The sequence below is a fragment of the Anser anser genome (assembly GCF_964211835.1).
Source record: "Anser anser genome assembly, chromosome: 4".
NCBI lineage: Eukaryota > Metazoa > Chordata > Aves > Anseriformes > Anatidae > Anser > Anser anser.
Genome location: NC_139724.1, coordinates 35,772,331 through 35,997,998, shown reverse-complemented (window position 1 = coordinate 35,997,998; position 225,668 = coordinate 35,772,331). Strand labels below are relative to the sequence as shown.

Sequence of the window (225,668 nt, the reverse complement as noted above, 5' to 3'; positions counted from 1 at the left end):
CATGAAAAGTGAATATCTATGTGGATATGACATCTTTACGAGATCTTAACTAATCTGTTGGAGGATTTTCTTTCCTCTTTTCTATTTTTTGTATCAGAAATGAAGTGAATTAAAGTGAGAAACCTCCAGAGGTTAGTTACATAATTCTGAGGATCCACATACATGCATATCCTACACTTTGCAAGTTCTGCTATAAATACATTGTAAAGTTCATTTTAAAATATGTAATGTTTCAGTGAATTATATGTTTTTTAAATATGTATAAGTTTAAGGCAATACACATTAAAATGGGATGCCTCCTTGGTGAAGACTTGAAGGAAATAAAATAGCAGCAATGGTCCCTTGACCTTTTTTCTTATTTAAAGATTAAATAGGAACTATATTGCTCTTCTGGAAGCCTCTCAACTTCTTTCCCAGTGGCACAAGAGGTCAGTACAATCACCAAGACCCTGACATCCTTTCCTCTGTAATGAAAAAAAAATCCTTAATAATATGTATAGTTAATAAAATCTAATTGCATAATTCAACTGTAATTTCAGTCATGGTTCTTGCCAGTATGTCAAAGATGTCTTTCATAATATATGCTTCGTTCACATAAGCACCCCCAACTCTATTCAGCTTCCTCATGAATAAGAGTATACATTTTTAAATATTCAGTAATTGTAGGTTCTTGTCTAAATCCAGCCAAATTTGGCACACTGTAATAAAGTGAAAGGTCATCTCTCAGTTGCTGCTTCTCTGAAGGTGACATTTCTTTGGTCAAGTTTCCTGACACTGTGTAATTCCTCCTGTTTATTTTACTGCTCCAGTACCTCATTAGCCATTGCAGAAATGGGTTTTCTTTGATTGTGGTTTGCACAGAGGACAGAACATATTGATATGCACTTACAGAGTGTTAAAATGCAGACTACGTAAAAGCAAATGTTTAGGGACAATCTGTAAATGTAACTTAATGAACCAACAGACCATAACAGCTTCAAAGCATTGAAAATATAAGAACAGAATCAATACTGTGACACAGAACCGTTTGTAAGTTACTTTCATTCTTCTGCAAGGAACACAGTTGGTTTTATTCCTTTGTACAAGAGGTACCAACCTCACCTCAAGCATACCTAAGAGCCACTTGCACACTGCCTTGACAACCTCTTCTTGTTCTACGCAAATAAAATGAGGCCAAAATCAAACTGTACCTACCAGCTCTTGTGAATATGGCCTGAATCTCCTGTGGATTCAGAAGGAGGAAAATCAGTTAATTAGATTATGCTGGCTAGGGACAAGTTTGGGCTATCATCTGAAAAACCCCATGGCATGACTGCTGCTCTCCTCCTGCCTCACAAGCAGCCTCTTTGTATCTTCCTTGGTCAAGGTTGTCAACTTGAGTTGAAAGACAGAAGGTCACTTTTTGCTACCACAGAGTCTTCTCCCTGACATCCGACCTTCTACCTGTTTTTTTCTACCTTTTTTTTTTTTCCTTTTTTTTTTTTCTGGCACAACACTCAGACAGAGCTACTCTTAATATAATGTATGCATTTCACCTAAATCTACAGTTTAGACTGGACATATCCTGTTTTTCTTCACTAATGAGACTGAGCCCTCTTTTCCTTATAGTTTCCCTTTTTAGTTATTTTTAAAATTTTTATACCTGCCTTCAGCTTTTTTTCCTTTTTTTTTTTTCTTTTCCTAGCCTGACCATGCAAGCCTCTCTTCAAAGGCCTCATTTTTCAACCTTTAGGTATTTTTGTTGCTGTCAGCTGAACTCTTTCCAACACACTGAGGTAATTTTAAAACCTAGTGCCCACAACTGAACTAAGCCTTGCAAATGAGGCTTGCACAGGACTGTGTCAAATAGAATAATTACCTCTCTTACTTTAGTATATAACCCATTATCAAATTTTGTACAATATTGGGCTTTTTATTTAAGACAATCTTTTGTTTTTAATTCATGGTTAGCCTATGGCATGTGTGTGCAGCCTATAAGACCTATAGTTTGCCTTTGCTTAAGAAAAAAAAATTGAAGAGGTAGCAGTAATACTTCCCTGTGAAAAGTAATGAATCTTAAGGCGTTGGAAATGCGGGCCAGGATCAGACATCACAATCTGCTTCAGCAAGGCCAAGAAATGAAGCTTGTCAGGGAACAGGCCGTTCGGGCAGTAAGCAGGCCAGAGCTGAAAGCCCAGGGCCGGAGGAGAGGAGTGAGCAGGCCTGAAGCGAGGCCTGGCAGGAGGAGAAGCAGAGCTGAGGTGGTCTGAAAGCCCCTTTGGCTTTGGGAGCAGCTGACAGGATCCCTGGATGAGAATCCATGAGATGGACTAATTCAAAGTCCCCAGTTCCAACCCAGCCTAATGCTTGACTTCTGCCAGGCGAAGTGGGCATGGGGCCGGCCAGTGCCTGGCGGCCACCACATAGGCAGCCACCTGCAGGAAAAGCCCTCGTTTTTACACTGCTGGCTGTCCAGTTATAAAAAATACTCCTTTCTTGTAAGGATTTACCATACGTTTTCATTTAGTTTTATCCTATGATTTTTGTCTCAATTTCTTTCTCAGACATGTCAAACAGTAACAAAACAATTGTATCTTTGGTTGTGTTCCTAAATTATTTTATTTCCTTCTCTTTCTACTTCCCTCAACTATTGCCCCCTCTTAAGCTTCCCACATGTCTAACACTTCACCTCTACATTAATTCCACCTCTTAATAGTGTGCAATGTCACAGACACAGTCTTCAGTGAAAACTACTGAAAAGGAAAGGAAAGCGAAGCGGATGCAGCGGAAAAAAAAAATATTAACACACTTTCCTGTAAACTTTCTGTAAAATTAAAACTTTCCTTTACATTTCAAAATTGGGCAGGAGGTAGAATTGAAGAAAAACTGTCACCTTTACATACTCATCCAGTGGGGCAAAAAGCCAAAAAAAAAAACCAAACAAACGAAAAACAAACGCCAAACCAACCCACACCACAATAAATGAAACACAGACCAATGAATTTAAAAAAAATTCTACTGCTTTCCTCAGAGGGAAATTCAAACCCAAAGTCTTAAACCAGAAACTAATAACCTGATGCTTTTTCTACTTTCAAGTCATGTTAAAAAGAAAATAAAGTTTCCCTCATACTCATCTTTTCTTTTCCAACAATGGGAAGACAAAAAAAAAAATCTGAACAAACAAAAAAGAGACAGAAGGTCAACAGCAGCTGGCAAATTAAAATAATAAAATAAGAGGGTACAAAATCATAGTATTTCTTAAGAGATTCATATTGACTTTTTGGGAAAGGATGGAAGTAGAAAATAATAATTAAAAAAATGGCAGGAAAAGTGAACTATCAGGAGTATTTTGTTATTTCACAAAATAGCTTCCATTGAAATGGAACTACTAAAGAAGGACTGGAGATTTGTCTTATCCCAGTCTGATTCTTACTTCCCAGGTCAAAGCTGAAGACTACTGTGTACCATTGCCTTTAAAAGCAAAGTGGGTCCTCTAAAATACATTGTAATTAGGGGGTTCAGCTCTACCTATCTTAACTACCACAAAATGTCTGTCCTTGCAGACATACATCCCTGGAAAGTTCAAATGAGGCATGCCACCACAGAGGCTCTTCTGTTGCTTTTTGTGGTTTCTAATAAGCAAAGGTTAATTGTTATCCTTTGTATTTCCCAAGAGACACTAAGGGAATGCAGAGAAGTTCAGATGTCTGTAAACACAGAAGTGTTTGGAAACCTGTGGCAAAGGTGGTCATTTTGCTCGCCTTACTCTTTGTGTCCTGTAGGTCTCAGCACTGTCCTTTTGACAACATTCCCTGAAGTGTTCATAAAATTATTTCACAGGATGATGGAGTGTCACAAAGGCTAATTGACTTGTGTTGCTGCAATGATCCATGATTGTATACATACAGACAGCATTGTTACCAGTCAAGTGTACACATGCATCTGCAAGTAGAGGCTGGGATTTGAATTCATAACCTTTAGCTACCCAAATTCAGGTCTTTAACCAGAGAGTTAAAAGAGCAGCTGTAGTCACAGAAAAAATACTGCTATTCATGGGCATGTTTACCCTATTGAAGAAAAAAGTAGCAGGGCATTTTCACTTTGGCCAGAGTGACATATTCCCAGGCAAACCTGCTTCTGGAAAAAATGCCACATTTCCTTTATGGATTTCTGGATATCCATGCAGTTACTGGAGCTGTTCTACTGAACAGAAGACATGGGAGTTAGACTTAAATGTCTCAGTACTTTTGTCTCGGTACCTTAGTTCCTGGTCTTCTTGGACGCGCTAGTATTTTTTCCCATTCCTTGTCTGACTTGCCTACTACCCAGAAATACTGTTTACAAGTATATTAAAACCATTTAAATTTAAGCATGAGGTGCGCTAATCCAAGTGCCTTTAACAACATTTAATTAAAAAAGACAACATGTTCACAACTGTTGTAATGTATCAGGCCCTACTAACAATTAATTTCTAAGCTTTCTAGCTATGCTCCACTCTAAGGAGATCCTGTAGGATTTAAACCTGAATTTAGAAGGATTTTCAATGCTTATACTTTTTAATTTCGTAATGAGGGACATGAACAATATGTTTGCAAAAGCTTTCTGAAGGATTGTATTAACCACATTTCCTGTTGAGGCAAGACAGCCTTACCTGCCACACCACCTGAATAAGAAAACCTGTAGCTACAGAAGCAATGCTGGTTACCTTCAGTAATTTTTCCAGAAACCAGAAGAGCTATTTCCACAGGGCAAAACATATACAAGAAGTATTTTGAGCATCCTTTAAAAGACTATTCAAAGCATTTACTCTGCTTTTGGCACACCTATTCTATGGCTTTAGGGAAATTGGAACTACCACAAAAACACCTTACAGGACTAAACGACTGATGTGCAAGGAGCCAGATCCCTATCCGAGGAACAAACAAGAGGCAAACTGTTTATCCATTCACTCACTTCAACTCATTTTCACCTCTGTGCACAGCCTAAGATCCACACTTGAAAACAAGATGTCCTCATTTGTCTGCATGGAGGCACAGAGATGCCTGCTTGAAGTGATCTGAATGACCTCCATTTTGGTGACACCACACAAGGTAAAAGAAAATCCTATAGCCAGTTCAAGAGAGGTGGTGCCATTTCTTTCATCCTTTCCTCAATATGGTAGTTAGAGATTTAATGGGAAAGAAAAGGATTTAATGTCTCTCTCTGGTGTGGAATACTGCATAGCCAAACCAGAGCACAGGTTATGACACTGTAACATGACACAGATGTCAGAAGTGAAACATTGATCCACGTCTTACTAACACTGCTGATATAGTTCCAATAGTGCAAGACCGTAGTGCTGAATGAGAGAAAGATAAAGGCAGCAATCAGCAAAATACATACCCATCCTAAATAATCAAATATTTTCAATTTAAAAAATGGATTGTATACTGATTTTTATATTTTGCAAACATAGAACAGCCACCTCTTTTAAAAGCAGTCAAGGAATTTCTTCAGAATGCTACTATTACTTTTCAATAAAAATGCCACAGTATGAAGACACGTATCTTAGTTTTGCTTTCTCATCATATAAGTGAAGAATAACAATGATGAAATTAAGTTGCACTTACAGCTTTTATTGTCTTCCATTTCCAAATAGCCCAAGGTATTTTACACACCAAAAGGGTCAGTAAGACCAGGAACTCAGCAACTGTCAATGTGAAGCTGCATGTAGCGATGCTAAGCTGATCAGGACAGGAAGCAAGAATGCCATAGCCAAATGGTACTGAAGTTTATGAAGATAGAAATTAATTAGCTAAAAAGGCTTAGGAAGGGGTAGGACTGCTACTCTTACAAAGAACCTGATCTGCCACCTCTATCAGCACAATCCACTTGACAGCTAAGACACCAGATATTTGTTAAATCCTTCTATTCTCTGTCATGTGTCTATATATTGTGATGATTTACCATTCAAATACAACCCTTTTTCAGCTTAAAGAAGTCCAGGTTAGTCACAGGACCTAGGTGGTACCAGCTCATAAACCTATTGGTTTAGTTCTTTTTTCTTCCAAAAAAAGGCAGAAGGTTCTGCTTGCACCTAGCACTGATTACTGTATTCAGTACTGGATCGGTTATTTTACTGAGGTACTTTCTGAATGCAATACCTACCCACCTTGCACAGTGTTCTTCATGTTCACAAGTAATGCATTGCACTAATGCAAAGCACTAATGCATTGGATAGCTCTACACTGAGAAGTGTAGCTAAATACCAGGAAAAAATGTGACAAAAGAAGTTAGAAATGGGGAGAACTAATGGTGGAGAAGAAACTGGAAAAAAGAAAAAAAAATCAATTTTAATAATAGTTTGACAATTACAATTAAATAATCCAAAGCTCAAGCTGGGCATTTTTGTTACACACTGCATGAATGATGTTTGTACTTTGGAACCTTTAAAATATTTAAGCAGAGAAGAAATGAAATGAACTGCAACCAGTTAAGGTCATCCATTTAGGATAAAATTGATGAAATATTAAAATGAAAGAAATAAATTTTCAAACAGAGATACTGAGGCTTCACAGAGATGTATTATTCAAAGCAGAGGAACATGCGTGACCTCTAGGCCATTACATAATGGGGAAAGGATACAAAAGTTCAAACGAGCAGCAACTGTAGGCAGCAAAGGCAAAGAGGGAAGATGGATTAACAATTCCTTCTGCCAGAACTTCGCTTTCAGGGTACTGCGGCTGGACCCCAGCATTTAAGCATTACATTCTCAGAGCCAGCTATTGGACTCAACTATTACGTTGGGCTTAAAAACGCTGGAGCAATCATGTATTTTTAACCACAAGACTGATTTTGTGTCTAACTGAATTTGTTTGTTCTCAGAGGCTGGCATTAACAGCAGAGGTGGTCCCAGGCTGCTGAGTTTCAGTGCATGGGCTTCTTCTGAACTGTGACTTTGCCCTCACGTATCTTTTCTAGAACGGCCTGAAGTCAGGACGGCACAGGCTGGCCAAGGTACAACACATCATACTTCTTTCTGTGGTCAGCTTTGCTGGCTGACAGCCAACCTTCTCATTCATCTCTGCCCTATCAGGGCTTGAAGATGCCCGGTTTACACTTCGGGCATCTTCAAAGGAAATGGTCTTAAACTCTGGCCATAAATTCTCCTTTTTTAAAAAATTGCTAAGGCCAGGGCCAGTGTTTGTTATACAGGGTTTATTATAAAATGGGGTTCTGCAAAGTTCTTGACTGTTTTGTATCTGAGGTACTTGGATAAATCTCCCCTAAATGAAGACGTAGCTTCCTGAAACAAGAAGTGTCTTTAAATCCCAGTGAAGTCTGCGGAAGAGCACAGATTTTGTTCGTTTGAAAAATTAATTTCCAACTTGCAGAGGGCTGTTGCCTCCAAGCTCAGTGTTCCAATGCAACTCCATTGCTCTCCCATTGGCAAAAGATATTCAAAATTCATACAGCCAGTAAGGCTGTGCCTAAAATAAGGTTCTGAACTGTGCGTCAGGGGCCAGACATCAAAAAGTTAGGTGACACGATGCCAAAGCTTTTTCTTGGATGTAGATTAGCCTCCCTAGAGGATCTATACAGAAGCATCTAAAATATTAGGAAAAGAAGTGTCACTGACAGCCATTCATGATCTGAAGTTCTCTAATGTATTTGATCGTCTTCCCATTTTTACTCAGCCGCAATTACTCCATGTGGAAAATAAATCTTTGCATTTGCAGAGCAAGCATTTATTTCTAAATCTCTAAGCTCCTTCCAAAATAACGTATAAACATTATTAGCTTGATTTTATAGCTGTTCTAAGTGGAAAGATAGGGACAGTTTTAAAATGAGGTAGTATCAAGGATGTAGGCATAAACTGTGATACTACTTCTCTGCAGCACTGCAGCAGGCTTCTCTAGTGACTCTTGGCAAGATGTCTACTTACCTCACTGGAAAACGGGGATAATGGAGTGGGTCTGCCCTTCTGGAAATGGTATGAACACAGACCTCGTAAGGCCTACTGCAGATGGAGATTTTCAGTGGAAGAACTAAGACATGGGTTCTGGGCTTGGCCCTGTACCTCAGAAGCATTTTGGAAGAGAATGGCCATCAATTAGATCCCAGAGGTCTTTCAATTTTCAAAGGTATTTCTAAGACAATTCTTCGGGGAAAAGGGATCAACAGAGCTCAAAACCTCAATAACAAAACCTACCTTTTTGCCACTGATTAGCTTGCAGAAATGAAGAGACACCTAGTTGCAAAAATAACCACAATTCCTTAATAAATTATTACCCTTGCACTTCATGGATTTCTTACTTTTTGAGTTATATTGCGTAATTTTCAGGAATACAAAGAAATAGGAAGTGCTTAGGAAAAAAAAAAGTATAATAGCAATCTTAGGCTCATAATCTTAAAAAGTATTACCTTTAATAATGTGAATATTTCCAATCACATTTTAACGGTCAATATATTTTTCCCCAGAAGCTGAAAATATGGCAATTTTCCGTATAATTATCAAAGATGATCATATGAAAAGCATAAAAGAACTGTTCTCTGTAACGAACTAAAAAGAGTGATTTTCTACTCTGATGGATGAGAAAACTGTTGTTCTAGCTCTAAAAGAATATTTTTTCCCTTTGAGTCAAAATGAACTTTTTGTTGACGTCACTAGACGCCAAAGGTCCATGCCACCAACTACCTTTCCTCCAGCAGAAGCCAATAGCAAATGCCTAAGGAAGTGAATAAAAAGGGGCAAATGTGCAGTGACATATCCTCAGTTTAGTCCTGCAGTTTCTAGTGATCTGTGATGCAGGGATTTTCTTGAAGCAGAGTTAGTACCTGCATATTTGAAAGTCCCCAGTAGGTTTCCCTTCATTAAGTTGTTTAATTACATTTTCAATATATGTATATATAAATTGTGAGATTCACAAAATCTGTAGCCATGAGTACCACACTGGCCAATCTATCTTCCTCAAAAATCTGGCAAAAGTGATTTATGTGGCATGGCTAAAGAAAAAGTAAGCTACCTTTTTCAAATAATGGAGGAAAAAAAAAACGGAATCAGACTACTTGAAAAACTTGCATTGAAATTTTGCTGAAACAATCTGCTATGCCTTCAATGCAGACAAAGAAATTTTGTAGCCATCATTTTAAAAACTGAGATAAGTATGTGTGTTGGGGGAAGGGATAATAGAGCTTTCTATTAATGGAAAGCAGTCTGGCTGCAGTCTGAACTGTGGTGTCTTCCCTCCCCATAATCATGGCATTAATTACTTCATAGGTCAAATTATGTTTCTGTTTGAAAGAGTTTGGCCGTCTACGTGAATCAGGGCATGCATATTTAGATCTACTGTATCCTCTAGCACGAGCTTTTATTCTTGTTTGATGCATGTGGGCTAGTAATTTAGTTTTTCAGTGAAGACCGCTCTCTTTTCTCTCTCCTGCACAATGGCAGTCTGGTTCCATAATATATAGAAGAAGCACACATTAATTGAATCTGAGGGCAAGTACACTTCCTTCTTCAACCATATGGACAGGATTTTTCTTTAAAATAAAATGGCCAAAAAGGGACTGGAACAATGCCCAAAGGGGAGAATAAAGACAGACATTTAAAGGTGAGCTCACTAGATTTATAATAGCAGGGGACACTATCATCCTTTCCAGCCAGCTACCCAGTTAGCAGTAATGCTTATATCACAGGAAAGGCCCAGGAGATTCTTCTTTAGAAAATAATGGATATAGCTATTAATATACTGGGGAAGCTGCAGACATCCACTTCAGATATTGATAATAAATTACATTGTTCAGATACAAGATTACATAATCCAGACAGAAAAACATTTTTTGCGTATCAGTGTTATTTAGAGGAGTTGCTCTGAAAATTTTTAAGAAATTAAGAGTGCTTCTCTCCAAAAAGAATAGCCAAGAGCTTTGAACAAAAATAATGCTAATTAATTAAGTATAAGAGCCTGAAGGAGACTGAAAATAAGGGCTCACAGGGAAGGTGTTGCTTCTTGGTTTTTCACACAATCCACAAGAACAGATTGTGAAATTATTTTGACTGTATCAGAAGATATAAGCAAATCAGGAAGAGGTAGTGAAAACATCATCACCTTGTAACACATGGCAAAGCTTCTTCAGTAGCGAAAGGCCTTTCACTGTAGGCATTAGTGTCAACTTCAAGAGGGCCATTAGTGGCCCAGCAGCTTACCCGCTAGAAGCAAAGTATTTCAAGACAAGCAGTCTTGGTCTCAGAAACTTTTAGAGCATTAGCTTACTGTCACGTGCAAACAGATGCAAGCATTTTGTTGTCCAAAACTTAAAATAGGAAGCAAAATGGAGAAACAGGAAATAAGCTTGAAAATCCCAAGACTGCTAACCCTAAATGCATTAAAAAAATACCATGAGCTTGTCTCAAGAATAACTGTACTTCAGAGCCCTGTGATACTGCAGTCATCTGGTTTGTCTGCTGGTGTTGAGACAAATGTCTTTAATATTATCAGATTTTCTCAATCACAAAGGTTAGACATTTATTTGTTTGTATAATGACAACAGATATCCTCATATTACACAGCTGATCTGAGAGTTATAGAAGCTCTTAAAAATCATGGCTTTGTGATAAGGTTGTAGGTTGATATGAGTGAACTCCAGAGACTTTTCTGAACCCTCTATAAGCTCCTGTCTTCTTCTAATTTCTGGCTGAGCACATAGCACAAGAATTCCCACTGACGCCCACAGAAGTTAAGTTACCCCTTTACCTGTGGTGGCTTACAAATTAATAAAATCAAAGTGATTTTTTTTTAGCTGTACCTTTTAAACCATATAAGAGTCTTTAACACCACCTTCTAAAAAAAAGTCTGACTCTAAGAGGATAAGCATAATACAGCAACTTTGAAAAATTCCCTTACTCTCTGGCACACAGATTCAAGTCTCAGAGTCACTGAACCCTTCACCTTTCTCAGATAGATAAGATGACTACTGCAATATTTAATACAAGATAAGCGACACAAGCATTTGACTGGATTTGACCTCTTGGACAGCTTACAAATCCAAGAGCTTGTGTAACCTGAACCTCTGCAAGGAAATGGGTATTTTTGCATTCTCCCATAGCTCCAAGAACTGGGGACTTCAGAACCATCAAATATCATAAAACTGCTAGTCAACAATACTGCTGAAGACACTTCCTTATCTCTATCCTCTAGTGCCAATGGCCAAGACTTCCATTCACCCAGGTACAGACACCAGGCTGAGCTCTGGGTGTCTGTGAGTCTGCAAAGCTCCTGTCCAGAAGGAGCCACACATCAGAGATAAAGCGGTATGTAGGTAAGAACACCAGTGCCTCTACTAGGACAGACCAAGGTGCACCTAGCCCAGCCTCCCGTCTCCCACAGCGGCCTAAGCAGATGTTTATAAAAGAGCAGTAACAGAGCTGAGCAGTGCTCGCTGCGGATGCGTACTTCCACAGGCTACTCCGGCCTGTGAGGATGATTCAGACTTTCCCTGAGCCCCGGGTGGTTTCTGTGTGGTTAGTAACATTGTACTCACTCCTCCGAGTTCATGTAAACTTCGGTCATCCCTCACATATGCACACCAAGTAGCACCACAAAGCTTGCCTGGGTATTACGTGACGATTTGCTGCTACTTTGGGGACCTGCCACGTTACCTTCCTTATACACTAGCTTGCGCCTGGAAACAACAAACCATCAGCCCTTACTTGCTGTCTTCAGGCCAGTCCTGATCTTATAACACAACCCTTCTCTGTCATCCCGTTCCCAGACCCAAATGTCTTACTGTACCCGGCTGGTGTTCGCTCCTCAGGCTCTTGGGTGCCTCCTCTGGAAGGAGACGCCAGATAGCACTCGGGCGACTGACCAGCCTTGCTAAGCTCGTCCCCTCACACAGTTGGTACCAACCGGCCCAACTGGTACTGACCGGCCCCAACCGGTACTGGTCAGAACGAACCTGCCCCAGCCGCCCGGCTGCTGCAGGGCATCAAGGGGCGCTGCAAGATGTCTGCCCTGATCGGCCACCCTCAGCGGGAGGTCGCGAAGCAGGCGTGTGTGTGAGGTACTGCTAAGGGCAATGAGGAACGTAGCAGGGTATCGGGCTTGTGTTAAGAAATCGTTTTGAATTCCTCACTTGCATGACATCAGTTTCACCCATGACACTTCCTTTTCTAATAATCCCTAATGTGTAATTTACCCTCTCATTTTTCATCTGCGGCTCAGCATTGAGCTGATATTTTCATCAACGATGCACTGCTACTCTAAGATCCTGTTCTTAAGTGTCAACAGATGGCTCAGAAAGGATTATTTTGCTGGTGAAGTCTAGACAGGTACTCTGGTGTTCCACGTACAGTGCTCCATTTGCTTGTAACGTGGTGGTGCAGCAAATACCTTCCCTTAATGTCCAGATACAAAAGCACAAGGTTTTTTTTCTTAATTTAGAAAACACAACCAGAGAGGAAACCCAGCCTGCCAAGAACATCACATGACTTTGCTCTCCAAACATTGTCCCAGTGGTATTTCAGGTAAACACCAGGTCTGAGTCACCAGAGAATTACGGCATGAGGAGACATGAAGCCACAGACAGTCAGTAGGACAGCCACAGGGCTGGCCACACTCAACCGAATTTCCACTTCTCCCTTCACTGGGTCCTTAGATTTTCATGCAGCTTCTGTACAAGAGTTTCTGTTCAGTTTTAGAGTACAGTAACCTCGTCTTCACATGTGACAAGGTTTCTCACAGTGGCTATAAAACAAAGCAACGTCTCAGGAAAGACACTTATGACTTGTCTGCCAGGCTATGGTACTTCTGATATACCAGCAGATACTGGCATTCGTATTACTGTATCACCCAAACCTGCTCAGGAAAAAAGTCATCTATTGGTAAAGACTCAAATGTCTCATCTACACGTAGGGCTCTGGTAGTGCTAAACATAGACTGACATGAGTGGAAAAGTCCCAAATGCAGACAATCTAAATGCCATAGAAAATAACCCACCAAGTTTCAATAAACTTGTGCAAAGCATTCCAATTTCTGAGGCAATAATTCCTTACAAACATTCCTATCTCAGAATACAAGAATACATACAGTAATTCCTTACAAGAGTATTTCCATTTATTCATTTATACTTCAGGGTGCACTTCAAATGCCTCTGGAAGTCCAGGACAAGGATTCTTGGTTTAATCTGTATTTCCTCAAAGTAGCAATGGAATTTACAAATGGCCTGTAAATTGAGAGAGTCTTGGGAATTTTTTCCCTTCTTCTGTTGTGGCATCAACATAAACAACAGAAACAAAAGTTCAAATTGCACAGCTGTAACTAACATTCTCATCTTAACCAAGCTTTAAACAACAAAGGTCTGTGTCTTGTTTACATGATTTATGAAAGCTTCTGGAGAAGTCAAGACCACTTCAAACCACTTTGGCTAAGAAGTAAGGAAAAAAAGTCATTACTAAAAAAAATTCAGGAAAAAGTATTAGATGTAAACTAATACAGAATTTTGATGTATTCTTAACACTATATTTATTTGATAAAGAGAAAAAAATAATTAGAAAATCTTTTATTCCCACTATTGTTGCATTTGTCCATACAATGCAATTAATTCCTGCTCTAGTAAGGTCCTAACACATACTACCGTCTGTGCTAGGAAGTAGCAGGAAGACATACACAGCTGTTTGTGACTGAAGCTATCTAATCAAGGACATATTTTTGGTACTGAAAACAAATACAGCAATATTTTAAGAATAGAAACTGGTACACTATAAATCATGTTTGGTTATGAACTGGAATAAACTTCTGTTCAGGCATTTTTTTTTCCTATATGGTTGTCAATGGAGGTTATTGTTCCCAGTTCTGACTGCAGCTGCATGAACTCTTCCACGTCTTATGGCAAGCTGACTCAAACGTTTTGTCCAAACCACTTCACACTACACAACTGAACATTTACAAGATCTGTGATCAAACTAATTTATTGCTTTTGTTATATTAGTTTTGCTGCTGATTGGTGCAGACCCAGATCTGAAAACACTTAAATTAAACCATGCAAATAGTCACAATTACTTCAGTCGGTCTACTGGCATATGTAAACACGAGTGCTTTAAGGTTCAGGAACCTGGCAAGCCTTCACCAGCTCTTTGCCTATGCATCCTGCAGGTATATATTGGCTACAAAATGGTCTTGCAGGGTAAGAGATGAAATTCACAGGCTGGACAACTGCTTGCAAGATGGATAAATATAATCAACTTGCCAGAGGTACTCTTCATGTCATATTGCTCTACACAGAACAGTTTGACAACCCGTGCCTTCAAAAACAACAATTAAAGGTGGCTAAGATCAGTTTCCTCAATCTGACAGTATCAGGTGTATTATTTTCATGACAGAGGGAATGAGTTGACCTAGATTCTGATGCAAAGGTTATTTATATGTAAATGCTACATATTGCTAAAGTTACAGGAAGCTTTTAAAATTAAAATTAATGTTGCATAGTAATGGTTCCAAATATGCATGTAATGAACAAGTTGCCCATAAGAGCTGCTGACGCTGATAGCAGTGACATTAAACTGCTGCTATAGTTCAGGCTGACAAGGGGACAAGTACGCTGTAGCTAGCAGCAAGTTATCTTCTCTCTTCTTGTAGCTTATGCACCAACTGGGTGTTACTGCTGAATATGTAAGTGCTGTGCTCTTTATATAAATACATGCAAGAATACATACATACTGCACACACACAGATGTATGCATGTACATTTGTACCTTAAACAAAATATTCTGGATGAGAATTCCTTGGCCTTCTAGAATTTGCAGCTCCCTCATTGGCCTCTCCCAAAATGCACAGCTGAGTTCAGCTCTTGCCTTTATCAATTTTACCCAAGCAGAGCTTTCCGTTCACTTTTGCTTGGGCTATTTTTTGAGCTGAGCTTCTGTGTGGGCTTTGTTCCAGCCATGGATAAACCAGTTGCCATTTAGTGTCATACATTTTCATGAGCTGCTATAGTTTAGATTACATACAGCATTGATCCAGTGGATGAAACCCAGTATGGTGACTGAGTTCCTATGACAGCGGGAGATAAGGTAGTACTGAGTTCATTCCTATTGCACTCCTCGCTGGACAGTGGCAAGCTAGCATCTGAGCCGATGGTTGGACAAGCTCCAGCTCCTCTCCTCTAAATGTATGTCAAATGGCAAGACAATGTTGCCAACCATTTGTTGTGATGGGCTTCTTACACCAAGGTTTCATTTTGAAATCTTCTATATTAAATCAGGGACTGATATACTAGACTTCTTACTGTGTGGTGTTGGGGTTTTATATTCTGTGGTGTGCTATGCTATCTTAAACCTTTTTCCCTGTTGAGTAAGCAGGTTATGGCATTGTTAACAAGGTTATACACCAAAGAGCCATACCTCCTTTTCTCTGTATTACTTATTTTGCATGCAACAAACAGTATATACTAAAAATAAAGAAAAAAAATCTACTTTTAAACGTTTTCTTAGTATGTTCAGCTAAAACAATATTTCTTTGGAGAAAGGGAATGATGGCTATTTTAATAGGATTGCAAGATATGAGGAAGTTAGTGCTCATTTCATTTTACAGTGCCTAATAGTAGCTAAATATCTTGATGTAGACATGCTGCATTTTAATGTAGACATTAAGTAGACATGGTCTCTGCACCAAGGTTGTAAAATGGAGATGGGAAAGATGACTTTAAGGAGACTTCAAAAGTTCAGAGTGACATTTAGGTAAGCAGCTTCTGTGAATGTTGAATGTGTGTTTTTTTGTACCTTTGGAAATTACTGTTTTCATAAAATATGTGATTTTTTTTCCGATGTATTTACAACTCTTGATGATCATGTAAATATTTCTACCTGTGGCTTACTTATAGACAAATGAACATATTTAGTCCCAATACATTTAGTAATATGCTCTGAAGACAAAGGCAATGAGGGCAAGGCAAAAATGTATGGGCAAACAGCCTTGGGCAGGATGAATGCTATCCTGGACAACAGAGTTCAAGTGGAACCAGCTCAAGTAGTCAGGGGCATAGGAGAGACACCCTTGTGTAACTTGGCCCATGTTTTCACCCTGAATGAAAATGAACAGGGTTCAAGCCTGATGGGAATCAGCGAACAGAAGCTTCAAAATATTGATGCTCATCAAAAAAAAAACCAAAAACGCACCAGCCCCAAAACAACAACAAATACAAAGCAAAAGCTAAAGTCATTTCTCTAGCACAAACTGAATTTAAACCAGATTAATATATTCATAATATATTAGTACAGTAGCACATGTATATCATTTGATAAATAAATATAGATATTGGGGTTGCATACTCAAAATGATTTTACTGATAGTGGCGTGTGATCAAAAAAGTTTGGAGACCTCTGCTGTAAGGATCCAGGATCCATCCCTAAATGACCAAAGTGGGACCCCATAATTTGACAATTCTTCTACGAAAAAAAAGATAAAATAAAATGGCAAACATCTCTTGGAACTTCATGCAAAGATCATTGAAATAAATGGTGACCTGATCCAAAAACTTCAAGTGGGCTTGGATCAGGACCCTACAAATTAAGGCAGCAGAGCTAAGAGAAGGCATGAGGCATTCCTGAATCCTGTTCATACAGCTCTGCTGACTCTGCACTCCATAAAGAAATATCATGTAGCTGAAGAAGGAAAAAGTGGTTGTATGTAATTCTACATAAGAGAGCAGTTTCATGGTGATCCCACAGGTAGATAATCTAATCAAGTATTAATATTGGGCAAGATAAACACTTTCTGGTTTACAGTAAAGGATACAGTTAGCAAAACTGAAGTTTAGCTGTCAGCTAAACTAGTGTTACTAGTTTACTTGTTTCTAGTGTTTCACATCACAATCCTAAAAAACAAAACAGTCGACATTGCTACTGTAAAACAAATGAATACAGAGCACACAAGTTTGAACCAACAGCTGCATTCCTTCATCCTAAAAATGGATTCCACCTTATTCCTTAGCCGGTGAGTTGTCCCCTCAGGAGCACAGCATTGCTGCTAACAAGAGGCATTTTGTGCTATGAGACAACAACCCTTTTCTGTCATAGATTTCTTTTATTATTGATGGGTATGCTTGGGTGGCATTGATCAGCACTAGCTTCTCACTGACCACAGTGCCTCAGCTGTAGCAGGAGGCATGTTTATACCCGATGCCAGTCACACTGTCCCTCAAGCAGTTCAAAGGCACGATCTTTCCTTGGATCTGAATGATTAAGAAGGGCACCTGAAATATAGCTATCGCTGCCGCTGCTCTCCGGAAGTGTTCCAATGTGATGCAACACTTTTATGCACCAGAAACAATTCTACCACTATAAAAAAAGGTAAGCTCATTTATTCCAACATCCAAAATCAATCATCGGCTAGCTGGAATAGATCATGTCTGAAAAGCCATTGCTTATCCTGCTCAGTTCCAATAGCAACTCTACTGTAGGTCTGTCTCTAACTGCACCAGTGAATGGGAGGGTCAAAGAAGAAAGCGTAGAGCATCAGCATATATTTTTCTGCTGTTGGACCTCCCTCCACTAATCGAAACTTCTTTCAAGATGTCTCAGCTGGCTTTTTGAGATCCTTGCGGAGTTATTGCAGCCCTTCCCAAACGAAATTTTGCATTGTGCCAGATGCGAAAAGATGCCTGATGCTTCCAGAACATCTTTAATTGAATAAAACGCATGATTATTAATAATATTTAATTATAGAGGATATCACTAAATTATATTAGCTCTAGAAGAATGCACAGATATAAAACCAGGGCTACATTTTAGCACTGACACACGACTACTTCACTTTTGTTAATATGATCAATAGGACATTGACGGATGGGTCTGCACTGGGCTGTTCTCTAGGTACTGGCACACTTATGCTATGGTGGCTGCTGCTGTAATTCCCATCCATACACAAGGGAGGGACTCAGATTACTTCAGGGGGTGCAGAGGGGCTTATTCGTTAGTCTGGCCTTGCAAAATCTTGTTCTACTGCGGACACATGACTGGCTACACCTATTCTAATGTAATTAAAAGACTTCATAAATCAATGTTACAACAAGTATCATCCTTTAGATACTCACTAATGATCTTAGCCCTTTGGAAAAGGCTTTTTGGTTAGCCCTCCGGTACAGCAGGCAGCACAAGCCTGTAGCTAGGACAGCTGGGTGGCTGCAAGGGCTCCCCAGCACTGCCAAGCTCTTGTAACCTTGGCTGCTGCTCAACAGACGTGCTCGCCTCCACGCTGCTGGCAGAAGAGGCAATGCTCGTATACCTGCACCTCTGTGCTACCCTTTGCTGCTATCCTTAGCACAAAGAGGCCCTGCCACTGCCTCCAAGCACTGCACCGTGACAATAAGCTCCCCATGCCCTTTTTAGAAAAGGGGATAGCTGAGTCACAACATGTTTAGGTGGCTTATCCAAGATCATGGAGCAGCATCAAAGTGGTAATTCTTATGCAACTCCTGAGGAAAGCAGCATATTTCACTGAATCACGCTGCTTCCCAACCATTAATAATGATTCCTGGATTCAGCACATTCAGATCTATGAGCTATTCTGTCCCTGACTGATGGCTAATGAAATCAACTGCTTTTATCCTCAAAAACTTGAAGAGAAATAGGGTATACTTCAAGCTTATTTTACGAGCGAGCCCACTGTGGAACAGAAAGCAAGGTGGTGGGTCCCAGGAAACTTTTCATTGTCAGCTTAAATAGGTAATTTTCTGGAGGTACGCATGTAATATTTAAAAACAGAAATTCTAAAGGAGCACAGACTGGCAAAAGCACACCACGAAGAAAAGCAGGAGGTCAACCTCGTATAGCTCCATTTACAACCACCAGCCCCCACAGTCCCCAGAAGCCCTTGGGCTTGCACATTATGTGGGGTAAGGCTGCAAGAGCTTCTGAAAGCAGTCTGTCAGCAGGCAGGAGCACCCCAAAGCGCAGCACGCTCGACATCCAGGTTGAGCTATTGCTTCTCCATCACCAGCACCCCATGCTGCAGTTCACTAAGGTGAACAAGGGGAAGGGAACAAAGCCTACTGTACACCTTCATAAGGTTTTTATCTTAACATGTTTTTTTTATTATTATGTTATAGTCTGGAGCATGTCAACAGGAGATAAAGAGGAGAGATGGCTGAGGAATTAAATTATCCAGAGTGCTGAGCAAGCCTATTTCAGTCCACTGTGGTTTAAATTTGCCACCTGACATGATAAGGTAGAAAAGGTTATGTTACTCTTCAGCTCAAAATGCACCTGTCTAGGAAGCCCTAACATCCCTCATTAAAAGGGGTAGTGCGTGACCTAGCACTGAGGTTAATACTAATATGTTCCCCTGGAGCCATGACTGTAGTCCCTCATTACCATTATCCTCTGGTTGTTGTTCTAAATGCTGGCACCCTAATTGATAAACAGAATCAGCCAGTTTCAGACCTCAGAGACAAGTGGCTAGAATTTGAGATAGCTATTCTTTGAAACAGGAAAGGAGAAGGGTTCCCCCCCTCCCCCATTTTTTTTTAAAAAGTGTCTACAGAACTTTAATCAATCTTCACATGATGCCAATAGTTCACAGACAGAGCTACAGCTCTTGAAGGAAATAGGTTATCTTTTCCCATTGTGAGCTGCTATTTCCAAGGAGCATCTGATGCGAGTCTGAAGTAACCATGCAATCTGAATTTGAAAGGGCCATTAACCAGGAAAAATTAACAAAATACACAGAAATGACTGAGCTCAGATGATCAGTTTTCCAGCTATGACCTTTAATTCTCCATAAAGAGAACGTGTTCTAAAAAGTCAAATATTCTCCCCAATCTAGTTATTTAAACAGAATGGTGAGCGATGCTGCATGTGTGGAAGGAATCCAAAACAATTTGGGTGGAAGAGAAAAATATGCATATAATCAGCCTTATTTAAAGAAGAAAAATCAGTATTTAAGCACATTACACTATTCTGTGATTTTTATACTGTGAGACTAGTGTAAATATGCAATAGCACTAAACATACATATAAATAAACTGTGAATGAACTCTATTGTTCTCAAAAATCTATCAGAATACTCAAACAAATACGTATACCCAACAAATATATATATGTACATATATATATGTATTTTTAGGGAGAGAGTGTAAGCATGCAAGCATGGTCATGAAGAACTTGTAAGCCATATTAAATGACTTACAGGAGACTCAAACATCAAAAATCCAACTCAAATACAAGCTGTATGTTAGAGATGCAAAGAGTTCAAACTCGTTAGCTCATTTCAGACTGCCTTGACTAGGTACAGGGATGCTCACTGACCACTTTCAATACAAGGTTTGCTCCCTGACGCTAAATGTTTGCCTGAATCATGGCCAGAGTGAACAGATGAGTTGAACTTCATGCCCCAAATAGCAATGAACCAGTACTTAAATTCATAGGCAAATAAAATTCATCCTTACAGGAGGTGTTCTTCCCCTACACTACCTAAATTTTATTAAATGCTCAGAGATTTGTTACCCATATGAGGGTACAGTACTCATTCTCTGAAAGCCATCACATGCCTGCTGAGGAGGTAAAGAACATAACCCTCTGAGCTTTCTGAAAAAGGACACTAATGTCAAACAAGTTGACAGACATAGGCGTAAGTCCAAAGCTTTTGAAATCAGGAGTTTATGAGTCCCTAGTCCGACATGCATTTATTTAAACATTGCATTAGCATAGCACCTAATGATCCAAGCCATGGGCCATCACCCTCTTGCACTTGGCAATGTACAAGCACACACAGAACAAAAGCACATTCCCCAGATAGTTTACAATTCAATTACAAACAAAGATCCAATAGAGGGATGCAGCGTGGAAAGCACAAGCGATGAGATTGGTTGATGTAATGCAGTAGCTTGAAAAATGCTGATGTGATGTAGTTCTCCTTCTGTATTTCTGCCTTCCAAGTGTCATTAAAAATAGCTAGAATCTCTTAATTTTTTTGCCTTACAGCACTTTCCCAGGTGACTCTATGCCACAGGGATGCTACACCATTACAAATGGGAAAACTACCAAGGATGAGAGGGGAAATGAGTCAGGAAGCTGTGAGACATAGTCTAGAAATATTTACAAAACCTTAGCTAGAAAAAAAAGGGGCTGTTGGAAATGACCCTTCTTGGTCAATAGGATTTTTTGTGGGGACAAACAGCACATGTGACATAACAACTGGCAAGCTTTCCATGTGAAACCATTTTCAAAGAGCTTATGAATGTCTCTCTCCCGAATTTCTTCCTCAATTTTTGTTTAAACTATCCCAAGTCCTACATATGGAGACAGAACAAGCTTAATCAGGGCAAATATAAGCCTTTTATCAATTCAATTATCCGTTTAAGGACTCACTCATTGAACTTAGCTGTAAAATGCTAGAGTTGCAGTGCTGCTCCTGTCTATCAGCTTGTGTCCCTGTATTCTTTGTACCCTTAGGGACGTTTTATCTTTTGAGAAATGTGACAGCCTGCCTTCTGAGACTGGCCTCGGCAGAGTCCATAGCCAATATATTGACAGTTAGAAGATAGCATGGAAAGTGAAGCAGTGCACAGCTTACCTGGGTGTGTCAAGCTGCTTTTGTCACCAGCCAAAGGATCTTTGATCTTTTAAAGCTATAATGGGATCTTTCAAATCATTAACTTCCGTTAATTGCAACTGATCCCCCCTTCAGCCCCCGGCGATCTATGGATCTGCAGCAGGATCACATCATACCCCACTTCCCAATATTTTTACTTTTTGGAAAATATAATTAACATATCTCCAAGCACACACAGGGATGATCTTTGGAATGTTTCTTCATGGTCAGGAGAGCAGGCTCAAAATGGGGAAAATAATTTACTGATACTCCCACTATTTCTGATGTTTTCTACTGAAATGTAAGATGATTATTTCTACATGCAAACTCGATTCTGCAGTTTCTCTTCCCTACGTTTTGAGGAGGGGTGAAGACAGACAGCTGTTTCAAAGTAAACTAAAAAAAAAAAAAGTCATGTCACCTTGGAGAATATACATGCTTGTAAAAATTACAGTCAAAATGATACAGGATTAGTTGTGGAATATTACAGGGATCCTCATGATCCCTATCAGCCATCACTTCAGATTTTGCAGGCCACAGATAGGCAGCTATGTTGATTTTAGTGCTTCCTTTTGGGAATACTACTATAGAGATTGGCCAACACTGTTTTCCTCCCTGTTTCGCCTCACCTGAATATTACTGTTCCAGTGCCCCATCATCCCAGCTACATGAGGGTTCGGATTCCTGCTGAGAAGCATTTTCTTTTAAAATTACAATTCCTGCAAAGGTAATGGAAAACAAATGAGTTACTTTTTGTGTTGCTAACATTTTTATACTGTGGTATGCTTTTCAAGATCAAACTGTCAAAATATCAAATGACACAACACTCAAAGTTGATTTTCTTGAATTTTAGTTTAAAGGAACAGCCTCTCTTGAGGATATGTACGCCCATATACTTTAATTTCCTGTCTTTAACTGAAGTCACCAGTCAAATGCTAGCACAAGATACTCATTGGGGCTTGAGATTTCTTGCCATTTTATGGCCTTTTCAGCAGATACTCTTGTATACAAGGTTTAAGAACAGTGCAGCTTCAGCATTGCAGGGTAAAATCTTCCAGGTAAGGGCTGGAAGTGCATTTAAGAGGGGATTTATGAAAAGAACATTTTAAATCAGCCTTTAAAATCACAGGCAAATATTTCCTAGACAAAGTATTAAATTTGCTGGTCTAATGTAGAACTGAAAACCTAGGCTTTGGTACTGGGGTGCTGTCCTTTCCCAGCGAAATAATCATGTGCCCAGCTAATGGCACGCTATATGGCTGTCAATATCACTTTCAAGTTATTAGGTCCAATCAATGTTGAATAAAAGGAAAAAAGGTGGTCAACAGGCAATCTAGCTTTCAGTTTAACACTCCCTTGAGGATTTTCATTATCCTTTCCTTTTCTGCTCTCAAGGTTAGCTCTAGCTAGCCTATTTCTAGCTTCAACTTCCTGGAGATAATGCACATCCACAATAGCCTTGCTCCTCCAACGTCAGTGTGCCCTTCCACCTGAGTAAGCAGAGTCCCTTCTCTTTTCTATTATTTGTGACCTTTTCCTGGGTTAAAAGGTCGCTCCTGAAGCAGGCGGGTTTCACTCCTTATGGTGATTGCAGTGCAAAAAGCAGGCTTCTACCTTGTTAGAAGTGACATCACTGTACATTAAAGACATCATATCTCCTTTCATATTAAAATGCCTGTCAGTTCTGCTGCTCACAGGCTGTAAATCTGCCACAGTATCCTGTGCTTGGGAGTTTTCATTATGAAAATATGAAGATAAGCACTCTGCTTTACTGTCAGAGGGAAAAAGTAGTCTGGTAGTAATGAGGTTACTTGAAAAATAAATATACAATTTCTGAAACATGGATTATTTAATGTGGAACAATTTTTAAAAGGAATTCTTTCTATTTCAATTCCTTAAAAAATTCAAGCTTAAAACCCACTATGAGAACAGGGTGAATATACAGTCCTGTAGAATTTATTAATATATAGACTGTGCACTTACTCATGCAGTAAATCATTAGATTTTCCCTTTGACTTTGGCCCTCTAGCCTTGAGTGAAATGACATACCAGAATCTAACCTGTTTTTCATCTTTATATCATACAAATACCGAAAGACTTGTATGTTCTGCAGGAAAGTGACAACGTTCAGTTGTTATATATGTGACTTTAGAAAACACACAGCAGAGAAATACCTCACAAACAGCAAATAAAAATATAAATAATTACTGAGCAGTGCCAATTACTAATTACTAAATTACTCTCAAGGCATGATTAGGATATTAATACCTCGCTATTAGGTAATGATTTTCATCCATCAATCTGGAAACACTAGATATTAAATTCGTGTTTTACAGAAGGGAAACTGAGTCATGGAGAGGTGAAATGACCCACCTAAACATTTGAGAGCAGCTCAGCATCTAAAGTGAGAACAGATCCTACATCTCCAGACTAGCCTGCCCAATACTTAGCGTGCTTATTTCAAGCTAGAATTTTGTTGGTGTATCCCCAAATTGCTCACACAGCTTGTGGTCATTTATGTATTATTAGTTAATGGATAAAATTATCACAGATGTTTCTTTATTATAAAAAAAACTTCCTCCATTTTCTTAGAGAATACCAATCCACTGCTATTGCCTATTTCCTTCTTCCTTAAATATTTGGAATTCCGTTCAATTGAGAAAACTTCAGCATGGGAGCATAGCATATGTATTTTCAATCTCATCTTCCAGATCACATACTCCATTGTTGATACTCTGTTTGGGGAGCTGAAATGAATGGCTCAAGAGTTATTTATGGATGATGAAACTTTTCACCTCCGAGGCATTGATTTTAATGTCTGAACCCTACATCCAGAGACGGAAATAAATATATTTAGACTGTGCTGTGTGCATTACGTGAAATCAATTCGTAATGTCAGTTCCAAGTAGGCAAGAGTTCAGGTGAAAACCATGAAAAAATAGATAAATGATGATTTTCACGAGGAAGGTGAACGTGTGGCATAGGAAGAATTCAGTAGCTGAGAAGATGACTTGCTCGGGCCATGGTCTGAAGAGACAAGACCAGAGCATCCCACATACGTTGTGGAGGAAACCAGAGCATATGTCAGCTCAGCAGAGCTGGAAGTGAAATGAAGCAAGAAACCTAAGAAAAGCAGTGCATGGTAAAAACATAGCTTGCTTCTTCATCTTCCAGTTTCTCCTGAATGCAGAGGAGATTTTCTTCCTCATCTTTCTAGAACGAAGTCCTCTGTTCATGTAGACCAGAGGAAAGTAACAAGAGCTGGAGCTCTTTAATGAACCAAGTCATAAGGATTTATAACCCGTTTTAGAGCAATATTGCCAACACCTTCCTGGCCACAAAAGCCCTCAAGGACTACTGATCAGGCTTTTGTATCATCTCTCTTCTCCTCAGAGGAACCCTTCAAACCTTTCCAGCTGCACGGTCACAGGTCACGTCTATGCTGAGTGGCTTCTCAGCGTTTACCATCATTTCCAACATCCACACAGGTCCATGGCAGTGGTAAGGGTGTGATTTTAATGATGGGTCTGGGTAGCTGCAGGCACTTCACGTTACTGCCGTCCACATTTTCTAAGTAGGATAGGGTGAGTGGGAAAACACGGGTGTTGTCTTTGCCCTAAAGCCCCCACAGTTCCTAGGACTAATGGAGCTGCACTGATAGCACAGCTTTCAGTGAAAACTGAAAGCCAAAAAATGGACCATGAGCCAGCATGTCGATTTCCCTGTATCATCCTCCTCTCCTAGAGGTAATAATCAAAACTGTTATCACAGATCCTAAAGACTTAGGTCATAGTGTTCAATACCATTTTTATATAATTTTCCCAGCAATATCTTTTCCTCATCGAAATAGTCAAGAGTAAAATATATAGGAATATTTTCTTGCATGTGCACGAACACCAGGGAATCAGATCTGAACACAGTGTTCGAGGTTAACGGCAGACCCTGGGGACTGGGTCACAGCCAGTCGCACCACATTGACAGATCTATATTTAAAGCTGGCATCCTTATTTTCACTAGTATATGCACAAAAGGATAATAAAGTTAAAAAGACAGGAGTTGCATAATGTACTCAGTTCAAAATTAGCTTTTGACTTAATATGAAAATTTATGCCTTTGTTTTATTCCGAACAAAACTGTTTATCTTGCATACAGAGTTTCTAGTCCGCCCACCTGATTTTACCTTTTTTTTTTTTTTTTTTTTTTTAACACATTACAAAATCATCCTATTCAATTTTGCTTCCTTATCCTCTGGAATAGCGATTTGGTAGTCAATGGCCAGGAATTAAGGGTACTGGAAAATACCAGCTCACAAATGCCCTAGCAGTGACCTAACATTGACATTAAATCACATTTTATTTCTAAAGAAATTGTGCTCTCCAGCTCTGCAGCTAATAAAGGTACAGAAAGAACAGAGTGATTACACCGTAGTCTCCATTATTTTAAATACTTAATTGTTTAGTTTTCTGGATTAACAGCAGACTAAGTAATTATTTTTAAAGTTACTGAAACTAGGAATATTTGATTTTTTTCTATAAATATCTTTCCTATTTTTCCTCCACTTCAAAAATAACGTATACTAATAAAAATAGCTTCTTCCATCTAATCAAGTTTCTGTTAATTAAATGAATGTGGGAACTGAGCCACCGAGGACGCAAGTGATTCACCCAAGGTCACCCTGGAAGCCTCTGGCAGAGGGATATGGGAACCCAGGCAGTCTGAACAACATAACACCGTTGTGTTTTTTGCCTCACAAGAGTAACACGTACCAGCCCTGAACACTGACTTCACAGCCTCCACTTGTGGCTTCTAGTCTGGCTAATATCCAGAAAGGCTCTCCTCACACAGACAAACTGAATCATTGCATGTTTATTTTTTTAACATTTGAGTAATATTTTTATTTGCAGTTCAGTAATGTCTAAGGAGCTTCTTCATACTGTACAAACATCAGAAACAAAGGGCTTACAACTCCAGAGCTTAAAGCCTTGATCCTTTGTTTGCATCATCATCATTTTCCAGTATTTTTTCTTGGTATGTTCCAGGGCAAATGCTTCAAATTCCTCAGTTATCTACACTTTTATATAATATACATATCCACACTTTTTATATAATATATATATATTATATAAAAGTGTAGGTAACTGTATATGTATGATATACATATAGTATATGTATATATAAGTGTAGATAACTGTGTGTATATATATATATATATAGTACTGTGGTCTGCATCAATAAAACTCAGTTTGCTACTATTACAACTGTTCCTTAAACTGTGCTAGCTGCTCCATCCAGTGAAGTAGCACTGCTGGGCTCAGGCTTAATGTTTTACATTTTCTGGAAGACTGCAATGTGTTGATGGAAAAAAACAAACAAACAAAACAAAAACCAAAAACACAAGTTATTTTAGGCTTGATCCACAATCTGCTGCTTGCTGAAATCCATGAAAAGGCTCTAAGGCTCTTTCTGAGGAGAGGTCAACACAATTTTTTCCCATATATGAAATACCTGTGAATGCTCAGATAAATGGAAAAAATGCATTGAGAGGGCAGAAGAAGTCAGGGGGTGGCAGATCCAGTCAGGTCCCCAAAAGAGAATTATTCTTCCCCCAGGTCTACTTCTGTCCTAGAGCATCAGCTGAATCCTTAGGTGGAAAGGGTCAGAGGGACAGAAAGGTGGCTGAACGCTTCCCAATCCTCCTCATTCGTGGAATTTTGAAACAAGGTATGGATTATTTTCACCCCACTATGAATTAGAACAGCCCCATGTTTACTTCATATCCTCAGGTGGCTATCGGAAGCACTTCTGGGGAGCTGGGAACTAACCTTGCAGATGCTTTACACCAGCAGGTCAGTTAAAAGTAACCATTTCAGCTCATCTCTGGGCTTAATCTTGACACCAGGATTTCAACCTGAAGTACTGAATTAGCATCAAACTGGCTATGGAAAAATTTACATTGAAATGTCATCTGGAATTGATATTCCGTACTGGAGAAAATAGAGAACTTGTGTTTCTTTGATGTAAATATTTTAGAAAGTTTAAACATAAAAGGCTGGGTCCAATTTGATTGTAATTTGGATATAATCTAGCTGTTTCAAAATAATAATATTAAAAAAAATATATCCAGCCTTTACTTAGTGTAACTGAAAGCACAGTTTTCATGTGATCTGTTAAACTATACTTGAACCAAACAGAAAGCAGCAGACAAAAACATGTGACAAAAGGTAATCATGTCACTTAATCCGTATCGGATGACATGAACATCCCGGGCTGGGGAACACAAAGCAAGGACCTGAAGACAACAGAATTTTTTTACGCTCTTTGTCTGAAATCTATAGCACAGAACCAATATATATATATATTTGATTAAGGTCCAATTTAAAAATGCATTAACTTTTTAATTGAGAACATGGCTGGGAATCAGCAGTTCTGATGATCCTAGCATAGCATTGGATATAATGTTGGATACCTAAGCCTTCATTTAAGGGAAAAACCTTTGCTCTTTCACTGCATAGGAGCAGATAGAGTGTCATTTAAATGCTGAAAGGCTTGAATCCTCCCATCAAAATGCATGCACAGAGAATTTCAAACCTCTTAAGGCTCACAAGAAAGCTTATCCCTTGGGTGAACCAAGGAGAGCACTGCCAGGAACTCTGAGGGAGTTACATGAACTCTGAAAGCTTCTAGAGACCTTCCTTTTCTTTTCTACAGACCTGAAGGTCCAGGAGGAAGAGAGAAAGCCTTGGGCTGGGTTCTCTCGTTGTTATCCTCAGCTCCCTCAAGACCTGCCACTTGGATTGAAAAAGCTTTTTTGTCGTGACGCTGAGCAGCACAAGGCATCAATGTGCTCAGTTCTTCCTTAGGGATAGCTTTGGAGAAAACATGTTTGGTGCTTCCTTGATGCGAAGAGTGTGGAACAAATGTGAGACTGTTGGATCAGGCCAGTGGGCAAAGTGATTTTTCAGCAGCCAGGAACCTCTGCTGAGACTTTGGTTTCCAAAAACAAGCTGTGACAACTATCACCCTACTGGTTACCATTTTGGTACCAGCTCATTGAGACGGGTTTGTTTTGAAATTTTCAGTGTACTTTCAAGATTTTTTTTTAGAGGTGTCCAGAGTACAGAGAGGTAATTACCAAAACCTCCACTGACTTCAGGAGGAGCAGAATCTCACCCTCCATCTCTCAAACTCTGGAAATGTGGTACAGCGTTTACTTAAGGGCCCTCAGGAAACCCTGCAACTTCAGTGTTAATTCTGAATTGCATGGTTCTCCACCTTGATGTTATTTCACGGAGGTTGATGCCTTCTGCCCCACACTCTCGGCGGCTCTGAAAAAGAAGTTTCCCTGGATTTGGAACTGGTTCTCAGCCCCATACTTCATTTCATTTTTCTTTTTCTAAGTAGGTTCCAAAGTTGATTCTTAAAGTCTTGGGGTATGCCATGACTTTGGCCCAGACAGGTTTGTCCTCCGTGACAGAATTGTCAGGTGAGGATTGTTTAATACATCTTTTTTCATCCACTGATTGTAGCCAGGGATTATTTAGGCTGAATTCAAATTCACAGACATTCTTTTGTCATCTGGATTGTTGTTCTCCTGCATTTAACTTATGTAAATGGTGTTCTTTTCAGAAGAGCTAGAAGAATTGGACAGTCCTTTTTAACACATTCTGTGTTACACGGCCATCTCGCTCTACGGAAATGCTTTTATTTCAACTGGCTGGAAAGAAAAACCTCCCTAACTTTGAAGTGTTTTTTATTGCATTGAAAAGAGAGAAAGAGAGACTGTCAAATCCCATTTCATTTTTTAAAGCTAACTGTAAAGTTTTAATTAGGTCCTCTGAACAAAGATTCCGAGATGCTTCATGTTTAAGAGTTAGCGATAGTATACGAGCTGCCGACTTCCATCATTAAGTTCAGTTGACAAAGGCCAATGCAACTTTTTCTTTGTAACTTTGTAACCATTTATGTTTGAGGTGAAGATGTTAATATGGAAATTCTGCGAGCTGGGAATGAGTACGAAATATCATTGTAATTTATGACCTTTCATCTAAGGCCAAATGTAAAGGCAATCACAACTGTTCTATATCTCAAGGCCAGCACATAGCAGATGTATGAAATTTGGAAGTGTTAGACATAAACTTTTATTACCAAATTATAAATAATTTCTACCACTTACAATGTTCACCTTTCAAGTTCATCTTGATTAAAACACAAGGGCAGCATCTCACTGACTTCAGTGAGTTGCACAGCTGGAAAAACTCTCTCTGCACTATGAAAGGATAAAGCAATACAGTATTTAAAAGAATCTACTCATAGCAATGCACACAACGTTTTAGATTTAAATCCTTTTTCATCTAGATGACCGAAACAACAACAAAAAAAAGAGAATCATTAAACAATGAGGTCTGAATTTTATTTTCATTCTTGAAGCTTTGAATTCTGTAAGCAATCCGCTGGATGTGGATTACTTAAATCCTTTGAAGACCACCTTCCTGAGGTCATTTGGATTTCATCACTCAGGAAATAAAGCATTCTTTAGGTTGTGTGTTAACAGATGTGATTACATAATCTTTCTGAATCTACAAGATAGGAATTTTCTTTCCAGGTCAAATCCCACTACACCAAAGTGCTCGTAAATGTGTGTCTTATTGCATGAAGGTTAATTTACCCCTAAGAACAGCATGTGAGATTGTTTAGAGACCTATGGCAATCCTGGAAAAATTAACAGATTTGGATTCATGACTTGGCCACAGAGCATGGAAGCGGCGAGCTAACGGTATGAAACTTGGCCATTTTGATTACTGTATTACAGAATAGATACATTTGTAAGCTTAGTAATGGTATTAAGAAGGAAATTAGGAGGATTTGGGTGGCTGGCATCAAACACCCAAAAAACAAACCTGGCACCCACCTGACACGGTGCGGCCTGCTCCCCGTGGTGCCCGCTGCGTCAGGCTGTGGTGAGGCATGGCTGCCCGACTGTGGCCAGTCTTCAGCCTCAGGATGAAGGCCTCCTGGCCTGAGATTTGGGCTATTTTTCTTTATTTTGGGCTGTGCGTGGGGAAGATGTGACTGCAATTGTATTTAAAAAGAGAAGACAACCCAGGGAGAACGCTTGGCCGTGCTCTGAAGAAAATTTTTTTCCCTGTTCTGAAGAGCACGTTTTCTGGAGCACATTTTCCCTCTATTACAAAAATTAATATTTTTTTAATCAATAATGGAAGAATAAAGTAAAAAAAGAGTCCAGATGCTTTCACAGATGGTTAACTCCTGTCACGCTACCAAACTCCTAAAAACCACGGTGTTTTGTTTGCTTGTGGGTTTTTAATTAATTATTACTATTATTTTATTATTAATTATTATTATCATTATTAATCTTGTTGAAGAACTTGGGACAGTTCCTAAATTTGGGGATCAGCCAAACCCCCCGCGGGGTCCTTCGGGGCGGGCCGGCTGCCACCTCGGCCCGGGCGGCGCTGCGCGCCCGGCGCGGTTTGTCCCTGCCGGCGCGCCGTAGCGGGGCCGCCTGCATTGGCCGCGAGCGGGCCGGGGCGCGCGCAGGCGGCGGCGGCGGGTGAGCGGCGGCGCCCAACGGCCGCGGGGCCCAACGGTCGCCGGGCAACGGCCGCGGGCTAACGGCCGGGCCGTGACAGGGCCGGGCGGGAGGGAGGGCTGGCCGCCCTGGGGAGGCTCCTTGCCGAGCGGGAGCTGAGCGCTGCGGCTCCGGGAGCGGCTCTAGCGGCTCTTCGGCCGCCCGGGTGTTGCGTTGAGCGCCGGGGAGTGCCCGCCCGCCCCGAGCGGCGCTCACCCGCTGCTCGCTCTTTCCCCAGCTTCCCGGGGAGCCCAAGATGAGCCTGCGGAAGCAAACCCCCAGTGACTTCCTGAAGCAGATCATCGGGAGGCCCGTGGTTGTGAAGCTGAATTCCGGAGTGGATTACCGAGGTAAGCTCGCGCCCTGTCCCTCACAGCAAGCCTGCGATCCCCTTGTTCGGGGAGTCTGGAGCCTCTTGAAAAGCAACACAAGTGAGCTAGCGTCTTGGTGTACGTGTACATGGACCTCAGAGTGGTGACAGTAAGGAAATCAGCTCTGGAGAAACTGATGGAGAGGAGGTTAACGGTGGATTTACAGATTAAAAATACCTATCTAAATCATTACAACCCGTAGCCACAGTGACTGACTGCAGTCGCAGGATGAGTCTGAGTTTCTAAATTGAGTTTTGTGGAGATTGGTTTGAATTACAGCTCCTGAAATGGTCAGGCCACTCTTCAGTGCGCTGACAGCATGCCTTTTTGAAGCTACCCCTTTTCTTTACCTTCACGTTCTACAACTCCTAGCACAGACCTTGGTCCAGAAAAGCTTCAAACAATAAACTGTGCTATCAGGAAGTACATGAGGGACAAAATAGAATTAGTTGTGTGCTTGGTTAAACAACTCCTAGACTTGTGTTGGATCAAGACACACAGGGATACAGAAGAGAGCTTAGTGTGTTCTTTGCACCTGTGTGCCCAGTGTTTTTTAACACAGTCCAGCAGTTTTATTCCAGAACTCTTTGGCTGATCTGCATCCTGCACACATGCACTGTGTGCAGGATTATAGGGCGTTTGTTTTTTAAGCAGTAAGTTAAACTTCTGTTAAGTGAAGTGGCCTGGTCATACTCCCCTTAGGCTAAGACTATCAGCCTGCCAATTTTTTTTTCCCAGTAGTATCCAAACATAACTAAAACTATCATGATCTCCTGTTGAACACAAGCTAGGCATTTTATTCTAGAATGATTTAAGCGTTACTGTTGTGCCAGAGATACCTATTTCTGGTAGGTTTAATTCAGTTGGTGTTGTGGTTTAACCCGGCTGGCAGCTAAACACCACACAGCCGTTTGCTCACCCTCCCCCCTCCCTCTCTGGGATGGGGGAGAGAAACGGGAAAGTGAAGCCGGTGAGTTGAGATAAAGACAGTTTATTAAGACAGGAATATAATAATAACAATAATAATAATAATAGTGATAATGATAATAGTATTAATAATAATAATGTGTAAGAAAACAAGTGATGCACAATGCAATTGCTCACCACCCGCTGACCGATGCCCAGCCTATTCCCGAGCAGCCGGCCCCCCACCCCGGCCAGCCACCCCTATATATTGTTTAGCATGACGTCAGGTGGTATGGAATACCCCTTTGGCCAGTTTGGGTCAGCTGTCCTGGATCTGTCCCCTCCCAGCTCCTGCTGCACCCCCAGCCTGCTCGCTGGCAGGACAGAGCGAGAAGCCGAAAAGTCCTTGGCCTGGTGTAAACACTGCTCTGCAACAATTAAAACATCAGCATGTTATCAGCGCTCTTCTCATCCTAATCCAAAACATAGCACCCTACCAGCTATGAGGGAAAATTAACTCTGTCCTAACTGGAACCAGGACAGTTGGCTAAGCTTAGCGCTTGTGAGACAAGACTTGTTTGTCCTGTGACAAGGAGTCTTTGCATTCTGACAGTTTCAAATTCTTGTTCACTGACAGGGCAAGCAGTGCCTTATTATCCCTTCCTGTCCCTCTTTAGTGTCTCTCAGCTGATGAAATTTGCAATCTGTCATTTCTTTGGAGATCCACATGGTTTGAGCATGTCAGTGGGGTTGGCAGCTGAAAAACATCACTGCTTCTCATCTGTCTTTGGCCTCTGTAAATTCATTCTTGCAGGATTATGTAGTGACAGCTCATTAAAGTTAATTAAAGCAAGTCATCACTTGCCTAAATGTACATGCAAGGTGTTTTTTGATACACTTCCTGTTTTCCATAAGAACACTGGTACCTTTTACTCATTAAGATACATTTGTAACCTGCCCCCTTAGCTAGGCCCCGAACTCTGCTAGTTTAATATGCCTACAGTCAGACCTACAAGGAGCTTAAAAACACTTTGTGAGCGGTCAGTTTTTCCCCTTTTGCGTGGAAACAGAAAAGAAAAACACACAGGAAAATAACAATCCTCAAACCATTACAAGTTGGCAGAAAAAACTAAATTCCTAATTATTTAATGGAAGATATTACAGTAACAGTTCTGGAAAATGAGAACATGCCCTAGAGGAAGATTCTCAGACTGGAGTTTTCTCCCCCTCCTCAATACAGCCAAGGTACTATAATTCCTGAGTTTTAATGCCAGGTAAATAAATGAGGTTCTTAATTTTAGTAGTGGCAGTAATTCTAGTAGTAGTGTCTGTGCAGCAGTGAAGTTGGGAAAACGCACAGGCAAGACTGAGGTAAGAACAGCTTGTTAGAAGTTGTTTCATGTACACACACACACACACACAAAAAATCAGATTGCATTCTCTGAGCAATTCTTTACATCTGTTAATCCCCACATTTGGTTTGTTACACAAACGGTCTGTTCATTAGCTAAGTTAAATTTAGCTCTGGCCATAGTGGTGGGTGTAGATCCCGAGGAGTGATTATGAATAAAAATGCCATCATACTGCCGGCACAGTGCAAGTACTGTGTGAACAAGGTGCAGCCTGAACAGCGGCTATGAGAAGTCAGAACATAAGAACTTCTAAAGGCAGTGCTACTCTAATGCATATTTTCCTGATAAAGAAACCATCTAATATAGCAGATTTTTTCATGCTGTGCATTAATTAAACAGTGTAATTTTATTTTTGTGGGAAGATGTCAGTGTCATTTGGAAACCCCTTGCCTGTTGAAAATGACTTAGATTTGCTCACACAAAAACAGACTGGCAGCCCACATTATTCTGGGTCTGTAAGCATAAAAACCAATCTGAAAAATGCGTATGGTGTCCCATTCTTGAGAGGTTTTAATTAAACTTGGTAGTCTTGTTCTTAGGTTACCCTGTTACACTTAATGTCACAGGTTCTTCTCAGGAATAAAACACAAGCAAGAAGGGACAACTAAACTTTCAGAGTGGAGGTTGTTGATCTTTTGAAAGTCATGCCTCAATGACTCCCCCCCACATCCTTATATCAACTGATAAAGTTGCTGCTAGACGACCTGAGGTTCCTTACTCACAGCTTAGTTCTTTTAAGAATACTGTGATCCACTGACTCATCTGCAAGCTTGGGCTTTTAGTTTGTTGTGAAGAGTTTTTTTTTCCTCCCTCTACTGTTCAAATGCAATGCATTTTTATTTCTTTAAAAATAAGTTTAAGCTGATTCACTGTTAAACTGTCACTGTCTTCAGGTGTCCTGGCTTGCCTGGATGGGTATATGAATATAGCTCTGGAACAGACAGAAGAATACGTAAATGGACAATTAAAGAACAAGTATGGTGACGCCTTTATCCGAGGAAATAATGGTAACTGCTCTTCCCTGTGTTATTGCTCAGTAAAAGAATGGTATTTTACTTCTGCATTTGAGGTGTGACTGAGGTGTTAGCAGGTTCCCTTAAGAATGTTACTTTCATACTTCCTTGGAAACCTTAATATGTTTACTTTTTATAGTGCCCCTTTTCAGGGTCTGTGCTTTTCCTCATTCTTGTTGCCCTTTTTGCCTCTGAACTCAGAGTTCTTTTGGAGAAGCGTGCTCTTTTCTATCCACTCATAGACCTCAAGTTCCTATCACTTGACAGGTTTACTTTTGCACTTGCTGCCTGCCAAGGTGGGCTCTCCTCCACAGGAGGTTCTGTGTTTTGCTAGGTAAACTGCTGGGTGCATGGATGATACAATACACACGGACAGCACTGCGTTCCTAAGGTGTGAATGCCCCAGCCTGAACAACAGACCTGGATGAGTGGTGTTCATTAGTACTGGAGGCTATTTTTGTAGTACAGATTCTGTGATCAGTCAAGAAAAATCACTTGCCCTTTGCTATTGAACCTTCAACTGTCCCAGTGCAGTACGTGAATTTTAGTGCGCTGCAAGGACAGTTAGCATCCTTCCCCCTGCAAGAGACTTGCTCTTAATCATGGGCTGATGGTGTCCCAGGCTCCTGGGATGATGCTGTGGTATCAGTGAGGCTGAAGCAGCAGGACATGCCAGGGAGAATATCTAAAAATATAAAAGGTTCAAAAGCCAGATGTGAAGAGACTAGTAGAAAAGGTAAATTAAGCAGAGTTTGACTAAGCAGAAAAGAAAGTGCAAGCCAGGAAAGGGAATGGAAAGAAACAAGAACTGAATCTCCCGTTACATGAAGAGTCAAGGAGACCGTGGAACCAGCATGAAAGATTCTGTTCTGTTTTGGGAGGAGACACAATCCTTGAGCAAGGCCAAGTGTTTTTTTTGCAAGGAATTTAGCTTATTATGCTAAGAAGTACTGTGACACTGCAGCTGGACAATCAATTATGGAAATAAGAATTTATTATAAAAGTTAATAACAATTGGATAAGAGGGAGGAAAATGAAGTACAGGCTGGGCAGAGAGCTTAAGATATCCCAGCTTTAGGAGCACAATACAATTTCATGTTGTGGGCATTCAAAATACAGTTTGCATAGTCCCACTCTCAGATAAAAAAATATTCCTAAGTGCCTGGGAAACATTGCCTCACATGGTGCTCTGGTATCACCAGCCAAGTAGGTAAGAGATGTCTGCTGTCGCATGGGTAATTAGCTTTGCCAGAAGTGCTTGGGATTTCAGCTCTTGTTGAAAGACCGTAACATTCACGTCTAACACCCTTGATTCTGCTGCTTAAAGATTTTCTCCTCAGTAATGCTGCAGGGTAGCTGGGTTTATTCTCATCTGCTGGAGTGTACAGTTTGGCTGTGAATATAATACTGAGCCAAGTTAGTACATAATGTGTAAATGTAATAACGTTTCTTGAAACTTGAAAGTTTCTGACTTTGTTCATGCTGAAGGGGATTCATTACAGTTATTTGACAAGCCATGGAACTAAGATGTTTTAAATAAACAGTCTCCTGCACGTTATTTACCAGAGCCCTCTTATGTGTGCCGCTTTCTCGTTTTCACAGTATTGTACATAAGCACGCAGAAGAGAAGGATGTGAAGATGCCAGAAGGAGGCTGATTTGTACTTGTGAACCTTTCCAAAGGGACGAGACGGATTTGATTTGTAGTTAATAACTCACAAGTGAAATACACAAGTGTTTAAATATTTTTTTAAATAAATGTAAACCACTCTAAGCTTCCTGAATGTTTTTGTTTCAAAACACTGCTTTTGTTCCACTGTACAGAAAAAAATAAAGATGAAGCATGTAACAGTACCACAAGACTAATTCAAAGCAACAGCTCATTTGGTTACACTAACAGTCACAGAAATACTGATGGGAGGTAAGCAGGTGTAGAATCACAGCCATGCAATCATGGCAAAACAATCGTTTAACTGATGTTAGGAAGGAAAAAGAATCTGGTGACAGTGACCTGTCTTTTTTGGAAGAGATTCAGCTTTAAATGCCAAACTGTAGCAAGAGTCATTGGGTAAAAAGTTCAGCTACTGACTGTTAAATTACCCGAAACATCTTGAATTGTGGATTGGAATCAAGGGATGCAACAGTGACACTTCAACAATTAGGGGTGGGGAAAGAATTGAGTCAAATGGAAGAAAAACCCTAAGGGGTAGCACTGCACCCGCTGTGGAAGTCAGTCACCAGTGAAAAGCTCTCAGCTGGTAACCCAGCACAGCCAGCAGCCACTTCACCTCCCACCTCCGTACTCCCCTCCCTCCCCCGACTGCAGGTACCTTTGTGTTTGTAAAGAGATGCAAAACCAAAACAAAGGAGTTCTTCAATAAAAAGCAATTTAAGCTATTATTTAAAGCTACTCCTCAAAACAGACTAGAAATCTAAAAGCTTTTGCTAATGTATCACGCGGATTCTGTTCAGATAGCTTGCGCTTTTTCTCTCAACACCATCCATACATTCTCTTTTCTTTATGTGCTAGCCAGAAATGTGAAAAAAATATACTGCGCTCATAGCATGGGCTATGTGTAAGGGAAAGAGAAATATCTCCGCAGGCAGTGAAGTCAGAACTTGTTTGTTTACATTCTGCAGCAACCCTCCCAGTTAATCAAAGACAAGCAAGTAAATCCAGCTCAGTTTTAGATAGGTACTTGCATCAATTTATAAAATCCTTTTACGTGCAGTCAGACAAGAAATAAATATGAAGGTTCAGGTGTTTCTTAGTCTGACCATTACCACACTTAACATCTAGATTTTTCAGAACACTTTCTTGTTTCTCAGAACAAGGTTATAATTTAGGGTACTGTGCCTCATGGTGAGGTTACTTAGCTTTTTTTCTTTTTTAAATGAGTTTTCTGAAGCCCTCCTTTATTCTCTGAGCTGCTTACAGTGCCTCCAAGAATAAGAAAATACTTTGAACTGTGGATGGATGAACACAAGACAATTGTGTTAGTGTAACATTGCCCCATTCTTTTCAAGTACCAGTAACTCTGATGCAAGTAGGGAGCAGTAACATTTCAATTATACAAGGCAGAAAATGTAAGTTGCTTTTCTAAAAAAAAAAAAAAAAAAAGTGTCAGGGAATAATTCCAAATTATTTTGCAATTAATAGTTAACCTTTCTACAATAAAGACTTCAGAAGCCACTACAGAACACACAAATAGAGATGCTACTTTATAAAATGCTTCAATAATTTATCATTCTTTGACAAGGGCTTGAAAATGGTCCAGACTGTGAGTACAAATCACCGGCTTGCTCTTCTGTAAGTGACTTCTAAAAAAAGAAAGATGTGCTCCAAGTGAAGCACGCAGTTGCTCATTTGTTTTGTCGTCTTTATACAGCTGGCAGGTTACTGTACTCTTTCAGTCCCTGAGACTTGTTTTATTTTTTTATTATTATTCCTCCTCTACCTAGCCAGCTGTAGCAATACATTTTGTATAGACTTTATTATCAAGTGTTTGCATCTCTAACTTGATCGCTGCAGTTCTGTTTCTAAATGGCTAATTATGGAACAACTTTCAATTGTGATTGGCTACTTCAAAAGGCAGTGCATGATCTAATCACAAATTAAACGCCAACTTTGGAAAAGACTGTTTAAATACTGAGATTTTAATGTGTTTTAGATTATGAAGTCACAATTTGCTACGTGAGATTGATAAAATTTGCATTAAAGAAGAGCTGTTGCAATCCATATTCAAGTTTTAAAATAAGTTAATTAAATGTTTAAGTCCCACAATCACTGGCCTTCATGTACATTTTTCAAGATTTTCCTCTTAATTCAAGCTTCAGACCCTGTGTTGAAGTCAAGCGAACATTTAAGCCTTATTTCAATTAAGCGTTCCAATGTTTGTTTTGAGCTGGATACAACATTCATCGTGGTTTTATCTTACTTATCTTTATTTTACTTATCTTTTAGATTTTGTTTTGACTTACTGTGTTATATGTGACAACATACCAGCTACAAGTAAATCAGATGCTGGACAGTCAGCTTTCAGAGTAGCACATGGAATGCTATCCAAAGTTTAAGGCGATCTTTCTCATGATGTACGCATATAAACACAGTAGAACTAAGTATTTCACAAACTCTTGGTGCTTAGAAATCACTCAGCCAAGTTTATAAAATCCTTACCCCACTGGGAGAAGAGCCACCAACAACTTGATGCATCTTCTGTACTCTTACAACTATAAGCGTATCTTCATGCAGACATTATCGGGTAGTAATACTTACGACCTTCATTTTACCTAATTTACTACGTCCTGCTGCTATTTCCCTAGCAGCTGGATGTCAAACTTTCCTTGAGTGACTTACACGTGCTTGGCCATAACAGCAGCCACTTCACTTAAAAGAATGCCTCCAAAATCAAATAATCAAAAACTAACCAACAAATTAATTGAGTTGCAAAGGACAGAGCGGTGTTTCCGTACCATAGTAACATCACACAGATTCACTTCACGAAACCAAGACAAGACCATCCAAGCACTGCCCCAGTCCTGCCCCCTCCCATGCTTTCAGGTCACAGGCAGACCCTGGGAAGAGCAGTAACTCCAGAACTTCTCAAGAATCCAAGTGGAAAAGCCAAAGCACACCACATCGCCTTAAACAAAACCCTGACCAGAAGCAGCAAGGCACCCATTCTGTGGGAGCAAGAGGTCAAGGAGCTGGGTACTTACCCCCAGCAGTGATGGAGCAGGCAAAGGTGCAGCTACTGTCAAGGCCCAGGTGCCCTGCAGTGCCCCTCCATGAAGGGAGCAGAGGGTGCTGGGAGAGGTTTGCTTTAAAGGTGTGCACGCTGCTGACTGCTCACTTTCCCAATTCGCCACCTGGGTCCTCGCTGAAAGGAAATCTAATGTAAAAGCACTCTGAACAGTATTTCTTTGAGCTCTGCCCAGCTTTTTCACAATATTATGGTGACAGCCGCCCAGAATCCTTTTGGGCACCACTTGCCCATGAAGCCCTGAGGTTCATGCCCAGCTCCAAAACGGGTTACGCCACACCGCTGTAGGTTTCGGCTGCATTGTTCATGGTAGCCAAAAGAATGTGTGAAAGTGTTTGCAAAGTGACGCCTTAGAGCATTTCACTGATGGTACCGAAGAGATGCCTGAGCTTTAATATGCCAACCCATGCCTGCGGCCAGCTCCAGCTCATTGTCATTTTTGAAAGCAAACAAACTGCAGGGCCAGTGGTTTAAAGTCTGAGGTTCCTGTGCCAAACGTCTCCAAAGCAGAGAAAACGCACGGGCGCGAGCTTTCCCTGACCGGTACTGACCCTGCCCGTGAGGCCGTTTCACGCGCAGGGGTCAGCGCTGCACATCAGGACACCCCGAGCAGGCGTAGCAAGCCGCCTGACTGCGGGATCGCCAGCATCAAGCAGCGTAACAGGAGCCCGCGGGCAGCTCCCACTGCCTGTGCCACCTGCCTGGCCTTGCCCTTATCGAGCAGGGCAGCCAGGCGTTCTCATGAGAACAGCCTTCAAGAAGAGAGTTGTTTTCACAGGAAATCACATAATAGTTCAAATGGCCAAAAGGGAGAGCGTCTCTCAGACAGGGTCAGATCTGCTCTGCACAGCACGACATAGGAAAAAAATCCATCCAGGCTGTCTGATGCTACCTGAATGTGGGGTGCCCAGCATCTGAAGGGATGTGCAGCTTACTCACTATCTATCTGTATTCCTGTCGTTCTGCCTTACTAAACCCGTTTTCTTATTAAGCTCTTTGTTGCCAGGCCTCTTACTGAACTCCAGAAAGAGCCCTGCACCATCCCTCTCCGCTAATCCCCACCCGCACCCCCACGCAGGCTCCAGTAGTTACCAAATAAAATAAAGTGGCAGGGGGTGGTTAAGCAGAATTTGTAAGAGAATGAGGCTCAAGAGGCCACGCTGTATTTTGCATATGTGTGTATGTGTCAGTACATTCCCACCAGTAACATCTGAATGCACTGCCAAACCAGTAAGTCTGACAGAGGAATAGCAAAAGCAGCCGATGGAATAGAAGCAGAAGGCCCTGCTGGCACTTCTGACCTTCCTCCTAACTAGACGTCAGAGAAGCATCCTGCTTTCCCTGATCTCCCCAAACACAGAGCCATAGACATGCATGGGTCAACCCTGAGATGCCAGTTTGTAGGCATTATTCTTCATTCTACTTGTGGGACTTCTCAAGGTTTTTACCAACCCCCTTCCCCATTTAAATGTTGGCCACTGCTTCCAGTTTAAAGGTGACACGAAGTACTCAAATAAGACAGTACTTCCAGCTTTGTGGGTTTAGTGATCAGTTCCTCGTGAGCCCGACTTAACTAACTTGCCACCTTCTGTCTCGCTAATTGATCAATCTGCTCCTTCTTCTCTAAGCCCCCAAAACTTCGTTCAGAGGACTGAAGTGGCTGCTGGCTGAGTGGGATGGACTGCTAAAACTTGTTTTAACCCTGATTATCTTGCAGTATCAGAGCATTTCTCAACCTGTCAATGAAGCAACCAGCATGCTCCAGTGTCAGCTTGGGGTTGCTTGCATCCATGCCCGCATTACAGAGTGATCTTCACGGTACTTCTCCACATCCGCTGCTCCATGCCTGCTGTCCCTGTTGCACTCTGCTGATGTGGAGATGTACAAGGAACCTGCAAGAAGGAGAATGTTTCTGCATCAAAGAGCCTGGACTGTTGCTGGGTTTACAATCTTTCTGTGCACTACGTTGCTGAAATTTCAAATTACACGGTCTATAGACTGTTTTAATTATCAAGCTATTATGGAGCATGTACAATTTTCTCTAATTCTATTTTGAAGCCTCAACTGAGTATTTTTCTCTTCTAAAAATCTGTAACACAAATGTTGCTGAGAAATCAATGAAGAGGATGTAAGTTGTCTTACATCCCCTCCTCTGTGCCAGCTTCCTACTAACAAAGAAATTTATGACAGGAAAAAGCCAAAACTCTTGCTAGTGACAGCAGTGCCACATGATCTTTCCTAGTCTGTGTCTGGGCCCCATCACAAGAAGGACATACAGAGCCTGGCTGAGCAAAAATGACTCCAGTAGGTCACAGCTCTGGCCAGAAAAGGCTGAGGCAATGCTGTCCTGTTGGGTGATGCAACCAAAGGCTACGGGGAGGACTATATTTCTTAGGGAAACATATGCCTGTCACTTGGCATTAGAGCCTGCAGCTGGGGGCTGCTGGTAGGTGCTCATGTCATGGTAATGACTGTGACGGGATTTTTCCATCTCTATCAGGAGGTGGTGGTGACGTCTGGTTTGACTGCAGCTTTGAAGCCACTGAGTTCTCCGCTCGAGAGCAGACAGCAGGGATGAACTCTGCGCCAGGCTGTATTTCAAACCAGCCCAGCAGTTAAAGACGTGCTCAGGCTGTGCAGATCTCTCTGACCCGGCACTGAGCAGAGCTGGTGTACCTACACGCAACACACTGCGTGCAGCCCAGTGCCAGCTCCGAAGTGTGCAGGGACAGCTCCGCGCTGCATTACATCCCGTGCTGGTGCAGGTGGGTTGGTTCTGGTCTCATCGGTTTGAGGCTCTGCTGCTTTCTCCCATACATTTCCACAGAGAAATGAACCCCATGAACCCTTGGGGGCCACTTGCTTCAGGACCCCCACCACTCCCTGTGCTGCTGAAAGCCACTTGAGGCCTGGAGCTCACTGGAGATGGCACAATGAAAACACGTGCTCAAGGCAACCAGAAGCTGAAAAAGGCTGTGTGGTACTGTAACACCACACTATGACTCAAAGACACACTTACCTGCAATGCTGGTGTTTGGTGGATTCAAATGTTTTCCCTACACATGGGCAGAGGTCTGGAACTGCTTCCTTATTACACGGGAATTACAAGAAAGGGATTGTTTAACTTGGGAATAAGTTAGTAAGGAATAGCCAGAAGAGCCTTCCTCGTTTCAAGAAAGGATTAGGCACTATTATAGCATTACTTAAATGCATTTTTTTTTTAATATATAAAGTATGGGCAACTGCAAACTGAAATAGAAGCAATAAAACAAACTGTCCCTCTCCTTCAACTACTACAGCTAAGACTTTCTGCTTCTGCTGACAAAAAGAAGGAAAACTATAAGCCTTACATTATATCCTGAAAATCAGTGGATATAAAGCCTTTTTCACGTACAGATCTCAGATGAGAGGCTAGTACCATCAATTCCACACTTTCAAACCAGTCAAGCAGATGAAAGCTGGGCTGTCACCAGTCACGTCTCCCCAGCACCACACAGCAGCTTCATGCTAAGGCATGTATTGACCACCTCCACTCACTGCCCAGGGCAGGGTGTCGTGGTGTCTGCCACGGCCGAAGCACCTGCAAGAACACATTTGTCAGCCGAGGAGGACTCGAGGATACCAAACCCTCTTCATTCACCCCTACAACCGTAAGTGCCACAGCTGTCTGCGTTGCCCTGCCATAAGGCCAGGCCCGGGCCCTGTGGCACTGTGGGCACCTGATGCTGCCTCCTGAAGAGAAAATGGCCGCTGAGGTGGTCAGTGCCTTCATCCCTGCCTGAGGCTGCAACACGCCGGCATTATGCTCAGCCCCTTCTAATGGGGGCTCTGGGGTGATGAGGATTGGGATTGGGATTTCCAAACAGGGCTGCCGGTGCCATCAGGGGCCTCCAGCAGCACCTGCACCAACCTGGCGATGGTGGCCACGAGTCCAGGCCACCACAGCACCCTGAAGAGACTAGGAAGACCCAAAACTGAGCTGGGAAGTCAAGGGCCAGGACCAGCACCATGGTTGGGCACTGGCACAGCTCAGGCAGGGCCCAGGGGTGACCAAGGACCAGGTCAGTCAATGAGAGGACATTGGTATGGCCAGAGCCACTTTGCTGTCACCCACCGTGCAGCCTCCTCAAGTATGGCAAAGCCGATCACAGGCAGAGTGACGACAGGCAACAGCGATGCTTTTATGGCCGTGTTGATTTCGTACTGGCACACAGACAGGCTGTTTATGCAAATCTGCGCACAGCACAGCCACAACAAAGCCCACTTTCAAGCTTTTTGGTTTGAGTGGGGTAATCCCTGGTCTCACCAGGGACCTGAGGACGAGGGGAGCGTACTTGGAGAAGCTGGCACCCTGCCCCACCCAGAGGGGTCCCAGGGTGTCCCACTCACACCCCATGGCTTGCTGCTGCCCCCCCCGCTCCCTTGCTATTTGCCTTTGTTTTCACTGCAGAAGCTTGGAGATTTTTTTTTTTTAAAAAAGGGGGGAGGGGGGGTAGGATACAAAGGGGAAAACTAATGTGATTAAGGCTGGATTTGGGCACTGCCGGCGCGTTCCCGTAGGCAGCGGGTGTCAGCAGTAACAGCTGCTGCACTTCCCATTAGAGGAGAAAGCGAAGAACTTCGCTGACGGGATGCGTCGCCGGCAGGCTGAGGGACGCGGCGGCAGCGAGCGGGGAGGTGCGTGTGTCCTGAGGTAAGTGCGTGGAGACAGCGCGGACCCAAACCTGGACCCAAAACCAGGTGTCCAGGGCCCTGGAGGTGACGTCCCCGCTGCCCGTGAGTGTGTGGTGAAGGGCGTGGGAGGCAATGGGGGTGGGATGGGAAGGGGGAAAATGCAGCCTGGGGACCTCCCAAGGAGCAGAGCTGCTGCTCAGAGGTACTTGCATGAGCTCCTGAGAGAAATCTCACCCAGCAAGGGAGATTCAGGTGTATCTGGAGGGGAGGCTGGCACTAAGAGCATAACAGCATCCTGCCTCTAGCACAGGGGCTGGGGTGTTTGGCAAAGGCTCCTGTGAATCCCAGACCATCTTCTGGAACATAACTGATGGGAACGTGATGATGCTCGGCTGTAGAAAGTTAAACTGCATCCATCTGCGCCCAGCTTCATCATGTGATTTTTTTTAAGCGTCAGCTGGTGAGTTTCAGAAGTGATGTAAATGGAGGTGCAGGCTAGACCGCCTCGGTCTCTGATTCCTTTTGATGCATTTGCATCTAATTTGTTGACTGAGTGTAACGAAATCTAAGCCAAGAAAAGCTGCGTGTTCAAAAGATGCTAGAGTTACATTAAAAGCAGGGCTACCTGCTTTATGACACGTTACCACTCACAGTAAGCGTGGTGCTCTCACTCTTCATCTTCACTTTCTAAAGTGCAGTCTGAAAAATCGGAATAAAATACTCTTTCTAATCTGGAAATATGTTCTGTGCCAGCCACCAAATCTGAGTGACATGAAAAGCAAGGCATGCGAAATATTGAACTTCTGGAGTTCAGAAGAGGTAGAGGGTCCTGAGCTGACTCGTGAGCATATCCGCACAGAGCCTTCTCCTCCTGCTAAATATGACCCACAGTTCTGGAGCAAATCTCTCCCAGCTATTCACTCCACAGATGCTTCACAAGAAATGCATCCTCTGGTGGGGTCTCTTCCCTCCCAGCCCCAACAATTTACTTCAAAATGTGAAATTCTGTGGATTCCCAGAGAGGCTCCCTGTGCTACAGAGATCGTTTATTCCTCTTCGTTTAAAGGCTGTGGGAAAGGCTGCTCAGCTAATTCAAAGGCGACGGACACGCGTACAGACTGCAGCTGCCAGAAGGCACTGCTCTGAAGTGAACCTGCCTGCTGTCTTCCCGACGCAGCATGGAGGACGGGAGGAAAGTCCACCTGGTGATCGCTGGCTGGGTGTGCACAACCCTCTGCCTGGTTTCCTACACGGCTGCCTTCTCGCATGGTGCCAGTCTTTCCGCCTGTGCTGACATGATGCCCAAGCACCTGAGAGCTCAGCTGCACAGCCCCAGGAACAACTACATTACCATCCACACCAACATGTCCTTCTACTTCCCAGGAGACAAGGTTCCAGGTGAGGAACAACTGCTGATTTTATATCTTAGCCAGATCTTTCCAGTCATGGAAAAAAAAAAAAAGTGGTTATTAATTCTAGCTGGTGGCAGTTTCACAGACTTTCAAATTACATCCACTTGTGACTCAAAACCCTGTGTACTGAGCTTTCTGGTCTGTGGTCCTGACTCAGAAGAGCAATTATTTAAGAAACTTTCATGCATCTAAAAAACACATGCTAACTAATCGTAAGCGATGACATTAATCTTTGTGAGGGATGGGAAGAGAACTTCCACGTGGCACTGCTCCAGGTGCGCTATGCTGTGTGTCTCATCACTGGGAACTGAATGTATTTACAGCTAGATTCTGTTTGCAGCACTTTGCCTAAAGCTTCCTCAGGTGGTGTACCTAAAGCTTCCTCAGGTGGTGCCTGGCTCCAGATTTTCACCATGTCGCAGACCAAGTGGTTGCCAGAGCGAGCTGGTAGGTTCGGATGCTTTGGGTGTGATTTTTCTCAGCTGCGTCTCAACCACACAGGAACCCATCACACGCACTGGAACGTGAGAGGCACCTCCAGAGGGCAAGCCACCTTCTCTGCCTCTCATGCCTGCACGGAGACAGGATGAACCATCCCTGGCAAGGGATGGGCTCTCTTCAGGCCATGAAGGGGGTAAGGTGACTGCCTTGACTCTCAGGGACAGTTGGGCAGTATGACCCACCCCGAGCAGTGCTGCACCCAAGCAGGAAGCAGACAGAGCTGCGAGGTTCTGTCCTCCAGCCTGGACATCTGCCCGTTCATTCCCATCCAAAATAATACTCCTCTGAGGGCAGCGAACAATCTTCTGCATAGGCACAGACCCAAACCTCGCGCCTTAAAAATGGCTGCACACTGCCTAACGCAGCATGGTTAGCAATATAATCAAGGGGGAAAAAGACTCGAGCAAATTGTGCAAGGTCATATGGCAAAGTTAAGGGTAAAGTCTGGCCCCCTGAATCTAGCACATCCAACATAGATTGTAAGGACAAATATTGTAGGATGTTGGTTTCTTTTCGATGGCTTTATTTTGATTTCACAGTGCCAATGGAAATTCCATTTAAAAAAAATAATCTGAGAACTGCAAGACAGATCCCTTCATGTCCCATGTCTTGTCTTGCAGTGACGGTGAGGAGCAGCCGGGATTTCATGGGCTTTTTGCTTCAAGCTCGCAAAGTGTCTAACGATGAAATTGCTGGCACATTTGTCTTCATTCCTCCTGGTTCCAAGCTGCTGACGTGTTTTGAAGATGGTGATACTGTCACCCACTCGGACAAGTCCCTGAAGAGAAACCTGTCCTTTGTATGGAAGGCACCAGACCAACCCATTGGAGACATCAAATTTTTGTAAGAACATGTTGGCTCCTAACCAGAACTAGTGTCTGCGCAGTTTCAGGTTTTCTCATTTTTCAGTTTTCAAGGACTTGGCTGTACTTTTCCATTGTACTTGTCCAGCGTGGTGGTTTGATGTCTTTTGAACCCCATATAGCTAAATACTTATCAAATGATGCAACAGTGCCCCAGCTGGTGTATAAATCTCCATTTGTATCTGCTGGGTAGTGCTCCTTTTTATTTACATGGCCACTATTTTCTCAGAATAAATGCACTGGGAGATGACAGCCTAAGCACTAAGGACATAGAAATATTAAGGCACAAGGAGAGAACTGTGATCACTCTGCCTGCCTTTCTAAATAACACAGCCCATAGGACTTCCCTGCCTACAGGACAATGTCATATATCATTGCTGTGTTGATTTTTTTTTAATTTAGTGGTTTTTTGTTTGTTTGTTTGCTTTGTGTGTGTGTGTTTCCTTGTTTTTATGTTAAATGCAAACAGAATTATTCCCAGTAGGATTAGTTAGGGAGCAAAACTTGGGGTCAAAAAACAGGGTCAAAACTTGACATTGCTGTTCTGCACCGAAGTCAAAGTATTTTGGTTCTGATCTGGAATGAAGTTAAAATTTTTCTAACTGGCTGTCTTAGAGGGAGAACAGTGATTTTTCATTTTAGAATAAATTGTTATGTTTTGACTTCACAAAATTGCTCAGAAGCTGCTGGGCCAGATCCCTGGCTGCTCCCCAAAACATAAGCTTCCCGGTGAGTGCCACGGCTTGTGCATCTCATCGTGATTCAACACAAATCCATTGAAACAAAAATATTTTTGCTCAGCATTTCCATTTTGCCCACTGCTTCAGATTGGGAAATATTATTAAAAACATGAAAAAAAAAGAAAAAGAAAGCAGATAAAAATAACCCAAATGCAGCAATGCCTAAACCTAGCCACCCACTGCAATTCTTCCTGCACCCTCTGGCTGTTGCCCCTCCAAGCTGACCGCTCAGAGCCTCTCCCTGCCGAGGCCAGGCTGTGCCCCCACACGCATGCCATGTCTCCAGCAGAAACCTCCAGCCGTTCCCTTCTCCCCTGCTCTCGCCCCATCTCCTGTGTCTGCTGTTGCTTCTGCTCTCAGATCCCCCACAAAATTATTTATAAATCAGTAAAATTTGGGCAGATTTAAGGCAGACAGCAAAAGGCACATCCTGCAAGGGTGACCCCAGCCACACCGTAAATCTGTGTTTCAAAACTTGTGTCATGGCATCTGAGAAGACTCCTTGCTGCACTTAAAAACCTCTCCCAGGAATCAGTCAGCCTAGGAAAAGCAGGGCTGTTTCCCCCTATCTAATTTTCAGAAGCAGCTGAGCAATCCGGGTTGAAATTCTCCAAAAAGATCCAGCTTGAATAAGGCTCTGGGGACGAATGGCTAAAGGCTGTCCAAGCGCAGCTTTGGCACCTGACAAAAAGCAGAGCGTGAGGCAGGCGCAAATATTGAAGGGCTGAGAAGACAGAGCGCCTGTGTTTTTTTCTACCTATTCTGCTGTTTGTACAAGTTACACTGACTTGTTTTAATTAGTAAATACCTCTGTTGTTTCCCTGCCTACGGAAGATTATATGTAGAGCTATGCAAACTTCTCCAAATGTACTCCTACCAACACAGCTAATATAATGGCTTTTTTTTTCTCTTCCATTTCTGTTCCCACACATTTTTTGATTGACCTTAATTATGAGTGATCCTTCAACCAGTATCTTTCACTTGGGACCTGCTATCTTTTATTTGTAATATAAAATGTGTGATGGGCTAATCCTTTAAAATATTTTTGTGCTGCCTTTAGATTAAAGCACTCCTTGTGATTAGCTAAGCATTCGGATCTTTTATTAATGGTACGGAGTGACTAAATTCCTTCATCATTATCTTTTAACAGCATCTCTGTAGTCCAGTCATACTTTGTTTACTGGGCAAGGATTGAATCTGCTGTTGTGGCTCAACAAGCGCTGAACACCACGTCTGCTGGCACCAAGAAGGCCGGCCCCCTGACATCTGCATCCTTGCAGGAACCCGATGACCCACGTGTAGCTGGCACAGCAAGCAAAGGTACATGTTTTGTTGCTGACAGCTTCAAGCAGAGCATTTTTACAGCTTATTTCTTGCAACCACTGAAGACAAGTGTGATAAACAAGCTACAGAGGGCCATTTAACTTTTTTAGCTGCCAGCGAGATCAGCAATGGCCGTGAAGAACTTCCTGAAGTGAGGGTACAAGTCGGCATCCAAGGTAACAGAGACGGTCCCAAGAAAGGTAGCAACAAGATAGAGCTGCCAGATCCTATGACTTAAAACCTAAAATGCTACTGAAAAAACTAAACATACTTTGCCTAAAATCCCGTCTCCTAAAGACAAGCAAATGTAGTTAGCAATACTGCCTAAATAACATCTCTAAATGTGACTACTACCCTTCAGGCATGTAGTTATTTGTATTTACGCAGCCTCTGATCGGTAAAATACTCAAAGAATTTACTTAAACTACAATCAGATGTGTTCCTCAGCCTTTTTGGCATGGCATCAAGACTGAGTTTTAATTATTTTACTTGAATGCCTTTTAGGCAGTGGGCTTTGCTCTTTACTGCTGCTTTACTCTCCATCTGGGTTCCTATCTAAATTAAGTGACTTAAAAAAAAAATCATTGCTATGATCCTTACTAGTAAATGCTAGCACGAAGTGGGATTTGAAATAAACAAAGCAAAGAAAGTCGACTTCTGCTCCTCTTCTGCTTTTTGCTCTGTCTCCATGTCTTTCTTGCAAGGCTCCAGCTCTCCTGCTGCTGCCCCCAGCTCCCCCCAGCACACCAGCCCAGCTCCTGCCAGCCCGGCCGGCCTCACCCCAACACCAGCACCGGGGCCAGGTTTTGGTGCACACCCAGGTACATCACCCACTGCCGAGCCAACGCTGTCCCAGACTTTGCTGGGCGCATCCAGCAGGAGCGGAGGGAGCAGCAACTCCAGCGGTCCGGGGCTGGAGCCATCACTCACCTTCCAAGAGCCGGGCACGGCCAGCGCTCTGCAAAGCCTCCTCTTCCAGGACTACGCCTCCAGCCAGAGCCCCTCTGACGGGTACTGCATGGACACCCGATGCGATAACTAGGCAGTGGGACCAGCCGCTTCCCCAGCAGTCTTGGGGAAGGAAATCAATGCTGGTTGCACTGCGGGTGGATGAGGGTCCATGGAGCAAGGCATCTGTGACTGCAGAGGGGATGTGAGAAGGTGTTTGCTTGCTGAACTTTCCAAAAATAACCTTTTGGAGATGGCACACGCCAGACAGTAGCAGTGAGATAACTGAGAGCAGTCAGAGAACAGGCCTTCTGCTGATTAGCCCAGCAGAGCTGCCTAGCCAGGTGACTGAAAAACGTGATAAAAGCTATTGACCACAATCGATTGCTGAAATATTTTTCTAAAAGTGTGTGCAAATGTTCAAAGAAATGGTGAACTTAGCAGAGCTATTTCTCCACCTGCAGGGAAAAGGAAGAAAGGATTTCAGGCAATTATGAAATTTTGCCTTGAGGGTGTCTACTCAGACGTCTTAAAAGGTTCGGGCCATATGACCTTTCATGCAAAGTTTTATACAGTGGGTGTAAATGAGTAAATGAGGAGGGTAGGACTAAATGATCAGATGTTACTAAAAATATGACCCTGTATGGTGTGCGTTGACTGTATCATGAGGTTGCTCCAACAAGTGGCACTCTTTACAAAATGTGCATACTGTAGGCCCCAGGGGTTCTTCTAATGTGATCTGAAGCAAGAGATACTGTATATTAACCGTGTCTTTCCTGTTTCAATATTTTAGAGCACAAAGCACTGCCAGCACTACCAAACCATACCCGTGTTTGATGTGTAAAGAAGATGGGCAGGTAAGCACTGGGCATGGGGAGGATGTCCTCTGCAATGGCAGGAATTGTTGGAAGCTGGTGAAAGTTCTAAGAGAAGATGAGGATAAAACCTCTCTGCTACTTCACAGGACCAAGCAGCCTGCGTAGGTCTCCAGAGTGACTAAAACTACTTTGAGACTGTTAGGTTTTATTTCTTTAACCTTAACTTGGAATTGTTTTTTATCTCTGTCTTCTTTTTGTTTTGTTGTTGTTTTTTTTCCTTTCGAGCCTGATGCCTGGACTTCTGAGTCCTACTGCAAAAACAATGTGAGATAACTTTTCCATACGTAACCATGATCATGACTACAGGCTGCTGGATATGTGCATTTTATTCCAGTGGAAGGCTGAGCTATTCCTTTCCAGAGGTGCCCGTTACATTCACTGGAGGTCAAAGATTTCATCCATTCTGGTAAAAGCTGAGGATGCTTTCAGAGGGCAGTTCCACACCACTCTGTGCACACAACAAACCAGTATTCTCCTCAGTCTCCTAAGGGTGGTAGAAACTTTAAAGCCTGTTTCCTTGTTTTCCATCAAGTCAAAATGTTATTTCCTAATAGCACACTAAGTCTCAGAGTGCCCTCCAAAATGACTCTATTTCCCTAGTAGCATTTAGCCTCTCTTTCTGCCCTTTTTCTTTTGCCTTTTGAAGTAGTCACCTCCCTGTGGTGTCACTGCGGGCCTGCTCTGTGTATAAAACTTAAACATACAGAGTCTGCATGGCACTCCTGGGACCTGCACTGCTCCTCTTGCAGGGACAATGTCCCACCTGTCCCTGCAGGGTGACTGCTGGGGCCCAGCACAGTCCTTCTGTTCTCTGCTGTGCACCCGAGACAGCTGGGAGAGCTGGAGATGTCAGAGGGGACAAGCGGGTGAGGGCGCCTTTTGGGAAGGAGTGACCCTAGGAGATGGACGGACAGGTGCAAAGTGACAGCAGACGTGGGGGAGTGGTGGGGCTGCACTGAGAGAGAGAGCCATGAGCTGGGAAGAGCATGTGGGTAAGTGAGTAGAGACACACGTCTGGCAGTGCTATGGAGAGAAGTGAAGAAATGGCAGAAGACGGTAACCAATGGAAAGGAAGTTACTGTGCAATGCAAGACCAGAAGAGCATAATGAAATAAAAATACTGAAAGGAGAGAAGCAGTACAAAGAGAAAGAAGAAAAATGGTGAGACAGGGCAAGGACATGCAAGGAAATTCCATTTCCTACAGCAAAGTCCCAAGTCCTGCGCTATATCCCTACGTGAGCTGACATTATGAGGTCTAGCAAACCATACACACGCAATATTAACTTTGCCCATCAGCTACCCTACAGCTTGCAGTTCAACCACTGAAATTTTTTTATTTACTACCTGTGTTTTACTAGCACCTTCCTTTCTTCAGAAATTGTCTCTTCCACAAAGGATGCTCTGACACCACCCCCGCCCCCCTTTGGTTCACAGCTTGCCAGGGTTCCTACCTCAGCTTTGTGCTCCTGTCACACGGCCTTTCCTGCAAGCTTTAGAAATCACCAGTGATGGGAGAGGGTGAGATTTTTCTCCGGTGTAATTAATGGATGTGTGAAAAAGCCTGCCAGGCTGGACAGGCTGGAGAGTAGCCAGCTACTAAGGGCCAGATCCAAATCTCAGTGGAGCCAAAGAAAAGACTCCAGTACATTTCACAGGTTTTAGATTGGGCCTCAGGTGCGCAGTGGGAATGGAAAAATTCTGTGGGGGCCTCCTAAATTGCAAGATCGTTTCACAGTTAGTCTTGGATGATATTTGCAGCAAAGCCTGGACTGCAGACCTGGCATGGGGTGGCTGTCATTTTGTGACTGATGAAATAAGGTGCCTGGCACCAAGCAGAGCCCCTAGAAATGCACCGGAGCAAGGAGCTCTATAATGTGTGGTTAAACCGTGCTGAAGGGCAGCAGATTTCAAACTGGCTGTGCAGACTGAGAAACCAGGACAGGCCTTGGGGAGAGTTCGCAGCTTTTACGGGACTGCCCCCGAATTGCTGATGCCAAGAGCCATCTCAAGCCTTCTCAAGGCCGCTCAGCTCCATGGCCTGATCCACAATCTCAGAAGGGCAACGCTGAATTACAGGGGGCCCACTGTGACCCCAAGCACAAAGCTTGGCTGGGAAGATCACACCTGTCCTTTGAGCATGACCGTGACATCACTAAAGGCAGGAATGGTTTATTAAGTGATTTTTCTGATAACAATGCCTGTGAAAAATACCACTACATCAACAATGGGAGCTGCAGACCTTTACTTATGCAAAGCAGTGACCTTCCTCTCTGCCTGTGCCCTTCATCTCTGCCCATTCAACACGCTTACCTTTCCCCTGCAGGATCAACCGCCAGTGCCTCACCTCCTGTGACTATTTGATACAGAAAGAGCAGTTCTGAATCTAGCTTGTTTCCTAAACACTACCGAGTAACACAGGGGATGAAACAAGAGTTTTTCCAAGGCCAGGGGATGCTTGAATCAGAAACAGAGCTGAACAATACAGTGGAGTTGGTAGTGGATGAGAATCTAATCCACCTCCTTTCCGTTCCCTCACTGGATATTTTGTCATGTTTTTGCTTTCAAAGGCAAGCACTGAGAACGGGGCCACCTTGAAAACCTCCCTGCAGGCAACAGCTTCGTGGTCTGCCCTACAGATGCGCCATCACCTGGGTGAAGCCGCTGTGACAACGGCCTGGTTTGGCGACGCAGACACTACCAGCAATTTGTCGTTGGCTTCGAGGCAGATGGCAGAAAGCAAGCCGTCACTGCCGCTGGAGGAGGTAGGCTCCGTGGGCAAGGAGGAGGAGAAGGAGGTCAGAGAGGAAGCAGGTGGGAATACACTGCCGTGGGTGACCAGACCAGCTCCTGAATCTGCTGTTCCTGGCAAGGGAGAAGGCTCTCGCAGAGGGACCCGTCTCATAGCAGCCCAGCTTGGCATCCTCCTCGTCTGCACAGCCGTCCTGGGCCTGGCTCTGGCAGCTGGCTTGCGCTGCCTCTACACCCAGTACTGCCACAAGCGGACAGAGGTGTCCTTCAGCGAGCCAGGCAGCGACGTCGTCACCATCAGAGAGAACGGGGAGATGATGCACTTCCGCAAGATCCGGGAGAACAGCTTCGTGCTGGTCCAGGCTGAGTACAACTGGGTCAGCCCCCCCAGCAGCGGGAAAAGGAGAATAATCTAAATGTTTGCAGCGCTTAAGGCAGAGCCACGTAGGTAAGCCAGCTGCCCGTAGAGGTGAAAATGGCCCAGATGTGCAGAACACGGACTCTAGAAAGCAGTAGTGTCGTTTGTGTATATGCACATGTAGAGGTAAACAAAAGTGACGCAGCCAGTTCAGACAGAGGTGTTAGTCAAAAGTATCTAAGCTCCTGCTGCTAAGAAAATAAACGTTGATAGACTGTTCTGTGTTACACTTACCACAATTAATATTGTATATCTGCTCATTAACTGTCATTGCAGCCATTACACTTCCCCTGTTGCCTTAAGGGTGTAGCCAAGAATAGAAATTCTTCCTCTGCACTGTACTGTTGTCTCCTATTTAATCTCAGCAAAAGTTTCAAGTGTTATATTTTCTCCTCCTTTCTAGGAACTAGAAACCCCTGATTTAAACAGCCATTCTCATTTAGAAGCTTACAGGTTTAGGTCTGTGCACTTGATATGTCTCAGATGACAAAATATTTGCCACTAGATTTAAAGTTTCAATTTAAAAATAAAAAGCAATAACTCACTAGTGGAGAACATTGATCCAAAGGATGCTGAATTGATCTAAGGGAAAGAAACACAGGGTAGCCAACACCAGCTTTTGGGGGAGAAACATGCCACCTCATCAGGTGCAAATGGAAGAAAACCTTTTCTATCCATTTGCACCTGATGAGGAAGCTTGTTTAAACCTGAGAGCCATCATTTACTTTGTCTTTTATTTTGAGTCAGTTCAGTAACGCTCTGTGCAGAAACACACACTGAGAAGTACCCTTTCCAGGTCACTTTGGAGGTCCCCAGCAGAGGCTGCATGGTAAGTTAACTGCATCCTTCTCTGAGTTTGCAAACTTCCCTCCGACCATGTGATTTTCTGCAGGAGGGCACTAAAACAGCCCTCGGAAAACATGAAGACCCTTGACACGTTCCAAGAAGGAAAGGTGATGAAGACAAGGGCAAAGGTTTGTTTTACTGAAGCCTTAAAAGAGCAAGAAGTAATCCTGACAATAATCCTCCTGAGATGTAAACTTAAGAGCCTTTCAGAGAGCAGTGATCCCCTCTTCTGGTGTCCTTTGCTATGGCGCAGGGGCTGTGGTCCACTGAGCTGTGTAATGCAGAACAGACTTAAACCGTGGTGCTGCAACTTATGTCCCAGCCCGCAATACTGCCCCACCAAGCTAGGCAGATACTGACGGGATCTTGACGGCTTACACTTCCTTCCCGATGATGGGGAGACCAGACAACCCTGTCAGCAGGGCAGTGTGGCCGTCTCCAGCTAGCTGGCCATCTTCATGCTTGATAATCAGTCAGTGCTCTGCTCTCACTTACTCCTTTGCACTGCCACTGACTTCAGTGGAAAAAAAAGATCTCCTGTTCAGACCCCTGCAGGGTAACACAGCACATCTTTTGCTAATAGAGACTTCCATCTTGAGGAAGAGCTCGTTTCTGACCATACTGCTGCATTGTGATTAGCAACATGAAGCCTCACAGTCCCTATGTGGCCAAATTCCTGTCAAGTAACAATAAAATAAATGAGTAAGAAAATAAATGTACTCACAAATGCGGCTTGCAGAGATGACCTGGGCAGTCTTAACCACCGCACTTTGATGAGAAGGGTGGCTGCACCGAGGCACTTCTACTGCAGAGTAGCCAAGGTTAGGGGCAGTGCTGTAATTGAAAATACATTTGTTTCAGGACTCCAAAGGGTGTTAGGTGAATGCTTTTATGTTCAGTAAGTCCAGTTTAAGCACTAGCTGCTAGGAACTTTATAGTTTTTTAAGCACAAGTCTAGACACACCCAATGAAGTTCGCCTCCTATGTCATGCTTTAGAAAGAAATCATGTTTCTCTATCTCAGTGTTGCTGAACTGTCTAGTGACTGAAGCAGACTGCATTTAATTCATTGTTAATGCAGCCAAAAAATTCCTAATTAACTGAGAAAATAGGCCAACAAACTCTTAAATATTTAAAGAACTATCACATATTATTTTAAGAAGTTTCTCATGAAGGCATAGTTATTTATAAATAAATTACAAATACCTATGTCCTCTTCCACTTTCTCTCTAGGTTTAATGTTATCAGACTGGTACAGCTTGAAAACTGTACCCTTCTTCTCCCCAGCACTTTCCCTATAATCCAGCACTGCTTCTTACCAGACTGATTGCAGAAAATGAAGGCCTCAGTCTGAAAGAGGGAGATGTTTGATTAGGATAGTAGCATTTCAGTGCTACTCTTGCCTTCTGCCAAACTCTACCTTCTGTTAAATTTATGCAGCTCTAGTATTATTAGTAGTAAAAACAGTAATGTTGTGTTCTGAGGGACACATCTCCTTTGAATTAGTAATGAGTTCTGCTACTTTGTGGACTTGGCTGAGACTGAAAGTGCTTGCGTTTTTTTCTTGACTTCTGAATGATGTTTCGCTTATTGTAGTTGCCGTGGTAAGCGGGAACGAGGTTTTATCCCTTCTTAATGCTGCTAAAAACACGAGCAATAATTTATTAAAAGGTCAATCATTCAAATGCCCCGCATTCTTAAGTGACTCACCTTTTAGTGAAATTAACCTGTGCTCATATTTGTAGCAAATTTAAGTGAAAAAATAAAAGTCAGACCTAGGGAGAGAAAGACACAAACCATTCTAATACTTAATAGAGTGAGAAGTGAAAGAATTTCCCTCTCTGGGTGTATGACTGTGTTGGTCACAAATGGAGTCAGTCTGTTGGCTTTATTTCAACAGTGGGGGATCTCAGCTCCTCCGCTGCAGGTCAGCCTGAAGTAGTCTGTGGCCCACGTGAGGCCGCCATCCCTCAGCCAAGTGACAGCGCTTTGTCTGAATTGCTGACAGAAGGTGTCAGAGGAGCTTCCATTCAGCTCTAATTCACACCCATCCTAAGTCTGTCTCCCCACCAACCGAACAGGCATGAAACACAGTTTTAGCAGTGAAAACTCCTATGGCTGAAATACTTTGTTGTTGTTATGATGTATAAGCTATCCTAATTTAAAAAAAAGAAAGAAAAAGTTTTAGAAATAACTACTCTATGGACATGCCCATTTATTGCTCCCTTACTTGCATACTCATTTTCCCATCTTGTGTCACTGTGATTCCCACTTTCTCCCTGCTTCATTAAAAAAAAAAAAGAAAAAAGAAAAAAGCAAGCACTGCCCAAATCATCAATCCTGTGTATTGAACATGTAACACCATCACTTACTGATTCTTATTGCTTTTTCATGGTATCAACACCAGTTTGGATCAAGCCCTTCTGTGACTCTGTTCCCCTCTGTCTGGGAGATGATGTTGTCTCACACTACGCTGCATCTGCTCTATTAAAAGATTCCTGACCCAACTCCAGTTAGCAGAGGATGGCAGCCCTCCAATACATTAGTGGCATTAAACTCAGTGCAGAGAGGTTACATTAAGCAGAGCGTTTGGCCCAAAGCTTGGTTAAGTCATGGACATTTCCTGCACTGGTTGAATTGTCACTCGCGAGCAAAAAAGCCAAACATGCACTACTTTTGTCAGCTCCAGAATGGGTGACAAGACTCACGGGAAAAGCCCAAGTGTGGAAGCTCTCCTTTGTTGAGGTGAACGGGAGCTCTTCCATCAACCCTTTTTGAAGCCCGTGTTCACATCCCTGCCCCAAGCGTGAAACCTAATGCCCACCCCTGTGGGCCCAGCTGCAGCGGTCACCAGGGATGTGCGAGCTCAGGCGAACCTCTGCAAGCTCTGTTCTCAACGGAGGCAGCGCTCTCCACAGAGTAGAGCTGGGAGAGGCCCTAGGTGTTACGGAGATCTGGCAGGATGGCTTGGCCAGCTCTTTTGGCATAGTTTCTGCAACTACTGGAGACCACATAAACTAAGGGAGGCAAAGCAGCTAGGCCAGGAACCCAGAGGCTAAAACATTCAGCACGTCCCCACAACAAACTGAACACAGGGAGAGGTGACAGTAGCTGCCTTGCTGAAGGGTGAGGTTTTGACTTCTCTCTCACCTCTGTGGGTTCACCTGTGCTTCAGCCATCTCCTTGGTCTGCAGATGTATGCATTGTTTATTCGCTCAGATTTAACTAACAATGCCTGTAAAAAGGGGAGATGCTTTAATGATTTCTTGCAGCATTCAACTGCAAAAAGACATCTGCTTACCAGCCAAAAAAACCCTGACAAAGTAGTGATTTGACCTATCCAGCTGGTGAACAGCAGAACAACCCCGCCATTCCTCCTGATAAGCCAGACCCTCTCCACTGCCTCTGCCACAGTCTCGAGCTTAGTCTGAAAGTCAACAAGCCTGAGCAGCTCTGTAGTGCTCCCTTCCTATCATTTCCCTCCCCTTTCCCTGCAATTTCCTCCCAGGTACCGCATCAGCAGGGCAGAGAAGCGCCTTCCCACCCAGCTCTCCTGCAGGATCTGGGGAGTCACAACCACCTTGGACCATGAGCTTATCTGGAACCTCTCCCCAGCCTCCCTCCCACCACTGAATCATTTCCCCCTTTCACGTCTCATTGCAGAAGTGCTCTTTTCTCATTAGTGTATGCGTGACTCTCTCAGTAAACCATTTTGTTATATGATGTATGAAGGATCATGTCTCAAACCACATTTTACTGTATATTTAAGTGCATGTTTTGCTGATTTACTGCTGTTCTAGAGAACATCTCCTTTTCTTAGCAGGGCAGGTCCGTAAAGGATGTATCAGCTCTGACTAATGATTATTAGTACATCCCAAGGTTATGTACTACAATCAAATAATGCGCAGAAGGGAAGAGAGACTCCAGCTTACTAGGCTAAGGACAAAGATCACAGATAGTCTCTTTGAATCTTCAGATTGCAATATCCATTACAGATTGCCACCTTCTAATGTCAGAGCATAATTTGTTGTTCAGAAAATGTGTCCCTATTTCAAAGGCAAGTCAAAGATCAGACTTGCTGTATATCAGTGTACGCTGATGTACATTAGGAAGTGGTGTCCAGGTACCAAGGACATTATGCTGTTGGTATAGAGGGAAACACAGAAGATATGACTTGCTGATCTTTATTATGCAAACACATGGCCCAAAGTGGAAAAATATTTAACCCAGTCAAGTAAAATGTCACCAGTAATTCCCAAAGCTTAATGTAGTACAAACACTACATGTCAGACAAGTTAACTGCGATCTTCTATGCTGTTAACAGACATGGCAGGCAGACCAACCCTTTGTGCTGAAATTTGCTGGGAAGGGTTAAAGATACAACAACAAATAAGAGAAACTCTCCTGTGGGGAAAGCATAGCATGTTCCTTTCATACACCCGGCCAATTAAGTGGGCAGTGTGTCACGCAGAAACTCTGGCATAACTCTCTAGCTCTTGGCCAAACAAGCAGCAAGCATTTTGTTTCCAGCCTTACTGTGGATGCGACTGGCACTTGCATCTACTGCAAGACATATGTGTACAGTGCACAAGAGAAGGAAAATGCACTCACAAGCTAGTTTCTAGCCTTTTAAAAAGTGTTTTATGAAAGCTTCTCATGCATATCTTTCCAAACTAGAAAGAAATTAAAATAAGACTGTGATTGCCACCTTATGTATATTTCCTATTTATTTCTAACAGAGGTAAAAGTGACCTAGAAAAATGCTTGTGCAGGCTTTCATGCTCACTTCTGTGACAGTCTGTGCACCCTGGTAATGAGAACATTTTCCACTTCTAGCATCTAGCGCAGCAGGGCTCAGATCTGGGCTGCAACTCCTAACGCTATTGCAATAAAAATAACAGAGTACCTGTTTGACTCTTGCTTCACTCGGGACGTTTGATCTGTGTAGCTCTTCTGTTGTTTGAAGCAAGCCAGTTATCGGGTGCACACAGCAGAATTAGGGATGAACCTCAAAAACCACTGCTCACCCAGCCGCATGCCCTCTCAGCTACCTGTTACGAGAGAACAAGAAAGTTAGCGAAGGGGTGAACGTGAGGAGGGGCACAAGCCCGCCCTGGAGCAAGGGCCCACCTGCGGCCGGCGATGGCGGAGGGGCACACGGAGAGGTGGGCGCTGTGCAAGGTTTTTTTTCTCCGACCCCCGGGCCCGGCCTGCGCGGCCCCGCGGCGCCGCCAGGGGGCAGCCTTGTCCCGCCGATGGCGGCGGCGGCTCCCCCGGCCCGCGGCCCGCAGCCCGGTGCCCCTGTGGCGGTGCGGGGCCAGCCCGCGGGGCCTGCCGCCATCTTCCGCCCGCCGGCACCGAGCCCGTGGGGAGCCCCCGGCGAGGGGCGCGGAGCCCTGGCTCACCTGGCGCCTCCCCGGGGTCAACCCTGTTAAACCAGGCACAGGTTGAAGGCACAAATTCATTCCTAGAGACCAAGAGTCCGGGCTGACCCGCCAACACAAAAATAAGGCCCCAGACAACCCTCAGTCCAAGCCCGTCTCTTCACTTCAGGTCAAAGTACTGACTTGACTTTTGATTTTTACAGCACCACTGTCATGAGTTTTAAGCTATAATATGCACAAGAGATGAATAGCACACTTAGTGGATTTATTTGGCACGGCCTGTTAATTCTTTCTGGAGCAAATTAATAATAATTCTCATCTGTCAGCGTGAATTTAATGCAGGCTAAAAAGTCATGGGAAGTTTTCTTCAGATGGAAGTCCATTCAAAACAGAACAAAAAAGATGACTGAGAAAAAAGCTTAATAAAGACTTTTTAAAACGAAAACCACTCAAGGCTTGACTGTTAATCAAAAGAACATTACTTACCTTACTCAGCATCGCTGGAACCAGAAGCTGCCAAAAGGTTTTAAAAAGGCACCCTTTTGTCTTTCTTTACAGTCATAATTTATAAAAGAGTTCAGCTGAATTATTGGCTATAAATACTCTTTTCTCTCTGCTAATGTATTGTGCTTCTGGGATTTTGTTCAGAGCAAACATTTTGTTACTAAGACAATAAAACCCTAAATTTGGGCTTCTGAAAAAAAATCAAACACGTTCCAAACAGCAGTTATTCAAACAACACTGCTATACCATCTTAACAAAATAAATTGTGAATATTTTCACTGATATTGAAAAATGCATTGAAATTTCTCACAAAATTTAATTTTTAAACACAGAAAGCTGCTGCTTGCAGTACACTGGAGCATATTTATTTATAAGCCAAAGCTAAAAATTCAAATGGGATGAATTACCAGAGAGAGTTTGCTGCCAAAAATAATAGTTAGACAAGCACAACTTCTTATATACATGCAAAATTTTAAATTACAGAACATGTAAGGTAGTGTAACACATACTGTTACACTGGGAGGGTAGTTTTTCTACATGCAATATGCACCTTACTTTAAAAAAAAAAAAAAACACTAAAAAACTGCCCAGGAATGGTACCAGTAAGATTTGAATTTTGCTGTTTTTAGAACAATGCCCTGTTAGATACTTTAAATGAGATTATTTGGGCACGTTTATATATGACTGTATAACAACACACAGCTCTTTATGCCCTTCATAAGTGGAGAGATTATGTGTTAGCGCCGTGCATCACAAATACACGCTACCCGATCTGAAACATGATCAGGTCGAAGACTCCACAGACTGCAGCACTTCTGTTCCGCTGACTCACAAACACCTCATGTATCACAGCTCGGCGATGTTTTTACATTGGGAAGGGCCAGAAGGAGAGGAGTTTGTAAACACAGGGTGGCACAAATACGAGCGCGCTGGGGAAGTACTGCTCCCGCGTTGCTGTTAATGTGGCTGTGGGATTTGACTCCGGCTTGGAGAAAGAGCCGTGCTCGATGCTCGTAGGCAGCTGAGCTGAAAAGACACAGACTTCCCACGTTAACACTCCATGAGCTGCATCAAACAGAGTTACTGTATTAGCTGGCTGAAATTGTCATACTCTTATTTTTAGTACACTATATTATGCCTCTGGGATATATTTTATTTATCGAGGAATTGGACCTAAACAGAGATGTTATACCATTTTCCTAAAGGGCACTTCAGACAACTCTGCGAGTACTTGAAAGGCTGTACATGCGCTCTGGGGAAGGGGCAGAGTGAATGCATGAGTCAATACTGTACATGCATCTTTCTGACTCCTGAGCTACTATTTGGAAATTACAGTTTATTTCTCAGACAATCTGAAACAGAAATATATAAAATATTTCACTGATAAAAAAGATTCTTTGTAATTGTTATAAATATTGAGTTCCTCCTGAAATGACTCTAATTTAAAACAACATCATGAAACAGAGCAGGCAACGATTTGCTGAAGATCTTGGCAAAATATATCACACCGTAATTGATACATACATTTTACATACTGCCGTCAGCACCAACACTGGGTGGAGGCTTTGGCTCTGGGGCATCAATCCAGACTTGAATCCCGCTCATTTTACAGCAACGCTACGTTGCATCGGACAGCTAAGAACGCAGAGGAGGGTTAGACTCTGCTCTTGGAAAAGTGTTATCTTGACTCTGGATTTATTTCCTAGAGAATCCTTTGATCCCTGACTGAGATGCAATTTTTCCAGAATCCTTTAGCTTTAGCAGCTATTTATATATACAGCCTAGACTGCCACCAAGGCTAAAGGAAACAATCAACAAAGGTGGGACTGCCCGACGGAGCAGCAGCCACCGCAGTAGATCCGACAGCCAGCTGCAGGCCCACACGCGTGCCGGCACTGTGGCACAGGGGGGCTGCGAGTCCCGATGAAGAACATAGGAATCGGAATTTGCATGTCTAAAGTTCTTCAGTGTTACGTTGAAGAGACAGGGGAAAAAAATACATGTTATTGCAGATGTCATCAAGCACTACTGGTGAGATGCAGAACTATGTGGGGAAGGCCCCAGGAAATGGGGACATCACAATTTAGGAACATCGGGTATGGGCTGTGCAGCAGACAAAGGATGCTGATTGGGAAGGACTGCAGTCACAATGCTAAGGAATGGAGAGAGCACAGAATTGTAAAAGCTTTTGTCAATAGAATTTCATACCCAATTATTGTCACGGGACTCTCAAATTTTATTTTCCACAATTCCTCTGGCAAAAGGCCAGTTCTCACATGACCTCCATATTTTTTTAAATCATATCAATGAAATCATCTTTCCTTCAAGGCAGCCCATTTTCTTCCCGTTAAGAGTTGATTTCCTTGAGAATTTGGAACCATCTCATAAGAAAACTGACCATAAATAGTAATTTTTCTCTTACAGAGATGAACATCTGCATGCTGACATCTGCAAGCCTTTGATTTCATTACAATTATACTCACTGGAGACCACCCATGGCTGATGCTGTCCAGAGAGGGTTTTTTCTTCTTCACTGGGTGAAAAATGGTTTTGCCAGGCGGCACCTCTGAACACAGGTAAAGAGCAGACAATATGCACCCACACAGGATGCCTTGGAGACAGACGGCCTCTTCTGTGTGCTGCGGCTACTAAGTATTGGCTGTCTCTCTGAGCAAGGATAACAACGAGTTCCTAATCTCTTGCTTGCTTCCAGTCTGGGCTAGCAACACAGAGCCAGAGCTGATTTGGACCTATCAGATATGTTAAGAGTTAAATAGGTTATTTTAATAGCCATGTAGTTCTCCTTTATTGTATTGCTTTTCAGTAAGAGCTTGCACTGACTTTTGTATTTTTTTTTTCCTTAGGTGAGCTGAGCCCAACTTCAGGAGGAATACTGAAATCTAGGAACGGTATTTCACTTAGGGAATGCTGATGTTGGGATCAACTCAGTGGGGCTCTTTTCTGCACAATGATGACAAAGGCCTTCAGTCTACCTGCCCTCCATGCCCAAAACTGCTAGCAGTCAGCAGTGTAGGTAGCAGGGAGCAGAGTGTGATTCAAGAGCAGTTATTGCTCATTTCCTTGTCACTCTTATAGGTCACTGGCTGGCAGAAATCTCTACAGAAATGCATCTAAAAATATTTTGAAAACTTGGCCTCCACTGATGAGAAAATTAAGTGGTGACTCATGCTCCCATCAGCTCCAGACTTGATTACTGCAATTTGATGGACTGAGAAGCCGATATTCCACTGAGACTGCAATTTGCTTAGGGGGAGCAGCTGAGAGGCCTCACTGGCACCAATTGCTTCCAACACATCTCTCTTGTCCTTTTAATCACTAGCAAATTTAATTTCACTTCTCACTGAAGATCTCACTCTCCACCTTTCTGGCAAAAGAACAATTTAGAGGCTGATTTTGTGACCTCTGCTACAGCTCTGCATTCCAGAATGAAGCAGACCTGCCTGTAGCAATGCCTTGCACCTCCGTTTCCTGGCATTTCCTTTTCTACTCCTGCAATCTACACCCACTGGATAGTACTTGTTCCTACTACTCACGATTACTTACCATCGAGTAGGGTGTTCTCTGCTGAATGAGAATTGTAGAGTAACTGTACATACAAATTTCAAAAAAAAATGAATTCAGAATGCCTCCTCAAAAGAGCTCACAGTCTAACGATCGCAAGTGATACGTGGTTCACAAAAGAAAACTGCAAAGAGAAGACAATCTCCCTCTTCAGACATTGTGCCAGTAAGACGCCGTACCTTTGGTCTGGGAGACTGGGGCTACCCGTGGAAATAGGGACAAAAGAGATTAGGTTTGTTACATGCTGGAAAGAGCAGGCCATCAAATATAAAACATAAAATACTCTTTATTTAACTCTCTTCATAGGCTACATTATCACAGAGCATTGTTAGAACAATGGCAAGGCTTTTCATACAGCTTCCCTTGGGAGACTACTCCACAGCTTAACAGCCTTTTCACTGGAGATGTCCAAGTGTAACCAAGGACAGAATTTAGTCTCTTGTCTACTTAACGTGTTTGCAAAGGTCTCTGTGTGTTTCTGGCACTTTATAATAATAGTAATATAAACACATTTGGATTATAACCGAATGGTGAAACCGTGATTTAGCCTCTTACTGTGTTGTAATTCCCAAATGCATCAACATCTATTTAAGTGCAAAATAGTCCACAGTTTACAAATACAATGCTGTGATCATCTGCTGTAAAGGTTCTGTATAAGATTACGATTCAATACAAAAGACGATTCGGTGTCTGAAATTTCATTTTTAATGTCAGAATAACAGCAAAAAAAAAAGTCTCTCTTTCTCCATATGCAAACTTGCAAAAAATGTATACCAGGGACTTGGTCCTTTCTAGTATTTCTACATATATAACTGCTCATATTTTATGCACGTATGCACTTACACATAAATAAAAGTGCTTGCAGACAGACAATATTTCATCTTTCCTTCTAACCTCCTGCTGTCAAGATATTTTCACAGAAAACCATACACAAATAAAAGTTCCTCTTTCTCTGACTGCTAGAATAACTGAGGGGACTACTTCTGTAAAACTAAACTGCTAGATTACTCTCCTTTTGGTCCGTGAACAAGCACAACTGCCCAGCTTCTGCTGAGACTGTGGCTTTTCTGTCATATAACCTATTCACACGAGCTAAAGGATATATAAGAAGAATTACAACCAGAGAATAAAGATCTTAATTTCAAATATGTAAAAAATGATTTATCTTGGACCTATTACTGGGGTCATCATAAGCTTCTCAATTTACTGCACAAAAGGGAAAATTAAATGTTTGAATAACTCAACACGAGGTGGCAAGATTCCCTGTGAACTCTGAAGTGCTGTTTTATTGTCTTTTTTTTTTTTTTTAGCTCTGATAACGTTAGACAGGATTACAGATATGTAAAAGCTAAGTATTAACAATCAAGAAAATCCTTATGTTTTATACACAAAGTCCTCATTTGCCACCAGTTTTGCCTGATTATGTTCTATACCGAATATCTCTGTTAAATTTAAGGGTAAAAAAAAAAAAAAAAAAAACGTTTCTAACTCTCTACTGAAAAATTGTTGGAACTCAATGAATTAACTTCCATTTGATTATAATTTACAGTATTTTGAGAACTTTCTTTCCCCAAGTTTAGTTCATAAAATATTTCAGTACAGTTCACAGATCTTTTTTTTTTTTTAAAGGACAAGTAAACAATTTAAAAGCTTACTCTCAAAAAACAAACAAAAAACCATAGGTAACAGAGGTAAAACGTTGACCTCAATAAGTAATTTTATCTTGTTTTCCTCTTTGCAAAATTAAATTCAAAATCATTCTGTTTATTAAGAACATATCAGCATAGCAAGTCAGAAACATCTTAATAGTCTTTAAACATAACAGAATTGATATGCATAACTAAGTTTAAGTATGGATTTAAAACATGTATTTCAGTTTTGCTTCATATGCCCTTCAGATCAACACCTCCAACACTCATACACATTTACATTGCCCCAAGCAAAAATGACTTTGTAAAGGCTTTAACAGAACTCCACCTTAAAACAGTCTGAAATATTCTTAAATGCAGAAAATATTTAACAAAGAAAGGATGTTTTCAGTGGAATCTAAGCAAGTTGTTGGATGTACTGAAAGTAGGAGATTCAGTACACAGAGGTAGCTCAGTAAGGGTAGCTGCAGTGTTCTGACTATTTAGAGCCAACACAACCACACTAAATTACTGTATGCTTGAACTTGTCCTGTATATATATATATTAAAAAAAGCCATCACTCTTCCTGGGACTGTTGCTTTGCCATTCAAAACCCATGGAAAGAGACATTAATTTCAGTGGGATTAAATCCTTACAACATTCTGGATGTTCAGGTTTATAGCAAACAAAAAGGAGCTGTCCTGAGTCTGGACTCTGCTGCAAGGAGGGTTTTTAAGCACAGACAAAGGAATTTTTAAGAAAGGGCCCAGGAACATGCATATTACTCTCTCCAGTTACCTCCCAGGTTAGCCTGTTCGTGGATCTGACTGCCATCTAGGGACACACTAACCCAAACGGTGAGCTCACTGCCGGCTGTCCTTTGCTTTACTGGCTAGTGAGAAGAGAGCACAGCCCTGGAGGACAGTGTGGGCGTCTCTCAGCCCTCCCACAAACTCAGTGTGCAGAGTTTGATTCCTCTCCAGGGAATGGAAAGAATTCAGCTTATTACCACATCACGTACCTTTGTTATGTGGTTGTTTTTATCAGTGACAACAATTTTGAATAAGGTGACACTGTCGGCTCCTGATAGTTTCTCATACAGATGGCTACAGAGCAGTCTTGCACAGACCATCAGCTAAAGCACTGATGATTGGTACCAGACTGCTTTCCTGTTTTTCACAGGAATGCCAGACTAGAAAAAACACACTAGGTAAACCAAAGACGATTTGTTTTTCAGTAAGGCAAAACGATATGAATTTCACATGCCTATTCTCATAAAAAAGACCTTTAGCTTGCATAAATGCCTATAGCCTTTTCAGAGCTATAATAATTTACATCTGCTAAAGATCGGCTCAGTCGCACCATTTGCTGCAATGTTAACTGTGACACACATGACATTTCTGCACTTACATTGATCTGTGTTTGACCAATTTCTTCCATTCCTTTTAATGTTTTAATCCACAGTTGCCAGCACAGCTCTTGCAGATAGGAACCCTCAGAGTCTGGTGCAGAGTCCTCTTCTGAAATCTTAATCTCACAGACAAGACGCAGTGCTGGCTAGGTACTTAAAATATATGCCTGTGTTCCCATCTCTTCAACTCTCCCGTTAGAAATAATATTTTGTATATGTTTTATATAGTTTCACTAAAAAAAGTAACATTTGATTTTCTAAAAAGTTGTCACTGATTGTCAAATTAGCTAAGACAGTGTTCTTGTTACTGTAAGGATCTTTTTAATTGGCAACAAAAAATAATTGTCAACTCTTATCCTCACAAGCTATTATTCATTACCAATGCAGCAATATAGAAAACATAGCTTGGCTTACTACAATAAAGACTCTGCTTCGATATTAACATCCTAAATTCTGTCACTGCAGATCTCTGTGCATTGCACCAGGGGAAGGAAAACAAAAACAGGAACAACAACAACAAAAAGAAAAAAGAAAGAAAAACAAAAATTTGTGTTCTTCAGGGGTAAATTATAAAAGATCTCCTAGCTGCAAACACAAATATTTCACTCATAACCCAAGCACCAGACCATTTCTTTGAAGAAGCTTATGAGGCATTTAAGATATACAATGGCACAATATCATACAATGGAATTGAAAGAATTTTCTTGAGAAACCATTAACTTTGAAGGAATGTCTAGACAACTGTGTCAACAAATGCAAATAATTCATGCTTCTCAGCTTCTATCCAATAGATGGCCCCATGCTGAGTATACACAAACTCAGAAGAAAAAGGCATGTCACAGTCATATGACTAGGGAGTGTAACAGAATCACACAGGAATTCAAGTCAATTTTGAAAAAAACCTTCAAGAAAGCTCTTCTCCAGGGTAAGCCAGCAGTGGGATAGGCTTCTGGTCATTTTGGCTAGTTTAAAACAGAAACTTACAGCTGGTGCACCCTGGCATCAAAGCAGGGATAATGGAAGAAACAGCTGTTAGTCATGACCTCTTCATTTCACTCTGTTAGAAAAATAAAAACTGAAAGACTCCAAAATACTGTACAACTTCTTGCAGTAACCAACAAAGTGGCTTCTGGAAACAATGTTTTTCCCAAAAATGCATCTGTAAGGCACTTAACAGGTATCGTTTTAATATATATATATATATATATAATATATGTATATATAAAAATAAAATATGCACTGAAGCAACATTCACAAATACCCAGTTGTCTCAATCGTCTGTGTGTACAGTATAGTACATATATACATTCACTGTGACACAGGCCATCTCCATCATTATACCTTCACAGGTACTTTGGGCTGCCTGGTTAACTTCAGTGCCTGTGAACAGGGAAAGAAAAAAAAAACAGTCACTTTTTTACATTAAAAAAAGATCAACAGTACAAGACAAGCTTTTCATTGAGGGGGAGACAAAATGCTCCATGTACTTCTGGGATGGTGAGTAAGTTATCAGCATGCAGCTAATAGGCCACTCTTTTGTGACGATCTTTTTATCTCTGATAGCCCATCACAACCTCCTCATATCCAGACAGACAGACAGAACAGAGGAACCTTCAGGAACACGGCTAGATTGCCAGTGAAGGAAGCTGGGATGGGTCTCAGATGTCTTTTAGAAAGCAACTGTTGGGACCCCAGTCAAGAAACCAACTGTGGCACAGATACAAGAGCTTCTGAGCTCCTCAGGGGAAAGACTGTGATGAGAACTTCTGCAAACACTTTTTTGGTCCCTGGCCTCCTTCCACGTGGCTCAAAGCCTGCTCAGAGCACAGTCGCTGTTACAGTGGTGGATGTCATGCACCTTGGATGTTTACGCCTTCCTTTCTGAGGACAGGTAAGAGTAAGCCAAGTCCAGAGCTGATCTTAAGCCAGGTGACTGACACCTGAGGATCCTGTTTAAAACGTCTGTAGCTTTAGTCTGCTGTTACCAAACGTTTTTATAAGGAAGAGAGAAACCCCATGGAGAAACCTTGAAGCGATGGCAGGGTCAGCCAATTATGGTAGCTAAACTACTCAGTATGTGACAGAGGTTCAACTCAAATGATTGGTGGTCATGTTTCCAGTTTGGCAGGAAGCACCCTCTCTAACCTAGGAGGCAAGTGTGACAGGCTTAAATGGGGTTAGGTTTTCAGCTGCTCCTTTATACAGATGTGAGCACTGTGCAGGATGCCTTCTTTTAGTGTGCTGTTCAACAAAAAATACTCAGTGTTTCTTGTGGCCTGAGAGGGAAATTCATCAGATTTGGAACCTTTGCTTTCCGTGTCCTTTTGGGGGAAGTGCCCTGACAGACTGACATTTGCTTGATGGGCAAGACACTTATTTTTGGAGGATTGTTGGCTAAACAAGCAATTTTCAGTCTGAGAGATAAGTCTGATGGGTCTTCTTATTGTAGATATTAACCTTTAATATTGTACATTTCAAGCTTGTACGCACTGCTGAAAAAACACTCTAGCACAAATGTAAACCCTTTAAAAAATCTAAACCTTTAAAAATAAATAGGCTATATTCCCCTCAGAAACACCAGCATTTAACTATTGTTAAATCTAGCCATTTGAGATTAGTCTTTTGGGTATTATTCAGCGAGAGACTTTGGAGAGAGACATCATTCCACATTTTGTTTGGGGAAACAATATTTTAACTTTGTAGTTTGGCAGATTCTGCTGCCATATTTACAAACTAGAAATACCGTACTGCAGATGAACCTCTAAATATTTAAATTCAATTTCATACAACCAGATCACATGTACTATCATAATTAAGTAAGAATGTCACTGCACTTGAGTACTGTGACTGGATAACCGTCTCCCCCTGCAAGAGAGATGCCAAAATGAAGCCAAGGTGTTTATAGAAAATAAACATCAAGGGTGATGATGACATGTTTATTTTCAAAGCGGGAGACCATTATCCAGTCACAATATTCACTTCTGTTATACTTATTGCAACTGTACCAGACCCAACCTCATTGATTCTTCTTATGAGAGTAATTAAAATAACATTTGTGAATAATACAGAAGACCAACTGATAAATCTGCTGCAACAGAACAACAATCCCCTGAAGTGGCTCTATGGTAGCATTACAGTCTGATTAGCACAGAAGGTTTATTTGAAGCTTAATGAATAAGAAACTAGTGCTGGTGAACTGTAAATCTCTCCAGTACTGGGCTGACTTTTCTGATGCCCTGTTTAAAGGCTGTGTTAACTTGCAGCAACTGACAGCAGCCCTTGAAGGCCATTACCACCCCTGAGGACCAGGGAGGTCTGGATGAACTCCAGCCACACTCCTGGTCTTGGCAGCAGGGAGCAGCTAGACAATGAAGAGAAGCCAGCATTGCAGGGATCGTTCTGCCGCTGGTAGCGTCAACTTTGGGCTATCATTCTTCAGGAACAACATGCAATTTTCTTTAAACAACCTGTCTCCTGATTATTTCTGATAATTAATTAATTCTGATAATTAAGTAGTTATCATTACGTGAAACTGATGGAATCTCAAAATTAAACATGATACACAATTTTCCATTTTTGGATGCTAAGATAAGTATAGCTTAACAAGATCTGATTTCTGGAAAACTGGGAGCTTTCCCACTTTTCATAATTCAGGTAACCAAAATGGAGCCACACAAAGGGAGTAATTTGAGGATTAGAATTCAAGTTAGCAGGGTGATTTTACTGAAGTGAAGCTAGTAAAATGGCAGCCCACTGAATTTTGCTGAAAATTGGAAATACAGAAGACATCAAAAAAGCTTCACCACTGACAAATGAAGAATTCAGAGCACTGGTGGAGCTAGGCTTTTCACAATATGTCTCAACCTTCACCTAAAATGACTGTCAAAGATTACTTCCATTGTCACAGCCACTCATCACCTTATCCTCTCAAAACATTAAAGAAAGCTCTATAATCAGTTGCAAATACTGGCCTGTGAGGTGGTTACTAGTGTTCTGTGCACCTGACAGAAGCCACTGCAATTTCATACAAATCACAGAATGGCCGTCAGACGTGAATAGCTTCAATCAGTACTGAAATAATTGCAACTTGAATCAGTGATGCCAATGCAAAAATCTCTAGGTTACAGTCTATAATCCTACAAGCTACCCCAGGCTGTATTTTTGTCATGAAATGTGATGCAGCAAACGTCTGTAGCCTTCTTGCTATTGTAAAGGGTGACCTAAGTAAGAAAAAACACCTACCGCCATTAAAAAGTTCTCGTCCTGCTTCAATTAAATTCACAATGGGTCCTCATTTTATTATTAGTGATTATTACTTGAACACTGAGCCATTTTTACTGCATATAATCTGAATTCATAATCTGAATGCTTGCTGATGTGAAAGGAACAAGCTGTAGAGGTCTAACTTCTGGATTTGAACCTTTACAAAGACAAGGGGGATAAAGTTCATCCTTTTTAATGTAACTCTATTGTGACTACCACTGTCATAAAGGAAGTTAAAAAAAAAAAATCCCTACCATGGGATCTACAAGAAAGAAACTGAGGAGTTTAAGACTTGTGTTTAGGTATTTTTTTCCTCATAGCAGACTTTCTATTATAAATCAAAAAGAGCAACTCTTACCTTTTGCCTAGAAACCATCCAAGATTTTATTGTTGGTACCAAAAGACTGCCAAGAAGAATCTGAGCAGGATGATAGATGAGTAAGGGGACAGAAATTAAGGACAGGTGCTCATAACCCGCAAATACTATCTTCAGCATTGGAATCCCTGCAGGCAGAAAAACAGGAGACAGATTCTCAATTCAGATTTCAAGTCAAGGACAAAAGCAAAGCATTTTGCAAAACAACCCAACCAACCAATCCCCCCCCAAGAAAACACAACATGAAGGCACAGAAGTTGTATATATAAAAAAAAAAAACCTACAAAAAAAACCTGGAAGAAAATGAACAGCAACAAAAAAAAATACATTGCAGAGAAAGCTTTGTCAGAAAGGAAGCAGTAGGGGAATGCCATAAAGATCTTTTCTAATTTTGCTGATAGCTGCAAACTCCTGCTGAAGACTTGATATAAAATACATCTGTGCTACAGCATGAATGCTCAGTTGCCAAGCATAGGTCTGTACTGTTTATTTATGACTTTATCTTGCTGTGCTGTTTCATATTTTCATGATTGTCCTCCATCCAAGCAGCCCAACTCCTGCTTGTAACTTTTTCTTCAGTCCATTCACCACTGGAGGAGGGTTGCATTTTCCTGGCATACTCCCTGCCAGTAAGTACCCAAATGACATCCTTAGACTGATTCACACAGTTCAGTTGGAGAGTCAAGGACTGTACAGGTGAGTGCTCACATGTTAAGAGAATAAAACTCTCTGCTCTACCTGTATATTTCAGAAGAGAAACAGCTTGAGAGAAAAAAGGTTTAGTGAACTGAGTGAGCAATATGAAGAGGCCATACCTATGCAGAATCAGAGAGCAGCTGGAGTAGAGAAGTTGCTATGTGTTGGGAGAGCTTAATTTTAAGAGAGAGACATAGGCCATTTTTCTGAAGAGCTTGAATTTGTGCTCAACAGTGCTACTTCTATTAGACATCTCCATGCATAATCTTCCCACTTGATGAAGTGATATGTAAGATTACATTTGATTTAGTTTTTGCAGTAATGAAACTGATTAAGCTGACACTGAACATTTTATTGTTCAAAATGGTCTGTTTAAATCTTGCAACTTTGTTACCTGCTCCACAAAGCATGGGCAGGGGCAATCCTCACAACCATCAGCTGTCTTGTTTGACCAGTTGCAGACAAGGGTTGCTGCTAGTCCTCAGGAGCCCCCTGAGAACATACCTTACTTTCTCCCTGGTTTACATGTCAGTCTAGGAATCTTCCACCAGCATCAACCTTGCAGCGAACCAAACTAGACAAGAGTTTTCACAGAGTTTATCTGTGTCTTCTTTCTTAGCAGTGACAATAAACGGAGCACTGTGGCACATGACCTTCATTTCCCCATTAGTAGATGATTTAGAACAACCAAAGTTGCCATATAAACAACTTTTATCTATGTCTTGAATAAATTTCTGTTCTCAACAACCTTCCAGATTTCCATTAATAAAAATGTCTCCCTTCCTTTGGGAGGAAGCATAGCTTATTTGCTGGATATTTACGCCGCCAGTACCCCTTTATTGCTGACACACAGCTAAACTTGCCAAAATCTTCACAGTTGCCACAGCACAATTTCTTTTAATTATTTTAATTAGCTTCATCACATTAAACCACTAACAACCTCATCCCCATATCAGTTGCCTGTTCTTATGTGGCTATTTCCAGCAAAAGACTAAATCAAAAAACTAAAGGCTTGCATACTTAATTCAATATTAATAAATAATTACCCTTAAAACAGTATCTGGGACATATCACCAACACAACAGGACTGCTTATTATTAACACTGATTTCTAGGGCTTAGGAATAGGCACTATTTTGATAGGAATTAAATGGGCATTTGCATTCTATTATGGAGTGCAATTTACTTCAAATACCCATCACATTGTTTTTGTAAACAGATAATGATTTTATTGTCTGTTTCCAGTCTCAACTTCACCCTAACATGTCTTTTCCTGTTCTCTAACCACAGAAAAATAAACTAGAGTCCCAACCTATGAGCACGCTATATTTATGTTAATAAGACAGCACCTGGCATTTTGGTGGTGCAATGTCATCCACAGATTTTAAAACACTTCAGTATGCTGAACAGCACTCCTACAAAGAATCTGAGAACACTAAGATGACCAGCCTAAGATCACACAGAAAACTAATGGTGGAGACATGAACAGAATGGATCCAAAGTGACTGAGGCATTCTTTAAATTACTGTACATTTTCTAGCTGAAAGAAAATAGGAGAAATTCTAGACTAAAATGTAAATTCTCTAGAGGAAAGCTATTTCAGTAAACTAGGAAAAGAAAATTAAAGTTGTCAAATATAAATACAAAATACTATAATTAGTGTGACAATGTAATTAGATTGCAGGGTGGAAAGAGGTTCTTAATTCACAGCTTGTTTAAATACATGTCACAACAATAGGTTCTTGTAAGCCACTAATGTGCAATTAAAGTTCCTGCTATTTACTAGGAAAAACTAACTGGTGAAAAGAAGAAGTAATAATTTTTGCAGGTAAGCAGTAGTTTAAAGAAAAGCAAATTCTCTGTTCCCTTTTTATGTACCTTCTGATTTTTGCAATTCCAACTTTGCCAGTATGCAACTCTCTCCAAAAATATTTCATGACAGAGATCCACAAACTACAGTCACAAATGCTTATGTCAGTCATAATACCACAAACCGAAACAAAACAGCATGGGATTTTATTTACTTTTTTAAAAATATATTTTTTATTTACTTTTTAAAAATATTATCTAAACTTTTTTTATTCCAATACATAGCAACTGCAAGCATCAGTATGATTGATATGATTGTATCATTTCATGAGCATAAAGCTCACACCAATTCCTATTTAGGAAAAATATTTTTCAACAGCTATTTTTTCCTCTCTTAAAAATATAAGTAACTGGGTGGTGGTTTTTTTGCTTGTTTGTTTTTAAATAAATTATTTGAAAACAACAATGACCCAACCTAAAAAGAAAGAAAAACAAATCCCATCTGATGACTGGGCTAATGCTGTTTGCTATATCTTAGCTCAGAACGCATTTTCAAGATGAGATTACGAGATTAGCATTGTAAGAAGCTATTGTAAGAAGAGTTTAAATTTAAGAGCTGTTGTAAGAAGAGTCTAAATCTTTTGGATAGATGGCAAGGAATAAAGGTGCTAAGCAAAATGGAGCTTGCTATCTTCATTTTGGGCTGTCCATTCTTTTCCTCATTTTTATAGCATATTGTTCTTGGTATTAATGGAGTATGATAGCTACATGCTTAGTCTAAGGTAACTAAAATTTTGCACGGGATCAAATCACTTGTTGTAGAAAACAAGCCACTAGCATAGCTATAATTCTCGTTTCCTCAGAGTATACAGCAGATGCTCCCTTCCCCCGTGGCCTCCCAGTATCACTAGGGCATTTACTTACAGAATGAAGCATTCACATGTGTAAGGAATGACACCTGCAAGGATCTGTCATTCTGTTTTCACAGAGCCATTAAATCATGCTTATCTGCATTTCAGGGAAGTTGGACTGACTTTCTTGGGTCTTCATCCTGACTGACACTGACGGAGGAATGCTGGAATTAACAAAGGTTGTATACAGACTGGTGAGTTTTAAGACTGGTGTCATGGTCTGAAGTCTCACATCACAAACACCAATCCATGCTGCTCCAGTTTATGAAGTTACAGGCTTCCAGCAGCTTGGTTCAACTCCTCTGCCAATGACCCTCACTCACTATGTATGATGAGAGGACAGAGAGCAGAAATGGGGTACAGGCCCACTGCAACTAAGACAAGGGACTTATCCCTGTGACATGGAGTACTGTTCACTTTTCTCCGTCTCCATCCTCAACCAGCCCGTTGCCACCATGCAAGAACTTCGCACACCTGAGGAACTGAAGCAAGGAGGAGTGAGAAGACTGCTCTTACGGTCTGGTATAGGAAAGCCCTCGTTGCTTTCCATTGCTCTAGAGTATCCCAGTCTGGTCCCAAGGCTGCGGTTTATCAGCCCTGGTCTAAGGCCACTGTTCCTGTAGTAGTCTACAAAACTGAAAGCTATTTATCCTTCCTCCAGCTTTGCACCCAGTATAACCTCCCACATGCTCCCCTTTCCTTTTTGCTACTTTCATATTTTGTAGTCACCCTTCGTAAAAGGCCCATGAAAATATTATGCTGCGCTTCTCTACATTTAGTTAACTGTAAAATAATTATAATAAAAATCCTAAAAGATTTGAAGGTATTTTTAAGAGAATTTAAATATAGGACTCTTTTCATCTAGCTATCATGGCAGTAATATAAATGAAGCAAATTAATTTTAATGCTCCAAGGTACTGATTCTGTGTCACTGTCACTGACAGGATCCAACCAGACTTTATGAGATGGCATTTGACTTTATGGAAGTGAGCACTATGCACGCATTTACAATTTTACAGGGACTTTAAGCTGTCATGCTGAAAAATGTTTATAAAACATTAATCAAAAAATGCCTCTTTAATACAATGCATTGTCTGAAGGATGTTAGAAGGCACATATTGTAAATGGATTCTTTTTCTGACTAAAGTAATTTCTACCAAAAGCCTTTCCCCACTGCTATACAAGTACACAGCACGGAGAGATAAAGAGCACTTTCTCAGCACATTACTACCTGATCCAAACACTTGGGAAATCACTAATGTACAGCATGCCATATTTCCATGTCACACATGACACATTTGTCTAAAATTACCCAACAGAGTTTGACATTGCAGCATATTCCATAGCAGAGCTTTCAACTGACATCTGCCAAGTAAGAACTTCAAGTAAGAGCTTTCTTCTTCTAACAAGCAAGTAAGAGTTTTCTTTTATCCTATACCCATGATGGAAGTGATAAAACAATAAGTACTGGAAATCAGTGTTTTTTTTTTTATTATTTTAATATGTTTATTTTATGCTCACTGGATGTGTAAGCTCCCCTCAAAGCAGTGTTTCATCATTTGCTGTTTTCTATCACATTGCGATGGATTCAGAGAACTTAATAGAACATTTTTATTACCACTGAAACACAGGCCATTATCTCTCACACCCAAAGCAGAATTATTGCTAGATGCTCTACTTAGATACTTCACTGTATAGGTTTTTCCCCTTAAATGTCTTTATAACAAACAATTTATCCTAAAACTTTATTGCTTACATTACCGAAACACATTCCAAATCACAAAATGCTCCAGCATTTCTTCTTTGGAAAAGAGATTTTGGTACAAAACAAAGAGGTCATCACTAAGGCTATGAAATCACAAGGAATCAGAGCATCAAACAACTGTTAGAGAGAGGCAGTGGAAATACTCAGAAGAAAATCCTTAACCTGTGCACTTTCAGTTCCCTTTTCTCCTCATCTATACATTTCAGAATTCTCAATTGCCATAATCTTCAACTGCAATATACAAAATGAAGCAGGTGTATGAATGGTGGCTTCTCTGACACTCTCTATGCTATGCTGTCGTTCTGAAGAATCCTCTCAGGGATTGATGTGAAGGGAACATCAGTAGGCCAAAAAGCTTTTCGTTTTTTAAACTGAGAAGCCCGCAAAGGGAGGCATATATTGCATTAAACCCCTCCTAAACTGCCAAAACAGGGGTTTTCTGAGTTTCTCTCTGCAAAGACAGTGCCAAATGAGCACCTGAAATTTTACTGCTGAATTTCAGAACAGCATCACATGCAGTCCAGTGACTGCATGGTAGGAAAGGGTGGTGAGATCTTGAAAAATCCAGTACACAGTATTAGAAAGAGGTTGCTCATGCAGATAGCTGCCAGAGTGGCAACATACTGCTAATCTCTGGTTTGCAAACTTTCTTAAGGATTTCCCTGCTTTTTTTTTTTTTTCCAGGCAAATCAGATTGCAATGGTTAATTTTGAGGAGGCAGAAGTTCATATACTGTGTCTCTCCTCAGTGAAGGCTACACAGGGATAGAAGTTGTTTATTGCCCTTGTTAAGACTCTGCTATGACATACTGATATCATGATGCTTTTGACAAAATAACCAGTTAAGGATTCTTTACCCTCACCTAAATATGCACTGAACTCAAGTTAAATGCTCTTCCCTCAGGACCAGTTTCTTTCAGTTATGGGAATAGCTGAATGATATCTGACTACCAGTAACAGTACAAATACTCGCTCACTACTGAGTACACCCACTTTCAGCTGAAGAAAGCACCTTCCAATGTAATATGAATTCACATTAAACTGGAAGGAGAATAGATTACTGCAAGCTCATCCTAAAACAGTCAGCCAAGCTCTTCCCCAGACAAAAACTTCCTCAGAGTAGAATTTGGTCATCCTTTTCCAGCCCATCTCCACCTGTAACTCTAGGATTTTTTGTTGTTGTTGTTCTCAGTCCTAATCAAGAGATTGTAGACCTTAAAGTCAATTTGTACCCTGCAGGGGGATCAAGGTTGAGAGAAGTAACAGATGGCATTAACTACTCTCTTGTCCAAAAGGAAATAACCATATCAAGGTTAAACTCCATTCACAGTGGCTAGACAGGCCTGCACAACGGTTTGTGGCATTTTTGGTTCAATCACACTTCGGTGACAAAACCTAGTGTTACCATGGAAATCTAACTTTTACTGGTAGGGATAAGAAGATCATCCATCAACACAACCACAACTGTCTCCAGGTGATATGACACTCAGTGACTGATTGGGAAGGACCTGCAATGTTTGTAGCAATTGAGACTACTACCCCTTGCCTTTCTGCCCACAGAAATATACGTGCTGTACAAAGACATGGCCTTAAAATATTGTCGGGGTGGGGAAAGATAACGTTTTTATATTTCAGCTCAGTAATAAGTGTATGGAAAGCAAAAAAAGACTCATGAAGTGGTAAAAACAAACATCTAATCAGGAGGTTTTACAAGGGACTGGATGAGAGATTAAAGGAGTCTGGAATGGCTGCAGGGGAAAACTGTAAAAAGGTGAGTGAGCTGTCCTGGTTAAGTTGGAGATCTGCATGGACCCTAATCATCAAACATTTTCACCTTCATCCCCATCCTTGGGAAAGAACTGATTTACCATAACATTCAACAGGCCCTTGCACTACACTAGGGGACTTACCTCTTTCAGAGGCCTAGAAATATTGGGAAGGCTCTGTACTGAATCAGACTGATGTGATCACACAGTGTGGTCCATACAATTACCATAAGAGTGCAAGAATTTCACTGAGACCCACACTATGTTGTAAGAGACTTAGCTGGTCTAATTTTCAAATAAAGAAGGAGAAGGAAAGGAAGTAAGTAATAATAAGGATTTTTTCTTTTTTTGCCATAACTAAGAAAAAACAAAAACCTAGTATGCTTTGAATGCTTTTAGTAATTCCTGTTCTTCAGGTAACTGGCTCACCATACTCATCATAAATCAGCAATTTTAAGTGAAATCTAAGTAGTTACTAGAAAACTAGACATTGTGATACTATCAAATTTTTAAGTAAATAAATGTAAAAGATGGAAGAGGAAGAAAGTACAGTTTGTTTCTGGGTTTTCAATGCATGTGTTCAGATTGGAAGTGATGTTTAGTGAACAACACTGGCAATCTTACCAGCTGCCAACAATGAAACATGTAACATCAACAACTGAAGACTAGTGCCTCAGACTCCAGAACACCTCCTCCACCTGCCTGACAACATGGTAGTAATAATTAGTTAACAGGGAATACAAGAATGAATTGAACCATCATGAGTCATATTTTAGATGTGACATCCTTAATTTGGGACCACAACGCAGGCATAGCAATGTTGTAAGCTGACCATAACACTTCAGTGCTTTTTATTGCTTGGAATCAATTCTTTCTTCACACACATAATATATTCAAGGCATAGGGTAAAATCTTCCTTGTAATTCACTATTAATATCTACGCTATGAAGTTTAAATAAATAGAATTTAAACACTTCCTTCCCTTCTCTACAATTCTTGTATTCAATACTTTTTGAAGGTTTAATATGTTAGATCCACTAATGAAAGGAATTCTGGACAACCAGACTGACAAATTTCCTAAAAACATAAGATGAGATTTGATTTGTTTATTTCCTTCAACATTACTGCCCCTTCCACATGCAGCTGAGGCCAACATCTCTCTCAGCATTAAAATCTTGATTATGTGGATTTATTTACATATATATATATATTTAAAAGTATAATTTTATTTTATAGTCACACCTGTTATTTTTGTAAACACAAGAAGGAAAGGATTATATCCCAAACTGTTTCATATCTTCTAATTAGATTTTTTTTAAAGTCTTTTTCTCCTGAAGCTTTGACGCAAAGGAAAACATGATACCACAAATTCATTATAAATGATAAAACAAAAAAACATTCTTTTCACAAAGAAAAAAAAATAATGTTAGGAATACTAGCATATTTTTCCTTCAATCATCTCTTTACCTGATTTCTGAGTCCAAGAAAAAGAGCTATGAGGCCAGAAAAGCTTTAATGTTCCAGTCATTTGGGAAGGCATTTTGAGAAAACAGCACACTACCTAGAAATACTAAGGGATACTATTTCCCGTCCTAAAATTCTAAAATTCCATGAACTGTAGGATTTCTAATTTTTGTTGCTGTTGTTGGTGTTGTTTTTTTTTTACGTCTTTGCACCCACTCTTTCAGAAGTGTCTGGAGTCAGCAGCTCAGACTGGCTGCCAGAAGGTGCACTGAGAGCAGCAAATGTAGATGCAACTCTCTCAGGGAGACTCAACATCATCTTCAATACTCACAGTTTTAGCATGGGTGACACTTGTAGCCTCTGCCAGACTGAAGTAAAAAAAAAATTCTTGAGTCATGTCCAAACGTGGATCTTCCCGAGGGTAACCTGTCAGCTGTCTGCTGAGTATAATGTAGTTTCTTAAAGCACATAAATTAACTTTAACTGTTTTTGGTGGGGAGGGAGGGTTGGGAGGGCTCTTGTGTCATTATCATTTTACAGATGGATATGTGGTTTTTTTTTTATTTTTTTATTATAAAGAGGTACGAGCTTGCTGTCATTAAAAACCTGCAATCTGGTTTTTAGTGTCTGATCCAATTATGTGTACATCTGGGAAGACACACAACCAAATAAATAATTGGAGAGGTGCAACTCTGAAATGACAATTGTTATTCATCGATCTCTTTCTGTAAGTCGAGATTGAGAGATGTAAACTTCAAGTGAATGAGATCTCCTGGGTGAGATTCTTCAGTTCAAACACAGTAAACAACTGTTGTCCTCTGATGCACATTTTAGTACTGCTGGAGGCAAACTTTCTAAATATTAATAAAAAACCTACTACTGGCAGAGTATACAGATGAAAAGGAAGCCCTGGGAGCTGGTGCAGAATTTCTAGCCACATTCAAAGTCTAATCAAAGAAACATACGTTTCAGGCCAGAAAGGAAAAGAGATTCCCTAATTTCCTCCAGTATTTCCCTTCTGGAATCACAAAGAGGTCAACACTGAGTAAATTGCAATATATTAGATATGCTACATTGCAAGTCTTGTGATAAAAAAGCAACGGAGAATCAGGTACTCTGTGTCTGAGAGCCACTAGAACTCATTGGACTAAACCATTTCTCGCTTTCGTGTTGGCCTGCCAGGGCATTTCCTTCCTGAAAGTACAGCCCATTGGGATGCCCTGGTATGAAGGAGACGAGCAATGACACTTGCCCAGCGACATATGTGAGTAGCAAGGAGAAATAAAAGATATGCTCTGATGCAGACTATCCCAGTGACCACAGCCTACTCAAAACTGTCAGTCTGACTTCTCACAGAAAGTCTCCTTAAAGCGAGTGGTGCGCTTAGTATTAGAGAAATGCTTGCACATGCAGCAAAATGACATGTCACCTTGGGTGCATTAGGCAGTCTGTGCAATCAGGAAACATATATACTATTCCAATTACATAAATCTTTGCCTCGAACCTAAATTTGGTTTTGCTAGTATTCTGATCTGGCAGCCATACTGGAAATAACAGCACTCCCCAGCTTCCTTAGGGGTCTGCTGAGAAAAATTACATGCCGATTACATGATAATGACCTGTTTGATAATATCATTTGGTACGAACTAAACATTGCTTCTACAAAACTAATGAGCTAGGAAAGACAATCCAGCTGCCCTCAAGTTAGGCTACGAAGAAAGATGCGGACAGGAGAGAAGTCTAGTGGATTTGGGTGCTTCTGCTCACCCCCCTATCATCTCATGTAATACGAAATCCTCAGTTCTTATTTTCCAGAGACAGAGAAAAAAGAGATGGTGAACTATAGAGAAGAGGAAAAAGCCCAACCAATGACTTGCTGCTTCTTCCAAGCAATTGCTGTGTGAAAACTGAAGAGATGAGAAAAACTTTTCAGTTTGACCCAAAGAATCATGCTAACAAAACTGGTGAAAGGTTTTAGCAGCAACTAAATCGCCTGGGATTTCAGAAGCAGGCATGGGATCAAGAGGGCCCTTCTGTTCCTAACCCTCTGGAAGAAGTGAGGGATACGTAGCCCAGACATGGTATCCACATGACACACTCTTTCTATCACATTTCTCACATTGGCTTCCCTTCTTCTCTGAGGGTCAACACCCTACCTATTCCAGTCAGAGTAGTAGCCAGATCATTTTCATTTACATCACTCTAACAGCTGGGTAGGAAATGAGATTAAAAGTCTGGAACAGGTAAGAATATCTGCAAATTCAATCACTAGTAACACCAGGAAGTATGACAGGATACCAGCAGTAATGCCTCTTGTTCAACATTCACAGGAAAATTTTGAAAGTAGAAAATACTATCACAAATCTTACTCTTGAAAACTTTTAGAGAGCAATTAACCAGGATTATTTTTTACATCTTTATGGAATTATTCACACATTCACTGCTAGTCACAGTTCGTCCCTTGGTGAATAACCACCTTAGAGGACAATTCTCTGCCAGGAGCAGAGAAAAGCAACCACAGAGTTTGGCTTGAATATTCACTTAGGGCAATGCATCTGACTTTGCAATCTTACCTTCTATCACAGAATTATTAATTAAGTGAGGCCTCCTTGTTAAAATCTACCTTTTATTTTAACACAAGTTAGAACAGTTTGCCATTCTTCTGTCTAAAGGAAAAGGTGATTATCACCACAAAATAAGAGCCTGCTTTTGATTAGTGCAGCATTTCACTGACTTTGGGTACAGGAACAACCAAATGAAGCAAGAACACAGCTAATATTAAACAGCAGTGGCTTAGGTTGTGCAAATATAATTACTTACCTCTGAAAAACTTGTAAAGAGATCTGTAGAAAACATGAGCAAACTCTAGATAGCTGTGAGCGGATTGGAGCTATATGTGAGCACGATGCACTGTCACATTGTGCAGCTGGGGAACTTGAGGGAAGGCATGGTCTGATTAATCCATAGCCTAGATGATCTGCTCACAGACAATTGAGCTGTCTGTGAATCCACTTGTGCATTACACAGTGCTTTTAAAAATTGTTCAAGGACAGACTATCAACTCTGTACTCACAGAGTAAGTAGCTGAGTATTTCAAAAAAATAAATTTGAATGAAATTAAAACAATACAAAGGGCTTTGTCTTTTCTTTTGAAAATTATTCTTTCCTGGAAGTACTTTGTACCCTAGAAACTTCGATTGCATTACCTTAAGAATTCCACAATGAAAGAACAGCAACATCGTTAAATACAAATAAGGAAAAATGCACTATGCATCACAAAATACCCTGATTTCATTATAAGTTTTTTTTAAACTAATCTGCTGTTCATCATACCTGCATTACAGACATTTGCACTTGTGAGAGCCAAATAAGTACCACTACTCCATTTTCTATTCATAAAATAAATTTACAAAGTAAATTAAAAGTATCACAAAGTAAATTAAAAATATTTTTTGACTATCCTAATTTTTTATTTTGGAGTTGTAACTTCTGGCTAGTAATTCACTCTGCCAACTCTGCCAAAGATAAAATAATGTTCCGTACTTGGCTGCAACTTTCATGTAAGTCCAAGCAACAACTCTGCAGTATTGTTTAGATGAGCCACACTGATAGCTTTGCACTTCCTTGAGGCCTCTTCTCTTCTCACTGAATGAACTCCAGGGAATGGCATCATGTCGGGCTTTCCAGATGGATTATGTGAAGCCATAGCTCAATGTCATTTTCAATAGCAAGGCTCATAATTAAAGGTCAAATAGTCACTTCATCTGCAATCAATCAATAGAAGAAGTACTAATACTAAGTACTAATCAATCAATGGCAAATGCACTAATAAAAGCCATGCATCAAATGTCCGCATATGTGTGTGCTCACATGCACTATGCATATATGTGAGTAGGCGGAAGGAGAGAAAGAGAACAAAGTGTGGGTGAATATGCCAGAGGGCATTGTGAATACTATATTTATCTTCACTACTTGTAAGTTTATATCCCATTTCACTCATTACGTGAAATACAAATAACATTATTTTTTTCTGCATGTGTGATGTACTGTATTCAAAAACTGCCAAAGCATCCACCTCTATTCAGAAATACCGGCTTGTGCTCCTAACTAAGAAACACAAAGGCACCTACCCTGTGTAATTTGTCCTTACACAAACATGCCCTGCACTCTGATCTGTGAGACAAAAAGTGTGTCAACTGTTCTGTCTACAAAATAAAACCCAGCATATGGGAACAGCACTCATCTCCGTGCAAAGCAAGCACTTATTCATGGATTCAACACTGGAAGTGGCAGTTGGCCTCATGAGCATGCACTGCATGGGAATTAGTTGGTTTCATAATATGGTGTGGGAGAAAGTGACTTATAAAAGTCTTCTCATGCCTCTCCTATTACCACTTCTAAAGCTTTAAAGCTGTCAGCTCTTCTCCCACTTTTGTCGGTGCCATCGTAAATTCCCCAGGGAAGGGACCAGACGTACCTATCTGGAGCTTTACCTGCCAAGCTGAGAGAAATCAATTTCAAAGTGAAAGAACAAGTGTTGGGGGGTCATTTATATACTACCACTGGAATCTTAAAGACAAACAAAGCACAGCTCCACAATGGATATGAAACCAGACCCTGAGCTGTGTTTGTGCTTTCAGGCACTGAAATGACTGAGAGAGAGAAAAACTCTCTCTGCTACAAGAGAACAGAAGGTTTCTTGTTGAGTGGTTTATAGTGAACACCTCTGGACATGGAGAAATGTGACAGAACAACAAAAGAATAGGAGGTAAAATACATGTGTCTGTTCTTGTTTCTGCTAAGATCAGGGTGGACAAGACTGCCAGAGATAGATTTAACTGTCATTCAGAAATGGCTGATCCTTAAGAACTAATTTTACCTACTCTGCTTTCAACTTCAGTGAAGAAATAAATTCTAGTTGCTCTGGTTAACAATTCTTGTTTACATCATCAGCTCAGGGGCATATCTCATCTCACTACGGCTTTACAAAACCCGATCCTCCTTATTTACATAGAAATGTGTACTTACACACCTCTGTCTTATCTAGACCTGGTACTAATACCAAACAGAGCAGAATATGCCTTTAATGAGACACAAGCTCTTCAAAGATGAAGGTAAAGCAATCTGTCCTGAAGCTCACAAATGAAACAGTCTGTAGCCAAGAAACAGTCCTGTAATACTGTGTTCCACCATGACTCTCTTTCGTTTCAATTTGCACACTTATCCATATGAAACATCTGTATGAGATAAAAGTATATATGGCTGAGGAGAAGTTGTAGGAGTCCTTGAAGTCAAGGTGGTTGAAATATTTTTTGTTTTTGTTGTTGCTGTGATTGGGCAAAGACAGCAACAAAATATAAAGTATATCTGACTCCTCAGGCTGTGCTAATCAGAGCAGTAATCTGGAATTGGGAAAACACAAGTCAAAAAGACAAGCAAACTAGAAACCTAGAAATAGTCTCTTTTAGATAAGAAAACAAAATATCAAAAGGAGAGTGTATTAGCAGATGAAATGTGCACCGACTCAGCTGTTCACATAGGGTGCGGGTCAAGATGCTACATGAGGATGCTTGGCAGAGCGAGTGAAAGAGATGAAGAGTCCCTAATGCTTTTCCTGGATGAAGGTAAGCAAGCCCCTTCAGGACTTAAATATTTTTTAAAAAGGCTTTGTGGTTATTTTCTCAGTGCCATCACATGCTGCAGAAGCATTCATAGAGTGTATATAAAACTGTTTTCACAGGGGAGGAAAGAAGCAAATTACACATTTGTGCTGTCAGATACAACCAACTTTTCTTCTGTAATATCATGTTTGTGTCCTAAGTTCCTATACATCTCCATATTGCAGCAAGTACAGTAGTGTGTTATGATTTAGGTGTGGAGTTGCTTTCTATAAATACAAACATAACCATCCTCCTGAATACAAGCACATTTACTAGTTGAAACTTCAGTTTGAACAATCGGCTGGAAAGAACCTCAAATGTCATTTAATCTATCTACTGCTCCAAGGCAGGGTCAACTCCAGTTTATCTAATTCCTGACTGAAGCTTGTCTACAATGATAAGATATTTCACAACACTGATAGGCAACATATTCCACGGCTGAAGTGTTTTTTACAGTAAGGCTTCCCTGACTGCTTCAATCTTATTCATTGTAACAAAGCTCTTCCCTTTTCAAAGTCCACTGTGAAAGAGTCACTTCTCCTACTTTGCATCAACCTTTTATGCGTTTGAAGATCACTACTGTATTTCAGCTGTTGTCTCTCAATAAACTCAGTTGTTTCAACCTTTATCATGGGCCATATTTATGAGACTTGGGGTCATTTATGGCACTCTCCTCTGATCTCCTTCCAGTTGGTCCACATTGTTTTTGAACTGTGGAACCCAAAACACCATGCAATAGTGTCAAAAGCCAGGATGCTCTTAACCCATGCAACTTTTGCTACTTTTCCACAAACCACAGGACCTTGTGTGAAAGGAAACGAATTCGGTTTGATATGATACGCATTTGACAAATCTATGGGACTCTTACTCATTTCCTCGTTTCCTCCTACACTGTTAAAATTATTTACTTGTTTCAGTAGTTTCCTACGAAATTAAGTTAAACTCACTATCTATAATTCCTTGGCCCCTCCTCATTTCCATTTCGAAAAGAGGTATTATGTTTGCCTTTCCCTTGTATTCCAGGAACTCCTTCACCTCCCACAGTCTGCCAAGGATGCTTGCAACCATTCTGCAGCACAGGCCTGGCTGAAGCAAAGAACCCTGAGATGAGTTTTACCTTATCAAACTGACCTGAAAACATCTCACCTCTCTAAGTTTGAACTCGTTCTTCCCCTACTTCAGGCTGAGCTCTTAACTCCCTTATTGACACTAGCTGTGTTTATGTCTTGAAAAGGCATATATTTAGTTGCATATGCTCTATCAAACATGTTTTCATATTTTGAAAAACAGCACGAAAATATTCAAGTACTAGTCATTTCACTGACTGAACATAATGAATGAAGCAGTATGAAGTGACTCTAAGCAGGACTCTCAGACAGTATTTTGTGACTTTACACTAGAACATCTTATCACTAAGAGATTTTAAATGACAAATATCTCAATATTATTTTGATAAATTAATTCTAATAATTAAAACACTGCCCCCCAAAATGTGCAGACTTAAACACATACATTTCGCACATACTAAGTAAAAGACTATTATCTGTTTGTGATTACTGAATACACTACATGCTTTGTTTTCACTTGTACATCCTAGTTTTGAGGTTTAAGAAATTTATTGTGAAACTGGGAAGATATACCTTAGAATATTTTTAGTAACAAAGCTGAAATTTTATCAATATCGGAATAGGCAACAGAACAGCAATATAAGAACAGAAAGAAAAATCCACCTTTCCATAAGGTCTTAACGATACACCTGAAATCTGAGCTGAAAAGACTACGTTGCGTGTCCTGTAATAACCATTTATTTTATGTATGCAAAAATATTATCCCACAATTAATATCATACTGGTAGCATTACTTGCCACACTGAAATGAAAAACATTTAAGCAGAAAAGCCAGCAAACAGTTACTTTTATTTCCTCTTCAACAAAACAGGCTATGAACGTTACTGTTGTTTTGCTCAAAAGCTTATCTTCTGACTTACCCAGGGTGAGGGATTTGTGTGTGGAACAGAAAATGATAGCCACTGTATCTGCTGGTGTGAAACCAGAGTCATTCCTAGAAAAGAAAGAGTTTTAATAACCTCTAATAGCAAAAACCTTCTTAAAACATCATCAATCAAATATATTACTTTGAGGATCCATATGCAAGTTCACATCACTTTGATCAGTTCTAGTGACAGAAATAATTCTACCAACAAATGAACAGTAGTGTTTGATTTTTTTTTTAAGCAGAATTGTTTCTCAGTTGTTGCAGACTCTCTACTGAATATGCTCCCCTGTGAAAGAGAGGAATTCTGAACACACAGTATGTAGGACAAATTTTATTCCAGCCAGGGCTATTTTTGCAAACATGCTATATCACAGCAGTGGCAGGTTTGCCTCTGTGAAAAAAAAATAATAAAAAAGAGCATGACCTATGATTTTCTTTCCTAGTATGTAACAGTTACAAGAAGCTCAATTTAGACAGTATACTGAGTCTACACTATAAACATTGCTTAGAACAGGTAGTTATCTTCCACTTCAGAGAAAATCTTCATCTAAAGGTTTACACATTGGAAGCAATGCCGGGAAAGGTGGAAAAATGACATGCAGAGGTATATGACTGGTTAATGGATCACTCTTTGGTCCAAATTTGGAATAATTTTCTAAGATTCTAAATATTTATCATGCTGTCTGAACTGGTTACTACTTACAGCATTTTACAGTTTTACAGATTTTTTTACATTTTACAGATTTTACAGTTGGGGCAGATCTTTCCTCCAGATCAAGTATAGCCATTCAAAAGTTATATAAAATTGCCTTCCAAGGTCACAGTATGACCTTGTCACAGAGAAATTTCCTTGTGGCACCAAAAAAAGCATAAGTAGCTGTAAGACATGGCACCTTTCTTTATGATTCCCCCTTACAGTTATTGTATAATTTATATAAAGCATATGTCTGGAGTCTGCTATATTGTGACACTTCACATTCAGCAGAGTGCTGCTGAGGAAAATACTCCAGGAAGCACAAATCAGAGGACAGTGCTGGATATTCTAACTAGCTCAAGTGATGCACTAAGCCTTTGGCTAACACCATTCTTGCAGTACTGTTTTTTGAGAAGTGTACATACAACTGTTCTTCTTAGAAAAAGAATACCTATACCAAACGTTAGTTTGGGACAACTGCCTTTTAGGAATCACCATATAAATATAACAGATTTGACATATACAGAGAAGAGTGGATTGCCAGCCCAGCAAATGCATCTTGAGATGTAAAAAGTCAAACTGAGTTCTCTCTCTCATATGTCATCAGCATGTCTGCAGGGCAAATTATACCTTCAGTGACATCTGTGCAAATCCATTTTTTTTCAGTGGATGAGGTATAGCAGTGATTGATTGAGATTTAACAACTCTGTAATTAACACACAAGAAAGGACAGAATTCAGGTCCTGCTCTCTTAGTCTATGAAATGCTAACAGAAAATGCAGTAAGGACAATATGAAATATCAAAATGAGGTCACCCCTATTCGGAAACCTGTGCTTTCACATTTTTGTATCACACAAAACCAAAATATCACACAAAAATATTCAAGCATTCTGTTATAGGACGCTCATTTACCTTGTAGAGAAGAGGAAGGTCAAAAACATGAAGCTCATCTGAACAGAAAATACTGAAAGAGAAACAAGGTAAAACTGGACTTGCATCGCAGAAGTGAACGTCATTTAAATCTCTGCAAGTACCATGTATGCGCCTTTTGCACTCACAGAAAAGATCAGAAGGTAGGCTAGACCAAGTCAATTGAGAGAAATCCAATGACAGCCTTTAAAGGCTGGTGATTAGGACAATCATGTCTGCAAAAACAATATGTATCATCACATCCAAGACAGAGCTAGTATTCTGACTACACAAGTTCTTCCCGAGGTAACTTCTGAATGAAGTATTTCTTGAAACAATGAATTACAGAGAAATTCACTGTTGCATGCTGCACATCTGTTTTCACTAGTTTTGCTTATGGGATCAACAACATAAAACCTCTTGGATGTGCTTTGGTTGCCAAGTATTTAAATGTAGCCCCCTTTCTATTTAACAGAAGAAAGTACAATGTGTAAGCATGATTGCAATAAATATTCTCACACAGTGGGTATATTACTCTCCTGATGAATGATCACTATTAACAGGAGATAATCATACACATTTAATTCCCTCTGAGACAAAGGCTAATTCCTGAACTGGGCAGCATACATCAGACAAAGCAGCTGTTCATTCAAGCTCAGTCAACTTTGTAAGTGTGGATGGGTTTTGTGCATCCTGAGGGGAGGACTCCTCTGCCAGCTCACGTGATGCCCGCAGGGGTTCTGGGACACGCAGAGCCCACACTCGATCTGCAGAGATGCAGGGAATGAGCTCAGGGAGCAGAGGCGGCTTCCCAGCTGTGCTGTGAGTAGCTGCTGAGGCTGCAGAGACCAGCTCTGCACTGGAGGGCAGGAACTCCCCGCAGAGCTGGAGGAGAAGCCCTATGACCTGTACGGCCCTTTTCGGGGGGAGTGGGCTGGGGGGAGGGCTCTTACTTTCAGCAGAATCTGGGGGTGAGTCCTCTCCCTTCTCCTTGCAAAACTTGTGAATGCAATAAGGCTAATGTGTCCCTGAGGGTAGTGCAAGCCAAGACAATGCATTTGATTTTGACCCCAGTTTATAACTGGGCAACATGGCAGGGATATTAGCTATTACCAGTGACATTTTCCATTCTCTTGCATACGTTTCCTAGGATGTATAAATGTCACCTCAGCATGCACTTAATACTTCCTTCGTGAACTACGGAAGCAATCCATTGTTCCTGAATTACAGTATTTCTGCAGCTAAGTACATTAATTGAACATGCACAGAAAAAAAATCCCTTAATACGTATACTTCTGTAAAGCAATATGCATGTGTTACTACCAATTATCCCTCGTGCATATTTTGCTGTGGCTAGCATATTAACATAAAAATTCCATGACAACATTAATCAGCAGAATAATAAATGCAGTTTCATCTCAAAATCTTTGTGCTAATTTCACATCCTGGTAATAACATAACACACGCATCCAGCCAACATATCCAATGTAGGTTCAAAAACTTTTTTCTAGAATATAGCATACATACTTATCTCCACAACTTCCTTATCGTTCAGTTTTATAAATGTTTTAGCAAAAACAAATGCCTAATAAGTTCCTAGCAGTTTCAAGGCTTATGTTAATATTTGTACTACGAAACTCCAATTATGCACACTGGAAACGAAAACGTATATATAATGATTTTAATGCATTGTACTGCAAGTGGTGTACATAATTACACATGGCACAAATGCAGAGCTGTCTCTGTCAAAAGAAAGTAAAAGAAGGGCAATGGAAGCAACCACTCCACAACTGTTCAAGGAAAAATGTGCCTTTTTATCTCAAAGGCAACTTTTTTTCAAAGTAGTGGTCATCACAGTAATGAAATTACTTCGTTCTCTTTCTCTGCATGTTATGTCAGAGTTGGAAATTTCCATGTCCCTCTTTTTCTCTGACAATCCTACACTGATTTAGGCACGTGGTCCTTCTCAGATGCCTGTGCAAACAACTATTGCCTCCATTTTGCAAAAGCTCATTTGAATGGCTTCCCTCTTCTCTGCTTCCAAAATAAAGCAGTTATACAGTACCAGTTATAATTCTATGTAATATTTGACACACATATAGTGTTTCATAACAAAAAAAAGGCCACAACTAGAACATGTAAAATGGAATAAAAAGTGACCCACTAAGTACAGAGGCAAATTTCCCACTGACTTCAGTGACGGTTGGATTTATATAAGATACATGATTCTTCTTAGACAGAAACGTGCACATACACATACTTCAGGAAAGTGATGCACTGATTTCTTAAAGTCTAACAGTTTTAGAAAACATAAAACGTGATTTATACTGTAGCATACTATCGCTACCTCTGCTTCAAGCAAACTGAAACTCCTGTCTCTGCACAGTCTGAAGCAAGACAGGAATTACCTACAGGGAGAGAAGACAGTGCCTGTATACCACTGTCCTTCCCTGGGAGGTAGTGATCTGCAAGTGTATTTTTAACTGATGGCAAAGATACCAGCAGTCTATTCTCATGTGTGCATTATTTAAGGCTGAATGAATAGAGTGCTTCTAAAACAAACTCTGCACCAAATGTGTTCATCCACAGAAATGTATCAACACCTTCGAACTCCCAACTAGTTTCTAGGTTTGTAAAATGGTCAGGAACTATTTAAAAGTTTTAACAATGCTTTTGAGTAACAGCTTAAACCCAGATATTTCCTTTCTGTTTGGAATGTCTCATTTGTGCAAATATGGCTGTTTAAAAAACAAGAAGGCAAATCAGAACAGTCAGAAACACTTGGAAAGTAATACCATGCCCCTTTACAAGGGGAGGTCCACTGAGTAGTCTCAGGAACACCTAAGTAGCAGGGTTCACCCTTGTCAAAATGCTTACTCAATCTCCTAAAAGCATCCAGCCCCTAAGAAGTCTGGTAATCTATTTTGCTAGACACATTAAAAGTACAAGCTCTAGCCCCATTTCAGCATTACCCCAGCCCCATCCTTTGCAATACATATAGCTCATTGCACCCATGAATCACTGATAAATAATATGTTTTAAGACTGAACTTACTTATGAACACTATTACGATCAAGCTAAATTTGTCAAGGTCGATATTTGGATTGGCAAAAGTATCACAGAATGTGGTATAGATGATCATCAGGAGCACACAGCTGCTGATAGCGCCAAATGGAGGCTTCTTCCTTTCAAGCCAGTCCCTGATGTATCTTCGGACAATCTGAAACACAGAAATCAACAGGTTGCCTCTTTTCAAAGATGCAGGGAACCAAGTTGGGCATCACAAAGTGAATCTGACAGCGGAAAGACACAAAGAGAAGAGAGTAATTTGGATGACGGCCACAGTGGATTTCAAAGCTTCCCTGCCACACAACTCTTCTTCTGGGGAATTTAACATTTGTAGTGCAACTTCCACTGGGCGTCCATAATGAGAGTATATTTTCAAGTACATTCAAATCCATCCTTAATCATGCCAAATGTTCTTTGCTAGCTGTCACTGAGACATGCCCATTAAGCCTCCCCAAAGTTTATCTCCTCTGCTGATACTAATGGATGTATGTAATTATCACAGTCCCCATTGCATCAACAGACAATTCCAAGTGCAACTTTGGGAATCTTAAAAATCTGACATCTTCAGGAATTTCATGATGGTAGATAATCGAAAGTGATCCATGGAACATTTTAATATTTAAATAGCTAGCGATGCACCAGAAGTTTTTAATTAAATTATAACTCAAGCTTGAAAAGCAAAAGTGCATGTGTTGTGGGACTTTAAATAATTCAAACTCTGAATATCTGGAGTTTTTGTAAATCCAAAGACAAATGCCATTTGCACGCTTTCAGAATACGAGAATTAACACATGAAAACAAGCAAACCTACTCTACTTAGCCTAACTTTTGCAATTTCAGGAAATTGAATATGAAGTTGTTTTTCAATTTTTTTTTTTTTAGAAACAACTATAAATTTTAAAGTAAATTCAACTTTCAAATTATGCCAAACACTACAGGACTACGCATCAGCAGATATAATACATCTATTTCAGCCCTGCCTGGGGAGCCACTTTCATTTTTTCTCTTCACTTTATATGGTTTGAAAAAACTTTTTAAAGCTTTTCTCATACAGCTGTGACTTGTGTTAATTTTTCAGCGATCCCATTATCTTGCCTAATTTCTCCTGAGACTTCCCAATACTCTCTGTTACCATACTCTTTCAGAAATCATAGCACAAGATCCTGAAACGACTCTACCAAGAAGGCTCTAAAGGTATCTCATTACCTTCCCATAGCAGTACCATTAATAAGCAACGCCACTATGAGTTTAATAATACAGAGCATTTTAGAGGTATTCAAGATTAATATCAAAACATCGTCACCAAAGCTACCACAGGACCTTTTCACACACTAACCGCCAAAGCCGCTGGATTGACCTCAGAGCTGTCAGCTTTCCTCACTGCCTTCCCAGCTTGTTCGCAAATCTCTCAATAGGGAAGTCCTGTAAGCAGCTATCCTGGTAACCACGGAAAATAGGCTCGATAAGCCACATGGCAGGGCACCCACTAAAAACTGCGCTTGAGGTTCACAAAAAGCTAAGCAGGCTGAAGACCAGTGCTCACCTCACAGTACTTGTAAGCTTCCTGCTGATGAAGAATAACAGATTTACAGGAAAACACACAAGAAAACACTCGGCACCCCAGTGAAAACACAACTTTAAAATTTCACATTTGCCAGATGTTAGAGAGAGAACACAACTCAGTGATACAGCCAAACTTCTGAAAGAGCATTGAGAGGAGTCCATCAGGCACCTCCCTACAGGCCAGCAGGTAGGAATAGACCGCCACGCTGATGGAAGGGAGCCAGGACAGCTGTGTGCAGAAATTCAGTGTGTTGTGTGACAGAGATCAACCGGGAAGACCAGATGAGCCTATTCTGGACTTTGCAAGCAATAAGCACAGATTTTCATCTCTAAAGTGAGTGTTTTCTAAGGAAGTTAAAAATAATTCCTATTTTAACTTAAATTAAGGTCACTTTGGGGAAAAAGAAAAGCTACTTGAGACCACACATTCATGGTCCTTCCACCAAGCTCATTAATGAGATGCTGAAAAAAGAAAAGTTATGGTTAATTATGCCACAGGTATAATTAACTGGAGGTATTTATTATGGGACCTATAACCTTGTGTCTGTACATGGTATAAATACAACGTGCATGACAATATGAACTTCATACACATTTAACATAGACAGGTGTATAAGAGAAAGGAAAACATTTTAAAGCTGCCAGCAGTATTTCCTCAAAATCTTCAATCAGATGACACCTTCTTTAGATATCCACCTTTACTGAGTCTGCAACTATTGTGAATGAGCAAGCATAAGTACCATTATGGCTTTTTACTGCACTTTATGTTAAAAAAAAACAAAAAAAAGACGTAATCAGATTCTGAAGGACTAAACTGTGGCTTTAGAAAATCATCAGATCAACCCAGTGTCATGCTACACATAGATTGTAAAAACACAGATAAGTACATCCTCTCTAACACAGTATCCAATACCTTTTGATTTTCTCACAGGTTCAAAAAAAATCTATAATTTCAGAGGTGAATTCAGCCTATGATCATTGATTCCACGTAATCCAAATTCTTATATAATTTAAGAGGAGAAAAAAATAACCCTACAGGTATTTGTAAGAGCTCAACTAGATTTTTTAGCAGGGAAGCTCATGTCTGCTGATTCATTTTGACTGAAAAACAATCTATTTGTTACTTATTCATGCCCTGCAGAGTTGTTTGAGGACAAGGATACTTTGAAAGCCTTTCAATTTTTAACCCAATTTTATAACTTTCCAGTGTTAAAACATAGGAACTTAAACAAAACAAAACAAGCTTATTATTTCACTACACATCTTGGCAAATCCCACAAATACAATACAGACAACACACACTAGGAGTACAGAGTCAGCCAGGGAACCTGGCAGCTCTGTGGCGACAGCACACACTGACAACAAGTCTAATAGAGGTTGAAAAGCCACGAACAACACAGGTTGAAATGATTAAATAAAGAATCTGCTAGGTAAAGTTGGAGCCTGGACAGAAATGTTAAGCTTCATTTGTCTGCAAACACAGAGAGAGCTAACACAATGATTTTTGCATGTTATGAGCTGTACTAAATACGCCAGACTCGAGCACTATACTGGGGTGCTGCTTCTTAGTTGAAATGATAGATCCCACAATTTTGAAGTACACGCCACTACAAGGGGGGACAAGAGAGGGACAAGCACCAGAGACAAGCACTCGAGAAAACGTCTGAAGTGATATTCCTGTGAACAGATGAACCCACAGCCTGGAGCAGAAATGTGAAGGACTGACATCCAAAACAGATGCATCAGACTGGCACACTGATGAAAACGAGCAAAAAGGACAGTACTCTTTAGATGCAATAAATCCACAGATCCTAGTGAAAAGGAATTCCTCACATAAGAAATGAAATTAAAAACAATGCATTGTTAAGGGACGGGAAAAAAGGCAGAGATGTTGGAAAAATAATCACTGTGAAATATAAAAGCAGTTAAAAACATACTTTACATGGGGAAATGCTGCTGGATGTTACCACATCAGAGAAAGCATGCACAATTTTTTAAGGTACAACTCTTAAGGTACAAAGGCCTTGCAACCCCTGTCCCTGCTGAGACTCCTGCAGAATTACTTCTATGAGGAGAGCCTGTGGCCTCTGGGCCTATGGTAGCGATCCCATTAAACACGAAGAACTGCAAGGATTTTCATGCAGATTCACACGCCAGCCTCAAAAGTGCAGGGAATTCCAGATGGCTGACCCAGAGGTTGCACGTGAAAAAACAGGCGTGGTGAATCTTTCCCTCAAACTGCGGCTCAGTGGAGAAACGAGAGGAAGAGAAGTAAAATTTAGTATAAGGCGATATTTTATAAATAAACTGTATTAGGAGAGATGCTGAGAAAAAAAAAAACAAATATAAAAGTTAGATGGTAACTAAACAAAAACGTGTCCATCAGGCAACCACCTCCTGGTGCCTTGGTCCAAGTAACCTCCAAAGGTTCTTGAAAGGCATCAGCTCAAATTCACTTAGAGACACAATTCCAGGCTCAAAATTTCCTCTTGCCCCAAATTTATTTTCCAGCAACAAAGGAATGTAATAACACATGAATTAACAGTTGTACACCCATCTCAAATTAGTTCTTCTACCAGACTGGTTACATCTAGAGTATTTTTCCTCCAGACTGCTTGGTATCCTGCCATAACCTTCTTGTTCAAACACCAGTCTTCCTAAGCAAATGGGCTAACTGCTCTTCTGCTTAATTCACTTAATGTGCTCTGTACAAACACAGTCTGCTCTTCCAGGAAAGCAGGTAAATAAGACTCATCCGTTACAAGATCTTACATGAAAATAGTATGAGATACATTGCAGAAAAACAATTCACTTATCTTATTATACCTTCACAACAGTCACACTACATACCTAGAGAAATCCATCAGTAAAATACAGTTAGACTGTTTCCACCTGCCTACTCACATGCTGGACAGGCAAGATTGAAAAAAAAATGTAATAAGCAATGTAATTCATTAATGTTCATTATTAATTAAACTAAACAGAACAAGGAGCATTTTTCTCCCACCAACAAATATGCAATGGAGCCATCTCTGACATATGTAATAAAGTACATCTTTTAAAACCTACCTAGGTCTTTAACTTACTTTTTTGTAAACCCCTGAAATGACAAACCAGGGGAAATGTTTATGAAGTCATTTTTTCTGTTCCTACAAGAGTATCTCTTGGTATTTGCATCATTATGCAAAGTAGTTTTTTTCTGAATTTATCAATTCTTTGGGACTGATTTAACCTTTAAGAAAATTTACAACATTTTTACTGCACTTTTACTCCTATAGTTTTTTAGCTGTTGGTACAGACTTCAAAATACCTGGACAAAACACCTGGGCTTTAGCAATTCAACAAAGAAATGCATGCCACTTCTTCCTTGTGTTGAAATGCACACGGAAACAAGCTGAAACAATGCTGGATTTATCATTAGCCCTAAATGCTGCAGTTACCTAATATACTTTGTATTTTAAGGTAAGATTGCTAACTCATTCCTAACTATTATTTATAGCAACAGAACTTTGCAAAGCAAAATTTTCTTTTGAAAAGCTATCAGTCAGGCTCAAAGGATACCTGTAACAGATCCGCGACTTCTCAATATCCCTTCTTATATAGTGATGGTGAACTAAGAAAGAAGTCTGCATGGAACTACTTCACTGAAGCTGGAAAACATGAAAGGGGGGAATATACTGAAAAATTAATAAAGAAAGTGAATGAAGAAGACAGAGATCGTGAAAACCACTAGAAAGCATTAGATACTGGGGTAGAAGGGAGATTATATGGATTGTAAGAAATAATAGATAAATTGCAACTTCTCATATTTATGTTATATCATAATCCTCCATACCTCCAAGGTCCATACTGCAGCTCAAACGCACAGACCCTTTTCCAGAGCAGACCTCACATCACAGGGACAGTACCAGTGTCAAGGTGTGCATTCTCATCTACTCCTATATGCTGTCATAAAGGCCCAAACTTTGTACCAGCTCACCCACCGTTCTGTAGCTTCTAGGATATCAACAAATGTCAGATCTGCCCTTATTTTAGAGCATCTAATTTAGTGTGTCATTTCTGAAGATAGGAAAGAAAACCACAAAATTGTTTTTGTAATCTGGAAAGTAAATGTTTACAAGCCTCTTGTTTTCTTTCCTTAGCTTATCAAATTCCTCTAAAAGCTACTTTATTCCATTCTTCCCATCAATTTACTCCCAAGAGGTAACTCCTGACACATATACGCCTTCAAACCAAGCTTTATAAAGCCCACATGAGGCCATTTTGAAAATTAACTTACACATTTTGGAGCAATTTACAACTGTTGCTTTAAAACATTAAGAACAGGTGCAACATGGCAAAAAATGTGAAGTGAGTCTGTAACAGCAGTACGTTACTTTCTTCATATTTCTGTAGGGATTAGGTTCTGTTCCCTCTTTGAGTCAAGTGTCAGTAGGGAATGAACTGTGGTACGAACGCTGTTTATCTGCCATCTCAGTTTTCTGCAACAAGCTTCCAGAAGCACTCGTTTCCCAGGATAGCACTCTTCCTCCTCCTCCCTGCAACTCCCCAGAGTCTGAAGAAAAAGCAGAGCTGCTTCCATATGAGTTTAAGTTACAAGAACAAAAGCATTTGACACTGCTCCCTTTTTATAACAGTTTCTTTGAGTATTGTTTCCCCTCTCCACAATACACAAACATTATGTTTAGGTGAATGGTTCCTTCTGCTCACTAGTAACTGCCACATGACCTTCCCTTTTGATTTATTCTTTAAAAATAAATACATTGCCTTTTAGTTTCAATTTCACTGACAACTTGTATTGCAACATAGCAATAACTCTTTTTAAGTTGCATTTATAAACACACCTCCAAAATGCTGATAGGGTTCCTCTGGAACATTCTGGGCAATGACGCAGAAGGCACTTAAAATCCTTTACTTGTAGAACATCATGATTTTTAGTGTGACTACGTTCAGCTAGGATTTCTGTTCAACTGACTTCATTTTATAGATTTGGGAAGAAGAACTACTAGAATCATAACATTAATTTTAGCTTTAGTTAAGGTCTGTTTAATATGAAGTGCCCACTTTACGCTGGCAGACAAATTACCAATGGGGCAACTAGAGAATGCATGAATGATAATGTACAGACAAGCTTTTTATTATTTATTCATAGAAAACAGTGGGTTTTGGTGTGCTGCTTTGAAAAATGTTCAAACTAGTAGAATATAATGAAAGCACAGTGAAAATTCTATTTCATTAACATTTAATCATAAATCGCTCTTTAATATAAAACATAAAATAAGTCTGTCATAAGCACTTAGGTGTAGAGAATGGAGAAAGTCTGCAGAACGGGGAAAGGAAATATCGCAGTGGCTTTCACTGTTCCTGTTATCTGCCACTTCAGAAGACAAAAGTCAGCACAGAAACAACAGTCTTCAGCCAAATTCTCAGAGCTGGTCAGGAAGAAACCGTTTTGACATTTCATGAAACCACACATTTTGCTGCCTAGAAGTATTACCAACACCTAAAACCAAGGAAACAATTATTTTTTTCAAGATGACGGCTCAGGAGCAGCAATTTTCATCAGACTTTACAGAACTCTGCTGCTCAGAAAAAAAAATAATAATCAGAACTTTAAGATACCAGAACAAATTCAAAAATCTTTTCCATGACAACCTATTAAGCATGTTTAGTGTGTAACGAGTATTCTCAAATTCCCCTTAGAGGTGTTCAAGAGTGGTACACAAATAAGTTCTTACACACCACAGGCCTTCAAGGCTTATAGCACATTAGGTCTTTATAAAGTACTATAGATTGTATCTCTCTTTGAGACCTCTTCTCAGAGAGGTCTTATTTTTAACTCTGTAAATACAAATGCAATATCGTGCCATCCATATCGATTTGCCTAGTAACATATTGCCTACTAGCAAAACACCATCTATAGACGCAGCAGATGCAGGCCACTGCAGACACCACAAACACCTCTGACCAAGAACTGAATAATCCTCCCTATTGAAGATCATGCATCAGCAACGGCTACTTGTGAGCCTCGGTGGCTTCCAGATAACACAGTATCTTCCTTCTTTACCAGTTCTCTCTTTAACTATCAAATGGCGGTCACCACCTGAGCAGAGGCTGTACCTGCAGCCCTTTACACTTTTAATCGTCAGCGGCTAGAAAAGCATGTTTGACTCCTGTCAACAGCAGTCTTGCCACATGCTAAAAAATTGTTTGAGACACAGCAGAAAACAAGCATCAATTACACTATCGTGACTTCTTTCTACCAGCCATCATTTAAAAAAAATCTGACAAGTCAGCCAAGCAACCAAAACTCTCAATATGCTTTGCCAAAAAGCAAATACCACCACAAAACAAACGTAAAAGCACCTCCTCATCTGCTTTGCTCATATCCTTGGGGGCTGCTCAAGCAGCCAGCTTTGCAGCCTGCTCAGGAAACGAGCATTTAGGCAACACAGGTTTTCCCAGAGGCAAGATTTTTTAAAGGAAAATAACACCCTTAGAGAACACTCCCTTTAAGCAACCTCCTCTGTTTTACACTGATGTGGAGAGAGCTTAAAGCCTCTGTTGATCACAGCTGAGTTAGGAAGGGTGAAGAGCAGTAATCCTCCAAGCAGGCAGCTTCCAAGCTCAGTTTTTCCCAATCAAGCTCTTTGCTACTAGGGAACCTTAACAGGCATTCTTGTGCCGACTGTGCTGCTGAACAGCGTGGCTCTGCGTGGTAAGGAATTGAGGGCACGAAATGATAAATTAGAAGTAATTGCTGAAACTGTCATTCATGAATTGTGGGCCATTATCTCTTAATGCATCTGGAATCCCAGAGTGAGCAGCCCGCGATTCACAAAGCTTTGCTACGTTGCTACGCCACGTGTTGTGCAGCAGTCCAGGAGTGAGTGAGCAGTGGTCCACACATGAAACGCACAGCCTCCCACTTAATTCAGAGCAGATCCATGCCAACTCTGGATCAAGGGTAATCTGACGTATCCCTGCACCTCCTGATGTTAGTGCTTTACTTGCTTATTGTTTTTCCCTGAGTTACTGCACGTTACTTTTGGATATCTGCCTTCAAAAATGGCTTCTATTCCCATCTGGGCAGGTTGGTTTACCTTCGTACAGTTCTACATGATGAAGACAATCAATGTAAACCATCCTTGGCACTTCCAACCTGCAGCTACCCTTAGCATTTCCTCTCTTCTATATTCTCTGAATAGATATAATCAAGTACAGTAACTTTAGAAACAAAGTCTTTATGTTTGGAGGAATGTGAGCTATTTCTGTTCATCATTTATTTCCAGATGCTGCTTCAAACAATTGTAAAGGAGAATCATACTTCTGTTTCTTGCTGAAATGTATTCATAAAAAACAAATTCTTATATAAATTTGTGATTGAGTTACACAAGCTTTAAGATTCTCTATTTTGTTTTCTTTTTGTCTTTTTCAGAGCTCCTAAATCACATCTGTTCTTGGTTAAGTCTCATCACGTTTATGATTTTAAATTTAAGATCATTCAGAGCATTTGCTTTGTATGCTTACTGCTCAGTTCACATTACTTATCCTTATTATTTGTTGTAGCCATTAAAAATTGCAACCCACCAGTCATCTCACATAGCAATTTCTCACAACATCTTTCCAAAGTAACATGCCATTATATACATATAGCCCAAAGTCCTCTTGAAATTTTATACTTTATCTAGCGATCTAATATCATCATCATACTCATCACATTGCAGATTGATGATATTCTATCACTGTAGGTTACTTTATTCCTAGATCTGCTGCCATAAAGATTTCCCAGAAACGTCATATTTCCTAGAAATTAAGGCAAGAAATTAAGGCAACTAAGCTAAGAACTTCCTTTTTTTTCTTTTGGACCTTTCAGGACTGAAGGACTCAAGTAATTTTGCTCATTCCACATTTGAAAGGGACTTAATTTATTCTTGACAAGATAAGAATCTGATACACAGGAATGTTCATCAGCAATCTTTTGTGGTCCTAATTAATGAGGAGGTTCTTAGGCATTTAACTGAAAGCATATGACCAATTCCGTAACCTTCAGGGACATGGAGACCAATATGTCCATTTTCCACATGATATGGTAAAATCCAGGTCATGTAGGTATGGATGCTGTGAGTACTGTTATGCTTATCATTCTCATTGTCCTATTAGAGCTTAATTGCCTTTTTTTTTTTTAACCACATAAGAAACAAACTTCACTAGGACTTAGTAAGTTACAGTACATGCCGATTTTGAAATGTGCTATTACAGTTTGATACAAGACTGATTCACTGTTCTACATAGCACAGGCAATGACAGATATTCTTAATGTTATCCAGTACACTCCATTACAGGCTCCAATTTCATTTACCTATATATTTTAACCACACTTTGCATTTCAAAGCCTGGTTTGGGCTTACAAAATTAAGAAAGTTCCTGCTGAACCCAGAGTGAAACTCTGGATTCCAGAGACAGCAACAGTACTCCTTTGGAACTACTGGCAAACTCCTCTGATGTTCTCTCAATGCATTCTGAATGCCTGTGAACAATAAATACTGACAAGTATTTAAGATTTAGGTTCCAGGTGTTTTGGTATGCAAAACCAAAAAATATATAGTGGACACTTCTTATGATTTTTGGTCTTAATATAGCAACTTCCCACCATGAAGTGGAAGAAAAGATAATATTAATATTTGTGAAAAAGCATATACCACAGAGACAAGTGTTAGAGAAAACCTTATATTGTAATTAGTATATTTGCACTCAGTGAAATATTTCAGTCATACACCATGAAAAATAAGGCCTTGTGTTCTAATATGAATAATGAGTAAAAGATGAAATACTGAACAGCTGCTCATTCCATGAATACCCTCCATCCAGTGTTACAAATGATGGAGGAGTCACATAGAATAAATAGTTTGCAATTGTACAATTACCACCCTTATCATAAAGCATATGCAAAATGGCTCAAGCAGCCTTAATTTTACTATTTCTTAACTTCTGGCTGTTTAGCTCTTACATATATTTTTAAGGTAGAGAATTTTTTATTCCTGTAAATAGTAGCAGACACTACACAGGGAGAACTTCCCTCATCATCCAGGCAAAGGGCATGTGACAAAAGGACTATATAGTATTCTCAAAGCTCATTTGTATGGAGCTGGAATTTCTCACAGTCTGGGCTGCCATTTTTCCCGCTTTATGTTCACAAACTCCCTTCTCGATATGCAGTAGTGTGTGTTTGTGGTAGTGAGGGACAGATGCTCAATCTCCACAAAGATCAATGTGGCTCCAGGGAGTACTGTAGCATCTTTTCTCTGATATTAGACTTCACTATCCTGAGGCTGTTTCCTATGTGGAGCACACAGTGTTGCCAGTCTGTCTTTAAGATCGCTTTCTTTATCTTATTTTTTTAAACAAGGATGTATATTTGAAAGACATACCTGTCCAATAATAAGGGGGACTACAACAGTCATAAACAGCTGCGAGAATATAGATGTAAAAGGCACAGAGGAGGATGATCCAAGCTACAAAATAAAAACATACCATTAATATTCAACTTTTTCTTAGTATCTACAAGTATGTAGATATTGCATGTTAACATACTTTTATTTTATGCATAAAAACTTGGAAGTATGTGCACATGTTTAATTGTTAAGTCCCAATAAAGCATTTGGTATTCCACAATAACAAAAGTAAAACAATCCCTGGTTGATTATTTTATAACCTCAAATGGTAGTTCCATCAATACTCATTTACTTGAATCCCTACTACACACATGTGCAAAGTAAAGCATATAAGCATTTGTAGGATGATACTCTAAAAAGACAGAGAGTGAACCTCTTCCTAACGAAGCAGTTAGTTTAACTAACCATACCATCTATGCAAATATCAAGCAACAAAAAAACGGTGTCATTATTTTCAGAATAAAAATAACAGAAAATTTAATAGTGAAGATATTCAGTTTCTATTTCAAAGACGTTGAAAAAAGAGATATCTACTGAAAGCATATAGCTATTCTCTCATTACGACAAACAGACAGTGATGAGCTTTGTCTTCAGACAGGTGATTTTTTGCAACTTACTTCAGAATGCTTAGGAAAATACTCACTATTTTTTTACATTCTGATTGGAATTATTCTATGCTATGTCATTGAAAAGTTTCGTGTAATTTAGTTTAATATTATCTGTAACAGCAATAGAATGTATGTTAAGAAACATATACTAGGACAACTGAAACAGCCTTGTCAGAACTTCCTCAGACAACTTTGCTTCAGGAGGAGGGTAAACGATGTTAAACTGAGGATTTCACAGATCCACATTATTCTACGTTTTGCACTTCACCTTAACAATCCTCAAAATGAAAACAGAATTCAGAATCATTTCTAAATGATGCTGATTTCCTACATTCTCACACACATCACTCTCATAAATTACATTCTGACTGCACATTACACTTCTGACATGTGTCTTCCTTTCAAAGCCACCTGCAGGCATGATAGACAAGGTGATCACACAATCTAGTCACTTCCTATAACTCTGCCTAGAAAAATCAACATATGCCCATAAAAATGGGTTTGGCATAAAAACATTCTTCAGAAATTCAAAGACCGGAAAAAAAACAGAAGTTTCCCATGGTGAAGCATTTTACTTTATTCAGAAATGTAAAACTATAAGCTGTATCTAAAGAAAGTCACCTGAGGAGTAAAGGGCAGGTAGACCACTGTTGCAGACTGTGTATGTACTGCCTGGGAGAACAGTGTACACACCAATAGGGCTGTGTGTGCATGCAAGCTGAGCTCTTGGGGGGCGTGGGTGGCATCCAAACTGGGAAAGAACACAACACTGAATTCCCTTCCAGCACCCTAGGAAATCATGGGACTCTTGAGTGGGACCAGACAAAGTCTATTCTCCTGTAAACACATCCCACCACTTTCTTTGATAAGTCCCATTCTGAATGTACTCTAGGTAGAGAGCCTTGGGCTGAACACCCAGGGTACGTCTGTTTCTTATGTGTTACTTTGACTGGCAACATCAGGTGAGATTCGGCCTGGCCACTTAACAAATAAGGGCTCACCCATTTCATGCACAGCTCCACCATCCCCTCTAAGGGATGCAGGTGCAGCAGATGGCTGGAGGGGAGCTGAAGATAACGTCATTGATGAGGCTTTCAGTCTGCAAGAAGGGTGGCAAGTGAGAGCACCAAGATTACAGAGCCTAAATTCCCATGGAGGCAAGAGGGAGAAGTGCTTCCAGGGGAAGACTCAGATCACCCACACGAGTACCTGAAGTTAGACAGTACTCATATCTCATTCCCAAGGGAAACAGGGCTCATCTGCACGATTCCTGATTCCTTGCAGAAAGCAGAGCATCAAAATGCCATCATAGCACTCATGGTCTCCTTGTTTGAATTCTTGTAAGGAGCTTTTGAAATTTTAAAAGGTTCATAGTTTTTCAAACTGTATTTGGACTCTTTTTTCCTTCTGTATGCTGAGGAGTTAAAAGCATTACTTACTGTGTATTCAAAGAAGCTTTTTCAAGTGAAAGTGAAGATTTTTAAACTTTAAAATCTGCCTGAGTCACAGAGGAGAGAATCTAACCAAGCAGTCCACATTCCTGCACGGCTTTGTGAAACTGTGACACTTTGACAGTGGCTCTTGTGCATTTTTATAAAAACATTGATTGGACTTCTCTGTTTTAAAGTTTTATGCTTAGAGGGTGTTTAATCAGTTTCTCAGTCAGGAATGAAAAGCTGTTTAACAATGTAACACACTGCTGAAAAGGCAACCTTTCAAACATCAATTGTCTTGCCAGATTTTTTAAATATTACTTCTAAAACAGCATCTTCAAGTTATCATGGATTTGTAGCACTTAGTATATACACAGATAGATACATTTTTACACAATTAGAAACTGAATTACATATACTGTGATTGGATACTAAAGGAAACCACTCATATCACAGACCAATTTCCCTAAGATAAATAAAATTATTGTATTCAAAGAAACAAATCTTCTGTAGTAGGGTATAATTCATCACTTTCTCAACTGCACCCCAGCAACTCAGGCTCGGCTTGCTGTCACCTGGACCAGCAAAAGACCACCACAGACATTTCAGGTAACTGTCATGTCCTGACTACATTTTAAATGAGGCAAAAATACAGAGATCAGTCCACAACGTCAAAATAAATGAATGATTCATTAACTCCTTTTGCCCAGAGGAAGCGAGTTCTTCAACTACATTTGGCTTGGAGGGAAAAACAAAAAAACAGAACAAAACAAAAAATAACACTCTTCTCTTGACAAAAAAGTCATTTTGCTGCTTCTAACATGACTCCTCCCTCTTCTGGATGATCCTATGATCACGCTATTTTTGATCCTGTTTCAGTTGTGTAGTTGAGAATGCCATTATTGTGCCAGTCTCCAGCACTTTCGTTAAGTTTCTACAGAACAGAGTGGAGCTGGCTTCTTTCTGGGGTCCCGATACTCTGCTACACAACAGGCACAGAGGTTTGGAGCAGCATGTTTGCTCAGCTCCATGTCCCCTTCCTGCACTACTCTGGTGTTAGACTTCCCTGTCCCATCTACGGCACTGATATTATTTATTCCTCAGGCAGATTTCTGAATTCTGCTTCCCTTCAGTATATTGTGACAATAACTTCAGTGGGCTGTTTGGTTTTTGGTAAGAATCTGAGACAACAAGCCTATAAAAACTCCTGCATCATCTTAATCTTAAATCTATTCCCAGAGAAAGACACAGGAGATAGATAAAAGCTGAAGAAAAAAAAAAGACAGGAACTTTTCAATCACCCAGAAGAAAAAGAATTTTTAACTCAGCCTCTGGACACACAGAGGCTAACCATGAGGAATCGCACATGCATAGGGAGCTGAAGATAACGGATGCAGAACTTGACTAAGAACTGCCTCAGTGTTTGTAGTATGCGAAGTCATCAGGCTAACAAATGTAAGTGTCCCATGGGATCTCAGGTGCTGCCTGTGCTCTAGACTTCCTTTGAACTTGGCTGTGCTGGTCCCATCCATTGTAAGGATGAGTAGTGACAATTTAGGAACAGAGGAAACAAAATTCAATATAATGTTGATCAAACCTTTTTAAACATTTACAAATACAAATATTGTCAGAATGAATAACTATGATTTTACTCAGGTTTTAGTGGGATCAAGCTGAGATCTGTACTGCATTTGCTGTCAAGAAACGAACAAAACACAAAACCAAAAAAACCCCAACACCTAGATCTTCCACATTGCACTGAAATTAGCGCTGTGTTAAAATATCTGTTTATATTTGGCTGCCCTTCTTGTTATAACAACATCCATAACTAAATATAAAACTTTCTTCACAGGGAAGAAACCAGAAGCCCTGTTAAGAACGGCTGTAGGAACATCAACAGATTCAAGCTGATGATTTATTGCTCTACAGAGAAAATCTGGTTGCAATCTCTAATGGAAATAAAACATACCATTTTATCAAAAAGTGATCAAAAATTTTCATGCCAGCATATTGTCACGTCAGTCCTTGTCTGTGCTTATTTTAAAGAGAAGTTTAATACTGTAAAGTGATTGTCATGTTCTAATCTGGATAGCAGCATTTCAGTTAAAAGCTTATTAATGAGTGAGACATGTTTGAATAGAGTAAGTATTAAAAAAAAAAATAAAAAAAATCCTGAGGATTCCTTCCTGTGGAAAGGAACAGGCACTTTTTACTTAAAAATTCTGAGTGATTTCAGAAGGACAGCTCACATGAGCAGGGACTGCACCTTCTGCAAGTATTTGCTGGATCTGGCCGTAATAAGAGAGAATTCCAGGGAAACCTGTCCAAACAATTCAAACAATGCTGTCCCCATGCAGTACTTCAAACCTCACCTGTTGCATTCTTGCTAATTCAGTCTTAGACTTTCCTCCTCAGGAGACTTGTTAGAAAAACAAATTATTTAGTGGGCTTGTTTATGAGTTTGTGGTAAAAACATTGGCTTATCCTTAATTAATATGATGTACTCAACTGGTTGTGGTAAAAACAAAACCAAACAAAAGCCTTGCTTGCATAACACTAAGACAATTCCACTTCCAGGCCTAGACTGCCTCCGCAAGCCAGATGCCCTCTCCACTCACATCTTTCTGGCAGACTGGGTAGGTATCACAGTGGGTGTTCCCATGTCTACAACTGCCACTGATTCAGAAGAAACTGACCTCCTACCAGTCATTCCAAATTACAATCTGGTGTCACATGTGTTGCACACATTGAGTCCACTTCAGAGGCAGCTGTCCTCTGGGGCCTTACTCTTCCAGTGCTCTCCTCTAATTAACATGTTTCCTCAGATTGTGTCTTTGTACTCTAAAACACTGTCAGCCAACTTCAGCCTCACCATTTGTTAAGAACAGACAAGGAAGTAAGGCAGGGGTGAAAACAGGACTGAACTGTCAGGGAGGATCACTGGCTGCTCTCTTATGTGAGGTGTTAAATTTAAGCTTTTCCTTTCCACCTTTGGGACAGGATACCCTGAGACCTATCTTCTTAATTTTTTTCTTCAGTGCTGCTTCATCACTGCTTCTGGTTACTCTCATCCAGTCCAGATTCAGCTGCCTCAGAGGCCTGTTTGGACCACCCTGCCCTTTACGTCCTGCTGTGGATGACAGCCCTGTTACAGAAAGGAAGTGGAAGGTGATGTGCTTTTAGAAAAGATGTGGATGGGGTCCTCTTCAGTAATGAAGGACAGCGAACAAGGGCAACCAGCTAAACTAAACCCTCCCTTGCCTTGACTCCTGCCAGAACCCTTATCTTGACCCAGTCACTGTGGTACGCTGTGTTACAGCAGAAAAGTATACACATCACCCTAAATGACCCAAGTACCTGGCCAGTTACTGCAGTGATCTTCCGACTCTGAGAAGTAGGAAGTGGCTGTGCTACTGCATGGGAATGGTGTTGACAGGCACCTACAACTTCTACATTGCCTGGCTACAGGTTTCAGGTAGGAAATGGAGCTTGGATGTCTGACAACAAGCAAAAGAAGTTTCTTTGATCTATTCAAGCATGCAAAAAATACACTGGTAGGAAAGTATAAATCAGCCTTCTCACAAAAATTGAAAAACTAAATACTCTGACCTTCCTTCCCTGTTCTGCAATGTAGATTTCTATGAAAGATGTCTGAAGATGTTTCAGTAAGAACGTAGCAAGCCAAACTATTTACATTAACCAACTACCAAAGGGGAAGGAAAACAAAAAGCAGTAAGTCTTAATTTTACCTTCTTGGGAATACACGCTTGTCTGGCCTTAGGTCTTTAATTTATTCTGATCATGGGAATTGCAGAAGGAGGTTGAAAAGGATGAAATAGTCATTCCTGCCTAACATTTCACAACAGTCTACACAGAGCTGGCAGGTCACTAGGATGTTCTTCCTGCTCCACTGCTTTACCCTTCCCAAGCAATGTTTAGATAGCTCTGTGAGGCAGAGGTGCTGTGGAAGGGATGCCAGCTCCCAGAGACTGATCAAGAGTCACTGGTACTGAAACTGTCTGCCTCTAATAGGTGCGGACAGCAGGAGAGGGAAGGGAAAGGGAGGTACATCATTGAGAATGGAGCTTCTATACCATGAGAAGAAACAAGGTTTGGTATTCAAAAGCAAATAAGCTTCAATTTCCTAGCACTGGCAGAATTGGAGGTACCAAAAATAATATATATAAATTTTAAAATAAAGCTTTAAAGTCTGCCTATCAAAACCAGCAAGTTGACTCTTCCCTCAGAGAAAGGGACTAAAGGTACAACACAGATCATGTCCAGTGCTTTGGCAACTGTGTATTTTAACATACAGATCTTTTGTTGTTATTCTTAAAAACTTAAATGCAGATATAGGTCTTTAGTTCTGCTAAGAAAAAGGAAAAAGATGTTCTGGTCTCATGGTATATTTTGCAAATTCTTCCATATTTCTATACACTTCTCTGGCCATGGGAATTCATTTGGCACAAACATAAAAAACCCTGTCTGCATATATCCTCCCATTTCCAAAAAAGTCAGTTTCATAATCAGATGTGTAGAAAAAGAAAAGCTGACAAACTGCCAACTTTTAAAATGATTTTCTTTTTCTTTTTTTTTTTTTTCTTGGTAGAGCAAGGAGACTACATTTTAGGTATCTCTTGTTGAAGTGATCACAGATTCCTAATCCCATGCTGGGTTCCTCTATGACACATTAAATACCAAGACAACCCAAAAAAACTTGTCAATTTTAAAGCCTTTTATAGAGCTGTAAACATAACCATAGGAATTCTCAAACTATACCAGAGCTACAACTCTGCTTCAGCACAGAACAATGATCTTCAGGGCTCCTGTAATGAAATGAGACCACACATACAACCCAAAGGCACCTAAGCAGGAGTTAGATTTAGATGGTTAGTACCCTTAGAGAGCTGCGACTTTGGGACTAGCATCCAAACGCTCTGCTATGAACATGGGGTGACTAACTGGAAACAAATAGATCAGTAAATCACAGGATAATTAAGAACCTTGAATATTATGCATCCATGAAAAAGACAGCAGCGATGTACCAGAAGAAATAAATTATTCAAAACTGCTTGTACAAGGCCTGGATAAGCCCTTGTTGAGAATACCCTGCTACTGTGCACAATTCTTTTTACCTGAACTGAAGAAAGAATTACAACTAGAACAGGTGCGGAAAACACCTGAGAATGAGGGTTCTGTTTTATGAGCAAAGATTCAAAACGTATGGTTTGTTCAGCCTAGCTGAATGAAGTCTAGGAAAGGGGATAAGATGTGCACTATGTCTGAGCCAGGAAGATAAATCTCACAGAAATGCTATTCAGGTGCATGTAACTCTGGCAACGACAAATGTGCAAAAGACCTGTCACAAATACTTACCAAGGGAAAATTAGAAGTATCTCCTTATCAGAGACAGCAAGTTTCTAGCACTGCAAGGATGGAGGGGAGAGCAAAAATCTTAACTTTTAAAATGAAACATGTTCCGTTTTGAGATAAATCGCTCAGCATGAAATAGAGGAGGACTGGCTGTTCTGTGACTGGTTCCTCCCAGTGTCCTGCTTCTATGCATCCTGTCAAGACGTACGTTCAGTGTCTGCTGCGTAGAAGCAGGATGCATGCATAAAAGACTCCCCTAGCACTGTATAGATGTAAAATTCCAAGAGCAAAAACAAAGTAACAAAATGTTTTCCACAGAAATGTTACATATATTAGAGCTTTCTGCCTAGACAAATATACAATAATTTGTACATGCAGCAGGAAGAGAAGGACCCCCGATTATTCCCTGGCTGTTATCTGTATGCAATTTTATATAATAAAGCCATAAAACCTGCATTTGAAAATGTAATAAAATGCTTATGCAAATATTTCACAATAGTCATTTCAAACTTCTTGTTAATTGTAATGGGTTTGGATCAGATCTGAGTATTTTGTCTTCTCAATGATTAAAGAGAAAGTAAATGGTGAGGTAAATAACCAGGTAGAAATGATGATGCACTTTAAATCTTTCACATGAATGAGCTGATCTCTTAACAGCTAATGCACTGTGGTGCTTCTTCCCTTGCCCCCCCTCCCCCTGTAATCAGCCTTTTGTCACATACTAGTGAAATCCATTATCAACTTCCTTATCAACTTCCAAGGCTTTCCAGCTACTACAATATTTGCATATTTAACGATTCATTTGACTAGTATCAACTTTCATTTACCAAGTGTGTGAGGGGAAAAACAAGACATGGTGTGTAGAAATACATTTTTTTGTTTATTTTAAGTAATGAGAGCTCCTTTTAATAAAAAGATTTATCTGGAATACAGTAGCACAGGATTGGAGAAGACTTGGCAAAAGATTGAGAATTATTAACTTTTAAAACAAAGTTTTAATTTCGGGATTTTTAATTTAGTGGGAAAATTTTTAAACTTCAATATTTCAATCAACACCTAGTTTCATTCATGTCCTCCTTCACCAGTCATCTGACTTCTGCAAGAAGTCATCTTGTTTTTGTTTCCTCTGCAATACTTGCACAGAATTTCCTTCACTGACCACACCTAAATTTCTGTCACTTATGACATCACCACGACAACGCCACCATAAAAACATCTACTCTAAACACCAAAACTTTAAGAAGTTACCAGAAAAGAAAACATCACTGAATAAATCAAGGAAAGGAGCAAGCTGATAAAGCCTTAGGAAGAGTCCACTGTGACACAAATGTCACAGTAACCCCCTTTGGTAAAACAGCAAACATGGAAGCAGTGTGTGACAGTTACAGGAAGGTTTTGCCAAGTGTTTTCTTAAAAATACACAAGGATTTTGTATCCGCTTTTTAACATTCCATGTTGACTGGTTTGCAGGCACACTTCTGAAGACTGTACATACAAATCTAGAACACTTATCTCTAACATTTTCTTTGATAGCTTTCAATAACGATGCATAGCTTCATGCAATTTGACTTTTTCTTTGATAGCTAACTGACTGTGCTTCCGACAACTGCAGAGACCACTTCTGTCAAGGCACTGAACCTCAAACAGTAATTAAGAACATGGCAGAGCTGGGATGCTGTGCCATAAAAACTGCAGCATCACATTTGGCCCCAACAACTGTGCAGATGACTGATTTCTTGTATTTTGATACCAAATACAATCAACAAAATCATAAGCCTCTGTGGCTTGGTATGACTGTGAGTCCATGTGCTCAACCAAATTTCACAACAGAGCGGGAGCCCTATTCCAGTGCAGCTGGGAAGGGCAGAGCCATGCTCACAGGCGAAAGGTCACTGCTTCCTCTTGCACCGTAGTACAGTATCTACACACACTGATTCCAGGGCAAATCCAAGAGACATGGACCTTGCTGAGGCATCAGGCTGCCCTCCATCCTGGGCGATACAAAAGCACATAAAATCTCTGAATGAAAATTAAACTCCATTCATAGCTATTTCTGCTTTTCAGTCACAGACATGCATGTGTGATATTATAGATATATATATATATATATATATATCTGTGTGTGATATATATCTGCTGCAGAATACAGTACTCCTGAAGTTCTGTTTTTCAAATGAGACATTATAAAAAGGCACTGACAACTTGAGGCTATCAGAGATCACAGCACTATTATCTCCGCAGCATGATGATACCTTTTGTTTAACTGTCTTTTTGCAATGTCAATATGCCCAAATGCAGCATACTTACGAATTTAAATCATAAATACTTGCAGGTGGATAGGAGTTAGCCTCTGTCTCAGCCACACATCAGTATGGACTGGAGCTTCTTTTACCTATATTTATGGAGAGTTTATGCTAAGTCAATAGAACTGGGTTAAGAAATACAAGGTTCACTAGTCAAAGCTGGAGTGTCAGATTTGGGTCAGTTCCTCCTACCTCTGCTCCCTCTGCTAGCTCACTGGATACTTTGTCACCTCCACGAGTAACCACCTTGCTTAGCTCTCATAATTTCCTCAGAAATTATGCCAGGACAGGCAGTTATTTAAACCACTGAAATGTAAAGGCTCTTTATGAAAACTTTTTCTTTTGAAAGATTACAAAAAAATAGGGGAAATGTTATTACAAAAATAAAGGGAAGTAACAGTACTGTTTCATACCCAAGTGACTAAATTGCTCAGGAATTACTTAACTATATCAATAAATAATGACTACAAAAAGGTTATTTCCAAAAGCAAAATTTCTTCTTTGCTAAAATTTCTAGCATTTTTTTTCTCTCTACAATGTACTTTTGAGCAAACAAATCAAAACTTATTTCTCTGCCTTAAAAATCTTCATGATAATTGGTTTCAGCTACGTACCTGACCTGACAAGAGGGAGACAGACAGTATCCTTCTTTGAATGCTCTGGTACACACACTCCTAATCACCATTAATGAAACATTGCAGAACGTTGCAAAGAAATGTGAACAGCATAAACCTATGTTAACTTGAAACTGATGTATCTTACAGTACTTTGTTTCAATGCTTCTCCTCACCATATATATGAACCCTAATCAATTATATATAGTTTATGGGACATTGCCCATTTATAACACCGTTGCTGGGAATATATCATATTAACTGTTAATAATAAGAGTTAACATGAAGATGATGATATTGCAGATTAATGCATGTGGAAGCCAAGATTCAATAGCTTCTTATTAGGTAAAACGTTAATCAGAGGTATCCATGCTGAAGGCTGCTATTCTTTAAAGTCTAGCTAAGCGTTCTCACAAGGATACAGTCTGGTAATTACATGCACAATATTTAAGGTTTCATTAAATCAAATGTAACCTCTTAGAAACCTTTTTTTGAGTAAGCATTATAACCAAAAGTTTCATAGCAGAAATACAGTTTTCAGAAATGTAACTGACAATCTTACATTTAACACCATTCATTTAAGATGACAAATTATTTGCATTAAATGCATTATTTATTACAAGCTTCAACATGTCTTTATCAATGTTGTTTAGACAACTTACATTTACATTACCAGGCAATTAGCAACTGAAAAGGCAATACAGAACACTATATTCTCCGGTGCACATGGGACAAAATTTAAACCATAATCACTACCACAGGTTAAGCTACATAACAACAACAAGCTAATGGACAACAATCTATTTTACTTCTGGCAGCACTAAGGATATTTTATGTGCTATATACAAGGAACCTTACAAATAGGATCACTAATAGAATATAGCATTCAGACTATATAGTAGTATGACTCTGTGGAAGAATTAATGCCAGTGAGCACCAAATTCATGAATCAAAATTCACTGGAGGCATTATTGAGTTCACAGGTCCCTGAATGGTATTCAGAAGCCCAGCTCAGTTACTGTTGAGGTAAACGGTATCTTGAAACTTGAAATCCCACCCTGTATTAATTAAGCTCTAAAACTAAGTTGGCATGACTAAATTAATGAATGGTACAGAAAGACAAACAGGAAATTACTAGTCACTGTTTCTCATTCCACGGTAATGATGCAGTACCATATGAAATGATCAAGCAACAGGTTTAAAACAAGCCAACAGAAGTGTGTGAGCTATGTGCTTGCTGCCACTGCATGTTGAGGAAGACAGATGTATCAAGGAAATTCAAAGAAAAATTAGAGAGGTTGACAAGAAAAGAAGTGTTCAACAGTCCAAACCGTAGACTGCCAGGGTACAGGAAGAGTACAGCAGAGCACATACATTTAGTTTGCTGTCCCAAATACCTGCCACTGGATAAACTGAACCTTCAGAGAGGGCCTCATCTTGACAAGATGTGTGGCTGATCTGATCCGAATGACTGTTCTTTATGTGTCAAGACCTCAGCAAAGGTATCAAGGAGTTTTAAATATTTACTTAACTCCAAGAGAAGTCCTCAAGTTTGGGGCTTTGTGACAAAGACCGCAGCTTTGGGAACTCCCCCCCATCCCCAGACTAGTTTGGTTATTACTCTGATGAAAAAATAATACGTGTTTATCTTCCTCAAAAAGAACAGCTCGAAGTCATGTTACAAACAGCAGAACAATTAATGTGCATTTTACACACTTCTTATACAAACATCTCTAGGGCTTGTAGGAAGAACAGAAGCATATGCTATGCCTTCTGGTTCTTGCACACAAAAAGTTTTACCATCTCTACTGAGAAGTAACAGTAATAAACTGCAATTTAGGGAACAGAATATTTTGTTATCTGTCCATAAAGTCACTGAAAGAAAGATCTTTATCTTGCTTGAAAAGGTATGCTGATCATTCCTTAACGTTTCAAGTTCTACAAAAAACAGTCCTTTCTTAGGTTTGGCTATACAGAGAACCGTAACTCAGCGGGGTATAGCAGGGGGAAAGTTGCCAGAGAGATAAAGTAAAAAGAGATGAAGTTTCAGTCGCTTAGAAATAAAGACACAAGTCTCCAGATAAGTGCTTGCCTGGAAGATACATGTTCCATATGGGAGGTAAGAAGAGAGGAAAACAGCGAAGCAGATCATCTGGAATCAATTTATTTGGTGAAAGAAAAACAAACCATCCATTTTTCTTAGAGCAATTGTCTTTCTCAACCATGGTAAGTCCATGGTCCCAAGAATACAAGGAAAGCTCTGCTGGTGTGTATATGATGTAGTCAAAGCAGGTCTTGTGTAAACAGAGCTGTGTCACATAAATTACAATCTGCTACAGTAAAATAAAAATACTCTAAAATAAAAATCTTCCCACACAGCTTTACTGAAACAGTAGCTGATGTTACAACTACTCTCACAATCCTATTTGTCCCAGTTTAGTAGTATACACCGCTATATATGTATATAGTACATCTGCTGCTTGAACATCCCTACTATAAACAACCTGCTGCTTACAAATTATTTCAGACTAACTCCACACTTGCTTCCCTTTCCAGGGTGCTGGCTTACATATCATATGATTAGTAACATAAATAAGCAAGACAAGTGACACCTCTCCTGAAATCCTTGAAGTGCTTCAGCCTACTTCCTTCCTCTTCATGAAGCCACAATCCCCAGTAACTTGCACCATACTTTGCCTGCAAATTCCCCAGAAGCATCAAGACTTGCTGACACAGGACTTACTGAAGAGCCATCACCTGTCTGTTAAAGTCTCTTCATTGTATATTCAATAATATCTACTATCATTCTGAAGATAAAACTTGGTCTTTGCCCTTCTACCCCAGACTCTGAGGATCCTGACTGAGCATAACAACTGAGAAAGTCTTGAACTAACAGGAATGAAGCAGCATCACCTTAGTGATAAACAAGGGCTCCAGTCATTTGTCTTTCTGCTTCCGACATCACTAACCATTACCACAAAAATACCCATGAGCTTAGTTGCCCAAGAGTGCAGCTTTGTTGATCTCAGCAGCGCTCTCTCCAACTGGCCTGTCACCCATTCCAGATCATTATAATCTTGTTCAACTCCTGCATGTGAGAGCTCTTCAAGAGATCACCTAACTGGTTGATCACCTTACGTGGCAAGCCTTTGCATTTGACCCAGCCCAGCAGCACAGGGTTTTGTGATGCTGCAACAGCAACAAGTTTTGGTCTTCTTTCAGTAAAGTGCACTTACTGTTTGCTTTCATTGTGACACGCTTTTATGTCCCTTCTGGAAGGCAGTTTATTTCAAATACCAACCAGAAACATCTCCCGTTACTTAAGCATGGCTATACCACCCAAATCTCTGTATTAAATATGCTATTTAATAGATGCAAAATTACTCAGTAAAAAGACTTCTTAAGATCACAATACTTACAAAAAGCAGAAGCAGAAGTGGAGTTACAACAATGCCCTGGAAGAAATAAAAAAAAATGTCCATTAGTCAGGGAAGTAGAATACTCTTTTCTTCATTTTACCATGATACATGGAAATACACAAATGCCATTCAACATCGTGGAAATTAAGTGACAAAAAGTTCAACTTCACTCTTCAGTGTACTTTCTTTAGCATCTGTATGTCGATCATGTTATCAACTATACTCAGTACAAAGTTATCTTTTTCTACCTCTAGCTTTCCCCATTTTGGGCCTAAGCCTTTCTAATCTGAAAGACAGAAATACAGATCAATTATTTTAAAAAACATATTAAAGCTCTCCCCTCACTGTGCTGTATCTTAACTCCATGAGGCTGCCCCTCCTTAGGGGAAGACTTGTGATTGAGTCCCGTGCTACCCAATCCCAAGTCTTCTTCTGAGCAAAAGCCACATCAACTGTGATGAATTAGGTGTCGTGACTGTGTAATGTAAACTGATACTCCCCAAGGAAATGAGCTGAGATCTCAAAACTCATTTCACTTGATTAGACTTCGTGTCTCACTGGTAGAAGGCAAGTCTTTCATCTAATTTAATCACACAGGACCACCTCCGTTTTCCACATCCCCCAGGCAGACGCAAGCAAAAGGATTTTTTGTCTTCACTGACAAGGAACAGGTTTAAAGCTGATGATTGGACAAAACAGAGGGTTTTAAGTTTCATGAGAGCAAATCTTTAAATGAGTTGTTTGGGTTGGGAGTTAACATGACATGCATCAGTTTCATGACTGCAAAGAGCAATTCCCCATCATCCTTCCATCTGACTTCAATATTTTATTGTTGCTCAACAAAATTATTTTATCATTTAATGTATGCTAATTCACAGAGCTTGCTCAGAATTTCTCTAAGACAAGACCGTTCTTCATCCAAACATTTCTCAAGAACAGTTCCTTTGGCTATTCATAAACTTCATGGTATAAAGAATGACAGTACAAAATTTGCTTATGTTCATCTTTAAGGATGCTTATTTTCTGTTTGGTTTTGTCTCCACACAAAAAAAATAATTAAATAAAAAGACAGCTTTTCATTTAGCCTTGAGTAACACACCTTTACTTAAATATTTTGGAAGCTAATATAAAGAAAAACCTTATATGACTAGTTTTGTATTTACTTTCTGGGTCCACAACAAGTCACTAATTCAGACACTAGTGCCCACTATGCACACAGAGCTCCTCTTGTACTCTTAAAACAAAATGCAAGAAGTAAATGCCACAAGAAGGGTAGAGGAGACAACAGATAAGCTATGCAACTTGAAGACTCTGCAGAATTTTAAAACATATTTTGAAATTAATAATATATGCTGTATCTGACTGCCCCACAGCCTAGCTATCCATAATCATTTATCTTTTTGCAAATGTCACAGCTGAGATGGATCATAAAAGACTAGAAATAGAAGAAGCAGTAAGAATTGCTTTAGGGAGTCACTCACTGTTTACAGGGAAGCCTAGACCAAAATGCAGATACAGTTATAAAGAAATATAGATGTTCAAGTACATCAGCTGTAAAGGATGAAACAGAAGCTGAGAAAGGGAGGAGGCACTAAGAGCTGAACTTGTGAACAGCAGCATCTACGATGCTTAGAATGGAGAGCTGACAGTAAGATCTGTATAAAGCGGATGCAGCAGTCACTTCATCAGAATGGGCAAACTCTGGAAAAACTACTAAGAATACCTGAGCCTCTTCTTCCCTTTTCCCCATTGACAACTACATTGCACAGCTCAAACAGTAGCAAGTGGCTGAGTACTCCCTAAGCACCTTGAAGTTTTGGGATAGCAGAAAACAATTGGAATAGGCTTCCAACTTCAGATTTTTCTGGGCATGAGCAACGTGGAGCATGAATGGAGCAGGAGGCGATGCACCTACAGCCAGCTCTCCTCTAAACCTGAAGGATCTCAATGATTCAGCACCATTAGCCATTTCTTGTGTGCTTCATACCTCAGAGCATCCCACAGCACTTTTATACATTACAGAAAAATGCAAAGGTAAAAACAAAAGAAAACAACCCTCTGCTTTATCTCGATGATGGATAAAGACAGCATCCTTCCTCTTTAGGACGGGACCTCTGACTTGGTACATATTTGCTATGGAAGCTTTGAGATACTAACGCAATGGGCAACAACAGCTGCTAGTTCAAAGCATGTAATTTCATAAAAGAAAACGTTACCTCTGTGACAGTAACACTTCTTCCTAATTCTGTAAGTGGAGGGGAAGAGAATCCCTTTATACATCATAAATAGAATCCTGACTGTGCTTGTTGAAAATCTAGTGTTCAAAAGGTCAATTCCAGCAATTCTTTAGAAAGTTTTGCAATTAAACCTGGAGATCTTGATAATCAGAAGTAAGTTTCCCGTTGTCTCACCACAGAAAGGATTTATGAGGTTGAATTTGCCCATTTGCAACACATAGGCAATTCCCTGGGAAGCTAAACAATTACCTGACAGTACAGACAAGTTCATACTAAAAAATAGATGCTGTTGCAGAATGAGATTAATTTGATGTTAATGTTTTATTTTGATATGGAATTCTCGCTGGAAAAAACAAGGACTACATTAATACCAAGGATTTTTTTCAGTCTGTGGTGCTGCGCTGACTGTGATTGTTTACAGGGGCAAACAAGGCAAGATTTGTTAGGGGAGAGAGCCTGCTATCAGACTGCCTGATATAGCTGGAAAAGAACAACCAAACCCTGTGTACATAAAGCCCATTTATGTGTTATATGAACACACTGGTGTGCTTTTATGTGCAAAAGCCCTTCTCTTTAGGTTTCTGTTCCAGACTTGAAGGATTCACATGACTAAAGCATATCTAACAAAAGGTATTACCTTTCCCTGCACACACTGCCTGACTTCAACACATTACCTTTTCGTTAGAAACGTGCTCCTCAATACGCTCATAAGCACTACGCGACGCATCTCAATTCAGACCCACTAAAGAATAACATACAGAGCACGTTCAGTCTAAAACCAACTGACAGAAGTTACAGACAATGACTTAGGTTTCTAAGGTAAAAACAAAATGTAATTCACCCAGACGAAAAGGAGGAAGAGAATGGTTACTCTACCCCGTCCAGCTAGAAGGCTGTTAACCAGGCATGTTTTGCCCTGTGTGATGTGACTAAGACAGGCAAAAAAAAAAAAAAAAAAGGAGTGGGAAGGAAAAATAAGACTATTGTTTTTAAGTCCATCGGACACAAACACCATCAAAGAGCAAAAGTATCTAACTTTGACTCCCTGCCTCGCTTTCCAGGCAAGTGCTGTCAAACACCCAGTGTATGGAGATAGACAGATTGTAGATTAGCACTTCCAGCAGAAGCCGAGCAGCTGCCCTTGAGAATGCAAGGTCATTACACAGTTTTAGCATCTCCAAAGTTCGGGTGGAGTGTTAAGTTTTCTGACTGCTGCCCACAATGGAGTCAAAGTTGTAAAGTGACTGCCGTTTGCCATCAGCAGAAAAACTTTCAAGAAATCCATTTACACCTCTGATGTGAGAGACTGACTGAATATATTTCAATGATTTTAGTGGAAAAGGAAGAAAACAAAATCTCAGCCTGACCTGAGACACTGATACAAAATAGGAGTCTGAACAGTCAAATTAGGTACTGGTAAATACACTTCTTTTTACGGTATCATAAAACACGTCTTCACATTAAACTATCTTAACAGAGTTTAAATACATGTGTGTGCATGCATGTGCACATGCCCTTTAGCAGGAAGGAGGATACATGGAGATGCATTTAATTGCTATTTGCCCTGTATAGATAAAATATGTTCAGAAGGTTTTTAGAGGTTTCATTCAGTACAGCACTGCTGTAGAGCAGATATTAGAAGGTGTTTTCTTCTCCAAGAGAATATGTAGTATCAATACATGTAATTGGCTGCCAAATTGGACAGCAAAAGGAAGTAACATAATGGATTTGAATCTATAATGGCAAATCATTAAGAAAGAAATTATGCAAATAGTAAGAGCAAAGTGGGCACAGATCCAAAGGGACACATGGTAGAAGACAAGTAAGGATTATTGTAATGAGGCATGAAATACATGTGAACTTTCCTTCGTTTCCTTTACCCACAAATTTCCCATGCAATTTTTCTTCATTCTCACAGGTCATCAGTATGACACACATATGGCAATTACTAAGTGGGGAAAAAAAAAAGTTTAACCAAAGCAGCCTCTGGTTTGTTAGAAGTAGGACTAGAAGGCAAAAAAAATACATAATACATAATACATGCATATTATATATATATATATTTGTAATCAAGGCACAGAAGAAATGCATAATTTCTGAAATCAATTACCTACTCATGTGCTTAAAGGTAATTTAGTGCAGGGCACAAAAGGAGCAAAAGTATAAGCCTCCTTAAGTTATAAACTGAATAAAGGTTACTAACAAGTTAACCGGATGGCTTTTCCATTACTACTGATAGGGTAATATGTGAGAAAACTGGCTATGAACTCTGGAAAACGCATTCAGAAAACAATCTCCACATATGTGGAGACAACAGTACTGCATATTTGTTGTCCCCCTCGCTCCCTCTTCAAGAGTCAGTGCCACTTTTCGGAAAAGAAAGTGCAAGTCCCTCCCCACCCTACCTCCCAACTAAAACCAATCTAGGCAGTTTTTCTGCTTGCAGTGTGAGATGGACTTTACCTCAAAACATGTATTATTTCTGTTTCTTCTTATGTCATTTGTTTTCTTGCTTTTGTGCTTGGAAATGGTGGTGGTGGTTTGGTTTGTTTTTTTGTGTGCCACCCAATATATTTCTTTTTTTTTTTTTTTTTGACAAATTTGCAGACCACTTCACAATGTTTTTCATTTCAAATAGTAGCCCTGCCCCTAGTAAAGTACTTCCAGGTCTGAATTAGGTATGTTTGTGAGCAATACAGGGTAACTAGTACCAAATTTCTGACAATACACTTAAGTAGATGTTCTCAAAGTCTGGTACCATCACAACAGGAAAACAAGCGGGCTATCCCAAAGGCCCAAAAGCTTATAGAACATGATACAGAGACTGTAAAGACTGCAACAGCTCTTAAAGTCAACTCCATCTATTCAAGAGAAGGACAGCAAGACTTCTCCTACCCTCAACCCTCACAGCTCTACAATTCCACATTGTGACATGGTGCCTGCATAAAATACTGCTTATTGGATAGGACATTACATTACACACCCTCTTCAATAGGCTGAATTAAAATATAGTCCCATGCTGACCTGTTCTGTAGTAATCTTAATTTTAGACATTACAACAAGATCGACTCCTACTTCTGAAACAGGGCTTTCATATACCTGAATAACCAGCCAAAAATCTCAGGAAAGAGGAGCCTACCCGCTTCTTTCACCCACTCCCAATTCTCAAGAATGATGATGCATAGCCTCGAGACACACACCACAGAACAAGTTTAAAACCTCCACGCTAAATATACTTCTTTGGTTTCAAACCAGAAGAGCAAAACAACTAAAAGTCACATTGTGAGGGCCTGTGCAAGGCCTTGTGAAACCATCATTGTGTAATGAATGGAGTCCTAACAGAAAAGGGTTGCACAGGCAACTGTGAATTTTGCACATCTCAAGGTTTTGATTATTAAACCTTTTTAATACAATTTCAAGTCTAATTTCAATACAATTTCAATACTTTGGAAAATATTTCAGTGCATTAGTACATGGACCAAGTGACTGCAGGTGCATTTGAGACATCCTTTTTCTGGATTCTTTGAGCAGCTTTCAGTATTTGCGTAAGCATGGCTTTAAAAACTATGCTGTTCATTTGTTCCTACTTAAAGGCAACACTGGAAATGACAAATTTGTGCTAAATTAGATGCTGAACTAGATCTCTTAGTTTCCACACTGACGCATACACTCTCCTCCCCCCCCCCCCAAAAAAAAAAACAACAAACAGTCCATGTAAATGACGTAAGTGTTGGTTTTCACCTCTTGCAATTTCAGAGGTAGAGTTAGAACTACACTTTCCGTTGTGCTTGTGATTTCAGTCACCGCCTCACAACGCATCTTCAGTGTTCCTTTGTTGTTCTCCCCCAGGGACATCACAGAAGCTCATGATTCCAAAATAACCACTTGTCTTTTGTTTTCCAATTTTATTATTTTCCAAATTATTTAAACTGCAGAACATGGGCTTCTAAAAGTCTCCTATTTCACATCCCTTCCTTGTCAGCTACTCCAAAGATGTTATTGGTCTTGAGAAGGATTATACAATTGTAGGACTTCAGAGTGAAATATTTAATTTAGCTCTTTAGTGTACTGTTTTATATCAAATGACTGATCTGAATACTGAGAAGAACAAAGGCTTTATGAATTGATACTTTTTAGAATGCTAGATACACCCATTCTCCCCACAATATACAATATGAAAATGCAAAAGGATATTGAAAAAAACAAAGTTAAATTCACATGTTTTGTTAAATTCAGTCTACAGCACTAAGTCAACGAACTACAATACAAAATTGAAAATACAGCTTTGCATAACCCAAATTCAACTATAGTTATAAATAAGTACAACAATAGCTGCAACTTATCGAATTAGGCCAATATTGGATTTTAATAACAAAACTGTAAAATTAGAAGTGCTGTGTCAAATGGCTTTTCCTTTATTGAAGGAGACAAAATAAACCAGATTTCATATCAACTATGAGATTATGCATAGTACTTCGTGAATTGTTCCAGACATTGCACCACCTTTGTTCTGTTGTGACAACCTGGTGTTCTCTTCTATGAACCTGGTGTTCTCTTCTATGGAACGGGAAATTTGAAAAAAAAAGATATTAAAAAGTGTACTAGCATCAGATAATCATAGAAACCAAAAGTATTTTCATTATTTATTAGGAATTACTAAATGCAAATGTTCCCCTTACACACACTTTATGCAAGTACGAAATCAACACGGTATCAAAATTAATTAAAGCAGCCAGAAATCAGTACTTCCAATGTAACAGAACCTGGGCAGAAATACAGTGGTCTGAAATACTGGCATAACATTACTACCTGTGTTGTAAATTTAGTGGAAAAAAAAATCAAAAGGAGAAACTATTGTTTCCAGCAGTTTTGAGGGGTCAGGCTCCAGTACAGGGTAGAGAGTTAAGCGAAGAGTATGAGTATTTCAGGAAGGTAAAACTCCATATAAATATAGTTTGCCTGGCTTCCCAGCAGAGGGCATCTTCAACACATCAGAAATTTTCTTTTTACGAAACAGTAAAGTCAGTAAGGACCCTGAGTTTTAAAGTAACTATAAAAACTTCTTTGGGCTTTGAAAGTGAAGAAGAGCACTTGAAATGATGCACAAAATACAAAAAAAAAAAAAGTCTTAATCAGAGTTGGAAATAAGTGCTTCTGTCAAGCATCCTGAAACCTGATAGCTTACATTAGCATGAGTGAAACTCGGTGAGACAGGAGTTGTCTGGCAGCATGTGGAATAGCTCCCGCGATGGACAGGGGGATGCTGCTGGCTGAGAAAACTGCTCCTGGCTGCACTTCCCTTCAGCTGCAGCAACCTCTCGCTACTGTGCGTGACCAAAGGGGTCGTGGAGAGCCTTTGCATGCCTATTTGGGACAGGAGCGAGCCACACTCCCTGCTCAAACTTGCAGCGCCCTCCTGAAACATTTTATTAGCTCTCTTGCACAATGCAAGAAGTTGGGTGTCTTGTTAACATCTTCAGTGCATGCAATGATACCGCCGAGACAGTAGCTCCAGCTCTTTCCCATTTCCTCTTCTGTCATTCTTGCTGACCATCATTCCTGGCCCCAATGCTTTCTCCCTCTCCTTCACATCTCATCCTGATAATCTTTTAAACTTCCTCATATGCACAATACTTTTTCCAAATTCCAGCTCATTAAACCACTGTCTGTTCCTGTTCAGATTTATTTCTTGTGCAGTGTCATCAGAGAACAAGATCACTAATTCTGTACATCAGCACAGGAACTCAATTTACACATTGCCATTAGGTGGGCCTTCCCTAGAGGAGGCATAAAAGGAAGAAAGGGACTTCTCAATCATCCCCACCTGTGCATTTTTCAGACTGATCCCCTTCCCTTTGCAAAAGTCATTTTGACACAATCCTGTAACTTCTCACAGGCAGAAAGGTTCCCACAGCACCTAGCAAGGCCTTAGTGGGACTGAGGAGGAAAGCAGAGCAGCTTGGGGGATCAGGGTGCCTGCAGGTGTAAGCATGGCCCTTTCTTGATAAACAGCTGCATGCATGATATGGATATAAGGCACAGTTACATGCTTTGGAGCTTATGTCAAGTGCAATGTATGGTAGTGCAGTGCTAAGAACGCACTACAATTTCTCCTTGTTTTGAATGTAGGAAACAGAAATGCAGTAACATACACATTTTAGAAAAAAAAGTTATTTTTCCATTTAATTTTCATGTATATTTTCTTGAAAAAGAAAATTACAAGTGAATCTACCTACATTAACCAGCAAATCCTAATTTTAATTAATAGGAAGACATTAATAGGAAAACATGCCAGCCTCAACACCCCTGCTATCACAACACCATTTAATAGCAGGAAACGATGGCACACTAGATGGTGCTGTGGGACCTTCCAGGGAAAAGAAATTCCTTCTAAAAGAGAAGTTGTAGTATTAAATTAGCCATATAGTTGATTCCATGTTTTGAAACACATTAAAGAGTATTCAGTCACAACTAAGAGAAACCAGAACTACAGAAATTAAAGGAATGCACTAAACAAACATCATGTTTTGCCTGATATTTCTTTTTGGGATAGTTAAATGCCCCTCTTCCACTGGAATGGTTTCTCACCTCTACTTCCCAAAACAAGAGAAAGCAGGTTTTCTTATGCTCTACACCAGCCTTTTTTTTTTTTTTTCAAAGGCTTCTTCAATATGTAAAAGAGAACTGGAAAAGTGATGTCCAAGGTCAGAGATCAGATACAGAGAAAGGTCCCTACCAGCTTTTTCTGATCTTCCTTGTGAGCTGGACCTAATCACTCTCTAGAACTCAGTATTTTATTCCAGAAGTGTATATGTATATATATAAAATGTTTTAGAACAATAATCTTTGAATTAACTAAACTTTGAATTAACTTTTCGTGCTCTGATTATCAGTTGTGCAAAAGAAAACAGAAGCATAAGGGAAAATTACAGAAACCTGGAAGAGAAGCTATAACAAATACTACAGAAATAAGCAGTCGTCAAAATGGATTTATTTCTTTTGATACCCTTCCTTCTAACTGAAAACTAAACTGAATAGTTTTTAAAAAAAACATAAACACACCATCGATATTTGAACCAAAACACATTTCATATTTTTAACATATGTACTTTGTTTAGATAAACTCCTATCTCCCTCATTTTTCTTAAAGCCAAGAAACTCAAACAGTACAAGTATAAAAAAAATGTACAACTCCTCTATCAGATATGGAAGAAAAACTTTATATAATGGGCAGGAACGTTGTGCCAATAAAAACCCGTAAGCGTTCATTCATTAAACAGCAGTAATAAAACACTTAATTGGGATTGCAAAGGTCTCTTGGTGACTCACTATTCAGGAATACCACTTCAAAATCTATAAAGTGCTGGAATAACTACTCCCACTCACCCAAACCATGGGTTTGGTCTCTGGTACCTGTGAAATAAGATACTACCCCTCCTCTCAAATCAGACCAACAGCATTGTTACTCTATAAGTATCAATACAGACAAATTAGACAGCTTACATTTGTTTTGTCAGCAAAATTCCTTATCAGCAAAGGTGCTACCTACACTCTGTAGGGTGAGAAATGCTCTCCAAATTCCCTTAGGATAAATGATGCTCAGGACCCTTCAGGATTGCTGCCAAGACTGCTAGAAAGTTAAATTAATAATAATTAGTTTGTGAGCGAGCTCACTCATATATTCTCTTTTTCTTCTTTAGTCTAAGTGCCCAAAATTGTTTTATTAAAATGCATGACAAAGCTCATTCGCTCTATTTTCCCTTATTGTTCCCGGATATGATTTCCTTTCAGAATTGAGCATTTCCAAAGCGTTAAGCCAAACCCAACCAAAATACACGCACACGTGTGTGTGCGTGCGCACGCGTACACACAACCCCCCAGACCCAGCCCCCAATATGGTAATCTATAGTGCTTGTGTTCTGTGCTGCCTGCCTGGCCCCAAGTCATCAATAATGAATAGAAATGTACAGCTACAGCAGTAGCCTGTGTCATGGGCTTGTCAGGGATTTTTGAAAAGGAACAAAAACACAGGTTTGCCATTTCATTCTATCTTCTTTGGCAAACACAAGACAGAGGAAACAAAGGTGTATTTTAAAAAGGGAAATATGATTAACCCTTTTTGTACTAATTGATGGTTTCTTCTACCATACAGAATAGAAAATTATTTGCTTGTAATGCAACCAGTATTCTCTTAGGCCTGGGAATTCAACAATAATGTTGATTTTGAGCACAGGGAGGGGAGGTTGTTTCTATTTTAAGATAATGAATACATACTGAAGAGGAGTCAAATAGCATGGTTTACATAGAGGGAGGGGAAAAAACGGTTTTGTCTTCCAGGAAACCCAGCAAGTTCAGCCTCAAATAAAATTGTTTTTGAAGAAGAAACTTAATGCACACAAACACATATCCACACAGTCAATAAAAACAACAGCATTATTAAACATATGCAGATCCTAATAAATTAGTTAGACAATGTTAGAAAGGATGCGGTTATTTAATCTATTATTTCTTTTTAGTTTTCCCAAATACATTTCTACAGACATTGTGACTGTAGTCTTGCAGGAGTGATTATCTTGCATTTTCCAAACAGACCACACCAGCTGGTACACTACCAATCCACCCCCTGGGGAGGGTGGGTGGCAGATTACAAAATGTCCACAGGACATGCAAAAACTAAACTGATTGAAAACCCAGTTGTAACCCTAAATCTTTCTTGCTTTCTACATCTGCATAAATTCCAGAGTAACTCTTGCACTGTATTTTGATAACATCAACTTCTGTAGGAACTTCAGTAGTAGGTGGGTAAATATTCTCCACTTTGGAAGATGGGACTGAAGATGCAGCCTTCTTTTCAAAAAGCCTGGAAGTAAATAATTTGTGTAAGAAATTAAATTATATAAGCATTTGCTTTCAAATGGGAATCAAAAGCAAGATGTCTCAACTCAAATTATGCTGCCACACCACCTTTTCCAGAAGCAAATAGTAAATGGAATTACATGGTTTAAAAACAACTGAAGAAAATCTTCAGCAATCAGTAATAAGATTTGAACAGCCTACTCTGTGTGCTGACCTAATGTTACCTTGTGATAACTGTTTTTAATGCTTAGAATGGATTATTACAGTATTCAGCCGAATTGTGCATAAATTGCTGAACATTCACAGGTTAAATATGTTATCAATGAGTGAATAAGGAAAAGGGAACATAAAGCACCTTTTTGTGGCAGATAATATAATAACTGCCTCAAAAATCACAAATCACTACAGCACACAAAGGTTAAAAGTACCAAACTGTAGAAAAGTGATTCTGTTTAGATTAACTAGGTGCAGACAAAGATCATTTAGTAACCAAAAAAAAAAATCTTTATTCTGTTTGAAGAGTTACCAGACTATTTTATAGCAGAGAAGTTGTTTTGGAATTCTGACTCCAAACATGCTTCAGCACGACCGCAGTGATTATCATCCATTTCACCAATTCTATACAAGCAGTAAAAACTGCTTCTTTTCTCCCGGTGACAAGTTTTTGTGCTTTTGCAAGAGCTCATCCACCTCTCTAGCCTATTGTCCAAACACAGGGTTGAAAGCATGAAACTTTGGTATTGTTTTGCATTTTTTTTTGCATTGCTTTGGATATCCCCACAGCATAGACATCTGCTTAATACATGTCTTAAAATGCCCAACATGCACATTTGGAACAAGAAAATGTAGCTTTTTGTTCATCTGGAGTAGGGTGGGCCAAAGCCCATATTCTTGTTATCAATAACGCCATACGGGTCTCAGAATATCTTGTAATTTTATTTTAGTTTAACCATCTGCTTCGAAGATGTACATTTTTTAAAATGTTATTCCTCGGGTATGGATGAGGATCTCATTCATGACCAGAAAAAAAAAAGCAGCATTTTTTCAATTACATGCTATCTCTAAAGTCACAGGTGACCCATTTGAACAAGGTCTTGCTTACAGCAGCATGCCACTTAGCTGAGCACCCTAAATCGCTCATCTCACCTTCTTAAAAGAAATAACCACTTTGAAGCATGCACGCAAACGGTTGAATCTACAGCTCTGTTTCATTAAAAGAGAGCTGTCTACACTGATTTTGTGCTAGCAGGTCCAACAAAAAACCACCTCCACAAGTCATTGTGGGCTCACCATTGCCATCTCCCTTGCAAACAGAGAGAGAAGTGCTATCTAGGAAGGCTCTCGGGCTGCCCAGCGCTGCCCACTTCACATTAGCACAGGGAGAGGCAGGAAACTGGCATGAAGCCGAGTAAGGCAGCAAGCAAGAGACCCACGTGCACTGCAGTGAGTGCTTTGTAGGGTGTCCTTTGCCAAAGGTGACATGTCACTGTTCACCTGGAAATGGTGACATCTGCACGCACTGGGCATACTGGAACAGGTAAGTTGTAGAAAGCTGAAAACTCTGACTTTTTAGCCCAAAAGAATCAGAGAGAAAAAAAAAAGAGTGGGGGAAGGAGAGGTGGAAGTGTATGACAAACAAAAACTTGGCTTTGTTCTCCAACTTCCTGTATGGGTTACACTGTTCAAACTTGCTGTTAGAAGGAGCCTGCTTTTCCACCATCTGATACGAACACTCGTTTTGGTTTAAATCATCTGCTCTGAAATGTGGATCCTTGATTCCATAACGTAACAGAGTATTTCTGGAGGGGCAAAATTGTTCCTGAAAACAAACCAGTCCTAGTCTAGCAGAGACTGCCTAGGCAGGGAAGGGTAATGGCGTGTGAGAGTGGAACCAAATTAAGAGAAAATACTTCCTTCACAGCCCCCACGAGAAAGCCTTTTTTGATTTGCACTCCCAAGGGTTCAAATGGCAAGACAGTATTAACTTGGAAGGTGTTTCCTACTTTAGAAGAGGTAAAACAAGGAAATGTTTTACGAAATGGAAAGATGTTGTCCAAGATCTCTACCTTCCTCTTCTCAGGTCTTCAGCCTACCTTTGTTTTTTTTTAGCTCTGGTCTCCCTCCCCAGGCTTTGCCCCAGCTCTTCCCACAGCACCACCGCCAGGCTGGAAGTTCACTGTACAGGATTAGATCATTGTGGAATTCAACTTCTAAAGACCCCAGTCCTCCATATCCAGGATAATTCCCATTCTGCAAAGAGGATACATTCCTTTTGAAAGTGAAAGCCCTTATAACTAATCAGTTAAATGACAGGACAACACACATTCACAGAACCTGGTTAGCTGGACAACACATCCCTAAGGCTCTTAATTTTTACTGAGGACCTGTAGGATTTTCTAACCAACAAGAGACTTGTTTGGGTCTATTGTCATGATTAACTTCTTCCATGAACTGCCTCACCTGGCAAACAGTACTCTCCACAGGAGTCAGGGAAGGAGTAAATCACCCGCCATCTCCACCTTGAACGTGTGAGTTTCTCAGAGAGTTGTAAGATTTAAGCCATCCCAAGATTAATAAGTGAACTGATTTTCAAAGTAGTTCTCAGGTTCCTCAATTGATCTAACACAAATTAAGGTACACAACCTCATGTTAGTGTTATGCACCATTGATATCTACCAGCTGAAACTATTCCAAAAGAAAGAATAACGAAAAATAAAACACCATCATCCAGCTCAGTATCAGTTGTCAATAACTACTGGTTATTCATTATAAAGCAGCTTTAGTCCCCATCAGATGGAGGGGTTAAACAACAGCCTCACCCTGGTGTTAAACACAGATCCTGCTAGTATTCTGCAGACAATGCCTTACAAGTGAGAAATAAAACAGCTCCTGGCTGTCCACGTATGCAAAATATATTTCAGAGAAGGGATCCCGACCCCCGTGTTGTAGTCACCATCAGTTTATTATCAGCCTTTTTTGTTATAAATGTAATTTCAGTGTGAAAAAGATTCCTGAAGTTTTGCTGCATACTCACACAGGTGGCAGTCAAAAAAATAACTGCATTGGCTATTTACAATTGCACATAACTGTTTGTTACAGCTCTAAGGCAGTTCCACCTGTACAGCAATGCAAATGCACGTAAGACAGGTTTGCGTAACACGACAGTGGCTAAATCAAGGCCCTGCTATTAGAAGGGTACAAGGCCACCATCACCTTCATTTTCAAACCTGACACAAAAGGGACCAGCCTCTCTCATATTAAGAGCAGAAACAATCACCCTGTAGGTTAAAGTAACAATAACATGGACTGGTTGTTCCCAGTATTGGTGCTGTAAATGAGCTGCCAGCTCTCAAATGTCTTTGGAAACTTTTTAAGCACCCTGCTTTTCTGAGAAGAGCTTTGGGATCTGTGAACAAGAGAGCACTCCCAGGGAGCAGTCTGCCAGATGCCTGCCAGAGCATTCCACAAAAAAAAAAGTGTATATATATATATATATATATATATATATCAAAAATAACCCAGCAGTTTTATAGCACATCTTATACAAGAGAGTTTTTTAAATGTAAATATTATTTTTAAATTAGCATTTCTGTTTTGCCTACAATCAAAAGCATCTAACATCACAAATCATGACAAGTAGGTGGCCTAGCAACCTAGACAGACAGACAGAGGAAGTTCAGTCAGTCAGTAATAAAAAGCTTTGGCTGTCTGGCTTCAGGGAGAAGAAAATTGCTTGGATGATCACTTCAGTACTCTACTAGGTGATGCACTATTTTATTCTTTCTGATAGCTGCAGTTTAAAAGAGCTCAAAACAGGAAAATGTACATGTAAAGGCTGAGCAAAGATGTGGACTGAAGGTTTATTTTGTTTGGTTTCAAACTCACACTTTTCATAGAGCCACGGGAGCCAGAGACAGGAAAAAAAGAAACTCTCCCTGAGCACCTGACAGTATCAGAAATGAAAACATCTGCTTAAGTTACAAGCTACTTGTAGAGCGGGTTTAAGAGCAAAGGGCTCTGCTGTGTGGGACAGCTTTTGCAACTGTGGCAGGTGTCACTGCAGCGCACTTGCCAACAAAGCAAAACAAAACATGTTTATTAATTGCAACGCATGGCTGCAATTAAACTTATCATAATTCACTATAATACGTGAAAATGCAGCTTCATTCTAGTCACCTGCAACTGGGTGGCAATTTTACTTTGCTGCTTATTATGGACCCAAGCCTAAAGGTGCTGAACATTTACATCTCATCCTGGATAAAGGCGGCATTCTGCACCTTGCAGGAAAAAAAAAAAAGTTTTTTTTTTGTTGTTGTTGTTCTTGTTGTTGTTTTCCATTTTTTAAAAAGAAGTGATATCAGGGCTGACAATTCATTCTCTATCCCTTTTCATTCTAGTTATATTGGGGGACTGGACTAGATGATCTTTCAAGATCCCTTTCAATCCCTAACATTCTGTGATTCTATATTGAGACAGTTACAGTGCTAAACTCTATGCTATCGATACGTTTTAAATTCTCCTGTCAATGTGACCAGCTTTTGCCTTCCCCAGGCTCTCTCCTTTCCGTCCCTCTCTCTGTCCTTTCCCTCCTCAAAACCTTTTCCTAAAAGACTGACAAAGTACAGTCCCCTAGAGGGTTCACTTCCAAGCGTACCTCACACTGGAGCCTATATCCAGCAGGATGCTGAGGCTCTCCCCATTTTTTCCCATAGATACGTTTTGGAAGAACTCTCACTTAGTGATGAGATCAAGAAACGCCTTCTAACTTCATTACCAGTATCAATGTTGAAAAAACTCCAAATGTCAGCTTGTTTTCAGTCTGTGACAACTACCGACTCCTCGCTCAGACTCTGTGCTCTGATGACAATCGGCAAATAAATCTGATTTGGTCATTTATCCAGCAAGCACAGAGCATCAAGACGAACATTTCCAGACTTGACAAGTAATTGCTGTATTAAATACCGCACATGTACATTTCTCAGAAGTTGATGGCCCATCTGTAGAATACTTATTACTAGCAGCAATAACCATTCTGGCTAAGTGACTATTCTCTTCCAAGGGTAATAGCATCTGCTTACATAAAGGGATATTTTTGGCACATTCTCAAGGTCTTCTTTCTTCTGCCCTGCTGTCAGAACTCTAATCAGGTATGCATGGCACCTACAGCACTCCTGCATACGCCAGGTAATTAGCCTTTCCACTAATCAGAGAACATCTCGCATAGCTGCAAACGTACAGTACCTGCTTGGTCCTTAACCCTCAGGTTTCCTTCGCTCATTTCTTAAAGGATTGACTGAACACTGGCTACCTTGAACTACTCATTCAATGCACACCATTTAGAGCTTTCCAAATAAAATCATTTCTGAGCATTTTGCTGGGAGCTGAATTTAGAGACATGAATTATCAATGTTTCAGCTAAAATATAGCCCTGATCTTTCCTTTTTCTTCTAACAGTTATGAAAACAAAACCTCACAAAGTGTTTCTTTGTGACCACCTTCGCATGCCTCTCTGCTTGAAAAATTGATTACCTTAGATAAAAACTAATTTACGCCCATGGTTTATTAAGACAAGAAACTCACGTTTAAAGGGAAAAAGGCTGCAGTAAGTGTCTATGCTCTGACAAATGGCAAAAAACACAGCTGATTTAACAAATGAGTGCTCAATCAATGATGCACTGAGGCACATGACAAAGGGAAGTCAAAATCCATTACATTCAAGAACCTCCTTTAAATTCCACTTCAGTGCACTGACCCTGTTGCTCAATGCTAAAGACTTTACAAGGTTTTCGGAAACATTTAGAAGAGCTTTTGTTTTGGCATTCACTCAGCTGCACCTCACAATTAACACTGCCAGACTCCTTTCTAATCAATTATTCATTGCGATTACTAGCATATCTTTTGAACATCTTAACTTCACATCAGAAGTGTGCGAGGGATGACACATGCATGTGTACTTTACAGAATAAAAGGCAGACTCTAAGCAGGTTTTAACGCTAAATGAGAACAAGGCTAAAAGAAGCGAAATCAACACTTTTAGTCAAAGTTGAGCTTCAGGCGAGCTGCAGGCAGTGCACAGCATGAGAGAATTTGGCTCCAGAAAGTGCCCATGTGTTGACAGCTGAATAAGAGTTTGAAAGCTTAATGGTAAGAAATGTTCCGTCAATGATAATGTTACACATTACTTACTCACTTAACTACTCATCTTCTGCAGCCCTGACAGCTAATGACGCAAAATCCATTTGATAGTTTTACTATTAGCTATACAAACATGTTTATTGTGGTTACCATGCCTAATATTTCTACTAGTCAAACAAAAAGGAGGAAATAATTTGCAAGACACAACTACAATCCACAACAGTGCTGAGAAATTAGGAATGAGGAAAGATCTGAAAAGCTCTTCAAACTAAAGAAAAAACGTGAAATAATTTGAGCATATTTCCACAAATCTATTAGCATGTGTGCAGGATAAATTATTATCAATCTATATTATGGTAGAACCTCCTCTACTAAACACTGTGTGCCGGCAGAGGAAGGCTCTTTGTACCATTTAGCATTAAGGAATGTAACTTAAACTTATAGGTTAGCAGCCTGGGCTTTGCATTTAAGCTCCATCAGAAATCTAACTCAGGCACTGAAGTAGATGGTATAAATGTGTCTCCTCAAGCACGCAGACGTTCCCTGTTATGAAGTTTTCAGTCCTAGCTTGTATCCACCTGTTTTACCTGGGTCATAACCAGCCAGCTAGGACACTCACTAGCAGTCAGGTACACCTAGCTACTGTAGCGTGGCATACAGAAGCACAGCATAGGTACAGTTGGCTAGGGTTTTGTGTGTGTTCAGCTGCACCACTGGTAGCATTATGCGATGTACGTGCATGCATACATCTCCAGACAAATACAGCCTAATTGCCTAGCATTTGTGCATTTTCTAAAGGTCACAGAATGAGCAAAGTATAAAGAAAGAAGAGAAAGAATAAAATTACCAAAAGTAATCAAAAAGGTAGAAAGCCACAGTCATTAAAGTGGCTACAGTGCTACCAGAGTAGAACTGTGATGCCCACTCTGAACTTGTTCTCTATAAAATCCCATTGCCTCCAAGTGCAAACAAGTCTGTAGCGGCCTAGTAACACATCAGCAGAATGACAGAGGTGCCCAAATCCCTCTGTTCTGCATGCCCACAGCTGCTGCCCATCTGGGCTGAGAAGAGCACCTCTATGTTTACTTTCCACACACAGAGATGAGCAATTATCTGATCAGGGCATCAACCAAAGGATGAATATTCTGTTCTGGTACCTGTTTTTACATTACAGAACCAAGAAATAGAATTCATTGGCAGCTGGAGTGAAACCTAGGGAATGCCTGGAAAGAGCAGCCACAGATCCCAGTACTTAAAGTGAAGTGATACTTGTCGCAACCCTACCTCGCTCCTTAGGTTTTTGAAGATCAAGTGGCTTAGATGAATAAGTACTGCTACTTAGTTCATTAAAGGACAGAGGGAGCATACAGAAAGCTACGGATGTATATTTAAAATGATAACTGCTTTCCAGAACTAATATTCATTATCACACATGCTGTAAATATTCACAGAAAGTTTTAGTCTCGGTGTATCAAGAAGTAGTCTTGAAATCTTGAGAGCAAAAGAACTTACTGCCATCAGGCTGGTATAACTGTTCCCAAGCCAACAATGAAGAGATTTAAATCATCCTTAGAAGAATCAGCACTTCACAGAATTATTTAATTGTTCAGTTCATTTCTGACTGTACTTCTGAAATAGGGGTAAACAATTAAAAGACAAATCCAGCCCTGGAATTATCATTCAGGGCTCCCACTGAAGAAACCATTCGTACACAGCTATGGGCAAAGCAAACGAATATGCACACTTCGCTGTCATGATGTTCCAGCTTTCCCTCACCGTAAATCTACCGATTCCAACGGATTTAGAATAGGGAAGAATTAATTTACATTAATTACAGTACTGTAGTTATATACAGTATTACAACTGAACATATGGTATCTTATATTCATATGGTATCTTATATTCTGTTTAGCATCAGAGGCCTGAACACAAACTAGGGCTCTGCAATGTAAAGTGACAAACTGCGAGCCCTTTTGGACTGCTGTGGGTTGTTTATTTCTGCTGTAACACACGGGTCTGTTTCAATTATCAGTTTTACAAATTTTCATTGTCAAGTTGAACATCATCTGTAAAGCAGATCAAATGGTACCAACTAACCACACACCCACTCTGTTTGTAACTTCGTGTAACCCTGTCCTCAGGGTGTATATGAAAAATGTTTAAAAGAAAGCAATATGCCCAGCTGATCAGACCAGCAGCTGATCAGTATTTAATCACCAAATCCAATAAGGAAACAAATGAGGCAGAGCATGGGGGTGGAAAACAAAGGTAGATGGGAAATGTTAAATGAGCCACCGATTTATGGAAGATAAAAACACTCTCGGAAACAATTTACAAAACAATTTTCTTTTTACACATTTAATAAACATTCTGTCAGAGTAAACGAAATCTCAGAAGGTGGAAGTTTAAAAAAAATCAATTAAAATGAAGTCACGGGGAATGGTGGGGAATTGTTTCTGGCAGTTATTTGATATAGTATGGTTAATATTTCTAGTCAGGCAAATTAACAGTTCTGCTACTGTAGACTTGTGCTCACAATGCATACCCTCTAAGGGTTTGTTTTTAAAGTTAAAGAAATATATGCATAAATATTTTTATATAGCTACATTTTAGATGTACAGTAGCAGTCATTTACTCTGCTAACTTTTATACTAAGGAATTCTATACTGTTTAAAAAAAAACAAAGCTGAAGAAAATGTATCTAAAAAAGTAACGAAATACACAAGTCATTCCATGGGTTCCATTTCACTTGAAGAATACCTTGAAAGCTCTTAGATAAAAACTTATTTCTCTATCCATCTGTATCAATAGATAAGCGTTTCTTAAATACTATTCTACTGTATAATTTGTATTGTGTCACACTCATATTGATTGAAGAAAATTCAAGCAAGGCAGTGTCAGTTTCTATTTCTACAGGGAAACCACTGAGCTGAACAGCCAGGCACGTAAGGTCAAATCAGGATTCAACTTGCTGTGTTGCTACCTTAAAATTATAAAGCACAAAGGAGGAAAACAATGGTAGGCTTTGCAGATGCAATATAAATACCGGTAGTTCAACTTTTTCCTTTTCATTATCCAATTCCTGTATCTGAGATAATAACTTTAATTAATGATTTTACTTTCCATACCCATTTCATGTATTAAAGTAATTTAAATTTGTAAGCCGAAGATGTATTTTTTTTTGTATATTTCAAACTTTTATTCCTCTTCTATGCTGTCAAATGTGGCCACAGAAATAAGTTCATGTTTATTTAGTTTACCAGTTTATCTCCGCATCCTGCTTAGAAGCTTCCTTGGCTTCAGCAGCTCATTGTTTCATCAGAGATTTACTTCATTTGGAGGAAGGAAGAGGACACGCAGCATTATCTTTATCACTTTACAAACACATTTCACTTTACATAGATGGCAAAAGTATGGATAGGCAAATTGAACCCACCTCTCTTTGTTCAGAGGAGCGCACAGGGAAACATAGGTGCCTCACTTGCAGAGATCACCTTCATTTACGCCTGACCTATATAAACTGAACAACTCGTTCAGGGCTGTCATGGCCCTCCACCTGCAGCCACCAGAGCATGGGATACAGAGTGCCTCTAGCCTGAGTGTTTGGACACCTGAGACAGAGCCAAAAAAATGGGACTTCAGTCCTGCCCACTGTGCAGAAAATAAGAATCGCCCTGTGGTGAACCCTGGGCCCTCACAGCTGCAGCTCTACTGGGATGTTCCAACATCCCCTCAGCCCAGCTCTTAGCTGCACTGCATACATACTCATTCCCTACTCTTCTAGATCAGAATGCTGCAATAGTATCATAGGGTGCAGATTCTGCACATATTTCCTGAGCCTGTCACTGCCTATTAGTGACACTTTTCCCTTAACCGGCAAAACTTTTCAGAATTGCATACAAATTCATTAGTACATAACTCAGAGTCAACCAAAACTGCGAAGAATGGAGAAGCTTCCTGTCCCACCGTGGTGCTGTATCATAAGTAGCAGTAGAATAGTTCACTTGCACACATTCAGGCTTTCAAGCTCTAACAACATCATGAAAATTGAGCTGACAATACAGTCATATAACAAAGGAAACATATCGATAAGAAGACTTGCACCTGAACTAAAGATTGTGCAAACTACAGAACGTTTATGTTAGCATGAGGTATTTTTCATAAAAGTCATCCTCCTTTTGCCCTCAACAGATCACTCAAGATATTTATGCAAGTCCTGTGTAATGCATACATGCACAAAATGGTGAGCATACACTGAAAAGATAAGCAATAATTTTTAATGAGCACTATAGTTATATCTTATTTTTTCAGTGACTGCTTGATGAAAGAAAACTATTGTCTCAGCTTATCTATAGTGTCCATGAAAGACTAAATGAGCATGAAACAGAGGCATCTCTCGTACCAACAACAGAAGCAGCATGTCAGAAACAATGCAATTGAAAGAGGATCTGTCTATTGACATAACACTAAGTCTGAGCTGGTTAACTTTGTTTCAAATAGAACAAAATAAATTAGTAGAGCACAATGCTCACCTTTCATACCATGTTAACAGGTGGCAGTGTGTTTATCTTTGATCCTTGTTGTGAAGTGAAATTCGAAGAGCATGTTTAGTTATTCTTTGTTACATTTGTATTTCCCTCTTCTATCAATAACTACATTTAAAAAAAAAGGAAAACCCCACTCATATTTAACCCTATGAGATAAACCTGTCATACGGTGCACACAGACATTTCTATAAGTGCACACAGACATCTTGTGACTTTTATTTGAAGGTGTAATTGAAATTACCTGCTTTTGACCACTGAAAGATACTGTTTTGCATAGAAGTCTTGTTTCCAAAATCAAGATACACAGTTGAAATTATCAAAAGGGATGTATTCAAAGCAGCATAGGGTAGTTAAGTGCTCATCTTACTCAGTTGGACATCTCTGTTTTTTAAATAAAAAATACCCTAACTTTTTAATAAAAACTATCCCACTTTGACGTCATGGAGATGAGGCCAGTCATCATTACCTTTTAGTAAGATGAGCCACTCCGAATATTTCTCTTACAAAGCTGCCAAGTTGATAAAACACTTAAAGGAAGAGAACAGTGATCAATGAAATGGTGAAAACAACAAAGAAACTGTAAAACTAGGTAAAACATGTATGCTATATAGTCACTAACTTACACTTCACTGGAATAGCAAACAGAGAAAGGCTGTGAGTGAAGATCCTCTGCCTGTCGAAAGGACTGCTGTATGGAATGCACCCAACCAGTTAGGTGATTTGACAACACCAGCATGGCAACAGAATAAATGGATGGGGAACCAGAGTTCAGTTACCTTGAGTCCCATAGATGGCTACAACAGGGAGATCAAAATGACTGTCCACCACAGTCATTAAAGACAGTAGCTTTAAACCAGCACCTTACCTTTCTACAAATGCATTCCTGACTTCATTTTCTTTCTTTTCCACCTCCGAGGAACTCCTGCCTCATTGCCTGCCTTGTTCTTCCAAAGACATCATTCAAAGTTTGTTGCCCCCGTGGCCAAGTTCAACTTTGTTCCATCAGTAGTTTTGGGAAGTACCACTTGTGAGTATACATTCACAAACACTGACTGAAAGGTGCCTCCTCGCACCACCGCAAACCTAAATTAATCCAAGTTGCCTGTGCTGTAAGAAATATGACAGATTCATTCCAGATGCTCATAGGCATCTGTCTATGAAAGAAACCATCACCACAGGGCCAGTACTCAACCTGATTAACTTGGGCCAATATCACATCATAAAATCCTCAACACTTGTCACCAACCATCCAGAAGACTCATTTTTAAAAGGCCTCAGGAGCCAATTCTAGTTCCCCGAAACAGCGCCATGCACCAAAATGCTGCTGCAGTTGTTCATGCTGTAGCCATCAGGCCCTGCACCTTTCACTGTCATTACTGTCACCCACATCACACACATCTGCCAAGAGCACCTTCTGTAGCTGCTGTGAGGTAATAAGGATTTAGACACATTTATGTCTACACTTTTTTTTCAGCAAAACAAGAGAGCAATGATTAAAAATGCGATATATCACCTGGAGATTAACCCAATTCTTTGTGATTCGTTATTAACAAGGAAGAAATTCCCAGTGAGTTTGCACAAAAATGGCAAAGAGTATCACACTGATCCTCTTTTCCTCAAATACTGCAAAGTGTAATAGCTATTTTGTGTTTTGTTTTTAAATTAAAAAAAGAACCAAACTTGCTTTTATTATTTTTTAAAGTTAGCTAATCTAAACCAAAATGGAAAAAAAAGGAGAGGGGGGACCTATGATGGCTGTTTTTATTTACTGCAATACAGTTCCAACAATTAATAAATAAACTTATTTCCATCAAAAAACCATATTGTTTCCACCCAGACTCACAATACAACCTAGCAGCCACGGAATCTCTCTCCATTGTTCTATTACCTACACATTAGGTGAACTTTAGAAATTAAGAAGATAATTAAATTATAAAGTGTAATTAATCTAAGTAAGTCACTGAAGAATAATGGATCCAACAGAAAGCTCCCTAATAATCTGCAGATAGAACTATGAAAGAATATAGTGAGTTCAAAAAATAGGCTATAAGGTCAAAGAGACACAAAAACACCTTTTTCACTGAAGTTAGCTTCTGAGTAGCTCAGCAAAGACTCTAGAAATAAGTATTTTATCAGTACAAGCCTTGGTGAACTTATCTGTAGCTATGGCCTTCAAGACCGCTTGGTCAGTCTGAATATTACTTGAGAAATGTCATCTCTGTTGGCAATTAGATGCTTTCTGCTGATCCACTGCCTCGGTATCGTGCATCTGCTTCTTATACAGACAGCTACAACACCATAACGGAGGACACTGTTCTCTTTCTGACTGAACACTTCCAGGCTGCAGAGGAAACAAAGCCTACCCATTCAGCATTTTCTAATGAATCAAGATGTACCGCTGGTGGCTGAGGGATGTAAAATGTCCAACAGCTAGGAGAATAGCCCCAAGCTCTTGCCAAATTATGCACTTCAGTATTATAGATCTGCTAGCAAAATGTATCAGATTTTCCTCCAACATGATACTTATTCCTTTGGACAAAGAGAACAGATAAAAATAAGTTCTTCAACAAAATCTGTCACCCAGCGGAATAAGGTATTCAACAGAGACAGGTTTTCAGGCACAACAGAACACTGGAGAATCTCAGATGACCAGCACAAGCTCACAGTAAATGCAAATGTATTCGCTGACATAAGAAACGTTGGAAAACTTAAGAGAAATAAATTACATTAATATAAATGTAAAATCTTGTTCTATTAGAGAACCTTCCTGAAAAGTTAACCATCCAAGTAATGTGTTTATACAAGGCAAAAAATACAAACTTCCATCATTTTCAAAAAATGCACTGTGGATCAGGCATGATGAAAAACTTCATTATTTTACTGAAACTGTATGATCACCCATGGTCAACAACATACATACAACACAGCTCTCTGTATACTTTGTTTATCCCCATCTCGGGATAACCTCAATCTCAAAATGAAGAACAGTAGTAACTTGCTAAAAAACAACAGGAAAAAAAAAACAACCACCACCCAGAACATGAACTACAGTACCAGTTAGTTCTCCTCCAGTCTACTTGGATTAAGGGAAAGTTTTGCAGATGCATGTTTGTGCATTTGAGTTACCAACAACAGTGTAATGCCATCCAAAGGCAGGATTTCACTTATCACATACTTGCAATTTGAAGGGAAAACCTGTAAAGAGTCCTCTAGTAGCCATCTGTCCTTCTTAGGCCAATACAGTGTAGACAATTATAGCAGGACTGCTTTCAACCTCTTGAACAAAGTACATTAAAAAGGTTTGATCAAATCCTCTTTATGCAATATATGTCACATTCAGTGAATACAAATTGATGACCCTGCCCTTTGCCCTGGCAAACTGTCTTTGTCTTCCACTATGAAATGGCTTATTTGAGCACAGTATTTTTTTTTAAATGTTACCTTAATTGCACATGGAGAGAACACAGACAGGTAAATGTTAATTAAAAAATGAATAGGGTTCTTTAAATGTTCCTGTCCACAATTTTAACTCACTCTCTCTCACATCACGAATATTATCTGTATAATCAAGAGCCAGAAAGGAACGTTATACAAGTAAAAAGAAATGACATAGCCTCAAATTATTTAATAATCCAGTGAAAACATAAATGCTCCTTTTTTTACTCAAAGCACAGATTATCTTTAAAGGGAATACAATAAACTCTTAAAAAAGTAAAAACTATTTTTAATAATTTACAATTCACAAGGCTGCTGTGACTGAAACAGACTGAGAAGCATCACTCCTTTTTGTTCAGCTCACTATGCAAATGGTTGCCAAACAGCTAGAGTAGCTTCTTTCACAGATTCTTCTACACTGTCAGTTAATCATCTTCCTATTTCATCTGTATCCAACCTTCATATACTAACAGAGGAGAAATAAAAGCATAAAAAGGAAGATATAAGTGCTCACCTACAAATTAACAAGGGACTTTGAGCACTGAGTTATTTGCATTATTTGTTTTACAGTAGCGTTAAATGGTTAGATGACCCAATGTGCAAAGAACTATATGTATTCTATTTATCAAGCAGTCTCTTCCCTCAGAAGTATATAACCTGTCTTATGAACACACGTTAAAAAATCCCAGAGGACAAAAAAGAAAGCCAAGAGACAGATAGATATATGAGGGGTTTTGTTTCTTTGTTTTGGTCTTCTTTTTCTTTTTTACTGGATTTCTAACAGAAATCCCTGAAGAGTCAAAGAAGTTACTAGCAATAGCAAGAAGTGAACAAGTGTGCCTATCTGTTCACCTGCTCCAGAATGGAATGGATTCAGCAGACATTTATATAGGAAGTTCAAGAACAAGGTATTGAGATCTAGCACAAGACAAGATTTTTCAAAGTGCGCACCCAGTGCATCCAAAGCATTTAAAATTTGCAGCAAAGACCACTGATTAGGAGGAAGCGTTAAACACCTATTATTTTTGTGCTGACTGCCATTGCTTGAGCACTAAAAAGCTAAGAGCTGGCATTTAATAAAGGACTGGTTACAAGCAGGAGAAACAAAGAACACCGTGTTGACATGCATCTCACAGTTCATACTGACAATGACTAATACAGAAGACTGTTTATTCATCTTTCTGGGGGGAATTAGAGGATCTGACCATAAATAAATGAGGACTGAAGATTCCCCCACTTTGCTTTACCAAGCAGCAGATAGGATCAGTAAGAGGTCCCCTCTGGAGCAATGTAGTTCAAGCTCCACTGTTACAACGTTGGTACTCACACAGAGCATTTCTCCTGCTTTTTGCACAAAAGCCAGAAGAGTTCAGGCTCCACCTGATTTGTGTACTCTAACATTTTTTTCTGGACCCTTTTCTGTAATATCCCTGTCCCTCAGAATCATTACCAAGTCTGAATTTTACTGACAAATTGTGTCAGACGGGCATGACACCCATATCACAGATACTAAAAAATGCAACTGGAAGATTTTAAATAACTAAAAAGAGTAGTTTTAATAATATTAGGAGTGTTGTTTGCATTTATATACCCATTTTGTAATATTTCGTATCTCAACTCTTAACACTACTGAAAAATAAGTGGTTTAAAGTAGCATTATCTTAAAAATATTTGCAGATGTTCCATTCAAGCAAAAAGGGGTTGAAAGCAATATCATTTCTCCAGCTGAGAACACATTCATCCTAGTTGGGGAAAGAAAGAATGCTCTGTACATGATTTGTCATGCGGTCAGGAAGGGAATCCTGCAGAGCCATGAGAAGGACATTATCAGAAAGGCTGTGTAAGGGTATGTGAATGAGCATATAGCACTTCCACTTTTCTAACCACGCTCAGACCTCAAGACTGGAATGAAATATGAAGCTGGCCTGGTTCTTTCCTAGCTATGGCTCGGAGCACTTCAACACTTGACAAGAGAAACTTCAAAATTCACTAAAAAACAAACAAACAAAATCAACTACTACTTCAAACCTTTCTGTTTTCTAGCAAAACATTATTTAAAGAAACCCTGCACTTCTGCACCAGAGCAGCTTTTTCCATTGATTTTCACCAGGGCAGAAATTCTACCTTTTAAGTTTACACAAGGCACAGCTTCACTTTAGTCTCCTGTAGCAAAGCTGACTTAAATAGTAATCCTTAGCCTCTCTTCTTTTGGCCACAGTTAACCAGCTTCTCTTCTTCAGGCATACTCTGGAGACCATTTCTAAAAAGGATCACAGACATGATCCAAGTGGGGAAGATAAAAACCAAGGTTTTGTTTTTAAAGACAGTTCATTTCACAGTGCTGGTTTAAAACGTGGCCCAAGAAAGCAATGTATTGTCACCTCTTTTGCAGTGTGAGAGGAGGGGAAAGCAGGGTTATCACCTCTTAAACCGGTTCTGTCACCACAGAAGTCAGTGAGGAATTGCACCTCAGATTAAAAAAAATTTATATATCATATATGTTTATATATACCTACGTCCCATTTTACTAGATCACACTTCTTTTTTGAAAGGGCTCAACAGAGTTGGTGCCAAAATATCCTGACACGTGCTGGATAGGAACATTTGACACTGTGACACCTGCAGCCCCTGCCTCCATTTACTAAAAGAAACCTTAGAAACAGGGTAACTTGAAATGAACCTATAAATACATTTAGGAAAAGCTAAGGAAAAGTTATCCCTTATTTGAAGCATGTAGTATAATCCCACGTGACTGCAGCATCTGAAGCACCTTTGCTTGCTCTGCTGCTTTGATAAAGCAAGCAAGTAAGAAGCTTAGCGTGCTTCAAAGTTGCCAGGCATCAGCAATGAACTGTGAACAGCTGGGATGTCATCACTGAAATATATAAAACTCCCTAATGCCCATCTTGAATCACTTTGGAACCCATTTTCCTGCCCCCATTTTTTTTCCCAAACAAGATTAGTTCCCAAGTCACAGCATTTCTTTTAAAAGGTCACTTTTAGATGTTCTGATACCTTTTGTAGTTCTATCCACCTAGACAACCTATCAAAATTAATGCATTTCTAATGATCCCAAAATCACGTTGAAGTGACTCTGGTTTGATTTACTGCAGAAACTCTATCCAATGCATCCCACAACATACCCTTCAGCCAGCCATTTCAATTGCATCACTGTTCAGGGCTTTACAAAATGAAATCTGTACCACTGAAGTCTTCTGACCCCACAGAAAGATCTCACTGTGGCAGCTACCATACAGACCACAAGTCTCTGACCTCGCAGTTTACAATTACACTGAGAAGCTTGAGAAAAAGGATATAACCTCAAGCTTGTTTCCTGAAAAGGCTGCCATATCTTATGTTATCTCATATGTTATACTGAAGTTAACTTTTAATCACTCCAAGGTTACAGTGAAAGGCTTGACAGCTCGCTAGAGAGAACACGAGACTTGAAGAAGTTATTTCTAGTAGGCGCGTTTACTAACTTTATTTGTGACTTATCTGGAGACACTTCTCTCTGTAACCCCCTGCCTGCTTTTCACAGCTAACTTTGCCCATTTGGACACATTTTCAGTCCCCCCTGAAAGGAAAACACACCTATTAATCCAGACCAAATAACTCAAGAGTATAAACCTCTAAAATAAATTTTCTTCCAGATATGTTCTCATACACAGCAACTCTCCCAGTGGTTCTGCAGTCCTCATTGATACACTTTTTTTTTTTTTTTTTTTTGCCTGTGCATTAGGCATGAGCATTAAGAAACCTTCAGCTCATACCCCACAGTGCCACCAGAACTATGCTGGCCAGCACAACCACAGTCCTCGCTGTGCTACAGAGAGGCCTGACACCAAGTGGATGGTGTGGCAACTGTGCGAACTGGGCACACCACTATAGAAGGGCTTCCCTCCAGTACAACAGCATTATTTTCCACTAGTTGTAGCATGGACTTTGAATTACAGAGAGGTGGAGGGACTGGAGAGAAAAGGCTGGAAATTAAGACATGGGCTGGGACCTGAAACCACCACCCAATTTGCAGCACACGGAGAGACTTGGGAACCAGCCAGCTTTGACAGGGCAGCTTCTTTAAGCAAGAGAAGTCAAAAACAATGCCAAAAAATATGCCCACTGAGCCAAGGGGGCACGAAAAGCTGCTTGGCATAGATCCAGGACTCCCACCAGCAGCGACAGAAGAACAAGGGGACTGAAGTCTGTGGTCTTCCACAGGCTGAAAGCCTTTAGTTACCATGCGAACAGAATTATGAAATAAATGTGAAGTACACAAATATATTTGTAAAATGCTAAGATCAAACTTAAGCCCTTAGGTTTTGTAGGACACAGAGATAAAGCAGCACATAAAGTTATTCCCATGGTCTGATTACCCAAGCGTTGTCTTCAGCTGTAAATGAGTTCCAGAAGATGCCATTCCCTTTCCCCTTCCATCCAGCCTTTCACTTCTGCTCCCACAGCCTGGAATACCATTTTCTCGCTTGTCCGATTTATCATACTGTACTCTACTGACACAGTTAGGATGTAAACCAGAACGAAACACAAGAAAGCCACAACAGCCATAGAACAGGTTATTTCAATAGCCAGACCAGGTGCGTCCTCCAGCCCAGCCCCGCAGCTAGTTGCATTAGAACAGAAGACAGCACAGCAAGCTGCAAGGGATGTGCAGAATGAATGGCCCCACGGTGTGCTAAGGAGAAGGGGAAATTCGCATGTTCTCTTCTTTGGCTTCCCTGGATTTACAAGATGCTACAACTCCAATATCACTACAGGACTGTCAGCAGCAGGAACCAAAGCAATGAAAGGTTCCCCCAGCCCCCTCTTGCCCCACCCCCGAAGAGTAAGTGAAAGTGAAGAAAAAAAAATCTTCTAAACTGCCTCTTCCTCACAAGTGTTAAACTGATCTCTCAATTATTGATAGCTCACTTTCTCAAGTGACTGCCAAACTGGAAGCTGTCCAAATCTGTATTTATATTTAAAGATAACAACAGTCAATGAGAAGTATACTTACAGCCTTATTAAAAAAAAAAGTGAGCAGGACTTATGTCAAGCATCTTTGCAATCTAGCACTGGGAGTGGATTTGCTGTTTTCCACTATAATTAATCTAATTGAAAATTAGAAAAAGATTAAACCTACTCCTATTTAAAATTGGCAGCCTCACATTAAATTGTCATTTATACCAGTACATTAAGAGCAAAATGAAGCTTTTGTAAATGTTTTTGCTTAACATGGCAGTGACATATTCAGTGTGAAGTTCAGTTTTATCTTGTTATATGAAACAAATGTAACTTGTATAACATCACTCTAAATATTATATTGCTATGAAAAAGAACACGTGAATGTGCAGATTAGAATTCATAAATAAAAAACAGTGAAAAAATGATGGCTCCAGAAGTTAAATTAACTGAACAATAATTCTCTGTGGCTACACTTTAGCAGTTTCACCAGTCAGCCTATCAGCTGTGAATGCTGGGGGGAGAAAAGAGAGATATTGCATAAAGTGAAAATAAAAGTCTTCTCTTGTGAAAGTCGATACATCATCTTAAGCTAGAAAAAATGGTCCCTAAACATCCGTAACTAAAATCAGTAATTGTCATTAAAAGCTCTCATTATATAGAGTAAGCGTAATTAGAGCATCTTGCCCGCACAGGGTGCAGCACACAGAGGATGCTAGAAGGATTCATAAATTAGTGCCAAATCAGTCTCATTCCCATCTACCATGTAATCTGCTGTAAAAGAGAAAAATTGTATTTACACGCATTAAGGCAAAGCCCACTGGCCTCTACAAAATTAGCCTAAACACGAAATGCAGTTATTTGAGGGACTCCCTATTTCATTATGTGTCTTAGAAATAAAGGGATAAAGTTTGCCATCAATAACACTGAACATATCTGCTGAACCCCGCAGATTCCAGGGCATTAATAATTTAAACTCTTATGGGAATTTTGTCATGGTGGAGATAGGACTTGTCTGCAAACGGAGCTCAGGGGATGTTCAATATGATCTATTCTTGTATACACACACAATTGCTACATTTATCATGATGCAGAGGAAAAGAATGGCTCTTTCTTAAGGACTTCAGAAATGTTTTTTCTGTAATTTACACAATAAAATCTCTGAGTATTTCTAATAAAAAAAAATTCGGCTTCTAAAAAGATACTGTCATAAGAATTACACTGAAAAGGTTTTTTCTCTCCCCATCTCTATCACTCAAGCATGCACACCGGTGTTCAACACATTATAAAGCAGGATGAAAAGTCAGCAATCCAGCCTGCTGACAGCAGTGCTGTCTGTGTAAGACGTTACTGTAAGCACAGATAGTGTATGAGATTATGGCCTAAACAAATAAAACTGCATGTTTGCCTCAAATATTTATACTTTTAAATGCAAATCTAATAGCTCTGTATGTAAACCAGCCAGTTGTGCGCACAACTACTAGACCTCGGTGAAAAATCTCCTTTTGCACTTGCCAATAGGAAGCACAGAAAGCACATATCCTCTTGAGACCCTTGTGCTGTTTGTGTAACACAGACTGAATTCAGGCTTTCGTGCAGTAGCTAATCCAGGGCAGCTCCAGGTATGGACACATTCATGCTGGAACAAGAGTTCCTGTGTTCTAATTTACCAGAACCATTTTTCATACCTGTGTTCTAGGATGGAAGTATGCTCAGAGTTCAAAACAATTAGGTAAGAAAAACCTTCCTTTTTACAAGCCAGTCCTAATTCTTACAATAGTTTTTGCGGGGGGGAAAAAAAAAACACAATTCTGTCCACACGCTTTTAACACACTCACAAGCACCCTCACTGTGCCAGACATACCCAATTCAATCTGTATCACAGCTCCTGCACAGCACAAGGACTGACACTCTATTGCAAAGCTGGGGCACTAGAGAAGCTAAAGAAGTACTTAAAAATGAAGGAAGTACCTCACAATATTTAACTTCCTAAATCTCCATTAAAAGAAAAAGCCATTTCTATCAATGAATTTTTAAGCGATAAGAAAAAGAACCTTAATAGCACAAGGCACGCCTCAGCATCTCAGTCCTTCTGCTAGTTAGGTTTTCACCATGATTTTAAAATAGTCCCTGCAAAACCTGGAGAATAGTGTCCAAAGGCTTTACAAGATTACTGCCTGATTATCTATAAAAACCAAACTCCCTGTGAGTTCAGTTCAAGAACTTGATCATATAATTTCATAGAACAATTATTTTTCTATTGGGATATTCGTAAGAGAATCGGTCTGGAAAATCTAATTCCAAAGTTTATCACTATAGCAGCTTCTGTTTGAAGTTAGCACCCTGAAGAGCTATGTTCCTGTCTCAGATTAAACGTGCTGTGTTAGTGTTGGCTCTCCAATGATCACTTGACCGAGGCCTCTGCATTTCTGACGACGAGGAGGAGCCACAGGAGGGAGAATAACAGACAGGCAGAGGATGCGTGGCAATTGCGCAGAGGGAAGGCTGGGACAGCTGCGGTGTGTGTGCCCCTTCCTGGAACAGGAGCTGCCAGACAGGGGATGCCTCAGGGTAACCCCACGGCCTGACCCAGACCTTGCTGTTCGTCCTTCTGCGCCAAAGCCACCGCAATCCAAGCACTCCCCAGAGATCTGCCAACCCTGCACCTCCCATACATCATCTTAACTTAAACCTACCATGCTCCAGGCCCCTCCTGTCCCCAAACCCTTTTCTGTCACAAACCTCTTTTAAACTGCTTGGACACATCGGTGCTCAACTGAACTCAGATGGCTGATGGATCTGCCTCTTGCTCACTCTCCAAAGAGGAAGAAACTCCTTCCTCTGACAGGGCTTTAAGAAATCCATGCACCAGGTGTATATACCCTAAAATTTACCTGGGCAACCTATGAGCAAAGACAGTGACTACCAGAGGTCAAAATATATGCCTAAAAGAAGTCTTAATCTTTATCACCCTAATTTAAGGTGCTCAAACTGCATTTGTAAAATGTTAAGGCAGTAGTGGGTTTTTCCCCCCATCAGTGATGGCCTTTTCTGCCCATAAAAGAAAGCATAGCAATTGGAAGAGGCTGTAGAGGGGTTTAAGGGCCTTTAAAACAATTGCAACAGCAAACACTGGGCTTGAGATGTTCTCAGTACAAGCTCAGCTGCCACGGGAGCTGTGCTGTCATCTGAATTGCCTTAACAACTTTAATTCTGACAGTTAAAAGAGATCAGATTGGAAAATAAAATAAAAAGAACCAACAAATGCTTTGCAAGCATTTATGATGCAATAATTATGCCGCAGCTTGTGGTAGTAGGACTCTGATGATCTATTTTTCCAAATGGCTTTGGAGTGATGTATCCCATTTTGACAGACCTTTGTGAATGAGGGCAGCATCAGCCCCCCATTAACTATTTGCTTTAGGGTAAGCAAATTGAGAAACTAATGATGAAACTGTGTTTTAGTTTTCTGACTTGAATACACAAACCAATTGGTTATATTTTGGAACTGGAAGACAAAACAGCTAGGACCCAAGGCACACAGGCCAGTTTTGCTGGCAAGCCTGCACTAAAATTAAGAAGGGACCAAAAAAAAAAAAAAGGAAAAAAAAAGAAAAAAAGAGCAGTAAAACCATACTTGCATTTTAATTGACTGAGTAAACTAAGCAATATAGCCATACTCTAAATGTTAAGCTTCATCTACATTTTATTATTTTACATGCTACTTGTGTTTCAGTGATGCTCTTAGCTTATCTTTTAACTATCTACTACAAATATGGAAAGCAATAGTAACAAATGCATTTTACCCATTATTTCACACAAAATTTCTTTGTTAGGGACACCACAGTCTATAAAATGAATTATCGATACACTTTTGCTCTGCTTTAATTGGCTTGCAAACTAAGAATGAAAGATGGACAGAAGCTGGTCCTCAGAGTTTATGACCAGAAAAATCTTACTGAAACACTACATACAAATTAACACTAGAGTAAAGTAAGCATCATTACTTTGCTAACTGCTTCATTATAGTGCATTATCTGGATTATGAAAGCACACAGTAGTCTTTCTGGGAACTTTACAGGACTTGATATAATTTTGCACCCAGTTCTGCAGCACAGCAAAAGATACAATGACTGCCATTGAAGGAACAAAACCGTGCATCTCTACGTACCAGTTCATAGAAACTGTAGAGAAACAGAGTTTAGTCCAGGTGCCTGTGGGCAGACTGAACAGGTAGTGAGAATGACTGAACATCTGGGATTTATTCATTGCTCTTATGGAAAAAGTAGATAAATACAAGACATTTATAAACATTTATAGTCTTTTCGAACTTCAAATGACTGGTTTGCCAGCTGGGTGCTGTCTACCTAGAAGGAAGCATTGGACAGACACTTGGATACGTTCCACCCTTTACAACCAACTTTTCTCAGCCATAGACAGGATATTTACAGACTCACAAACCAGCTCTTCCAGTCTGAGCAGAACTGCTGCCAATGCAACTATCACACCCTGTGGGCTGATGGACAAAACAATATTGTCTTAAAAAAAAAAAAACAACATTAATTTAGAATTAGCAGATCCAGGAACTACCTACTAACAAAAATACTGCAAAAGTTGTCCATTTCTTGTAGTCATTCGAGGTGATGGAGGCCTGCTCTACGCCCCTGTTATTGCCTCCCTCGATGGTCAGACGCTACCCAGGCTGTTGCAGAGATCCTACCTCTCTCTTCTCCTGTGACAGTCACAAGTGAGAAGAAAATGGACTGTCCCTTATGCTAAGCAAGGGCCTCAGCCCTGTTCCTCTTTCAGAGTTAAAATCTCTCAATCCACTTCCAATTCTACTTACTGAGAATTAGATCTCCTACAGATTGATTACTAGCTCCAGGCACCTGATAAGTCATGACAAAATTAAATTCACAGGCTAGTACAGTTTATTAGCAGGTCACTGAGTTACTAGAAGAAAAAACCCTCACCCCTCTCTGAATGCCGTCCTACCAAAACCCTAACAAGCTTTACACCAATAAGGCACCTATATATCATGAGCAATACTGACCACACAAAGCCTGGGAAGTGCAGTAAAGAATGACCTGTAAATTAACACCTTACACCACTTTCACAGAAGTGTTCTTAAGGATCAAGTGAAATTAAATTTCCCAGTGTCCGTGGATTTGTACAGCAACACTACTAACGTTGTCTTCCCCTTCACTCACACAAATTGTCCTAACCCACAATTGTGTGCTTGCATCGTATGTTCCTGTAAAACACCTAACTGGCAAATAAACTAACACTGCAAATATATCTAGCTCCATTATATACTCCCTTTCCACAGGGAAACTTATACAGCAAAGCAAATTCTGTTAGCTGTTCAACATGTACAGTTAAAGGAGTTACAAGGAAAAAAAATCTTAAATGCACAAGGACCTTCTCCCTAACTGCTGCACTGTTTCACACAATAAGATTAATAATTTAACTATCTGCAACTTCATATGTGCAGGGCACTGCAAGCAGACCAGTGGCATTTTCACTTCAAATTTATATAGCCTTTAGTCAGTACACTTCATCTGCATTTCTAACACCTGCTTCAGTTGGCTGTGAAGTGCAATGTTATCTTTAAAATCTTCTTTCATCTTTGTACTGTCCATCTAACAAAAAAATATATGATGGGGGATAATTATTTGACTTTAAAAAGGATATGAAACTTTTCACGTTTTTTGATCATTTCTTGAAAGACATGTTCATATATTTGACGTTCCATTTTATTAAAAGGTAGGATTAAAAAAAAAGAAAACTGGCTTTCACATTATTCATGTTATCTAATCCTACGTAATATATTTCTCTTTTGAATAGTTAGCGTTCACTTTCTAGACAGCACTAAAAATGCGGGATATTAACCACACCACAATTAAGCAGTGAGGCACGACAAGGCGTGCATTTTCAGGGCATTAGCACATGCCTTAAATGCACCAGGAGGAAGAAGTTAGAGTGACTTTTCCACTGAGGTAGGCATCAACACCAGCACCTGTGGCATATCACAGTGCAAAGTGATACATGAAGAGGATACAGAGGGGTGAAATGACATGCAGCATTCATCCAGTGGGTTTATGTTGGGCATAAAAGCTGTTCCCACTCAAACACAGATGCATGGTCTCAGTCAAGATAAATACTAGCAGAAAAAAGGTATTCAGTGGAAGTGTTCATTGCTGAGCTTTCAAGACATTGGTTGAGAAACAGAAGATAGTACACAGCACAGTTCATAAAAACAGAAACAACATCCCATCTTCATGTATTAACATAGAAAAATTTCTATTTGACGTGGGGCGGTCACCACATTTGGATACAAGTAAAAAGAAAGTATTGTTTTTATGGGAAGTAAAAAATGTCAATTTTTCAAATGGTTAACACTGTCAGAGCTCACACATCGCTTTTCAGTGCAACCCTGTTTTGTATGACTTACTCAATTTTCAGACGATCAAGTCGGATGATCATCTAGCCTGTCCTTTCCCTTTGACCAAGATGGTACCTTCAGAAAATTTTATAGAAAAGAAATTTTGTGGTACAATCTTTTTAACAAATTAACAATTTACTTACCATTACAGGAAAGTAAACAGAGGGTGTGTGGGTGGAGAATTAGAATAAAGTCTGAAGATGCTATGAGGTGGAAAGGAGCCAAATTTGCTCACATTTCATCCCAGAAAGGTGATAAACTCTATGAGCAGACCTAAGTCTCAAGGGAGGTGAAGGAGCAATCTCCAGGACAGTACGTACCCTCCCCTTGCCTTTTTTTTAAAAAAAAAAAAAGTTAAAATGAAAAATTAATTCTACTGACAGAACATTGTTAAAAGAAGCCAGGTAATGACAGACCTTTAATACAAATATTTCTCCCCCTCTTTCACAATAACTGTCATTCCCAAATCTGTACCGTTAAGGATGAAAGCTGTAAGTTGTTTTGAAAGTTTGAAAGAGCTTAAGTATAAATAATAATGAAAGAAGCCTCTCCACAACGTGAGCACAGCCATTCAAAAAAATTCATGAACTACTGCTGTCTCATACCGAAGGGTCACAATGGTTTTCCCAAACTGCTTTTTTTAAAAGGTCAGTAATAAATAACAAACACAAATTTCCAAAGGATCCAGCTTTATGATAACCATGCCTTCCTTGCTTAAAATTTTGTGAAAGCTTTTGACTTAGCCTCCAGCACTTCCAATAAGACACTATTTGTCACCGTGAGAGCAAGAAGAATGGTTTCCAGCCAGTCAGTGTAGAGCAACAGTGACGTCCCTCTTGCTCATACCCCATGCAGCTGAGTACTGCCAACCCATGGACTGCAGAGCCTTAAACAGGCACTGCTAGGCCAAACAAAAAAAAACACCACAAAGAAAAAAGAAAATCAACCAAAAAAAAAAAGCCCACCACCCAGATCCAGCCAGAGCTCTAATCTGGGCCAAAAATCAATAGGCTCAATAAATAAATGTGTTTGGGATTTTTTTTTTTCCTCCCCCCAAAGAATCAACTTAAGGTAAAAGAAGGTCCACATACAATGATACAGCACTGCCATTGTTGATCGTAAGTGGATGTCATGAAACATGCATACTGCTTTCTAGGAGTCAACTCTTGCCAGCTGCTGAATCCACATCTGGTGGATACAGAAGGAGAAAGAGCTCCATGCTGCATTACTGATTACTGCATCCATGTAGGTGATTCTGCAAAACACTATGTTAGAACAAAAACAGATGCAAGAAATGAGTCCTCTGTGCAGTGTTATCAGTTCCAAATGCTGGTGAAGTAGCAAAAGACAGGCATTTAAATACTTCTGTTCCAAATTAAGGAGTGATTCCTCTCTACCCATCCCTGCTTCCCCAATACAGACACTCTTCTTGTGCAAGAGATTAACAGCTGCAGGACACAGGAAGGATCACTGCTCCTTTTCAATCAGAAGCCAAAATTTCTGGGGAGCACATTAACAGTAGATCCTAAAAAAAAATTCATTTTCTTTTGATGAATTTTTTAAAATGGATGGGGGAAATTATATATTTTGTGCATTTCCAAATCTTTCTGCAGGGAACATTTACCCTTCAATCAGGCGAAATGACTACATGCTTATATACAACCACAGCCCTAGAGGAATGCAGTTTTGCTTCTTCTAGTACTAAATGATGCTACAGAAAGAGCAAAATAAAAAACAAATTGTCCTTCATACAGCCTCCTTTCTCAACTTCTCCTTCATGCACCAACCTAAGGTAAAGAACCAAAAAATTTAAACATCTGGTTCCCAGAGACACAACCACTTACTTGCAAGAAGTTTAAATCTTATTTTGCAAATAAACTGTTTAAATTTTTGTGTAAATTTTCACCTTTTTAAACAAAGTATGCAAACAGTTCTCCAAATATTTGTTGGAAACTTCACAGGGCAGCTTATCAACGCCATATTTTTTTTTTTTAACTATCTTTGAATAAGTGATATGAATGACGTCATCCCATGATACAAACTTCAGCGACCTGACTAAAAGTTGAACATCTTGATCTTAAATTTGTAACAGAACTACTGATATTTCATCCTGTTAATTTTATTTTCTTTCTCTTGGAGTAGAAAGACAGGAAGTCCTGAAAAAACAAAAGCCAAGAAGCATCACAAACTAGTATCAGGACCTTTTCAACGTGATGACCTGCACACAAACGCCACCTCAGTGCAATCGTTTTGTCATATCCTAGGCACTAAGAAAAAGTAGGCAGAACTAGAAAAAAAAATCTCCAAACATTCTTTTGACAAAAATGGTGCATTTTTACTCTGAAGAGGATAATGATGAATTCTACAAATTATGACAAAAGTAATCTTAGACAACAAACTGATTTTATGCTAGGACTGTGTATAGGCACAGACGTGATTTACATACTAATCCAACAAATCGCCTGATTATATAACAATATTAAACACATACGTCTCCTCCTCCAGATGTTCCCCAAATGATAGTTACCAAAGATGCATATTCTCATGACTGTTATTCATTAGCATTCATTTAAAATGAAATCAAGCTTTTTATGTTTCCAGTATTCAATTTCCATTAACAAGAGAGAAAATTGCACCATAGTCAGTCCGAGGGCACTTTCATCTCCAGTTTCAATGCACTATGTGATCAGAAGAAATATGCCAGATCATAAAATATAAGGTACTTTGAATGCTCAGTTTTAGCTCCTGAAACTTCACACCCTTAACTTTGCAATTCATAAATGACAACTGGACTGGAAGAATAAAGCAGCCTGAACTCTCCTGCTATCTTTCTGATTTACAACTAGCAGCCTGAGGTCTGCCTCTGAAATTTCTCCAGCAACTTCCACTTTTACTGCTTGTTTTACTAACTCAAGAAACGCTACTACACAAATACCCTCCGCTACTTCTTTCCCTGAGAGCCTGTTTATCTATAAAACTGGCAAAGATTTTTTTTTTTTTTGGGGGGGGGGGGGGGGGGGGGGGGCAAAGGGGAAATAATATGACACGGAATCAATGTGCTGTCTCAAAACCAGTCACTAAGTTCCACGTCAAGGTAGAGCACTAGATGGTGATGCTGACCAAAAACGTAGGTGCAAGAAAAAAATCCTGCCCACTGTTGTTTATCGTGAGAAAGAGGAAAAAATGGAATGCACAAATCTGTTTATCTTTCAAAAAGATGGTGGTTAATTACTTTTGGGCTGCAAAGAGAATGCAAAGAGATATTTAATTCTTGCTACCTTTAAATAACCCTTTTTTGGAAGAATTGGGTGCTTGAGTCCCTTAAGACCAACGGAGATGAATTAATTAAATGTTCAGTACCAAAAGCTAATGGGAAAACTAAGAAAGCACTAAGAGTAGCGACAGCCCACGCCATTTATAAACAGTTGACGGCTAATAGATTCATTTTTTCTTACTACATAGATTTCAATGCATTTTCCTTTTAGCCATTGAAAAAAAAAATACAGGGACTAATCACTGGTCTTCTAGAAGATACTCTTTTTTGAAGGCTTAATAGTACATTTTCTTTCCTCCTGGTTACTGTTACCTGCCCCTCCTCTCCATGACTTTTCAAAGATAACCAAACGCAGGGCTGTTGTTTTTGAACTGGTTCTCAGATAGTCTGTGCCAGCCAGCTGTGTAAATCCCTACTGACTTCATTGGTCTTTTCAAATAGACTGTCAAACACACCACACATCACCTAGACATTAATACTCAGATTTCCAGTTATTCCTCTACATGATTTCTCTCAGTCCCTTGACAGTAGGATCTAATTTGCTTCTACTTAACTTTCTGACCATCATATCCTTATACTTACTTTTTTATTTTAAAGGAGCTCAGTGTTGCTCATAGGAAGAGATATTTTTTTTTGTAAACAGTTCTGACTGTTTCTGCTGCCCATTCTGTCATCTCTGCTTTTGGAGAGAGAAAGTATACTGGGATTGGTGCACATGGCTAGCCATCCCCGCAGTAGTCATGTGCATCCAGGGCCCTTAAGCCCACACTAACCAGTTAACAGGTCTCTATCACAGCAAGCTTTGTTACTCTGCCTTGCTTGTACCAGAAAGAGTATATGCTAACTCAAGCCTAAGGATTAAACTAAGCATGCTGTACACTGAAAGAACAAGTACACAATAAGAGTGAAGACCTACGTGTTTTAAAATGCTACTTGGTAGGCCTGGAAAGAGCTGACGATGTCCAAATTTACACTGAGATTTCAGATCAAGCTAGCAGAAATCCAAATGAGGATGCTAAATAACAAGAGAAAGTTACAGTAAGACAACGTAAGTGGGCTCCCAATTCCATGGAATCCAAACTCTCCCTGCCTGGTACAGAATACCTGGCCCAACGACTCACTGCTGCTGAGATCTGCCATCTCCTTCCACTCATGCAAAAACCCATCCTTCAAGGCTGAGGTGGATTCCCAAGTGGCTGATTAACTGGGAGAACTTGCTCAGGATTTTTGAGAATTCAGACCAGCAGCTCCACTGCACTGTTTCACAAAAGGAAGAGGAGACAACTAGGAGACAACTTCTGAAAGGGCGGTGGCACAACATAAAGCTGCTCCGCTTTGCAATTAAACACTACTGAATCCAGAATTCAGCACCTCTTGTGTACAGAATTTCTTGGCAAGGTTTTCTTGTAAACAGCTAACACAGTAAAAAGGGAATCCCAGAAGACTGCTCTGCCCCCTTCTCATACTGCAAAGACACAAGTAAAAGGGAACGAAGGGGTATACATTTACCTGATTTTAGAAAAATATTTACAATGTTCATGATAGAAATCATTAAGCCAGGTAAGGTTATTCATTCCAGAAGTAACTGAGATGAAAAAATATTAAAAAACAAAAACAAAACTAAACCATTCAATGTCCATTAAGGTAAAATAAATAAATTCAGCCAATTGGTTATTTCCATATGGGTGGATTTCTTTAAATAGTAATGAAATCATTGCTAAAAAATCCATTGTTATTAAAATAAAAAAAGTTGGCTCAGCCTACCAAAATTAGATTTGTAAGTTGCTGGTCATTCCCATAATTAAATCTGTGTCACAAATTTGCAAGAAAAATGGACACTATGACTAATGCATTTACTTGCTGCACTAGTGCTGTCAGGCTGTGTAAATCATTATGCCTGCTAAAACAGAGTAGATAAGAATTCCATACATTTTCATTAACCAACTAGGCTTTGTGTATGTGTGAGAAGCTAACTTCTATACTCCCTTCCAGATTTAGCTTTCATTTGAAAGACAATGTACATAAAAACACTAATCTTGGTTCGATTAGCCAAATTACTGCTCCAGAAATGAAATGTTTGAGTTTTTTGAACAATATGAACCATCTCTGTCTCCTTAGAATGATGTCAGATAAAACAAGAAAGCCATACATACATACATATTTAATTTGGACAAAGGAGATTAATGAAATGAAACACACCTGGAATGGGTTCCTTCCTTCAGGCTGACTGATGTATCCTGGACAATGAACTTACGGTACTGCCTAGGTTTCAATACAGAAAGCGAAGCTAATCCACAACAGCATCATAAGAAGTCTCAACCAACATTCACTCATTCTTTCATTTTTGGGTGTCCTTAGCTCTGTTTTTTTCAGGAGTGCAACCAGATCAGAGCCCTCTAAATCCCCTCTTCTCTGCTTGATTTCCTGTCACCACAGACCTTCAGATTTTGGTTACAGTTCTTTGTTTAAGATGAAGCTGATGGTTGTTCTTTTCATACGCAACGTTCATAATCCCAAGGTGCCAAAGAATCAGAACATTCACTCATATCACAAGCTGGATATTGTTACAAGTTTCTAACCCACTGTCTCAAGTAGAAAGTAGATTAATGAGACAGAAAGAGGTAAGACAACAGACTTTCTGGTCTAGCACTGCAGAACATTTCATGAAGACATCGTCTTCAAGGTTTTCAGCCCTCTCCTTCTCCCATGCAGATGGCATATATCCCCTTAATTTGAGCTTAGCTCTCAAACTGAGCATGCAGCTCCACTTCAGTGCAAGAACAGCCTCTATGACAGGCTGTGCCTTGGTGAACTTAAAGCTAAAGAAGCTGAGACATCCTGGTAAACAAAGCGGAACAATCACCAGCACAGCATGTTTTGCAGCATTGCTCTGTGCTTTGGACTTTAACCAGCGTTATTTTTCTGTGGCAGCACAACTTCTAGAAGCAGAATATAAATGCTTAGGAATTGTGGTAACGCATACAGTGGTAAAAATCTCAGCAAACCCATACTGAACATCCCAATCCATCTTTAGGTGCAAAAGTATCCTCGCCGGTAAGTGGAAGCAGCTATCTCAGTGCTTTTCAACTCAAGCAGACCCTGCCGTGCATTTGTATGCTTTACAGAAGCACCCTTACTGATAACAAACCACCCAGTATTAGTAAAACACTATCAAGATTTTATTAAAACCCCATTAAGAGGAAAAACTGAAATCACTTATTAAGTTCCACAATTATTGTAAACCAAACTGTTTAAGTGAGGGAAGGAGATAATGATATTAACTACCCAACTCAGAGCAATCCTCTGTGGTATGATTTTAAATATTCTCTTGGCTGAAATTTATGTAAATTGAATTCATCTATCGTTAGTTATTACCAGTCTAGCTATATAAAAACACTTTTCTGTAACAATTAGTTCTTTAAAATCCTGTGTTTTAATTAGACCTGGGACATTATTAAATTAAGTGTAAATATGTACAATCTCATTCCATGCATTCTTTTGCTGGCATATTTACAGGAATATAGGTTTCAGAGGAGTTTAAAAGGAATTACTTTGCTGTTGTTTGGTAGTTTATTTTCAATCTCCTTACCAGTGAAAACACCTCTGAGTACTTAATCTAAGAATATTCAGCCCATCAAGACATATTTGGTGGCTGAACATTTTGCACATCACAACGTGTTCTTTTACATCCAAATAAGCTCATCTCAGTACCACTAACATTAAGGTGAGACTTTTCCTGCAGACATTTTGTTCCACAGTTTATTTTCATTTAACTTCTCAGGGACCATTTACCAGTCAAAAAAAAAAAAAAAAAAGAAGAAGAAGAAAGCATAGCACATCTTTCTGCCCTTTTCAATCAGTTTGCTTTACACTATCACACACAAGCGCTGGCCCCACAGAGCACAGCCTGAGAACAGAGAGCAACGTACTGTCCTCCTGGCTTTGTCAGGGCTACATGCAAAAGCAGCAACCTGCCCATGTGCTTCAGATTGCAAGATTTGGAAAGGAAGAAAGAATGCAATCTTGCCGATGGTCAGATCCTCCCAAACTAGCTCTAGGACATGTCTATGGCTATGGTCACAAAGATACTTTAATGCACGTAAGCCTATGCACAGACAACGTATCAGGCACTAATAAGAAAAATGCAAAGGCAATTTACGTTCATTACGAAGCAAAGATGTATGAAGAAGTAGGATCTCCAACTATAGCCAGCTGAGCCTCTAAGCTAGACACTGATACAAACTGATGGATTTCCAAAAATACCGCTTGGAACTTCTACCATCTTCTCAGTAATATGCCACTTACTTTCATATTTTACAGAAGCGCTTTCACTTCAAACAAGTTGATATATGTTTGATGCTCCTCAGGTTGTTTATGGAAAGCTTACAAAATAAGTAATTGATCAGATCTAGTGAACGTTCAGGATCACTCAGTTAAAGGCCATGTAGACTACAGCACTGTAAAAACTGTGAACAACTCTAGCAACTTATTACAGTCCCTGTCCTACTACCTATTGCTCCTGCATTTTCAGTCACATTTCACCCTATCATTATCATAAATGGAAAAGTTTGTCAAAGGAAAGCTTTAAGTAAACATATTTGTGATTTGTTTTCTGTCCTATATACATATTACCCTACACAATCATGCTTTCAAATTAGGATACCACAGTAGCTGTCTAAATGTTTATATATATTTGTGACTCAATAGTGGCCACTTTCTTTAATTTTATTTTAAAAATCAGTAAATAGAGAAAAATAGCTGGTACTATGGCTTAATTTTAGCTAATCTTTAGTATATTTGAAAAAGGCTTTCCAGGGAATTATTTAAATAAGAAGGTCTACAACAATGCTACTCCAAGATTTCAAAAATATATACCTAAAGCCAATAAAATATAAAATATATGTACATTGTGAAATATATGTATTGTATATCAATAAATACATGGAACTTTCCAGTGACCAAATTAAGAAAACAAAGATCAAAATCAGGAATATTGCATGAACCCACAAACTACCTCAGCTTCTGAAACTGACATTTCTTCAAAGACTTACAAACAGGTTCTAGAAATTAAAATATGTATATGTTACTTGACTAGGATCCATCATTGCAGTCAGATGCTCTGGGGCCTAAATTCTTATTTGAAGTCAAAAGCCATTCTCCTAATGACAGCTGAACTGAAGCCTTTGGGTATTCCAGGAAACCTCCTGAACTGAAAGCTAGGGACAGCAGAGAAACCAGAGCTTGTGCCAAGCAACAAGACAAAATGCCATGCACACACAAAGACTTGGAAGTCACATTAAAACTGGGATTCTGCAATCGGAAGCAGAAAGTACTTTCTTCTAGAGGACACGATAGGAGACAAAAAGGAGCAAGTATTTGGGGACTGATACTTTGAAAACATGAATGGCCATCCATACCCACAGAACTTGTTTCTATCCTCCTAACTGTAAACTATTCCCTAAAAAAACAAACAAAGAAAAACAAACAAACAAACAAAAAACCACACAGCAGCACAGTGCACAACTTCACAATGCCAGGCACCTTACTCTCTTGGTGGTATATCTTTACACACCTAAACTTCCCAACTCCAGCTTTTCCTAATAAAAATACACATAAAGTGAGTTATTTTGCACCTGCAGTTTTCATTTTAATTTCCTAATCTGAATTGTTTGTCATTCATTCATTTTATATGTCATCATCCTCTTTCTGGAGATGTAAAATTCAAATCACAAATGCACACTTTTAAACATGCACAGATTTTAGTAAATATGAGCAAATTCAATTATTATCTGCTCAAGTAAATCAGTCACAGTAGCTTGCCTACGTATAAAATAATTAGTATTTAATCCTTAATGTCTCCCTAACAATCAAATAAATCTATTCTTCTTTTCTTCACAAATATGCCTATTTAGTGCTCTTAACAGCGTGCCATCTGAATCTTGGCAGACCACCAGGCCCACAGATACTGTTTTAGCTTTTCACAGAAACAGCTGTATTTCCAGCGGGATTGATTGCTTTCCCATATCTAGCTATTTTAGTGTGCTCCTCAGAGACACGGAGTGGCTTCACTGACAGTGAAATATGCTAAACAAATGACATGTCACTGAGTAAATTAGCATCTACTCTCTGATCAGCTGGGTCATGTTTTCTTTTCAAAATCCACGGCCTCCTGATAGAAAATAATGAGTATTTGATGGGCCTTATTAGAAAAATCAATATATTGATGCCCATGTCTGAAACATCTGCATAATAATAGATTCTGTTAACCCATTAAGGAGAAAATTAAGATGTGTTTACACGTTATTAATTTACCATGATTAGTGGCAATTTATTCACTACTTTTCTCAAGAGTTTAACAAAAAGAAACTGTAATATCTGTATTTAATGACATGGTGAACTAAATTGAAAGACGATTCAAATTTCTGCCACACGAATAGCACAATTCCATCAACACCAGGGTTAAAAACACAAACATACCAATGGCATTGTTTTAAATAAGATTATTAAGGCACTTATAAATACAGCATTACTCACCAAAAAACTTCCAAAAGCAGAATTAAATATAGCAGCTGCCTGAAGAGAGAAAAAATAAATATCACCAATGGTAAAATAACTACAGTACAAGAATAAAATGTTATTCCCCCACCCAACAAGCTATTAGATTCTCCAAATAAACACATACACAGAGACCATTAGGCAGTTAGCCACTGCTTAAAATATTGCCAGTGGCCTGTAACTTATGAAGACTGATAGGTTCTAGTCTGTGCATTCATAAATAATGTGCTGAAACAGACAAAAGCAGGAGGAGAAGAAAATCCTTGCCGGTAAACTTATGAGGAATATCCACAAGAACTAGGAATATCACACAGAAGCTTAATCTCGCTGATTTTGTTTTAATTTGCCCAGAATGTTTTGGCACATTGACCTATTAAATATATATATTTTTTATATATATAATATTATATATTTATAATATATTTTTATATATATATATAATCTGATTTAACTAAAACACTGCATTTTCGCAGACTTTCAACAATTTTTAAAATGGAATATTAATTAGGTAAACAAGCTAATTGTTCATCATAATAAAGTATCATAGTAAAGTATTAACAGAAGTTTCTGTAGTTTGAACAACAAATTCCAAACAGGAATAACAACAACAAACAAAACACAAACAAACAAAAACAACCACCACAAACACCCCACATTTCTAAGGCCAAAATGTCTAATCATTACTTCTTACTCTTATGGTCTTATTAAATAGGAAAATAAACAATTTTGATAACGACTTTTGAAACCTTTGTGCTTACCTAAATATCCAGGAAATGTAAGGTAGTAGTATTATTTCTTAACATTAACTCAATAAATTCCAGAAAGTTAAAACTTGAGTCTTTAAAAGCTTCCCCCAATTACCAAGAAAGAACAGAAACTCTTGTATGGCCGCCAGTCTGATGATGAAAAGCCACACAGCAAAGGTAAGAGGCAAGGGAGGAGGGAAACCTACCATTTACATGAAGATTTAGAGCAGAGTCAAATTAATCACCCTGGACACTTTCAGTCACAGATTAATAACAAGTGGATGCTAGAGAGTTTAGCAAGTTTGAATAAAGTCCAAATTCAGGGTAGGAGCTGTAGCTGAACCTGCCTTCTGCTCCATAAGAGGATGCAATGAAAATGAATGGGTAATGAGATCCTTGGCTCTAGAGAGCTTAGCTTTCTTATTCAAGTTCATAATTAATTCAAAGCTTTGATAATTTCATTAGATTCCTCCTCTGCCGGCCCTATCAATAAAAGATGGCACTGGACTGCAGCTCCTCAGTGGCCCAAATACAAAAACAAATGCAGACTGGGAAACCTTTGCTGACTTGCCTACTAACAGGGACAATGGCATATGGCACTCCGTGTTGCGGAGGGAGCATCTGAATAGATACAGCTAAATAAAACATTATAGTTGACAGTTGTAAACTACAGTAACATATTTTAACACCTCTTCCTCATCAGCATTCCTTTTTTGAACATAAAAAAGAGGCACAAGTCCAAACAGCTTCTCTTGCCAGAGATCACAGCTGAAAGCAAGAGTATTACTTAAAATGGTTCTTCAACAAGTGTGAATTAAACCAAGATTTTCACCTTGTATTTGAAGCTGTACAACTCATACTTTTATGTGGCAAAAGAGAGACACATTACACCCACGCACACAACCCCACTGCACGTGATCATTTCCAGTACAGGAGATCAGGAGTTGTCCTTACAGGTACCTTTTGTTAATATATCCCTCTTGCAGTTCCTATTATTGCTATGTTAAAAAAAACAACCTAGGTTTATGGGGTCTCTTTGGTATTTGTTGGCCCCATGCCATTCTTTTACACAGACTGATTGCATTTGATCACTTCGAGCAGACAAAGATGCAGAAAGCTGCCTTTTGTAACATCCTGCCTCCGACTCCATGAAGGTGAATCCAGACTTTTGTTTTTAAACACACTTCAGGACCTCTTATTTGCAGAACAGTCTTTGCTGTATAAAACTTTGTAAATCAGCTGTTAGATCTGAAAGATATAAGCATCTGGGCTCCACTTCTGCAGCAGAAGGCTGGGAGGAAACATAAGGGTCCCCACCTCCCCACACAGACTTTGTGTGCAGAGTGACAGCTACGTTTCCATCTACTGCAAAGAATTGTACTCCTCCTCCCCTTCAAGAAAGCTGGTCAAGTCCTCTCTATGGACCGAGGCCAAAAATAGTAGTCCTTCCCTCCCTAACACGCTCAACTTAACTCTATATCTCAAAAGCCTCCAGCCCTATCAGAAGCTGGATCAGGGCCCGACTCTGCTGAAGCGCATCTCCTGACACAAGAGAACCAACTCCGGCAGCCCTGAACCTTTTTGCCGCGCACTTCTACAACGCACAAAGAACAGAGCATTAGCTGGCAAGAACCGATGCACTCAGCAAGACCCTGCGCATCTATCATTAGCCACACTACTGGCTGCCACTCCTGATCTGACAGTCATCTACAGACGCGATTATTACTTTTTTTTTTTTAAGCTTAAATTATGCTGGAATTCTACTGCCAGGAAAAATTCTGTACCCAGAAAGGTGCCAAAGAGACACCAGATGGTTCTGGTGGTATATATTTTGACCATAAACCAACTTCGTTACTTCCTTCCTTCCTGACTCACCAGAAGGATTTCTGCTTTATTATTCTCAAGCATTTAACAAGTACTAAGACCATCTTAGACACGTTATGCTTCAGGTATTTAGCCAGTCACATGCAAAAGTCGTAATTCACGACTGGTCCAGGGGTACATTAGTTTGCAATTTTTAACTCCCTTTCTCCAAAGTGTCAGGAATTGTCCATGGCAGAGGATTAAACACTCATTACAGTCAAAAAGAGGAAAAAAAAAAATCAGGAAGACCACAAATTAAGCTATATGTTGTCATTCAGATGATTCACCTCAGGGACTGAGGACTTACACATGCCAGCGACCACATTTGCAGTTTTCTTTATAAACCTTTTTTCCTGCAAAATAAACTTAGAAGTAATTTTTCTCACACCCACAAAAACGAGGTTTATATTTGTGGTTCTGGTTTAGCATTAAACAAACTGGTAGTAAACTAAATCAACTGCTCCAGTTTATAATTAAACACACCTAGTAGCATGACCCTGTAGAATTTAAACACTTTTGTGCTTCCAAGTCCCTTCTATCAAGAGGGATAATATTGCCTACATACCTCACAGGGTATTGTCAAAATTAATTCATTGCTTAAAAAGCACTCTGAGATCCTCAGAGGCACAGTACCAACAAACATTAGTGCTGACACATGATACAAATAGTCTCTTCATTTTCTATTTGAAACATTTATTAGTCATTATTATTGTACAACTTTTTTTAGTGTTTGCTCCTTTTGTGCTATTACAGTTATCAGACTATCTGCAGTCAACTTAATTGAAGCAACACAACACGAAAACATTTAGATGTCCTTATAATATTCCAAGTTCAGATTTGCAGGTGTTTGCAAACCATACATTGCACTTACCATTAATGGGAGGGGAGAGTTCTCTCTAAAATAATGGTAAGATCCTTTCAAGAGGTAAATGCATTGCCATGTATCGAAGTGCAAGGTTAGACCGCGTTCTAAAGCGGCAGTGGTAATAACCAGACCACTTATTCAAACTTATATCAACTCGGAGACAACAAAGACTGAAAGTCACTGTCAGTACTCTTAACAGGACTAGTACTGAAGAGCATGTACATCTCCACTTGAGTTTGAAATAGTAAGCCTTAGTGCTGCTAAACAACAAATTCACTTAATATTAAACAGGTACAATTTCAGTCAACTCATTATGGCACTAAGCTTGAGGGAGTTCTCCTACTGGTCTGCATTACCAGGGAGGATCGGCTGGCCAGGAGCACTTTCAAGCGAGAAGGAACTAGCCCACCTCTGAAGGAAACCTACTTGGCAGTATTTGGCAGAAACTTTCTTCTTCCCATACCTGAGAATAGTGCAAACCTTCACCCCTTCATCTCCCACCTTATCCTGGAATATATATACAGAAAACACTGCTAAGATCTGTAACAGCGATAGCAACAAGATCCAAGACAATCCTCACAGCTACAAAAGTTGTTAAAAAACAAACAAACAACAACAAACAGACAAAAGGAAAAAGCAAAGCCATAGCCAAGGGGCTGAGCAGTCCCCCACAGGTGGGTGTCCAAACACCACAGCAAGTACATGCAGCATTCAAGCACATGTGATTCAAGTGGCAAATCAAACAAGCATGCCAAGGTTTTGATAGAATTAAATACTGAATACGTTCTAAACTCTGTTCCATTTCCTTTTATTTTGGTATCAAACTACCCTGGAATTAATTAGACTCTATATCTTTCCCTAATAATGCAGCAGAACTACACTAAAGGAGAGGAAAAGATATACTGGCAACATTTGGAATGCCTGGGTCAAAAAAAAAAAAGGCATTTTATCATTCTTGTCAAGATTCAAATGAAATGGCTGTGCACAGCTCAACCATAACTACAGTTTCTTTTTACTGCAGTGTCACAGGCAAACAACGCTGCCCATAGCTTTACATGTGGGCCATATAAAAAAAAAAAGGCTTTTTCACTTTTAATTATATTTTTAAAAAAAATAAAAATAACTCATTTAAACATTCGAATCTTGAGTGTCATTTGGCAGCCTTTGAGTAACCTTCCCAACTGTGCTGCTCCGAAGCTTACACAGGAACTGTGTCTCCCAGGCACCCCAGAGAGGATGCAGAGCACGTGCCATGCACCACGACCTGCGTGGCCATGAGCCGTCCCCTCTTCGTGGAAAGGGCCAAGGCTGAAGATGCAAAGTAAGGAAACTAAAACGCCCCAAAGCATCTCAGTAGGAAGCAGTCTGGCCATTGTACGAAGCTACTCTGTGTAGGCCTGCAATTACCTGCAGCTAAAACCTTATTTTCAGACATACACTAGTGGGAAATACAGCTCAAGTACCAAACATAAGGTTAATATCCATGTTAACATGCATGGCACAATGCAGGAGAGCAAAAAACCTAGAAGTGTAGAAAAGATTTGGAGAAGGAAAGGTAAGAACTCCAGTGGTACTACTGCAGGATTACACAGAGAGCATGATGTGGTAGTATAACATATTATAGTGTCCGTGTTATTAATGAAAAACTTAATAGATCCATGCCTCCTATTTGTCAGAGAAGAAAAAAAAAAGGCTGAAGAAAGTAATGGAAATGGCTTGACCAAACAGGACAGAAAAGGAAATTTTATCTACCCAAAGAGATCAGTGTAGTTCGAGAAGGTGGAGGAAGAAGCCAGGACGTCAGAAGTAGCTTGAATGAGTCGGCAGAGTCCCTTTAAACAACTCCTTCCATCTCCTATTTAAAAATAAAATCTCATGTGAGTGTTACTGCAGCTCATGTCTTAACTGCTGTTTCCATTAATAAGATGTTACAGCTCTGTAGAAAGCTATTTGCCACAGCACTGTTACTGCAAACAGAATATAAATATACCTAATAAGGTTTAATCTGTGTTGCTGTTCATAAGTATTCATCTGAGCTCAGACGGGAAAAAAATATATATATTCAAGTTCCTGGTTTTGAGCACTAAATTGAATCAGGTGTCCTCTTCTCTTAAGAAAATTAAGTTGCTTTTGTGCAAGAGTGTTTTAATGAGAACAGAGCTTGCCGACATTGATAAATGGCAATGACACCAGAGAGAGCATGTAAGCAGGACAATATGTGCATGTTACAGTCTTACAGGCTATTTTTCACTGACTATCCTGAATGACTTCGCTGTTTCTTAAGGGGCCTATTAATCTCAAATTTAGTTATTACACAACGTTTATTTGAACATATATTCTGTGGATGATGACAGTTAATAAAGGAAATCTTTTACAAGCTGTATTTTTACATATTGTTCCAACTGCAGCTCCCAGTCACTCTGCTGTATTGATGGAATAACCTAGTTATGATGCAGCTTTAAAAAAGGCACATATATTCAGATTCTTTTCTAAGCATGTGGGGACTCTTAAATAACTGTTAAAATGCATATAAAATCCTGCTACAGCACAGCAAAAATAAAAGAGGTAGTGTTAACTGTTCGGCAAAATCTCTGGCTGCACAGTTGCCCACTCAAAGGCAAGGCACATGCCTTTTTAACACTCCAGCATAACCTTCGAGAAACAAATAGAGCCTGGCTTTGGCCCTGGAGGTGTATATACACTCCATATTGAATTCAATAGAAGCCATAGTATGCATCTTACACATGAGTTTGGCCCTAGGTGTTTATATACATGATAGGCAGTGGTATTTCATGGAGGGGAAGAAAAAAAAAAAGAAAAAACCTGCAGGCACTGATAATAACTAAATTTTTCATCCAATCTTATAAAAATATGATCCAATGTTCGAAAAGCATCCTAAAAGTACTGAATTACTTGCATTTTTCAGTGGAGAAGTGGAACTGCACACATAATCTTATTCTCTTAAAAAAAAAAACAAAAAGATGCACAATCCCCCCACCCCCAAAACAACCAACCAAATAACAAAAATGCCCACCAAGATATGGAGGGGATTATGTTTTTATCCACTGCCGTGTTTCCTGTGGTCCAACACATCTGTTCCCTGTGAAAAAGTTACCACCTCATCCCCAACCTGCCTTTAGAGCTGTGCTGACAATATGAAAACATTTCTTTATTTCAATAATGTTCAGTAACCATCAGTTTTAAGGAAACAATGTTGAAAGGGCTCTAGAATATGAAAAAAGAATAACCAACACTCTGCTTGCATTTTAGCAGGGGAATATCATCCAGAGAATGATGCCTCCCGAACACATCATTGAGCCAAGGCTATGAGGCTGTGCACACTACAGATCTGTTCTGCGCTGGCAGAGGTTGCCACCACCTGAATATGAGTTTGTGCTGCTTCAGCCAGGCTCAGTGCTCTGCCACAAGCAGCACACGGAAACGAGCTGGGGACTCTGCTGGCAGCAAATTATTGCCTGCTGCCTACTCCTAGCCAAGTTCTCTCTGTTGAAAACCAGCCTTTCACTCCCCCATTTTTGTAGTTCCTCATAACCATCACAGCCTGCTGGTAATAATATTTACAAATACAAAACCATCCATCAAAAGGGTGTCAGAAGGCAGGCCTTTTAGACTCACTTGTTTAGTGTATTTGCTGCTCCACTGAAGGATTTCTCCGTTCACCGATAGTTTCAGCGATACTGAGAGAACGAAAGAAAACTGTCCTGCTATTTCCTTACATCAACAAACGGTAACCTCTTCTTTGAACAACATGCAGGACTCAAGGGAGTGCTGGAGGGTCAGCCTGCTATTTATTGTACAGAGGCAATAGGAGATGAAGACTAAAAACCAGTACAGTACTTACACTAAAGAGAGAATAAAACCAGAGTGTGTTAACATTTGTTAACAATTCAAATAGCAAACACTGAGCATTCAAACTTTCAGAACATTTGTGTGTCAGTCTGCAAATTTCCATTGATACTTATCATCTATAGAGTAGCAACAGGAAATCCATGCTGAGCAAGGGTTGGAAACAAAGCAGAACGAACGTGAAAGCCTTCAGAATCAGCACGAGAAAGGACACGTGAACAAAGCCAGGAGGGCAGAACCTCTGTCATGAGCCAGAATGCCCATCTCCCAAATGAAAGGACCAAGACACGGTCTCCTCAGGTACAGACAAGATGCTTCATGAGACACGAAGTGCACACCACCTGACCAACACATGCTACCTGCTGTACAACGCTGAGCTGCTTTGTCCTGCAGTTTCGTTGCTTTATCCTAAATACCACAGACCCATCCGTATCAGATGCTTGCATGGCTGCATAGCATGCAAAACCAATATGCTACCCACATGACTTACCAGGAAAAAAGGCTTATCCAGGCTCTATCCAGAAACATAAATGTAGCCAACAGAGCCCTTCTACAACCTCATGTCTATGCCCTCATGAGGTTAAGGAGAACAGAGATTTCTTCTTTCTAGCGACTGTGGCCTTTTGGCAACTAGAAGGGCTGTCAGCGGAGGCGGCCACCACAGCTCTCACTTCATCCTTGTGTCAGAGTCCTTTACCAGCCATACTCCAAGTCCAGCAGCACCCCTAAAGCTGTAGCTTAACCTTCTAAGTCTGCTGCCCTCTCACCAGCTGCAGCACAAACCACAAAACAGTACTCATAAGATAGAGTGCCTTCCAGCAGTGGGTCCTACACCACGCACCCCACTGGGGAAGCAACCTGAACATCTACAGTGGTTTTTTGGCTACCAATACGAATAAACAGAGGCAGGGTGTTTTTTTCTCCTGTACTTGAGAATTTTAACTGCAAATACTAGATTTACTGTCCAGCGCCAGTGTAAACATTCAAACAAGTGATTTAAAGCTGACAGCCTCATAACAACACATGCTTTCTCACACTGAACATATACGTGCCTAACTATCTGCAAACTCCTTGTTCTAGCATCTGACTTCCTCCTCCACAAACTTCACCAAGGCCTGTTGTGACAGTCATATAGCCAAACCTGCTGTATGAATTTTTGGCCAAATGGAAAGCCCATTTCCATAGTTCTCCTAGACATCAGGACACAAAATGTAACTTCTCCCTCCTACCCACGTACTGTGAAGTATGAGCATTAGCAGCCATACACCTGACATCTGAATGTGAACCAGGCTGTGCTACACAATTAGAGGGTAAAAAACATAGAACATAAGCAGTCACTGACACTTTGGTATGAAACCTACACAAACTTTTTTCACATCTTGTATTTGTTAGTGACTTGAGGCTTACTACCTTAGCAGTGAAGACACTAGCTCTTGTACCAGCAAAAATGGACTGCTGAACAATGATTTAATAAAGGAGGCTCAGCTAAACTATGGTATACGAGTAACTCTGCCAACTTGATCCTCTCTTCTGGTCAAACATTTCATAACTGTAAGTGACTTTCTCTAAAAAAAAAAAAAAAAATTACTGTAGAAGGTATCCTCAAAAGGATACAGAGCAATAACAACCTCCCAAACATACTTTTATTTAAGTTCACATTTTCTGAGATCTTAAGCTGTGATAAAAACACTTAAAGGTCTTGTCCCCTGATTCTCCTGGAGACACATCATCCATAACATGATTAGAGGTCTAGTTAAACAATGCATCCCACAACTCCAAAGAGTATTACTTCCCTGCTGAAGTGAAATGAAAGCACAAGGCCACTTTTTAAAAGGTGCCCTTTGCATTAACTGTAAGGCTGTGCCTGCACCAGCATCTTTCTATAAATATCCCACTGTCATATTGCTTTCTGGGCAGTTGGTAGCAGAACCAGACATTTCAACTGCAGCGCCATCCAAACCAGCCCAGAATAGCATTGTTATTAAAGTCCTCGTCACTACTGCCACTGGGAACAGCTTCACCATTACTCGTGCAATGCCAGGAGCCAGGAAATAAAGCATTAATCTAAAGGAGGTGCACTGTGTAACGTGGCCCACTGCACAGATCCACGAACCTCCACCTCCGGAGCTTATATCGGAATGTGTCACAGGTCACAGTTACAAGATGCAGAGATTTTCATCTCATCAACAAATGTCTGGTTATATCACAAAGAAATACAGCTTCTTTCTTTATTTAACCATAGCACAACGTTTGGCTTTCCTGCAAACCGGTACTGTATGGCACAGGAAATTCCCCTCTCATGAGGCCAGTCAAAGCTCTGCATGCTACAACATTGTGGCAGAAATGCAAAGGGATAGGAAAGAAAAGTAGTATACTATAAGGAAGAGACTAGCACTGTAACCACTACCTGCAGGTAAAAGAAACCATCTTTACGTGTGCAACAGCAGTCTTCTAAGCAGTGTTCAGACACCCCTGTAATTTAAATTCACAATTCACATAAGTCTAACTAGAAATAGTTATACACATACACACACACAGAAGGGAAAAAAGAGGGGAAAAGTGTGCAACTGTGCATCTTTAGAAGCTACTTATCTCAAAAATTTGTCCCAGGAGTTCGGCAGTGTATCAGTACTAACCGAAGCTCCAAATTTGCTTTCAGAGAAAAAAGCTAACTACATTATCGCTACTTACCACTACCTTCCTTTGGAAGCACACCCAAACCACCTTTCAATTCTAATCAGTGAGATGGCCCCATTTTCCATGGGACCTGCTATATCCTCTAACCCAAAGGACCAGGGCAGCTGGTCTTCCCTGAAGTTAAAGGATAAGCACTCAAGTCTCAGTCAAGTCTAGGTCACGGACCTGATTTCACAACTACCCGGCTAGCAGTAGCAGTACATCATGAACTACAAAAACACCAGATCTGTTCTTTGAAATTTTCATTCCTACATATATAATGTAGGAATTTTTATTTTATATATAATTTGTGTACATATAAATAAAAGATATGTAGTGACTCAGCTAAATTAAAGACATTTTTATTATTTCCTTGAAGTAATTTACTTTATTCTCTAATGGGACAAAATACTTTAAAAATGCTACTTCTCTGAAGAAAAGGTGAAAACATCTGAGTGTTTCATGTACAGAATCCCATTCACATTCTGCAGAGAGCAGAGGCTCACCAAGAGCTGTGCCAAGTGCTAGTCTAAGAAATGCACAAGCTTGTTTTACTGCAAGAGATCACAAACCTGCCATGTGCATTAACCATGCTCTTAGAGGCTGCATTCACTGAGCTTCTACACTCTCCATTTACACCCAGAGCTGGCTGAAAACTGGAATATCCACCATCAGGGAGATTCCAGTATTTGAACATTTGCTTTAATCCCAAGTTCTCTTCCCTAGAATCACAACTTCCCATACAGTATTTGGAGAAAAAGAAAAAAGAAAATAAACACCAAAACAACTTAACCATTTCATCTTGGTATTTTGCTGCTTCCTGCTGAATTGCTCAGGCACCTAACAGAAGATGGCCTCTACCCCTATTAGTCTCTGCACAAAGCTTTTCAGCTGGTCCACATCTCCCAGGGTGCAGCACTGTTACCAAATTCTTATGAGGCACTGAGAAGGTAAAGCCAGGCAGATCAGCTTATCAAGAGAAATGAAGGCATGAAGCACCTAAATTACAGTGAAAAACGTGGAAGACTTCAACCTTGTTTGCAAAGCTGCAAGATTCACCCAGGTTAATCTGACCTGAAACAAAATATTTACATACAGATTTTCCTGAAAGAAAGTGGAAACACTTCTAAACAGTCTGAATTGCACACACACAAGAGAAGGGGAAAAAAAAAGTCCCCAACTATTTCCTACTAAACATGGTTTGTAGCCCAAATTCTGTATTTCTAAAGCAGTTACTAAATAATGAATTGCATGTACAATGTAAAAGAAAAACAAAAACACAATTATGGAAAAGAAATCTAACTGGAAAACACTTAGTTTATAATGTGTCTTTTTTCTAGTATTTTGTGCTTAAAACTATATTCTCACCTTACTAAGAAACTGTAGAGACGAGGCCAATACATTTTGAATTGCCCACAGGGAACTCCAAGGAGAACTCAATAAAAGAAGTAATCAATAATTTTGTGTTCAGTGCAAAGGCTCCAGGAGAACACAGGCACTGCTACAACCTATTCTGCGACAGTCGCTCATCACAGGCACTGAATGAGGCAAAAGGCATGGAAACGAAATTGTGTTGTCACACCATTTAAGCCCAGAACATAACATTAGCTACCCAGGTAGACCTAATAAGTTTGCAGAAGCAATCTAGATTCAGAATGTTCTCCACCTTAGAGCACTTAAGTAATGTAAGATGCTCTATGATACATAAATGGACAGTGTTGTGCGAACAGTACAGCCAGGTCAGAAGTGGAAGAACTGCTCACTTTTCTGTACTGCAGGAGATCCTGGTTCCAAGACAGGCATACCGCCTTACCAGCAATGCACAATGTCACCACATGTGAACACAAAACTGAGGAACAAAATTAGGATGCACAAACAAGCATAAGCAGCAGAAAAAGTCACCTTGTACTCCACAAGCAATTCAAAATTACATCTTACACAAACACCAAAGACCAACTAAAGATAAGCACTTAACAACTTGGTATCTGGCGTGATAATTGCTTTTCATAAATACAGCTCTCACTTCAAAAAGTTTCATTTAGGTTACTGTTTCTTTGAGCTGTCTGTGATAAGCACATTTTGGGTGAAACAGACAAATAAGGATGTTAGAAATCATGTCTGGCTAGTATTTTGAGTGATGTTTTGCCACTAATAGAAGCCTGATAAAAGGTAGAGAAAGCCTCTGCATACCAGTGATACCATCAAAGGGGGAAGCAAAAAAGCTGTTTACAAAACATTCTCTTCTCTGCTACATACATTCATTCTAAACCTGAGTTGCTGTTTAGTCAAGTCTATTGTAAAAAAAAGTCAGAAAAACATCACAATATAGTCACCAGCCAGTCGATTTAAAGTTCAATTTGCTCTAACACCACAACAAATATATTTCTATAATCTGTGTATCTCCTCCTCCTGTGGAAGTATCAACAAAATTCAGAGTGATATACTTATCTATAATATATAAAAGAATCATATCAGTGCTATAAGCCATAGTGTAGCTATATAGCAGCAGAGCATGAAACAGTAATCAAAGTCCTGAAAAATACACCATTGTCAGCATTGTACACTGGTACCAGTGTATTATAGCACCTTGGCTTAACATAAATCAACCTAAGTGCCTGCTTTGGTAAGCACTTCGCACTCAGTGTACATCAGCACTGGGGGGGGAGGTAATGCACAGAGAAACAAATCAGAAAATGGGACTTGTAAATAACAATTCAATTAGCGGATTTATATTACTGGTTTCCTAACAAACTCCATACCCACACCTAGAGAGAGCCCCTCCTGCGGCCTCCCCCCCTGCCGTCTGCGCAGGGCCGCTCTTTTTGCTGCCAAGCCCTTTGCCCTTTCAATCGCCGTGTGTAACTGTGCTGCCAGAGCCGAGCCGCCCCTCGCAGCAGTGGGCAACGGGGCTGCGGCGTTACTCTATGGGCCCAGCCCTCGGGCGGGCTGCAGCCGGGCCCCCACAAGAGCCTCAGCCCAGGCCTGAGCATCAGGGTGGGGAAAGAGGTGGTGGGTGGGGGGCTGCTGCTGTATGGTGGGGCACAGCCACAGCTTCGTGCCCCGATCCCTCTGAGGACCAGGGGCAGCATGCTGCCATGCTGGGAGCTCACCTGTGTGCCTGATGCTGCCAAGTCCCTTGCATACAGGGAAGGTGTAAATCCATTGCGCCGCGTGTTTCAGTGCTGTCCTGTCCCATGCCATTGTACTTACAACATGTGTGCTGCTTAAACAGAGCAGACCTCGGGTACTTACTTAGCTGATTAGCTTTTCTTAATTTCTTCTTCATTTCTTCTTAATTAGAAGAAAAATAAACACACACACCAGTAAAAGATACTACTTAGTTCACGTTGTAGGAGATGATCTCAAAGAATACAAGGAAAAAAGACCTTGGCTCTAAAACAACTTCTAATTTTGTTTAAAAACACACGTGCCCTAATTCCCCATAATGACAGAAGACACAACAGAAATGTAACACAGTCTTATTAAAATCATGTTTTGCAGACTGTGCAGACCCAGATTTACTTGATCACTTGTGAAGCAAAATTTCCCTAACCTCATTAATTTTCATTTATCTAGCCCTCTCGAAGAAGGAGGTAATCAGAAGCAAATTTGTATTTTAATTGTTTCATTGTTATATTATCAGTGCAAAGAAGTCTAATAGATAGTAATTCATGTCACAATACTCTGTCAAAGAAAGACCGTATAAAATGATACTAACAACGTAATTTAAATATTTTAGAAAGCAGACACTATAGAAGTTCTGCCTACTACTACTCCTCTACTCCACAACGGTAATAAAAACTACACGTCAACAACAAAAAAAAATGTTGCTTTACAAGCAGCTCATTTTCAGAGCACGGCCGTCCACGTCTGTCAGCACAGTCACAGCACCTTGTTAGCAGCAGCACCGCTCTGAACCGGGGAGAGGAGTGCTCAAAACCAGCCCTCTGCATTGAATTCATTCTTGGGCACAAGGGTCATGGACAAAACACCAGGATAAGCCAGGGGGCTGCAAAGTATGTTAATATAGTCAAGGGTTTTTTCTTATACAGCCACCAGCTCGTACACCTACTATGACTTGATTTAGACTTTTAGGGTCTGCAATTTAGAGAAAAAGCTTTCTCAACTATCTCATGATCCTTCAAACCCTCTCCTTTGCCTCACAAACCAACTGCCATCATGTTGGCGATGTCAGAGTGAACATCATCCAAGTCAATTGGAACACTGACTACAGGCTTTCTCTTTCAACATCGCTAGATATACATGACTTTGGTTAGCTGTAAACCAGGAAAAGGAATGGATCAATTTTTAATTACAAGAGATTAGAAGAAAAATCCCTTCCTAACACTCCGTTTTCTTGAGGTTTGTTCTAATTAACTTTCTCCTTTCTCCAAGCTATAGGTCAAAACCTCCACAAACTGAAGTAAAGGTAAGTTGCACAAGACATGCCAGAAAACCAGAAATTCAACAGCAGGAGTTGTCTAGCAAGAATCTAAGCATAATCAAGTCCTCGAGAACCTTCTGCTGTTCATGGTAAATGTTTTGTGCTTACAGATGCATTGCCACCAACCACAACAGAAAGCTGTAGTGTTATTTCCATTCCTCATTTTTCACTTGCTGTGAATGGAACATGTAAATGGAAATACATTTGTGAATGGAAATACAGATTTTCCATTGATTTCTTGGTCTGTACAGATCAGGCTTGTGTCTCAATGAATTTAGTAGGAGATTTTTGTAGCTGGTTTTACACAGCCCAGGGTCAGAATGTTGCAATAGCTGAGATATAATAAAAGGAAAACTGTGACCTAAGCTTCTAACAGAGGATGTGCTCAGGCTATGATGGGGTGTTTACAACAGTGAATACTCCTGAAATTACTAAATATAAAAGTTGCTGCATGGAGGAAAATGTATACATATTTTCTAAAACATAATTCCTATGTCAACATCCCTATAAAGACCATATTTCCTTCCAGCGACAAACTATTGGGTCCACACTGATGATGTATTTTAGTTTCCTTCACAATTTACACTTGTATTCACTCACAATTTTCTTCTTTCCATTTGCAAGACTCACTCACTGAGTTCTTGGTACAGTCCCTGCTCTTCAATAACACTGTTCTATGGTTATATTCTTACATACCCGAGAGGATGACATCAATGCAATAGACAGATGTTTTCTTCCGTATATAACTGCCAGCAGAACAAATACCTCCCTGGCCCCCAACTGCTCATCAACTGTTCTCACAGATTTGTAGGGGGCAGACTATTTCATTCCTATGTTTTTCCTTTCTGAAAGTTATTTCAGATTCATAAAGACTCTTCTGTAATGGAAGTGCTCAGAAGCAAGCAGTATTCAGAATACAGTGTAACACCTTAACTATACACAAATTTACTGAGCTTATATAGGGCATTTACACCTATTCCTCAGTCTACTCATGCATCTGAATTGCTCTAAAGCCTGTTTTTTTTCTCAAGTCCAGCTTTGGACTTGAAAAAAGAAAGAGGGAGATAGTAGTGCTTCTAATTCTCTCCCTTCCCTCACATCTCTGAGAAGCACAATACCTGTTCTCTATCCTACCAAGATTTTAATGAGGCTCAAAATATTAATAAGATGATCAACTACACCTGCTGACAGCCATAGGGCTTGAAGGGCTAAATATACCTGCATCACTAGAAAATGTTGCTCTGCCATTTCTTTAGGCACCAGATTTTTATTTAGTTAGTTATTTTTAAACACTGCTTTGGGTGTAGAGCAATACTGATAAGGTATGCAACTGAGCAGGAGCAGGGGGTCAACAAATCAGCAGTTGTGGCCATGTTGGAAGAGAGACAGACATACCTGTCCCAAAGGTAAAAATGTAAAAACTCAATGCACTTCCAGTCAAGTCAGCTTTTTGGGGGGTTCTTGCTTGAGTAGCATGTTTTGAAGAGAAACTGTTAAGACTGAAACAAGTAAGTAAATTCAGTCTTTTAAATCACTCCAGGGATCTTCTCACTAATCACTCAAAAATCTGTTAAACATATGTAACAAGGGTAATAAATTGCAAACACATATTTAGTATGACTAGAAATTCACACCCTCCCACTCAAACACATACACACAGTATTTACCACACATGAACATTACACTAGAGACAGTGAAATTGTAGCAGTCATAGCACAGACAATAGGTCATATCTGATAACTACAGTTTATTATTCTAAAACTAAGAAAAATTGTTCTAACTCTACAATTCTACAATGACAAGCAATGTTTTCACTTAGCAGAATAGCCATTCCACTCATAACCTTGATATTTTCATCTGGAGAATAAAAAAAAAAAACAACACAGAAAGCTGACATCAGATTTTTTTTTCTCTCTCCAAGAGCCACCCACCCTAAAAGCATTACAAGAATTCAAATACTTACAATCTTAGTCGTTATTTTAGACTACATAACAGAAACATGTTGATCACTAAACAATATTATTCAGCATTTCATTAGAAATATCGATATGGCAAAAAGCGGTGATGTGCAGACATCCTGCCTCTGGGAGTAGATCTGAATTCATTTTAGATTAGGAGGCAATGATCTAACCCACTATCCTGACAAGTTAACTATCCTAACTGACACAATCCTGCATAGGAATAACACCAGCCCTGAGAATGGCACACTAAACAAAAAGAACTCATGCTAACTTCTGCTATTTACAAATGACAATGAGGATCTGAATGAGTTACACAAATCTGCTACTTTGACAGTACTGCAATTTTTTGTTTAGTTTTTAAATTAACAGCTACTTACGTAACGGTACCAAAAAGAGCAAATAGTTATTACAGGCAGGACTGCACTGGCAAGAAAATTTAACCAACAAAAGGGTTAATTAGGGATACAAATTTTCTCAGACTGTTAATAATGGGAACAACACATAGTATGTGCCCATAAGTAATTCTCAGGTACCTTTGATCTTCGGCCCCAAGTGATTGCTGTTGCCTACCATACCCTGGCCTCTGGGACTCTCTCAGAACCAGACATCTGGCTACTTTGTTGTTTTAGACTAATCTCTTCCCAGGAGAGCTCAAGAAATGACACCAGGCAAGGAGGGTCCTGGCAAGGGAAAAAACATTACAGTATCAGCAGATTTTTGAGTGGACTAGAGTATCAAAATTGTCTTCGAATTTCTATGGGGATCCTGTGGCTTCTCTGCTCGCCAGCTCGGCTTTCACACAGAACACACATGATCCCGTTTTAAGGAGCCGCTAATCTCTTTGGAGAAGCTAATGAACGATAATCCAGGAGAGAACACGTGGCAAGGGCAAACAGACAGAAAAAAGCAAGGAATAGGTGGATTTAATAAAGATTTTATTGAAAGGTCAACACACTGCATGACGAAATAATGTTTTCAAAGCCCTACAAAAATAACTTCAACATCCAAACACTCTTTTTGACTAATTCCCTGTCTTCGATTTTAACTGCCAGCAACGTTATCATTAAAGTATGACCCTCTGACAAGTGCAGCAGTATCAGCCTAGTGCTGGACTGGCTGCTCTGGGCTTAGAAAAAGCACACTTCACAAAGCACTAAGCCCACAGGGGTAAAATGGGCTACTAACGTGAAGGAAGGAAGGTTTAATATTAAGGCTAGAAGCTTCCACCATTTCTGTCACCTGAGGCTAACTGGGTTTTGCCCCAAACTCTAGTCTGTTAGGTTCCCATCCTTCCCAAACCAGAGGTGTCATCAGATGTGGTGCTCTGGGCAGCTGGACAAGAACCGCTGTAGGCTTCGAGCTGAGCATGCGGCCCTGCAGAAGAAGACCCTTCTCCTACACCTATACTTCAACGTCCTGGGTGGTCCTAGGCAAGGGAAAGAACCAAGACCTAGAAGAAAATAAAAATCTCACACATCTTTCTCTGAGGACGGTAAGCATGCCCATAACATGAACATCATCCCAGACACATACTTCTGAGCAGCATCATTTTTAAAACCTAGGGGTGGCACATAACAGCAGTAATAAGAGATCACTTCTTGACTCAAAACCACCACCACACCTTTTCTTCCCTTCCCTCAGCAAAGGCAAGTTAAAAGGGGCACTAACAAAATGCAGAATCTAATCCTCTCCCAAGATATCATACAGGCCTGTATGATCTAACTTAGCCTCATTTCAAGGTACTTTCAAAGCATTCAGAACAGAGCTTTGCCCAAAACTCTGAATACTCTGTCATATTGCATCAGCTCCCAAAGTAAACAAATCCTTGCCAAAAACTTACGTGAGTATTACAGACAGAAGCAGTTTGAAAAACGTGTGCTGAACTGAGGACCAGGCTGTTACAGAGCACCCTACTTTACTTTTATCTTCTTATTTCTTACAACACAGATACCCTGCTTCTTACCATCTACAGCATTCCTCTGTGGGAAAAGTGGTGCTAAAAAGTTGCTCTCATGTATTTTAGCAGTTTCTTAATGCACTCTAATATTTGAATCAAGAAGAAAAGAACTTGTGCTTCTAGTTACACTATGAGGACAGTTAAAAAAAAAAAACTTCTGTGCAGTTCAGCATACTTGTGAGATGTGCAAAAAGATGCTTTTTTTTTTCCTGAATATGACTGAATTAAATGCTCCCAATTCTCCAAATTGTCCCTGCTTCCTCTCACCAAGCAGGTACATTGTTCAAATGAACATGGATTTGTCCAAACAAATTTTACAATACCAGTAACACCAGGACAACACAAACTGTTTTGTATGCTGTCTATATAAAATATTTGCTCAACAGATGTTTCTCTTAAAAGCTTTGCTGTGTCAGCCTGTTACAGTTTAGTTGATGCCTTCTATGACTGCTGTAGCTTGCAAGTAGCTATGCAGCTTTACACAACAGAAACAAGTCAGAAAAACTCATAAAATATTCCACAATACTACATTAAAAACTTATACTGTATTTACTAGTACATCATCTATTGCAGAACAATCCAAACTACAGTGTAATAAGAAAAGCATTTGAGGTAAAACAGGTCAAATTTACATGTTTAAAAAATAGCATGTGACTACATCAGTGAAGACTGCACCAGTATAAGTAACAAAAAAAAAAATGAAAATAAGTACAATGTGGACTTTTAATTTTGGTATTTTATGCCTTGTAAACAATTACAAACCTGCTGTCTTCGCTTGCCACAGAACCCTTAATGGTGCATCCTTCACACTTACCTTCCCTACTCCTTTTAAAACAACAACAAACAATATTCCACACATGAATATATAAGATCACTTCACTAAATATACAGAAGATAAATGGTTAGTCAATTAAGCAAGCGAGCCCCTTACTAATCGTACGTATTAAAGACAGAAAAATACAGAGGATGTAGACATAGATTCTAACAACGATTTCTTGCAGTGTCTGAAAGTAAGCATGTTTTTATAGGATCATCTTAAATACTACTACTACAACTCCACATACATTCAACAGACATATTTTCAAAGCCATATGCCATCACCACAACTCCAACAGCAAATAAACCAATGTTTCAGCAAGTAAATACTCCTCGGTTTACTCTGAGTAGTAATTAAGGTGCTATGGGTATCCAAACAGTGGAAACTAATGCCGTCTTCCACTATCCATCAGAAAATCACAGCTATTCAGTGAGGTTTTCTAACAATAAATAAAACCCCCACAGCCGTTCTCCAAAAAGTCAGCAGCTGGAAGAAGTGAGCACAGCAGCATGACAGGAATGCCAATATATCCATACAAAGGCAAATCAAATATGAAAGTAAACTCCAGAGAAAAAAGGTCTTCAAACAAAATTCACGTTAACACTTCTCCTAATTTGGAAACGGAATGGAATACCTTCCATATATCTGACATAACAGTGGAACAGACAGAGGAAAAGCCATTTTGGATATCAGTAATGTCTTGAACAACATGTGGAACTTCTCCAAGAACGTGGTCAGTCTACAGAAAAACAGTTCATGAACGGTATTTTTAATGACAAGCATTGATCTCACTGCAGATCCATTAATCCTTCCAAAGTACTAATGTCTATCTAGGGCTCCTGATTTCAACATGTACATGAAATGCTGTGCATACAACTGTTACATCCTCTCTTTATTTCCTAATCTAAGCCATTTAACAGTATTACTGTACAGTTCACTGCTGACTGCACGTACGTTATGCAGTTCTTCATTTGGATAGTTTATTTCTGTATGTATGAGCAAACCTTGGAGAAAACATCCATAAACAACTCTGATGAAATTCACCCAGGTTTTGGAGGCTTCCTTTACCTCCGGTGAAGGTTGAAGGGAATAGGCTTCTGAATGGAGGTGGAAGAATTCCACATTTCCTCCACTCAAAGCTGTTTCTTGTCTTGTAATTAAACCGCTCATCAGCTAATAAGATGTCTTTATACGCCTCTAATACCTGCATAAGGCGATAGCACAGGGCAAGCGTGGTGGTATTTCCTGACAAAGACACTTCCTACAGAAAGATAAATATGGTTACTCTACGACCTAATGAAATACACTTAAATACAGCTCTGCCTTCAGAAGCATTCATGGCATGAACAATACTGATACTTGTCTCCAATTTTCTACTTTAAATTTATAGGCACAGTTTCATTTCTTTGAAACAAAGCCATTTACAAAATGGCAGTAACAAAATGAGAATACAGTGGGCAAAAATGCAAAAACATACTTATTTATATATCCACCTAGTGTTTTACATCAACTGCACACTTTTGCTTAATGAGACTAGTTAGGACCAAATACTACTGCTGGAATCCACCTACTGTGAATCATACAGACCCCAGTTTTCATTTGCAAGTCTTACTCCGACTTACTCAGCCCATTGCTTTGATTTCAACAGACACATAACTGATTTACACTCAGATGAAAGAGAAGAATCAGGCACAAGTTTCCAGGTAGCCTCAACAGCAGCACAGGTGTTCTGTAGCAGCTGGCATGTGCTAATTGGCAGGAAAACAAAATTCAACTATTTCTAGTTTTGTAAAAACATCTAAGAAGAGAGATGGCTCAAAATAAAGTCTCAGCATATTACAATATGCTCCACAGGCAGAAATAACCTGACAAAATTAAATTTTCCATTGCCTTGCGCTGCACAATTCAGGAGCTTGAAGTTTGAAAGACAGGAAATCTCCTTAAAATTTGCTTGTATGGCAGATCTGCATTAGGTGCGAAAAAATTATTACAGAGTATGAGAAGACTCTCTTGCCCCCTGCCACTTGCAAAACAAAACAAGAAAAAAAAACCACAAGAGCTTATAAAGAAACCATGAATACAGTGTACTGAAAGTGTTGCTAAATTAGCCATCCACCTCACCAGATACTTTATGATAAACTAGCATAGCAAGCGATTTGCTCAAGTAAAATACTCTTGAAAGTTAGAAGCACTGACTGCTAGTAGGACTGAGCAGTCTGGGCAGCTGGGAAATAGTCTACTGCAGATTTCAGCGTGCCTGCGTATTAGTAAGGAAAGACAAACAACATGCTGGAACTGGCTAGTGATTTGAAAGGGGAGGAAAATTAAAATCAGGGTGATCATTTAAAGACATGACAAAATGCTTACAGGGGATGCAGTGAATAATACGCAAAAATACTGGGGCAAGGGGAGACTGACAGGGTGGTAAACATAACAGCACTGATAAGATGACAAGAAAGAAATTGTGCATGCTTTAAAGAAAAAAAACTGTGAATACATCTGAATCCTGTTTACGACTCAGAGAGTTCAGACTCACAAAATACCTGGGCTATAAAGTGTTGTAACATTCTACAATTCATATTTCAATAAAACAAGGTAATTGGAACTAAGGCAGAGGCTACTATTTTGAATGTACCTTTATTTAAAAAGAGAGAAAAATGTTACAAACTGATTTAATGTCAATGTAATACAAAGGAAACTGAAAAGTAAAATGCTGAGGAATCAACTAAAACAACGAAATGTGAGCACAAGGTAAGTATTTTGTTGTTATCTGCTGATGACTACTGTGAGTATCAGGAAGGTTTGAAAAACCACAAGTAGCAACGCAGACGTTTGTTATTCAAGCGGTCATGACAGCAGACCCCTTACGGAGCAGAGATGTCTTTGTGGCTTTACTTCATTTTCAGAAGGGATTTGCAGACAGCATTTTACAACACTGCGTATTTTCTGGGTATGCCATACTTACAAATAACATCTATTGTTCTGACTTTCTCAGATCATAAACTGCAGAGAATCAAGCCATGCAGAAGTTATCGACATGGGTGGTATGAATAGCAAAAATGTGCTAGCATTGGTAGGTCACAGAAGTTTGTGTCTATGCTTAGAAATAGAAATGCCCCACAACTATACAAAAGAGGCTGCACTGCTGGCTGTAGAGAAAATGTATAAGAGAGGCCATTGACTACACTATTAAAATGTACACCTTAGAGAACATAACCCATATAAAAAGTCTCACTTGACACAGATAGTCTGTACCATTTGGATAATGAAAGTATAGCAAGTACTTTTAAGATAACACGTGACATCAACATTACAGAAAAATATGTTAGAGGATATGTTTTTGAAAATGGCATGCGATCATGCAATTTAAAAACAGAATCATAAAATATATCCATAGACATAAAAATTCAATTCCAATCTAACTTTAATGTTGTCATTTCTTGAATTCTGGGTAACCTGTCAATCCAGCTCATGCTTCCTCTTGTCATAGGACTTTTACGAAATCGTGTATATTGAATGTATGAAAAGTTTCCCTAAAAACACATTCATTTTGAAAGGAAGTACTTTGCTTAAGTAAAATGAAACCTAATAGGCATTCCTTGTTTAAGCTTTCTCTAGTTCCAGGTATAAGCTAATTCTCTAGAAAGAAGGTTTTGTTTTCGTATTTTCAATGAAATTAAAGTATCACTTGCTAAAAATACATCTCCTTGTTATTTATAGCTGTAACTCAGGGAACAAATATTCCTTTTAATAAATGCCTCTTCATAAAGTAGATTAAAGGATTTACGAAAACAGAACACAAACCTTGAATTTTATCTAGATGGGAAATGGCATAGAAATGGGACTGAATCACTACAGATGAAACCTTCTTGTAAATTCAGTAACCTCCGTGACAGAGTACAAATACAAAGGGTTTCATTTTTGAATATGGTTGCTTAATATTCTACTTATAAAAGCAGCACAACCCTGGCAAATTTCAACCCTTCTGCAAGCAAACAAATTGAGCACTGTAAACTCTGTGAACAAGTGAGTGCTGTTATTGGCAGGGATATTTGCCAAACCATTCCCAAGACACAGTAACAGAGTTCAGACTCTGCACTATTGAGCAGATTTCTATTGCTCATTGCTATCACTCAAATGCATGCATGCACACATGTGAAGTCTAGAAGCAATGTAGAAGTCTGCTGAATAAACTGACAAATGAATATCTATTTCTGCTGACAGGATGATGGTCTGGGTCACTGAAGACCTCGGTTCTACTCATGCTTTTCTGCCCTGTTTCACTGCAATATTTGTCTCTTTTTATGTGGACTATCAACAGATCGGGACAGGGATACCGTTATTACTGTATGCAAGTGTGCTTTGATTAATTCCGTTGGGACCGGAACGTTGTTCAGGTTTACCACATTATATTTCTATTGAAGGAAAGAACTATTGTTATTAACTAAGGAAGGTATTTGCCTTTATGCTGTAACAGAGACCAACATAGCTGAAAAGCTACGAAATTTTCCAAAAGTCTTTGCAACATTATTAAAAAAGTGTTTTTTTCATTTAAAAAGGTTGAAATAAAGCCACAAAGGATGGCAAATAATTACAATAATTCTCATCTTCAGTATCGGGATTAGAGGTTGTAAACTCCCCGTTGATGATGTGAAAACCTCAGTGAATGTTTCATGCCCTGGTATTATGTCTGAGAAAGAACTTTTCAGACTCCATTATGTCCGCCATGAACTTGATCTTTCACCTCTAGTGAAAATCCTCTCATAACTAGAATTCTAAAGTTAATGATGAGAGATTTCATTTGCTTTCCAAGCACAGATAAAACCTTTTTGAAATACACTCTCACTGCCGTGACCTTGGTCTATGACTTAAGAGTTCACCACATGTAATAATTTACTTTGCCCCATGGGACTCATTGAGATTTCCTTTTAAAAGGTTTTGGATATGCAGTTAGAGCTGAAACACTCTCACAGTATGCATCAAAGCATACATCCTGTATACACTACAGATGTTCTGCAACAATATCAACAAACTAAATGAACTTAGATCGTTATAAAATATAACTACAAAAAGGTCTAGCTAAGTAAAGCCATCCACACACTAGAAATTGAATGTTTCGGGAATTCTGCTGCAATAATGCACAGTATCTGCTAGAACGAGGAGTTTCAAAATTTCACAGGAGTAGTAATATATGTAAATTGGCAAATTAATTCAGGAAATATACCGTTGCTCTGGACTTATCAACTCAAACACAGTAATATTCAGCTCAAGCACATGCTTTTGAGTTTATGAGCCACATAATTATCAGAACTGCTGCATTACAGCAGCAGTCTCTCGCTGCTGACTTTTCTTCGATAAACTGTGCTATTTTATTTGCTCATGTATTTCTTATTACACATCCTTTTACTACTAAAACTACACACATAAAATTGGAACTACTGTATTCACTTCAATATAAGGCTTGCAGCCCTGGTTAAAAAGCAGCGTGAAGTGCACTTCCATGAGCAGTAACATGCTGCCAGGTGTGAGCACAGCTCCAGCCAGCTCCCACGTAGCGCCGTCCCTGCCGAGCGGCTGGCTCCCACCAGCTCCCTGGGGACACGTACGTGGGCCTGAGACAGAGCAGCATGTGGAGGCAAACACCATGGGCCTTGAGAGGTTGGCCTGAGGGCGGCAAGGGGATGTGGTGAGCCAGAGAAGCAAATGGTTTGGAAATCCAGCTCATAGGGAGTGTGGTGGGGGGAACAAGACAAGGTACTGAATGCGTTGGCAAAGATTCTGTTTAATGGTAAAACTTCCACTTCATCACCACACACAAATCATAGGGGGGTGATGTGCTTTCAGGGCACCCTATAGTAAGCTGAACACACTGATGATCCTTTGCTCTTCCCTCGCCCCTCAAAATTTCCTAAACTCTACCATCTTCTCACAGGGGCTCCCCCCACGTGAGTACAGGAGTTCAAGCCCCTGCTACAGCTACTCTGAGTGGTGTGATTTCCCCTCTGTCCCTGTTAACCTAGAGGTATCAGCAGAACCGGTACATTTTAGACAGAAAAGGCAATACACACAAGGGAACACCAGCAAAAACCCTAGCTGAGCAGGAAAACACCTGGCTATGGGGACCTTAAATCTGAAAAAGCTCCCAGGAGGCATGTGGCTTTTCTTCAACATCTCCAAAAACAGTTTAACAGCAGCTTGCTATTTTCAGAGTCATAGTAGGGCCAATATTTTCCAGAAACTGGAGCCTGAAGTAATGCTTTTGAATCAGAGAAAATTTGCTGCTCTACTGCTCTCCACAGTTTTTGCCAAATGTTCTAACAAATAAACACAAAAACAGTCTAACAGAAAAATACAAACTGGAAACACTTAGAACACCCTATCTTCTCATAAGAGTTCTGTGAGAGAAGTAAATTTGGGCTAGTTTATTTTTATATGAACAAACAAATGTAGAAAATTGTTTTGTCTCTTCATGTAAATGAGGTTTTACGGTATTAAAGACAGGTTTTTTAAAATGTATTAAATATAATCACTTGACAATAAAAAAAAAGACCAAAACTTCAGTGTTCCTTCATAATCATAAAGATGAGAAAGAAAGAATAAATTGATAAATTCAATTTCTTTAAAAAAGAAGTGAATTTAAAGATAATAGTAATTTTAACTGAAAATCCTTCTTAATGTTGTACACGAGTGATTTGTACAAGTCAGGAATTAACTTGCATATCCAAAAAGGGAGCTGAAGAAAACAAATACTGAATTTGCAGACCCGATCGCTTTCTTTCCTATATATTACTATTAGCCACTATGCAAATGTATTCATACCAGCTAAAAATGTGCTTAAGTAGAAACAAAAACCTTCCCAAGTGAAATACTCTCAGGTTTTGATTTTAACAAGCAAATGACAGATATAAGGAAGGGGAAGCAATGTCACATTATCTCCTTGCAAGTCACTGTTCAGAACTTGCAAATTTCAAGAACCATGATGTTATCTTTGACTAAATCCACTACAGATATCTCTTAAGGGCAGTTTGTTATCTCAATAGACAAGTTTGATTTCAGTTTATCTGCAATGAGCTGCAAGCAATCTTACATAAAAGGTATTTCTGAGATTTCAAAATGTTAGCAATGTTCTATATATTATCATTTCAAATGTTCTTTTTTAGAAAGAAATACTGAACTAATGCCATATTTGACAACTAATGTTGTTGCATATTAGCTTTAGCTAATCTTATAAACACATTCCTTCATTTAGTCACAAAGCTGAGGCCACCAACCACCATGCTAAACCATTTGCAGCAGCATCCCTTCATGCAAGAGAGTCCAGGCCCACATGGACAAGTGGGCACATTAATAGAAGTCAGAGGAACCATTTTTATTGTTCATTGCGGAAAATAAACCACTTACACAAGCAACAAAGCTGTAAAGTTTGTCTTCTCCTGAATCAGTAATTTAACACCAATCCTAACACATGCAACAACTAAGCCCTTTGCTTATCGTTAAATGAAAGTTAATATTAAATTAGTGTTTGCTTTGCAAGCCACCAGGTGAGGGACAGCAGAACCAGAACACAGCATGTCCCCAGGATTCAGGGCCAGCAAACCGCACTGCTTTGCCAAAAGGTAACCATTGAAAAGGACCCCTGTACTGTGAATGTTGTCATTGTGCAGACATTCAATGGAATTATGACTCCACAAGACACTCCACTGCAAACAAATCTCTTGTATTTTTTTGAAGCTGTCACTTTAGAGTAAGTATTGCCAGTCTCCATCACTCTGCTAAAAGATGGTCTTTTGTTTTAAAGGCTGTGGAAGGGAGAGTAACATATTTACCTCACCAGTAAAAGATCTGCAATTTCTTTCGAACAACTATAAAGATTAAAAACCAAGCTGACTTTTAGCAGGGCAGTAGACCCCACTCTCTGTAAATACTTTAATAAGAACATTGCTGATTTGTTCAAACAGTGCCTATCCTTGCTTTGCAAAGGCAATGCATTTCATACAGCACTCCCTGCTCAATAAAGGAAGCTCTTGCACCCTACAATTTTACAGTGAATTAACCTGCAGATCAAGACAAATACAAAACCACCTTGCTTTAAAAAGCCATTTCTGTCAAGCATGAGAACAACATCCTTTTTTCCTGTGCTGTCGTGAACAGCTTAAACATACACTGGATGTCCCATAGCAGACAAAAAATAACAACAACAAAAAAACTCATTTCCATGGCCACATCCTGTAGAATAGTGACAGCAAGGCTTCTGAAAATACTTAAAAAGGCAAATCTAGGATGGCTGAGCAAACACAGTAAAAAAAAAAAAAACACATGACTATGAGAATTCCAGGTAGTTTCCAGATACCAGACACAGCCCAGGCAGTTTGGCAGAATTTAAACAGGTTTTTTTATATTTTAGATTATGGCAGAGCTGCTACGAGCACCCCAGATTTGAGAAGGCTGAACAAGCACAGCCTACAAGTTCTGCCATACATCTTACAGTAAATAATGTTATGCAGTTAAAAGATGCAGTATCTTTCATTGCATTTCCCTCATTTCTTTGCTCTACAGCATCTTTGCCTACCATCTTACATTTGGTTTGTGACCTCAGTGGAACAGATTTTTTTTTCAAACACACACGGGGATAGAAACAGGGTCCTCACAGTGACTTGGTGAATAGAATAGTTCAGTTGGAAGGGGCCTTAAACATCATCTAGTCCATCTGCCTGATCTCTTCAGAGCTAATGTGAGGAAAAGGGAAGAACAGAGATCAATCGATTTTAAACCCAGTAGTAAGAGACATAAAATCCAATCCCAAAAATGCACGATGATGTGAAAAAATTCCAGGCTCCCAGGAGTGTAGGAGAAGGGCTTTTTCCACTGATCACCTTATGAGCCACGTGAAAAGACCCTGCATTGGAAGTACTGGCAACCAGGAATAAAATTGATTCTTTTTTCACAAGTCTATCACAAGTCTAATTCATCCACTGACACCTTACTGTAGTAAAAGAGCTCCTTGTCAAATGTGTCAGCAAAATCTTAAACTTTGTACAAACAGATGCAAAGAATTTGAAGGTGACATGTTCAGATTTGGGGATTTCAGAAGTTCCACTATTAGGCTGAATTTGCTTCCACTGAATTAAGAGCAGTGCTGAGTACCTTTGGAAATCCCATCTGCTCTGAACTGTTGTAATAGTGGATCTGTATTAGAACTATTCATGATAAATGAAAGCAGAGCAATGAGGGAGGGAAGGAAAAAAAAATCCACAATTGTTTTAAGGTTACAGAAGACTTGAGATGATGAGGAACTCCAGAGATATCTAATGGAGCTGTGTGACTGGGACGCATTATAGTGATGAAATTCATATTGTAAGTAATAATTTCGGCTACTCCTATGCATTGATGGATATAAAATGCACTCACTATTCAGGGAAGAAAAAACCCTAAGTGTCAATAAATAGTTCAATAAAAAACATCTGCTCAAAGCACAGTAATGATAAAAGAAAAGTAAACTCTTAGGATACATAAAAAATTAGACCATAATACTAGAATATAGTGGGTGAATTTAATAGCTCAACAGTTCCCATGTACATACAAGGCTTATGCTTACAGTTATTTCTTTATACTGCTACATGTGAAATACAGACATTTTCCCTAAATTTGTCCTCTGACACCTACAGACATTTCCCAAAGACTTCACTGTAGTATCGGCAGAATTAGTTACATTCTCATCTAGAAGTACTTAGTCTACATGGGTAGACAAAATATATTACTTAGGAAATAATAATAAAAAAATTTCATCACAGGTTTTTCCCTTTACAGTATTAAATTTTAAAAGATTAAGTCACTTCATTCTATTGTTTTTAAACAAAACCTAAAAATTATCACTCTTTTAAGTGCTATTTAGAAATCAAATTTTAGATAACGTTATTGCAAGTTTTCACTTATATTTAGAGAAGAAAAAACTATATTGTCAAAGACAACTAAAGACCAGGACACATACAGTTCATTTGAAGATCTTAAAACAATTTTGTTTCATAATGTTCATGTGTTACCTTCCAAGGATAAACATTCTTGGTATGCTGGTGCAGTGTATGACTCACAAACCATTAGAGCTTGTTTTTTTTTTTTTTTTATTCATTTCAGGTTTTTTTAAAGGTTAATGTACATATATACACAGTTCAAAGAACTTTGGATATTTTTAGAGAAATCAATCTTTCCTGTGACTTTGAAGCACTGTTAGGGGTTCACCTTTGTGTTTTTACTTAAAAACAAAACAAAACAAAAATACTCAAAAACAGAGGAATTTTCCAGTGTTTACTTCTCAGTAAGAACTTAAATGTTCTTTAAAATAGTTAAACTTCTTGCATGTTTTTATTTTTGCCAACAAACAGTTGGCAATAATAACAAAATGTTACTATTCTCCCCCAATTCTTTTCCAGAAAGGCTGGTGTGGTCCTTTAAAATTTATATTAAGTTTTATGGTCTACATTTGCTTCATAAAAATAAATTTAAAAATCACTCTTAGAACTTTCTTCTTACTTCATATCTCACTTTGGAAATATGTTTATAGCTTTCTTCATTATATTCTATTGTATATTTCAAAATTTTGCCATACATATGCAACACTTAGTTTTACAAAAGCCGTAACATCCTTTTGGAAAGATGCTACCCATATGGAACATGAAAAAAAAAACAAAAAAACACCACCTTAAAAGATTTTGTATAAGCTACAGTTTAACCAAAACAAAACAAAAAAATCAATAGCTTTGTTGTGTAGGAGATAACAAAATAGCCAAAGTATTCTTCAATAAAATGAACTGTCCGCCACAATTTATCTGTACAATTGCATCACAGTTCTTGCCTGTTATGTTATACTTTTCAAAAACATGCCATTAAGTTGCCATAAAAGTCATCACAAATTGTTTTTTCCTCCCAAACTGATAACAGACTTATAGATTTAATTGTCAACCTCTTTTCTTCATTACTTTGATTCTTAAAGAGAGTATGACATTAGCTGTCTGAATACTTAGTAGTAATATCTGGCATTTCTGCAGCATTTCTGTCTGAGGATCTGCACGCTCTGAGTAGGTTTGTCTTTATAGCACCTTGAAATGCTGACATTTATTTGTCTCTCTTGCAGAAATGGATAGTTAGAAGTAGACTTTTAAAGAAATAGGTTTTATAATTTCATTGAAAAAAATACAAGATTTTTTTAAAAGATGCTAAGCAGCTTTTGGTGCTGTCAAACACTAATGTCATTAAAATTCTGACCCTTCATGGCTCAACAAGAGCTAAGAACACAAGTGAGGCCTTCTGATTTTTTTCATTCCAATTTTTGTAACTAGCAAAGACTGTCCTCTTCAAAAATCATGAGATTTCATAAACATTACTGATGGCAGAAATATTTAAGTAAATGAGAAAATGTCACAAAATTAAAAATTAGATTTTGATTGTTCATGGTGATACCTCCTTATTTTTGCCAGTGTACAAAGATTCACAGAATGGTTTGGGTTGGAAAGGACCTTAAAGCCCACCCAGTTCCAACCCCCTGCCATGGGCAGGGACACCTCCCACCAGACCAGGTTGCCCAAAGCCCCATCCAGCCTGGCCTTAAACACCCCCAGGGATGGGGCATCCACAGCTTCTCTGGGCAACCTGCTCCAGTGCCTCACCACCCTCAGAGTAAAGAATTTCATCCTAATATCTAAAGTAAACCTACCCTCTTTTAGTTTAAAGCCATTACTCCTTGTCCTATCACCACCACACTACCCAACAAAGAGTCCCTCCTCCCCAGCTTTCCTGTAGGCCCCCTTTAGGTACTGGAAGGCCACTATGAGATCTCCCCAGAGCCTTCTCTTCTCCAGGCTGAACATCCCCAGCTCTCCTAGCCTTTCCTCATAGGAGAGATGCTCCAACATTGTGTCCTTGTGTCCCTCCTCTGGACCTGCTCTAACAGGTCTATGTCCTTCTTATGCTGGGGGACCCGGAGCTGAATGCAGTGCTCCAGCTGGGGTCTCATGAGAAAGGGAACTTTTTTTGTTGTTGTTCAAATAAGCTTGATATGCACAAAATTAAATTCTGTACCTGACATAGGCTTTACTGATGAAATAAGTCTATTTGCAACAAAAGCTAGGAATGGGCCATTTAAGAAAGCTGTTTGCAGAGTTAACGGAAATAACCACATATAGGAAGAGATCCCATGAGAAATGATGGAAAATTAGGAGCTAGAGGGAGAAATGGAGAGAAGAAACCAGAATTTAAAGAGTTCAAAGAACAATCCACACATACAGAGATCAGGGAGATGAGCTGAAGAAACCCAAGAATAGGTCACTGAGTCAGCAGGTAGCCCTACTAGACACAAATTTTATTTCCACTCATCACAGCAAGAACACATACTTCCACCCCATGAGAAGTAAGAGTAGCCATTACCAACCTTCCTCCTCCTCCAAAAGCCAAGATTTTCAGTAAGCACAGAAGACTTCCCCCTACCACTTACACTGCTCATTTGCCAACACCTCTCAAGACAGAATAGCAGCTCGCAACTCATCTGGATTATGTAGGTAGATACTTGCACAGATATTTTGATCTCCACCATCTCTTCTTCCATCTCCCACAGCTGAATTCCTTGCAATGCTGCCTGTCAGATATTTCCAAGATGTGGCACCTGTATTGCTAGTGGTACACAAGTTATTCTGAAGCGCTGGAGACACTGTCTTGAACAGCTGAACGCTTCTACTGCTGCTATCACTGGTGATATGTAAGGAAATGAGATTTGAAAAGCCTGTCTTTAGTCTCTTTTAACAACCAGTACTGAGAGTGAACTAGGCATTCCTATTTTCTTTGCAGCCACAATCTTCTGTTCTTGCACTCTAATGTCAACATTGAATTTCTCCTCCACTGACAGCAGAAAAAAAAGAAGTGAACACACCTATGAACTCTGCTACTGTTTTTCAGCCTATTTATCTGTTCCCTTTCCATTTCTCCCTTACACAGCTACAGAGATCTTTTTCCTCCTATAGTTCCTATGACCTTTGAAGAAAGCTCTTTCCAGTCCCCCAAGCCACCCAATCACTCACATATCAGAGCTAGCTGAAGATGTTAATTTCCATGTTCAAACACTAAAATGCTTGGAAGCCTCTATCACAACAGCATGCTTCTCCCCACCTTAATGCCACAGCTACAGCAAGCAAAGGCGCCAATACTGGTAAATTGTATAGTTGCTATTAAACACTGACTGTTAAATAAAAGATTTTTAGTTTACCTGGGTTTACCCAAAATCCCAGAACACTAACTTTTGAAACAGTAAACCGTTTAATGATAATTCTTACTATTAGCTTTGCTGATCACAAATTCCTTAGCCAGCAAAGGCAGAACATTTTATTTGCTGCCCTCTGGCATGTATCAACTAAAAAAACTATCCTTGTAAGATTAACAAAACTCTCAATTTTAGCATCTCACAACCAATTTTTCTAATTGGTATACAACAAAATCCAGTTGATATGAAGCGGCTTCTAATGATGTAGACTCTTTCTAAGCACTTGACCAAATATTTAATCACCTTTTCCCAGAACAACATGCCTTACATAAGGCTTTTCAGCACTGATCTTCAAACACTCCACAAAGAAGTTGCCAGTACCCATTACTGCTAACCCCAGAGGTACAATACCCCACTCAGTTTCACCCAAAAGGTTAATGACAGAGCTGAAAACAGAAACCATGTCTCAGCCCCACCACACCACAGTGCCTGATACCTCCATAGGAATTACCTAAGTCCAAACTGATATTCAACAGTCACTACTACTTAAATAAAGAAAACCTAAAACCCTCTGTACACAGTCAACTACCATAACTGCCATATGCTGTCTCTCAAGAAATCCAGAGGTCTACACAGCACTTATTCAGGGTGTGCCTGCTCTCTATAGCGGCAGGACACTTCCGAGACTAATTAGCTCTTGTGGTGCTCCCTCACTATATTGCTTCTGAGCAAGCTCATTTATCTTCATATTACATTATGCAGTGTAGATACACCCTCAGACAAATCAATTTCTTCAGGTTACGGAAGCACACCTGATGAAACAACGGCAATTTAAGGGACATTGTTAAGAACAAATGCTCTCACAGTACAAACGCTTGTATTTCTAGTCAACTCCCACATTTAAATTCTTCTTCATGCATGAGAATTGATTTAAATTAAAATGGGAAAAAGAAGCATTGTTCTGCTCATGTGATAAAGAGAAAGGTATCAGCAACAGCTTAGGTGAAATGTGGCAAGGACAGATAAGAGGCTCTTCTCCCCTAGCACAAAGGATGTGATTTGCTGCTCTTCAGAAGAAAAACTAATATTATGAATGACAGAGAAGCATCATATTTCAAAAATCTGCTTGCACTGGAAACTTGCTCAAGTTTACCAATAAAGTTGCCACACACTTCGCCTACAGCAAACATGTTTAAAGGATGTTTCTCTTTTGCAAACATTCATAGAATATCCAAAGTTGGAAGGGGACCCACAAGAACCAGAGTCCAACTCATGTCCTACCTTCCTAGAGCCTGACTGAGAACTCACAGGTCCAAAGACCTAATTCTTGACTCACTCTGCCTCTGCTGTCAACAGTTATCTGTAAAAATCATTAACAAGATATGCATTTTTACGTTCCTCCAACACCAGTTCAGTACAGAAGAATTAGAGGTTCAAGCTTACTTTGTCCATGACATATACAATTACAACCTGAGCTTCACATGATAGAATGTCTGGTTTTCAGCTGGTATAAAAAACTGACACATACACTGCACCAAAAGAATATTACCATATAAAAGTAAACTCTAATCATCAAGAAATGAAAGCATCTCTCTCACCCCTACACACAGATGCTTTATGATACCGTCTTCCACTAACCAATCACACCTTATTTTTTTTCCAGAGGATCTTTTCCTTGTTCTGAGGATAGGACTGACACTGCTAACACTGAAATGATCACTCATTCAATAGCTCATTTCATCCTCACTGTTCACTATGGGGCATCTTATAATTTACAGCACCTAGATCTAAAATCACAACTAGAAAACCTCTTTCTCTTTTGTTCACTATTATGTGCCTGAATTATTTCTTTACACTAATTAATCCACTTCACAGCACCTCCATCAGACAATTTTAAGATCCTTGTTTTCAGGTAGCAAAGTGAGACAGTGATGTGCATCAGGATTGCCCATAATTAGAGATGCTTGACTTGAGATGCTTTGGGTCTCTCTTCAGAGGATAGAGCAATTAAACAGCACTTTGTCAGTACAAAGTACAACTTCAATCTATTTCAGTGCTATCATGTGTTTTCAAAGCTGACAGTAATCGGTCCCAAGAGTCTGAACTCAGAAAATGAGAAGTACACACCTAATGGCCATATTTTAAAAATGCAGTTCACCCAACCTCATGCAGAAGCTCTATCACTGAATTAAGAATTGGCTCTAAGAGTCCAGAAGTGCACCACAACAATCCTAGCTTTGAAACCAACCTCTTCTAGGGTTTTTCTCTCCCTTCCTTATGCAGCATGTTTCATCCAGCTTCTGCAGTTACAAAGAAGCAGATCTAAAGGAAAGAACCTTATTAACTATCACACTTGCATTCATTTCCTAAACACTGGCTACCTGGTATTCCTAAAAATTGTATTTTATGGAGAAAGAAACAGTCTGAATTGACAGCACATGCCACTTTAAGGCAGAAACATAATGTGACCAAACTGAGTTTCCACAGACAACCTCAATTCCAGCATTTCCCTTCTGTTGAGAACTTTGTATTACATCACTGACAAAGAACCCTGAGCTCCCAGAAATTTAATTTCATGCAGTCTCAAACAACGTTATAGGATTCAAATTCATTTTTGTGTCTCCATCATCTCACTTGCTACATTTGCAGCTTCTAGCTTGGGGAACTCCTGCTACAGGGTCCCTTAATAATAGACACTGTTCAGACAAGCACTGCAAGGACATTTCTTCCTCCAAAAACCTAGTGGTCTCTGAGATAAACAGTACACAGCATACAAACATTATACGGTTAGGAATTACAAAGCAACAACAAGCAGAAAGATGTTAATACCAATTTCTATCAGAAACATTTCTATTGCCTCAGAAAACTGAGCTTCTGTCAGCTTGACCAATGCCATCAGGTAATGAATGCATCGCTACTTCCTTTGTTTGACACCAACACAATACCCAAGCTTTAATTCAAGAAGTTTTTACAAACCACAATAGCATCACACTGCAGTTAGTGTTTTGCCACGCAAGTTCATAATAAATGAATACCTATTTTTTCACACTTCTGTTAAAAAAAAAAAACCACTTTCCCGAACAAAATGAAAACTCACCTCATTTCCACCAACAGCTTTGGTTAAAATTACTGCAGAAGACACAGGAGGTGGCATGCAGCCTACAGTCTGCAAGCTGAAAACAACAAAAAGAAACATTATGTTTCCCACAGGTGGAAATACTATGCAAGGTAAAATCTTTAAATACCACATAGCTGAGCAAACACAATCAGTTTGCATTGCAGTTACAGCCCTGTACCAGCAGGCATGATTTGTATGCTTTCTCTCACCAACACCACACCGAGGAGTCATATCACCATTTACTAAAAAAAACGCTTGATCTCTCTGCGACTTAATTTCCCTATACACATCACTTTATTTACCATTCACAAATGTATCTACACATATATCTCAAAGATAACTGCATCATATGTCCTAATGTAGTTAAGTCTGTAGCGTGCTGAGATGCAGGTATCGATTTAGAAAAAAAGAATAAAAGGATGCAAATGCTTAACTTCTTAAAAAAAAACAAACAAACTTTAGTGATGAAAACATTGACTACTAAGAAATGCAAGAACTAGAAGAACCATGCCCGCTATTTTAGGTTTCCACTACTTTGTTTTCCATCAGCCATTACTACAAAAAATATATATATCACAATTAAGCTTTTTATTTCCTGAAAGTTAAGAGGCCATTAAATGTTATATTTTTATATATGTTTTCACTTCGTGGTAAAGTCATTTGACTTCCACTAATAGAAATGTCAATAATTTTATCCAACATTTTAGAAGTCTAAAATATATCATCTGTCATTTCTTCCACTGTTTGTGCTGCAAAATTACCAATGTATATAGTAAATGTTGTTGCAAAGTGAGAAATTTGTGAGCTTTCTTTTGTTTTAAATACAGTCCACAAAAAAGTGGTTATTACAAAACTGGTTTGTTTTATACATGTATTGAGAAAAAACAAGAACACACCACAACAAGTTATGATTAACTTAAGTAAAATAATCCTTCTGGTGGAGGAGGGAAGTACCACCTGTGCTGAGTTAGAAGGAACAGGAAAGCAGGAAATTAAATGATCTGTGAATTCCCCAAAACATGGAATCTACTTTTGTTTTTAAAGTATTGGAGTTTGAGACAGTATTCTAGTTCAGAACACAATTACTAGTGGTGACCTGCTTTGTACTTGTAACTATGTTAGTCCATCCCCAAGAAATGCAGTGTCAAAAAGCTATAGCAAACAGAAGCACTAAATCCAAACAACAGGGAGCATATTACAGTGCAATTGATATACTGCAAAAATACAAACAGCTTAAATAGAAGAAAAGGGTAAATGACAACAAAAGTATTCAGTCAGCTACAGACACTGTGGAAAAGGAAAAAGGCAACCAATGTAAGCATTATATAAATTCAATCCCACAAACTGCCAAGCACCACCTTGGAAGTACATAGGACCTCCAGCTTAGAGTGAAGACTATGGAAGCAGGGAGTTGTCAGTGCTTGGCAGGATAGGCTCACACTGAAAAAAAGAGAAACACAGGAAAAAAAATGGTCTGGAAAGTTTAGTGTATCCCCCTCAAATATATATAAAAATATACAGCAGATGAACAAATGGTGACTCTGATATCCATCCCCTCTATCAGCTGCAATACTACTATCCCTCTTCCTATGTGGTCTCTTGGCAGTCAGCTCCTTGAACTTCTCACCTGCACTAATAAGGGTGGATTAAAGTTCAAAGTTATCCAGAAAGGTATGAAATGTGTGCAAGTGTATTCATGTCAGTTGACAGGGATTTTCCACACTGTAAGAGGAGAAAGGTTTAATAACACAATCTCTGTGAACCTTCTCAAATTTGTAATAATATATTTGGAATTAAAAAATAAAAAGCATTATCAAGCTACGGTTCTAAATATCCGTTATAGGAAAATATCTATCTACAAAAGTCCTGGTCCACTAGTCCACTAAATGGAAATACTTTTAATCCTGTGTATCGAAACATTCATGTAAATAGCCTGACCACCTTTTTTTCTTGCTTTATATTAGCTATATGCAACACTAGCAATATACAAACTAGTTCTTCTAATAGCCAACAGATTATTACAACCAAAAAACTGAAATATTCCACTCATTCAGGCAGTGTTATAAGCACTAATATCAGGGGTCTAAACCCTTGCTGAAGGGCAATAAATAATACCTGTTCTATTGATATACTGCAGACAGCTGAGTACTAAGCTCCAAATTCACGTATTTCAGATATGTAACTACCAAAGCTGTATCTTGTATTAGACTTCGCATCTCACGCCTTACCAACGGTGCTGGAAATGCTATATGCTAAGAGTAGAAGAGGTGAGCCTGCGCAAACACTAATAAGCTGCATCATGTTCTCTTTCAAAGAGATCCTGTCATTGCAAAATCTAGTCAGTTAACAAAAGAACGAACTTCAAAGATGCTTGGTGATGTCAGTTCCTCCTCTATTTTATATATTTCAAAATAACTGCAAAACAAACCTCCTAATATCACCCCAGACACAGAGAAAAACAAAACAAAACTGTAGAAACGGAGATGAAAAGCCGGTAACACCTGAATTTGCCTCTCAAATAGCACAGCGAAATAGACTGTTATGAAGGATGGGAGAATCTACCACTCATTCTGAAGCAATGCAGGGAATTACCTGTGGGCTTGACTGTGCCCTTTAAGCATAACCTTGTCTAGAGAGTAGAGCAGAACTACAGTCCCCAGGTGTGCCACCCTGCCAAAAGGGAGCTGAACACCCTCGGGAGCATATGCCTGTTTTCTCAGGCCTTTGTGAGGGTGATCAGCCAGCTCCCACTAAAACAGTGATAAACATACATGATGAGGAAGTAACTTTGCCAAACCCCATTTTTGTTTGGTTATTTCAGTATTTTTAGAGAATAAAAACCTACACCTGTGGGGCATTACGATGAATTCCAGATATATACAGCAGGCAAAGTACAGGCAGTCCTCACTTCCTCTCTTCAGTCTACTTTCATGTACTCGTATGTATATGTGTGAGTATCTGCTTTGAAATGAGTTATTTTAACTAATTAGAACAGAGCTCAATTGCTTCTCCAACAGACAGCACTGAAGGTACAGTTGCAGTGGATGTGTTCAGTGCCACGAAATAGCAAGTAGTCTAAGCAGTGTCCCAAAAAGCAGTATTTATCAAGAAAGCTATCTGTCCAAATAACCCTTCATTAAACTTTCCAATCTGACCATTCTTTAAAAGAAATCTCAATACAATAGATTTACTGTACTAAGATAAGATGTGGCCAAAGCAGAAATAGTACTCAAGGAACAGGTGCTTGCAAGACAGCTTGCAACAAGTGTACTAGCTCGCTGGTAACACAAAACATGGTAACGTGAAAAATTAGGCTAGTTTAGACTCCATGTGTAGCAAGGAGTCTTTTTTTTTTTTCCTTAATATAGCCATATTATTATATTATTTCATATATAGCTATACATATATATTGTAGTTTTACATGGAGGTTTTTTTGTGCACATAAAACTCACTTCCCTTAAATACTAAGCACAAAAGTGGCTCAAGAGCCATCAGGAAAGATGGGATGAGAAGTGCTGAAAAGAGGAAAAAGCAAAAAACCTTCTCATACCTTGCACTTCAGAAACTGAGACTGTCACTATGGAAAATCCTTTCTCTATTCTGGCTGAGGAAAAACACAAATTAACATTCTCTGCAACCTTGTTATTAGCTTGATGTACTAACACTGTTAAGCAAAGCTAAGTACTTTTAAGTGATTTTGTCTCAGATTTCATCTTCTCAGTATCATTTAGACCACTTCACTCTTGGTGGAAGGCCTGGAGAAGCCTCTTCAAAACAAAACACTCTTTTAGGCTCAGGCCTTGTAAAAATGTAAACACAAGGAGCTTTATCATTAAACTTTTAAAGATAGGGAACTCTCCCCAAGCAATGTTTCACCAAGTACTAAGAAACAACAGGGATTTTTAAAAGTAGGTTTCTAAAATAATTGATTTTGTATTCACATATTCCCACGTAGCTGCATGGTCCTAGGTATTTACCTTTGATTCTGAAAAAACATTTTATTCTTTGGATTTTTCATAACATCTAGCACCACTGAACCATCAATACAACTTTGGAAGCACACACTGGCAGACTACACCACAGATTTAAAACACGTTGTTTTCATGGTAGCGTAGCTTCTGCTCATCTCAAATTTATTCCATCTTTTTTTCTTTCCCCCGTTATTTAGCTAGGAGCAAATACTGAGCCCCTATCTGTACACATGCAAGAGATGCTCAGTACAGACTGTTTAGAAACAAAACAGAATACCAATATGTGGCATGTTTAGTATTTATTCACAGACTTATGGTTTTCTTCAGAATGTTTTCTTTTTCCCCCTCAGCCTTCCTTGAGACCCAGCACAGCACTTCAGAGGTGTTTTTGAAAGAAAAAGGTAACCTGTTGCAAGCTCTCTCCATATGAAACTAATTGACCAGATTTTCTAAAAATGATACCAGGTTCCTGAAAAGATAATTTTGTGCGTGCTGTTTTCAACAACAAAGCACTGTAGCACAAAAGCAAACAGCAAAATCTGCTCATAATATCTCTTCAAACACCCATTGCAGGACAAGCAGCCCTTTAAGAAGACAGCTACAAATATTGTTCACTCCATTATGTTTACACATACCCTTTTAAAAGCCATTCATTTATAGGTGTGATTGATAATAGCTGAAGAAAGAGCCATATTGCTGTTGGGAAGAACGCAAGTGTAAAAATCTGGACAAAAAGGTGTAGTTTCACGTGCATCAAAGCACTTGTCAGCTCCTGCAAAAGAAAAAGAAGAGAGGAAGTTGCAGTCATAACAGCTGAAGTAAAACCGTATTCGTGCTTTTAAAACTAGGATTATCTTTATAATAGAAAGTGCATGTCAAAAAGGCACCTTTAGGGATCATCTGATCTCCTCTTTAATAACAAGTACATCCAGACAACATAAAAGCTCTATCTGCTCCTGGGTGTTTTTCCAAAAGAATTGTCCACCACTTCAATAATACCATAGCTCTTATAACAACAGCTTTTTGGCAGGCAGCCTCAGCACTGTGTTTCAAAACCTGTGTTAACTATGCTGACAGCCTGTTTACTTTATTGACTGCTGGTATCAAAAGGAAGGGAAACTTGTAGTTCTGGGTGATTTCAAGCTTCCCTAGTCTGAAGAGAGCCACAGAGAATGTGATTCTCCTTTACACCAGGAAAAAGGGATCCTGACATTACAATTAAAATCTAACAAACATAAAAAGCAAATAATCCAGTGGCAGATTTTGATTGTTCATTGTACCGATAGGAAATTCATACAAAAATATTAGGCTCATGTAGAAGAACTAAGAAAGAACACCAAGGCTATGAAAACTTATGAACAGTTAAGCCATAAAATGCAGAGAAATAAGATGCAAAACAGATTAGAAGACTGAGGAAATAAATAAAATGTTGCTGTTACACGGTGTCTTTCCTCAAAAGCAGTAAGAGCTCTCCAGAGAGGAGATCAAGTATCCTTACACAATATGCTCTTCAGTTAGCTATGTCTCTCTCTGTTTCTGTTTTCCGGGCACTACAAGAATCTTCTGTAGAGTTTTCAAGTATCAGAGAAAAGCCTTGTACATTTCAGCTCCCATATATCAAGAAGACAAGGTCCTTCTCCTATCTCTCAAAATAACTTGCGCCCTTCAGTAAACAATGCAACATAAAAAGAACTGGTGGCATTTTTATTCAAGATCTGCTAGGATTCTCCATGTATCTTAGGTCTGATACCACAGATGCACTAAATATACATATATGTATTGTACAGTAATACAGCAGCAGATCTTCACATGCTACCTCTCAGCTACGAGAGAGTTGAATTGTTATTCAGCTGTTTTATTTTTAAAACAATCAAATGCTGCATTTTCGATCCTCCAAATGCACATTGATGTAAATACACATCTGGAAGTACTAGCAATTCAGCACAATATCCTCCTTTATTTCTTGGAATAAAATTGTCTTCCAAATTTGGGTTTGGGAAAAAAAAACCTTCCATGAAAATCTACACATCTGTTCATACCCCATTCTCACAAAGTTACATACAGCATGGACTTGAAATGTACATCTTGAACCACTTTTAACAAGAAAGAATCACTACTCTTGGTTCTTAGTTAACTGAATGAAACAACTACTTCATTTTTTAAATAAAGAACACTCTTGCACACACCATGTAACTCTGCATGAAAAAATAGGCTTTCTTCATACATAAGCTGTCATAGTACTGGCTGAGTTACAGAAAGCTTCATTGTAGCACTATTTCATCCTTTCTCAAAAAGAAAGCAAAAATAAAGTGTCTAGTAGTAGAAACACTGTACAGGGGAAGAAAAGATACTTCAAAATACCTACATAAAAGTGTATTTTTAAATGTAAGTAATACAATTGAGAAAAACACTAATAAGGCAACTTATTTCAGCAAAGCTGCTTATTTTTCCTTTCCTGCCATGTCACCTTCGGCCCCAGATCTCCTAGTGGACCAATCTCTGACGGCAATCCCAGTCTAGGCAATGTCACACACACAGACGTGCAGACACTGGAGCCAACAGCATTGTACAAGATACTCTTTTCTTTTAGTATTGTACCATTGTTGCCTGCTTTCCCTCTTAATTTACTGTTTTTACAACAATTGGAAAATGCATTAAAAACAGATGTTTTCAAGAAGTCTGATACTTTCAAAAGCAAAATCCAAGCCAAAACTTTGGGAAAGGTTGGTAACAGGTTCCAGTGAGCAAGGAAGGCAATTACAACACAGCCAACCTAGCACATGAAGGAATGCTGTACTAGCAGAACAGGTATTTGCAGACCTAAATTACCAGTCTTTAAAATGTCTCTGGTGATCATGTTTTAAAAAGTTATTCCTTAGACCGTATCAGCATAGAACGAACACTGGAAAAAAATAGCCTTTACCTTCTTAAACAATCTACAAGGACTTATCCCAAAATACCTCCATCAACACAGCACTCAAAGAAGCAGAAATCTCAGAAATGGCATTGGGAGCTGCCGGTTATGACTCAGTTTCTGCACACCAGGTGGAACAGGTTATCTTGTCTTTCCCACTAATTTAGACCCTTCAGAGAGCTTCTCCAAGCTTCCCTCCGGTCAGCACCTGGTGCCACCTAGTCACACTAACATGGTCACAGGTGGGCTCTTCTGGGCAAAAACTCAAACAAAGCAAACCTTGTTTTCAGTGGCCTTCCAAATTCCTCATTGAAATGGATAACTCAAGTATGCGACTTATTTCTGGGGCCCTACAAGGAAAGAGCAAACTATCCAGGTGCTGCAAACTGGAAGAGCATTATGGTAAGGTGCAATCAAATGTTCTTGTCATTCCTGGATACCGTCTATTTCTGCAAAGGAAAGAGGACCTCTTTATATTTGAAACTGTAACAAGGCTGTGAGCAGACAGACTCCCCCCGAATGCTGGCAATTATTTTGTGTACTGCTTTCTGAATGCACAGTGAGGAATTTTTTTAGGCATGCACTTTCACAGCAGATAGAAACAGAAGTGTAACCTAAGAAGAGCATCAGCTAGTACTAATTTTATCAGATTTATCAGCTAAAGCTTACACAACTTTTTATTATTTCATAAAGCATACCAAACGCTAGTTCACTCCAATCAAAGTACTATCCAAGGTAGAACACACAGAAGGTGAAGAACTAATCAAGACAAAAGCAGAAACAACCCATTACAAAGATAGATTAACTGATTAATAACAACTTTAGGTTGTGCCGAAAAAAATTAAAACATGCCCCCAAAGTATTTTAATAATATAATGACCTGGCCTCCTAACATTAAAAAATTGATTTCAACACCCATTTTAGAAAGTAATAGCACAAGGTACAATGAGTGAAATGTTTTTCTTCCTCTGTATTTTCTATCCCCATTGCAGAAATTCAAAGAAGGCTTAGCTTCTAATACAGAGCTGGACATGCAGCACCACCCCTAACTGGTACTTCCAAAACAACTGGAGATCAGCTACCTAGACATAAACACCAGCTTCTGTAAAGGCTTCACTGATACCTATGTATCTTAGAACTGCAGAATGAAAGAAAGCTATCAAAGTGGGTCATGACGTATTGCCAAGGGATGTGTCAGTCACATCACCTTAACTGGAGAAAGTTAGAGGTGCAATAGCATTCAGAATCTAACCAAGACTTCGACTGTGCTACTGATTCCTCCCTCCCTCACAGCTGCTTTCCAAATATGATGCTTCAAGGATTCAAGCTACCGGAAGAGAAGCAAGTTTTACATGTTTTTCTCTGTATACAAGAATTCTTAACCCTGAAAGCAGAAAACACCACTGAAGTTTTGTGGTTTTGGGTCCTCTTCTCTGTGGAGAAAGTGCCTCTCTGCAGCCTGTTTACATTAGGATGAATTTCCATTCTAGGCAAATAGATAATATGGTTCTTTCTGCTTCCATGCAAGACCACAAGGCTCAAAAAAAGCTGCTACAGAATTGACTACAGTTATTCGCTTCACTTCTACTGCATCCAGGCAGAACTATCCAGGCACTAGTGCCAGCAGTGCCCGCAGACACAGGGAAAGAGGGCTGCCATCAGTTCACACGGTGCCACCATTAGAAATATTACCATTATAACCATGACACAGGTACAGAAACGTTTAACACACGCTATTCATCTATATCCCACTTTGCCCAGAAGCTCATGCAATTCTGGACAGTATCATGCTTCTTCCTTTAGGCATTAGTATCATGCAACATACGGACAGCATCACCAATTAGCACAGCCAACAGAGTAAAAGGAACCAAGAAACCAGAACAGCAGAGACATGCAGTGTTTCCCTTCAGCTCTGGTTACTCCTTTTTTTTTTTTTTTTTGGCACACAGCCATCATTTCCCTTTCTCCCTCCCTCCCTGACACATCACTAAGAGGTTTTCCCCTCATCTCCTTTTATTCACAGATCGTTCCTCTTCGAAAAATAAGCAACATCAAATTTGGAACAAGTCTCAATGTCTGTGATATGCAGCAGCGCACAGGCACCTCAAGTCTACCTGCCCACAGATGAATCCCATAGGAAAAGATCGCCAGGACCTCATACAAGTACATACTGGCCTCACATCTGCAGAGGAGAACTTCAGTGTTGATACCAGCTGTTGTCCTATTCCTACACAATGTGCTAACTTCCAGCCATTGATCTTGGCTTGCATCAACCCTGTAGTGACTAGCCTCTCCAGTCTTACTTAGAGAACGCACCAGCGGATGAGATGAAGGAGAGGGGCACAGAGAGCTCACATCTTCTCTTCATGTCCTGCGGAGGCATGGAGAATCCCCAGAACCCCTCTCTGACCAGGTCCCTGTAGAGCTCTACCCTAGGATTCACAGAGTTTTCTGCCTAGTAGCTAAACTGGGCAGTGGGGAAATGCAGATGCGCAATGGTAGGAGGAGCCAGGTGCCAGTGTGCTCCTGGGTCTCACCCTGATATGGGTTGGGATGCACCCCAGGTGTAGATCCAGTCTTCTGCACTCAAAATTGTGCTCAGCACTTCCACTTAGCCAAAGCCCTACAGAATCAAGCGAAGTCTTTACGGATGGGTGCAATTTATTCACGCTCTCCTTCTCAACACGCTTGCTAGCTTGTGAAGAATCTCTTGAAATCAAGGAGGGGTTATTATATAAATGTCTAATTTTGATCTTCTCTTGTTGGCCCTTCTCTGAGCATCACCAACAGCATAGTAATTAAGTATTTCATTTATGTTGAAACCTGATCAAAAGCAACAAAACTTTTAAAGCAAAACAAGGATGAAGCAATGAGAAATTACAGTACCTCAGTTTTTAATGAGAGTCCACTGTTAAAGAATATAGCTGAAACAGCAATGTAAGTTATGGTAATTTCTGGTTTCAAGGGTCCTAAAAAATATAGAGAACAGAGTGAACTGTAGTCAAAGAGACAATTATATGCATATATTACATCAAAGTAAGTGAGAATCTTTAGAAAAATACCTGCAGAAAATCAAATCATTCAAGTCTCCTTAATAAAAAGAGTAGGGTTTTAACTGTTAAGTTACAGAAAGCATGCTACTCATTTCTAAATAAAAACAAATCAGTGAGTGACCAGTGAGGTATGGCGTTGTAAAGATTGGGCTCCCGTGATTACAGGCCACTAATGGGTAAATTCTGCAAGTGTGAAAAAGGGGGAGTTTTCAGAGCTTGGCTCTGTCACCAGAGTACCCCCACAGCAACAAAAATTGAAACCATACACTAAAATGAAAATATGAGCTGCTCCCTCCACGAGGGTATCTACATCGTTCCCATATCTACCTCTGACGTCCCCCCTGCAACACACATGCCTGACTGGCTTCCTGCAGAAAGGAAACCAAGTCATTCCTTGCAATGAGCTCCTTGAAGCAACGCAATTCTGTGTTATTCCCCCACAACAGGGCTGTGGCAAAATGCTTCATCCCAGCCCTAGGAGAACACATTTCAGACACACTGCTGCAGTGAGAGCATCCAGGGCAGATGCCTGCACCTCCAAGGGTTCCACAATATTAAAAGCTTATATTTGTATATATAGTTATATACTTTTTTTTTCAGGAGATTAAAATAAAGTAGTTTTTGTACTCCTATAAAAGTGATGAATTATCTTAATACCCTTTGACTTTGAAAGCCACAAAATGCAAAAAGTATACATGCATGTTTTTACAGGCATTCAACCAGGTATTTCAATAAAAAGAAAGTATTAACAGCCTACTTGGGGTCAAACTAATATCCTAACTCTGCAAGCGACAATAAATTGTGATGAGCAAAACTGCAGCAGCAAACAGGCAAGCCTTTACTCCACACACCAGAAGAGAAGATCCTTTCTGCTCTCTCGAATGAATGACACATTGATGTGAGCAGCATCAATGATCCTTAAATTAGAGGGATTTGATAGTACACTGAGTCTACTCAGGCTTGCATCTCAAGTCGTTTAAACCAAAAATCCTACTCTGAAATAACCTTGTTGATGAGGCACTAAAAATGTGTGTGTGTTAAGTACAAAAAAAAAAAAAAGGCAAAACAAACTGCCTATATGAAGCACAATGTAAAAATAAGCCAGGAAATGCAAAAGTTAAAGTTGCAGCAAAGCACATGGCTAGTTGCAAAATCAATTGCAAAAAAACGTTAACTGAAAAGCCAGAGGAAAAAAAAAAAAAGAAGAATCCTATAAATAGTTATACAGAAAAATATATAATTTCTACATACATAGACAACTATGTAACTTTTCTAATATTTTAGAAGATGTACATATGGGCACACAGACAGTTGGTTAGGTGGTCTGGATAAGATGAGGGTTCTTCTAGGACCCAATTTTTCTGTCACAGGTTTTTCACTGGACTGCCTGAACTCTATTACACTGGAGAAAACTCTACCACTAGAGCACTCGCACGTTCATGCGGCCCAGGGAATTCCAATCAGAACAGATCCCCTTCATCTTGTGTGCCAAAGACTGATCAGGAAAGCTCTTTTCATGAAAAACCAAAATAGACACATTCACTGACTAGGGAAGCATGCCAAAAAGGGCTTGGTTTGCGCCCTGAAGGTGAGACCAGCACAAATCTTCATTTGTGGCACAGCATTCCACTGGTATGGGTGCTGGGCCCTCCGTGTCATTCAGTAGGGCTCTGCAGATTGCAGTGCATGGTTTTGTCCCCTGGAGGATGACAAACTTTGAGCTTTTTTCATATGCTGACTTTTTCCAGCCCACCACCTTTCACACACACACACCTTTTTTTTTTTTTTCCTCCTCTGGTTTTAAAATGAGCACTGAGGTTCCATGGCTTCAGAAAAGGGATACTGTTATTGGGAACACATCCGACAATTACTATCAATGTTTACAAGCTTTTTCAAGCTAACTGTCCCAGAAACAATACCATGTCAATGTGTACTATCTCTTTACAGTAGAATAATTAAATTGAAGTCCTCCACAATAAAATGCAGGAAATAAATTGTGGAAAAATAATCTCATATTCTAATTTACAGGGTTTCCCACATTGCTGCTAACAATCAGTGTGACAATCAAACAGACAGGAACAAACCACCTAATACTATAAACTCAAATTTGTCTTTAAGATCTGCTAAAGACACAGCGTGGATCCTGCAAGAAGCTCCACATGAGCCCTATTCACCTATGCAAAACAGCACACGGATGTAAGAAAGGATCCTTGCAGAGCAGGAATTTGCTTGCCCTGAACTCCATGAAGTACGGGAGCCTTAGCTGCCACAGCAAGTTTTCAGAGCCATTTGTAAATCTTTTTTTTTCCAGAACCTGAGAAAAAAAAAAAAAAGGTTAGCTCCTCAGTGAGGAGCTGTCTATCCTCAAACTTCAGCTGTTAAGAAAAAAAATCTCTGCATATTAAAGCACAGCTAGATCCTTCCTCCAGTCCTGTAACGCAGAGTTGCTAAACAAATTCTGCTGAAGTGTTCTACCTTCCTTTCCTTAAATCTTTGGAATGCAATCAGAAAAAAAGTATAAAATTTAACCTGTTTTTGAGAACTGTGAGCATCTGGAACTGAAGTTACAATGGCAACTAAGCAGCTGATACTGCCAATGTGTACACCTAAACATACGCTGTTTATCTTTAAGTAACGCTGGCTATTTCATCAGCTCTGGCTGCAACAAGCACAAAAGGCTTCATTTCATCAGAGACGACAGATCTTCCTTCTGGCTTCTTTACCGTGAGCACTTAACACCATTTTGCACAGAAGCAGTTTCACCGTTTCCCCTCACCTTCCGTGAGGGGGGTAAAAGGGGATGGAAAAACCATCTTTAGAGCACAAGCGCCTTACTCCAAGATGAGAAAATCCCCTGGCTGAAAGCAGCCGAGGTTTCGAGGAGCTCTGCGCTGAGCTGCCCCCTCGGGAGGCCAGTCACACGCCGGACTCCGCCAAGCCCCCCTCTCCGAGTTCCTCAAGTTCCCGCTCAGCCACCGCAAGTCCGCCCAGGGCCAGCTGCCGGGCGGCTCTCGCCGCGAGGAGCTCAGGCAGTTCAGGCGGCTCGCACGGCGCCTACCGGGGGGAATTCACCCCGAGACAGCCCCGGGCCGCCTGAGGAGCGGCGGCCAAGGCGCGAGGGAGGCTCGGGGGGCCGGGGCAACGGCCGCCCCGCGCGGGTAACGGCCGCCGGTAACGGCCGCCTCGCGATGCGGGCGGACTCACCCCCTTTAACGCCGACGGCGGGCTCCAGCCTCGCCACGGCGATGACGAGCACTATGCCCACGATGAACCAGTCCTTCCGCAGCCGCTCCAGCAGCCCCATGGCGCCGCTGCCGCCGCCGCCCGGCTGGGCAGGGCAGGGCAGAGCCGGGCCGGGCAGGGCGGGGCGGGGCGCAGTCTGCCTGCCCGCCCGCCCGCCGCCACGACCGGCCGGATCCGCTGACGGCGAGAAGTCGCTCCCACCGCCGCCATGGCTACCGCGCGACTCCTAATACCGCCGCGCCACAAAGGGGGCGGCCGCCACCGGCAGCATCGGCCGCGGGGCGGGGAGGGAGCTCCCGCACCGCCGTGAGGGCTCGGGGCGGGGGGAGCGGAGCTGCCCGTGAGGCGCGGGGCTGGGCGGCGGCGGCCGGTGGCGGGCGGGGTGCGCGCTGCTTCGGCACATTACGACGGGCGCGTGACGCCCGGCGCCTGACGCGCGGGAGGGCGGGCGCGAGCGGGCGGTTGCGGCCGTTGGGCGGCTTCGGTTGGGGTGGGCGGGTGGCACCGGCGTCCCGTCAGGAACAAAACGCCCCTCGTGCCCTAAAGGCACCTTCATGTTTTATGAGTTATCCCGCTTCATTACGTAGGAGCACCCGCTGAATTGCCGTGCTTCCAAAGTCGGGAAATTCCTCTCGCAGTACTCAGCGTATTTAACGTTGGAATAAACCCATCTCCATTAAATCACCCTCTCATGAAAGTGCAATTCCGCCGCTCGACCCGCGCTTTCAATTTCCCATTCCTCTCTTGTCGCAGCTTCCTTGACGGATTCATTAGCCTAGTCTCCGCCTGGCCATGACCCCCTCACTGTAAATCACCTTAACAAGGAAATGATAAAGTATAAAACATCCTATCATCACAGCTGCTCACACAGCCACGGGCACCTTGTTCCAAGGCATTTTAAACACACAACAGTTCCACTCTGCAATTTCCACACATTCAGGTAACTTTATACTTCGGTGTCTACAGCTGTGTTCAGGTTTCAAGGAATAGCCGTGCCACATGCTTTCTGCTACCAGGGAAATAAGCAGTGATAGCTCAGCTGTAATCTCAGCTACTCCAGGAAGCAGGTATTGCTGTATGTCTTGTGAGATTCACTTCTATTAACATGTATACATCATAGCTGCATTTTATTTATTTTTGAGCATGGAAGGAATGTGCCTTCTCCCTCTCACAAGGGGATCCCAAACATACAGTTTAAAACCATTAGATAGTTTGCTGCTTTCCTCCAGTTCACTGAAGCACGCCTTAGCCCTCAATCTCTGCTCAAGTACAAGTAACAAACTGCAAAACATTCCTGCACTTGCCTGTGCAGCTGCTACAGATCAGCTCACAGAGGCCTCACTCTGCACCAGCACAGCTAAAAGGTGCAAACACCTCTAGGGCAATTCAGAAAAGCATTGTTACTGGGGAAAAGCAAAATACTGAATAATCTATTGAGGCCGAGAAGTTATGTCCCCAGAAGTTAGAAGCAGCTTCATTTTATACCGAGTGGAGTTGCTACAATACCGCTTGCTGCAGAAGCTTCAGATTGATGCAAAGAAGGGGCGTGCATAGAAGGTGTTCGGTCTGGCAATGAAACTCCCTTCTGCAGCAAAGACAATATCTCCCTGCATTTGCATTGCAGCTTTTATACAGTGCTAACCTTGCCTCTCACTCTTCACAGATGAATACTAATGGCTAATTTCTAACATTGCCCAATTAATTCAAGCTTCATTTGGGGGCAAAACTGAGGATTCACACTTGTAGCTGAAGCTAGTCAGAACCATAATATGAGTATAGCAAGGGTTACGGCTGCTGAGAACTCTGAAAAAGTCATTTTTACTTACCTCGGGATTCCCATTCCTGTTAAAAATATTTTTATACACTCCAATAAAATAATATTCCTTTGTTCCAGATCTGAAAAAATGAATTAATATGTGAGGCATTCAAGTATCTTAGTAATGGGGAACCACTGTACAGTGAAGTTTGTCTCTGAGTAGGGCTTCAGTGATGTGCAGTAAATGCATGCATGGAACACCAAACTGGATATCAAAGAGCTGCACAGGGAGTTGGGGAAGGCTTCAGACTAGAGTTCATTAGCTAAGCGCCAGCCAACTTAGCCAAAGTGTCAACTGACAGATCCTCTGGCAATACGGTGGGATATCACTTAACCCAGGACTGTCATCCTACACACAGAATCCAAGAGGAACAAGTTACATTTGTAGGAACATCTTAACATGCTTCACATCAAAAGCACTTCTCAGCTTTTGAATGTTTACCCCAAAACATTTCTATGCACAGGGCTACCACCGTCACTCCAATCTTTAGAGTCAGAGCACAGATCTCTGCCATCTGAGCTACTGGCAGGAACCAGTGACAGCCGTAAGCAGCGTGGGGCACTAGTGTGTGGGAAGTAGAGCGCACACGTCGCCAGAGAGTTGCGGGTGTTTGCTCAGAACAGATCCAACTGGAGAAAGTTGGAAACCTCAGGTTCTCTCCCCAGGCTCTGGAACATTCTCATCATCTTTCCCAAAGGGTTACTCCTTGTACACCATCCCAGCCGCCTCTCCTCCTCTAGAGAAGGATAAGCTATCTCACTGAAGATTAGATTTAGAACAGTTAAGAGAAAAAAAATCTGCTGCTTTTCCAGCAGTCAGAAATCACAGAAAAATGTTAACTTTTTTTCTTTAGCAAGTATAAACAAAGTTTTAACACAGCTCCATTGCTTTCAGTGAATGCTTTTTCTGGAAATTTTTCCAAGAGATCTGAACATTGTAATAATCATCTTTTGCCCACTGAACTACAAAACACAGGGATTCACATGGCTGTCATCTTCTATAACCTTTAAGATCCTACACATATTCAAAGCTGCATATCAAAAGACTTGTACAAAGGTATTTTAGATGTTTTTGTTTAGAAGCAGTTCTTCATATATCATAAGCATATAGATCTCTTAAGATTAAAGTGTTACTGCTTTTATAAGAGAGCTCTGTAAGCCCTGCCCTACTCCACCAATGTGGAACAGGAAGGAAGAAAATACGAGGGATGTATTGTGTAATTGACAGGACTCTCATGGGTCCTAAGTCTGTTTGCAAGACAGCATCACTATTTTTATAAGCAATTTGTCATCCACGTTGAAGCATTTGTTCGCTATCTGCCATCCAGAACCACATCCTGTAACATTTCACTTTCCTCGACAGGTTCCCATACAGATACTGTGCATTACCTATTTAACCACTGGGATTGCATCAGATCCCAGAGTCATCTGGCACCTGTGTAAGTGCATTCTCCATTACATCATACAAAACTGCATCAGGATATATTTAGCTGTGTCTCAGACACAGTACAAGAACAAGAATTTAGCATCTCTCTGATTTCACATGACCAAATTTTCATTTCTGTACAATTTATTTCAAGAACAGAATGCAAACATACCTCGGGGTTTCCAGATGCTTTCCTGCCTCTGAAGGCCCTGTTGCTTCCTTCTGCATAATATAAAAGCATGGAGACATGAGTAACTATATGACACCAGACCTTTGTTGCTCACAGGTAGCCTGGTGAAATCAGTGGGACTGCGTGTGAGCAGCATCCAGTTGTCACATTTGCAAAGATGCAGAAGTGGGCTGCATGTTTCTGGGCTTCACCTCATGAAGGATCAGCCTTATGTTGTTTGTAACCGGTGCTGAAACATTGGCTTCTGCTTGTGCCAGATGGAGCCTGTTCCTTCTGAGTCCTCAGCCTCTTAGCTGCATGACATACCTGGCTGTCTAATAACTACACACAGTTAAGGTACTTCAGGGAATGTGCCGGGATTTTTAAGTCCTATAGTAGCAGGTGTCATCTGATTATGCATTTAGACAGAAGAGATTTCACTATAAAGGAGAGGGGATCATGAGATAAAGAGAGCTTAAACGAGAGGAAGGGAGTATTAAATAATTTAGCTTGAAAAGAACAAAGATATTCAGAATGAACAAGATAAAGCGAGGTGTTAATTATAAATAGGAAAGTTGAGAAGAAAAAGTGGAACTATATGGGAGACAGTTTACAACACATTTATATTTCTCACAAGCACTTAGTGGTATAATCTCAGGTTTTCTCAGCAGCTGGAAGAAATGGCTGTACTGATCCCATTAGCTGGTTTTGCTCCTGGAAATGGAGTGCGCAGTGCTTACTCTGTCCTGGCCCAGGTGCTCATGCTCTTATCTGTAAGGGGTCATTTAGTTGCTGCTACTGGACATTATAAAATGCCCATGAGCACTTACAGATTGCCAGCTGCAGAACTTACCACCATTAGTGCAATGCAGTAGTAGGAATTATGTACAAGTTCAATTTAGTACAGCACTTAATGGGACTTAAACACACAAATAGGTATGCTTTTCTAAATAGAAGCTATAAGATGGTAAAAGGTTTTGCGGATCTTTATTTTTATTTCTATAATGATTTGATCCCACCCCCAGCCCCCGAGACTTTAAATGCATAATGCTTTTTTTTTTTTACACTAATAATAAAGGCTCCTCAGATATTTAGGTATCCAACAAATGAGCAATTATTATTTTATTTAAGAGCCCAATGTGAAATTCTCATGCAGTAGTCTTAGGCATTAGGAAGAAAATTTGAGGGAACAGGGACCCCTTTCCTAGAACCTACTTGTTCCTACGGAGTCACAAGGCACTGGCTTCAGGCTCCTCTGCTCACAATATTCTCTTGTCTAGACCTCCAGGACAGCATATAGATGAGGGAGGAAGAAGAAAATTTTTATATTTTGCACTTCTTCAGAGAAATATGGTTTCACACTGGACAGCAAGACTATAATGCATTCAGATGTTGGGATTTTTAAGATGATTGAAATTTTTTTCAGTTTTATCATGCCAATCTTCTTGAACTGCAATTTTAAAACTTTTTAAAAAACATGAAAATCTGTACACATTTAAACCTGAAAAATGAAAGTGAAAATGTAAAAATAGCTTCTCTGGATGATTTCACAATAAACAGTGACATTTAACCTGCTAGATAAGACATTTCAGAAAGAACATACTAATACTTTTATATCTTTCTCCCTGCACTTTCACAAATAGCTCTTTAGTCTTGCAGTAATCATACCGAAACCCCTGAAATATGAGCAGTTTCAGTATAAAAGCCTTTGCTATATTTGCACAGGGAAGAAGCAGCCAATGTTTGCTCCTGGGTGTGCACATGTGTGCAGATGCCAGCTGTTTACTACAGTTTCAGAGTAATTAGCTGCTCACAAGGGGAAGAGCGTACAAGTTGAAGAACAAGGAGAGCGATCATCCCCGCCCACAATACTTGTCACAAAGGTCAGGTTTGCAAGGAGCAACCACCAGAGAAACCAGAAATACACGAGCACATATAGACTTGAGAAAGAGGCAGCTGCTAGAAGAAGGACTTGTCTTCAGATTGTTGAAAACAGGCTTTTAGAAGCTTAACGTATATCTTTGATGAAGAAGGAATGGCTTGTCCATGTGGAAGGACAGCCCATGCTCCAAACTTTGTATTCTTTTGATTTTAACAGAACCGAAGAGTTGAAAGGTTCAGAGAAACAGGGCAAGTTCTCCAGCTTCCCTGAGCAAAGATGCCAGAGAACATATTTGGCTCAGATTTATCAGTCTGTCTTCACCATGCCATGGCACCTGTTGCTTATCGCTTCTCAGATCTCTGCATGCCATTGCCATATCCTATCTTCACCGCAGGCCAGGGTCCAGCCCTCCATCGCCCCAGAGAAAAGACAAGTGCATTCCCCAACCAGAGCTGGGCTGAGCTCTGACCACAGCCATGTGGATGTTTGGGAGACTGGTCTCAGGACCAACATGATGTGCAATAGAAAGGTACAAGCATAAACACATCCTCTGTGCTTACCTTGGTGCGTTGACTTCTGTTGATTGTTATGGAACTGGTTTGATGCTTGAAATAAAGTCTGACCATTCACTTCTCACCAGCCACCATGATTTCCCCCAGCAGGATGGAAACATAAAAAACCTTGTTATACATATGAGGATACAGACTTACAAAGTGAAGTTTTACCTGCCCTCCTTCTAAAAATACAGGCCATTCCAAGTGCAGGGAAACACAGGAGCTTGCAGCCATCTAGCTTGATGATGCAGTCATTTACCTGCATGGAAGCAAATTCGACATTATTCACAAATCAATTTCTTTGATCACAGCCTTATCTGGCATTTGCTTTAAAATGGACCGGAAAGTGCTCCCAGAGGAGCATCTGTGCGTGTGCTGCACAGGCCAGTCCTCAGAGCACCTGCTCCCACCCGTCCCTGCAGCACCAGGCCCCTTCACAGTGCTCGAGTTAGGCTGCTTGCTTTCTTCCTAAACTGTTATTTCTACCAGGATCTATCTTGTGTGATCTATCTTGATCACACCACAACGCTTCTTTGCGCCAGCTCTAGCATAACTCCAGGCAACATGCTAGCATAATTCCAGGTACGTTTGCACTGCAATCAAGGAACTGCAGTGCATGTGCACACAATGGACCTCATTTTAATGGAGCCCTCCGTAGTGCCAACCACAGTGATTAATGCCATTGTAGATTCAGGCTTCCATACAAACAGGCACCACCAAGCCGAAGTTATCAGGGTTCCCCTTTGCACTACTCTGAACAGAGTCAAAATCCAAACTCCTCCACTGCCTCCTGCAGACACCCTCACCAGCCCTGTCCTTGAGGCACAAGAGCACCTGGGTGTATCAGGCCCCATCTACTATTGCTATCAGTTCCACTCTTCCTCTTCCCTCAAAGATTCAGAGTTAAATGGAAAACTCATCTCAAGTGTGCAAGCAGACAATCAAAAACATCAAAAGTTGAGTCAGGTAGGGAGACAAGCTAATGGGAAGTACACTAACTAATGAGGAGAAATATAGCCAGATAGGAAGAGATCCTTTGAAAACTATATATTAACAAATCAGCTTCTGCACAGTTACTGTATCTGTCAATAGAAGCAAAAAGGAGGATGCTGACAAACCTTCATCCCACGATCTGTGGCATTAATAAATAACGAAGTGTTAAAAAACTGGGACACTTTGTGCCTATAACAATATCACACAAGGACAAGGGAATAAAGCTGAACAAAAAAGGACATAATTGTGTATTGCTGGTAAATAATGACATAAATGGAAAACAAAACCGCAGAAATAAATCCAGTCCCTCCACTACAAACATTTAATAGAAAGAAAACATGACTGCCTCTTGTTGTTGTCGTCAGTAATCAGATCCAGATCTGGAAGTCACTGTGATTAGTTTTGGATGCAGTCATTATTCCAGAAGCATCCAGCCCAAACTGACTATTTAGATAAAGACAGAGGGGATGGAAGCTGAGGGAGGGCTTTTGGGGTATGTACCACCCCAACATAAACAGCACAATGAAAGATACAGCCTGAAGGAAAAGCTTTTTAAACCCCTAACCTTGAAATATTCCAATGTTAATCAGATCTCACAAAGGTTTTTAAGCAGCACACCCTACTGCCTGCCATCTACACAGCTTATGCCACACAAGCCATCCAAGGCTGGTTTTGTGTTGCTCATTTCTCAAGTCTCATCCAAGCTCCCCAGTTTTGTTCCACATAAGCATCTTATATGCCAAAGCATTGTGCTGTAGTAAGCAAGGGAAGGGATTCATTTTTTGTGGGTTTAAGCAAGTCAGAAAGCCCACTACAGAAACTAGAAATAAGGAAGGCAGATAAACACAGGGAAGGATCATCTGGTAACGTAAGTTGGACTGAAGAATAGGAGTCTGAGGAGGCTGAATTAGTTAGGGCCTTATATTCCCTTTATAGGATGTTCATCAAGCAGAGCTCTGCCTCGAACCCTTCAGGAAACAGGAGAGTTACGATGGTGCCTTTTCCCTGAGAGCGTTTCTAAGCTTTCCTCATAGGAAGCTTTCCTTGTGGTGCATTCTGAAATAGATCAAATGTAAAGGAAAATCCCAATTCAGAATTAATTGGCATACATTTTTCTTCAGGAGCTGGAGAGATTTTGAATTTCTTCCTTCTAGATGAACTCACAACACTCCTGCAGTCCCACATTTGAGGTTGTTCCTGTCTTTGTAAGCATGCAAGCACAAGGCCTGCAACAAAACACATCTGATTTTGTCACACCACCCTGCTATTCAAGTGCTGTCCATGGCCCACGCTTGCTCCAGCTTCTCCTTGCAGCCTTAGCTTCCTTCAGATTTGTTCCCCTAGCGGACGCAGAGTCACAGGGCGCGAGCCCTGTTTGGCATGGACCAGTTCCAGCATCCCTGTATGCTCAGAGCCAGATGCTTGGTGGTATCAGGAACCTGCCTGCTTAAGAAGTCCAGAACAACACATCACTTGGAAGCACTTTGTACACGGAGCTCCAGGATCATCACACCATGTCCTTATCTTCTGTTATTTCATGACAGTAAAGGCATTTCTACCATGACAGATCACTGTCCCCTTAAGCCATGCTTCTGCTCTGAAGATACAGCTTTTTTTTTTTCCTCCATTCTTTAAAAAAAAGAAAAACATGCCAACCAAACACCACATCCCCTGTATAAGTACCACAACTACTTATCCAGACAGGTATTCACTTTTCATCTGCCATCAGCAGCTATCTGTATACGCACCAAGCTCCGTCTGAGTCACACAGTAATAATCACTGCTTATATACAAGATCCCTTGTGTACTGTATATTAATGTCTGGCTGGTAATTTAATGGCACCTCTAGGCATAAACAAAAGTTTATTAAAACAGTAAGTACAATGTTCCCAATGACTGGCCTGCATTTTTAATTTTCTATTCAGCATTCCAAAATCCAGAGCCAGCCTTCTTATGCAAAAAGACAGCTACAGAGTTAGCACCAAGCAGCAGCATTTTGTGCGAGTTAGGCACAGCATGGCCTAGAGCAATAGGATGCTTCATTTATATTCCCAACCCTTTCTTTTCTGATCGTCTTTAACAATGACAGCCAAACAAAAATTTGGATTACTAGGAAACGTGTACAACTCAAGAAAGCAGCAGCATATTGATTACTCCTCACAATCAAATTACTTGTCAGCTCTTCGCTGGGAAGCCACATGGCAGCTGAAGCCTCAAGCCCCAGCCCGCAGTTGGCAGTGCCCTCTGTAGTTTAGACCGGGCTGTGCTCTGAACATTGGGCACACAAACGTGATGCTGTGCCCTCCCTGCAATCCTCTCCTTGTTCACACAAGACACTCACTCCACAGTGTTTTGAAGACCAGCAGGTTTCTTTTATGAGAACTCCTTGAGCATGATAAATGCATATACTATGGGCTTCAGCTATTACACATACTATGCATTACAGTGGGTGAGTAGGTGGATATTTTTCATGATATTTAAAAATCAGTGCAGTTTTCCACTTAAGTTTTGGGTTAATTAACAGAGACCTGGAAATCTGCAGTAGGCAATTAGTCCATGAAGGAAGTGCAGCATAGAGCCACCAGCAGCCAAGCAAGGAGCTCTGCTTGCCACAGGCTCCTCTGAGACCGCAGCCACATGTCTTAGCAGCAGTGATGCTCCTCTGCTGCAACTCATCACACATTAGGGGCCTGCAGCACTTCCCTGCTCCCAGATAGTAACGTGCCCCACCTCCACTCTGAAGGAATGTTCTCGACTCTCCCCTGCACTCTTGGGTTTCCACAGGAAGGAAACCTGAACATTCAGGCAGCCAGATGTGCTCCCATGTCCCCCACCTACACAACCAGAGGAATAGGACTCCAGGCACCCAGAGCATACACAGATGTTGCCAGCTCTTTGCTTGGAGCCTGGAAGCATTTGTCATAACCTAGAGCATTTGCCTGCTCACCAGAACTGAGTCACTCAGGCAGCTGAGAAGTCTCTTGCAAATAGCACCAGCAAAGGAGGAGAGAGACCACAGGTATTGCAGAGGGAAATCCACTAGAATAAATCCTTCAGTGCCTGTGTAAGGATAAAAATCGGTTTGTAAGAGATAAAAGCACTTGCAGCACATCAACTGCCTTTCAGTTACATTCTTCAGTGCTGAACACAATTCAGATTTTTATTGTTAAAACACATTTTCCTCATTCTTAAGAGGCATCCTAATATAAACAGATTTGCTACTGCCCCATTAGCCTTAACCTGCAGAGCTTGGTGTCCTTATTTATAGCAACATGATTTTACCCTTAAAGAAAAACTGTTCTTTAAGCTCTGTTCCTGCAGCTTCCACTGTCTTGTCAAAGATTAGATATCAAAGCTTTGAATATGCAGCAGTAAGTGTAGGATCTTAAGTCTTGGACATGTATCTTGTTTATTTTGTCTATCAGAAATTGATGGCACTGTTCCCACAAGAAGAGGTGAAAGGTAAGGTACCAGGAGCAATACTGATATAGCTGTGGTATTTCACATTTCCAGTTAAAGACCTGGGTCAACACTTACCTATGATAAAATGATTCCACAAAATATTCAGGCATAACGGACTGCTCATGCAAATGAGTTTGCAGGATCTGGCCCAGAACTTGAAATAAAGCAGACTAACACTGCTGTTGGATCCTTCAGACTTGCTGTGGTGGCACGTCCCTAAAATCCTCACAGAGGTCAAGGGGTGTTCCATGAGGGAGAGGAATTTGTATTCAAACCATTCCCTGGCAGAGAACACCCACTGTAAGGCCTTCCTTTCTAGGTCTTACCCCTAGAGATGAGGATGGTTGCTTAGGACCCTCACCCTTTCAAGGAGAGTATTCCTCCCATTTTAATCTTCCTATTGTGATTTAATAAATTGTTGAATGTTGCACTGCCTTCACAAGGTCCAAGCTGCTCAACAGCCACGTGGATACAACGAACTGTGGCTAAAATTCTGGTCAACGCTACACTTGCATACATTTTTAAGGTGAAGAGGCAGATTCATTTAAATGCTCTTCTGAGTTAGAGACCTATGACTTTAAATCATATGCAACTTAAACCGAGTTAATAGCAGATACATGTATGCACAATGACAGCAAGCCACTGACTTCTTCATTCCAGGAACAGGAAAGAAAAACGTTGGTCAGAGTCTGGAAGCTTTGCATATTCATACTTCTTACAGTTGTTAAATGTTTGAAAATTCAGGTAATGAGCATACAATACTCTGGCTGCCTCTGTATTGCTTGGGGGTTTGCTATTCTCATAATATCTCTACAGAAACCATTCTATCAAGTCAGTTTTTTTCCCCTCAAATTGAATTAGCACTTGTACATTGAAGTTTTCAACATCACCCATAAGATTTTTCAACTTGTCAAAAGAATCTGCATGGTCTCTAACCATGAATAAAAATGATTTCAGATATCATCTTTATTTGAAGTTTTATTTCCTGGGATTAATTTAATTGATTGTGCTGGTGGCTTGTTAAGCAGCTGCTGAAATAAACAGACCATTTGTCTTCCTATGTAAACATATGGGTACCTGGTTTAATTACACTTCATAATAGTGCTGGAAGGGGAAAAAAACAAAACAGAGTAAAAACCACCCTGTTTTTCCAGAGTGCAAACACAGACTTGAAGTTGTAAGGATTCTCTCATAGCAACAAACTTGGCTGCTCTTCTTCTAGGAAAATTTTAATAAAGCTTTTATCATATGGAAGAAAAATTATGAGGTTATATATATCTACTGAACTTTTTCCACATATAGCCACGTGCTTACGGAAGACATTCATGTTTTTATCCTTTCCTGATATAACTAGGAATAGCCCCATAAATCTCCGCTTCACTATAATTCTCATTTTATGCTTTGCAGACCTAATCCTGATTTGTGTCTATTACAATCACATTAACCCTGTTTTATAGCTGTGTAACAGATCAGGGTCTAACCTGGGAACTTGAGATAAAGCCAAAAGAGGGGCATTCCACTCTATTTTAACAGATATTTTTACTTCTCCCAGACAGTTCTGATGAAGAAAATAGCATGGCCAACAGAAATAAAAGGATCAATAATTCCAGATAACTCTTCCTGGACTCTTTTGCAAGAATTATTTAGTTCCTTTAAAATCTATATATATCCTGACTTCCTTAGCTATGTTCATTATACAAGCAATAACTCACGGACTTATGTGGGAGATGAGACAAGCAGAAGCAAGTGGAGACCCCAGCATTGAAGCTTAAGGAGGCAAAAAGTCACTTCTGTACCAAGAATCTGGAAAGCCATAGGGGTGTATAAGATCAGTTACCAACATCCTTTTTATGCCCAGATAAGCACCATTCTTAGCAATAAGCACGTACTGTACAAATGCAATATTAACAGCATGTAGCTGTGTCCAAACAGCAGGAAGCTACATAAACAAGACTTGTTACATTACACACAGCCTCAGCTTTTCCCCTCCACCCAGACAACTTCACCAGCTTTCTATTACAAGCTTTTGATGAAATTAAATTCACAAACACTGTCAAAGCACCTACAAGAATGGGTGACAGTAAGGGACAAAGTAAATGCTTCAGGACTAGCTCATTTTGAGGCTGTCAGAAGGCCTTGGAAAGAGTAGAGGAGAAGCACACAAGTGTTTGGGTTGGAAGGGACCCCAAAGACCACCTAGCTCCACTCCCCTGCCACGGGCAGGGACGCCTCCCACCAGACCACGTTGCCCAAAGCCCCATCCAGCCTGGCCTTGAACACCTCCAGGGATGGGGCATCCACAGCTTCTCTGGGCAATAGCAGAGTAACTAGATTGCACGATGTGTGAACAGACTCCAGGAACCAGACCAGAAGAAAAGTGGCTGTGGTCCCCAGGCCAGTGAGCTGACAGCTGCTTCAGAGCCAGGAAGCTGGGCTCCAAAGTCACCTGCAAACCACTGCTGCACTGATGACACTGTTTGCCTGTGGGAAAGGAGTGGGTCTCCAGCAACACCAGCTAGCCTTGCAGTTGCAAAGTGGAAAGGGGGAAAAAAAAAAAGGAAAAAAGAGGAGCCCTACAC

At 40.0% G+C, this 225,668-nt stretch overlaps 3 protein-coding genes and 2 long non-coding RNA genes across 29 annotated transcripts; 2 read left to right on the top strand and 3 right to left on the bottom strand.

Annotated features, from left to right (window-relative positions):
- Positions 1-30,973: 30,973 nt before the first annotated feature.
- On the top strand, positions 30,974-36,694 carry LSM6 (LSM6 homolog, U6 small nuclear RNA and mRNA degradation associated). 2 transcript variants are annotated; one of them, XM_083834731.1, is made up of 4 exons: positions 30,974-31,119; positions 31,376-31,487; positions 34,720-34,833; positions 36,442-36,694. In XM_083834731.1, exons 2-4 carry the CDS (start codon positions 31,394-31,396, stop codon positions 36,474-36,476), a joined length of 243 nt encoding a protein of 80 aa, XP_083690857.1. In that variant the 5' UTR covers positions 30,974-31,119; positions 31,376-31,393; the 3' UTR covers positions 36,477-36,694. The 2 variants fall into 2 exon arrangements, with proteins under 2 accessions (XP_083690857.1, XP_083690858.1); XM_083834732.1 differs by lacking the exon at positions 30,974-31,119 and having other exon boundaries at positions 31,120-31,487.
- SLC10A7 (solute carrier family 10 member 7) lies at positions 32,487-213,159 on the bottom strand. Of its 22 annotated transcripts, XM_083834702.1 has the most exons (20): positions 212,749-213,090; positions 209,378-209,460; positions 204,213-204,349; positions 199,586-199,661; positions 164,029-164,067; positions 117,607-117,642; positions 103,833-103,916; positions 92,824-92,989; positions 89,773-89,824; positions 88,158-88,231; positions 72,084-72,229; positions 68,804-68,842; positions 67,877-67,931; positions 67,462-67,584; positions 64,405-64,447; positions 63,324-63,590; positions 59,859-61,866; positions 55,678-55,787; positions 50,045-50,254; positions 32,487-41,493 (listed from the first exon to the last, which is right to left on the bottom strand). In XM_083834702.1, exons 1-14 carry the CDS (start codon positions 212,846-212,848, stop codon positions 67,580-67,582), a joined length of 1,092 nt encoding a protein of 363 aa, XP_083690828.1. In that variant the 5' UTR covers positions 212,849-213,090; the 3' UTR covers positions 32,487-41,493; positions 50,045-50,254; positions 55,678-55,787; positions 59,859-61,866; positions 63,324-63,590; positions 64,405-64,447; positions 67,462-67,579. The 22 variants fall into 22 exon arrangements, with proteins under 22 accessions (XP_083690828.1, XP_083690846.1, XP_083690839.1 ...); XM_083834720.1 differs by lacking the exons at positions 32,487-41,493; positions 50,045-50,254; positions 55,678-55,787; ... (3 more) ...; positions 67,462-67,584; positions 67,877-67,931 and adding an exon at positions 89,490-89,565 and having other exon boundaries at positions 68,628-68,842; positions 212,749-213,097; XM_083834713.1 differs by lacking the exons at positions 32,487-41,493; positions 50,045-50,254; positions 55,678-55,787; ... (3 more) ...; positions 67,462-67,584; positions 67,877-67,931 and having other exon boundaries at positions 68,628-68,842; positions 212,749-213,039.
- On the top strand, positions 41,489-68,226 carry REELD1 (reeler domain containing 1). Of its 3 annotated transcripts, none has more exons than XM_083834690.1 (8): positions 41,489-44,294; positions 45,342-45,673; positions 46,809-47,031; positions 48,942-49,111; positions 49,225-49,290; positions 49,819-50,125; positions 50,856-50,919; positions 53,509-68,226. In XM_083834690.1, exons 2-8 carry the CDS (start codon positions 45,454-45,456, stop codon positions 54,103-54,105), a joined length of 1,647 nt encoding a protein of 548 aa, XP_083690816.1. In that variant the 5' UTR covers positions 41,489-44,294; positions 45,342-45,453; the 3' UTR covers positions 54,106-68,226. The 3 variants fall into 3 exon arrangements, with proteins under 3 accessions (XP_083690816.1, XP_083690815.1, XP_083690817.1); XM_083834689.1 differs by having other exon boundaries at positions 41,489-44,377; XM_083834691.1 differs by lacking the exon at positions 49,225-49,290 and having other exon boundaries at positions 41,489-45,673.
- LOC310898937 lies at positions 143,030-164,020 on the bottom strand. The gene is made up of 2 exons (XR_014583863.1): positions 155,312-164,020; positions 143,030-154,295 (listed from the first exon to the last, which is right to left on the bottom strand). It is a non-coding gene; the product is annotated as an uncharacterized lncRNA (long non-coding RNA).
- A 1,550-nt stretch (positions 213,160-214,709) lies between the features above and the next one.
- LOC310898940 lies at positions 214,710-221,674 on the bottom strand. The gene is made up of 3 exons (XR_014583866.1): positions 218,641-221,674; positions 217,414-217,480; positions 214,710-216,251 (listed from the first exon to the last, which is right to left on the bottom strand). It is a non-coding gene; the product is annotated as an uncharacterized lncRNA (long non-coding RNA).
- Positions 221,675-225,668: the final 3,994 nt, after the last annotated feature.

What these genes read in the sequence shown, in the direction of transcription:
- SLC10A7 (XM_083834702.1), bottom strand. Translation starts at nt 212,848, where the DNA reads ATGGGGCTGCTGGAGCGGCTGCGGAAGGACTGGTTCATCGTGGGCATA. An exon ending in AATGAATGGCTTTTAAAAGG is followed by an intron (nt 199,662 to 204,212) that starts GTATGTGTAAAC and finishes TGTTGTTTTCAG; the next exon opens with CTTGCAGACTGTAGGCTGCA. An exon ending in TCCCCCTTATTATTGGACAG is followed by an intron (nt 92,990 to 103,832) that starts GTATGTCTTTCA and finishes TCTGTGTTTCAG; the next exon opens with ATTGTCCGAAGATACATCAG.
- LSM6 (XM_083834731.1), top strand. Translation starts at nt 31,394, where the DNA reads ATGAGCCTGCGGAAGCAAACCCCCAGTGACTTCCTGAAGCAGATCATC. An exon ending in TTCCGGAGTGGATTACCGAG is followed by an intron (nt 31,488 to 34,719) that starts GTAAGCTCGCGC and finishes CACTGTCTTCAG; the next exon opens with GTGTCCTGGCTTGCCTGGAT. An exon ending in CTTTATCCGAGGAAATAATG is followed by an intron (nt 34,834 to 36,441) that starts GTAACTGCTCTT and finishes TCGTTTTCACAG; the next exon opens with TATTGTACATAAGCACGCAG.
- REELD1 (XM_083834690.1), top strand. Translation starts at nt 45,454, where the DNA reads ATGGAGGACGGGAGGAAAGTCCACCTGGTGATCGCTGGCTGGGTGTGC. An exon ending in ATTGGAGACATCAAATTTTT is followed by an intron (nt 47,032 to 48,941) that starts GTAAGAACATGT and finishes ATCTTTTAACAG; the next exon opens with CATCTCTGTAGTCCAGTCAT. An exon ending in AGCTGGCACAGCAAGCAAAG is followed by an intron (nt 49,112 to 49,224) that starts GTACATGTTTTG and finishes TAACTTTTTTAG; the next exon opens with CTGCCAGCGAGATCAGCAAT.